General features: G+C 42.5%; 3 protein-coding genes and 1 long non-coding RNA gene across 7 annotated transcripts; 2 read left to right on the forward strand and 2 right to left on the reverse strand.

Annotated features, from left to right (window-relative positions):
* Window positions 1–27,312: 27,312 nt before the first annotated feature.
* Window positions 27,313–53,112, reverse strand: GGPS1 (geranylgeranyl diphosphate synthase 1). 2 transcript variants are annotated; one of them, XM_075862533.1, is made up of 4 exons: window positions 52,009–53,112; window positions 30,287–30,389; window positions 29,545–29,615; window positions 27,313–28,477 (listed from the first exon to the last, which is right to left on the reverse strand). In XM_075862533.1, the coding sequence occupies exons 2-4, from the start codon at window positions 30,345–30,347 to the stop codon at window positions 27,719–27,721; spliced, it is 891 nt and encodes a 296-aa protein (XP_075718648.1). In that variant the 5' UTR covers window positions 30,348–30,389; window positions 52,009–53,112; the 3' UTR covers window positions 27,313–27,718. The 2 variants fall into 2 exon arrangements, with proteins under 2 accessions (XP_075718648.1, XP_075718649.1); XM_075862534.1 differs by lacking the exon at window positions 52,009–53,112 and adding an exon at window positions 42,130–42,243.
* On the forward strand, window positions 52,399–221,191 carry ARID4B (AT-rich interaction domain 4B). 3 transcript variants are annotated; one of them, XM_075862529.1, is made up of 24 exons: window positions 52,399–53,393; window positions 107,943–108,003; window positions 128,322–128,432; window positions 129,609–129,674; window positions 130,241–130,331; window positions 136,462–136,541; window positions 148,510–148,601; window positions 171,993–172,131; window positions 175,806–175,885; window positions 175,960–176,033; window positions 176,575–176,717; window positions 179,642–179,714; window positions 182,156–182,250; window positions 182,397–182,494; window positions 190,205–190,424; window positions 192,446–192,591; window positions 200,236–200,355; window positions 201,608–201,692; window positions 203,734–203,935; window positions 213,181–214,284; window positions 215,356–215,457; window positions 216,493–216,705; window positions 218,176–218,322; window positions 219,709–221,191. In XM_075862529.1, exons 2-24 carry the CDS (start codon window positions 107,998–108,000, stop codon window positions 219,828–219,830), a joined length of 3,609 nt encoding a protein of 1,202 aa, XP_075718644.1. In that variant the 5' UTR covers window positions 52,399–53,393; window positions 107,943–107,997; the 3' UTR covers window positions 219,831–221,191. The 3 variants fall into 3 exon arrangements, with proteins under 3 accessions (XP_075718644.1, XP_075718646.1, XP_075718647.1); XM_075862531.1 differs by lacking the exons at window positions 52,399–53,393; window positions 107,943–108,003; window positions 128,322–128,432; ... (2 more) ...; window positions 136,462–136,541; window positions 148,510–148,601 and adding an exon at window positions 162,108–162,256; XM_075862532.1 differs by lacking the exons at window positions 52,399–53,393; window positions 107,943–108,003; window positions 128,322–128,432; ... (2 more) ...; window positions 136,462–136,541; window positions 148,510–148,601 and adding an exon at window positions 162,454–162,639.
* Window positions 136,633–145,655, reverse strand: LOC142761127 (uncharacterized). The gene is made up of 3 exons (XR_012883512.1): window positions 145,573–145,655; window positions 137,053–137,249; window positions 136,633–136,861 (listed from the first exon to the last, which is right to left on the reverse strand). It is a non-coding gene; the product is annotated as an uncharacterized LOC142761127 (long non-coding RNA).
* Window positions 221,192–264,762: 43,571 nt separating the features above from the next.
* Window positions 264,763–271,738, forward strand: TOMM20 (translocase of outer mitochondrial membrane 20). Its single transcript, XM_075864320.1, has 5 exons — window positions 264,763–265,025; window positions 266,306–266,352; window positions 268,928–269,009; window positions 271,098–271,240; window positions 271,480–271,738. The coding sequence occupies exons 1-5, from the start codon at window positions 264,899–264,901 to the stop codon at window positions 271,522–271,524; spliced, it is 444 nt and encodes a 147-aa protein (XP_075720435.1). The 5' UTR covers window positions 264,763–264,898; the 3' UTR covers window positions 271,525–271,738.
* Window positions 271,739–288,358: the final 16,620 nt, after the last annotated feature.

Below are 288,358 nucleotides of genomic sequence, written 5' to 3' on the forward strand. Positions count from 1 at the left end.
TGAGATTTGAACAAATCTCATCCACACGCTGCAAAAAAAATGGACCTGCAGTGTGGCTTTTTAAGCCGCAGCATGTAAATTTATGCTGCAGAATCGCTGCTCCTCTGTTGCGGAAATGCTGCGGTTCTGCCGCAAAAATCACAAATGAGAAAAAAAAAAAAAGGTACTTTTTTTAAATTGATAAAAAAGTTTAGACTTACCCCGGCCGTAGTCCTGGTGACGCGATCCTCTATTCTTAGCGCAGCCCGGCCTCCTGTCATGACGTTTCATCCCATGTGACTGCTGCAGCGGTCACATGATCTACAGTGTCATCCCAGGAGGCGGGGCTACGTTCAGAAGAGAGAGATGCGTCACCTAAACTACGGCCGGGGTAAGTCTAAACTTTATTTTCCCTGCAGGATTCCCGCAGCGGACATGCCTCACGAAACCTGCGCCACTATTTGGTGCGGTTTTGCTGGCGGAATTCCCTGCGGCTACCGGGGGCGGATAAGCTGTGTAGTTTTACTCAGCATATCCGCTTAGTGTGTTCCTTATGATGTCGCTCCTGGAGCTGCTGCCGGTCTCTAAATAGGCAGTTGGTCCAGTAGAATTTGGAATTATTTTTTTTTTGTGAACCAGCTTAAAAAAATACAAAACTTTTGTGTTAGGGCCTGTTCACATCACCGTTCGCTTCCGTTCCGGGGTTCCGTCTGAGGTTTCCGTCGGGTGAACCCCGCAACGGAAAGTGAAAGTGACAGCACGGCTTCCGTTTCAGTCACCATTGATCTCAATGGTGACGGAAACATCGCTAATGGTTTCCGTTCGTCACCATTCCGGCTGGTTTTCGGACGGAATCAATAGCGTAGTCGACTGCGCTAATGGTGACGGAAACGGAAGCTGTGCTGTCATTTTCACTTTCCGTTGCGGGGTTCACCCGACGGAAACCTCTGACGGAACCCCGGAACGGAAGCGAACGGTGATGTGAACAGGCCCTGACACAAAAGTTTTGTATTTTTTTAAGCTGGTTCACAAAAAAAAATAATTCCAAATTCTACTGGACCAACTGCCTATTTAGAGACCGGCAGCAGCTCCAGGAGCGACATCATAAGGGACACACTAGGCGGATATGCTGAGTAAAACTACACAGCTTATCCGCCCCGGTAGCCGCAGGGAATTCTGCCAGCAAAACCGCACCAAATAGTGGCGCAGGTTTCGTGAGGCGTGTCCGCTGCGGGAATCCTGCAGGGAAAAAAAGTTTAGACTTGCCCCAGCCGTAGTCCTGGTGACGCATCTCTCTCTTCTGAACGTAGCCCCGCCTTCTGGGATGACGCTGTAGACCATGTGACCGCTGCAGTGGGATGAAACGTCATGAGAGGAGGCCGGGCTGCGCTAAGAATAGAGGATCGCGTCACCAGGACTACGGTAAGTCTAAACTTTTTTATAAATTTAAAATAGTGCCTTTTTTTTTTTCTCATTTGTGATTTTTGCGGCAGAACCGCAGCATTTCCGCAACAGAGGAGCAGCGATTCCACAGAATACATTGACATGCTGCGGCTTAAAAAGCCACACTGCAGGTCCATTTTTTTTGCAACGTGTGAATGACATTTGTTCAAATCTCATCCACTCTGCTGCGACTGTAATACGCTGCGGATTTTCCACAATAAAATGTGTTGCATAAAATCCGCAGTGTTCATGCCTAGTGTGTTCCTACCCTAAGGCCAGATTTACACAAGCGTGTGATTTTTGCGCGCGCAAAAACGTGCCGTTTTGCGCATGCAAAAGGTCCATAACAGCTCCGTGTGGCAGCAGCGTATGATGCGTGGCTGTGTGATTTTCGCGCAGCCGCCATCATTATGACACTCTGTTTGTATGTTTGCAGCACGTGGTGCTTCTCTGTTTTCATTCATAGTTTATACTGCTGCGGAAGTGCTGGGCGTGATTTTCACGCACCCATTGACTTCAATGGGTGCGTGATGCTCGAACAATGCACAAATATCGGACATGTCGTGAGTTTTACGCAGCGGACACACGCTGCGTGAAAATCACTGACAGTCTGCACGGCCCCATGGAGTAACATAGGTCCGTGCGAGGTGCGTAAAAATCACGCACGTTGCACGGATGTATTACACGTTCGTCTGAATAAGCCCTAACAATAAGGCCCAGTTCACAGAGTTTTTGGGCCTTGATATTGACTCGGACACTGCGTCAGAATCAGCACCAAACAACTTCCAAAACCGCCTCCCATTGATTTAATCTGAAATAAATGGGAGCCAGTCGCGGAAAAAAGAAAAAGCAGCACGTCCTTTCTTGCCGCGGTTCCGCCTCTGACCTCCCATCGAAATCAATTGGAGGCAGAAAATTCATTTTTCGCTGGGTTTTTTGTCTGCGGTTCTCAATCGCCGCGGGCAAAAAACGCGGCAAGATAGTGTGGGCAGGTCAAAATCTGCCTCAAAATTCGGTGCGCGGTTCCAGGCGGTCGCGGGTGCGCATGCGCAGGAGTTTACGGGTGCGAGCGATCGGTCGCACGGGCGGCGGTGTTTGACGGCCCCCATGCTACCCAGGGCCGCCATCAGGGGGGTATTAGGGGTACTGATGTGAGAGGCCCGGCCAAACCTAATTGAAAGGGGGGCCCGCAGCTCACGACATTGTTTTGGTGAAAAAAACGGGCCCCATTGCAGGGGCCTGTTTTTTTCTACCAAAGGCAAGTCGCGGCAGTTTGCCGGGCCCCCCTTTCAATTAGGTTTGGCCGAGCCTCTCACATCAGTACCCCTAATACCCCCCCTGATGGCGGCCCTGTGTACCATGGCATAGTGCTGGACAGAGTACCGTTAACAGGCGGTGCCACGGTAGGGGGGCCCAGAAAATTTAGCTGTAGGGGGCCCTGAAATTCCTGATGGCGGCCCTGCTTGTATGTGTAGACCTGTTCTCAGGGTGGGCTGAAGCCTGGCCAGTATTATCCTCACTGCAAAGAACACGACCAAGAAAACTTTCAGTAAAGTCGTGTGTAAGGGTATGCTCACACGTCTTATTTTCGGCCGCTTTCCATGTCGTAAAAGGCCAAGAAACGTCCGATAAATCGGAAGCAGAACGCCTCCAACCATTTGCCCATTGATCTCAATGGGAAAACCAGCGTTCTTTTCCAACGGGCTGTTTTTTTACGCGGCCGTTTTTAAAACAGCCAGATTAAAAACCGCCTGCGAAAAAGAAGTGCATGTCGCCTCTTGAGCCGTTTTTGGAGCTTTTTTTTATTGACACCATAGAATAACAGCTCCAAAACTAGCCATAAAAAACGCAGCGAAAAACTTGTTTACTTAAAAAAACGGCTGAAAATCAGGAGCTGTTTTCCGTTGAAAACAGCTCTGTATTTTCAGACTTTTTTTGCTAAGCGCGTGAACATACCGTCACGGACAAGGGAACAGTTTTTGCCACAAGTATTGAACTGGTGCTGCACAATGGCTAAGATATCAGCAGCTTTAAAGGGAATGTGTTGCCAGAAAAACATGTTTTTTTTTTTAAAAATTAAACATTTAGTGTATGGGTGATTAAACATTGTTCAAATTTTTTTATTTTTTTGCACGAGTCCAGGAAATATTATAAATTATTTCTAATTTATAATACTACCCATTTTTGGTCACTAGATGGAGCTGTTCCCAAAATTGCAGCATTGCAAAATTGGGTTAAAAGCCCTCGCTCTAGTGAGCTCTCAGCATCCCCCCCTCCTTTATCCTGGCTAGTGCCGGGATAAACGAGGGGTTTGAACGATGTAACCTCCTACACTGTGTGTCGCCATTTTTTGAGCTAACCCACAGTGTAGTAGGTTTACATACAGTAGTAAACACACACAAACACGAACATACATTGAAATCTCTTACCTGCTCCTGCCGCCGCGGCTCCCTCCGGCCCGTCCGCTCCGTTTGCTGCCGCTGGTGCAAGTGCACAAATCCGGAAGCCGCGACCGGAAGTAGTAATATTACTGTCCGGCCGCGACTTCCGGTCCACAGGAAAATGGCGCCGTGGGAGCGGCGCATGCGCAGTTCCCACACAGACGCCGTACACTGCAGTCAATGGGACGGGAGCCGTTCGCAGTCCCTATGGGACTGTGGCTGCCGTATTCCATGTCTGTATGTGTCGTTAATCGACACACACAGAAATGGAACAAAAAATGGCAGCCCCCATAGGGAAGAAAAAGTGTAAAAATAAGAAAAAGTAAAACACAAACACACAAATGAATATAAACGTTTTTAATAAAGCACTAACATCTTTAACATATAAAAAAATAATTTGTGATGACACTGTTCCTTTAAATACGGAGGTCAAGTTTTATGTAAAGTTCCAGACCAGCATGCCTTAGAAAAAGATTCCCATTTGAAAACATTTTTTTGTTGTGACAGGATAATTTTAGAAAAGTAGATCAGATCAGAAACTATACCTGAATCTGGTTTGTGTGTGCACAATATTATTTAGCTTTGCTGAGGAATGAACCAGCTGTTTGACAAGAAAATGCTGTGAAGTATATATAAAAAGAAAAAACAGTTTGTATGTATCACTTTTAGTATACTACCTGATGTTTAATGTAAAGATGTCATTGTAAATGTTTTTTCTTCAATTTATCTGATTAAGATCAATTAATGATTATGTGATGAAAAAGAATGTTCTCCACAGGTAGTGTCCAACTGGGAGCGGAAGGCGTGAAAACCAGATTCTAATGGAATGTGGACAGATAGGGATGGAAGATAAACTTGTTGCCCCCAAGGCACTCTTGATGGCATTTGCATTGATGGTATGTGGCCTCACATATGCCTCCAACTTTTTAAAGCTGGTGCTTCTGTTAGAGCTGCTTGATTTGTTTACAGAACAGTTCTGGCAGACCGGTGCCAACTTTATCATCATAACTACCTCTGAAGAGACCTTGAGAGGCCTTCCCAGGTCATATAAGTTGTTTTTAGTTTCCTAAGATATTAGGTACTTTTATACCCGGCGTTGCTCGAGAGGTTGACTTACTGTACAGATGGCATCCGTCAGAGCGCCATGTGTCAGACACTGGTGCTATGTTGCATGACGCGGGACTCCGCACACGCCCAGTGCAGCACGTGAAACCCCTTAGCACATCCTGTTAGTATGGTGGCCTCGATGACGTGATCCATTTTAACCCCTTCCCGCACCTGGACGTCACTTCGCGCACCAACGTCAGTGCTTTGACAGTTAACCGCCGCACGGCGCTACACTGCAGCGGCGGTTAACTGTACAGGGTGTCAGCCCTGCTCTCCCCGCCACCGATCAGCGGCCTGTCGCCGCTGAATCGGCAATTAACCCCTTCGGTGCGGTGGTCGATTGAGATCACCACATTGAAGAGGTTTACAGCAGATCGGCAGCCCCCCGCATGTATTTGCGGGGGCTGGCGATCCTTCTCACGGCAACCAGAGGCCAGACAATGACCTCCGGGTTGCCATGTACGGGTTGCCTCCGGCCGGTCCTCCGATGCTTCCGGTCAGTGTGACTGTCACGTCACAATGACAGTTAGAACACATTACACTACGTGTGTAGTGTAATGTGTTCCAGCAGCGATCAGAGCTGAAAGTCTAAGTGTCCCCTAGTGGGACTAGTGAAAAAAGTAAAAAAAAGAAAATAAAAATGTTTTTAAAAAGTGTAAAAATAAAAGTTATAGGTGACATAAACAAAGAATGCTTTTTTTCCTATAATAAGTATTTTATTATAGGAAAAAAATTAACACGTTAAAAAAAGTACACATATTTGGTATCACAGCGTTCATAAAGACCCCAACTATAAAACTGTAATATTATTTTTCCTGCACGGTGAACACCGCGAAAAAAATAAACGAAAAACAGTGCCCGAATCACAATTTTTTGGTTACCAACCCTCCCAAAATATACAATAAAAAGTGATCAAAAAGTCGCATGTACGCCAAAATGGTACCAATACAATCTACAACCCGTCCCGCAAAAAACAAGCCCTTACACCGCGTTTTTGACTGAAAAATAAAAAAGCTATGGCTCTCAGAATATGGTGATACAAAAAATAATTTATTTTATAAATAAGTGATTTTATTGCACAAACGCTGCAAAACATAAAAAAATTATATACATATGGTATCTCCATAATCGTACTGACCCGCAGTATAAAATATAATGGTAATTTATAGCCCAGGCTGAACGCCATAAAAAAAGATAATAAAAAACTTTGTCAGAATTGATGGTTTTTGGTCACCTTGCTTGCCAAAAAATGGAATAAAACGTGATCAAAAAAATTTCTGGTACCCCAAAATGGTACCAATGAAAACTACAGATTGTCCCGCAAAGAATAAGCCCTCACACAGCTCCGGTGGAGAAAAAATAAAACAGTTCTGGCTCTCAGAATATGGCGATGCAAAATGTGCAGAGTGTTCCAAAAGCAGATAAGATCGGGTGCCATTTATCAGTGCGACAAAGGCCACATGTCTGCGGATTATTATTTACTGCATTATTATACCCTCTTATTATACCCTGATGTACCCCGCACAGATAACATGTACCTTGATGTACTCCGCACAGATAACATATGCCCCCACATTATAAACTGAAACACCAGCAAAACCCCAAACAGAACAACTACCAAGCTACATCTGCGCCCCAAAAGCCAAATGCCGCTCCCTCCCTTATGAGCCCTGCAGCGTGCCTAAACACCAGTTTACGTCCATAGATATGGCATCACTATACCCAGGAGAACCTCGTTAATATTTTATGAGGTATTTGTCTTCAGTGGCACAAACTGGGCATAACATGTTGTGCACTAAAATGGCATATGAGTGGAAAATTATAATTTTCACTCTGCACCATCCGCTGCACATTAACCCCTGCGCGCACCACGACATAGCGTTTCGTAGTGTGGGGGGGTGATGTATGGAGCGTCTCACGTGAAAAATAAAGCATTTAAAACGGCAAAATCACTGTTTTTTGGTCACCTTGGCTCTACCTAAAAATGTAATAAATAGTGCTCAAAAAGTTGTATGTACCAAAAAATGGTACCAATAAAAACGACCGCTCGTCCCTCAATAAATAAGCCCTCATACCGCTCTATTGACTGAAAAAGAAAAAAGTTGTGGCTCTTGGAACGCGGGGAGGAAAAAAAAAAAATGGATCAGTCCAGAAAGGGTTAATTACTTTCTAATGAAAAACCATTTATGACCACACGTAGGGTATTGCCGTACTCGGGAGAAATTGCTTTACAAATGTTGGGCAGCTTTTTCTCCTTTATCCTTTGTGAAATTGAAAAAATGCAACATTTTAGTGGAAGAAATGTCGATATTAATTTTCAGAGCCTAATTCTAATAAATCCTGCAAAAGACTTGTGGGGTCTAAATGCCCACTATATCCCTAGATAGATTCTTTAAGTGGTGTAATTTCCACTTTTGGGGGGTTTCCACTGTTTCGCTCTCTCAGGGGCTTTGCAAATGCGACATGGCACCCAAAAACCATTTCAGCTAAATTTGAGCTCCAAAAGACAAATAGCGCTCCTTCCCTTCTAAGTCCTGCTGTGGGTCCAAACAGCAGTTTATTACCACATATGGCATATTTCCGTAATTGGGAGAAATTGTTTTACAAATGTTTGGGTGCTTTTTCTCCTCTATTCCTTGTAAAAATTAAAAATGGCTACCTTTTTTCAGAAAAAAAGTAGATTTTTACCTTTACAGAATAATTCCAATGAATTCAGCAAAACAACTGTGGGGTCAAAATGCTAACTTTACCCCTAGAAAAATTCCTTGATGAGTGTAGTTTCCAAAATGGGGTCACTTTCCGGGGGTTTCCACTATTTTGTTCCCTCCAGTGCATTTCAAACGCAACACGGCACTGAAAACTATTCCAGCAAAATCAGAATTTCAAAATCCAAATGGTGCTCTTTCCCTTCTGAGTCCTGCTGTGGGTCCAAACAGCAGTTTATTACCACATATGGGGTATTGCTATAAATCGAGAGAAATTGCTTTACATATGTTGGGGTGTTTTTTCTCTTTTATTCCTTGAAAAAATTAAAAATTTCTACGTTTTTCCAGAAAAAAAGTAGATTTTCATCTTCACATACTAATTCAAATAAATTTTGCAAAAAAACTGTGGGTTCAAAATACTAACTATACCCCTAGATAAATTCCCTGAGGGGTGAAGTTTCCAAAATGAGGTAACTTTTGGGGGTTTTTATTGTTTTGGCCCCACAAGACCATTTCAAACCTGACATGGTACCTAAATTACATGCTAAACAAAAGGAGGCCCCAAAATCCACTAGGTGCTCCTTTGCTTCTTAGACCTGTATTTCTGTAAATTAGCGCACTAGGGCCACATGTGGGATATTTCTAAAAACTGCAGAATCTGGGCAATAAATAATAAGTTACATTTCTCGGGTAAAACCTTCTGTGGTATAGAATTTTTTTTATTACAAATGAATTTTGTAAAAAAAAAAAATGAAATTTGCAACTTTCACCTCTACTTTGCTTTAATTCCTGTGAAACGCCTAAAGGGTTAAAACACTTTCTAAATGCTGTTTTTAATCCTTTGAGGGGTGCAGTTTTCAAAATGGGGTGAATTATGGGGACTTTCTAAAATATAAGGCTCTCAAAGCCACTTCAGAACTGAACTGGTCCTTGTAAAAATCGCCTTTTGAAATTTTCTTGAAAATATGAGAAATTGCTGCTAAAGTTCTAAGTCTTGTAACGTCCTAGAAAAATAAAAGAATGTTAAAAAAACGATGCCAAACTAAAGTAGACATATGGGGTATGTTAACTAGTAACTATTTTGTGTGGAATTACTAAATTAATAAAAAAAATGATATTTACCCCAAAATGGTGCCCTTAAAATGTAAAACTAATTCCGCAAAAAACAAGTCCTTATACAGCTATGTCGATGGAAAAATAAAAAAGTTATAGCCCTTTGAACGCGATTATAGAAAAACTAAAAAAAAATAGCTTGGTCATTAGGGCCTAAAATAGGCTGGTCATTAAGGGGTACTTAGAACATGTACTTAGAACAACTTTTATAGAGTATGCAGATGTTGTTATGACCAGATAAGCATTTATTTTAACAATTGATAAAGCTTGGGTCCCCAGCAAGTGCCAACAAACTTAAATCAAAGACTTTAACATGATGAACTCCATCACTGAGATGTGGCAGGCACAGAATGAGCCAATACAACATGCTTGTCGTGAACTGACGGCAGTGTCACAATTCTAAGCAGCCATGCAGACAAGCAACTTGCCGGAGGAAGAGGATTTCGATGCAGAGGGTTTGTGGCAGTCATAATAAAACTCCGCTAATCCGCCTACGAGGGAACTAACCCCAGGCTCACAGTATAAAGGTGCTGTGTACAGCCCGGAGACATATAGTAACAAGAGACAGTGAATGACAGATGAGAAGGACCAAACCAAGTCCTGCTGACATCAGCAAATGACAAAGTAAAGCAAAGGCCAAAGTGAACCAGACAGCAGCATCCAAGTGTTCACTGCAGAAGATAAGTGGCCAGGAGGTGGGTAACAATAAATCCCCTACTGGACACCACCATACAGTCTGACTCCACAACGGTGTCAGTGAAGTGCAGAAGACAGAAGAGGATGATGATGTACAGGACTTGTCAACGAACTGATGGGACCCAAACCTGAGGGAAAATACTGAGATTGGCAATAGCATTATTTTATTAGTGGAGTCTCTATTGTTTAAATTGTTTGAGGTATAATTAAAATATATGTAAATATGCCACTGTACTACAAATTACTGAGGTGTTTTATGTGGAGTTATGAGGTGAAGGTAACTAGTTGTTGTCACTCATAAGTAGTTCGTACATGGGAGCAATGAGAGCCCTGAGGTTATGTTATGTGACATAAGACGCTGCCCACGACCTGTTATATCCGCAGTGGTAAAAGTTCCATTCGGACAGTAAGTGACAGTGCAACACAATTATGACCAATACATGTGCCGTGGCCGGACAAGTTTGGATCATCATAAACATTAGTAGGTTTAGCAGTAAAGAATGCGCATAAAATCAAGAAATTAGCTGAAATATTTGACAACGTTACAGATTAAATGTTTCATGTTTTGAATGTAACTTCTGGCATTATGCAGGTTAAATATGAGCTAAGAGACTAAAGGAAAGGTTAGGTAAGTCCTCAAGGAGGAACCTCCTCCAAGTACCTGGCTTGGATACAAAAAGGTCCTCAAATAAACAAAAGGTGGGAAATGTGAAATTTATTAAAATATATTTAACCCCTTCCCCCTGCTTGCATTCTGGGCCCTAATGACCAAGCCATTTTTTCCATTTTTCCATGGTCCCTCTCGAAGAGTTATAACTTTTCTATTTTTGCGCCGACATAGCTGTATAAGGTCTTGTTTTTTGCGTGACAAGTTGTACTTTTTAAAAGCACCATTTTGGGGTACATATAATTTATTCATTAACTTTTATTAACTTTTTTTGGGGGGGGGGAATAGAAGAAAACCTGAAATTTCACCACTTTTTTTGCACCCTAAATCTACGTCGTTTACCGTGTGGTATAAATAACACAATAGCTTTATTCATTGGGTTGTTACGATTGCAAAGATACCAAATTTATAGATTTTGTATGTTTTACTACTTACACAGTAAAAACACTTTTTTTTCTAAATTATTTGTTCTTGCGTCTCCATATTTGAAGAACACGTCTCCCAAGTTTGAATCAATAAGTTATTTTATTGGTCAAACATCCGGTAAAAAATGGCAACGTTTCGACCCGTGACAAGTGGAGAGTCTCTCAAGCCTGAGAAAGACCCTCCACTTGTCACGGGTCAAAACGTTGGCATTTTTTACCGGATGTTTGACCAATAAAAGAACTTATTGATTCAAACTTGGGAGACGTGTGCTGCTGTTCACCACGCTTTTTCTGAAGATTACATTACGTCAGACTGGGTTTGTCTGATTTTACAGCGTGACACCGCTCCTGATAACGGGATTTGTGCTGCTTCAAATATTGAATTTTTCCATATTTGAAGAGTCATAACTATTTTATTGTCCCGCCGATGCAGGTGTATGAGGGCTTGAATTTTGCGGGACGACTTGTAGTTTTTATTGGTACCATTTGAGAGTAGATTCGACTTTTTGATCACTTTTTATCATATTTTGTTTAAGTCAGGATTAACAGAAAACAGCAATTTTTCCATTGTTTCCTATTTTATTTTTTACAGCGTTCACCGTGCAGGATAAATAATGCAACAGCTTTATAGTCAGGGTCGTTACGGATGCGGCGATACCAAATATGTGTAACTTTTTTGCTTTATTGTGTTTTTTTAATAGTAAAGCATTTTGTAAGGAGAAAAAGTGACTTTCATTTTTTTTTTCACTTTTTTTTTTTAATCAACTTTATTCAACTTTTTATTTTTTTTACTTGTCCCACTAGAGGAATTTCATATGCGATCATCCGATCGCTTTTATAATACACTAGAATGCCTTTTGCATTGCAGTGTATTACTGCCTGTCCGTTTAAAATGGACAGGCATCTGCTAGGACATGCCTCCGGCATGACCTAGCAGGCATTCACGACAGGCAGACCTGGGGGCCTTTATTAGGCCCCCGGCTGCCATCGGAGACACAGACACTCGGCGTTCTTAGGGGTTAAACGGGTGAGATCGGTACTTATATCGATCTCACCCGGTCGAGCAGGGACGCCCCCAGCCCTCAGCTACCTCTGGCAGCTGAGAGCAGGGAGATTTGACAGCTCCCTGCTCTGTTTACTTTATTCTACAGCGCCGCTATTCCACGGCGCTGCATTAGAATAAAGCCCATTAATGACCGCCGTGAAAAGGCTTATCGGTGGTCATTAAGAGGTTAAAATGATTCCATTTTGAGTAGACTCCATCTTGTATATATGGAATCCATTTTGGATATTTGGCATCCATCTTGCAGCCTGAAGGAATCAATTTTGTGATTAAGCAGTCATGTTGCTTTAAAGCTAATACATTGACGTCAGCATTGTCTGAAACAATTATGTTTTTGTTCTGGAGATGCAATTTTAGGTACACTCACACGACAGTTAGGCCTTATTCACACGTCAGTGATAAATGGTCGTGTGACCGCCGTCACACGGCCATTTTCAGAACAATGATGTTTTATGGGTGTATACACACGGACGTTTTTTTTTTGTTGTTTTTTTTAACGGCATGTGAATAATGGCCGTCAAATAATAGGACAAGTCCTATTTTTGCTAGTTTTAACGGCCTGACGGCCCTCATAGAAGTCAATGGATCAGTTTTTAACGGCTGCCAATACACGTAACAGCCGTTAAAAACGGATCTGTGACATGGGGATTTGAAAGTTAACTACGAGTTCCCTTGCTGGCTATCAGCAGCTCGATGACACACACTCACCGATTCAGCGCTGACTTCTCCTGGTCTGGTCGCTAGTCTCGCGGGTTCTGCGAAGGCGGTGTGAAGTGATCGCGTCGCCACAGATCCCGTGAAGACGTAGGGCATTCTTGTCCGGCTGTGTGACATCATATACAGGGAGGCTGTAAATGGTGTCTAGGTGAACATGTGACCAAAAACTGATCAACTGAGTTTTTCATGGCCATTTTGCATCAGTGTGTCTCTAAATTTTCATCCATTTTCAGTACGTCTGTTTTTAATGGCCGTTTGACATCCGTTTTGCATCAGTTTTCCATGGCCGTTAAAAAAAAAACCTGATGAATTTAATTTGTCAAGCTTTTTTTTGTCCCAACCCCCTGAAAACACCTAAAGAAAGGTCACATGTTCACCTAGACACTATTTACAGCCCCCCGTAGAGGATGCCACACAGCCTCCCTGTAGATGATGTGATACACCTCTCCGGAGAAAGAACCCCCCCTCCCTGTAGTAATTTTCCAGGACCGTTTCTGTAAATTCTGGACAGTCCCGGAAAGTTTGCTACAGTTGACAACTATGTACAATGCCCTACCCTTGTAGTGAGCGCAACAATACCCGACATATTAATAAACTTACAGGTGAACGCCTTACGCACTCACCGATGCAGCGCTGTCTTCTTCAGGAGTGGTCTCTAGTCTTCACGGGTTCTGCGAAGGCGGCATGATGATGTCATCACGTCGCCTAAGCAGAACCCATGAAGACTAGAGACCACACCTGAAGAAGACGAGCCTGCATCGGTGAGTGTGTAGGGCATTCAGCGTCATCGCACCGCCGATAGCCAGCAAGTGAACCAATAGTTCCCTTGCCTCTTGAATCCCCATGTCACAGATCCGTATTTAATGGTTATTACATGTATTGACGCCCGTTAAAACCGGATCATTGACTTCTATGGGGGCCGTCTGGCAGTGAAAAACGGCCAAAAATAGGACATGTCCTATTTTTTGTCTGCCAATATTCACGGTGCAATTAAAAACCGGCCGTGTGAATACACCCATAGATCATCATTGTTCTGAAAACGGCCGTGTGAATATAGCCTTAGTCTTTCTTGCTATGGAGTATAGAGATAGATATTTACCCGTTTTGTTGTGAGCAAAGGAGCCTATTATCTTTCACGGTCTGGAGAATGGTTTTGTAAGGGCCAGTTCACACAGAGTTTTTTGCCAAGTTTTTATTACGCGGAAAACGAGCCAAAACACATCTGAAAGTGCCTCCCATCGATTTCAATGGGAGGCGGAGGAGTTTTCCCGCGAGCGGTAAAACTGTCTCGAGGGAAAAAGATCGATTACTTACCGGTAATCTGTTTTTCAAGAACTTATGACAGCACCCCCAGGAGAGACGTCCCATCCGCTGGACAGGAAACCTGAGGATATAAAATGGACACACCTCTCCACACACCCAGTCTTTAGGAAGAACTCAGGATGAGAAGTAGTTTAGTTTGTATGTGTGTTTTTTTTTTGGTGAAAGTTTCTCACACCTTAATATGTACAATATTTACAGGGACGCTCAAATGAAGGGTAGCGATCCGGTATATGAGGGTCATGTACTACAGACATGGGAGGGTAACAGCGGGGTGCTGTCATAGGTTCTTGAAAAACAGATTACCGGTAAGTAATCGATCTTTTACCTATTCACCTATGACAGCACCCCTGGAGATGTAAAATAGAAATTATTTCTAGGGTGGGACCAAAGCTTGTAGTACCTTCAAGTCAGAGGCCTTATATGTAGTTGTAATCTGTAGTGTTTAAAGAAGGTGTGAGGAGAACTCCATGTGGCAGCCTTACATATTTGGTCTAGGGATGCATCTGCTCTTTCTGCCCATGAAGTGGCTATGGCCCTAGTGGAGTGTGCCCCGAAGAATTCTGGGGGTTTGAGTTTTTGGTTTATGTAGGCTAGCCGTATGGCCTGCTTGATCCACCTTGCTATGGTAGCTTTGCTGGCTGCTGAACCCTTATTGTGACCCTGAAACTGGATAAACAAATTTTGTGATGATCTCAGATCTTGGGTAACCTTTAGGTACTGGACTAGACATCATCTTACGTCTAGGCAGTTAAACTGTTGTTCCCTCTGATTCTTTGGGGAGTCGCAAAAGGAGGGAAGGACAATGTCTTGGTTTAGGTGAAAGGGTGAAACCACTTTAGGAAGGAATTCTGGCAGGGTTTTTAAGATGACTCTATCGTCTAGCAGTAGGGTATGTGGAGGAAAGGCAGAGAGGGCCTGGATCTCGCTCACTCTACGGGCTGATGTAATGGCTAATAGAAAGGTCATTTTGAGTGTTAGCATCTTCAAGGAAATAGAGTCTATGGGTTCAAAGGGTGGTTTTATCAAAGCCTGTAGAACGAGGTTTAAGTCCCAGGGGGGAACAGGGGATCTTATCTGAGGTTTAAGTCTGCAGGCGGCCGCTAGGAATCTTTTGATCCAGGGGTGTTCTGCTAATTTAAAATTGAAAAAGGAACTTAAAGAGGCTCTGTCACCAGATTTTGCAACCCCTATCTGCTATTGCAGCAGATAGGCGCTGCAATGTAGATTACAGTAACGTTTTTATTTTTAAAAAACGAGCATTTTTGGCCAAGTTATGACCATTTTTGTAGTTATGCAAATGAGGCTTGCAAAAGTCCAAGTGGGCGTGTTTACAGTAAAAGTACAACTGGGCGTGTATTATGTGCGTACATCGGGGCGTTTTTAATACTTTTACTTGCTGGGCGTTCTGATGAGAAGTATCATCCACTTCTCTTCAGAACGCCCAGCTTCTGGCAGTGCAGACACAGCCGTGTTCTCGAGAGATCACGCTGTGTCGTCACTCACAGGTCCTGCATCGTGTCAGATGAGCGAGGACACATCGGCACCAGAGGCTACAGTTGATTCTGCAGCAGCATCAGCGTTTGCAGGTAAGTAGCTACATCGACTTACCTGCTAACGCCGATGCTGCTGCAGAATCAACTGAAGCCTCTGGTGCCGATGTGTCCTCGCTCGTCTGACACGATGCAGGACCTGTGAGTGACGACACAGCGTGATCTCTCGAGAACACGGCTGTGTCTGCACTGCCAGAAGCTGGGCGTTCTGAAGAGAAGTGGATGATACTTCTCGTCAGAGCGCCCAGCTAGTAAAAGTATTAAAAACGCCCCGATGTACGCACATAATACATGCCCACTTGGACTTTTAAACACACCCACTTGGACTTTTGCAAGCCTCATTTGCATAACTACAAAAATGGTCATAACTTGGCCAAAAATGCTCGTTTTTTAAAAATAAAAACGTTACTGTAATCTACATTGCAGCGCCGATCTGCTGCAATAGCAGATAGGGGTTGCAAAATCTGGTGACAGAGCCTCTTTAAAGCTGAAATCTGAACCTTTAATGTAGTAGGCCTAAGGTTCTTTTTTAGTCCTGCCTGGAGAAAATCCAATATTAGGGGAATATCTGGATTGGTTAAAGGATTAACCTCCCTGCCTGCGAAGTTTAAGAATGCGTTCCATGACCTCAGGTATATCTTTGAGGTAATCGGTTTCCTACTAGCTAGTAGGGTGGAGATGACGGATTCTGAAAATCCTCTCTGCCCAAGGATTATCCTTTCAGTTTCCATGCTGTCAAGTGGAGCTTCTGAATATCTGGGTGTAATACTGGGCCCCGATATAGAAGATCTGGCCTGTCTGGAAGAACCCATGGTTGGTGTGACAACATTTTTCTTAGCCACGTGAACCATGGTCTCTTTGGCCAGAAGGGGGCTATCAGTATCACGCTGGCCCTGTCTTCTCTGATCTTTTTTAAGACTCTTGGGAGTAGGTTCAGGGGGGGGGAGGCGTAGCCTGTCTCTAGACTCCAGCACTGGGAGAGTGCATCTATTGCTGTTGGGTGATCTGAGGGATTTAGGGAGAAGAACCTCTGGGTTTTTCTGTTTCTTTTGGATGCGAACAGATCTATGGATGGGGTTCTCCATCTGGGAATGATCTCCTGAAATACTGTGGTGTTCAGGCGCCATTCTGATTGGTGAAGCCTTTCCCGGCTTAGGAAATCTGCCACCAGGTTGTCCTTCCCTCTGAGATGAACAGCTGATAGAGTCAACAGGTGGTGTTCTGCTAGAGAAAATATCTGTGTGGCTAGGCCCATCAGTGAGGCCGATCTCGTACCCCCATTGTCGGTTTATATAGGATACTGTAGTTGTGTTGTCTGAATAGATCTTTAGGTGTTGACCTGAGATTGCCTGTATGGATACCTTCAGGGCCTGAAGAACTGCTGCTAGTTCCCTGAAGTTGGAGGATCTGAGAGCGGTCTGCTGGTCCCACTGACCCTGAAGAAAAGATGAGTCGTAATGGGCTCCCCACCCCTAGGGACTCGCATCTGTGGTCATATTGAGAGTAGGGGTTAACCTCCATGGAATACCCCTTGTGAGATTTGCCTGGTTTAACCGCCATCTGAGGGACAGCCTTGCTGTGGAAGAGATGTGAAAGGGTTGGTCCATGGAGAAACTGCTCCTGTCCCATTGGTCTAGGATGTCCCACTGCAGTGGTCTGGACCTGAAGTAAGCCCATAGTACGGCTGGGATGCATGATGTCATGAGGCCTAAGACTGACGTAGCTTCCCTGAAAGATGTTGTATGGTTCAGGTAGATCTCTGATATCCTGTTCATCAGGGGCCCGATTTTTTCTTCTGGGAGGAAGGTCATCTGTTTGGAGGAATCCAGCAGGGTTCCTAAGAATATACATCTTTTCAATGGATTTAAATTTGATTTCTTTAAATTTATGTTCTATCCTAATCTTGTCAGTATATCCCTGACTATCTGTATGTGTAGGGTCAGAGTTGGAACCATTTCTGCTACCACCAGGAAGTCGTCTAGATATGGAATCAGGAGAATATCGTTCATCCTGATGTATGAGGTCATTTCCGCTATCAGTTTGGAAAATACCCTTGGGGCTTGAGAGATGCCGAATGGAAGGACTCTGTATTATAGGTGGCATACAGACCCGTTGAGTGCTACGGCTACCCTTGGATACTTTTGAGGACGGTGACATATGGGTACGTGATAATAGGCATCCTCTAGGTCTATGGAGGCCATCACGCAGTCTTTGGAAAGGAGGTTTATAGTTGACGTGATACTCTCCATGCAGAATTTTTTGTAGGTCAGATAGCAGTTTAGTTTTTTTAGGTTTATAATGACCCTGTGTTTTCCTCCTGGTTTGTTCACTAGGAAGAGGGGGGAATAAACGCCCTGACCTATCTCTGTGTCTGGAACCTGTATTAGGACCTCTTTTTTTATAAGTGACAGAACTTCTACTTCTAGGGTCTTTTGTTGGATTGGGTTCCTTAGGACCCCTGTGGGAAGGAATCTGTCTGGGGGGAGGGTTGTGAACTCTAGTATGTATCCTGTTTTTATGATTCCCAGAATCCAAGGATTCGATGAAATCTTCCGCCAATGTTTGAGGAACAGGGAAAGGCGACCCCCCACTGCCCCCTTGGCGTCATTGTTGGTCCCTATTTTTAGGGTCCTTCTGGGGCCTGAAAAGAAAGGACTTGTATTTTCTTGGAAATCTCGGGGGTCTAAATTCCTGTGCTCTAGGGTTAGCATACCCCCCTCTTTTGTTACTTGGCCCTCTGGGACGAAAGTACTCTCTTGTTGGCCTTGTTTGTACCGGGAACCCCTTTTTACTGTCTGATGCCTTTTCTAGCAGGTCATCAAGTGGGGGCCCGAAAAGGTAATCTCCTGAACAGGGGATAGCGCACAGCTTCCCTTTGGATCCAGTGTCCCCTTTCCAGGTCTTTAGCCAGATAGCTCGTCTAGCTGAATTCGCCAGGGCCGCTGATCTGGCGGAAAGGCGTACTGCGTCTACTGAGGCGTCTGCCAAGAAGTCTGCTGCTTTAGAAAGTGTTGGGAGGGAGGCTAAGATCTGATCCCGAGGGGTCTTGTCTTTCAGATTTACCTCCAGTTGTGTGAGCCATACTTTCAGGGATCTGGCCACGCAGGTGGCTGCGATGGCTGGTTTGAAACCCCCCGTAGAGGCTTCCCAGGTTCTCTTAAGGTAGAATTCGGCCTTTCTAGCCATAGGATCGGACAAGGAGCCTAGGTCTTCAAAAGGAAGGGAGTGTTTCCTTGAGATCTTGGCTACTGGAGCGTCGAGCCTGGGGATGTTATCCCAGTCCCTGCATGCGTCTTTCTCAAAGGGATACTTCCTTTTGAGAAACTTGGGAATGCTTGTCTTTTTATCAGGAGTTTCCCATTCCTTTTTAATAAGGTTAGATATGTTCCTATGGATAGGGAAGGTTCTATTCTTTTTAGGTCCTAGCCCTTGAAACATAATGTCCTGCATGAACCGTGGTTCTTTGGGGTCGTCTATATTCATAGTCGGCCTGACCGTTTTTAGGAGTAGGTCAACATCCTCCGTTGGGAATAGATTTCTCTCTCCCTCTTCCTCACCTGGGGAATCGTAGGAGCTGTACTCCCCTTCTTCGCCTAGCTGGGGGTCCCCTTCAGCTGAGGAATCCAAATCCAAGCTGCTAGAAGAGGCGACCGGAGGATCTCTTCTCTTTCTAAAGGACTTTAGTGAGCTCCTCACTTCAGCCTTTACAATATCTTTAATGCTTGTGGCTAAATTTGTGGACTCTTCTGATATAATATTGTCTAGACATTTCTGACAGAGTCTTTTGTTATAGGAAGATGCGAGTTTCTTTTTGCATATCGCACATTCCTTGTTATGGGCCTTACCCTGCTTTTTCCTAGGACAATCCCTGGCCTAAACATATGTACAAGAGAAAGGGGAACGGCATTAAGTAAGGGAGAGGTCTTCTCTTACCCCACTCTGGCATCCTCAAGTACCGGGCTGGAGGACTTGGCATCCGAGCGTCCAGTGCGTTCTGGAGCTTCTCCTGGCTACTCCATGACTGTGGAAGCTGGAGAGCGAGTCCTGCTGTTACTGGCCTAAAATAGGCCAAGGATGGGCTAGGAAGCCCTCGCTTATACCTTTCCAGAGCACCCCTAGTGGAATAAGGTAAACCTATCTAGGGGGTCTGCAATCCCGGAGAAGTGCTTTTTTTATTCAGAAGAATCTTCCATCCGGAGGACAGGAAACATGACTGGGTGTGTGGAGAGGTGTGTCCATTTTATATCCTCAAGTTTCCTGTCCAGCGGATGGGACGTCTCTCCTGGAGGTGCTGTCATAGGTGAATAGGTAAAAGGGACATGCCCTATCTTCGGACCTTTACGCCTCTGACCTCCCATTGACATCAATGGGAGGCAGAGAAAAATCTGCCTCAAAATTCCAAACGGAATTTTGAGGCAGATTTTCCACCTGAAAAAAAACGTGTGTGAAGCCAGCCTAAGGCCTTATTCACACGAACGTGTTATACATCCGCGCTACGCGCGTGCTTTTCAGGGGCGTCCCACGAACCTATGTTAATGAATGGGGCCGTTCAGACTGTCAGTGAATTTCACGCAGCGTATGCGCGCTGTGTGAAACTCATGACATGTCCTAGATTTGCCCGTGTTTCGCACTGCACGCACCCATTGAAGTCAATGGGTGCGTGCAAATCGCGCTCGGCACACGGAAACACTTCCGGGTGCGGCGCGTGATGCGCGCTACAGTAGTAAAATAAATGAATGAAAACAGAAAAGCACCAAGTGCTTTTCTGTTTGTAATAATAAAACGAGAGTGTCATAACGATGCCGGCTGCGCGAAAATCACGCAGCCACGCACCATATGCTGATGACACATGGACCTTTTACGCGCGCTAAACACAGCATTTTTTGCACGCGCAATACGGACACGTCCGTGTGAACCCAGCCTAAGGGAGAGGGCAGTTTGACCCAGCCTTGATGAACGGTTTTGTTTACTGTAAGGGAGGGGGCAGTTGTGACTTTTAGCATCTACGACATGGTATGTTTTGGGAAATCATGGTTTTACATTTAAAAAGTCTTCTAAGCCTATGATAGGTTCAGAACAAACATATGGTCATTGCATGCTATTGGCTGGAATCAAGCTACTCCTTTTTCCAAAAATATCATTGTAATTTTTTGATCAATAAACGTCAAAGGAGTATTTTTGCGCATACAAACAGTGTCTGTCTCTTACGTCTCTCCGATATAACGTACGACTTCTGGATAAATTCACTGGGCGGATATCGGTTGACATACCCATTACAAATTTTAGTCGAATATATTTTGAGCCATGATTGCGTCAACACAGACAAACCACTTCACCATAAAACCAACCCAAACACTAAATGGTGTGAAATAAAAACAAGATAATAACGGCACAGAAAATTGTAATTGGATGGGAGAGTCAAGGAAAATAAAATTTCAGGTCAGCAAAATTTCCTCTTCAAAATCATCGTCCGAGGCAGCATCCATGGGACTTAAAGGGAATGTGTCGCAAATTAAACCTTTTTTTTTTTTTAAGTGTCATTACTTATTTCTATTAGATTTTTTTAGTTTTTTGGTGTATTTTTTTTTTTTTCCGTGTGGTGGAAAGTATTAAAAATTAAATAATAATTTGACATGTTTTCCAATGTTGGCCACCAGGGTGAGCACTACCCAGAATTACAGCAAGGTGAATAAGGCAAAGCAACCTGACTCACAGCTGCTGTAAATGTGGGAGGGAACCTCACCCCCCCCCCTCTCACAAGCTAGGTAAAGGTGTCTTCAAATTGCTAAGCAGCGTCCGGCAGCCATATTGGGTGTGATTCTGCAGCTGGAAGAAGTTATAGGACACACCAAAAGGCTAAGTGTATGTTCACACGCTTACTAAACAAAGGGAAAACAGCTCCTGATTTTCAGCCATTTTTTACTCAAACTCGCGTTTTTTAACGATCGTTTTTGGAGCTGTTTTTCTATAAAGTCAATGAAAAACGGCTCCAAAAACGTCCCAAGAAGTGATATGCACTTCATTTTGGTCGGGCGTCTTTTTACGTGCCGTCTTTGGAAAACTACCACGTAAAAAAACGCCCTGTCGGAACAGAACGCCGTATTTCCCATTGAAACCAATGGGCAGATGCTTGTAGGCATTCTGCTTCTGATTTTTCAACTGAAAACATTGTGTGTGAACATACCCTTAGGGTATGTGCACACGCTAACTGCATTTACGTCTGAAATGACGGAGCTGTTTTCAGGAGAAAACAGCTCCGTGATTTCAGACGTAATTGCTCGTACTCGCGTTTTGCGAGGCGTCAATTACGGCCGTAATTTGGAGCTGTTCTTCATTGAATTCAATGAAAAACGGCTCAAATTACGTCCCAAGAAGTGTCCTGCACTTCTTTGCCGAGGCTGTCATTTTACGCGCCGTCTTTGACAGCGACGCGTAAAATTACAGGTCGTCGGCAAACCCATTCAAATGAATGGGCAGATGTTTGCCGACGTATTGGAGCCGTCTTTTCAGGCGTAAATTGAGGCGTAAAACGCCTCGTTTACACGTGAAAATAGGTAGTGTGAACCCAGCCTTAGAATGATGAAAGTGAAGCAAATGACTTTTCAGTTGACCGGTTCACACGCCGTGTATTTGACATGTTGTTTTTTTTTTGCACATTTTACGTGCAAAAAAAACCCACATAAAAAACGCTTGATTACACTTGATTTTGCGTGTGTGTGTGTGTGTGTGTGTGTGTGCTCGCCGCTGATCCTTCAAAACAGCTGATAAGCAGCTATGAAGTATCAGCGGCGCCCGTGCACACTCCGCTCTGACACACACACACACGGGAAAAGTCTTAAAGGGGTCGTCCAGGAAAACATGGCGCCGCACCTGTCCTCAGGTCGTGTGCAGCTCTGTCCTATTCACTTCAATGGAGGTGAACTGCAATACCAGACACAACCTGAGGACAGGTGCGGCGCTGTGTCTCCAATCCGGACACCGTTTCTGTCCTGAGATGACCCGACGGGGGAGGCGGGTGTCAGAGCCACCCACCGCCATCACTGTAGACAGAACCACACTACGGCATGAGGGCAAGGCATGTCCTGAGTGCACTCTCTCTTGTTATGGACAGATTTATAGTCACATGAACCCCGTCTGATGAACCGGTAACCTAGGTCCGATCACATGACAGAGGGGGATCACCAAAAACCCTGTGCAGCCTCAGCCCGTCCATCCAGCCCTTTCCTGGTTATATCTGCGTCTGGGAAAGCTGGATGACCACCATTACCCCTCATACTGGAGTGTTTAGGGATGTGACTAATGAACCTCTCACACTCCAGTGGGAGGGGTAATGGTGGTCACCCAGCTTTCCCAGACCCCTGAACGGTAAATCTCTTTAGTTGTGCTGAGACTGTTTGTGACTGACTAATGAACCTCTCAGTCTCAGCACAACTAGAGAGATTTATCGTTTAGGGGCCTGGGAAAGCTGGGTGACCACCATTACTCCTACTGGAGTGTGTTTGGGGATGTGACTAATGAACCGCTCATACTCCAGTAGGAGGGAGTAGGAGGGGTAATGGTGGTCACCCAGCTTTCCCAGACCCCTGAACGATAAATCTCTCTAGTTGTGCTGAGACTGTTTGGGGATGTGACTAATGAACCTCTGTCTCAGCACAACTAGAGAGATTTATCATTCAGGGGTCTGGGAAAGCTGGGTGACCACCATTACTCCTCCTAGTGGAGTGTGTTTGGGGATGTGACTAATGAACCTCTCACACTCCAGTAGGAGGGGTAATGGTGGTCACCCAGCTTTCCCCCAGACCCCTGAATGATAAATCTCTCTAGTTGTGCTGAGACTGAGAGGTTCATTAGTCACATCCCCAAACAGTCTCAGCACAACTAGAGAGATTTACCGTTCAGGGGTCTGGGGGAAAGCTGGGTGACCACCATTACCCCTCCTACTGGAGTGTGAGAGGTTCATTAGTCACATCCCCAAACACACTCCACTAGGAGGAGTAATGGTGGTCACCCAGCTTTCCCAGACCCCTGAATGATAAATCTCTCTAGTTGTGCTGAGACTGAGAGGTTCATTAGTCACATCCCCAAACAGTCTCAGCACAACTAGAGAGATTTACCGTTCAGGGGTCTGGGAAAGCTGGGTGACCACCATTACCCCTCCTACTGGAGTATGAGAGGTTCATTAGTCACATCCCCAAACAGTCTCAGCACAACTAGAGATTTATCGTTCAGTGTTTTCCCAGTACAGTTTCATCATGTGTCCTTCATACAATGGGGGGCCCGTCGGGGGTCACGAGAGCGGGGCTCTGTGAGATAGAGAGTGGGACATGCAGAGACACACATCTTACCTGCAGTGCAGCTGGTCTTCAAGATGGCGCCTGCTCTCTGCCTGCAAACAGCTGCTCTGCTATGTGTGACTCTGACCTGCGTCTGCGCAGTACTGAGCCAGAGAGCAAAGTCAATGGAACGGCTCCCGTTCATTGACTCCTATGCACTGTAGCTGCCGTATTCCATCTCTGTATGTGTCGTTAATCGACACATACAGAGATAAAAAACAAAATGGCAGCCCCCATAGTGAAGTAAAAGTTAGAAAAAAGTAAAACACAAACACACATAAATAAAAGATTTTATAATAAAACACTAAATGCAAATTGATATAAAAAAAATTTTTTTCGTGACATTCGTCCTTTAAAAAGCTAATATGAGGGAGGGATATCTTGCATGACCTTACTGAAAACGACAGCCAAAGACTAAACGATGTCAGAACGAGGAATGTCCAGCTCGTAGTGTCTTAAGATAGGTTAACGTGAGCCGATAATGAGCGCATTTAAACAATAGAACACGTCGATCAGCTCTTGTTAACAGGCTCTTTTACACGGTTCGATGCTATACTGTATGGGGATAAACGACCATTGATTTGATCATTTGGTCTTCATCATTATCAGCAGCACACGCTCGTTCACGATTATTGGCCCGCCTTTAGGAAGTTTAGACACTCCTTTCTAAATAGGAAATTCTCTGAATCACAATAGTGGGATAACTAGACTCCCCCCCCCCCCCCTCCATAGATACAGATGGTTCTCTATGCTTAGCAAGAGATATTGATGAATATCAATAAATATCCTTAAAAGGTGTCAAACAACCGGCCCTTGAACCAGTACAAATAAATCTTTTGCCTAAGTTGCTGTGAGATTTCTCCATAGTAATACAATTGCACACATTTGCTGAAAGGTGCTGCTGGCAGATCTTATCACTGGATTTCCTTCCCTCTTGGGAGATCCTCATGTTCCTGACTCCTTCACTGGAGACCTGGTCTTCTCTTTTGTCTGAGCAAATGGTAGCCATGTACTATGATCCACCACACAGAGGCCCCTCTCCATTTAAAAAATCTGCATGCCATCACTAAGCACACCGAATGTGGACAAAGCTGCAGGAAATCCAAGACTGCTGCTCCAGTTCAATACCACACCAGACACCCATGATGAACAGAATATAGAAAAATGCTCTATGTTCAGAAGAAGGGTATGTTCACATGCTTAACAAAAAACTTCTGAAAAATACGGGGCTGATTTCAGAGAAAACAGCCTGATTTTCAGGCGTTTTTGAAGCAGAGAATGAAATTTGGAGCTTCTTTTGAGGAGTTTTTCATAGTGTTCAATGGAAAATCAGCTCCAAAAAACGCCTCAAGAAGTGACATGCTACTTCTTTTTACGGAGCGTCTTTTTACAGCGAAGCGTAAAATAAAGGCTTGTGGGAACAGATCATAATTCCCATTGAAAGCAATGGGCAGATGTTTGTAGGCGTATTAGGGGCGTTTTTTTCAGGCGTAATTCAAGGCGTAAAACGCCTCCATTACGTCTGAAAAGAGGTTGTGTGAACCCAGCCTAACTGTCAGGAACCCCCTACCAAAATCATGATTCCAAACATCAACCAGCTGGCCACCCCCAGCCAGAAAGGGGATTCCCTAGAAATAAAGGCAAATAAAAAATACATTTAAAAAAAAAACACAAAAAACAACTTGCTGCTTTTCTGGTCATGTAAGGTTACCACTTACCAGACCAACATGTCCCGAAGCGAGAGAACAAAAATGTCACACCTGTTTAGTGGTTGGGGATGGTTTTATGGTAAAAGGGTGTACCTTTTATTGCTTACCCCTTGTTTACTTGCTGCTTATTAGTATGTTCTATGCTAGATCGGGTTGGAATCAAGACAAATGGATGCTGCCTCAGACAATAAGGAAGACATCTTTTTTAATTTAGGGATACACATTTAAAGCGGTTTTCCAGCCAGTACAAATTGATGGCCTATCCGGAGGACAGGCCATCAATAACTGATCGGTCAGTGTCTGACTCCTGAGATCAGCTGTTTTGAAATGGGTGTAGCCCTCGTACGAGTGCTGCTTCCACTTCCTTTCTACTTGCTCACTGTGAATCATCAACACACATGTAGCGGTGATTCTCTGGTATCGCAGCCTTATTCTCCCATTGAAGTGAATTGCCATCAATTTTTACTGGCTGGAAACCCCCTTTAAGCATTTAATTTATATTATCTTTTATTATTGCAGAAGAAAAGACCAATACTGCCATATTTTGTTTTACGCCATTTACCTATCAAGAAAAATAATGTGATAACTCTATTGTAGGGGTTGATGGAGATACCAAATATGCATATATATCATCATTTACTATTTTTAGTACCATTAATCTTTTTAACTGGTGTATAAAGATATATGTACCACTGCATTATGCCTGTGAAATATAATACTATTAGGAAATTTAGGCAGGGAATACCCTCTTATTGATTGCAGTGCAGCCTGTGGCTCACTGCTAGTGTTTTTGCCTCCCGTACAATGAGTTTCAGCCCCAGCAGAAAAATTACTTAAAACATAATAAATTTAAACAAACACCGTCTGAGCACCATCACAGAAAGTACACAGGTCGTACGCAGAGGTATAGTGGGGCCGGACACAGAATATTAATTTGTATACAGCACTAGGCCCTGACTTTTGACCGAGCTTGCCAGCTGCTAACGATAGTCCTGTCCAGAGATGACAAGCCTTCTTTACTGTAAGAGCTGTGAAGCTTCCAGAATAGCCCACCTAAGGAATTGGTTTCAGCAGAAACAGTTGATCGCTTCAAGAAAGGCTTAGGGCCCTTTCACACGGGCTGATGATCGGGGTAATGGAATGCTTATTACTGATCGACCTGTTCAAAAAAGTGCCCAGTGCTCATCGCATCTTTCACATAGTCCTAAAATTCTTCATTGTCAGCAGCACATCTTCCAGCTTCCCAGTACACCACACAATATTAAATAGTGCCATCAGAAAGTACAATTTGTCCCATAAAAATTAAGCCCTCATATGACGGTCAACGAAAAAAAAACAACCAAAAACGATGACTTTTTGAAGGCAGGGAGGAAAAAACAAATTGCGTAAAAAACAGAATTAGTCTAATCCTGAAAGGGTTACTTACCGCCCATGCGCCTTTGCACAGTGGTGATTAAGGGTACTTATGCCACAGCACTGCCTTTTCATGGCGCTGTCACATAAGCCCGGCAAGGGTGTCAGATTCACTAAAAAGACAGACGGGTTACCTTCAATTCCGTCTATTTAACCCCTTAGATGGCACAGTCAATAGAATGCCTGCCAGTTTTACACAGACTGATATAATAAACTGCAAAACAAAAGCATTGCAGTGTATAGTAAGAACGAATAAACGATCGCATAGTTAGTGGAACTTAAAAGGATAACTAAACATTCAAACTTCTGACATCTCATAGTGACATGTCAGAAGTTTTGATTGGTGGGGTTTCGAGCACGGAGACCCCACACCAATCGCTAAAACGAGGCGGCAGAAGTGCTCGCGTGAGCGCTCAGCTTCAGTTCTGCGTTTTCCGGAAAACAATATAGCGGTGCATGGGCTCGATAGAAAGTCTATGAACCCGTACTCCGCTACATCGGCTTTCCGGAAAAAGCCGAACAGAATCTAAGAGTAAAAAAAAATAAAAAGCTACGTCATTGAGGCCCAAATATGCTGATCACTAAAGGGTTGAAAAAAAAAAGAAGAAAGCCCACTAACATACCTGGAGAGGTTTAAAGGATTATTTATTGTTTTCACAGGAAAAGGATAAGTCTTGTGCAGTGGAAATGCCTCCAGCAGCCGGATCTATAAATACAGTGAGCCCCCCAAAAAAACACCCCTTTATCTAAATGGGATTTTCTGCAACAGATTTCCAATTCCCATATACCCTATGTAAATTGGCTTTTTATTTTAGATGACCACCCAACTAGAAAACCATTTTTCAATGCAATTTTGGGGCCGTCATCTCAAAGAAGTTTTACTGGAATACTTAAGTGTAAACGAAGTAGAGAAAAACTAGGTGAAATTAACTTTGTGTACATATTCTACAAGCAGTTCTGTTATTGGCCATTTTAAAACACAACAATAGGGATTAAAATGGGCCTTTATTAGCACCATAAGCAATTTGATGTCACTACTGTGAATTTTTATACATACTGCTAAGTTGTTCTATTATTGAAACTAACTCAGGGTTCCCTCCGAGAGATCGGATGTGTCCATAGGCTTCATTTTCTAACTCTTTTAAAGTTTGCCTTGTATATTCAAAAGAGCCTACCTCCTCAAGGTAGTGAACGCAGTATTTCTTAATGTCTACGTTTTCCGTCCTCTGTCGCAATATATTTTGGACCTGAGTGCTTTCAGGCCTTGACCGAATAGCATGTATTGTAGGAAATGAGAACTTTCCTTCTGTCAAATCTTCACAAAAGCTTTTGTTCTCACTATATTCTTTGGAGTGTAAATTTGCATAGTCATCTCTGATTTGAAAGAAAAGTCCAAGAGTATTTAACAATGGCTTTAAATCTTTGTCATATGAAGAAAACAGCTGCATTAAGCCAATAGCTAATCCAAAGAGACCCCCTGTTTTCTGCAACACCATAGCTTTATATTCTGCTTCTGTGGGACACGTATATGTATCTCTCCAGTAAATGTCTGAGCCTTGGCCACGATGGAGTTCAAGTAATTGCTGGGTAAAAACATGGACAGCTAGTGGATGATTAAGAGTTAAAACTTTCTCCAAACCCAGAAAATAAACGTAATTTGCAGAATTAACAACAGATGGAACACCATAGATGCTGTGAGCAACTGGAAAACCTCGGCGAAGCTTAGAATTGTCTTCAATGTCATCAATAAGTAGACTGGCATTGTGTAACATCTCTGTAACTTCAATGATAACCTGGTATTGAAAAGGACAAAAAAAATAAAAATGCTCATGTATGTATTTGTTTATAATGTAGATGTTTAATCACAAAACAAAGTACACATGGGTAGCCATCTATCTGAAGTATACGGATAACTGTGCTGTATAGACGGCAGAGAATAAGGTTATATAAAGATATACACTAATGAAGTCTTTTACGGATTTGACAGTTTGAAATGACTGCAGATTCAGCCTCCTTAGCATGAACATGACGATCTTCTCCCACTACTAAAGACATTGGAAAATAACTTCTCGTGCTGGATGGTTTGGCAGAACGGCCTCAATAAAAATGTATGTTTTGCCAAGGAAACCATAAGTATGTTTTTTCAGGCCCTCCACTTTGGGTCCTATATCAGTTTTGCAACTTCATTGTCCTACTTCATCATTTTATACTGTGAGGCATTTATATACTATGACATTAACTAATCGTGAAGCAGAGAAAAAGATAAAAGGAGATATAGGATTGGAGAAGTGTTGAAATTGCTGTTCGTACAAACACTATTAGCTAGCGAGATCCCTCAGATATCTTGTCATTCCCTGTTTAAGTCAGAAATTCAAGTTATTTTAGCTCGCTCTTAAAAGAGAGGAAGTGAAGGGCTGCCCTCATTCTATAAAGTGTACCTAACCTTTCAGAATAAGCCGTCATGTGTGTACATGAGGAATTTCACTATTTCTGGTGGAAGTCATTATAAAGCAGTACTGAGCAGTGTAGTTGTGAATCTGTTCTCTCTCGCCCCAGTACTACTTACTAGGAAGCTGCGGCACATGTGTGTCTCTCACTCTGCTCCCTCCTCCCCCTTCCTGTGACTGACCAGCTGTTACCTGATCCCTCAGGGAGATAGTCAGTCTCCTCTTGGAGACGGAAAGAGCAGTAAATTCAGCGTGAGTGAACAGTTGGGGGGTTAGGGAGCCTGATAAGTAGAGAAAAGGCATTTTTCTCTAATAAGACATATTACAAAGTTTCTTCTATTCGTGTACTAATGATTTATGCAAAGATTGAAAAGTTAGTCTCCATTTAAATTTAAGAAAGTATGAATGCTTACCTGTGTTTTATCTTCTGGGACATTTAACCAGTGGTTGAAAGCCTGAGATAACTTTGTCCTGATCTGCTTACCTGTGAAAATAGAACACGCATTTTATTATATTTTAGTAAATTTATTTCCCAAATGAGACTTCCTTTTCACCAAATAGAGGTGGTCTATTAATTTAACCCCAAGTGCTTTAAAATGTGAAAATGAAATGTCAAAAGGGACAACTTCTTGCAACCAATGGTTCAGAATCTGCAATAATGTTGTTAATGACTGAAATTGCCTTATTGTCGAACCTCAAAAGAAACTATCGTGAAATTCTGAATTTTTCTTTATGGGGGTATCATAGCTTCTAGGGGAGAATATCTCGTCAGTAAACGAACATGCCTCAATTTGTTCTGTTGTATTCCTTATGTATCCAACAGAAATAGAACTTCGTATGCAACCATATCAAATCAAAAGCATAAGTAGGTACACGTCTATGTGTACAAAATTACTGCACCATACAACTTGGCGCTTGTATCAATCCATAAAAAAAAAGCATACATAAGCCCATTTTCCACCAGTAATGCTTTCCATACACTAGAGGCGTACATTCACCTGAACGGAAAACAGATTACATTGTGAATTGCAGATTTTTTTGTTTTTAACTCTTTTTTTAATTTTTTTAGAAAAAAAGGCTACTCAAAATATGTACATAGAATATACAAGCAATAAGAACAAATACATAGACAAACAAACCAAACCAAAAACATACCTGGCAGTTGTAGTAAGTACTTGTAAGGCTCTAGTAAGATTCTTTCTGGGGAGCTGGCCATCTTTGAGTTTTATTCTGAGAAGTTCGGGGAGCCAATGGATAACTACAGAATAGAAACATAATAAGCAGTTTTGTTGGACCTTCACACATGAAAAAGTAGCGCCATATTGGGATCTTTGACCACTGGCTACCACTTATTCTACAATATATTTTTTGTAGGAGACAACGCTGATATACTGTATTAATAACACCTAACCCGGATGCCACCAAATGGCCAAAATATAAGAGACTAAAAACTTGTCTTATGAACACAATGGCTGTTTCAATATAATTGAAAGCTATATGGGTCCTATATTGTGTCGACTATTGATTGTATTGTGTAGCCAAGATGCACATTAATTTACATATTGCACACCCTTACTCTAGATCCAGACAGCCCCATAGAAAATGAATGGAGCGGTGGCCGATCATGCGCACTACCGCTCCATTCATATTGGGCACACAGGGAGGTGCCAGGTAAGACCATTCCCGGGATTGGTGGGAGTTCTAGCGGTTGGAAGCCCAAATCAGTTATCACCTTTGCTGTAAACAGGTGATAAATATAGATTATGGGAAAACCCTTTTAACCCCTTCCCACTTTGGCCACTTTTGACCTTCCTGACAGAGCCTCATTTTTAAAATCTGACATGTTTCACTTTATGTGGTAATAACTTCGGAATGCTGTCACCTATCCAAGATTGTTTTCTCGTGACACATTGGACTTTGTTACTGGCAAAATTTGCTCGATATATTCAGTATTTAATTGTGAAAAACACCAAAATTTATCTAAAAATTGCAAAAATTAGCATTTTTCTCAATTTAAATGTATCTGCTTGTAAGACAGGCAGATATAACACACAAAATTGTTGCTAATTAACATCCCCCATATGTCTACTTTATATTGGCATAGTTTTTTGAACATCCTTTTATTTTTCTAGGACGTTGCAAGGCTTTGAACTTTAGCAGCAATTTCTCACATTTTCAAGAAAATGTCAAAAGGCCATTTTTACAGGGGCCAGTTCACTTGTGAAGTGGCTTTGAGGGCCTTCTATATTAGAAACCCCCAAAAAGTCACCCCATTTTAAAATCTTCACCCCTCAAAGTATTCAAAACAGCATTTAGAAAACGTCTTAACCCTTTAGACATTTCACAGGAATTAAGGCACAGTAGAGGTGAAATGTACAAATTTCATATTTTTTTTCAGAAATACATTTTTAATATAAAAAAAAAAATTGTAACAGAAGGTTTTACCAGAGAAATGCAACTCAATATTTATTGCCCAGGTCTGCAGTTTTTAGAAATATCCCACATGTGGCCGTAGTGTGTGACTGAACTGAAGCACAGGCCACAGAAGCACCTAGAGGATTTTGGGGCCTTATTTTTATTAGAATATATTTTAGGCACCATGTCAGGTTTGAAGGGCTCTTGCGGTGCCAAAACAGTGAAAATCCCCCAAAAGTGACCCCATTTGGGAAACTACACACCTGAAGGAAATTATCTAGGGGTATAGTGAGCATTTTGACCGTACAAGTTTTTTTTACAGAAATTGGAAGTAGGCCATGAAAATTAAAATCTACGTTTTTTCAAGGAAAATGTAGGTTTAGCTAATTTTTTCTCATTTCCACAAGGACTGAAGGAGAAAAAGCACCGCAAAATTTGGAAAGCAATTTCTCCCGAGAAAAACAATACTCCACATGTGGTAATAACCGGCTGTTTGGACACACGGCAGGGCTTAGAAGGGAAAGAGCGCTATTTGGCCTTTGGAGATCACATTTAGCAGGAATGGTTTGCGGAGGCCAGGTCGCATTTGCAGAGCCCCTGAGGGGGACAAAACAATGAAAACGCCCAAAAAGTGACTCCATTTAGGAAACTACACCTCTTGAGGAATTCATCTAGGGAAAGCATTTTGACCCCATAGATGTTTCATAGAATTTATTAGAATTGGGCAGTGAAAATAAAAACAATCCTTTTTCTTCAATAAGACGTAGCTTTAGCGCAAAATTTTTCATTTTCTCAACAAATAAAAGGGAAAAAAAAAAAAAAAAACCCAACATTTGTAAAGCAATACCCCATATGTGGTCATAAACTGCTGTTTGGGCACACGGCAGGGCTCAGAAGGGAAGGAGTGCCATTTGGAGTGCAGATGTTGCTGGATTGGTTTCTGGGCACCTGTGGGCCCAAAACAGTGGAAACCCCTCAGAAGTGACCCAATTTTGGAAACTACACCACTCAATGCATTTACCTAGGGGTGTAGTAAGCATTTTAACCCGGCAGATGTTTTGTAGAAATTAGTGTGCACTCGATGTTGCAGAGTGAAAATGGGATTTTTTCCATAGATATGCCAATATGTGGTGCCAAACTTGTGCCACCATAACAAGACAGCTCTCTAATTATTATGTGGAGTTTCCCGGTTTTAGAAACACCCTACACGGGGCACTAATCTTTTGGCTGGACAGTCGACCAGGCTCAGGAGTGAAAGTGTACCATGTAAAATTGAGGCCTAATTTGGCGATTTACAAAGTATTGGTTCACAACTGCAGAGGCTCAGATGTGAAATAATAAAAAAAGAAACCCCTGAGAAGTGACCCCATTTGTAAACTGCACCCCTCAAGGCATTTATTAAGGGGTGTAGTGAGCATTTTCACGCCACAGGTCTTTTCCATAAATGATTGCACTGCGGATGGTGCAAATTAAAAAATTATATTTTTCCCTAGATATTCCATTTCAGTGACAAATGTCATGCCCAGCTTATGTCACTGGAGACACACACCCCAAAAATTGTTTAAAGGGTTCTCCCGGGTATGATGCCATATATGTGGAAGGAAACTGCTGTTTGGGCACATTGTAGGGTTCAGAGCGGAGGGAGCGCCATTTGGCTTTTGGAGAGCGGATTTTGCTTGGTAGTAGATTTGTTTGACTATTGCTGGCGTTTCCATTTATAGTGTGGGGGTACATGTAAGCTGGGCAGAGTACATCAGGGACATAGTCAGGTGGCATAATAATGGGGTAAAAAAAAAACAATAAAATTATCCATAGATGATCCTTTCTGCACAGGCCGGTGTCGCACTGATATATGGTGTCCTTTCTTATCCCCCTTTTGGTCCACACTCCGCACCTTTGCAGTTTGGGGAATTTTGCTGGGAAAGTGTTGTCCTGGTATAATACGGGCACCCTCGCTTCCAGCAGATATGTTTTGGCCCTCCCCTACCTAGTTCCCTAATTTTAAGTCCTTGATAAATCGCCTCTTGAAACAGAAGAAATGTTCCCCTCGGGTCGGCACAACTGCATATTTTTTATTTCCTGACTTATTGGAGCCTTAACTAATTTTATTTTTTCATAGATGTAGTGGTATGAGGGTTTTTTTTTTTGCGGGACGAGCTGTAGTTATTATTGGTACATGCGACTTTTTGATCACCTATTATCCTATTTTTTGGGAGGCCAGGTAATCAAAAAAACGCAATTCTGCCATAGGTTTTTTTTTTTATACAGCGTTCACCAAGCGTTATAAATGACATGTTAACTTTATTCTGCGGGCCCGTACGATTCCGGCGATACCTAATTTATAGAAGTTTTTTAGGTTTTACAACTTTTTGCACAATAAAATTACTTTTGTAAAAAGAATGTATTTTTTCTGTCGCCAAGTTGTGAGAACCATAACTTAATTTGTTTGTCGACGGAGCTGTATGAGGGCTTGTTTTTTTGCGAGACAAGCTATAGTTTTTATAGGTACCATTTTTTGATACGTGCGACTTTTTGATCACTTTTTATTCCAATATTTATAGGTCAAAGTGACCAAAAAACAGAAAATCTAGTCAAGTTTTTTTACAGATTTTTTTTATGCTGTTCACCGCGTGCAATAAATAACATAATATTTTGATACCTCAGGTCGTTACGGTCGCGGCGATACCAAATACGTATGGTTTATTATTTTTTTCAATAATATAGGACTTGATAAGAGAAAAAGGGCGATTGTGTTTTATTTTATTACTTAAAACTCTTATTATATTTTGTACAACTTTTTTTTCACTTTGTTTTACACTTTACTTTAGTCCCACTAGGGGACTTGACGGTCCAACGGTCAGATTTATTTTTTTTCTAATACATTGCACTACCTACGTAGTGCAATGTATTAGATCTGTCAGTTATTCACTGACAGCAAGCCGATTAGGCCCCGCCGGGAAGCGAAGCCTAATCGGCTTCCGTAATGGCAGAGCAGGAGGCCATTGTGTCTCCTGTTGCCATAGCAGCAGTCGCCAGTCCTGATTGCCTGTCAGGGCTGGCGATCTGCTAGTAACCGCTACGATGAAGCAATCGCTTTCGATTGCTGCATCGAAAGGGTTAATGGCAGGGATCGGAGCTAGCTCCGGTTCCTGCCATTACAGGTGGATGTCAGCTTTAATATACAGCCCACTTTCACCGCTGATGACGCTGGATCAGCTCCTGAGCCGGCGCCATCTTGTTGACGGCTACGGAAGCCGATCTGGCTCCGCCGCCGGGCGTATCTTGACCGGCTTCCGTGTTAGGCAGACCACGATGCCAGTATTAGGCCTCCGGTTGCCATTGCAGCCACCGGAACCCTGGCAATTTGATTGCTGGGGTTCCGATGAGCTGCAAACAGCTCAAATGTAGCGATCACGTTTGAACGCTGCATTGAAGGGGTTAATGGCGGGGATCGAAGCTAATTTCGGTCTCCGCCATTACAGCCGGATGTCAGCTGTAAGATACAGCCGAGATCCGGCGATGATGGCACCGGCTCAGCTTCTGAGCCGGTGCAAAACATTTGGCGTAAGTATACGACATTTTGCGGGAAGCACTGGCTTTCCATGTCCTATACTTACGACAAATGTCGGGAAGGGGTTAAGATGCTTTTACACGGCCTGACACTGGCCAGAAAAACGAGTGTCGATCGGCGCTCATTCATTAGCTCCATTCACAAGTACTTTATAGGGACAAACGATCATGTCGGCAGCATATGTCTTTGTTCCCTCAGCGAGATGTACTGCCGACTAGCGACCATTTTATGGGCCACAAAAGAGATCCAATCAGAAAGCGTTTGCACGTTCATCAGCTGATCGTTGCCCAGGGAAATGATCAGGAACGAGCATTCGTATAAACGCTCGTTTGCCTGTCAATGGCTTGTGTAAGGCTATATTCACACGACTTTTCAGAACAGTCAAGTTCTATGGGTGTATTCAAACATTTTGGTTTCCTTTTTTTAACAGCCTGTGAAAATGGGCCGTCAAAAATGAAGATCATGTTCTATTTTTGGCTGTTTTTTCAGCTTGAATACCCCCTAGGATTCAATGGATCAGTCCATATATGGACAGTGACGTCAGGTGCTACTCCAAGAGCAGAATCCAAGCAAGGGGAGAGGTAGGTGGCGCTATCTACAGGGGGCACTGTGGTGTCTTCAGGGGGTTGGGACCATAAAATGGACTAATTATTTTTTTTATTTTTTTTAAGAGACGTGAAAAACGGACAGCAAACGGCCATTAAAAATGGTCAGACGGCCCGGAAATGTATGAAATTTTTGAGACATACCATGCAAACTACAGCAGCTCTCCACCAGACTGGCCACTTAACCACACCTATGGCACTTGATTTTCCATAGAGTGCAGGTTTTTAGAAAGCGATCCCAAACCTGTTTGCGATTTGCCTGAAATAAGCCTTTACAATGAGCGGAGCTGTTCCTGCAGTTGTACAAACTAAAATGTAAGTTAAAGTTCCGGATTAAGCTAGGGAAATACATTAATAAATGTAGAGGTACCTCCTAGAGTATTAGGGTATTAATAGATTCTCTTTAATTCAATGGTTTCCAGGCTAATTTGAAAACATGGCAGTGTAGCTAGTTCAAAGCAGATCCCCAGAGTTACCATCAGAATACAATTATGTAGCCTGCTGCCAGAGAGCGAAAAAGCCCCTTTATGTAGCCTATATTTCTGTAAAAGTGCATTACACTTAAAGGGGTAATCTCATATTAGAAATTTATGGCCTATCCACAGGATAGGCCATAAATGACAGCTAGATTTGGGTCCCACCTCTGGAAGCCACACCAGTCTTAACAGGTGTCCTGTGACCCTGTCTGGTGAGGCAGACGCTGACCGCCACATCCAGATGGAGATTCAGTGGAGAGGTGGCCAGGAGTATGGAAACAGCCGAGAACGCTATGCTACGCGGTTTATGTAACTACCATTCACTTCTGTAGGAGTTACTGGAACAGCGTAGCAAAGCGAGCTCGGCTGTTTCCATACTCCCAGTCACCTCTCCAGGTGGGGGCAGAAGACCCCCGTTCTCAAGATGGGTGCGGGTCCCACAGCTGGGACCTGCATCTATGAGACATTTATGGCATATACTGTTGGTCAAGTAGCCAATTGGAGCCTAACTGAGTTATTTTCGGTTTTTAAAATGTCTTACTGACTGGCTACTAAAAGAAAAGTTAAACTGTCATAGAATTGTCTAATCAGCTCCTAATCCAGTATTAATGTGACCTGAATGAAAGTATATATTCTTACGTATAAGGATAGAGAGGCTTTAATAAAACAGGCCAAAAATAGGGAGGTTTTTCCATATAAAAAGTATACCAGACGTTGTCAAATCTTACAGGTCTTATCTGGTTTAGAAAAAAAACATTTCCAAATATCTTATTAGGACATTGAGTTAACAGAGGGGGTTCTTCTTTTGGTACCCTCATCTATTAACCTGTAGGCAAACCAGGACGCAACTTTACGTCCTGGTGGGAATGTTACTTCACGCACCAGAACGTAGTGTTAAGGAGACATTCCTGGTGCACACTAAGTGACAGTGTGCACCGGGAACGCAGCTGTCCCCAACAGCTAATACTACCCATTTACGAGCAACGGACCCGTAAAAGCGGTCCAATGCCAGCGATCAATGTGATCGGTGGATCCGTGCAGATCCACCGATCACATGGTTTCTAAAGTAAGTTGTTAAAACCGTTCCCGGGACTTGTAGTTAAGTCCGGGAACGTTTACTATGGTCCCCACCCCCTGCCCCATGTGACCGGCAGCGGTCCATTACCGGCGATTGCTGTGATTGTTGGGTCTGTTCAGACACACTAATAAGTGCGTTTCTACCCAGGGTCTGTAAAAAACACCGGACACAGGCTCAGATCTTTGTTGGAGAAGAGAAGAAGAGATCAGAGCCTGTGTCGAGTGGTTTGCCAGTCAAAAGTAAAAAAATGTGAATGTGTATAAGGGGAAAAAAAAAATTCTCCATCAGAATTCAGTAAAAATAATAATTAGTTTTAGTGGTTAGGTAGTTGTCTAGCTAGTCTACTTCGATTGGTTGCGTCAGTTGTGCAGCGTCAACCTGCCACGGTCAGTCGTGTCACAGAAACCCATCAACGGTAAGGCAAACTGAAGCCATAGTTTCAGTTTGCATTACCATTGATTTCAATGGTAATGATTAAGTTGCTAATTGTTTCAGTTTGTCTCCGTTCCGTAAGGTTTCAGTTTAAAAAAAAAATAAAAAAATACGGAATCAATAGCGCAGTCGACTGCGCTATTGATCCAGAATTTTTTTTTTTTTAAACAAATAAAAAAAAAAAAAAAAAAAAAAAAAAAATCGGAAACCTTACAGATAATTGAAATTAAATGATAATGCAATCGGAAGCTATGGTTTGCGTTTTCCTTTCAGTTGATGGGTTCCTCCAATGGAAAGCGCCGACGGGACCCATAAACGGAAGGCGAATCCTGATGTAAGCAGGCCCTTAGTCAGCGTCAGTTAGTGTTACGAAGGCCAAATTCGAACAACCGTAGTATACATCCGTCTGATGGCCGTTAAAACAACGTCCACACGTATTTCAATGGGGTCGCTCACACGGTTGTTGTTTCAACGGACCGTGTGAAGGGTCCGTTGAAGAATAGAACACGTCCTATTGTCTTCCGTTTTCATGGATCCCTCTTGATAGACTCAAGTCTATGGGAATCTGTGAAAATGGGACCCGCACGGGTGCAACTGGGACGTGAAACGTTTTTCACGTCCGAGTTTGCACTCGTTTGTGTGAAAGTATAATAAATAAAAAAAAAGTAGTAAAGTGTGTTTGTCAGTGTTCGTGTTTTACATGAAAAAAAACAAAAAGGCTTAGCATGTCAGTGTGAACAAGCATTAGTGTTGTGGAAAACAAAAATGTGGTTATACAAAGGTTTGTGACAGTTCAAAGACCTACGTGTGTATATACACTACATAAACACACAAATTTATAAAATGGCAGCGAGAGGTTGCACCGCTGAAGAGGCAAATGTCATGATCGCGACTTATACAGACTCCGCGAGCAGTGAGGAACCAGAGTTCTTTCGGTCGTCCTCCTCCAGTGACAGTGAGGGACCTAGTCATAGTCGCAGGAGACTTCGTGCCCAGGCTCTGCCTGACTCTGAAACTGCCAAGAGTGATTGGTCCCCACCAACCAATTACACCCCCCAAATGCCAGAATGGACTGCTGCGGCAGGAATTCACGTGCAGACAGAAGGGCTGCCTGTAATTGGATTTTTCAAATTGTTCTTTACCAATAATTTGATACGGCTTATGGCGGACCAAACCAACATCTATGCCCACCAATTTATTTCCGAACCCCTTTTATGCCCAGCCCAATTGTTGGCAACCAACGAATTGTGCAGAAATGCAAAAATATTGGGGGTTAGTACTCAACATGGGTCTCACTAAAAAGCCCAAAGTGAGAGCCTACTGGTCCACGGACATTTTTATATCATTGTCCGCTGTACTGCAATATTATGACCGGACCCCGCTTTGAGGCCCTCCATAAATTTTTGTACTTTGACTCCCAATGCCCCCCAGGATGACACCAATTTCTGTAGACTTTTAAATTAGGCCCCTCGTTAATATTTTCTCCTAAAATTTCAGTTATCTACAGCTCCGACAAAAATTTCAATTGATGAATCCCTGATGCACTTCAAGTTTCGCCAATATTTGCCCAATAAGCGCGCCAAATACGGAATCGAGGTCTACAAGCTTTGCGAGTCTGAGACCAGATACACACTTTCCGGATTTATGATGGGAAGGACAAGATAAAACAGCCCCCAGACTGTCCACCCTGCATAACAACCAGTGGGAAGATCGTGTGAGACCTCCTGCACCCACTGTGATCAGAGGTACAACTTGTACTTGGACAACTTGTACACAAGTGTATCCGTTTAAATGTCTAAAAGAAAAAAAAAAGAAAAACCAGTGGCCTGTAGGACGGTCCGAAAAAAACAGAGGCACCTTCCCAAGACCCTCATCGGCCAATCCCTGCAAACTGGCGAAAGAAGGGCATTGCTTTAGGATGGAGTTCGGTGTCAAGATACAGGGACAAAAAAAATTATAACATTTATTTTACTTGGACACGAGGTGGGGGAAATTTCTGCTGCTACAAGTAGTTATTGCCGTATCATTCCTGGGCAGCACTTTTCAAGTGAAGTGCCTGCCACAGCAAAAAAAAAAAAAAAAAAAGGGAGCAGGACACAAATGGTGTCCTTTTGGATACCTTATATATCCTTGCGACACTTGTCCATCAGAACCCGGACTCTGCATGAATGACTGCTTCCACATCTTCTGCCCCACCCTGGATTTAAAAATGTATACTTTTAACCCCTTGAGGACGCAGCCTACTTTGGGCCTTAAAGGGAATGTGTTGCCAGAAAAACAGGTTTGTTTTTTTTTAATGAAACATTTAGTGTGTGGGTGATTAAACATTGTTCAAATTTTTTTTATTTTTTTCACGAGTCAGGAAATATTATAAATTAATTCTAATTTATAGTATTACCCATTTCTGGTCACTAGATGGAGCTATTCCCAAAATTGCAGCATTGCAAAATTGGGTAAAAAGCCCTCGCTCTAGTGAGCTCTCAGCATCCCCCCCTCCTTTATCCTGGCTAGTGCCGGGATAAACGAGGGGTTTGAACGGTGTAACCTCCTACACTGTGTGTCGCCATTTTTTGAGCTAACACACAGTGTAGTAGGTTTACATACAGTAGTAAACACACACAAACACGAACATACATTGAAATCTCTTACCTGCTCCTGCCGCCGCGGCTCCCTCCGGCCCGTCCGCTCCGTCTGCTGCCGCTGGTCCAAGTGCACAAGTCCGGAAGCCGCGACCGGAAGTAGTAATATTACTGTCCGGCCGCGACTTCCGGTCCACAGGAAAATGACGCCGGATGGCGCCAATTTCAAATTGGACTGTGTGGGAGCGGCGCATGCGCAGTTCCCACACAGACGCCGTACACACAAGTGAATGGGATGGGAGCCGTTCGCAGTCCCTATGGGACTGTGGCTGCCGTATTCCATGTCTGTATGTGTCGGTAATCGACACATACAGAAATGGAACAAAAAATGGCAGCCCCCATAGGGAAGAAAAAGTGTAAAAATAAGAAAAAAAGTAAAACACAAACACACAAATAAATATAAACGTTTTTAATAAAGCACTAACATCTTTAACATATAAAAAAATAATTTGTGATGACACTGTTCCTTTAAGGCTCAGAGCCCATTTTTCAAATCTGACATTTCACTATGTGGTAATAACTTCGGAATGCTTTTACCTATCCAAGCGATTCTGAGTGTTTTCTAGTGACACATTGGGCTTTATGTTAGCGGTAAAATTTGGTCGATACATTGTGTTTGTGAAAAATAGCAAAGTTTAGTGAAAACTTTGAAAAACTAGCATATTTTTTTAATGTAAACTGTTATACCACACAAAATAGTTACCAATTAACATTTACCATGTCTACTTCAAAAAAAAAAAAAAAAAAAACACTTTTTTTTTTTTTTTAGGTACCTGTTCAGTTCTGAAGAGGCTTTGAGGGGCCTATGTATTATAAACGCCCCATTTTAAAAACTAGACCCCCCAAAGTATTCAAAGCAGCATTTAGAAAGTTTCTTAACCCTTTACTTGAACTCCTGTGAAATGCCTAAAGTGGAGGTGAAATTTGCAAAATGTCATTTTTCTTGCAGAAGTTCAATATTAATCAATGTTTTTCTGTAACACAGAAGGTTTTACCAGAGAACCACCACTAAATATGTATCGGCCAGATTCTGCAGTTTTTAGAAACGTCCCACATGTGGCTCTAGTGTGCTAGTGTACTAAAACACAAGCCCCAGAAGCAAAAGAAGCTTCTAGTGCATTATGGGGCCTCTTTTTTTATTAGAATATATTTTAGGCACCATGCTAGGTTTGAAGAGATCTTATGGTGCCAAAATAGTAGAAATCCCACAAAACCAAGCCCGTTTTGGAAACTACACCCCTCAAGGAGTTCATTTATGGGTGTTGTGACCATTTAGACCCGACAAATTTTTGACAGTACTTATTTGAATTGGGCTGGGATTTAAAAAAAATATATATTTTTTTTTCCAATAATATGTCGTTTTGGCTCAAAATGTCTTATTTTCACAAGGAATAAAATACCCCATTTTGTTGCCCAATTTGTCCAGAGTGGGGCAATACCCCATTCGTGGTGATAAACTGTCGTTTGGGCCCATGGGAGGGCTCAGAAGGAAAAGAGCGCTATGTGTTCTTTGGTGTCCAGATTTTGCGGAATTGGTTTTCGGGTGCAATGTCGCATTTGCAGAGCCCCAGAGGTATCAAGGCAATGGAAACCCACCAAAAGTGACCCCATTTTCAAAACTACACCCCTTAAGGCATTCATCTAGAGGTGTAGTGAGCATTTTGAGCATCAAGTATTGTGTAAAAGGTAATGCGCAGCAGATGGTGCAGAGTGAGATTTTCAATTTTCTAAACATATACGCCATTTCATGTATGTAAAAAAAAATGAAAATGGGGCACTCACCAGTTTGTGTTTCTTCTGAACTTTAATATAACATCTTGGCAAAGATAAAGCGCGTTACAGGGAGGACAGCAAGTTGTAGGTTACAGTCTGTTTCGCGCAAGAGACAGCGCTTCTTCTGACGTAAAAAGTCATTGCTGGCGGCGTTCTTTTAAACTACCGTCAGCTGGAGCTACCATAGCAACACGTGTAGCAACAGTGAATAGCTTCTGAGACACACCCCTTTATGTTAATTCCTTTCAGGAAGGAAAACACTTCATTTTAGCTTGACTGAAAAGGATTCCACAAATCACACCTGGTTCTGACCTATAGACCGCTGAGAAAAGAACATTTCTACCGCAGCTGCGGCGGACTCAAATAGGTGAGATTTAAGCGATAAAGGACCTTTTAATACATGTCGGGTGGTGGAACATAGAACCGTATTTAAATGTATACGATATTATTAAATTGGGTTGTCCTTAAGTTATATATATATATATATATATATATATATATATATATATATATTAGGAATGGTTACGATAAAGGAAGCCGTTCATTGTTCCTTTACAGAACGCATAGTCAACTGCTGTACACATAAGAGATCAAATGTAACACATTAGTTGTGTAACAAATTAAAAACAAAAACTGTAAGCACAAACAAAAGAATCATTATAAAAACGCTGCCATGTCATTTTTATCGTTTAGACCAGCAGGTCCCATTGCATTGGCACGTATAATCCATCCGGATTCTTTTCTCAATAACATCTTATGTCTATCCCCCCTGTTTTCTGGGATTGGGACATGATCAATACCTGCAAACCTTAGTAGACTAGAATCTCCACCATGGGCACTATTCCTAGGTTTAATTAATCTTGGAACTCCCTCATTTGTTGTTATAGATCTGCAGTGTTCTCTAAATCTGACATATAGGCATCGGACAAAAAAAATTATATAAACAACAAATTTTGCTTTACAACTAATAAATTGTTCTATTTTTTGTGCGATTCCCCCAAAATTTAGTATTTTTGCTTGGAGGTTGAACCTACAAAAAAGTGCAGTTTCCACATCGTTGGTTCCCTTTCGGGATTTGTTTGTCGAGCCAGTTATATTTAATTTCAGGAAAATGGACTGCTTACCAGATTATCTTTTAGTGTAGCACTTCGTCTAAAAGAGATCAGTTTTTTTTATGGCTACATTTCTCAGATAAGAGTCTCCTTCGATTAAATACCAGTGTTTAAAAATCAAATTTTTTATAATTTGTGCTTGACATGTGTGTTTAAAAGTGAAAATAAATCTCTTTTCTTCATTGTCATTTCTTCTTTTATTTTTATGATTTTTTGATTTTAATAAATCATTTTGTTTTTTCATGAAGGCAGTACATATTGCTTTGTCTATTATATCAAGCGGAAAGCCTCTAATAGCAGTTGTTTTTTTTTTTTAGAGCATTTGCCTGTTTTAAGAAAGATTCATTAGCATCGTTTATTCGTCTTAGTCTTATAAATTGGCCGTATGGAATGGCTTTCTTGACGTGTAGGGAATGAAAACTATCATAACGTAATAAATTCAACTGTGGTGGTGGTCCTGGGACATCTCCTAGGGGGCCCCTCCTCTTCATCACTGTATGAGGAGGTTGACAAATAAGAGTCTCGCCATCTGACGAGTCTATGTCAGAGGCAAGAAACACATAGGCCTCTTCGGCAGAAAATTACCTTTGGGACATCTTTATTATTTATGTGCTTAAACACATGTATTGTGTATACAGCGCAAAAAAAATAAAAAATAAAAAAAACTTTTGAAAACTTGAAAAGAACAAAATAAAAATATACTTCCCTAACTAGAAGCAATAGACTGCTACCTAAAACGTTGTTTACTATGAGTGGACTTCCCTGACACTAAGCCTAACTACGGCAACGAGTCCCTGACACTAAACATAACTAGATTATTCCAACCTTTCCTGACGCTAAACCGAATGACGGATTCCGAACACTAAATTCCCTGACTGTATACCTAATGATTCCCTGACACCAACCGCTCATTTTACGCTATACCTAACTATGCTTTTTGGCGGTTCCCTGACACTAACTAACCCTAATAGTAAACGAGCTAGCTGCTTTCTACTAACTTTTTTTTTTTTAAATTGTTTTGATTATATTTTATACAGAAAAGAAAAAACAATCCCCAGGGTCCAAGAAATGTGGCCCCGAGGACTCAAAAGTGGTCAGTGATAGAGATCATGGACCAAAAATGTGGGTGACAAGGTGAGCACAAGGACAGGAGTGGGAAGTGGATAGAAGGTGGTAAATGCAATGTTTTTCGCTACTCTGCACTGACTATCTCCACAACCGCTCTCTACGACTCACAAACTACAACAGAGAGCGGGTGCGGCAGGATCTGAGGTCAGAGCAGGAAATTATGCGATTGCTGCTATTGGTCGGTCGTCAATGTCTAACCAATAGCAATGATCGCAGAGACGGGATCACCACGGTTGATCCTTGGACATTGAGCGGATAGCCTGCTGTCGGAAACAGCAGGCATCACAGCTCGATGAAATGCTGGGGGAAAACGGCGCTGCATTTCCCCCCCCATGACGTACTATTCCATCACGGAGCGCGAAGGATGCACTCAGCATGACGGAATAGTACGTAAAGGAGCGGGAAGGGGTTAAATCACTCACCCCTACCTCCTCTCTATCATTCTGGTCTTTCACCCATTTTTTAAATTGGACACTAGAAAAAAAAAACCCACGTATAACAAAACTAAAAACCCTCATTATACCTCTAAATGAATACCTAATACCATAACAAATGTGTATGATCTGCACCATTTTTTTTAGGCCTATGCTTGTGGCTAAAAATCATCAAAGTAAAAATAAGGCCTCAAAATCCTTGTGAAGCTCTGTGGTTTCCGTTTGTGTCTGTTGTGCACCAGACCCGTCGTTTTGCCGGAAGCAATAGCGTAGTCGACTACGCTATTGCTTCCTTCAAAACGACGAGTCCAGTGCACAACATGCTCTGTGTCTGAAGAATCTGTCCCATAAATGACGCATTTGTGAAAAATTTTACATTTTATTTTTCGTGCCAGATTTCCACTGAATTCAGCAACAAAAAACTATGGGGTCATAAAAGTGATCACACCCCTAAATACATTCTTTGAGGGGTTCAGTTTCCAAAATGGGGTCACTTTTGGGGGGGTTTGCACAGTTTTGGTCCCTCCAGGGCGTTGCAAACATGACATGGCACCAAAAACCATTCCAGCAAAGTCTGTGCTCCAAAATCTAAACAGCGCTTCCTCCCTTCTGAGCCCCGCTGTGGGTCCAAACTGCAGTTTATTACCACATATCGGGTATTGTCGTAATTATAGGAAATTGCTTTACAAATGTTGGGGTGCTTTTTCTCCTTTATTCCTTGCAGAAATTCAAGCATTCTGTTTTTTCAGAAAAAAAAACAAGTCGATTTTCATCTTCACAGACTAATTCAAATAAGTTTAGCAAAAAAACTGTGGGGTCAAAACGCAAACTATACCCCTAGATAAATTCCTTTAAAGCGACTGTCACCACATTATAAGTGCCCTATCTCCTACATAAGGAGATCGGTGCTGTAATGTAGGTGACAGCAGTACTTTTTATTTTTAAAAAAAACGATCTATTTTCGCCACATTATTAGCGATTTTAGCTTTATGCTAATGAGTTGCTCAATGGACAACTGGGCGTGTTTTACTATTGACCAAGTGGTGCTTTTCTGTTTACATTCATTCTTTTACTGTTATTGCGCGAATAACGCTTGTCCCACGGAAGGGTTTCCGTGGGGCATGCGTGATTTTCACGCACCCATTGACTTCAATGGGTGCGTGATGCGCGAAAAATGCAGACACATAGAACATGTCGCGAGTTTTACGCAGCGCACTAACACTTCGCAAAACTCACGGACTGTCTGCACTGCCCCATAGACTCCTCTAGGTCCGCGCGAGCCACGTGAAAACCACGCGGCCGGCACGGACACAAAACACGTTCGTCTGAATCCGCCCTTATACGAACACATTAACGATACTGAAGTGTTTAGACAGTGAGTAGACATTCCACGGGATGTCTATTCACAATCCTGACACTTCGTTAATGTTTCTGTGGTAGTTACAGCAGAGCAAGCGTAATCTCGCTGTAACCTGTCATTTACAGCGTGATCTCGCGAGATTACGCTTGTTCTTATGTGGGATGTCTATTCACTGTCTAAACACTTCAGTATTGTTAATGTGTTAGTATAAGACAGCACATAGCGATCTAAAAGGATCCCTACGCGCTGACTAAATGAATGGAGAGGAGTGCATGACGCTGATTGGTCAGCGTCATACACTCCTCTGTACAATGCCCACTTGGTCAATAGTAAAACACGCCCAGTTGTCCATTGACCAACTCATTAGCATAAATCTAAAATCGCTAATAACGTGGTGGAATTAGATAGTTTTTCTAAATAAAAAGCACTGCTGTCACCTACATTATAGCGCCGATCTCCTTATGTAGGAGGTAGGGCACTTATAATGTGGTGACAGAGCCTCTGCAAGGCCTTAGTCACACGACCGTATCAGTTTCGCGTGCGTAAAAAAATGCAACGTTTCGCGCGCATTGCAGTTTTGTGTGACATCCGTGTAAAACGCACATCTGCATTTTTTTACCTCAGCAAAAAATAAAAAAAAACTGAAGGTTTTTTTGTCCTCATCATTTCTTTAGCAACTGTTGCTTTTCACGCACCCATTGTCTTCAATGGGTGCATGATGCGCAAAAAAGCCACAAGTATAGGACATGCAGTGAGTTTCACGCAGCGGACACATGCGCCGTGAAAAACACTGAATGTCTGAATGGCCCCATTGAAATACATAGGTCCGTGTGACGTTCGTTGTTTTAACGCGTGTAGCACGGAAGTGAAATACGCTTGTGTGAACAAGGCATAAGAGTGTAGTTTACAAAATGGGGTCACTTTGGGGGGTTTCCACTGTTTTGAAACCACAAGACCTCTTCAAACCAGACATGGCACCTAAAATATATTCTCAAAAAAAAAAAAAAGAAGGAGGCAGGCCCCAAAATCCACTAGGTGCTCCTTTATTTCTGAGGCCTGTTTTTCAGCCCATTAGCATGTGGGATATTTCTAAAAACTGCAGAATCTGGGCAACAATAGAGTTGCATTTCTCTGGTAAAACATTATTTTTTTTTTATTACTAATGAATTTCGGCAAATAAAATGTCTGAATTTCACCTCTACATTGCTTTACTTCCTGTGAAACAGCTAAAGGGTTAAGAATCGTTCTAAATGCGGTTTTGAATAATTTGTGGGGGGGGGGGGGGGTACAATATTTAAAATGGAATGATTTATGGGGACTTTCTAATATATAAGGCCCTCAAAGTCACTTCAGTACTGAACTCTATTAAAAATGGTCTTGACATTTTCTTGAAAATATGAGAAATTGCTGCTAAAGTTCTAAGACTTGTAGCGTCCTAGAAAAATAAAAGGATGTTCAAAAACACAATGCAAACAAAGTAGACATATAGGAAATGTAAACTAGTAACTATTTTGTGTGGCATTACTATCTGTTTTACAAGCAGATACAATTACATGTAGAAAAATGCTAATTTTGGAAATTTTAACTAAAATGTTGGTGTTTTTCACAAATAAATATTGAATTTATTAACCAGATATTTTCACTAACAAAGTACTATATTTCACGAGAAAACAATATCAGAATTGTTTGGATAGGTGAAAGCATTCCCAATTTATTACCACGTAAAGTGACATGCCAGACTTGGAAAAACATTTTAAAAAAAATAATAAAATTGGCTAAAGGGGGTTAACTGCTGAAAAGGGCATCTTTGTGGAAGACCCAGCCTGCCATGCATTACATTAACAGCACATTTATTTCAGTGGGCATCATGTAATGCTCAATTTCCCAGTGCTTTTTCTAATCACCATGGCGATCAATTTTTGCCCAGGCCTGAAATAGATGCGGTGTAAATGAGTAGACTCAGTTATCTCTGCTCAGTTTTCTGTTTTGATCATTTTGCATCTATTTTTAATTAATAATACACTGGCATATTGTGCTAGAAATCTGCGCAGGCACCTGTTAGGACATGCCATTTGTACGCTGTAGCAGGCTGTATATACAGCATGTGCTCATTCCACTATACGTCTAACCTGTTCATTCCAAGCATAGGAAGCACAGGGAAGTCAATACACAGCTGTATACACTACCGTTCAAAAGTTTAGGGTCACTTAGAAATTCTTATTTTTTAAAGAAAAGCAGTTTTTTTCAATGAAGATAACATTAAATTAATCAGAAATACACTCTATACATTGTTAATGTGCTAAATGACTATTCTAGCTGCAAACGTCTGGTTTTTAATGCAATATCTACATAGGTGTATAGAGGCCCATTTCCAGCAACCATCACTCCAGTGTTCTAATGGTACATTGTGTTTGCTAACTGTATTAGAAGGCTAATGGATTATTAGAAAACACTTGAAAACCCTTGTGCAATTATGTTAGCACCGCTGTAAAAAGTTTTGCCGTTTAGAGGAGCTATAAAACGGACCTTCCTTTGAGCTAGTTGAGAATCTGGAGCATTACATTTGTGGGTTCGATTAAACTCTCAAAATGCCTAGAAAAAGAGAGCTTTCATGTGAAACTCGACAGTCTATTCTGGTTCTTAGAAATGAAGGCTATTCCATGCGAGAAATTGCCAAGAAACTGAAGATTTCCTACAACGGTGTGTACTACTCCCTTGAGGACAGCACAAACAGGCTCTAACCAGAGTAGAAAGAGAAGTGGGAGGACCCGCTGCACAACTGAGCAACAAGACAAGTACATTAGAGTCTCTAGTTTGAGAAATAGACACCTCACAGGTCCTCAACTGGCAGCTTTATTAAATAGTACCCGCAAAACGCCAGTGTCAACGTCTACAGTGAAGAGGCGACTCCGGGATGCTGGCCTTCAGGGCAGAGTGGCAAAGAAAAAGCCATATCTGAGACTGGCTAATAAAAGGAAAAGATCAATATGGGCAAAAGCACACAGACATTAGACAGAGGAAGATTGGAAAAAAGTGTTATGGACAGACGAATAGAAGTTTGAGGAGTTTGGATCACACAGAAGAACATTTGTGAGACGCAGAACAACTGAAAAGTTGCTGGAAGAGTGCCTGACGCCATCTGTCAAGCATGGTGGAGGTAATGTGATGGTCTGGGGTTGCTTTGGTGCTGGTAAAGTGGGAGATTTGTACAAGGTAAAAGGGATTTTGAATAAGGAAGGCTATCACTCCATTTTGCAACGCCATGCCATACCCTGTGGACAGTGCTTGATTGGAGCCAATTTCATCCTACAACAGGACAATGACCCAAAGCACACCTCCAAATTATGCAAGAACTATTTAGGGAAGAAGCAGGCAGCTGGTATTCTATCTGTAATGGAGTGGCCAGCACAGTCACCAGATCTCAACCCCATAGAGCAGTTGTGGGAGCAGCTTGACCGTATGGTACGCAAGAAGTGCCCATCAAGCCAATCCAACTTGTGGGAGGGGCTTCTGGAAGCATGGGGTGAAATTTCTCCAAATTACCTCAGCAAATTAACAGCTAGAATGCCAAAGGTCTGCAATGCTGTAATTGCTGCAAATGGAGCATTCTTTGACGAAAGCCAAGTCTGAAGGAGAAAATTATTATTTGAAATAAAAAAATCATTATTTCTAACCTTGTCAATATCTTGACTATATTTTCTAGTCATTTTGCAACTCATTTGATAAATATAGGTGTGAGTTTTCATGGAAAACACAAAATTGTCTGGGTGACCCCAAACTTTTGAACGGTAGTGTATATGGAATATATTTGTTCATTCCACTATAAGCTACACATGTAACCTGTTCATTGCGTGTCTATGACGCACAGGGAATTTACTTCATGCCTGTGTATGGGGAATAGGTGTTCATTCCACTATACACCAGACATCTAAGGCTTTGTTCACATCTGTCGGGATTCCGTTCATGGGTTCCGTCAAACCTTTCAGTCAGCAGAATCCATGAACTGAATCCAAACGCAAACCATAGGTTTCCGTTTGCATCACCATGGATTTCAATGGTGATGGATCCGGTGAAAATGGTTTCCGTTTGTCACCTTTTTTTAAGAGTTTTGATGTAATCAATACTGTAGTCGACTGCGCTATTCATTCCGTCAAAATGGCGGAACCCTTAAACAACGGTGACAAACGAAAACCATTTGCACCTGATCCGTCTGCATTGAAATCAATGGTGATGCAAACGGAAACCTATGGTTTGCTTGAGTTTGGATTCCGTTCATGGGTTCCGCTGACGGAAAGCTCCGATGGAACCCACGAAATGAGTCCCAACGCAGATGTGAATGAAGCCCAAAACCTGTACATTCCATATCTAGGAAGCACAGGGAATTCAATACAAAGCTGTGTATAAGGAATATGTGGTCATTCCACTATAAACCAGACATTTAACCTGCTCATTCCATGCATAGGAAGCACAAGGAATTTAAAGGGAAGGGGTCATGAATTATTATATTTTTTATCATATTGCTTTTAGTTTAATAAAATTTATTTGTTTGTGTTCATGTTCTACTTTTAACTTTTTTCTTACTTCTACTTCTCTATGGGGGCTGCCATTTTTTTTCTCATCTCTGTAAGTGTTGATTAACGACACAGAGATGGAATACGGCACATACAACCCCATAGAGAACGCGAACGGGAGACATTCCATTCACTATAGCGTACGCCGTCTGTGTGCGAACGGCGCACGCGCCGCTCCCAACAGACCCGACCAAATCGAAGCTCGTTAGCAGAGCGAAATCCGGCGCCATTTTCATGTGGACCGGAAGCCGCTGCCGGACAGTAAGATGACGACTTCCGGCCAGATGTTCAAGGAAGCGAAGGCGCTGGGAATAGGAGCGGAGGCGGCAGCTAATTTATGTTTGTGTATGTGATGTGTATGTTTGTGTTATACTGTCTGATTACCACTGCATCTAATCCTCCTACACTGTGCAGTCGCTCAAAAAATGGCGGGACACAGTGTAGGAGGTTTGAAGATTCAACCCCCTCCTCCTGGCACTAGCGAGAATAAGGGAGGGGAGATTGTGTGAGGACACTAGAGCGAATGGGTATACCACAAATTTGCAGCATAAAGCAATGAGGTTGCTTTACCACAGTGACCATGCTGCAATTTTGGGAACTGCTCCCTCTAGTGCCCAGCACATGGAAAAGTTATAAATTAGAATTAATTTATAATATTTCCTAACTTGTGAAAAAATTAAAACAATGTGTAATCAGTTAAATAATAGTTGAACTAAAAAAAAAAAAAATTCTAGTGACACATTCCCTTTAATATACAGCTGCATATATGGAATATGTGTTCATTCCACTATAAACTACACAACTTCTTCATTCCAGGTGTACAAAGCACAAGAACCACTTTCTACCTCTTTTTCAATTTTTACGAATTTAAAATATTGCTCATTTTTTTTCTAACATTCTTAGTATGTCCCCTGTTATTTTTGCTCCTGAGCATCAGCAGAGCCCGTAGAACTCTGTATATAGTCGTTAGAAAAACTAGAGCCAAGCACAGGCAGGACGTAGAAGTTTCTATACAGTTCAGTATCCGCTCATGTGTACACGCCCCATCACTTTTGCAATTCACCCTCCACCGACAACACGGCTCCATCCCCCACGCTAACCACAATACGTACAGTCATTGACTTCCATTATACCAAAAACGTACATCCTGCGGACACTTTGTTACACTTCATAGTACAACACACACTAGATGAAGCAGCGGCTAGGAAACCCCCAAGGCGGAGGAGGAGACCGCGGGGATAGAGCAGGAGTTGTGCCTCACACACAGAGCTTGCAGCACTCACCCGTCACTTCCCGCTTTACCGCCGCTTCAGTTCACACTGGACCGTCACTTCTCACAAGAAGCGCGTATACTCCCAATCCGCCTTCCACATCCGTGGAGGCAGCATTAGTTCTGACCGTGCGCAGTACCAGGGAGTAAATACAGAAAGAGGGGGGTGAAGCTTTACCGCACCGGCTACTTGCGTTTGTTCCTGGGACTTGTAGTTTATGTAACGCAGTGACAAGTTAGAGGGGAAGGCCTGTCTTACTTAAGTGGACTACGTTTCCCATCATACCACAGGGGCTCGTCCGTAGGGCAAATGAAAAGCAGAGGAATGGTCTCGGCACTAGCCAATGAGCGCACATAATGGGCTGGCCTGGGGCTGACAGTTAGTGCACTCGCTGGGCGGAGCTAAGAGGCTTGGGATGACGGCACGGCTCGGTGTGTGAGGAAGGGAGGGGGAGTAGCGCTCGGCGAGAAGCGGACGAGGTTGATGATCGCGCATCTTCTGTTCTGTAACCTTGCGCCTCGGGCCGGGAGCAGCCGCATTTGATGGATAAACATTAGGGACTTGTGGTGGAGCAGGTGCGGGATTGTTTGATACAGCGCTGTGGAGCTTGAAGTAGCGGCGGCGGAGGGTGGATGAGACGGGGGATAATCCAGTGAGATGTAATGGTCACTGGCGCTCCGCTCTGCACGACGCTCTACACGGTGGATGAACAAAAGGGAGAAAGCAGCGATCACCAGTGTCCCAGCTCCGCGCCCCAACACATGTAAGCCCCGATCCCTGCCAGTGTCCCCTCAGCGCGCCGCATCCCAGGCAGCCGCCGAGCTGTGCGCCCGGGCACTGCCCCCCTTGCTGCTGTGTGACACAGGAGCGGCGGCTGCTTAGCTGAGCTGTTCTGGGCTGGCACAGGGTCGCTTGGTGTTGTGTGATCTCCAGAACGTTATTGCCGTCGTATCTCTGCGTCATGTGAAGAGCACAGGTGAAAACCGTGTGTGCTGGGCTATGTGCGGCTGGTGCCCGGGCTGTGAGCTGCTGCTTGTTGATTGTCTCCCCCTGATCACACGAGCCCCATCATCTCCATCCGAGGCCTGCTGCACCGTCTGTTCTCATGCCTCAGGGCACTGGCTGCTGGTATAAAGCCCTCTCCCAGCTGGTAGCCTCCACACGGCTGCACTCAGGCTGCTGCAGAACCTCTTCCCAAGTCGTGTGTAGTGAAATTTCACTTTCTTCATTATTGATTATTGACGGATCCACCAGAGCTGCCACATAGTGTGATCAGGCTGGCAAGTTTCTATCTTTCGAGTCGGAGCTATTGATTCATGGATCCTGGTATAGTCTCTGCCTATTGTTCACGGATCAGACCCGGCATCTGTCGTTCTCCTATGGATGTAAACAAATCAGTAAGTTTCCATTAGCCCTTTGTTTACTATGAGCTCAGGCTGAGTAATAATGTTCTGTATATGCTGGGACTGAACTGTACAAGTCATAGTGATCATGTGAGGATCTATACTGGCAACATTGTGTCTGTCTGTGTATCATCCCCAGCCAGTATATGTATGAGGAGGGGAGGGGGTGTATATATGTTACTGCAGAGTGCAGGCAGCGCTATAATAACCCTTCAGAAAAGATACCCGGGCATATAGATCCTGCCTGTAGACCATACATAGGGGTTGCCATCTATACATCTAGTGATCACGTCCCTTCTCTGCATTATCATTTGTCTCTATAGCTCCATCACGTTTTCTGTTTATGCCTCCTCTGCACATAACAATAGGTGAGAGGATGATGAGTGGTGATGTCAGGTTGTTTGTTATGTGTTGTATAATATGTTTGTGTCTTTGGAGCGTTGTATTTATAGGAAGAAGTGATTGTACATTTGTTTACAAGTCAGGTTTTCTGAGAATAATATGTATTATCTTCTGTGATCTATTGGATTTATCATGTTACATTGTGATCAGAGAGATAAATACAGAAGCGGCTGGAGGCACTAAAATCCTCTCCAACAGGAATAGCATGAGAAACAACACCACATACATCTGTTTAGCTTCTATGTGTGTTTATATATAACATTATGCTGTATGTCTATATTGTATATTATATATATATATATATATATATATATATATATATATATTACATGGGTGGATGGCCTTCAAGTTATGTATTCAGACAAATATTTTTGAAGAATGTTCCTCTTTTTCGGCTAAACATAAGTGGTGCTAGTAAGTGGAGTTACTGCTATTGTTATCTCCCACTCCATGTTGACAAAGCCTTTATTGTTGAGTTCCTCTGTAGGATTAATATATGAGCCATAACCAGACCGCTTCCCGATGGAAATCCAACACAGAATGTCACCTAAAGATGTTATTTTTTTTACTGAACTGCACCCAATGTCCTTCATTTTACCCCTGAGTTCTGTGTTGTGGCTCCTGGGTGTTTGTGAATAGTTTTATTCTGTATATCTTCATGGATAATAAATTAAAAGGTTCAGTTATTTTAATTGAACATATTTAATCTGTCATTTTGTTTTCTCTACCTTGAATATTGCCCTAATGTTTAACCAAATGGTCATTCCCTTCCACTTGTGCTGCAGTGGTGCAGTTTGCTTTAGAAAGGGAAAGTTGCCACCTGATTTGCCTTGGATTCCAGCAACTTATTCATTTTTGCGTGGTGTGTCTGGATGAAGCAAGGGCACGTCCATGTCTGAGAGATCGTAAATAGACTGTTCCACCATTGTCATGCTGAGCAACAGACCCTTATGTTCATTTTATATATATATAGAGTGGGTTATACATAGGCAGCACATAGTGGTGCAGCCTGTTATTACATATGCCAATGTTGGGCATCATTTAGAAGCACGGTATGTCCTTCAGGTGTAGACCTGGAGCCCGATGCCGGGTTATATATTGGGATTGGCATTAGTTTTTAGCCAGGTATCGGTGTAGGTGCCATGAATCTAATCATGTATACAAAGAAGCATCCTTGACTTCTGACCGTATTTTTACTGGAACATTTTTGGAAAGGTCTGCATAGGTTATACCTGGAAAATCCTCTTAATAAACTTTCCAGCTTCTCTCTGTACATGCTGTTATATGGCAATGTCGCCTAACCAGATGTAGATGAATAGTATAAAAGATACCGCGTTTGTTTACTGCAATGCCAGTCCAGATACGTCCTGTTTATTAATTCTAACATATGTGCACGCAATAGCTCTAAAAATAGTAGGGGGCTTGATAAATAGGGTATTCAGTCTCAGTTCTGTTCTTTTTGATGCGGTTACACTGGAAAACTGATGCAGTTGTATTGATAAATATGGCCCAATGCGTTCGGTTCTGAGCAACTGATCGCTATAATGTGATATTTAATATGAAAGATGTTTTCTCTCTCGTGCTTGAGAGCAGAACTTCCATGTATTGGAAGCAAAGTGAATCAGATCTTGGAGTCAAGTCCTATAATAATGATTTGCATGGGCAGTTTGGGCATATGTGCCCTTTGTGTAGAAAATCTGATTGAGTATAAGCACATGAAAACCACCTACCTCTTCTGTCCCACCATAGGTTCGAGATATTATTTCGGAGAAGTTACGCTATTACCCATCCCGTATTTGTCATAGGATAGCGTCTTGTAATGGAAATGAAGGGTACAGACAAATATACTTCTTTACCTGTAAATATTCATACATGGATGGGCAGTCATTTAATGTAAATTTTGCTTCAAACAACTACCATCCCAATTTCAGCCTACCTATGTCTGACTAGAGTCATATCCACCGCTGTAGGAATTGACAAATGTCTGATTATAATGTTTCATCATGGAAACAAAAAGAAATCTCCGTATCCTATATTTATTCCTGCACTGAATTCTCAGCAAGGTTCCCATATAATGACTATTCACTGAGCGCTCAAGAACCTATTATTGCCATGCATTGCATTAAGTAGCCTGAACCTATTAATGCTCATTCCGGTTGTTGCTATAGTTCAATTTGGATAATTATTGTTCATTTTGCAGTGATCGGCCATAAAACCGTGATTAAAGTGTATTATTAATAACCTGTTACTTACTAAAGGCCCTAAGTACAGTGTCCGTGCAGTTAAACCTAAAGTATGGAAAATGTAAACCTATGACAAAGGATCTGTTCCTATATTTATGCCTATGCAGGTAGTATTTTTGGTGTTGGATCAGATTCTGATGCAACAAAGTGGTTAACTCAGGTTTGTCCTCCGTTCAGTCAAGAAACAATGTGCTCATGGAATGTATTGTAAAAAGTTTAGGATGCAGCTCTGCAATTTAGTAAACACTGGTTAATAAAAGGAAAAACTAAAAACCCATTATTAACGTGGGCCAGTAACATGATAAAATGTGGGTAAGGCTGGGTTCACACCTGCGTCGGTGTGTTCCGTTGTTCTGCTCTGTAAGGGGAGCAGAACAAGGGAATATCAGAACCGACGGTTCCGTTGCACAACGGGTACCGCTGGTTGCCGACGGAACCCATTAACTTTAATGGGTTCAGCCGGCTTTCCGTGATTTTACCAGACACAATAGCGCAGCGTGCCCGGGAAACCCTGGCAAACCCTACCGGATCTGCAACGGAGGCCCCTAACGGAGCGTCCAATGCAGATGTGAACATCACCTTATACATTTTTGAAGCCTAGGGCCAGGATCACACACATCGTATTGATGTAGTTTTGAGCTCTATTTGAGGAAAAGCCAGAAGTGCATCCAAAAGGATATCAAGAAAAGACTGATACATCTCCTGTATTTTGTGTCCATTGCCATGCTTGGCTTAAAAAAAAAACCAAAAAAAAAAACCTGTGCCAAAAGCTGCATCAAAATTGCATGTGCCAGGAGATTTCAGCTCTGCAGTCTGCAGAATTGTGAATGCATATGCGGATATGAATGGGTTATAATACATGGATTAGTAGAAGATAAGTATACAAAGTATTTTAGACAAGCTGTGGCTTTTTTATCTATTGCAGTTTTTTTTAACGTGGATTTCATTCATTCATTGCAATGCAAAGTGAAATCTTTGGCTGAATACGCAGCCATGTAAGGCATCAACGATTGTGATGTACGTTTAGAGTATTTCGAGTTTAGAGCTCTGATGTCTATAGGGCTCCACTAGGCCAATGGAGGCCTAAAGACTACTTTTGGCCTCAGTCGGGCTGGTAGAAGTCAGTCTACTCTAGTAGGGAATAGCATACTAGACTACTCTATTCCATCCAATGGGATCCTGCAAAAAATGTGTGTGTGTGTGTGTGTGTGTGTGTGTGTATATATATTTATTTTTTTTAACATAGGAGCCTATGGGTGACTTATGCTACTGTGTGGCACACATTACCAGAATCTGTTAGACATATACGTCATGAGCTTTTCATGACTCTATGGGTGATGGATGCCGCTGTTAGGCATACGTCACAGCCTACGTTTAAAGCAGGTCTATCGTATATTTATGTTGCCCTGTCTTATAATTTGAGTCTAATGATTTTCATGCTCCCCCTGCCCTCCAGCCGCTGATTGACACGTTACTCTCTATTGCTGTCCATAGGGAGGAATGTGTTACTTAGCGTCTGGAGGGCGGGAATATCATTAGAATCCAAGCATGCCGTGCACCGCAAATATAACCTGTAAGTTCTCCTAAACTACGGCACAATATTTACGAAGTCTGTGTTAAGGATCTGCCAGGCACAGCTTCTGTATCCACGCCCATAGGTAATCAGTCTGCACCTGCTTCTATGTCTGTGAGACTGACTCCATCTTCCACCACTCAGGATGGCAGGCTTAGGAGTGGGAGAGCCTATCACAGCCTGGCCAGACGGAGCTAGCTCCCGCCCTCTGTCTATTTATACCTGCCTTTCCTGTTCCTCCTTGCTTGTGATTCTTCTCTGTTGGTTTCCTGGCCCTGCTGCTGCTTCTTGAACTATTTGTCCCTGCTTCGTATTGACCCTGGCTTACTGACTGCTCTTCTGCTCTGCGTTTGGTACCTCGTACACTCCTGGTTTGACTCGGCTTGTTCACTACTCTCCTGCTCTGCTTTTGGTACCTCGTACACTCCTGGTTTGACTCGGCTCGTTCACCACTCTTGTTGCTCACGGTGTTGCCGTGGGCAACTGCCCCTTTTCCCTTGCTTCTGTGTACCCTTGTCTGTTTGTCTGTCGGGCACTTATTGAGCGTAGGGACCGTCGCCCAGTTGTACCCCGTCGCCTAGGGCGGGTCGTTGCAAGTCGGCAGGGACTGAGTGGCGGGTAGATTAGGGCTCACTTGTCTGTTTCCTTACCCCCATCATTACAGTCTGTCTGTACTTTATGCTTCCCTTAGATAGGGTAGCATAAATATGACGAACCGCTTTAATCTATACATCGGGAGCTTCTCCCGGCATATACGCTAAAAACGTGATGTGAATAAGGTCACATGCACATGATGTGTATTATGTTCGGATTTGGTGTACCAAATTTACAGCGTAATACATTAGCAGCAAAGTAAATGAGATTTCAAGTAATCCCGTCTACGCTTTGCAGATTTTTTCCGCACGTAAATTGACCTGCGGTGTGGACTTTAAAATCCGCAGCATGTCAATTTATCTTGCGTTTCCGTCAGAATTGTATGTCACTTGTCTATAAACAAGAAGCGCACCAAAATCCAGAGTATAGAATCAGCAACTGTTTCCACATCAAAAACAAAAAACGCATAAAAAAAACCCCCACAATATTAGGCCTTATTCAGATGAAAGTTGAAAACGTCCATGTGACGGCCGTTAAAACAACGTCCGTCACATGGAAGCATGTATTTCAATGGGGCTGTTCACACGGCCATTGTTTCAATGGACTGTGTGAAGGGTCCGTTGAAAAATAGAACTTGTCCTATTTTTTCTGTTTACACAGATCCCTCCATAGACTCAAGTCTATAGGGATCCGTGAAAACAGTACCAACGCGGACGTAAAAAAAACAGCCATTTTTTTTCGTCCGAGTTTTCCCATGTTCGTCTGAATAAGCCCTAAATTGTGGATTTTACCTGCACTTATCTGTGGTTTTATGCCAGGTTCACACCCAGTTGTTGTCTCACTTTTTATTTATTTATTTATTTTTTTTTTATGCCAAACTCAGAAAGTGTACAGAAAAGAGAGGCTATGCAACTTTTCTTTCCTTTTGGATCCACTTCTGGCTTTGGCTCAAAAAAACTGCATCAAAGCTGTGTGTGTGATCTTGGCCTCAATGCGGATTTTTCACATCAAATTATGCAACATGTGCGTGTAGCCTTAGGGCTTATTCAGACGAACGTATAATACGTCCGTGCAACGTGCGTGACTTTCACGCGCCTCGCACGTACCTATGTTAGTCAATGCGGCCGTTCAGACTGTCCGTGATTTTCACGCAGCGTGTGTCCGCTGCGTAAAACTCACAACATGTCCTATATTTGTGCGTTGTTCGCGCATCACGCACCCATTGAAGTCAATGGGTGCGTGAAAATCACGCGCAGCACACGGAAGCACTTCCGTGGGACGCGTGTGATTCACGCAAGAGCAGTAAAAAGTAAGAATGAAAACAGAAAAGCACCACGTGCTACAAACATACAAACAGCTCTGTTTTTCAGTTTCAAAAAATGAAACCTGTAAAATAGATGTTTCATTTTTAAAACAAACGCGCAAATGAAAGCCGCATAGCAAAAACATGGCATTTAATGATAACCCCCCCATGCACATGACCGTGCCCGTAATCATTTGTGGGCTGTGCTCCCATATAAAGTAACACGGTCCATAAAAGGAAAAAATAGGACGTGTTCTATCTTTTGCGGAGCCTTTCTACGGCACGGACACCTTCCCGTAAATATAAGAGACGGTGTCCGTAGGCAATAGAAGTAAATGTGTCCGTAATTACGGATGATTTCTACGGTCGTGTGCATGGGGCTTAAAACCGCAATGACAGCACTAGCGATCTCCTAATTGGATGCTAGAGCCGTCACTCAGAGCAAAGAGTGGCATTTGGGATCGTGGCACCGGGGAAATATACGTCGATGTCTCACTCGTGCAACTTGCATGACCGAGACAAAAGATATCGTTACATTGCCCTCCAATATATCCGCTATTTTGAGGCCTCATATTTTTCCATGTATGAAAAATTATTGTGAATAAATGACAAGAATGGACCTGTTACTGTGAAATAGAAAAGAATAGTGAAAATAACCACTATATGTGCTTATTCTTTGTTAGGCCATGTTCACCCACAGGGGATTTTTATAGGTTATTTTGTGCGGATTCTACACAACTGCACAGTGAATTGGGTTTTATGAAAGCTTGCTAAATCTATTTCAATGTTGATCTGCTTTGTGGCTATCAATAGGAGAGTGGACAGTGGGGTCTATGGTCTGTGTACTAGTCATGATTCAAGAGCAATAAGTTAGGGGTGTGTGGTCTATATATTAAGGGGCAGGGCATATGTCTCAACATTTTTTACAGCACGCTTCTTGCGCCACCCACAGTATCACCTAAAAGTAATTTCCTTAATGTAGGCACGCATGAATAAACCCAAAATGTGCCTTGTATACATTTGCTGTACAGTTGAATACACTCTATTGTTCCCAGTTAATAACCATTTTCAGCTTACTTTATATAATCTTTATACACTCCTCAACATTGAAATTGCAACGCCAAGAAGGAAAAGTTTTGGAATTGTAGAAATCACAGGATCTATATACATGTTATATGCAAACGATAAAAAAAAAAGAAATAAAATATTCCAAATATCTTGATTTTATTCACGCAACCAATATGGAGGACAACCTGAATACCCCTTAAGATTAATGCAAAATAATTAAATTACTTCAAATACTGTATCATATATTGGGGGAGGGCAAAAACCAATTGATGACTATTAGTAATATTAGCTATGACTCATGATATATGTTAGAACAAAAACCTAAGCACAGAGTCAAAACCACGATATTATAGAAAAAATTGTACATTTTTATAAATATATACACTACCGTTCAAAAGTTTAGGGTCACTTAGAAATTTCCTTATTTTTGAAAGAAAAGCACAGTTTTTTTCAATGAAGATCACATTCAATTAATCAGAAATACACACTATACATTGTTAATGTGCTAAATGACTATTCTAGCTGCAAACGTCTGGTTTTTAATGCAATATCTACTTAGGTGTATAGAGGCCCATTTCCAGCAACCATCACTCCAGTGTTCTAATGGTACATTGTGTTTGCTAACTGTGTTAGAAGGCTAATGGATGATTAGAAAACACTTGAAAACCCTTGTGCAATTATGTTAGCACCGCTGTAAAAGTTTTGCTGTTTAGAGGAGCTATAAAACTGACCTTCCTTTGAGCTAGTTGAGAATCTGGAGCATTACATTTGTGGGTTCGATTAGACTCTCAAAATGGCTAGAAAAAGAGAGCTTTCATGTGAAACTCGACAGTCTATTCTTGTTCTTAGAAATGAAGGCTATTCCATGCGAGAAATTGCCAAGAAACTGAAGATTTCCTACAACGGTGTGTACTACTCCCTTCAGAGGACAGCACAAACAGGCTCTAACCAGAGTAGAAAGAGAAGTGGGAGGCCCCGCTGCACAACTGAGCAACAAGACAAGTACATTAGAGTCTCTAGTTTGCGAAATAGACGCCTCACAGGTCCTCAACTGGCAGCTTCATTAAATAGTACCTGCAAAACGCCAGTTTCAACGTCTACAGTGAAGAGGCGACATCGGGATGCTGGCCTTCAGGGCAGAGTGGCAAAGAAAAAGCCATATCTGAGACTGGCTAATAAAAGGAAAAGATTAATATGGGCAGACGAATCGAAGTTTGAGATGTTTGGATCACACAGAAGAACATTTGTGAGACGCAGAACAACTGAAAAGATGCTGGAAGAGTGCCTGATGCCATCTGTCAAGCATGGGGGAGGTAATGTGATGGTCTGGGGTTGCTTTGGTGCTGGTAAAGTGGGAGATTTGTACAAGGTAAAAGGGATTTTGAATAAGGAAGGTTATCACTCCATTTTGCAACGCCATGCCATACCCTGTGGACAGAGCTTGATTGGAGCCAATTTCATCCTACAACAGGACAATGACCCAAAGCACACCTCCAAATTATGCAAGAACTATTTAGGGAAGAAGCAGGCAGCTGGTATTCTATCTGTAATGGAGTGGCCAGCGCAGTTACCAGATCTCAACCCCATAGAGCTGTTGTGGGAGCAGCTTGACCGTATGGTACGCAAGAAGTGCCCATCAAGCCAATCCAACTTGTGGGAGGGGCTTCTGGAAGCATGGGGTGAAATTTCTCCCGATTACCTCAGCAAATTAACAGCTAGAATGCCAAAGGTCTGCAATGCTGTAATTGCTGCAAATGGAGCATTCCAAGACCAAAGCAAAGTTTGAAGGAGAAAATTATTATTTGAAATAAAAATCATTATTTCTAACCTTGTCAATGTCTTGACTATATTTTCTAGTCATTTTGCAACTCATTTGATAAATATAAGTGTGAGTTTTCATGGAAAACGCAAAATTGTCTGGGTGACCCCAAACTTTTGAACGGTAGTGTAACAAAACAACAATAAATATTAATGCTCACATATTAAAATCAACGATGACTACCAAAGTGTGGAAAAAATGGAGGCCAGACACCTGTATGTGATGGGCTAATGTAATGGCATATGCATAAAGAAGATAGTGCAAAAGTACATGAATGAGAAAGCAAGCAAGTCACTAAAACCTTGAAGACCATCAAAAAGTATGTGTTTGTGTAACGGGCTATACAGGATCCCAGGTCATATTTGTGAGGCTGTAACTATTGGTGCCACATGGCACCTACCTCACATAGGTCACTAATAAAGAGGAACTTTTCCAGGTTTTTAGTGACTTTAATTACTTTCTCATTCATGTACTTTTGTACTATCTTCTTTATGCATATGCCATTACATTAGCCCATCACATACAGGTGTCTGGCCTCCATTTTTTTCCACACTTATTAAAATCAAGGATGACTACCTATGTGAGCATTTATATTTATTGTTGTTTTGTTATTTATTAATAAAAATGTACAATTTTTTTCTATAATATCGTGGTTTTGACTCTCTGTTCTTAGGTTTTTATCTTGATTTATTCAGTATTGAGTGAGCCCCACACACAGAAATACACACACTTACGTGCCTTGGCATGCTGCCAAAGAGGATATTAATGGTTGTCTGATGAATGTTATGCCACACTGAATGCACTGGGGCACGCAAATCATCTTGATTGGCTGCTAGCAGTTCCCTTTGCAATTGCCGACCAATGACGTCCCAGATGTGCTCGATGATGCGAGACCAGTCCGGAGACGCTGCAAGCCATGGTAGCTCGTTTAGGCCACGCAGGCTGTTCACAGTAGCACGAACAACATGTAGCCTGGTGTTGTCCAGTTGAAAAACGGCTTCTGGGACACTTTGATTTGGTTGTGGAACCAGTGGTACGGCCATTTATCTCATTTAACGTCGAACTGTTAGTGTACCTGAAATAAGGACTACAGTGTTTCGGCTACCATACATTATGCCACCCCACACCATAATCCCAGGAGTAGGTGCAGTGTGACAAACCCTTGTCAAGGTGTCTTCATGGTGTTGCCCACATGGTTTCCAAACCAATCTCTAGCTATAATTGCATCCGAGACAAAAGCGGTACTCATTGCTGAAGAGGATAGACCTCCATTGCCGTGCACCATGATAGCCTTTGAGAGCTGTGGCGTGTTGTCGATGGAACACCTGTAGCTAGACGTCGGCACTGGTTGCTGCCGCTGCCCTAGGCTTGGGATTTGATGTCCAATTAAACTTGTAGTACAGAATGGATCATTACCCGCCATTCTTGCTGTCATTCCCGTTCGTTATTGTTCTCCCAACCTCCGGGACACGCAAAGTTGAACAGTGCTGACATCTCATCCTAGGCGAGTAGCGATCTGCTGGAGTGATAAACCAAGGTCTCTCAGTTCAAGGATTCTGCCCTTCTCAGTTTGCGACAAGTGTTGATAACTGGCACGTCGACTAACAGGAGGCATCGCGCGATCATCCCATGCCACTTGATCCGATTTTTGAGGTTTCATGTGGTTAAAAAAACTTTGCTTTCAATCTGGCTTTTATGACCCTCCCACATGCCAGAGATTAGCGTTAGGCGCTTAAAAATTTGATAATTTGCAGATCTTAGCGACACCTGCTACTTCCTCGAGTTGCATAAGCTTACGACTTGTCCTTCTTGGTGTTGCAATTTCAATGTTGATGAGTGTTCTTCAGCTGCACTGGCATAAGTTACTGGGGGCCTTTTAAAGAGGCTCTGTCACCAGATTATCAAATCCCTATCTCCTATTGCATGTGATCGGCGCTGCAATGTAGATAACAGTAAAGTTTTTTGCTTTTTTTTAAAAAAAACGTTCATTTTTGGCCAAGTTATGAGCTATATATATATATATATATATATATATATATATATGCAAATGATGTTTGAAATGGACAACTGGGTGTTTTTTTTTTCGTTATGTCCAACTGGGCGTGTATTGTGTTTTTAACTGGGCGTGTTTACGTGTATGACGCTGACCAATCAGTGACCAGTCAGCATCATACACTCCTCTCCATTCATTTAGACAGCAGCGATGTGCAGCCACATACACAGAGATTAACGTTACTGCAGTGTCCTGATAATGAATACACATGAAATCCAGCCTGGACGTCATGTGTATTCATTATCAGGACACTTCTGAATCTTTTCTGTGAGATTTGCAGCAAGGTAAACGAAATCTCGTTTACCTCCGTAATCTCGCGAGATTTCGTTTCCCTTGCTAGAAATCTCAAAGAAAAGATTCAGAAGTGTCCTGATAATGAATACACATGACGTCCAGGCTGGATTTCATGTGTATTCATTATCAGGACACTGCAGTAACGTTAATCTCTGTGTATGTGGCTGCACATCGCTGCTGTCTAAATGAATGGAGAGGAGTGTATGATGCTGACTGGTCACTGATTGGTCAGCGTCATACATGTAAACACGCCCAGTTAAAAACACAATACACGCCCAGTTGGACATAACGAAAAAAAAAGTGCCCAGTTGTCCATTTCAAAGCTCATTTGCATATATATATATATATAGCTCATAACTTGGCCAAAAATGAACGTTTTTAAAAAAACAAAAACGTTACTGTTATCTACATTGCAGCGCCGATCACATGCAATAGGAGATGGGGATTTGAGAATCTGGTGACAGAGCCTCTTTAACACCTTGCCACTCCATGACGTACTTTTACATTGTGAGAACTAAGTAATTCCCGCAAATTGATGTAATAGTACGTCGTGGTGATAGTGCGGGCACAAGAGCTGTATTATACAGCGGGCACCCCGCTCTAACTGCCGGCATTGGAGATAACTTAGATACCGGATGTTTGACCACTAAGTAGTTTCAGAAGGAGGGGACTCCCTCTGTCAGCCCATCGACCCTTCTCCCCACACACAACGAGATTGCGGAGTGCGATGGGTTGCTATAGCTGCTGAGTATGCCATCTAGAAACACCTGCCTCTGTCTGGGTCTCATAGGATGCCTGTCAGTGTTATGCGACATAATACACTGAAATACAAATGATCTCATATGAGCAAAAATTGTAAGAAAAAGTGAAAAAAAATGCTTACAAATATTAATAAGAGTACAAAATCCCCCCCCCCCCCCCCATTAAAATGTTTTTGTTTTTTTATAAGGGTTTTATTCATTTTGTTAACCACATAAATATTTGATAAAACAAGAAAAATATTACGTTCATACAACTACATGTCTCACTTGTACAAAATCACTAGAAATGTGCGTCCTAAAGGGAATATAGAATCCCAGGCCAGAGTCCAGCATACATATCAAGAGTTGCAGAAGACATACTGGACAGGAGAGATCCATCATTACCCATCACTGCTGCCCTTTTACATAAGTAATAACCTCGCCTGAGACGTACAACCAGCAGACTCCCGCACATCGATGTGCCCGCTTCTACTTCCGCCCCCCCAAACAGTCACCACTCCAGCAGTCCGTATACAAATAGGATAGCAACACAGTATGTTTGCATAGAAAATCCAACCATCTAGAACATATTTTCTCATTGTTTTGAACACTTTCCGTTTGTAGGTAATATTTTGTAAAAGGTGACAATTAGATGCAGCCAGTGGACCAATGTGGGGGTATCTGTGGATTTCCAGGCCGTGATTATTGCTTTGTGAGCACAGAACAAAAATCTGAAAAATAATCTGTCTTTCTATGACATTATCATTTATTCCAAGAAGACAGAAAAAATTCTGGAATGTTCAAAGTGGTCATATAGAAATTGAAGGACGTCTGACCAGAAGGGAACTAACTTAGGACAGGAACAGACAGGATGGATAAAGGTGCCAAGGTCAGCCTGACACCTAAGAATTTAAAGAGTCTCTGTCACCAGATTATCAAATCCCTGTCTCCTATTGAATGTGATGGGCGCTGCAATGTAGATAATAGCAAAGTTTTTTTGTTTTTTAAAAAAAACGATCATTTTTGCCCAAATTAGGAGCAATTTTATATTTATGCAAATGAGCTTTTCAATGGACAACTGGGCGTGTATTGTGTTTTTACCAACTGGGCGTTGTGAATAGAAGTGTATGGCGCTGACAGATCATCATACACTTCTCATCATTCCCACCCAGCTTCTTTCGCTAAAGACACACAGCGTGATGTCACCCACAGGTCCTTCAACCTTGTCGTCGGACAAAGACGATACATCGGCTACAGGCGTCCCAAAGGTTAATATGCTCGTCTCTAGGGAGTTTGCTATGCTTACCTGCACATGGTGATGCTGCTGCAAATTCAACTGTACGCCTGGAGCTGTGGTGTCTTCTCTCTTCCGACGCCAAGGTTGAAGGACCTGTGGGTGACGTCACGCTGTGTCTGTAGTGAAAGAAGCTGGCTGGGAATGATGACGTCACCCACAGGTCTTTAGTGAAAGAAGCTGGGTGGGAACGATGAGAAGTGTATGATGCTGATTTGTCAGCGTCATACACTTCTATTCACAACGTCCAGTTGGTAAAAACACAATACACGCCCAGTTGTCCATTGAAAAGCTCATTTGCATAAATATAAAATTGCTCATAACTTGGGCAAAAATGATCGTTTTTCAAAAAAAACAAAAAACTTTGCTATTATCTACATTGCAGCGACCATCACATTCAATAGGAGATAGGGATTTGATAATCTGGTGACAGAGCCTCATTAAATCTTAAGGGGAGGCTCCCATATGTTTCAAGCGAACGGGTATAATAAACCCTATGTAAGAATTTATGGGATGGTTTGGTTGATTGTAAGTGAATATAAATCTGGGTTAACGGTTTGACCAAATCTGGGTTTCCCTATAGGTCTGTTTAACTTAGAGACAGAGGGGGGTAGGGAGAGGGCACTGAATTAGGCCTGCCTTACTATAAACTCAATAAAAAGTGACCAAGTCATACACACCCCAAAATGGTACGAATTAAAACGTCCACTAGTCTTACAAAAAACAAGCTGTCACTCAGCTCTGCCGATGAAAAAATAAAAAGCTAATATTATTATTTATTTTTTTTTAGAAAAACTAAAAAATTTGGTTTCGCTGAAACAGGGTGAAAAATTTTCTTCAATATTTAAGTGTTCTTGTTGTGCAAATGTAGTAAAACCGAAGAAAGCTATATACATTTGGTATCGCCGAATCTTACTGACCAACCGAGTAAAGCTAACATGTCATCTTTACCGCACAATGAACGCCGTAGTAACAAACCCAAAAACAATGGCTGAATTGTTTTTTTGTTCACCCCCCCCACCCCCCAACAAAAAAAGTCATACAATACATTATATATATTCCAAAATGAAGCCATTAAATACAACAGATCCCGCAGAAAACAAGCCCTCATGCGGGCGGCTATGTCGTCTGAAAAATAAAGGAAGTATGACTCGTGAAATGCGACATAGGAAAAATGAAAAAAATTAATAAACAGCCGTGTCATGAAGGTCAAAATGGGCTGCGCCCTTAGGGGGTAAAAATGTATATCACATTTTATTTTTTAATAAAAAGGTCAATCAGTGTGATTGGTGCAACTTTATAATTAGTTTTCATTAAAAATTCTTTTTACTTATTCTCTATACAGAGCAGCTGTATCGTTTGCTAAATCCTGCTCCCGTCAGGTACGCGGGACTGACAGATTTAGTTTCGGTGGGTCCTGTTTCGATCACATCTAAGTTCATAACTTAGATGTGATCGACTACAGGTGGATCCTGTGTGTCAGACATGCAGGACCCGCTGACACTGAACCAGTCCGTTCCGCGAGATTGACGGATTCCCGTCATAGCGAACAATATAGTTGCTCTGTATACAGGATAAAAAGGAGCTGTATCTCAAAAAGTAGAAATTTATTTTTAATAAACTATTATGAAGTTGCACCAATCACACTGACCTTTTTATTTTAAAAAAAATGCCTTTCAAAGGTTTAAATAGCCTTTTAACGCCTTAAAAAAATAATTTCTAATGTAATCGGTTTTTATAATGAATGCTGACATTCAGGGTATGTTCACACGATGTGTTTTCAGACGTAATTTGGCCGTTTACGCCTCGAATTACGCCTGAAAAAACGGCACCATTACGCCTCCAAACATCTGCCCATTGCTTGCAATGGGATTTACGGTGTTCTGTTCCCACGAGGCGTAATTTTACGCGTCATTTTCAAAATACGCCGCGTAAAAAGAAGTGCAGGTAATTTCTTGGGACGTTTTTGGAGCCGTTTTTCATTGACTTCATTGAAAAACAGCTCCAAAAACGTGTGAAATATGCTGTGAAAAACGCGAGTTGCTACAAAAGCGTCTGAAAATCAGGAGCTGTTTTCGCTTGGAAACGGCTCCGTATTTTCAGACGTATTTTGCTAAGCCGTGTGAGCATATCCTTAGGCCTCCTGCAGATGGGACGGGAATGCTGTGGAAATTCTGCATGTGTGTTTTGTTTTTTTGCTGTAGCGTGTGAATCAGATTGGTTTAAATTTCATCCACTTTGTTTCTACTATAATGTGGTATTTCTGTACTGAAATTCCGCAGCATTTCCGTCCCATGTTTAAGAGGCCTTAGACTATGTGCACATTATGTTTTTGGCCTATGTTTAACGTATATGCCGGGAAAAACTCCCAACATATATCTAAAGACTGTGACGGATGCTTAGGATTTAATGGTTTGCGTTCAATGTATAAGTCATGAAATTTCAGGACGTTGTTCATGACACATACGTTAAAGAGATACAATTATAGACTAAGAGTGACGAATGCCACTGTTATTCATCTGTTTAAAACATATGTCACCCATAGACTATAAGGGTATGTGCACACGATAACTGCAAATACGTCTGAAATTACGGAGCTGTTTTCATGAGAAATCAGACATAATTGCATGTACTCGTGTTTTTCGCGGCGTCTTTTACAGACTTAATTTGGAGCTGTTCTTCATTGGAGTCAATGAAAAACGGCTCCAATTACGTCCCAAGAAGTGTCCTGCACTTCTTTTGACGAGGCTGTAATTTTACGCGCCGTCTTTTGACAGCGACGCATAAAATGACAGGTCGTCGGCACAGTACATCGTAAAGCCCATTGAAAGTAATGGGCAGATGTTGGCCGACGTATTGGAGCCGTTTTTCCAGACGTAATTCGAGGCGTAAAACGTCTGAAAATAGGTCGTGTGAACCCAGCCTAATGGTATCTGTTTAAAGTATACGTCAACAACCCCTTCCCGACCGCCTAACGTAAATTAACAGGCTGCAGCGCTGGTCCTTGTGCCTGCAGCCTGTTTAGTTGATGTGTTCTCCTAAAGGAGTGCACGGTGATGCTCCTATGCCCGGCATATCTCAGTACTGGCTTCTACTAGCAGCCTTAGTACTATCGGGTCGGATCCCAGCGGTGGTCCCTGCCGATTAACCCCTTAAATGAAAACCCCTTACAACACCATGAGCATCCCTGCGACGCGATCGCGGGGTGCCGATGGTTGCTATGGCCTGCTACCGGTGGGTCAGCAATCTACAGAAGAATATTATGCCCTGCCAGAGTATACATAAGTATTGCAGGCAGGGGCGTAACTAGGAAAGACTGGGCCCCATAGCAAACTTTTGACTGGGCCCCCCCCTCCCCTGGGTGTCACACAACCCCCCCTTGTAGATAGTGCCTTTTTTACAGCCCCCCTGTAGATAACGCCATACGGCCCCCCCGTAGATAACGCCATACGGCCCCCCTGTAGATGGCGCCATACGGCCCCCCGGTAGATGGCGCCATACTGCCCCCCGTAGATGGCGCCATACTGCCCCCCGTAGATGGCGCCATACGGCCCCCCTGTAGATGGCGCCATACGGCCCCCCTGTAGATGGCGCCATACGGCCCCCCTGTAGATGGCGCCATACGGCCCCCCTGTAGATGGCGCCATACGGCCCCCCTGTAGATGGCGCCATACGGCCCCCCTGTAGATGGCGCCATACGGCCCCCCTGTAGATGGCGCCATACGGCCCCCCTGTAGATGGCGCCATACGGCCCCCCTGTAGATGGCGCCATACGGCCCCCCTGTAGATGGCGCCATACGGCCCCCCTGTAGATGGCGCCATACGGCCCCCCTGTAGATGGCGCCATACTGCCCCCCGGTAGATGGCGCCATACGGCCCCCCGTAGATGGCGCCATACGGCCCCCCTGTAGATGGCGCCATACGGCCCCCCTGTAGATGGCGCCATACGGCCCCCCCTGTAGATGGCGCCATACGGCCCCCCTGTAGATGGCGCCATACGGCCCCCTGTAGATGGCGCCATACGGCCCCCCTGTAGATGGCGCCATACGGCCCCCCTGTAGATGGCGCCATACGGCCCCCCTGTAGATGGCGCCATACGGCCCCCCTGTAGATGGCGCCATACGGCCCCCCTGTAGATGGCGCCATACGGCCCCCCTGTAGATGGCGCCATACGGCCCCCCTGTAGATGGCGCCATACGGCCCCCCTGTAGATGGCGCCATACGGCCCCCCTGTAGATGGCGCCATACGGCCCCCCTGTAGATGGCGCCATACGGCCCCCCTGTAGATGGCGCCATACGGCCCCCCTGTAGATGGCGCCATACGGCCCCCCTGTAGATGGCGCCATACGGCCCCCCTGTAGATGGCGCCATACGGCCCCCCTGTAGATGGCGCCATACGGCCCCCCTGTAGATGGCGCCATACGGCCCCCCTGTAGATGGCGCCATACGGCCCCCCTGTAGATGGCGCCATACGGCCCCCCTGTAGATGGCGCATCATACATTCCCCACCTGTAGATAGCGCCATGCAGCCCCCATGTAGATAGCGCCATGCAGCCCCCCCTGTAGATAGCGCCATACAGCCCCCCCTGTAGATAGCGCCATACAGCCCCCCCTGTAGATAACGCCATACAGCCCCCCCTGTAGGTAACGCCATACAGCCCCCCCTGTAGGTAACGCCATACAGCCCCCCCTGTAGGTAACGCCATACAGCCCCCTTTGTAAATAGCGCCATACAGCCCCCCCTGTAGATAGCGCCATACAGCCCCCCCTGTAGGTAACGCCATACAGCCCCCCCTGTAGGTAACGCCATACAGCCCCCCCTGTAGGTAACGCCATACAGCCCCCCCTGTAGGTAACGCCATACAGCCCCCTTTGTAAATAGCGCCATACAGCCCCCCCCTGTAGATGGCGCCATACAGCCCTCCCCTGTAGATGGCGCCATGCAGCCCCCCCCCCCGTAGGTAACGCCATGCAGCCCCCCCTTGTAGGTAACGCCATGCAACCCCCCCCTGTAGGTAACGCCATGCAGCCCCAACCCCCCAAAAAAATCCGACCCATAGTGTGTCCTACAAAAGACATGTATCCCCTATCCACAGGATAGGGGATACATGTGTGATCGCTGGCACTGATAAGGAGAACGGAAAGTCCCCTGAAGTTCTCCATGACTAACCTCTGACTTCCGTAGTCTGCGCAGCTCAATAAAAATGAAAGGAGCGCTGGTTACGCATGCGCACAAGCACGAACGGCGCTCCATTTATTTCTACGGAGCTGCCGATACAGACCCGGAAGTCCGAGATTTGTGATGGAGAACTTCAGGGGACTTTCGGTCCCCCGTTCTCACTATCGCTGCCAGCGATCACACGTATCCCCTATCCTGTGGATAGGGGATACATGTCTTATGTAGGAACAACCTGTTTAATGGCAGATCGGGGAGATACCTCCCTGCTCTGCCATAGTGTTCAGTGGTGTCCCGCTGTAGCAGCCATAGCGGCAGCTAGCGGACCCTCTGGTCATGGTGGGGGCCCGTGACGGAGGGCGACACCGGCCCCCTCATGCCACGGGCCCCGTAGCAGCGGTAGTTACGCCACTGATTGCAGGGTATTATACCAATGACCAGACGGTTGGACCTTTTTAAGTGCCTAGTGGGATTAGAAAAAACAAAAAAGTAAAAAAAAAAAAAAAAGTAAAAGTTTGAAGTAATAAAATTAAAAATCACTCTTCTTTCCTTATCAAGTCCTTTATTATTATCATACATAATTGGTATTGCCGCCTGAACTATAAAAAGATGTTATTTATCCCGCCCAGTAAACGCCGTAAAAATAAAAAACAGTACCAGAATCTTTTTTTAGTCACTTAACCTCCCAAAAAATTGAATAAAAAGGGATCAAAAAGTTGCATGTACCAATAAAAACTACAGTTCGTTCTGAAAAAAAGAAAGAAAAGTGATTTTATTGTGCAAACACCGTAAAACAAACTATATGAATACGTTATCGCCGTAATTGCATCAATCCGCAGAATAAATTAAATATGTAGTTTATAGTGCGCGGTGAACGCCACAAAAAAAATAATAAAAAAACAATAGCATAATTGTGGTTTTTTTTTTGGTCACCAAGCCTCTCAAAAAACAGAATAAAGGATTATCAAAAAACTTTCATGTACCGAAAAAAACTTCAGATTGTCCCACAAAAAATAAGCCCTTACACCTCCTGTCGCAAAAAAACAAAAAAGTTCTGCCTCTCAGAATATGGCGACACAAAACGTGCAGTGTGTTCCAAAAGGGGGATAATGCCATACCCGGAGGAACCTACTTAACAGTTTATGAGATTTGTCTTCAGTGGCACAAGCTGGGTATAACATATTGTGCACTAAAATGGCATATCAGTGAAAAATCTACTGCGCATTATTTTCTAGTAAAATAGTATTGGGTCAAAATGCCCAGCTTCAAAAGTTTCCCCCCACCCATATACTAATGTGCCACAAACAGGAAGTTAATATCACCAACCATTCCCTTTTTATTTAGGTGTATCCATATAAATGGCCCACCCTGTATAATCAATGAGGCACTGCGTGCACTAACATCCCTCTCTACCTGTCACCACCTCACCTGGTCTCCGACATTGCCGGATTCATACAACCGTGATTAGACCGTGAAAAAAAAATGTCCATTAAAAACTGATCAATGGTCAGTTTTTCATGTCCATTTTGCATCAGTGTCTCCAAATTCTCATCCATTTCCAGTCCGTCTTTCATATCCGTAAAAAAAAGGATGGATTACGTTTGTCAGGGTAGATAGTGCTCCAGTGCCTACATATAGTGCCACAGTTCCCACATATAGTGACATAGTGCCACGGTGCCCACATGTAGTGACAGTGCCACCCACAATATAGTGCCCATGTAGACCGTACCACACCCCCTTGCAGATAGCACCCCCACGTAGATCGTACCCCACCTTGTAAATCGCAGCACCACCCCCTCCCTTGTAGATAGCACCCCCACCCCTTGTACATCGCAGCACCACCCACAGCAGAGGTTGTCGTTGCTTTGGCCAGTGATTCAGCTCCTAGTGGGAGCTACAGCAGCGCGATCTATAAGGGGGGAGTTGTGGTGCGATGTACAAGGGGGTGGTGGTGCAATCTATAAAGGTACAAGGGGGGGTGGTGCGAGCTACAAGGTACAAGGGGGGGTGCGATCAAGTGGGTGCTACCTACAGCAGCGCAATCTAAAAAGGTGGGTTGTGGTGCGATGTATAAGGGGTGGTGGTGTGGCTATGTACTAGGAGTCCCTGCTTCCCTCCGGAGCTGTTCCGTGCTGTATAATTTTGTTAGAGCAGTTACGTAGGGGAAGCAGAGACCAAACGGAGTGGATCAGGCAGTAAGCGGCGGGGCGGAGCTTCCTCCTGCAGCACAACGCGACGGCGCCACTAAAGAATCGATTCTACGATTCTGTTAAAAATCAGAATCGTGAGAGTCCTTGAGGGCGACTTAAATTAATGTGATCGCCCAGCCCTACTTGAGGGGTATAGATTCCAAATAGGTGGTCACTTCTCAAGGGTTTGTTTTAATATTTGACCTTCGAGCCCTGCAATTGTGGGCCGATGCAGTGAAAAATCGCCAATTAGACCTCAAATGCGCATAGTGCTCTTCATTCCTGAGCCCTGCCATATGTCCAGGCAAATGCTAAATGTCATCAGGAGTGTAGCTTCCAAAATGGGGTTACTACTCTGAGTTTTCCACGATACTCTGGAACCTTAGGGGCTTTGCAACGAATACCAATCCAGCAAAATATGCACTCTAAAAGCCAAATGGCGCTCCTTCCCTTCTGAGCTCTGTCGTGTGCCCAAACAGCAGTTTAGGACCACACATGGGGAATTGCCGTACTCTGGAGAAATTAAGTAACAAATTGTGTGGTGTTTTTCTCCTATTACCCCTTTTAAAAATGAAAAATTGGGAGCTAAAAGAACATAGTTTTGGAGAACATAACATTTTTCATTTTCACAGCCCAATTATAATAAAATCTATGAAACACCTGTGGGGTCAAAATGCTCACTATGTCCCTAGATGAATGCCCTGAGGGGTGTCGTTTCCCAAATGGAGTCAGTTCTCAGGGGTTTCTATTGTACTGGTTCCTCGGGGGCTCTGCAAATGCGACATGGTGCATAAAAACCAATCCAGCAGAATCTGCATGCCAAGTAGCGCTCCTACAATTCTGAGCCCTGCCGTGTGTCCAAACAGAAGGTTATGACCACATGTGGGGATTTGCTGTACTTGGGAGAAATTGTTTTACAAATGTTGGGGTTCTTTTTCTTTTTTTAACCCTTGTGAAAATGAAACCATTCTACATTTTAGTAGGAAAAAAGTTTTTTTTATTTAATTTACCCGGCCGAATACGAATATATTTTGCAAAAAAAACTTTTGGGTTTAAGTGCTCACTATAACCCTAGTTAGATTCCTTGAGGGCTGTTGTTTCCCTAATGGAGTCACGTTTGGGTAGTTTACACTGTTTTGCAAATTTCGACACAGTACCCAAAAAACAATCTAGCAGAATTTGAGCTCCAATAGTCAAATGACGCTCCTTCCCTTCTGAGCTCTGTTTATGACCACATATGGGGTATTATCGTACTCGGGAGAAATTGCTTAACAAACATTGTTGTGCATTTTCTCCTTTTATTCTTTGTGAAAATGAGAAAAATCTAAGCTAAAACTGCTTTTTGCATGAAAAAATTTAGAAATTCAGCAAAAAAACCTCTGGGGGTTAAAATGCTCTACCGCACGCTTAGATGAATTCGTTGGGAGTGTAGTTTCTAAAATGGTGCTTTTTTGGGGGTTTTTCCTATGTTTTGGCACCACAAGACCAAGTCAAACCTGACATGGTTTTGTTTTAATGCTTAAAGGGTTAAGAAACTTTCTAAATGCTGTTTTAAATAATTTGTGGGGTAGAGTTTTTAAAATAGGGTGATTTATGGAGGATTTTAATATATAGGCCCCTCAAATTCCCTTCCGAACTGAACTGGTCCCTAAAAAAAGGCTTTTGAAATTTTCTTGAAAATGTGAGAAATTTCTGCTAACTTACTACAAAAATAAAAGAATGTTAAACAAAACGGATGCAAATATAAAGTAGACGTATGGGAAATGTGAACTATGATATTGCAGCCCATGGCATAAACGATCTAATGATCGCAGGTTCAAGCCCCTTAGGGCGGCTAAAAAAATAGTAATAAAAAAAGTTGTAAAAATTCTAAATCGCCCTTTTTCCCTAGATCACATATAAAAATAATCCAAAATAAACAAACACATTGGGTATCCCCTTGTCCGAAAATGGCCAAACTATACAAAATATTTTTCCAATACGGTGAACGCCGTAGTGGGGGGAAAAAGGTCAAAATATTGAATCAGTTTTTTTCCTACTTCAAACCCCCCAAAAAATTGAAGTGATCGCAAATGCCAGACATTCCCCAGAATGGTGATAATAAAAATGTAATAAATCCACGTACAAAAATATGCTTTACATAGCTCTGTATATATATTAAGAACTCTTATGTACAATACATAAGATACTGGTCAAGATTTATTGATGACGTTCTAATAGTATGGTCAGGCACCCCAACACCGTTTGAGGATTTCATTCTGTACATTAATACGAATAATCTAAACATGGAATTTACTGTAAATTTTGGGGGTGATAGTGTAGAATTTTTAGATGTCAAAATTAAGGCAGATGAGGATTGCACACTAGTGGATTCCGTAAACTCACAGCTACTACCGGTAATGCACTTTTGCATCATGATAGTTTCCACCCGCCACATGTTAAGATGTCATTGCCGTATGGTCAACTTCTAAGGTTAAAACGTATTAACAGTGATTTTATAATCTATTTTTAGAACAATCAATGGAATTGATGGACAGACTGATAGCAACAGGGTACAATGAGGAACTACTGTCAGAATCTGTTTCTAGAGTACTCCAATGTGATCGCAACAAATTACTTTTGAAAAATCTGAAGAGAGATCGAACGATAGGATTTGCGTTTTCTTTCCAATAGTCTATTAGCAGGTCTTATTAATAGTGCCATTAGGAAACATTGGCACACTATAGAGGCTGATATGGACTTAGCAGAAAAAGCCTGACACCCACCCATTGTTTCATTCAGAAGATGTAAGAATTTACAGGATAAATTGGTAAAGGGTCGGTTGTTTGGACAGGAAAGGCGATTGGATATTGCCTCAATAGGTAATCATAAATGTGCCAATTGTTGTTGTCTTTTTGGACATATGTGGGTGCGGTACACCACAATATCTCACATCTCATTACCTGTAGATCCAATTTTTTAGTTTGTGATATTTTGCCCTTGCAAATTTTTTTATATAGGCAAAACAGTACTGCCAGTTTTCAAACTATTTCGTGAGCATATATATATATATATATATACACACTCAATTGGCGCAGAAAAGGCTAATCCTTTGGCTAATAAATCATATACGGCAAGTACATGGGGGGTGATCCCAAGTGTATGTTATCTGCTGGTTTACCCGTGTGTTCACCCCATTTGATGGCAGTGATCGACACGTGAAGCTGTTGCGTTGTGAGGCCAATTGGATAATCAAAACTGAGGCATTGGGACTTTTGGGTCTGAATGATAGAAACAATCTGCCTTTTTTAAAGTAGATCAACAATTTCACTCTGATTACCATTATATTGTACTTGGTTTTATCAATATTTATGTCTAAAATGTTGGTCATTTATAATTGTTACATAGAACGGTATTTATTGCTTATGTATGGCTAGGGGATTTAAGGCTATGTTCACACAGAGTTTTTTTGCAGGCGGAATTTCTGCCTCAAAATTCCGCTTGGAAGTTTGAGGCAGATTTTCCTCTCCCTGCACGCCGATTTTCGCAGCGTTTTTCGCCCGCGGCCATTGAGCACCGCGAAATCCGCTTTCTCTGCCTCCCATTGAAGTCAATGGGAGGTCAGTGGCGTAAACGCCCGAAGATAGGGCATGTCCCTTCTTTCTTCCGCGAGACGGTTTTACCGCTCGCGGGAAAAAGACTCCTCCGCCTCCCATCGAAATCAATGTGAGGCATTTTCGGGGCGTTTTTGACGAGTTTTAGTTTTGCGGCGCGGTTTCTGCATCAAAAAACTCTGTGTGAACATAGCCTAAGTGCGAGCGCACTCAATTCCAGCAGGCTTGAGAAAGCGTCTGAAGGACCCGAAACGGCTGTAGGCCAACTGTCTTGTCCGTGTCTCCCTTGTCTTGTTCGCCACTATTTATGAATTAAAAATCTTTTGGAAAGCGGTGAGTGCCGGGTTATTATTTTCTTTTTTTTTTTTACACGTTTATTTTGTATTGTACTATCTGTCTTACAAGCAGATGCATACAAATTTAGAAAAAATGCTAATTTTTTCCAAATTTTCTCTAAATCTAGGTGTTTTTCACAAATAAATACTGAATGTATCAACTAAATTTTACAAATTACAAAGTTATTACCACGTAAAGTGACACATGTCAGATTTGAAGAAATTGGCCTGGTCCTTAAGGACGCAGCGTAGTTTTGGCCGTAAAGAGGCTCTGTCACCACATTATAAGTGCCTTATCTCCTACATAATCTGATCGGCGCTGTAATGTAAATTACAGCAGTGGTTTTTATTTTGAAAAACGATAATTTTTGACTGTTTATGAATAATTTTAGATTTATGCTAATTAGTTTCTTTATAGACAACTGGGCATGTTTTTTTACTTTTTACCAACTGGGCGTTGTACAATCAGTGACCAATCAGAGTCATACACTTCTCATTGTTCCAGCTTCTTTCACTGTAACAATGGGCTGGAACAATGAGAAGTGTATGACGCTGATTGGTCAGCGTCATACACTCCTCTGTACAATGCCCAGTTGGTAAAAAGTAAAAACACGCCCAGTTGTCTATTAAGAAACAAATTAGCATAAATCTAAAATTGTTCATAACTCCGTCAAAAATGATCGTTTTTCAAAATGAAAACCACTGCTGTTACCTACATTACAGCGCCGATCACATTATGTAGGAGATAGGGAATTTATAATCTGGTGACAGAGCCTCTCTATGGCTCAGAGCCCATTTTTCAAATCTGATATGTGTCACTTTATATGGTAATAACTCTAGAATGCTTTTACCTATCCAAGCGATTCGAGAGATTTTCTCGTGACACATTGGGCTTTATGGTAGTGGTAAAATTTGGTCGATACATTGTGTTTATTTGTGTAAAACAGCAAAATTTACAGAAAATATGGAAAAATTTACATTTTCCTAAATCTAATTGTATCTGCTTGTATGGCAGATGGTTACGCCACACAAAATAATTACTAATTAACATTTCCCATAGGTCTACTTTAGATTGGCATAGTTTTTTTTCAAACATTCTTTTATTTTTCTTGGACGTTACAAGGCTTAGAACATAAACCGGAATTTCTGGTATTTTTAAGAAAATTTCAAAAGCCTTTTTTTTTTTTTAAGGTACCTGTTCAGTTCTGAAGTGGCTTTGAGGGTCCTATATTAGAAACCCCCATAAAACATCCCATTTTAAAAACTAGACCCCTCGAAGTATTCAAAACAGCATTTAGAAAGTGTTTTAACCCTTGAGGCATTTCACAGGAATTAAAGCAAAGTGGAAGTGAAATTTGCAAACTTAATTTTTCTTGCAGAAAGTAAATTTTATTCCATTTTTTTTCCTGTAGCACAGAAGGTTTTACCAGAGAAACACTACTAAATATGTATTGTCCAGATTCTGCAGTTTTTAGAAATGTCCCACATGTGGCTCTAGTGTGCTCTTGGACTAAAACAAAGGCCTCGGAAGCAAAGAAGCATCTAGTGCTTTTGGGGCCTCCCTTTTTTTTTTATTGGAATATTTTTTAGGCAACATGACAGGTTTGTAGAGGTGTTGTGGTGCCAAAACCGTAGGAATCCCCCAAAAGTGACCCCATTTTGGAAACTACACCCCTCAAGGAATTAATTTATGGTTGTTACCATTTTGACCCCACAGTTCTTTCACAGCACATATTTGAATTGGGCTGGGAAATAAAAAAAATGAAATTTTTCCAATAACATGTCCGTTTTGATAAAAATTTCTTATTTTCACAGGGAACAAAAAAAACCATTTTGTTGCCCAATTTCTACAGAGTGCGTCAATACCCCATTTGTGGTGATAAATTGCCACTTGGGCCCATGGGAGGACCACCATTTGGCCTACTGGAGCTTTTCTGGTGCTAAGTCATGTATGCAGAACCCCTTTGGTACAGAAGTGACCCAATTTTAAGAACTACACCCCTTAAGGCATTCATCTAGAGTAGTAGTGAGCATTTTGACCCCACAGTTATTGTGGAAGAGGTAATGCGCAGCAGATGTGCAGAGTGAAATGGCATATATGTATAGAAAATTGCAAATCTCAGTGTCCGATATATTGTGCCCAGTATGTGCCACCAGAGAAATACACCCCACAATTTGTAATGTGGGTTTTCCCGGGTACGGCAATACCCTACATGTGGCTGTTATCTGCTTCCTGGGCACACAGCAGCGCTAAGAAGGGAAAGATGAGGGGGATAAGCTGTGCGGAGTGCATCAGGGTAAATTAAAAATCAAGGGATGTATGGTAAATTTTAAAACACTCTTTCATTTTCGGGACACGTGTCACATTGATGTATTGTGTCCTTCCTTATCCCCCTCTTATAGCAGACTCTGCACCTCTTTTGACTCTATCCCTTCCCACCAGTTTGGGGAACTTCTCCTGGAAAGTGTTGCCCTGGTACCATGCGTGTGGCCTGGCTTCCAGAAGTACTGGGTGCCCCCCCCTTCCTGGTCCCTAAAAATTAGGTTCTTGATAACCACCTTGAAATTCCAGGAAAGTTCCCGTCTTGCCTCCACATTGACGTATCACGTACGCATTGTACAATGCCATCTGTATGATGTGTACGGCCAGCTTCTTATACCACACCCTCTATTTCTGCATGGCCCTGTAGGGCTTCAGGACTTGATCTGACAAGTCCACTCCTCCCATGTACCTATTGTAGTCCAGGATGCAGTCTGGTTTGGGGGTCTCTGTACTGGTACCTCGTACAGGTACATGGGTACTGGTGTGCCATGTATTGTCGATACAAGGACATCTCTCTTGTCCTCGTACTTGACACACAATATGTTGCTGCTAGAATGTGCCCTGCTCTCACCCCTTCTGAGTGTTTGCCCAAGCAGTATCTTAGGGAAGCCTCTCAGATTTTTTTCTAGCAGTGCCGCATGCCGCAGTACTTCTGGAAGCGAGGCAGTTGAAGAGTGGGATACTAGTATAAAAATTATCCAGGTAGAGGTGGTGACCCTGGTCCAGCAGTGGGTGCACCAAATCCCACACAATTTTTGCATTAACTCCCAGTAAGGGGGGGGGGGGGCATTCTGGGGGCTGAATACTGCTGTCCTTCCCTTCATATATCCTAAATTTATAGGTATACCCTGATGCACTCTCGCACAGCTTATTCATCTTCACGCCATACCTTGCCCTCTTAATCACATTTTAAATCCAATTTAATTCAAGGTTGTAATGCAACAAAGCAGAAAAAACACCAAGGGGGCGAATCCTAGCCATACAGGTTAAATAGTGACATAGTTGATAAGGTTGAAAAAAGACACCGGTCCATTAAGTCCAACCTAAAATTAACAGGTTAAAGGGAGTTTTCCAGCTGATTAAAATTGATGGCCTATCTTCAGGAATGGCCATCAATAGCTGATGGGTCGGGTTCTGACTCCCGGGACCCCGCCGATCAGATGTTTTGAAGGGGCCGCAGCGCTTGTACGAGAGCTGCTTCCCCTTCATTTCTTCAAAGGCCGTAATAAGAGGTCATGACATCAGTTACCTGTCTCGAAGACGGAAATTGAGGAGGGAACGCTTTGAAATACTACACAAGGCCTTACTGGCAGCCCAACACACTTATGCAGCGGACTCCTCCATACACAGTCAAAATATTTATCAAACAGCCAGGAATCTATTGGACACATTTGTCCATGATGAATCCCTCTGGCAGGTAAATAACACAGATGATAAATTTTATAGATGGGGAAATGAGACTGGAAAACTACTTGCCACTCACTAGAATAAGACACTCCTTTAAACCCATCATATCCCTACAACATTCAGTCACGGGTGATGTTACGAGGATCTTTACAGAGCCACCCTGGCGTCACTCCCAAATATTAATGCCTTCCTGGACACTGTCTGCTTACCCTCATTCTCTGAAGATCAACAACTTCTGTTGAACTCTGAGATACAGGAGGAGGAGATGAGGCGAGATATCTCGCTGCTCTCCAATGGCAAAACAACGGAGCCGGATGGCTTCTCAGCGGAATACTATAAAATCCTGGCCCACCCAGATAATTCCCACTCTAATTTATTTAACGACACCCTTATATGTCAAATGCAAATTGACCGTTCCGCGGAGTCCTGCACGATACTCCTGCCCAAACCAAACAAAGACCCTTCTCTGGCCCAATATTACTGGCCAATTTCATTACTAAATCAAGACTACAAACTACTGGCAAGAATATTGGCTGATAGACTCACAACATAAACAATGTTATCTTCCCAATCTTTTGAGTGACGCTCAAACGAGTTTCACAAAAAGGTTTCTACTGCTGCCACAATAATAGATCAGAATCGGGATCAACAGGTTAACATGCGAATGAGTCTTGATGCCATGAAAGCGTTTGACACAGTGGCCTGGCCCTTCCTCGATGAGGTACTGAGGCGAATAAAATTAGGCCAAATCATCACTCCATTCATCCAATCACTCCGCCTTGGTGTGATGACCAGCGTGATGGTCAATGGATAGAATAGCCCCCCGATAGATATTTTCAGAGGCACCAAACAGGGATGCCTCCTCTCTCCCCTTCTTTTCAACCTTACCATAGATACCCTTTTGCGCCACCTCTCCCAGACACCCACCTTCCAGGGCATCAAATCACGTAATATTGAAATAAAGGTTGCCGCTTTTGCAGATGACATTCTGTTAGCGGTATTAGACCCAAAGAAGGTACTAGGCACGCTTCTTCATGACTTAGAGGAGGTGGGGCGACTATCAGGCTATACCCTTAATCTAGATTAAACCGAAGCGCTACTATTGAAGGGACCCTCCAAACCTCATTGGTCACAAATGTTCTCGTTTAAATAGAATTCCCATGCTCTCAAATATTTAGGCTTCATGCCCACTTCAGTCTTTTCCTTCAGGGTGCTATCCGTTTTTGTCACTGATAGCACCCTGAACCCATTCATTTCAATGGGCCCATGCAGACTTCAGTTATTTAAACGGATCTGTTTTTCCGTTCCGTCAAAAGTAGAGCATGTCCTACTAGGGATGCACGGTGCATCGAAACTTCGATACTGTTTCGATACTGTGCATCCCTAAACGGTTCGATACCGCTATTTCCTGTATTTCGATACTGAGCCGCGCAGCCGCACAGCTCAGTATAGTAATACATGAATGTATGGGAGCGCGGCTGCGGCTGTGTACTTCAGCCACAGCCCCGCTCCTGAGTCATGATAAGTTTGCGGGGTCAGGATGATGCGATGCGGCCAGCGCTGCACTAATGATCTGCAGCACTGGAGACAGAACATGGCGGGCGCACTCCAAAACACCCACATGTTCTGTCCTCCGTGCCTGAACTGCCGCTCATTAGTGCAGCGCCGGCCTCATCCCCTCATGCTGACCGCGCACGTCATGTCAGGAGCGGGGCAATGGCTGTATTACACAGCCGCAGCCACGCTCTATAACGGTGGAGATCAGAGAAACCGCTCATCTCCGCCGTTATTCCCCTGAATGCTGCGATCACAGCGGACTGCAGCATTCAGGAGAAAATGAGCAGGGGGGATGCCCCTGGATCGCGTCACAGGGAATTCCTGTGACGCGATAGAGGGCCATACCATATATGGGCAGACGGCCCAGGGTCTATTGACGGACCCCAGGGCTGTCTTAGGCCTCATGCACACGACCGTAAAAACTCCCTTTATTACGGGTCGTAATTACGACCCGTAATAACGGGCTCATAGAATTCTATTGGCGACGGGTGCCTTCCCGTTTTCTCACGGGAAGGTGCCCGTGCCGTTGAAAAAGATAGAACATGTCCTATTTCAGGCCGTAATAACGGCACGGACAGTCCATAGAAGTCTATGGAGCTCTCGTAATGACGGGTGGCTACATGTGTGCACCCGTCATTACGGCAGCGTTGCTAAGCGACGTCAGTAAATAGTCACTGTCCAGGGAGCTGAAAGAGTTAACTGATCGGCAGTAACTCTTTCAGCACCCTGGACAGTGACTACCGATCAGAATAAACCTGTAAAAAATAAAAATAAAAGACGTTCATACTTACCGAGAACTTCCTGCTTCCTCCAGTCCGGTCTCCCGCCCGTTGCCTTGGTGACGCGTCCCTCTCGACATCCGGCCCGACGTCCTGGATGACGTTTCAGGCCATGTGACCGCTGCAGCCAATCACAGGTCAATCACAGGCTGCAGCGGTCACATGGACTGCCGCGTCATCCAGGGATGTCGGGCTGGATGTGAAGAGAGGGACGCGTCACCAAGACAACGGCCGGGTAAGTATGAATTTCTTTAACTTTTATTACAGAAAGGGCTGTCCCTTCTCTCTATCCTGCACTGATAGAGAGAAGGGGCTGCCGATTAGTGCAGTGCTATTTTGCCGCCAAAAACGTGCCCTTAAATACGGGTGGAATACGGGTGACACCGGACCCATATTTACGGGCACGGGTTCGTAAATACTGGTGCAAAACGGGTCGAATACGTGTGACACCGGCCCCGTATTTACGCCAGTATTTACGGGTGGGAAAAAATACGGTCGTGTGCATGAGGCCTTACCATTTTTCATGTTGTTAGGACATACCCAAGTATGTCCTAACAACTGCCTGTGTGCTATCCGTCCACAGGCTAATGTACTGGGATATATCTGATATATGTCAGTACATTAGAGTTTAAAAATAAAGTAAAAACAAAGTATTGTTAAAATGAAAAAAAAAAATACACCTTCACCTTTTTTACAATAAACATTAAAATAAGTCTCAATACATAAAATATTCACACATTCAGTAATGGCGCGCGCAACAATTTTTTTGCATCATTTATGACGTGTACGCTGTAAAAAAATGAAATAAACACGGCTTTCTTTCACTTATTAATGTGAGGCGCGAGGTGCGATGAATTTAACCTCCATGTGCCTCACATTAATAGTAATTAACCCCATCATGTACCTCGCCCATTAACCCATTATGACTGAGAAACATGATGGGATTAATTACTATTAATGTGAGGCGCGTTCAAAATTCATCACACGTCGCGCCTCACATCAGAAAACGGAAGAATTTTTTTTTATTACTGTTGGCAAAAGTATCGAAATTGGTATCGAAATCGCAAATTCTGGTATCGTGACATCCCTATGTCCTACTTTGGTCAGTGATTCAGTGACCGTGTGGTCCATAGAAGTTAATGGGTCAGTCAAAAAAACGGATGGCACACGGAAGGCTTCCGTTTGCCGTCCGGTTTTAACGGATCCGTTGCCATAGCAACGGCTGAGTGAGCCAAAGTTCACAGGCTCACAGACTACAGTACACATTCATTTCTGAAGATGGATGTGGAGAGACTCATAGCATTGAAGCATGATCACCCAGAACTGGGATACGCGGGCAGAATGCTACCATGACCACTATTAAAAAAGGACGCCGCGTGGGAGGAACTTGCCAAGGAGCTTTTGACGCACAGATGGCACAGATTAATTAGGAGATAGAGAATTAGTGCCCAGTGTCACAAAATAAGTAAGTAAATGCACACATTTCACTCCAAAAAAACAAAAAACAAAAGCAAGCCAAGCAGAGTCATCTCAAACTGTTCTCTATGCTCTGAAAGCTGCAGAAAACAGCACCAAAAACTTCTTGTAACCTTTCTATGGGTGTTTCCTGGGACATGTGACAAGTTCAAATGAAGTTTACCTTCCGTTTTTTAAACGGAAAAACAGAAGCACAACGTCTGTGTAAAACGGAAACACGGAACAGAAACGTAGTGCACACGGAAACAAAAACGGACACACAGATCCGTCAAAAACGGCCAATAAAACGGTGATGGAAGTGTGCATGAGGCCTAAGGAGTTCAAATAACAAAACGCCTGGCTTCACTATATAGAACTAATGTCTTCCACTACATAGAAAAAGAAACTCTTCCTGGTCACACGTCACGCTTTCCTACCTGGGTAGGGCCAACTTAAAGGGAAGGTGTCATGATTTTTTTTTTTTATTATATTGCTTTTAATATAATGTTAACAAAAATTGTATTTAATGGTGTTCTCATTTTTAACTTTTTAATGTATTCTCACTTTTACTTCTCTATTGTGGGCTGCCATTTTTTTTCATCTCCTGTATGTGTCGATTAACGACACATACAGAGATGCTATACGGCACATACAACCCCATAGAGAATTTGAACGGGAGCCGTTCCATTCTCAGTTGGTGCGCCGTCTGTGTGGGAACGGCGCATGCACTTCTCCCACACAGACCAAAGCGAAGCTCGTTCGTAGAGCGAAATCTGGTGCCATTTACATGTGGACCGGAAGCCGCTGCCGGACAGTAAGATGACGACTTCCGGCCGCGGCTTCCGGCCATATGTTCAACGAAGCGAAGGCGCAAGGAAGAGGAGTGTAGACCAGCGGAGGCGGCGGCAGGAGCAGGTAATTTATGTTCGTGTATGATGTGTGTATTATGTTCGTGTGATACTGTCTGTTGAGCCCTGTATCTAATCCTAGCACTGTGCAGTCGCTCAGAAAATGGCGGCACACAGTGTAGGAGGTTTGAAGACATTGTGTGAGGACACTATACGAGAGTGTGTCCACCCCAAATTTGCAGCATAAATCAATGAGGTTGCTTTACCACAGTCACCATGCTGCAATTTTGGGAACTGCTCCCTCTAGTGGCCAGCACATGGAAATGTTATAAATTAGAATCTAATTTATAATATTTCCCCTGACTTGTGAAAAAATTAAAACAATGTGTAATCACTTAAATACTATTTGTTTAACTGAAAAAAAAAAAATTATAATTTCTAGCGACACATTCCCTCTAATCAAAATGACGAAATTCCCCCGCCTTCTGTGTTTTCTTCATACCCTCCTGATATATATTGCCCCTAAATATGAACAGAAAATGAATTACCTCTATAGGAACTTCATATGGGGTAGGAAAAGATTGGATATAGCATACCTGACCCTACAACAACCTAGGAGTAATGGGGGTGTAAATTTTCCCTATATCAAACATAATTTACCCTATTTTTCTAACTATAAGACGCAGTTTTTAGCAAGAATAAATCTTGCTAAAAAGTCCCTGCGTCTTATAGTCCGCAGTCAAGAGACCCGGCTGGGCACACTGGCCGCTTCATTACTTAACCCCTTCCCGACCCATGACGTGCCTGCACTTAATGGAGCGGGGGGGGGATGATGTATGGAGGGGGCTCACGCGATGACTCGCCGCTCTAACGGCCAGGTTGTGCCATAAAGCACATGTATCCCCTATCCACATAGGGGATACATGTGTGATCACTGTCGGTACGAAGCACTGGGTTCCCCAGCGATAAGGAAAACGGGGACCGAAAGTCACCAAGAGCGCTACATAAGAAGCTTGGACTTCCGGGTTCTGTGTCTGGCAGCTCCATAGAGATTAATGGGATTCTTCTGCGCATGCATGAGCGGCTCCATTCATTAATATGGAGCTGCCAAATAAATAGGCCAGACACAGAACCCGGAAGTCCAAGCTTTTCATGTAGCACTCTAGGTGACTATTGGTCCCCCGTTCTCCTCATCGCTGGGGGTCCCAGTGGCCAGATCCCCAGCGATCCCACATGTATCCCCTATCCTGTGAATAGAGGGGATACCTGTGTTTTATGGCAAACCCCTTTAATTAGTTTAAATGCTGCGGTCAATAGCGACCGCGGCATTTATTGTGGTTTTTCCCCGAAGGACATTTATGACATCCATAGGATGTCATAAATGTCAGATAGATGCGGGTCCTACCTCTGGGACCCGTACCTATCTCTAGAACGGGGCCCCCTAAACCCCGTTCCAGCTTTATGTGCTCTCCCGGCCACTTAATTACATGTCGAATTACTGAAACAGCGTAACTCGCTGAGCTACGCTTTAACCGTAACTCCCATGGAACTGAATAGTACTTACGGAAACAGCGTAGCTCGCATGCTACGCTGCTAACTGCCATTCACTACTATGGGAGTTACGGAAACCGCGTAGCTCAGCGAGTTACGCTGTTGCAGTAACTCGACGTGTAACAAAGTTGGCCGCTGGTTCAAGTCCCCCAGGGGAACAAATTAAATGCGTGTAAAAAAAAATATTAAGGCCTCATTTACACGAGCGTGTGCGTTTTGCGCGCGCAAAAAACGCTGCGTTTTGCGCGCGCAAAAGGCACTTGGCAGCTCCGTGTGTCATCCGTGTATGATGCGCGGCTGCGTGATTTTCGCGCAGCCGCCATCATAGAGATGAGGCTAGTCGATGCCCGTCACTGTCCAAGGTGCTGAAAGAGCTAACTGATCGGCAGTAACTCTTTCAGCACCCTCGACAGTGAATGTCGAACACAATATACACCAACCTGTGAATAAAAAAAGACTTTCATACTTACCAAGAACTTCCTGCTTCCCCCAGTCCGGGCTCCCGGCCGTTGCCTTGGTGACGCGTCCCTCTCTTGTCATCCGGCCCCACCTCCCAGGATGACGCCGCAGTCCATGAGACCGCTGCAGCCTGTGATTGGCTGCAGCCTGTGCTTGGCCTGTGATTGGCTGCAGCTGTCACTTTGACTGAACTGTCATCCCGGGAGGTCGGACCGGAGTTATCGGTAAGTCAGAACGTCTTTTTTTTTTTTACAGGTTCATGGATTTTCGGAGCGGAAGTCACTGTCCATGGTGCTGAACCAGTTTAACGCTTTCAGCACCGTGGACAGTGACTGTCTCCTGACGTCGCGTACCCGAACATTTTTTACCGGTTTCGGTCAAAACGAGTTTGGCCGAACCCGGTGAAGTTCGGTGCTCTCATCTCGAATTTGACACTCCGTTTGGATGTTTGTAAACAGAAAAGCACGTGGTGCTTTTCTGTTTACATTCAGGAGTTTGACAGCTCTTGCGCGAATCACGCAGTTCGCACGGAAGTGCTTCCGTGCGGCATGCGTGGTTTTCACGCACCCATTGACTTCAATGGGTGCGTGAGTGCGCGAAAAACGCACGATTATAGAACATGTCGTGAGTTTTTTTCTGCGCACACGCGCTGAGCGCAATTCACGCATCGTCTAAACCTCCCCATTGACTAATATAGGTGCGTACGACATGCGTGCAAAGCACGCGCGTCGCACGCGCGTATAATACGTTCGTGTAAATGAGGCCTAAAAGTTACAAAAAAAAAAACACTTTTCCCCATTTTTTTTCTCCCCAAGCACAATTTAAAAAAATTGGTATAGCTGCGACCGTAAACGTCATATTGCAATATACCATTGTTTAAAAAGCAAGGTGAACGGTGTAAATGATTTATTTTTTTTAAACTTTAGAATCGTTTTTTGGTCACCTCAGCGCTTAAACAAAATGATGTAAAAAGTGATCAAAAAGTCCTATGTACCAAAAAATGGTGCCAATAAAATCCACAGCTCGGCCCGCAAAACATAAGCCCTCACACCGCTCAATCGATGAAAACATTTAAAAAAGCTATGGCTCTCCGAATGTGGTGAAACAAAACAAATTATTTTTAAAAAAATACTTTTTTCTTTGTAAAAGTAGTAAAATATTAAATTCATTTTTTTTCCTATTTTCTGTAGTCTAAAACCTGAGTGCGTCTTATGTTCAGGTGCGTCTTCTAAAATATGGTATATTTCTGACTGGCTTCGAAACACCTCCATTCGGGAAGCGCTCTGTCGGGACTTTTGCATCTCCCTTACGAGGTCTTATCAATGGAAACAAGGGCCAATCCATTACTTTTCACCACTTGGAAGGCTTGATGGAGTATTAGATCTGTTTCATTTCTCTCATCTGCTATCTCTTCATGTGCCGCTAATATGTAATCCCAACTTCCAGAATGACAATCCCCGTACTATCTTTGATAGATACCACAACCTTGGGCTTACTTCCCTGAAACAACTAACATGCATAGAAGTGCGAAGGATGCTTTCTCTCACGGAATTACGTTTGAGATTCCTTGATCTCCCAATTGATCCCATTACCTACATACAAATCAAGATCTACTTAATCAAAATGTTACCACAATTACCTGAACAGGAATGGAACCCATACATATTACACAATTTCCCAAGATCCAACTCCCTTAAAGGCCAAATAACGTGCAATTATCAATTTATTCACACCTCTTTGGATTATTCCAAAACCCCCAAAACCAAATGGCAGATTGACAATCAAACTTTCACATATACAAATATCTCAGCAGCTTTAGATCAAGCGCATAAACCTCTCCCTTCAGTCTGCTTTCTTGAGATGAGATTGAAAATCGCTCACAGGTCATACTTCACTTCACTCGTAGTCCATATGAGTATATCACACCTTTCACTGCTTTAAGTGCGGCACTCCAGATGCCAACCATTACTACTATTTGTGGTCCAGGATACAAGTGTTCACCTCTGGACACCTCACGAATTTTGTTCCCAACACCACATTGTCGGCCATCTTTGGACACATAGACTCTGGACGGCATAAATGTTCCCCCGGAGAACAAACTACTTCATTACGTGGCGGCAGCGGGGGTGAAAGCCTTTGCAGATCTGGCTTCGCGAGTAGGTGCCACTTTTCAGATTGTTTCTCCATAAACTATCCTATTTGTTAAAAATGAATTGGATGAAGGCTTCCCTCCACAAGGAACACAAGGTTAAACAGTTGTTGTTTTTTTGTTTTTTACCTGGGAAACTTTTATTTCATTACTTCCACACAATATACAACTGGAAATAAAACACTGTTTTGAATCTACAATTTGGTTTCAAGAACAGGTGCTCCTGGGGAACACCCCTTTTTGATGAGTTGTCGGGGATCAGAGCTCTTGGGATGCCGGTGGGGGTCGCGCCTCGTGTCTGTTTTGTCGTTTCCTTCTCCCTTGGAATAGTATTAGATGATGGGGCAAGTACAGGTGGCTGGCTGGTTCACTGCCTGTACTTTGTCCTCACCGACGGGAGATGCCAAATAGGAGAGGGGAGGGATTGTGGTTTGATTGATCAAATCTATTTTCACCTGAACTGTTCAATGTATTGACAATGCGAGCTTGATAGTTGTTAATATCTATTGTTCTCCCTTTTCTACCCCCGCCCCATAACCAAGTTGCTGCCTGAACTGATTTGGTCACATTTGCTTGACTAACATTAGAATGTAAACACACTGTTACAGATACCTCTTTATTGATTTTCATGTTACTACTTTACCCCCTCCCTTCCCTTTCTCCCCTTTTATTTTCTATACCCATTATTGAAAAATGTTAATATAAAAAAAGATTTTGAAAAATGTTGGTTGTGTGCTTGTTGGATGCACCCCTTTTTTTTTCCCAAAACACTGCTTTTATTTTCAGGCCTAATTGGTTGCTATGGGCAACCCCTCCGGTTCTTGCCTGCACTAGTTTTGATACAGGAGACCCATTGTACTTCTGTGCAGACTAACTGTCTGAAGAGGGCTGCTCTGAGTGCGACTTTTCTGTTCGCCATCATGATGGGCACACAATCTACCCCATTCTATTGTGAATCTGCTATCATTTTCTGCGATAATAAGCGTGATAATCTAATTTGGCTCCGTTATTACATGCTAAGTCAATATTTCTAAAGAATTAGTTAGGAAAATCAAATTGTGCAGATTGGATGGGCAGCATAGGGCAAGATTTAGGGTAACACAATGTACTGTAGATATCTATAGTGATTGATTCTATCGGCATAAAGTCCACTTTTCACGCTTTGTTCACTGGTAGGGGTTCAATTGGTTTTAAAAACAGCTTTGTTATGTTTCCAAGTGTTCAAATAGAAAATCTAGTCAAAATAACTACGTTATAGATGTATGTGCGAAGATTAAATTGGTGAAGTCGGACACTACGCTGTAAGCAGAGGGTCAGTCACATCAGGGTGGTTTGCCTAGAATGCTGTATCCAATCTTCAATAACTGAAATCTATGAGCAGTTCAAAAGCTTTTTTCTTTTTAGTGTAGTGCTTTATACTATTGTTTATAGTACAAAAAAAAGGATGTGTTAATAATTTCACATATCAATGTTTTTTTGTGCTATTTGGTTGGACCTATCATTATGGTATGCTGCCCTTGAATAGATCCACAGGATGTGCCATAAATGTCTGATAGGTTGAGGACAACCCCTTTCATATGCTCTATTACGGCATATGTACTATATGTCAAAGAAGAGGGTTCCCACTCGGGACACCCCCTATCGGCCAAGAGCCTCTCCGGTGGACTGGTCTCATCCATCTATTACATGGTTGCCCATACGTTTCGCACTAAAGGTCTGCAACTCATCCATCCGCTGCAAAGGCACACAGCCTGTTGATGAAAGGGAGAAAAAAAGGGTGTGTTTTTTTCCTGTCAAACATAGCTTTTTTTAAGCACGTTTTTGCCATACTATTGCCATAAGCGAATTAACAGCTGAAATTAGCGCTGGGCAATTGATCTTAAGAAAAAAAAAATTCAACACCGATAAATGTCATCTTGCGCATTTCGTTTTTTTTTTTTTTTGCTTCCTTTTTTTCTCTGCAGTTTCAACTGTATCTGCGTCCTTAGGATGCAGATACAGTTGAATCCAATGGTCGAGCAGGGGGCTGCTAGCTCACTGCTCGACCATTTACTATGTAGCGCCGGCCATGAGCGACTTGGCATAGACAGGCGCGAGGCAGTGACGTCATCGCGCCTGTCTTCACGGAGCCACACAGACCGGAGGAGCAGAGTATGTATGTTATTATTTTTATTAGGCGCTTTGTGGGGCAGCTATGGGGGCATTCCTCATACTGCGTAGAGGAAGCTGTGGGGCATTAAAATGCGTAGAGAAAGCTGTGGGGCCATTCTACTGTGTGGAGGCAGCTATCGGGGCATTCTACTGTGTGGAGGCAGCTATGGCGGCATTATATTGTGTGGGGGCAGCTATGGCGCATTATACTTTGTAGGGTCAACTATGTGGGGCATTATATTTTGTGGGTCAGCTATGGGGGCATTCTACTGTGTGGAGGGCAGCTATGGGGGCATTCTACTGTGTGGAGGGCAGCTATGGGGGAATTCTACTGTGTGGAGGGCAGCTATGGGGGCATTCTACTGTGTGGGGGCAGCTATGGGGGCATTATACTGTGTGGGGGCAGCTATGGGGGCATTATACTGTGTGGGGGCAGCTATGTTCAATTAATCATGATTTAGGTCATAATCGCCCAGCCCTAGCAGAAATCCACGCTAAAACGGAAAACATTTCTGCTGTGGATTAACCCTGTTGTAATATAATGGATCTAGTCTGCGGCTTTTCAGCACTGAATCTGCAGCAATAAATAACATGATGTGGATATTAAAATCTGTGTGTTCGTTGTTCCAGGTGGATATTTTCCTGAGGGTGTGAATGGGATATAAAGAGTACCCCATTCACATGCATTGCCAGCAGAATGTTAGCAGATTTTGTCAGTATTCAAATGTGAAATCCACGCCTAAATCCTGAAAGAATCCTTAGCGTCTGAACGTGGCCTTAGGCTTCGGAAAAACGTTTCTATACACATTGGCTTCCTGGGATTTGTCCAGTCCTGATTCACAGTACTGAGATGTCGTGTTTTTTTTTTTTTTATTGCCTCCAGTATTATTGGAAACTAATACCTTGAATGCTATTTTCCAGGAATAATTTCAAGTTTCTGAGCATTATATCCAATTCTGTGTAACTGTGCCTTCATTTTACATTTATGGATAGAATTATTTATTTTTCTACAACTTCTAGTTGCATCTAATAGTGCCTAAAACATTAGGATGAATTTATTTTTACAGTATTCTATATAAATGTAAAGCAAATGAAACAATTCTAATATACAGTTATTTCTAACCTGGGCTTAAACATGAGACTTTGTTGACTAGTCCAGCTTGGCAACCTTATAACTATGGGGAGAACTTACTGTAACTGTCCCCCAACACCTGCTGGTAGTTCTTATCCTTTTGATAAGCGGTGCCAGATGTCTCTTGCAGTTGCCTTTCTCCCTGCCTGAACAGCAGACCACTGTCTGGCCAACAGCTATCTTATGTCTATGGCCATATTAAAGGGCACGTCTCCTTTCTGTGCACATGCAAGAATCCTTTATTTATTTATAATAATTTTTTTCTTTTAGAACCTTTGTAATTAACAGTATAAATGCTAAGGAGCCTCTGTCGCAGTTCCGGACAACAAAGCGCAGCATGCTGCACTATTTTGTGCGATAAAACGATGGCAGCTCACCTGTGATTTTGCCAGTGCAAAAAAATCCAACAGTCAGATTTTTTGCAATCTCAAAATTGCGCTGCATGAAACCGCATGTATACATGCAATTTCATGCAGTCCTCATAGGTTAACATTAGCGGTGATAACGCACAATATGTCACTGCTGTCTAACACTATCACAAAGTGTGATTAGAGTGCATTAAATCATCATGAACCCCTAGCTTTATATAGAGCGCTTGTTCATTTAGACCAGTGTCCCCAGCCTTTTGTTTGTTGCGAGCCCTTTTCAAATATGACCTGTGATGCTGAGAGCCGCACTGAATGAAAAAATTCTGGAGTCAAAATCTGCCGCAAATCCACAACCAATATGCATGCTGTGGTTTAAAAAATCCACAGCATACCATCCATTTTGAAGTTGAATAATTCGCTACTTACGTTGAACTTTAAATTTGTTGCGGGTTTTTAGTGTGGAATGCACTACAGTATGCATTTATAGTAGTGGTCTAGGCCAGGGAAGTGTGCCTATAATTTTATTTAATCTAAGGTAGAATTCTGATACAAAGCTCCAAATACCCTGTTTCCCATTACACACTGCCATCAAATAACATTGACTTTCTGTCTGTAGATTCCAAAATAGGGTCACTTCTCGGGAGTTTCAACTGCACTGGTACCACCAGGGAGCTCCGGAAATGCGAAATGGCACCTAAACACCAATCCAGCAAAACCTGTGCTCCAAAAGCCAAATGGTGCTCTTTCCCTTTTTAAACACTGTTGTATGCCCAAACAGGAGTTTAGGGCCACATATTGGGTATTACCGTACTGGGGATCAATTGAGTAACAGATTGTGTGGTGTTTTTTTTTGTCCTATTAGCCCTTGTAAAAAAGAAGAATTGGGAGCTAAAACTACATATTATTAGAAAAGTATTTTTTAATTTTCACTGGCTAATTCTAATAAAAACTAGGAAACACCTGTTGGGTTAAAATGCTTACTAAACCCCCAGGTGAATGAGGGGTGTAGTTTCCAAAATGGAGTCACTTCTCCGGGGTTTCCACTGTACTGGTACCTTTTGGGGTTCTGCAAATGCAATATGGCACCAAAAAACTAATTTACCTAAATCTGCTTGCCAAATAGCGCTTCTTCCTTTCTGAACCCTGCCGTGTGTCCAAACAGCAGTTTATGACCACATATGGGGTATTGCTGTGCTAGGGAGAAATTGATTTACAAATGTTGAGGTGCTTAGTGGAAACATTTTGCCGGCCTCATTCCGATAAATTCTACAAAAGACCTGTGGGGTCTAAATGCTCATTATACTGATAGATTCCTTGAGGTGTGTAGTTTCCCAAATACAGTAAGTTTTTTGGGGGGGTCTCTCCAGTGTTTTGATCCTTTTAGAGGCTTTACAAATGCGACATGTCGCCCTGAAAACGATTCCAGCAAAATTTGATCTCCATTATCCAATTGGCGCTCCTTACCTTCTGGGCCCTGCTGTGTATCCAAACAGCCGTTTATGACCACAATGTAGTATTGCCGTATTCGCGAAAAATTGCTTTACAAATGTTCGGGTGTTTTTCCTCCTTTAATCCCTTGTGGAAATAAAAAATGTCAAATTAAAAAAAAAAAAAAAAAAGATTTTCATTCTTACGCCCCAATTCCAATACATTAAAAAAGAAAAATGGGTTTTGTTAATGCCTCAAAACTTTAAAAGCATTCTAATGTCCTAAAATTTAAAAAGGGCATTCAAAATATAATGCCAACATAAAGTAGACATATGGTAAGTGTTAAAGAGGCTCTGTCACCACATTATAAGTGCCCTATCTCCTATATAAGGAGATGGGCGCTATAATGTAGGTGACAGTAATGCTTTTTATTTAGAAAAAAAATCTATTTTAAGGACACAGCCTATTTTGGCCTTGTGGACACGGCCGATTTTTGCAAATCTGACGTGTCACTTTATGTGGTAATAACTCCAGAATGCTTTTGCCTATCCAAGCGATTCTGAGATTGTTTTCTCGTGACATGTTGTACTTTATGATACTGAAAAAATTTCGTCGTTAAGTTCAATATTTATTTGTAAAAAACACCAAAATTTGGAGAAAATTTGCAAAAATATGCATTTTTCTAAATTGTAATGTATCTGCTTGTAAAACAGATCGTAATACCGCACAAAATAGTCACTAGTTAACATTTCCCATATGTCTACTTTGTTTGCATCGTTTTTTGAACGTGCTTTTATTTTTCTATGACCTCAAGGCTTAGAACTTTAGCTGCAATTTCTCGCATTTTCAAGAAAATTTCAAAAGGCTATTTTTTCAGGGACCAGTTCAGTTCTGAAGTGGCTTTGAGGGCCTTCTATATTAGAAACCCCCTATAAAACACCCCATTTTAAAAACTGCACCCCTCAAAGTATTCAAAACCCACATTCAGAAATTATTTTAACCCTTTAGGCATTTCACAGGAAATAAAGCAAAGTAGAGGTGAAATTTACAAATTTCAATTTTTTTTTTTACGAAATTCATTTGTAATACAGTTTTTTCTGTAACACAGAAGGTTTTACCAGAGAAATGCAACTCAATATTTATTGCCCAGATTCTGCAATTTTTAGAAATATCCCACATGTGGCCCTAGTGCGGTAATGGACTGAAATACCGGCCTCAGAATCAAAGGAGCACCTGGTGGATTTTGGGGCCTCTATTTTATTAGAATATATTTTAGGCACCATGTCAGGTTTGAAGAGGTCTTGTGTGCCAAAACAGTGGAAACCCCCCAAAAGTGACCCCATTTTGGAAACTACACCCCTCAAGGAATTTTTCAAGAGGTATAGTTAGCATTTTTAGCCCACAGGTTTTTTGCTAAATTTATTGGAACTGGTCTGTGAAAATGAAAATCTTTTTTTCTGAAAAAACATACGATGTTTTAGTTTTTACAAGGAATAAAGGAGAAAAAGCACCCCGACATTTGTAAAGCAATGTCTCCCGATTACGGCAATACCCCATATGTGGTAATAAACTGCTGTTTGGACCCACAGCAGGGCTCAGAAGGGAACGAGGGCCATTTGGATTTTGGAGCGCAGATTTTGCTGGAATGGTTTTCGGTGCCATGTCGTGTTTGCAAAGCCCTGGAGGGACCATAACAGTGGAAACTCTCCAAAAGTGACCCCATTTTGGAAACTACACCCCTCAAGGAATTTTTCTAGGGGTATAGTGTGCATTTTGACCCTACACGGGTTTTGCTGAATTTATGGGAATTATGCCGTGAAATTGAAAGTCTAAATTTTTTTCTAATAAAATGTAGTTTTAGCTCAGATTTTTTCATTTTTACAACAGATAAAGGAGAAAAAACACCCCAATATTTGTAAAGCAAACTCTTCTGAGCACAGCAATACCCCATATGTGGTAATAAACTGCTGTTTGGACACATGGCGGAAGTTAGAAAGGACGGAGCGCCATTTGACTTTTGGAGCTCAAGTTTTGCTGGAATGGTTTGCGGCCCCATGTGACATTTGCAAAGCCACTGAGGGGCCAAAATAGTGCAAACCCGGCAAAAGGGACCCCATTTGGGAAACTATACCCCTCGTGGAATTTATCTAGCGGAATAGTGAGCATTTTGACCCCACTGAATTATTGGGATTATGCAGTGAAAATGAAAATCTACATTCTTTCCACTAAAATGTTGAATTGTTTTCATTTTCACAAGGAATAAAGGAGAAAAAGCGCCCCAACAATTGTAAAGCAATTTCTCCCGAGTACGGCAATACCCCATATGTGGTTATAAATTGCTGCTTGGATACACCGCAGGGATCAGAATGACAGGAGTGCTACTTGGCATGTAGATTTTGGTTGATTGTTTTTTGGGCGCCATGTCGCATTTGCAGAGCCCCTGAGGTACCCGTACAGTAGAAACCCCTGAGAAGTGACTCCATTTTGGAAACTTTACCCCTTAGGGTAATCATCTAGGGGTGTACTGAGCAACTTGATCCCACAGGTGTTTCATAGATTGTATTAGAATGAGGCAGTGAAAATGAAAAATTATTTTTTTCCCCAAAAATATGTAGTTTTGCACCCAATTTTTTTTTTCCCACAAGGGGTAATAGGAGAAAAAACAACACATAATTTGTTACCCAATTTCTCCCGAGTACGGCAAAACCCCATGTGTGGCCCTAAACTGCTGTTTGGGCACATGGCAGAGCTCAAAATGGAAGGAGTGCTATGTGGCTTTTAGAGCACAGATTTTGCTGGACTGGTGTAGGGGCGCCATGTCGCATTTGCAGAGCGTTCTTAGGTACCAGAGTAGAGTGTAAAACCATGAGAAGTGACCCCATTTTGTAAACTACACCCCTCAAGGCATTTATCATTTGCCTGGACATATGACAGGGCTTAGGAGTGAAAGGCGCATGTGAGACCTATTTTGGTGATTTTCGCAGCATTAGCCCACAACGGCAGGGCTCTGAGGTCAAATAGTAAAATAAACTCCCAAGTAGTGACCCCCATTTTGGAAACTGCACCCCTCAAGGCATTTTAACCACACAGGTTTTTTTTTTCTATTAGATATGAATGCTCAGTGGATGGTGCAAAGTGAAAATTGCAAATTTCCACAGGTATGTGCCATTTTAGTGCACAATATTTTGTGCCCAGGTCGTGCCACTGAAGACAAATACCTCAAACTGTTAAGCGGGTTCTCCCGGGTATGGCGATGCCATATATGTGGACGTACACTGCTGCTTGGGCACGCTGCAGTGCGCACCATTTGGCTTTTGGAGCGTGGATTTTGCTCGCTAGTTGTTTTGGTTGGGGTTTTGCTGGTATTTCAGTTATGATGTGGGGGAATATGTAAGCTGTGCGGAGAACATCAGGGGTATAATAAGAGAGTATAATAATGGGGTAAATAAATATCCACAGATATGTGGCCGGTCTTATCCGCTTTTGGACACTTTGCACATTTTGCATTTCCATATACTCAGAGCCAAAACGTCTTTATTTTTTCTCCACCGGAGCTGGGTGAGGGCTTATTTGTTGCGGGACAATCTGTAGATTTCATTGGTACCATTTTGGGGTACATGCAATTTTTTTGATCACTTTGTATTTAATTTTTTTGGCAAGCAAGGTGACCAAAAACCTGCAATTCTGATGTTTTTTATTATTTATTTTTTTACGGCGTGCGCCATGAATGACAATTTTACGTTATTCTGCGGGTCGGTACGATTATAGTGATACCAGATGTTTTTCTTATGCTTTGAAGCGTCTGCACGATAAAATCACTTTTGTTTCAAATAATTTAGTTTTGGTGTCACCATATTCTGAGAGCCATAACTTTTTTATTTTTCCATCAGAAAAGCGGTGGGAGGGCTTGTTTTTTGCGGGACGGGCTGCGTTTTTTATTGGTATAATTTTGGGGTACATGCAACTTTTAGATCCATTTTTTTTATTCTGTTTTGCGAGGGGTAGTGACTAACAAACAGCGATTCTGGAATAGTTTTTTATTAAACTTTTTACGGTGTTCACCGTACGGGTAAAATAGCGTGATATTTTTATAGTTTGGGTCGTTACGGACGCGGGGATACCACATGTGTACTTTTTTTTGTTTTTTGTTTTTTTTCTATAATAAAAGACTTATTATAGGAAAAAAGGCTGTTTTAGTGTTTTTTAACATGAAACTTATTTTTTTTTACAACATTTTTATTAACTTGTTTTAACTTTTTTTTTTCCGTCCCACTAGGGAACTTGAAGGCATGAAGCCCTGATCGCTATTCTAATACACTGCACTACCTACATAGTGCAGTGTATAAGAGCTGTCAGCTATTCACTGACAGCAAGCCTATTAGGCTTCGCCTCCCGGCGGAGCCTAATAGGCTTCCGTACTAGGAAGCGATTGTTAGGCTATGGTTGCCATAGCAACCATCGGAACACCCGCGGGTGCCGATGGTTGTCATTAGCAACCATAGGGTACGATCTAAGGGATTAATCGGCCGGATCGGAGCCTTGCTCCGGTCCTGGCCGTTAGGACACGATGTCAGCTGTGACAAACCGCTGACACCCGCGCCCGTGGCAACCATCGTGGTTGCCGACAGGCTACAAGACATTTCGATGCATCGATCACGTTGATCGATGCATCGAAGGGGTTAATCAGCCGGATCGGAGCCTAGCTCCGGTCCTGGCCGTTGCAGAGGGGCGTCGGACAGCTGATTCCCGGCGGTGATAGCGCTGGCTCAGCTTCTGAGCCAGCGCCATCACATACACACGTCATGGAGCTGTGATTGGTCAGTCTGCTTTGACTGACCAATCGCAGTGATCGCCGGCAGGAGACCGCTGTGAATGGTCCCCTGCCGTCTTACTGTGCCAGTCAACTGTCATAAACAGTTGACGGCACAGTTCTGTCACCTTGTCCTTTGACAGGGTGACAGTTTTTAGCCAGGACGCGCCGGTGCGCTAAGGGGTTAAACCACTTTATGAGCGATTTTTAGCTTTATGCTAATGAGTTTCTTAATGCCCAAGTGGGCGTGTTTTACTTTGGTCAGCGTCATACACTCCTCTGTACAACGCCTACTTGGTCTAATCAGCGTCATGCACTTCTCTCCATTCATTTACACTGCACTAGCGATTATAGTTATATCGTTATGTGCAGCTACATACACAAACACTAAGGCTGGGTTCACACTACCTATTTTCAGACGTAAACGAGGCGTTTTAAGCCTCGATATACGGCTCCAATACGTCGGCAAACATCTGCCCATTCATTTGAATGGGTTTGCCGATGTACTGTGCCGACGACCTGTCATTTACGCGTCGCTGTCAAACGAAGAGGCGTAAAAAAAAGATGGCTCATCAAAAGAAGTGCAGGACACTTCTTGAGACGTAATTTGAGCCGTTTTTCATTGATTCCAATGAAGAACATCTCCAAATTACGGCCGTAATTGACGCCTCGCAAAACGCGAGTACATGCAATTACGTCTGAAATTACGGGGCTGTTTTCTCCTGAAAACAGCTCCGTAATTTCAGACGTAAATGCAGTTATCGTGTGCACATACCCTAACATTACTGCAGTGTCCTGATAATGAATATACATCACTACCAGCCTGGACGTGATGTTTATTCAGAATCCTGACACTTCTGAATCTTTTCTGTGAGATTCCAGCAAGGCAAACGTAATCTCGTTTGAAATGACCGGTTACATCGTAATCTCGCGAGATTACGTTTGCCTTGCTGGACTCTCACAGAGACGCACGCTACAGACATGTCAGGATTCTGAATAAAGATCACGTCCAGGCTGGTAGTGATGTATATTCATTATCAGGACACTACAGTAATGTTCGTGTTTGTGTATGTAGCTGCACATAGCGATATATCTATATCGCTAGTGCAGTGTAAATTAATGGAGAAGTGCATGACGCTGATTGGTCAGCGTCATACACTCCTCTGTACAACGCCCACTTGGTCTAAAGTAAAGCACGCCCACTTGGGCATTAAGAAACTCATTAGCATAAAGCTAAAAATCGCTCATAAAGTGGTTTAAAATGGATAGTTTTGCTAAATAAAAAGCATTACGGTCACCTACATTACAGCGCCCATCTCCTTATATAGGAGATATGGCACTTATAATGAGGTGACAGAGCCTCTTTAACTAGTTACTATTTTGTGTAGTAATCTGTCATTTAAGCAGAAACATTTACATTTAGAAAAATGCTAGTTTTTCCAAATTTGGTGTTTTTCATAAATAAACACTGAACGTATCGACCAAATTTTAACACTAGCATAAATTACAATGTAAGCAAAGATAAAAAGGGAGAAAATGGATCTCCACAACGCCGCATTAGCACAGTGCATAAGATAAGGTGCCTCCCAGGGAAAAGGTAATGACAATAGGGAACAGGAAAGGGATTCGACAAAACTGAGAAAAATGGCACTCCGCTAGAGGGTAGAAAATTAATAATTGTATTCCTTTTACGTTTAAAATATGAAGCGATCACTAGCTAGGTTATCCTGCATCACAGCAAATGTCACATACCCGGCCGGGTACAGGCACTATAGTCCCAAATCAATTCATGTAATTATACAAAACTGTTAGAATGTACATCACTGATTCACAAAATGCTTAAAGGGGTTTTCCAGCTTCTGACAACTGATAACCTATCCACCGGATAGGTCATCAGTACATGATCTGTGGAGGTCTGACACCCGGACCCCGCACAGATCAGCTGGTCCGGTGCCTCCGTGCATCGGACGCACAAGTCGGAAGTAGTTGGGTCCGGCCACGGAATAGCGGCCAAGCAGCAGTATTGCAGCTCTCCTCCTATTCAAGTGAATAGGAGCAGACCTGCAGCACGGCCGCTATGCTATGTAGGGAGCCAACTGCTTCCGGCTCCGTACATCGCATTATGTGCCACAACATCCGGTGCCCGCAGGCCACTGGAGTGGCTTATCGGTGCGGGTCCGGGTGTCTGACCCGCACCGATGACTTATTGATTACCTATCCGGTGGATAGGTTGTCAGAAGGTGGACAACCGCTTTAAATAATTCATACAGATAAATATAGATCTAACCAATTCATGTGTGTACATCAAGATTGTGCTGTAATCCATTCATGAGATCTGGGACAGGGCTAATCCATTCGACCCCAAAACCAAAGTGGGGAGTCACTACACACAAATTGCTGCCAAGGCTAATAAGAACATGAGGGATATAGACAATGAACATTCTGCAATATAAATGGAAGTCCCGAAACTATAGGGCATATAGTCAATTCCTGACTGATGTGAAATATGGCCCAATGTGTATAAAAGTGATTGGAGGACCAGTAGGGACGAATAGACCAACAATACACAGTCAGAAAGCTGGAGATTAAATATTATTTTTCTTTATTTATGCCAGTGGGTAAGTGCGATGTTTCGGGCAACCTGACCTTCATCAGGCACTGAGCCGTATTGGGGACTGTTGTATGGTTCCATCGGCGCTATATATTAATGGCGGCTGACCGCTGCTTGTGGGGCTGCCTTACATTTAGACAAAATTGATATATATTAAATGCTCCATATATATCTCTAGAATGTCATACATGATACAATATCGTGTGAAATACAAACATACATATCATTTTATTTCAAATGTAATCACATTCTAAATAGATGATGGTACTTAGAAAAGTTTTCATAGAGAATAGACAAACTCCTATTATGCAGAATCCATATATATATATATATATATATATATATATATATATATATATAGGGATTGTGCTTATATATTGATATATGTAGATCGTTATATGGAATATTTGGCCTGGTTTTGGTATAGGTATTCATATTATTCATGGATAACATCATGGTGCCATCCAATATGGATAAGCATGAGTAGTGGATGTCCGTAATAATCTTTATGATCATCATATGTATATAGAAATGTATGTGTATACGTAGTGCCTAATGCGTATGCCATACGTGTACAATCATGATTTCACATATGTAGTATTCACATGGTTTTACATATGTATATTATATTTGAGGGAGGATCCGCACACATGCAGGTCACAGTGTCTGGGGATAGTATACAAGGAACAGTCACATAGCATTCATATGTTACAGTCAATATCAGTTGAACATAATCAGTTAAAAATCAACATGCGCATATATGTTCTCATATATATATATATATATATATATATATATATATAACATCCGTCTCATATAGAATGTGGGCATACAGTGAAGGAAATAAGTTTTTGATCCCTTGCTGATTTTGTAAGTTTTCCCACTGTCATAGACCTGAACAGTCTAGAATTTTTAGGCTAGGTTAATTTTACCAGTGAGAGATAGATTATATTTAAAAAAAAACAGAAAATCACATAGTCAAAATTATATATATTTATTTGCATTGTGCACAGAGAAATTAGTATTTGATCCCCTACCAACCATTAAGAGTTCAGCCTCCTCCAGACCAGTTACACGCTCCAAATCAACTTGGTGCCTGCATTAAAGACAGCTGTCTTACATGGTCACCTGTATAAAAGACTCCTGTCCACAGACTCAATTAATCAGTCTGACTCTAACCTCTACAACATGGGCAAGACCAAAGAGCTTTCTAAGGATGTCAGGGACAAGATCATAGACCTGCACAAGGCTGGAATGGGCTACAAAACCATAAGTAAGATGCTGGGTGAGAAGGAGACAACTGTTGGTGCAATAGTAAGAAAATGGAAGACATACAAAATGACTGTCAATCGACATCGATCTGGGGCTCCATGCAAAATCTCACCTCGTGGGGTATCCTTGATCCTGAGGAAGGTGAGAGCTAAGCCGAAAACTACACGGGGGGGGGGGGGGGGACTTGTTAATGATCTCAAGGCAGCTGGGACCACAGTCACCAAGAAAACCATTGGTAACACATTACGCCGTAATGGATTAAAGTCCTGCAGTGCCCGCAAGGTCCCCCTGCTCAAGAAGGCACGTGTACAGGCCCGTCTGAAGTTTGCAAATGAACATCTGGATGATTCTGAGAGTGATTGAGAGAAGGTGCTGTGGTCAGATGAGACTAAAATTGAGCTCTTTGGCATTAACTCTACTCTCCGTGTTTGGAGGAAGAGAAATGCTGCCTATGACCCAAAGAACACCGTCCCTACTGTCAAGCATGGAGGTGGAAACATTATGTTTTGGGGGTGTTTCTCTGCTAAGGGCACAGGACTACTTCACCGCATCAATGGGAGAATGGATGGAGCCAACTACCGTCAAATCCTGAGTGACAACCTCCTTCCCTCCACCAGGACATTAAAAATGGCTCGTGGCTGGGTCTTCCAGCACGACAATGACCCGAAACATACAGCCAAGGCAGCAAAGGAGTGGCTCAAAAAGAAGCACATTAAGGTCATGGAGTGGCCTAGCCAGTCTCCAGACCTTAATCCCATCGAAAACTTATGGAGGGAGCTGAAGATCCGAGTTGCCAAGCGACAGCCTCGAAATCTTAATGATTTACAGATGATCTGCAAAGAGGAGTGGGCCAAAATTCCATCTAACATGTGTGCAAACCTCATCATCAACTACAAAAAACGTCTGACTGCTGTGCTTGCCAACAAGGGTTTTGCCACCAAGTATTAAGTCTTGTTTGCCCAAGGGATCAAATACTTATTTCTCTGTGCACAATGCAAATAAATATATATAATTTTGACAATGTGATTTTCTTTTTTTTTTTTATATATATATAATCTATCTCTCACTGGTAAAATTAACCTAGCCTAAAAATTCTAGACTGTTCATGTCTTTGACAGTGGGCAAACTTACAAAATCAGCAAGGGATCAAATACTTATTTCCTTCACTGTATATAGTGCAGCATAATCAGTATATAGTGCCCATAACAGTAGCATACAAAAATTTTAAGGATTGTCGATGGTTAGGCCGTTGCCTCTTACCTGAACCGTACTGGGGTCTGTTGTATGGTTCTGTTGGCGCTAAATATTAATGGTGGCTGACCGCTGCTTGTGGCGCTGCCCGCAAGTGTGCTGCGGTCCCTGTCTAAAACACCGCCGAAGATCCTAACGTAGGTCAGGTGTGGTGTGCGATGTCAGAATTTACGTTATCGTGTATGTTGGAGCTGTGTGTATCCCGACGGCATCAGAGGCGGTGCAATCGCGATACCATGACTCTGAGACCGACACGGTGTAGGGGAGGCGTGGCTAGCATTGTGACGTAAAGATGACAATACTACAAACAAAAAGAGTTGGTCAGCTCCTCCTAACACATGAAATAGATATGCAGGTGCTAATCTGCCGTGACTAATGTATTACCAGTAACAAGAAAATGCAGATACACACTTATTGTTTATGCATTTTTATTATTTTTATTGCATTACTGCTATAGTTATTATGTTAATAAATGTGAGGTTCTTAGCGCTCAGTTTGATCAAAATGTGCGAGCCCACCTGCCACGACAAGCCAATGTGTAGGTATGCAGCAGGGAGTCAAAGATCAAGTACAATGTGTCACGGGAAACATTATCTGAATCGATTGGATAGGTAAAAGCATTGCAAAGTTATTACCACATAAAGTTACACATGTCCGATTTGAAAAAAGTGGCTGTGTCCACTAGGCCAAAACTGACTGTGTCTCTCTCCAAGGTGTTAAAAAAAAATTAGAGGCTCTAAGTGATTGGCATCAACGTATTGCTTCAGATCGGTTATTTATTCTACTGCGGCACTTTCAACATGGCTGAAGGCAGAAAGTGATCTTACCTGCTTCTGACTTTGTGATCGCTATATAGACAACAGGCAATAATACAAAATTGTTTCTGTTCACACCATGTTTGGGCCATAGAGTTGAGGTATAAATGTTTGCTAAAAAAATAAAATAAAGATATACTGCCAAAAAACAAAGCAACTGTAAGCATAGACTCTACTCATCTCCCTGCATTCAAAAAGCAGGAAAGCATACGAGTAGTAATATACCGTATTTTACGGACTATAGGATGCACTGGACCATAAGGCGTATCCATAAATTGTAGCATAAAAGAGGAGAAAAAAAAAGTTTTGCCTTTAACTGTACATTTCCTGGGTAATATTGAGACAATAGGGTAACACGGTGCCCCAATACAATGCCAGCCACAGTGCCCCATAACTATGTCAGACACAGAAATACAAGATATTGGCAGCTATACTGCTCTCACCTTCCCCTGATCCCACCAGACATCAGAGGTGTGGAGAGGCAGGGGTTAATGGTGTTGAATCTGCTCTCCCTGCTGTTCTGTACATAGGAGGGGGCGTGGCTAGAAGGTCCTTGCAGGTCAGTACTTACACAGATTTACTGTGCTGTGTGTACTAATGTCTGTGTTATCTGCTCACTGAACAGTGAGATGACAGAATTCTGTGTGTAAGATGTGACTGTTCAGTGAGCAGATAGCGCAGAGATCTTTTACACACAGCACAGGACATGCAGCTTCCATTACACTGCATTGCAAGGACCTTTGAAGCTCGGAGCTCAGTCTCCTGCTACTGGCATCTGTTTGCCTTCAGGAGGTAAGACGCAGCAGAAGATTACAGCTCAGATTCTAAGATAAAAACTGCGTCTTATAGTCCAAAAAATACAGTACTAGTTCGGTGCAGACTTTATTGTAGCTCCAATGTCACAGATAAGTTTGTATGATCTGTTTCAGACCATGGTGATCCTTTATCAAGGCATCAGTGAAACAGGGACTCTTTGTTCCTGCCCTTCATATTAGCATTATGTAATTATAACGAAGTTACTCATCATGACAACCCCGTCCATCTGCCCTATTAGCCGTTTTGTGTGCCAGAATGGAGAGCCATTCTGTAAGAGTGCTGGCAGACCCGTGTTGTCCATTCATTACACTGACAGCCATTCAAATGTCTGGCTGGCTGTGGCATCGCCTGGGTGTGGAGAAACCGGCTTCTTTTTAAAAGGGTTGTGTTCACAAGACAACCGCTTTAAATACTTAACAACTAACATGTGTGGCTCTGTTCACATCTGCGGCGGCGTTTCAGTTTATGACGGTCGGCCACAACGCAGTGCTGGATCCATTACACAGCAGATACCAGTGCTGCTCAATGGACACCATGCACGCAACGCTATTTATCCCAAGCATGGCGAAATCTGTGACGCAGCAGCCACCAATGCAGATGTGAACATATCCTAACAATGTTATTTTGCTATTTTCTTTTGTTTACTACTTATTTCTTAACTTTGTTCTTGTTTTTTGTATGATAGGTTTAAGACTGGAGCCTTGAAAACCCCACAAACGTTTTCTTAATTTGCAGTAATCATGAAGGTATGTATCAAATCCTTTTGCTTTTGTCAATTCCATGTTCTTTGTGGAATAATGTTATGTGTAATATGAGCTTTAATGTTTTGTGTACAAAGAGAAATATTTCATAAACAAATGTGTGGTTTTCTTTGTAGACAGCAGAAATCAGAGTTTATTTTGACTTTGACGTAATGTGCTCTACTATGCTAGTAAACCAAGAGTAATATTAATGGCTTAGATGCCTAAGTCACTATTGACCGCTGCATCTAAGGTGTTAAACGAGGAAGGGCTTAATAGAAGCACAAAGATGGCAGACCTTTATTAGGCCTCCAGGCTGCCAAGACAACCATCGGCACCCCACGACGGCACCATCGGTTTCTATTGACCGCTGCATCTATCATACAGCCGACACGCTCAACTTATGGAGTGGGCTCAGGCTGTAAGCCTGCTCCATACTTTCCCTTCTGTCGAGAAGGGGTTAATCTGTTCTACCTTGGCCCTATATACTTTTGCACCTTTACTAAAAAAAAAAAAATGGCTGTACTTGAATGATTATCATCCATGTACAAATTCTGAGTCTAAAGCTAAGGGAGTGAGATTTAAAGAAACACACTAGCAATTATTTTTTTTGCCTATATAGTGCAGCATAGGCTGCTATTAAAGAATAATTTGTTGGCTCCTGTGTATGCGTTGTGTATATCTGTTTTAGTTGATGTATAATTTATGGGTTGTGTGCCATCTTGGTTCCTTCTTCCCCTCTGATATGGTTCCCCAAATGCAGACTACATTTCCCATGATGCTTCTGGCTTTGCAGAGGGGTGGAGTCTCATCACAATGCACTTGCTCTGAGTTCTATCTATGTGAATCAAGTGATGGATCAGTGACATAGAACTTCTGTACTCACACTGCAGAGTCTCCAGTGTATCCTGTGTAGCTCCGCCTGTCTCTTCTGCCTCGTGCTAGTGATAGATTTCTACATGTCAGTCCTTAGAAGCAGGAGACAGTGAGGAGCAGCATCTCATAGAAATACACTGGACTCTGCACACAGCATTCACAGATAGTATGGACAGTCAGTGTGAGTCAGGGAGTTTATAACTGAAGCTATTCATTGTATGGAGTCATCTATTATATCACTGCACCCAGGGCCGGCCTTAGGATAGATGGCGCCCCGTGCAAAATGATCTTTCGGCGCCCCACTCCCGTAATTAAAAAAAATTCCCTTATAAAAAAAATTATAATGCCCCTTTAGTGCCCCCATACAGTATAATAATATTTCATTATCTAATATATTACAATCCCTTCAAGGACACATTATTTTGTCCTCTAATTGTGCCCACTGTCTTATGCCCCCTGTAGTACCCCTACACAGTATAATGTCCGCTTAGTGGCCCCCACACAGTATAGTGCCCCCTTGTAGATTTTGCCATACAGCCTCCCTGTAGACAGTGCCATAATCCCCCACCTCCTCCTTGTAGATCGTGCCATACAGCCTCCCCCACCTCCCTCTTGTAGACCGTGCCATACAGTCCCCCACCAGCCCCTTGTAGACAGTGCCCCCAAACAAAAATTGTACTCGCCTATGCCCCGTTCCCTTGACGAACTGAGCTGCTCCACGACTGAATCCTTGCATAGGCCGGCGTGATCCTGTAGCCTTGTACAGACTTTCCCAACCTTTTCGGACTCGAGGCACCACTGGAAAAATAAAATTTCCTCAGGGAACCCCTGCCAAGAATTGTTAAGAGAAAAAAAAGAAAACGGCTAAAAACAAGCACTACACTGTTAGGATATGTTCACACACGTTTTTTGGAAGGCAAAAACAATCTGCCTCAAAATTCCTTCAGAAAGTGACAGCGTTGTTTGACCTTTTTTTTTTTTTCCGCGTTTTTTCTTAAGCCGTTGAAGCTAATGCAAAAGATGCAGGCAAAAAAGCTCCAAACGAGCGCCACAGGTATTCTCTGCCACCTATTAATTTCAATTGGAGGTCAGACGCAGAAACCACTTGAAGACCATCAGTCCCCCAGTCACAGTAAAATGACCATCAGCCCCCCACTCACAGTAAAATGACCATCAGCCGACCGCACGGCCCCCTTGTAGACAGCGCCGCACGGCCCCCCGGCAGGGAGAGCGCCGCACGGCCCCCCGGCAGGGAGAGCGCCGCACGGCCCCCCGGCAGGGAGAGCGCCGCACGGCCCCCCGGCAGGGAGAGCGCCGCACGGCCCCCCGGCAGGGAGAGCGCCGCACGGCCCCCCGGCAAGGAGCCCCGCACAAACCTCTGACGGAACCCCTCAACGGAAAGCCATCGCTGATGTGAACAGGCCCTTAGTTGTGCACATTTCTTAATTCCTCACGTCTGTCTTCATCATATTGCAACTCACAACCTCATTTTCATAGAACAGACATACTCTAGTAATGATTTATTGATCATTTTACTGTATGGAAACCAGAAATATATCTGATGATGACCTCGATTGTAGCAAACTATCAGGATAGTAGAGACTTGTGCTGGTAATAGATTTGGATAACATAGTATGGTCTATACTGAATACATTGTAACAAACTCTCAACAGTGAAGTTTTAGGTCTGTAGAGGGTTTCAACCTCCTAAATGTAAACAAGAAAGTTTCCATTGACCGCAATCAGATCTTGAAAATGGTGGGGAATTGAAACAAATTATATGAGAAAGCTACATAACTTTACATTATACAATAAAAGCTGTATTTACATAAAAAATTTAACTGAAAGAGGTCTTCCAGTTTTAAAGCGGATCTGTGTGCTATGTTAGGGCAGCATTTAATAGATGCAGGTCCGTGCTACTAGTAGACAGAACGTCACAAATTTTGTGCAATTTGGCTAATAGGAGCGCTGAAAAGAGTCTGACACTCTGCGGAGACTGACAGGCTGCTAGCCGCCTGTCCATCACTGGCCAGAAGGTTGGGGGGAGCGCTCCCCTCATGAATACATCAGACTCTTAACTATGTGTCAAGTGTGTTTTCAGCGCTCCTGGTAGCCAAATGGCAACAAAAACAAATGTAGTGCCGTTTTGGCTACAAGAAGCACGGACCTGTATCTATAATATGCTGCCTTTTTATATAGGGTAGCATATTAGGCTGACCGATCCGCTTTATGTGAAGAACCACTTTAAATCAAGGTCCATAAAGGATCTGGCGGATATTCAGTATTGTGCTTGTAGCAGAGCTTCAGAGACTTTCATATGTGATCATCTATATCTAGCATGTTTAGCTGGCACAGATTTGCAACCTTGTCATGGGCATCGAGGCATAATAAGCATTTCTGATACCCACATACTTCCTTCAGAAGTAGGAAATTCTGATTCTCTTCGCGGCTCTCTCATTGTGATCAGCAGAAATTAGATACCATTTGTGACATGCAGACTTATACTTTAGCAATTATAATTTTCTAAAGAGAATAAATCGAATTGATCCCGGTGCAGGATGCCTGAATTACATTTGGGTGTATATTAGAAAGTAACATGCTTTCCTAATAGTTCAGAACCCCTATAAATATAGGTCTAAGTCTTAAACAATTTGGTGCCGCATTATATTGTGGTGTGAATTCAAAATGTTGGTATTGTAGGTATACGTTTACTAATATTAAATTATAATAATTCTGCCTGTGTAAACGTTTAAAACAAATTTTATTAAACACAATTCATCATTAAAACATGTAGGGCAATGATTGCCAAGTGATCCAGATACAGGTGTTGGCAAGCGAATCCGGATAGCACACCGTAGCTTGCGAGGCGAATGACATGCACTTTAGCATCAAAATATAAATGCTTCACATGTAACACACACCACGCACATTAGAACCTGCCACGTGTGCTGGCAAGTATTCAAATGGATTTGCCTGCCACAGATATGATAAGACCGACTAACCCAACGCGTTTCTGCCCACATAGGGGAGCGTCCTCAGGGGTACACTTAGTCTAAATAATAATTATTGATAAATGGCCGATTAGCATATGTTATGCTGTCTTTATTTATATTTCAAACTCGGCGCGCATGAGACATCTGATGGTCGGTCCCAATGCGCGCCGAAAACACTCTGAGATCTTTTGCATCCAGAGCCCCACCTCCCTGGCCAGGGCACGATAGGGCCGCACCAATCAGACAACGACACGTCAAAGCAGACGCCCATCTAATCCGGCCGGCCCCCTGGTAACCAACAGGAACGATGCATACAGCATCACTAGTTACATGGGAGGAGCCAAAGGCGGCCGTAGCAACTCAAGCCAAACACAGCACCAAATCGGATGCTGTAATGCAGCCGGAGACCAAAGCAATAGAATGACAGCCCGAGGGCCGCAGGCTGATGCCCATACACAGAAGGATAAGGTATAAGATAAGACCAGGGCTGGCAGCTGCCATATAACCCCACATAAGGGCAAATAGATTGCCACATTATGCATGTGGTCGTGTCTTTCTTGGTGCCCTGCATGCTGAATGGGGTGACACTGATGCCTGACCCTGTTGGCTGGTGTTTCAGTGCTAGGTCCACTGGCCAGTTGTGTATCCCCTATTTATGACCCCCTTGATCGGGGTCCACATATGACACTTTGTTTAATGGTAGTGCTTCTGCGGTGTGTGCTCATTGCATGCATAATGTGGCAATCTATTTGCCCTTATGTGGGGTTATATGGCAGCTGCCAGCCCTGGTCTTATCTTATCCCTTATCCTTCTGTGTATGGGCATCAGCCTGCGGCCCTCGGGCTGTCATTCTATTTATTGCTTTGGTCTCCGGCTGCATTACAGCATCCGATTTGGTGCTGTGTTTGGCTTGAGTTGCTACGGCCGCCTTTGGCTCCTCCCATGTAACTAGTGATGCTGTATGCATCGTTCCCGTTGGCCTGTTGGTTACCAGGGGGCCGGCCGGATTAGATGGGCGTCTGCTTTGACGTGTCGTTGTCTGATTAGTGCGGCCCTATCGTGCCCCGGCCAGGGAGGTGGGGCTCTGGATGCATAAGATCTCAGAGTGTTTTCGACATCAGATGTCTCATGCGCGCCGAGTTTGAAATATAAATAAAGACAGCATAACATATGCTAATCGGCCATTTATCAATAAAAATTATTTCGACTAAGTGTACCCCTGAGGACGCTCCCTTATGTGGGCAGAAACGCGTTGGGTTAGTCGGTCTTATCATATCTGTGGCAGGCAAATTCACTTGAATATTTGCCAGCACACGTGGCAGGTTCTAATGTGCGTGGTGTGTGTTACATGTGAAGCATTTATATTTTGATGCTAAAGTGCATGTCATTCGCCTCGCAAGCTACGGTGTGCTATCCGGATTCGCTTGCCAACGCCTGTATCTGGATCACTTGGCAATCATTGCCCTACATGTTTTAATGATGAATTGTGTTTAATAAAATTTGTTTTAAACGTTTACACAGGCAGAATTATTATAATTATATTGTGGTATTTTAGTCCTCTTATTTGATTTTAAATGGAATCTTTTGTGATTTTATGTACAAAAAAAAGTTCAAAAATAGTTGTTTTTTTTTAAATAGTTTCATTTTTTTTCATTTACGTGGCATTAAAGCTTTACCTTGTTACTTGTCCTTTATTCTGTTTTATAGTTTTCCACCTGCATGAAAATCTGCGACTACGAAATTGTTATCTTAGTGTTGTTTCCTTTATGTTGATCTCGTATTACAATGCTCTTTTAATGTGATTAAAGGGGTTATCCAGGGACCAAAACTTTCAAAAATTGCTTTGCATTCATTTTTTATGTAAAAAGAAGTCACTTACTATACACATGAATTAAAAATTCTGTACTAAACCCTGTGAATTGTTCCCGGAAGTTCTGTAGCTTTTCTGATATTGATGACGCGCCGACACGGCCCCACGTGACTGCGGGCTTTCTTCTTGTGCTGTTCGTGTCGGCGTGTTATCAATGGCATGACCGCAAGGGACTGTCACATTGCCTATTGCTGGAGTCCCTGAGCAGCGCATCAGCTAGCGCATTGCTCGGGACTCCAGCACTGCTCCAGACATTTGGTCAGTGACTTCATGGGTTTCCTATAGCTGGAGTTCCCGAGCAGAGTATCAGCTGATGCTCTGCCTGGGGAATCCAGCATTGCTGCCAACGTCACTGTCCATATATGGACAATGACGTCGGCAGCATATATGGACAATGATGTCAGCTGATGCTCCGCTCGGGGACTCCAGTACTGCTGCCGACATCACTGTCCACATATATATGGACAGTGACTTCAGGGGTTTCCTATCCCTGGAGTCCCCGAGCAGAGCATCAGCTGATGCTCTGCCTGGGGACTCCAGCATTGCTGCCAGTGTCACTGTCAATTTTGGTCCACGGTCCACCCCTTTAACAACCGATTTTCCCTTTTTAGCCTGAATTCAAAAAACAAAAACAAATCTGTTTATTTTCATCTGAACATAGAATTTTTCCTGCTGCTACTATGTGTTTTCTCTTTTTTTTTTAAGATTGTATAATAAAAAATGTATAGATGTGAAATATAGAAAAATAAACACAAATATTTTGTTGCCAAATTTGTCCTTTTTTTATTTTATTATTGTCCTATTCATTCGCATATAATTAATCTCTAGCCCGTCAATCTTAAATGTGTAAATGTATGTTTTTAAAAGACAATTATTCATTACACCAATAACTTTTCACACATCTCCATTGATTTATATATTGAAACATTAAATTCCAATGGAAACGTCCTTCTTTAGGACAAAGTACTATCAAAATTGCAATATGTTGAAAATCATGTGACTTACAGGGGTTGTATGCTTTGGACAATCCCTACTTGTTAGAAGGGTCCCTTAACAATAAACTGATCACAAAATGTCCCCCTGTCCTCCCAGGGATCAGATGTAATGTGTGGAGAAACATGGCTGTAAGTGTCCATTCATATCAATGGCTGGCTGTGTAATGCAAAACAGGTCCTCCAGGAGAGAGAGACACTCTTTTTCAAAAGTGGAACGCCGTAACAAAGTGTTGAGGATTCTGAACAGAGTACCTCCCCTCTATTAACTCAGATTTCCCTATTCAGCTACATGAAAATGGATTTTCTAAAACAGACAACCCCTGTGATGTCTTCATCCAAAATCTCACATTTTAAACTTGAGAGAAGTTAAAGGGGTTGTCCACTTCTATAAAAGAGTGATACAGTAAAGGAGGCTCTAAACAGGTGAAATAACAAAAGGTTCTCTGTTCACCTGTGTTCATGATCCCCAGCCGGCTCTTGTTTACTTCCACACCACAAAAAGTGTCCACATTGCCTCCCCACCAATGTCTGACCTTAGCTGTAACATCAGTGGGTAGGGGATGTCACTGCTTCAGCAAATTTAGCACGGTCAAAGTTGAGAGTGTAGTTGACAAGATCTTTGCCAAATTAATTAAATCAAATTAAAAAATTTGACGCAATTTATTTAACCTCTCAGACTGGCAAAAAAATATTTCTGTAACTGCTATGAGCAGGCATAGATTGGTGACATGAATTTGCTCCATTTGCCCTTCAATTATTACATTTGGTCTAAACTACGTAGACCACATTCCCGTTTTTCTCTCAACCTTTCAAATTCGATGATTGATGGGCAAAGTAAAAAAAAGTGCAATTTGGCACTCGTTCTGATGAATGTGGACCATACTGTTCCAGGAAGTTGATTTGTGATGCTGTGTCTTTTCAGTAAAGGGTTTCTTTAGCTGTCCTTGTGCCTCCCTGATTCATGAACGGGGCAGTAGTCACTGGTTATTTTGATCTTCTGAATTACAGAAGGCACTATTATTTTGAAAGGGGATGGGAAATAAGTTCACTAGTAAACACAGTCCCTTCATGTCAGTTCTGTAGGCACGGAGATGGGTAAATCAGCTTTTCATTGCAAAGATCCTCTCAAAGAGCAGCATAGAACTTTTTTTGTAGTGCGATTTTTCAATTTAATCTATCGAGTGACAACTATCCTTGGCACAACTAATTATGCCATAAGGTGGAATGAATGATTGTGAAATTTCAATCTTCAAAGAGAACCCATAACTTTTTGGGAAACCTGAAGTCTAGGAAACCAAAATACAAACATTTCTCGAATATATGTATATATATATATATATGTGTATGTGTGTGTGTGTATATATATGTATGTGTGTATGTGTGTATATGTATATATATATATATACACACACACACACAGGGTGGGCCATTTATATGGATAGACCTAAATAAAATGGGAATGGTTGGTGATATTAACTTCCTGTTTGTGGCACATTAGTATATGGGAGGGGGGAAACTTTTCAAGCTGGGTGTTGACCATGGCGACCATTTTGAAGTCGGCCATTTTATATCCAACTTTAGTTTTTTCAATGGGAAGAGGGTCATGTGACACATCAAACTTATCGAGAATTTCACAAGAAAAACAATGGTGTGCTTGGTTTTAACGGTACTTTATTCTTTCATGAGTTATTTACAAGTTTCTGACCACTTATAAAATGTGTTCAAAGTGCTGCCCATTGTGTTGGATTGTCAATGCAACCCTCTTCTCCCACTCTTCACACACTGATAGCAACACCGCAGAAGAAATGCTAGCACAGGCTTCCAGTATCCGTAGTTTCAGTTGCTGCGCATCTCGTATCTTCACAGCATAGACAATTGCCTTCAGATGACCACAAAGATAAAAGTCTAAGGGGGTCAGATCGGGAGACCTAGGGGGCCATTCAACTGGCCCACGACGACCAATCCACTTTCCAGGAAACTGTTCATCTAGGAATGCTCGGACCTGACACCCATAATGTGGTGGTGCACCATCTTGCTGGAAAAACTCAGGGAACGTGCCAGCTTCAATGCATAAAGAGGGAAACACATCATCATGTAGCAATTTCAGATATTCCGTGGCCTTGAGGTTTCCATTGATGAAGAATGGCCCCACTATCTTTGTACCCCATATACCACACCATACCATCAATTTTTGTGTTCCAACAGTCTTGGAGGGATCTATCCAATGTGGGTTAGTGTCAGACCAATAGCGGTGGTTTTGTTTGTTAACTTCACCATTCACATAAAAGTGTGCCTCATCACTGAACAAAATGTTCTGTGTAAACTGAGGGTCCTGTTCCAATCTTTGTTTTGCCCATTCTGCAAATTCAGTGCGCCGATCTGGGTCATCCTCGTTGAGATGCTGCAGCAGCTGGAGTTTGTAAGGGTGCCATTTGTGAGTAGCTAATATCCGCCGAAGGGATGTTCGACTGATTCCACTCTCCAGTGACATGCGGCGAGTGCTACGCTGTGGGCTCTTGCTGAATGAAGCTAGGACAGCCACTGATGTTTCTTCATTAGTGACAGTTTTCATGCGTCCACATTTGGGCAAATCCAACACTGAACCAGTTTCACGAAACTTGGCAAGCAGTTTGCAAACTGTAGCATGGGAGATGGGTGGTCTCGTAGGGTGTCTTGCATTGAAATCTGCTCCAATGACCCGGGTACTGCGTTCACCAGACATCAACACAATTTCTATCCGCTCCTCACATGTTAACCTCTGCGACATGTCAATGGCTGTAAACAAAGAGAAGCTTGTAAATAACTCATGAAAGAATAAAGTAACGTTAAAACCAAGCACACCATTGTTTTTCTTGTGAAATTCTCGATAAGTTTGATGTGTCACATGACCCTCTTCCCATTGAAAAAACTAAAGTTGGATACAAAATGGCCGACTTCAAAATGGCCGCCATGGTCAACACCCAGCTTGAAAAGTTTCCCCCCTCCCATATACTAATGTGCCACAAACAGGAAGTTAATATCACCAACCATTCCCATTTTATTTAGGTGTATCCATATAAATGGCCCACCCTGTGTGTGTGTGTATGTGTATATGTGTATATATGTATATATGTGTGTGTGTGTGTGTATATGTATATATATATATATATATATATATATTAGTAATAAAAGAACTGACGCTTTTAGAGCTGAGATTACTTCAGTTGAAGTTGGCCCTCTACATTCAGCAGTGAAAAGTTCTCCTCTTACTAGATTTTGATTGCTATGCGAGACTGGGGCACAGTCCTGCTGGAACAGGTAAGGGCCTTCCCCAGACAGTTGCCACAAAGTTGGAAGCATACTTTTTTTTTCCACAATGTCTTGGTATGCTGTAGCATTAACATTACCCTTCACTTGAAATAAGGGGCCTAGCTCAAACTCTGAAAAACAGCCCAAGACTATTATCCCTCCTCCACCAAATTTTACATTTGGCTGTATGTATCATTCTCCTGGCATCCACCAAAACCAGATTCATACATCAGACTGCCTGATAGTGAAATGGGATTCATGACTCCAGAGAACACGTTTCCACTGCTCCAGAGTCCAGTGGTGGCATGCCGTACGCTACTCCAGCTGCGCTACTTTATAAACTGTGTAGTGAGGGATACTACAGAGTATAGTGCCACGCGCTTAAGCGCTCAGCAGCCCCGCTCTGTTCGCGTCGGACTACAGCTCAGTGGCTGAGCTGTTCCTCCTAGACGCTTTCATTACACAATATTACACTTGATTACAGTTGATCCATGCAGATCTAGGGGTGCCAAAATTTCACAATTTAACGTGTGGCATCCTTTGACAGTGCTACTTTTAAACTTACTGAGCCCTACAGTAGGACCAATTCTACCACAAATGCTTGTCTATGGAGATTGCATTGCTGTGTGCTTAATTGTATGCACCTCTTTGCTATGGATGTGGCTGAAATACCTCGACTCAATAATTAGAGGGGAGATCCATATACGTTTCGCTGTATAATGTATTTACAAAATTTAGATGTACAGGTGTTCGATGTGGTTTAGAATTCCTCTCTTTACCATTGAGATCAATATCCATCCTACACTTGATAACCGGTACATAAGGCACCTAGTGGAGTATAGAGGATACATCTGCATGAAGCAGTCTCTGCTTTTCTGTGATCCAGTTGTATATTTTTGTACACAATGGCACAGATTTGCTAATAAAAATGTGCTAGAATTCTGTCTCAAATTGAACCAGAACTTTGGCCCGCATCCTGTGCGCCACATTTATAAAGTGTTTTAGACACGCTTTGTTACTCCTCCTACAAGGGGGTGTGGCTTAGTGGGGAAAGGGTTGTGGTTGAGTGAAAAGGAGTGTGACTTATGATGTACCAAAATTTTGGCGCCAAAAAGTCCCCTAAAGTAAGCTGCCCAAGAGGTGGTATAAAGTTAGACAGAAGTGTCTAAAGATGCTCTAAATTTATCATCAAACATTTGCCTCTGTAATAATTTTGGCGCATCTAGTTTAATTCTAAGCTTTCTAAATGTAATACAGTATTCGTAAATCTGCCCCATTAAACCTTCCATAGACAAGAGTTTACAACTGGTGGCAATGAAGTCTATGCCCTGTGATGTAGTGAAACTAGGAAGTCTTACCAGTGGAGCAACGTCAGTGGAGTGTAAACTGATTGGTTCCATTATATATTAACATTTAACTTTAAATTCTCATTCTATATAAAGATATTTGGAGAAATGGGATTTATGAATTAATGTTCTGCAGTTTTGCATAAATTTTGTCCATAGCAACCAGTCAACATTTTTAGTTTTTTAACTTTAAGGACATGTTCCACGCTGGAACCCGCAGGGATTTACAGTCGAAAAAGCACACCAAATTGTGGTGCAGTTTTTCGGGCAGAATGTCCGCTGCGGAAAACAGCAGTTACAAAAACGCTTATACTTACCCCAGTCTCTGTAGTCCTGGCGATGTGTCCCTCTGTTGTCTGTACAGCCCGGCCTCCTGGGATGACATTTCATCCCATGTGACCGCTGCAGCCTGTGATTGACTGCAGCAATTATAAGGGATGAAACATCATCCCAGGAGGCCGGCCTGGACAGAGAACAGAGGGATGCGTCGCCATGACTACGGCGACCAGGGTAAGTAGAAAAAAAAAAACCTTATAAGTCGCCATTTTTCAGCCGCAGAAATCGCAACCTTTTTATTTGTTGCAGGGTTTTACCTCATTGAATGCAATGGGGAAAACCCGCAACAGAAAAGCAGCGGTTCCGCAGCACAAATTTAAATACTGCGGACTAAAAAAACTGCACTGCAGGTAAATTTTTCAACGTTTTTTCGACTTATTTTTTTTTTTATGCAGCGTGTGGATGAGATTTGTTTAAAGGGAATGTGTTGCAAATTAAACGTTTTTTTTTAAAGTAAGTTACTTAATTCTATTATTTTTTAAGTTTTTTGTTTTACTATGTTGACCACCAGAGAGAGCACTTCCCAGAATTACAGCAAGGTGAATAAGGCAAAGCAACCTGACCACATCTGCCGTAAATGTGGAAGGGAATCTCACCCCCCCTCCTACAAGCCAGGAAAAGGTGTCTTCAAATTGCTAAGCAGTGTCCGCCTGCCATTTTGGGTGTGATTGTTGAAATGCAGCTGGCAGAAGCTATAGGACACACCAAAAGGCTAAGGTTATGTTCCCACGCTTACTAAACAAAGAGAAAACAGCTCCTGATTTTCAGCCATATTTTAATCAAACTCGCGTTTTTTACGGAAGTTTTTGGAGCTGTTTTTCTATAGTCAATTAAAAACTGCTCCAAAAACGTCCCAAGAAGTGACATGCACTTCTTTTTGGCGGGCGGTTTTTTACATGCCGTTTTTGGAAAAAAACGCCCCGTCCGAACAGAACGCCGTATTTCCCATTGAAACCAATGGGCAGATGTTTGGAGGCGTTCTGCTTCCGATTTTTCAGCCGTTTTTCGGGACGTTAACGCCCCGAAAAACGGCTGAAAACACTGCGTGTGAACATACCCTTAGGCCTTATTTACAAAAGCGTATTTAATGTCCGTGATACGCGTGTGATAATCACGCGCGTCGCACGGACCTATGTTAGTCAATGGGGCCGTTCAGACAGTCCGTGATTTTCACGCAGCGTATGTCCGCTGTGTAAAACTCACGACATGTCCTATACTTGCCAATTTTCGCGCGTCACACACCCATTGAAGTCAATGGGTGCGTGAAAATCACGCACGGCACACGGAAGTACTTCCGTGCGTCGCGCGTGATTCACGCAACAGTAGAAAAAGAAATGAAGGAAAAAATAAAAGCACTTCCTTAATTTATTTTTCTAAACATCAAAACCTCGTGTCATAAGGCTGGCATATGCGTGAAAATCACGGAGCCACGCAGCAAATACGTATGACACACGGAACTGCAACGCGCAAAAAAACGCAGCGTTTTTTGTGCGCGCAAAACGCACACGCTCGTGTGAATCCGGCCTTAGAATGATGAGTGTATTTGAAACGTTTTTTTTTGCGCATTTTACATGCCTCTCCTGCTAAATGTCTTTATCCCTCCATCCTGCTGACAGTCTCCTCCAGCATCACGGTCAGCAGGATTGTATGATGACGCTGGAGGAGACTGTCAGCAGTATTGGGTAGTGAAGATGGAGGATACGGTCAGCAAGATTGGGTGGTGATGATGGTGATGATGGAGGAGACTGTCAGCAGGATTGTATGGTTATGATGGAGGAGACTGTCAGCAAGATTGGGTGGTGGTGATGGTGATGATGGAGGAGACTGTCAGCAAGATTGGGCGGGGATGCATCACCATATAATCTTGCTGACAGCCTCCTCCAGCATCACCACCCAATACTGCTGACAGTCTCCTCCATCGTCCCCATACAATCTTGCTGACAGTCTCCTCCACAGTAGAGGAGACTGTCACACCACTCTGTGATAGGAATAACCATCTGCTGCTGACCATCTCCTCACCGACCTCCTGCTGACGGATACCTCACCCGATCACAGTCCGCACACCGTCCACACTGACAATAACACACACACACACACACACACACACACACACACACCTCTACTACATCTGACAAGCTTAGCTCTACACACCGTCGGGGGTCACGATAGTGGGGGTCTGTGTGTGTGTGTGTGTGTGTGTGTGTGAGAGAGAGAGAGAGAGAGGGACAGACAGGGACACGCACCTTACCTGCAGTGCAGCTGGTCTTCATAATGGCGCCTGCTATCTCCCTGCAAACCAGCTTCTCTGCTGTGTGACTCTGACCTGCGTCAGCGCAGTACAGAGCCAGATAGCAGAAGCAGTGAACGGCTCACGTCCATTGTGCCCTATGCCCTGTAGCTGCCGATTTCCCGGATCGCTCAATAGACTCAAGTCTATGAGGGATCTGTGAAAGTGGGTCCTGCACGGGTTCAAATCGGCCGTGGAAAATGGCCGATTGACAACTGGTTGTGTAAATAAAGGAGAATTACAACTACTTAAAGGAATAAATATTATTAACAATGGCGACATAGAAAATACATTAAAAAAAATCTCAATATAAAGCATTTATTTTTCTTGAAAATCTAAATAATTAAATATGAATAGACAATGGATTACATGCACTCCGCATTTATTGTGAGATACACAGTGGAGTTGTAAAAAAATACAGTATTGCATGTGTATTTCACATTAGTGATTTTTTAAAGTGTGGAGTCTTCAGGCTATGGACACCTTTGATAAGATAGAATGATTTTTGCATGTGTTAGTGGTTAACTTGAGTTACAAATGGTGCACCAAGTATGAGACTTCAAATTGTATTCCTTCCTGAAAGTCAGTTTATAACCTATGCCTAGTTTCTGACTTCACATGTGGGCTTCCCAGTAATTCATGCTGGATGTAAGTTCCTTGTGTCCTGGATGTTGCGGCCTTTTCTAGCTCTCAGGTATCAGCACAGCTTCATTCCTGTACTGCTACTTCTTCATACACTATACATCCACTGTGTGATCTTCCCACCCCTTTGCTGACACTGATGCTGCTGGAATGTGTAATTCCCTACCCGCTGCTGACTGCCTGAGTGCGCTTTCCCTCTGTCGACACTCTGATTCAGCCTATCCCCCTTGCTAGACTCTGTTCTGTATATGATGGTCTTCCCTCTCCCTATACACAATGTCCTGTGTAGAATCCTCTCTTTCCTTTACCTGGCTTTGCTGTGTACAATTACCACCCATCCCTGCAGGTATTTCCCAAAGACTTTATACTGTGCTACTCTGAAAGGAGGAAGGAAGGCAAGTGCCCAAGCAGAGAGAGAGCAGGCTACCAATAAAGCCGCTAGATGATGTGAAGCTGTATGCTTGCTGCAAAATTTGTCAGAAGCCGCACCACCGCCACCGCCACCGCCGCCGCCACCACCGCCGCCATTTAAGTAAAGCAGTAGCACAGACTCCACGCCATCAAAGTGGTAGGGAATTTTTGATGAAGACTATATCGAAAATGTATTCATTTTGCATTTATAAAGCAAATGAGCAATGACAAATATCGGTGCAAAGGAGTACGCAGCCTTTAGGCATCTGTCCACCTGCGACACCTAAGGGTATGTTCACACGGCCAAATTACGGACGGAATTCGGGTGTTTTACGCCTCGAATTTCGTCCGAAAATGCGCCTCGATAGCGTTGGCAAACATCTGCCCATTGAAAGCAATGGGCTGACGTTTGTCTGTTCACACGAGGCGTATATTTACGCGTTGCTGTCAAAAGACGGCGCGTAAATAGACGCCTGCGCCAAAGAAGTGTCATGTCACTTCTTCAGACGTAAATGGAGCCGTTTTCCATGGACTCCATGGAAAACCAGCTCCAGTTACGTCCGTAATGGACGCGGCGTTCAAGCGCCTGCACATGCCGTTACGACTGAAATGACGGGGCTGTTTTCTCCTGGAAACATCCCCGTAATTTCGGCCGTTACGGACGCTGCCCTGTGAACATACCCGAAGACCCAACTGCCGGACTGCCTTTCTTTTCAGGCAAACGGTAATATTGAGCCTTGATTCAGTGCTAACATCAGAATATCAGGCCACTATAAAAACTGCAGAAACACACTGCAAATGAATACCGGCAACTACTCAATGCAGCTAACCTCTGCACTCACTGGAAAATACATACATTTTACAAGCTGCCTTGTCCTCCATATATCTTATAGAATGACTTTTGACAGCACATTCAAAAACACTTTTCGGATAAAGAACTAAGAACAATTTAACGTGCACTTTCTCCATTAGGCTTATGTACCTGTATGTTCTACCACATATGTGTTAAGATGAATTTGAAAAGCAAGGTCTCAGGCATTCTACAGAGTTTACGGTGCACCTCCATTACAAAAGGCAGTTTCAAACGCCGCCTCCGGTTTGAAGAAATACAGGCCTGCATGTCAATAAAGTATCATGTACAATGCCTTATACTTTAAAGGGGTATTCCCATCTTTTATTGTTAAGGCATATCGTTAGGATGTGCAATAACATTATGGTCGGTGGGGGTCTGATTTCTGGGACCTCCGTCGATCCTAAGAACTAAGGAACAGTGAGTCCCTTCGGTATTTCTTCTGCATATCCGTGTTCCAGGACGTCTGCTGTGCTGCGGCCCAGTGGGTGGCTGGGAGCATCGCTGTGTAAGGAAAACTGCTCCTTAAGCACTGTGTCTCCTTGAGTCTGAGGATTGGTGGGGGTCCTGGCAGTCAGCCCCCCTAAGATTACGAAGTGATTGTTCCATGACCATATAAAAAGCACAAGACTGCAGGCTGAGTATCTGTATTTAGGTTGTGGGACTCAGAGGTGACTCCTCATCGCTGATCGTCCATTAGCTGCTTATTGATAAAGGATGGACAACCTCTTTAAATAAAGAGAAGTAGGATACATCAACACATATTTGTTGTGAAAAAAATATTTTCTTGAATTTAATAAGCACTTCAGCTGCTATGCAATAGCGACATGGACATTTGAGAATACACTGTTACAGGTTCACTACAGTTGATACTTTTACAGGAGTACTGTGCTGACACTATAACAGAGGCAATGTAGTCGTCACTTTTACGGGGGTACCGCTGATAACCTTGTTATAGGAGCACTATGGTAGCCGCTTTTAAGTGGGGGAACTGTGGTCGCCATTTTTACATTGCTACAATTCCCCTACAGTAACAGTCCCCCTGTATCAGAAGACCTATGGCTTGCCCTTTAATTGGTGTACATGATATAATAATGCAATGACTGAAATAAAAACTTCTTGCCAAAATAGCAAGATTTTCTCATTAAAGTTCCTTACTTATGTATGCCCTAACATCAGCAGCAGAGTTTCAGCTCCCGCAACTCGTTTTGTACCAATTGCCCCGCTGGAATAATTTTCCCGTTGGCGACGTTCTTCTTAGTTCATGGTACTGACTCTGTGTAGAAGATGACGCTACAGTCAACCACTACAGTCAGCCAATCACAGAGCAGCAAAGCATATAACTGGGGCTCTGTAATTGGCTGACTGGGCATGATACACAAGTGTCTGCAACTCTGCTTATGTGTTTAGTTGACAGATTCAAAATATTGATGCAAAGTAGTGACCAAATCTGCACTGTATGAATGAGGCCTAAAGGGTACAGCAGACCGAGGTCTAACTTGAAGCTCCTGGCTAAAATGCTAAATCTATAACAGGGCACCTCACCTACCATGTGCCATTTGTAATACTGGTGTCTTCTGATGTGGCAAAAGTGCCTTTGGGACCCCTTCAGGCACCAGGGCTCGAGTGCAGCTTCTATCTCTTCACCCCTACATCTACGCCACTGCCAGCAGGGCACATGTCACTACATCCAAAGTCAAGTTTCGAACAGCCATAATATGGCAACAATTTAGCGTCTGTATTACAGCCGCAATACTTGGACCTACCACTGTTTTACTGAACCAAACTTAGGTTACCAAAGAACACTTTGTAGATCTAAATTTGTTTCAGTAGAACAGCAAGAGGTCTGGGTATTGCAGCCATGATATGGACACTAGAATGTGACCTAATTTCAACCGGTCTTAGGCCTTATCCTCCGAATGCAGATTCGGTCAGTATTTTATGTTGTTTTTTTTCAAGCCGAAATCAGGAGTGTATTTTAAACCAAAAAAGGCATAATGAAAATCTCTGCGAGTATTAGTTATTAACCATTAATTACCCTAGAATACCACAGATATTACAATTAAGCACTTCACCACTGTAGACCACCAGATTTGTTAGTTACTAACTTACAACCAGCTCTACACCATCAGAGACATTACCGGGAATGCTAACTCCTAAACCACTCTATGCAAAAAATTTCAAATTTACTGCAGGTAGAATGTTGGCAAATATTGGGAGTATGATGGAACATTTTATCATCGCATGGATTTTGCACTATAGGCACTCATAGATGTTGAAAACCCTATTCAAACGTCATGTGTTTGCCCCATGGTTCATTGCATTTCTCAAACATTTGAAGATGGGAAAGAGGGGCATACATTTTTGGTAAACTGTACATGCAATTGAAAATATTTCAGGTGCCACAATGCCTCCAGCCTGCAACAGTACCCAAATAACAGAGCCCTCTTGCAACACTGCCTCCATATCAAAACCCAGCTTACGAGAGCACCCCAGTAATAGTGCCAGCATGAAACAACTTTAAAAAAAAAAGAGGTTGACACAACCTCTGCAAAGAACAAACTCAAAGGGTTATTTCCATCACACAAAGTGATGGCATAGCGACTGCTGGGATTTCCGCAATCCTGAGATTTAAGGGGCAGCAGCACCACTTTACCGGGAGCTCCAACACTGCTCAATTCAGATTAATGGGGATGTGCTGCAGTTCCTTGCACAGCCGGCGGCCGGGAGCGCCTCTGTTGTACGAAAAACAGGAAAGGGAACAAAGTGCTAAATCTGCACTGCAGCCCCTTCTTTCTCAGGATCATGGGGGTCGGCAGTCAGACCCCCACTGATCACAAAGTGATGGCATCTAGCAGTATGCTATCTCTTTGTGTGATAGGAATAACTCTTTAAATATGATATCCTAAAACTTTTAACACACTAGGACTTCGCTTTCATGCAGACTTTGTAGCATGGCACTTCAATTTTAACTGTTGAGAGACAAGTCCAGTCCAAAAAAATAACTGTATATTTGCGTAATTTATGATCGTGTGGGAAAAAAAAATGAAACATAATATTTTGGATGATTCAGACCTCTAATGTACATCTACAGGTTGATAAACTATCATCTCCACCAGTGGGGCCTATGTGGCCTCAGATGCAATCTTTGACTACTTCCAAGGGCTGCATGGAAAAGGTGGCTATGCATATGCAGCACTTCTCCACTACATACAGGAATAAAAGATCCCTATGCCCAGAATCCGTTCTATGTGGGGTCTGGAGATGATATATTTTACTGCACAGGTCGCATACAGTTCTGTGCTTGTGCTCTTCTACCCTACGTTCTTACACTGCTCAGTGTTGTAGGACTGTAGGGAGTTTGGCAGGGCAGCAGAGCAAATAGGTGGATGCGTGTATTGTTTACACTGTACAATACACAGAAGAGATGTGTTAGGGGCTGCAGGGTGAGCACCCAAGGGCTAGATATGTTTCCCAACATGATTTACACTTATATAATAGCATAGACAATGGTTCCCTAATATATTCTTATCAGAAGAGCTACCTACAAGAAGCTCCCCTGCCAGCCGTCCGATGGCAGACACTAGCTGTTTTATAACAAGACAGGTTGCTCTATACCGTAGCTGGTGTTATGCTGACAGACTTGATGGCCAGTGGCAGGAAATGTGAATTTCCCCTACCCTGAAAACATAATATCAAAATGACAGCTGTAGACACTATAAACCACATCCTCATCTTACTCCAGGCCCTTAGCCCCTTCACAGGCCTCTTGCACAACAATAACCTGCTCTGCCTTTGATTACTCTGAACCATACAGGACTTTTCTTTCATCGTCTCACCTCTTGTGAGGGACAACTGCATTCCGCAACTCTGGCGGTCCAATTATCCTGGACGAAATAGTGCAGGCATAATGTGGCGGTATAGCCCATAGCAACCGATTTCCATCTTTCATAGGCTTAGAGTGGACTGGACAAGGAAAGCAGTGAAATGATTGGTTGATGTGGGCAGCTCCGTTTTGTTGGGTTAAACTAGTCCTAGATGACATTAAATTGCGTACAATTACATGCCTATAACACTTTTTTTAATTTTCAAATAATAATAGTGATAAAAAAATATAAATGACTTTGAAATATTATTGTATGGATCATATGGTGTGGATCATACTGATTTTACCAGATGCTGTAATATAAAGAGGTGTAAGCAAAATTTGCAGACTTTCCTCCTTCCATGTTGCTATACATTGGCAACAAACAGGTATTGAGGGGGGGGGGGGTTGTATCTGTTCTAAGCCCCCACAAATCGCAACCAAGGCTATCTTACAACCTTAAATTTATGAATGTATTATTTTTTTTAGAAATACTTGTATTGTAATTTGTTAATTGTAAAAAACGTACCTTTATTAATTGTTACTCAAATTTTCTCTCCTGCCAGTCTCTAGATGAACCTCCTTACCTGCCAGTTGGCACAGACGTGAGTGCTAAATACAGAGGCGCATTCTGTGAAGCCAAAATAAAGGCAACAAAAAGGCTTGTGAAAGTTAAGGTATGCTATGCTCCAAAATGTGTCACTGAACAAAATAATACATCATTATCTTTTTTTATTCATCTTTTGGTTTGTTGTAAAATAATTTCCTTGTATCCTGATGATGAACTGTATTGCGTAGTCTCCACAAGGTTGAAGATGAGGCCTACGAAGCTGTGAACCACACTTTGGCTTTGATGTTTATATACAATTGGGGCTCACTGGTAGGGTTTCCTTTTGCATGTTGGTTTTTCTCTAGTATATATATTTTATCTAGGTGTCATCCTGTTGGATTTTAACAACTGTTACCCATTCGTAACCACTCAATGTGGAAATTTTCCGGCACCCCAGGGCACACAAAAAATTCACTCCTTGACCCAAGAACCTAATTTCAACTTCTCACCTTATACTTCATAAGCACATATTGCTTTCACTATTTCAATATATTTTTCTCTCTCTTTTGAAATGTGATTTTTGGCAGTTGATCTTAGGTCGATGGTGATCAACAGACTGTCTGTCTGGCAAGGTCTGTTGTCAGGGGAAACCGGGACTAGGCAGGTTAAATTTACTCCTGTCCAATCCAGTTGTGCCCCCCAAGATAACCGCTGCCAAAGGTGTCTGGTGGCAGCTTAGCCCTGCTCCCACCATAGAAGGACAATGCCGACCCTAACAGGCATGTTTATAGTGGCTCTCCCTTTGGATAGCCCGTCTAATCCATGTTCTGATTGCTTTCAATGGGCGTGACATCATTACATGAGAGATGAACACTCACTAGCTGCTTCCTCCGGCAGTGGGAACCCCCATTATCAGCACATCATCGGAGGACCTTTCACAGGTAGGGGTTGTCCAAACGAGACAACCTCATTAACTGGATTGCTAAGGGTCTGTAAACTTGAAAGTAAAATAAAAATCTTTAATTCTAATTAACCTTAAACTGAAAATTAGCATTCATGCAACAATTATGAACCACAAAGCATGAGCAAAAACATGTCACGAATAGAAATCACTCAAAAAAAAACCTTTTCAGTAGTCAACGGCGTCCAGGGCACTGCAGTGTTAAACACCTTAAGGAGAAGTATTATATAAAAGGCCCTTTAGCATATTTAAACCATCTATTGTTCTATTCCCCATTTATGCTCCATTTTGCTGCTGTAGTGAAGCTGTTACATTTCTCATTTTTAAATTGATATTACTTAGGTAACAATTCGACGGGATGCTACAACTGTGGAGGTGCAGGATGATCATGTTAAAGGTCTTCTGAAGGTAATTATTCATCTTAAATGTTTTATCTATAATGGAGCCTAGGCCGCACTTCATCTACATAATTATAGTTAGACATTTTACTGTATGTTACAAGCAAAATTATTGGGTTTTATAAGGAAATTTTGAAATTTATGTAGTTGCTTGTCTATTTACAATCCAGTATGTATAATCATATAGATTTTACATGTATATTACAGTCATCATTTAGATGTTTATTTATAGTCTTAGGGATCACTCAGGCACAATACCGATCGCAATGTATATGAACAAGGGCCAGGGACTCCCCCTTTATTGTGTCACAGTAGCCTTTTAAAGATTAAAAATCTTGATTTATTGGAAAGAGTTTACCTGGTACGTGCCCACACACCTCCCTCCAATGATGGCTTGCATACTGTTTGCAGACTTCAATTTACAGCAATCCATATTTATTGTAGGACTATCTTAAATCATAACTCGTGTTCTAGTTATTTTATTTCATAGTCTCTCCTCATTTATATCTGTTTATATTATTTCTCATGAAGTCATTTTTAAATGTTTAATATTATTTTTTTCTTTTTTTTTTTCAGATTGGAGCTGTGGTAGAAATCAAAAATCCCGATGGAACTTATCAGGAAGCTGTTATCAATAAGTTAACTGATGCGAGCTTATACACAGTAGGTGAGTCTATACAGAGGAGCTTTTATAATATGATGATATGCAACGAATACAATCCATTAAAATCATTTTTTGTGAAACTCCAATTGTAAACCATTTTTATTAAAGAAGACTATTGTATTAACCCATTCGCACACCCGGACGTGCCATTACGTCCGGGAGCGGGGGGTGATGTATGGAGCGCGCTCCATATGCTGCGGATGTCAGCTGTATTTCCTGGCTGTTTAAAGAGGCTCTGTCACAATATTATAAGTTCCCTATCGCCTACATAAGGAGATGGGCGCTATAATGTAGGGGACAGTAATGCTTTTTATTTTAAAACACGATCTATTTTTACCACTTTATTAGCGTTTTTAGATTTATGCTAATGAGTTGCTTAATGCCCAAGTGGGCGTATTTTTACTCTAGACCAAGTGGGCGTTGTACACTGGAGTGCATGGCGCTGACCAATCAGCGTCATGCACTCCTCTCCATTCATTTACTCAGCGCATAGGGATCCTTTTAGATCGCTATGTGCTGTCTTATACTAACACATTAACGATACTGAAGTGTTTAGACAGTGAATAGACATTCCACGTGATGTCTATTCACAATCTCTGCACTTCGTTACTCTGTGGTAGTTACAGCAGAGGACGCGTAATCTCGCGAGATTACGCTTTAAATGACAGGTTACAACGAGATCATGCTTCCTCTGCTGTAACTACCACAGACAGAGTAACGAAGTGCAGATATTGTGAATAGACATCCCGTGGTATATCTATTCACTGTCTAAACACTTCAGTATTGTTAATGTGTTAGTATAAGACAGCACATAAGTATCTAACAGGATCCCTATGCGCTGAGTAAATGAATGGAGAGGAGTGCATGATGCTGATTGGTCAGCGTCATACACTCCTCTGTACAACGCCAACTTGGTCTAAAGTAAAAATATGCCCACTTCGGCATTAAGCAACTCATTAGCATAAATCTAAAAATGCTAATAAAGTGGTAAAAATAGATCGTTTTTTAAAATAAAAAGCACTGCTGTCACCTACATTATAGCGCCGATCTCCTTGTGTAGGAGATAGGGCACTTATAATGTGGTGACAGAGCCTCTTTAACCCCTCAAATGCTGCGGTCAATCACGACCGCTGCATCTGAAGTGTTGAAGTCAGGGGGCCGGCTTATCAGAAGCCTGTAAAAATGACGATATACTGCAATATGTTAGTATTGCAGTATATTGTACCAGCGATCTAACGATAGCTGGTTCAAGTCCCCTAGAGGGCTAATAACGTGTGTGGAAAAAAAAGTTTTTAGTAATGAATTATTTTTTATTTTTTAAAAAGTGAAAAAAAATAAGTTTAAAAACTCTTTTCCCAATTTCCCCCTAAAGTAATGTAAAAAATAAACAAAATTGGTATCGCTGCATCCGTAAAAGTATGAACTATTACAATATAGCGTTATTTAATGCACACAGTGAACACCATAAAAAATGTAAACCGCCAAAATCGCAGTTTTTTGGTCAACTTAGCTGTACAACATTTTTAATAAAAAGTGATCAAAGGTTCTACATACCGAAAAATGGTACTGATAAAAACGACAGCTCGTCCCGCAAAAAATAAGCCCTCACACAACTCAATCTGTGAAAAAATAAAAAAAAAGTTGTGGCCCTCAGAATGTGGCGTTACAAAACATTTTTTTCTTTTAACAAAGTTTGTTATCAATAAAAGAAGTAAAATATAAAAAAAACCTATATAAATTTGGTATCACCATAATCGTTTTGAGCCACAGAATAAAGATAAGTTGTCGTTTTTACTGCACGGTGAAAGGCGTAAAAACGAAACCCAAAAAAACAATTGAGGAATTGCATTTTTTTCCAAGTTCAGCCCGCAAAGATTTATTTTTCAGTTTCCAAGTACATTATATGGAACTGTAAATGGTACCAAAGGAATCTACATTTCGCCCCCCCCCCCCCCGCCAAAAATAAGCCCTCACACCACTCTATTGACGGAAAAATCAAAAAGTTATGGCTCTTGGAATGCGGGTAGTGAAAAACGAAAGTGAAAAATCAAAAAAATGGCTTTGACCCGAATTAATAGTTATCCCCCAACATGGCCGGCCTTAGCTACGTGCGACACGTGCGGTCGCACAGGGCGCCGGGCGCCATGCTGTAAGGGGTGAATTTCTCCTGCTCTGCAGCTACTGCTTGGGGCGCCAGCGGGTCATGTGTCACTCACTGACCTCACTACTGGCTGCCGCAACTACCGCTCCCCTGTTCACTCTCTCCCCCTCTTCGTCTTACGTCCTGAGTGATGATCAGGCGTGATGACATCACAAGACAGGGAGGAGACTATCTTACCATGCGGTCCTGCTCTGGCTATTTCCCCAGGGCTCCGTTCCAGCAGCATCAGCGGATGCAGTGCACTAAGAAGCCCAGCAGGTCAGTCAGACTTTGGGGCTTTGGTTGTATGGGGGCACTGATGGGGGTCTAAAAATGGCAAATGGGCAGAGGATTCAGTGCCACCTTGGTGCCCATTTGCCACTTTTTGCCCCTTTAGTGTCCTGTTCAGTGCCCCTTCGATGCCCATTTGCCATTAATTGCCCATTTATTGTTCTTCTGTGACAGAGGGTGATAAAGGGGCAGTAAATGGCAAATATGCATCAAGGGGGAACTGAACATAAGAATACTAAAGGGAAAATAAGTGGTAAATGGGCACCAAGGTGGCACTGAACGACACTTTTAATAAATGGCAGATGGGCGCATTGTTCAGTTGCTCCACAGTGCACATTTGCCATTTGTTGCCGTTTTAGACCCTGTGCACATTACGTTAAAGGGGTTAAAAAGAAATTCTGTTGAAGCAGTAGATGTGAAGTTAAAATAAGGGAATGTTCACACAGCCTATTTTCAAACGTAATTCAGGCGTTTTACGCCTCGAATTACGCCTGAAAAAACGGCTCCATTACGTCTGCAGACATCTGCAATGCTTGCAATCGGTTTTACGATGTTCTGTTCAGACGCGGTGTAATTTTACGCGTCGCTGTCAAAAGACGGCGCGTAAAAATACGCCCGCATCAAAGAAATGCATGTCACTTCTTGGGACTTTTTTGGAGCCGTTTTTCATTGACTCCATTGAAACACAGCTCCAATAACGTCCGTAAAAGACGCCGCGAAAAACGCGAGTACTTGCAAAAACGACTAAAATTCAGGAGCTGTTTTCGCCTGAAAACAGCTCCGTAATTTCAGACGTATTTTGCTACTGCGTGTGAACATACCCTAAAGATTAACTTATACTTACCTTTCCTCCCAGACGTTCCTGCGTTGGGGGCTCCCGTCACCTCTATTCACTGTTTGTATACAGAGCAGCTGCAGCGGTGATGTACTGTCGACGTGATGTCACCACTGCAGCCGCTCTGTATACAAACCGAGAACAGAGGTGACGGGAGCCCCCAACGCAGGAACGTCTGGGAAGAGGGAGGTAAGTATGGGCTGCTTTCTTATTTTAACCTTTTCAGGACTGAGACATTTTTTGCTTTTTCATTTACGTTTTTCACTACCCGCCTTCCTAGAGTCATAAATTATTTTATTTTTCTGTGAATAGGATGGTGGTTATTTTTTGCGGCATGAGTTGTAGTTTCTATTGGTAGCATTTATAGAACCATATAAATGGGTTTCGATTTTACGGCTTTCATCGTGTGGTAAAAACGACAACTTAACTTTATTCTGCGGCCCAATACGATTACGGTGATACCAAATTTATATAGGGTTTTTTTTAAATATATTTTACTACTTTTACAAAGAAAACTATTTGTTAAAAAAAATAAATTATGTTTTGCCACATTCTGAGAGACACATATATTTTTTATATTTTCGTCTAAGCGCTGTGAGGGCTTATTTTTTGCGGGATGAGCTGTAGCTTTTATTGGTACATTATTTTGGTACATGCAACTTTTTATTAATTTTTATTACATTTTTTTGAGTTAATGTGAACAAAAAACAGCGATTTTGGCTATTACTTTTTTTTTTTTACGGCCTTTACAGTGAGTTAAATAAGAAGTAATAAAAAGTACCAACATTGGACATGTGGACAGCAGTTTTAATATTTTTTCCTGTTCTACAAAAGATAGCCTTTGAGTAAACGGATTAAGGGCCAGTTCACACCTCTGCCTCTGGGATGCTGTGGAGGGTCCCCGCCTTCTCCTTTTCGCTTCACTTTCTTCCTTTATTCTTTAGCTTGGGAACTCCGCTCCAGCCTCACTTTGGAGATTTGAGTTCCCCCTTCATTATCTTCTCTTTTTCACTCAGAACAATGATGTATAACAATGTATTTATGCTTTTTGTACATTTACTGTTGGATTATGTACTTCATATGTGCAATGCTTTGTTTTATGTACCCTTTATGTTATAAAATGGACCTCTTGGGTCAACAAAATAAAGAATTAAAAAAAAAAAAGGGCCAGTTCACACGTTTCGTAAATACTGTGGATTTTCCGCATCGGAATTAGTTGCAGAAAATCCGCAGCAAATACAGTAACAGCAAAGTGGATGAGATAAAACAATGAGCGTAAAAAACTGACCTGTGGTGCAGAGTTTTATTCCGCAACATGTCAATTGTATTTGTGTATACGCGCCTTATTTGTTGCGGGTTTTCCCCGTTGTATTCAATGGGGAGGTAAATTCCGCAACAAATAGCAGTTGTTGTGTTTTTTTTGTGGTGGGTTCGCAGCGATCCTGCCGCAGAAAACGCCACTCAGAAAACAAACAATATATTATACTTACCTAGGAATCCGTGTTTTATCCTCCTGGGATGACGATATATCTCATGTGACCTCCGCTGCAGCCAATCACAGCCTGTAACGGCGGTCACATGGATGAAACGTCATCCCAGGAGGCCGGCCTGGATGATGTCAGAGGCCCGGCCTCCTGGGATGACGCTTCATCCCATGTGACCGCCGCTGCAGGCCGGCTAAGTCCTGCAGTTTTTCGCAGCAGACATTCCAGGGGAGAAACTGCCCCACAGTTTGGTGCGTTTTTTTGCCCCAAATTCCCTGCGGCGCATAGGGTGGATACGCTGCGTTCTTTTACGCAGCGTATCCGCCCCGTGTGAACTCAGCCTAAAGGTAATTTCACATTACATCCTGCCCATCCGTGTAATGTATGCGCCGGAAAAGCTTCTAGAACTTATGGTAAACAGTCCCATACACCTGATGGAGGTTAAAAAAGCCTTAGTTCGGGTGGGACTGCGCTATTTTATGCCGTGGCGTCCAGTAAAAACAAATTATACTATCTGTTTTTTTGTGTTCATTTAATGTATGCGCCAGGAGCTTTTCCGGTGCATATGAGAAATTGACAGGCAGGACGTAATGTGAAATCAGCCTTACCAAAACATAGGCCTTGTTCACACTGTGCTAAAAACGGCGGAAAAATCGGAAGCAGAACGCCTCCAAACATCTGCCCACTGGGAAAACGGCATTCTGTTCCGACAGGGCGTTTTTTACACAGCCGTTTTAAAAAATGGCCGCAGAAAAATACGGCCACGAAAAAGAAGAAAAACCGCTCCAAAAACAGCTGTTAAAAACGCAGCAAAAAACGTGACTTTGAATAAAAAACGGCTGAAAATCAGGTCGCTTTTGACGTGTATTCATTGCGTTTTTTCCGCTCAATCAGAACTCTCATTGACTATAGAAATTAGGTGCGATTTTGGCGCATTTTCGGCACGTTTTACGTGCCAAAGGATTGACCTGACACTACTTTTTTCACGCGACACATTTTTAAACAAAACGTGTCGTATGCACTAACGGCAATAACCGTTGTGAAGTTCCCAGAAATTGTAATTCCCAACTAGAGCTATGCAGGATTCATGAGTAAAATACATTTACCATTTATCAGTCAGTGGGCTTCTGACAGTATGCAGGTAGTCGTGATCTGCTGACAGGCATCACAACTCTGCAGAAACAGTGGATTATAAAGGGAGGTAATCTTATTCTAACGTTATATTAGGGAATTGTTTGATATACAATTCCCTAATATAATCAGTAAAATCTCCAAACCGAAGATTCCCTTTACTTAAAAGCTAAGTGAAGAAGAAATATGATCAGTAAGCAGTGGCTAACACTATATCTAACCCTATATCTAAATATTATCTTTGACCAATAGTGTTTGACGATGGTGATGAAAAGACTTTAAGAAGATCCTCACTTTGCCTAAAGGGAGAGAGACATTTTGCAGAGAGTGAAGTAAGTATAACTTTATGTATTCAAGAAGGTTTTTATTGTATGTGCTGGTTTAGGATGGCTACTTTTTAATAGATCCAAAATCCTGTGTTTATTAATTTCATAATATCTCCTTATAGGGGTCAATGATCCATTTTTCTGATACAGATCTCCAAATCTCCTGCTTCCCTTCACACAGCTATAGCGTTAAATGATAATATTCTGGTTGTCTGCTGCCACTATTAGTGGCTGGCAGCTAGATTGTTCTTATTGAAAGGGGATGTCCCGTGAAAGACAACGCTTTACAGAAAGGAGACGAGTAATGCATTTCACCACCAGTGGCGCTGCAGGAAAAATGTGTATTATATTCGGATGAATGGAAGTCAATGTAATACACTACAATCTACTTATGTTCCATTCTTAACGTTATAGGATATGAAAACAAGGGCACAAAGTATGGAAAACATACATGCCATGCAATAGATAAACTAATCTCAAAAGTACTTCAGCATTTCACCTATTAAACTCTACTCACCCATCACTGGCCACTGCTATCAAAAGTTCGTTGTCGTTATTCCCGCTCCTAAACTCCTCCTGCGACTGTAAATAACGGCCTGCAAACATTTTGCGCCTTTTATGGTAATAATCGGGTGTCCCTTTGTGCACACACACCAGAAGAGGACATTGATGCGCAAGCATGGGATTTCGTGTGTGCTGGGGGGAGGCGAGAAACTGTCAATCAAAAGTAAGAAAGCGTGGTTAACTCAAAGGCTTGAGGAATGAAGATATGACTCTTTTATGCTCATTAGGAAACAGTGCAGGAACACTAAAAAAACCTGAATGCTAAAGGTACACCACTAGGTATTGCAGATATGTATACTAATGTATTGCAGTATATTATCATTTCTACAGGCTCCTTTTAAGCCCTGCCACAGGGCAGACTGAAGGCAGACCTGTGGGTCTTCATTAGGCCCCTGGGCTGCCATGACAACCATCGGCACCCCGCAATCGTGTCGTGGGGGAGCCGATGAGCTGTCGGAGGGGCCCACCTCCCTCTTTTTAAAGCCTCAGATGCTGCGGTCAGAGGCAGGGCTTAACAGGAGATGAAGAAAGGCAGTCATAGAGGCCCTCATTAGGCCATGACAACCGTTAGGACACCACGAACATGTTGCGGGGGGGGGATTTGAGCTGTCAGAGCGGGGCACACCCTCTTTCTACTGTTTAAGATGCCGTGATCGCGGGTAGGAGTTAAGGAGGTTGTCCCACCAAGGAGATTTACTGTATCAGCTATCCACAGGACAGGTAAAAAATGTCTGATTCGCTGGGTCCCCCAACAATCACTAGATTGTGGGGGTCCTGAGCTCCATTATAGCAGTGAGGAGGAGTTTAAATGGGCAGTGGTCACGCATGTGTCCTGCCGATACATATAATGTCAAATGAGGGGAAGGTTCAGGACCCCGGTTCTAGTGTGTACAGGGGATAAATGTTCTTTGTGGAACAACCGCTTTAACACAAAATAATGACATTGCGCTATAAGATAAATTATTTATTAATTCTTCTAAAATATTATTTGTATAATGGTTTGTAAGACCAAAAAAAAAAACATATGTCCATCCTGTCCAGCCTATTCTGCAATGTTGATCCAGAGGAAGGCAAAATCCTGACTTCAATATGGCAATCAAAATAAATCCCTGGATCAAGAACACACCTACAGTAATCTAGTAACTATAATTCGTATTATTATTATACTCCGGAAAAGACATCCAGGCTCCTTTTGAACTCTTTATGTGCATGGGATGCAATAAAAAAAAAATAAAAAAAAATAAATAAATAAAAAAAATAAAATAAAAAAAAAAATATATATATATATATAAACTAACAGGCTAATATAACATCCCTTATTATTATTATTATTATAATAATAATAATTTAAAAAACAACAACCTCAAAAGCACACTTTCTTATTGTAATCTCCAAGCAGCTCAAAGGAATAAGCTCAAGGCAGGGGGGGGGATCCTTTTTTCTGCCAAGGGCCATTTGGATATTTATAACATCATTCGCGGGCCATACAAAATTATCAACTTAAAAATCACTCTGCTATATTTGGTCAACAATCTAATTAACTCACCCCTAATGTGATGTCTGGAACTGCTTCTCTTTGGTGAGGCGTGTGATGTTAGCCGATATTGATGATGTAGCTACTGCGTCGGTCAGTCTGGAGCGCAGTCGCCTCTTTGCAATGGTAAGTTTTGAAAAGAACTCGCAGCAGTATGTTGTTCCGACTTACTTACTTAAAGGGGTTTTCCCATCAGGGAAATTTATGACATATCCACTGGATATGTCATAAATGTCAGATATATCCTTTGGGATCCGTACCGATCTCTAGAAAGGGGCCCCCTAAGCCCCGTTCTACCGCTCTGTGTTCCGGCTGATTTCCGACCATGAAGAAGAAAACAGCGTAGCTCGCTGAGCTACGTTGTTTCTGTAACTCCCATAGTAGTGAATGGCGGCTACGAAAGCAGTGTAGCATGCGAGTTACGCTGTTTCTGTAACTACCATTCAGTTTTATGGGACTTACGGAAACAGCGTAGCTCAGCGAGCTACGCTATTTCCTTTTTCATGGTCGGAATTCACCTGCATCAGCCGCGGCAGAACGGGGTTTAGGGGGCCCCGTTCTAGATATAGGTGCGGGTCCCAGAGGTGGAACCCGAATATATCTGACATGACATATCCTGTTGATATGTTATAAATGTCTCTGATGGGAAACCCCCTTTAAGTCATTCATGTGTTCTGACGTGCCCATGGTGTTTGTATTACTACCCTTACTATTCCTTCTTGTTTATATATTAGGGAAAGAGTTGCATCAAGGAATTTGTGCTCTCCTCTAAAACAGGTCCTGTCACATTTGTAACAGCTTGTAGCACAAAAAACATGGCGGCAGTCAGAGTGAGGTCGGTGCGTCCTGTGACGAGTGGACCAGTTCAGTCACCTGACTAGTCTTTTGACCTCACGTCACTGACGTGAGGTCAGGTGATTGGACTATGCCGGCCCGTGAGTGGACCGGTCAGGTGACCGGACTCGTTCACTCTCGGGCCGGCACGCACCAGCCTCACTCAGTCCGCCGCTTCCATACTTGGCTCCTCCTGCTCCTAAATGTGAGTGAGTAGGGCGGACGGAGCCAAGTAGCGAATAACACGGCGGCAGCGCGGTCTGAGTGAGGTTGGGCCAGACTGAATGATCTTGCGGGCCCTATATGACCCGTGGGCCGGAGGTTCCCCACCCCTGTTTTAAGGTTTTGGAATAGTCTCAGGCCAGTGAACTTAAATATTATTGTGGGTGTATAGTTACATAAATATGACGGTTACGGCTTATTCAGACGAACGTGATATACGTCCGTGCAACTCGCGTGATTTTCATGCGCGTCGCACGGAGCTATATTAGTCTATGGGGCAGTGCAGACAGTTGCGTGATTTTTCCGCAGCGTGAGTCCGCTGCGTAAAACCCACGACATGTCCGTTCTGTGTGCGTATTTCGCACATCACGCACCCATTGAAGTCAATGGGTGCATGAAAATCACTCGCACCACACGGAAGTACTTCCGTGGGACGCGCGTGATTCGCACAACAGCAGTGAAAAGTATGAATGAAACCAGAAAAGCACCTAGTGCTTTTCTGTTTACGAACATCCAAACGGAGTGTCAATAATGATGGCGGCTTTGCGAAAATCACGCAGCCGCGCATCATACTGGGCTGACACACGGAGCTGTTAAGTGACTTTTGCGCTCGCAAAACTCCACGTTTTTTGTGCGCGCAAAACGCACACGCTCGTGTGAATCCGGCCTTAGGGTATGTGCACACGATAACTGCAATTACGGAGCTGTTTTCAGTAGAAAACAACTCCTGAATTTCAGACGTAATTGCATGTACTCACGTTTTGTGGGGCGTCTTTTACGGATGTAATTTGGAGCTGTTCTTCATTGGAGTCAATGAAAAACGGCTCCAATTACGTCCCAAGAAGTGTCCTGCAGTTCTTTTGACGAGGCTCTAATTTTACGCACCGTCTTTTGACAGCGACGCGTAAAATGACAGCTCGTCGGCACAGTACATCGTAAAGCCCATTGCAAGCAATGGGCAGATGTTTGCCGACGTATTGGAGCCGTTTTTTCAGACGTAATTCGAGGCGTAAAACGCCTCCATTACGTCTGAAAATAGGTCGTGTGAACCCAGCCTTAAAGAAAACCCCATGTGCTTTACTTTCAACCCGGAGAAAGGGAGATGATGTGGATGAAGGGAAGGGGGGAGTTACATTTTAAAACTTTGTCCCCCCCTACTACTCAAGAAGAGAAGCAAAATATTCTTAAGGCATGAGCTAATCTGCCCTGAAAGCGAAACGTTTTCTTCCTGACCCCAAGTGGCGATAAAACTGGATCAACATTCAAACAAGAATTCTATACGTTTACATTATGGTACTATGGCAGTCATTAGGGAATATCTAAATATAATCGACAGTTGTCCCAGAAGATCCTGTAGCGGTTACGTGCCATTCATCAATCATGTGATGCTGCCAGCCATGAACGGCACATAACCGCTGAGGCCAGAGATTGTCTGTAGCAGCATGTGATCGATGAACGGCATGTGACCGCTGCAGGTTCATCTGGGACCTGAGGGGTATTCCCATCTCGGACATTCATGGCATAAATGTACGATAGATGTGGGTCCCAGCTTCTGGACCCGCACCCATCTCTAGAGCGGGGCCTAGTGACTCCCATCCTACTTTCTCCCACTGTCATTGGGCTACGGCCACTGACTGATGAGGTGGCCGGGTTTTCCGGAAAACAGCCGAGCACGTTTTGCTACACTGCTTCTGTAACTCCCATTCCATTCTATAGAAGCTTGCTGTGGTATGCTGTTTCCGTAATTTCCATTCACTTCTATGGGAGTCCCGTAAACTGTAGCAAAATATGCTCAGCTGTATCTGGAAAACCTGGCCACCTCATCAGAGAGTGACCGGAGCCCAACGTCCGCTCCAGATGGTAGGACGGGGGACTGAGGGCCTCGTTCTGGAGATATAGGTGCTGATTCTGGAGGTGGGACCTGCATCTATTGGACATTTATCCCATACCCTGTGAATATCTCATAAATGTCCGAGATGGGAATACCCTTTCAAGTTATGTATTTTCTAAAGCTATAGATAATTTTTTTTGTTTGTCTCTTTGGGTTATTTCATTAAATGCCCCTTATTTTGGCTTTTATTGCCTTTAACATTAGATGGGTAGATCACAAACAACAGATTTCTGAACTAGAATTGTTCTGCAAAGAATAAAAAGACTGTTAGTCGACTACAACAAATGTTTAGAGGCTGTGATGTCTCCCATAGGGGGTGTTACTAATTATTGACTGACAGGGTGCCCAAACTTTAGGACATGTACATTTTTATGTTTTATGTTGATTAATTCAGCAAATAAAAAATGGAGTATCAAACGTTCCCTGCGAAGGTCGCTCTCTTTTCTTAATAATTCGCCAAACTTTTGCAAAAGACTCTATGCACTACGTAGACATGCTGCTTTCAAAATAGAATAAGCAGCAGAGAAAAATCCCGTCACAGCTTTTTCCTTAGGCCTCATGCACACGGCCGTGCCCGTAATTGCGGTAACGGCCGGCCACCGACCGCCGCGTGCTGCATTTTCGTGCCGTGCTCCCATACAAAGTATGGTCGCTGCTGGCTCTGTGTGTATGTAGTGACAGACTTAGGGCTTATTTAGACTTTATTTGATTTTCACGCGCGTCGAACGGACCTATGCTAGTCTATGGGGCAGTGCAGACAGTCAGTGATTTTTGCGCAGCGTGTGTCTGCTGCGTAAAACTCACGACATGTCATATATTTGTGCGTTTTTCGCGCATCACGCACCCATTGAAGTCAATGGGTGCGTGAAAATCACGCGCACCACACGGAAGCACTTCCGTGGGACGCGTGTGATTCGCGCAACAGCAGTAAAAAGTATGATTGAAAACAGAAAAGCACCACGTTCTACAAACATACAAACAGTGTCATAATGATGGCGGCTGCGCGAAAATCACGCAGCCACGCATCATATGGTGATGACACATGGAGCTGTTAAGTGCCTTTTGCGCCCGAAAAACGCTGCGCTCGTGTAAATCCGGCCTGAGACTAAGGCCCCAATGCACACGACCGTAATTACGTCCCGTAATTACGGCACCATTCAGTTGTATTGGCCGTGGACACCTTTCAGTATCGCTACAGATGGGTGTCCGTGCCGTAGAACTGTGCCCGGCATCTTGTATGGGAGCACGGCCCATAAATGCGGGTGGCCGCCGGCCGTGCCTGCAACCGCGGGCCTTGATTACGGCCACAGCCGTGTGCATGGGGCCTGAGGCTGGGTTCACACGACCTATTTTCAGACGTAAACGAGGCATATTATGCCTCGTTTTACGCCTGAGAATAGGGCTACAACACGTCGGCAAACATCTGCCCATTCATTTGAATGGGTTTGCTGACGTACTGTGCAGACGACCTGTAATTTACGCGTTGTCGTTTGACAGCTGTCAAACTAAGACGCGTAAATTGACTGCCTCGGCAAAGAAGTGCAGGGCACTTCTTTGCAACGTAATTTGAGCCGTTCTTCATTGAAGTCAATGAAGAGCAGCTCAAGATTACAGCCGTCACAGACGCCTCGCATAATACGAGGAGCAGCATTTACATCTGAAACGACGCAGCTGTTTTCTTCTGAAAACAGTCTGTCTTTTCAGACGTAAAAGCCTCTCATCGTGTGCACATACCCTTACCCTTTACAATCAGCTGTGTCCTCCTCTGGCAGATTAACCCTTTACAAACAGCTGTCTTCTCCTTTAGTAGACTAAGCAGCTGTGTACTCCTCTAGCAGATTGACCCTTTACATACAGCTGTGTCCTCTTCTAGCAGATTAACCCTTTACAGACAGCTGTGTCCTCCTCTAGCAGATTAACCCTTTACATACAGCTGTGTCCTCCTCTAGCAGATTAACCCTTTACATACAGCTGTGTCCTCCTCTAGCAGATTAACCCTTTACATACAGCTGAGTCCTCCTCTAGCAGATTAAGGGTATGTTCACAGGGAAATCTTATTACATGTCTGATAAAATGACAAATAATCTGAACTTTACCTCGTGGTAAAGTTCAGGCTCCAGGCTGGAGGTGAGGAAAATGTTCGCCTGATGTGCGTTTTCCTGACCAGATCTGAACACAAACTCCACTTTACCATTCAGATGCTGTATAGAATCAGCTCCTCCCCCTCACTGTTAGTTCCTCCCAAAGAAGAAAATCGCACCGGATTTTGACCTCACTCTTCTGAAATGAAAGTAAAAACTATGTCCTGTAATACTGAGGGAAATTCCCTGTCCTGCTAATCCTATGTATTTAGGAAAAGTCTTCTGTCAGTTTTTGTTTTTTTTCTCAGTACCGATAGGTCCTCTTTAACCCTTGCGCTGTCAGTGGTTTTTGGACATTTTGCACCTTTAGCAGCCAGGACAGCCGGCACACACCAATATCACAGAGACTCATGGCTGCAAGATTCTCTGGTGTTGTGCCCACTACCAGATAAAAGACTTTCTGTTGAGTCTTTTGATAAAGGACTACTTCCAATTGTACAAACCGTACACAAGGCGACATTGCCTTAGAGGAACACCACCTTTTCCCTTTTTCTTCACTTTCGCATCTACAAATTTCACACTTTTGACATCTACAAATAAAACCTATATCACAAGATGCATCACACACCTAAAAATAAAAGTTCAAGATGTGCGGAGTTCATACATACCACTTAGGGTATGTTCACACGAGTTCATTACGTCCGTAATTGACGGACGTATTTCGGCCGCAAGTACCGGACCGAACACCGTGCAGGGAGCCGGGTTCCTAGCATCATAGTTATGTACGACGCTAGGAGTCCCTGCCTCGCTGCCGGACAACTGTCCCGTACTGTAATCATGTTTTCAGTACGGGACAGTTGTCCGGCAGCGAGGCAGGGACTCCTAGCGTCGTACATAAGTATGATGCTAGGAGCCCGGCTCCCTGCACTGTGTTCGGTCCGGTATTTGCGGCCGAAATACGTTCGTCAATTACGGACGTAATGACCTCGTGTGAACATACCCAAATGCCTATGTCTACATGCACATATCTTCATAAAATCAACAGAACTTAAGAGACACAAAATCAGGTTTTAAGCTGGAAATTTTTAAAAGGAATAACTTATAAAGTACACGAATTACACCTTGAAAAGTGAGAGCACCCCTAAATCCTGCATATTCCCTGAAAGAAGGCAAACTGACAATTACAGTTGTATTGATGTGTCATTGACAGCAATGTCCACCTTTGTGACGGACAGGAATTTGAATAAAAGTGGGAAAAAAGCATTAAAACATACATTTTCATATAGAAGCAGAGGTTTATACACAAAAACGAATGTAAAAATAATAGACCAAGTTGTGCGAAGTTCATATATACCACAAGGATCTACTGTACATTAACAAGAGCTTGCCAAACAGTGGCATCCGTCACCTATAGGTTATATTGGTATCCTTTTAACAGATACGTCATGAACTCACATGACTCTGTCCATGCCGTTAAACGGATACGGTTATAGCTTTTTCGTGACGGGTGCCACTGCTAGACATTCGACAGTGGCCTCCGTTTAACGCATATGTCGGGAAGCTCCAGTGACAGAACTGTCTATATATGGACAGTTAGGGTATAGTTAACATGTATCGTAAATACTGCGAATTTTCCGCAACGTATTTTATTGTGGAAAATCCACAGCATAATATAGTAGCAGCTGAGTTGATAAGATTTGAACAAATCTCATTCGTAAAATACTTTTTTTTTTATTTTTTTTTAAATCCGCAGCATGTCAATTTATGCTGCAGAATCGCTGGTTTTCTGTTGCAGGTTTTCCACATTAATTTCATTGGGGAGGTAAAACGTTGCAATTTTTGTGGCGGAAAAGCTGCGATTCTGCTGCAAAAATCGTAACTCAGAAAAATTAAAAAAAAGCTTATACTTACCAGATCTCTCTGCTTCTCCGTCCAGGCCGGCCTCCTAAGATGACGTTCATCCCATGTGACTGATGTAGCAACAGGCTGCCCAGCCACATGGAATGAAGTGTCATCCCAGAAGGCCGAGCTGCAGAACATCAGAGAGACGCGTCACCATGACTACGGGTAAGTATAATCGTTTTTTTTCTTAACCTGCTGTTTTCCACAGCGGACATTCTGTCTGGAAAACTGTACCACAATTGCTGCTTTTACGCAGCATATCCGCCCCGTGTGAAAATACCCTTACAGTGTAGCTTCCCGATGCAGCAGAGGCTTCCATGCCTGCAGACTCCGGCCGCCCTGTCTCCCCATGATGTAGCTTTAATAACTCTGTTATACTCCTATTTCTAAAAATATATACTGACCTATACCAGCCTGAGGGAGGCCAAAAATACACTCTTGTGGCCTCTGTCGGGCTAATGGAGCCCCATGGACACGTTTATCGTGTACTTCAGGCACTTTCCCGCCGTATACGCTAAACGTGATGTGCACAGGGTTTTTAGATAAAACTGTTGCGGTGACCTTTGAATTTAACAAGGCATTCTTCAAACAGAATAATTATTAAATGAATTAGTAACGTGTGTTAAAATGTCAGGATTAAATGTGTGTCTGAAGGTTGAAACCACTTGATCTGCCTATTTAGGTGTTACTTCAAAGGATATAGTCAATATCCAGTCATCTTTCATCAGTCTATATGAAACTAAGAAATGAAATGTAACATTGCTGTGGGTTAAACAGCAGTTGCACTCGTGAACCTCTTTAAGATGACCACCCAAAATTGCATTGAAAAATGGTCTTCTACAATGAAAGATTTCTGTCATATTAGTGCCTTTTAGTCCCTGTGATTATCGACTTGATTTGACTGTGCTCTCTAGTGACATGTTGATCATTTAAAAAAAAATTTAAGTAAAAATCTGAAGAAATTTTGAGGCACATTTTTGACTTTTTCCATTTTTTTTGCGGCATTATTTGCCCACGAACATTGAATCTAATGCAAAAAAGTGCTGCAACAAAAAACCTCCAAATGAGAACATGCAGGTTTTTTTCTGCCTCCCATTGATTTCAATGGCAGGTCAGAGGCGGAAACCGCTAGAAGAAAGAGTATGCTGCTTTTTTTTTTTTTCTGCGAGCAGCCAGAAGCTGCCCGGGGGGAAAAAAAAAACACCTCTGCCTTCCATTGAAATCAATAGAAGCGATTTTGGAAGTTTTTTAAGCTAATTCCGACACGGTTTCTGCGTCAAAATCAGCGCCAAAAAACTCTGTGTGAACTGAACCTAAATGGACGGTCATCAAAATATGGAGAATGGTGGTCTAGGGTGATGAAGGGTTTAATATCCCTGGTGGCCTATGGTATTAATAGGGTTAATATGTGAATGATATTAACAGCTTGATCTATAAGGGTATGTTCACACGCAGTGTTTTCAGGCGTATTTCGGCTCGTTTACTACTCGAAAAATGCCTGAAAAAACAGAAGCTGAATGCCTACAAAGGTCTGCCCACTGAAATCAATGGGAAAAACAGAATTTAGTTCATTCGGGGCGTCTTTTTACGCCTGTAAAAAGAAGTGCATGTCACTTCTTGGGCTGTGTTCACACTGAGTTTTTTGCAGGAGGAAAATTCCTCCTGCAAAAACTGCTCCAGACGGTTTTTGCACAGTAGTTTCACAAAAACTCGTCAAAACACTCGTCGAGGCGTTTTTTTCCTCTTTCTGACTGATTGAAATGGGGTTTTGGAGGCGGAAACCGCCTCAAGATGGGTCATGACGCTTCTTTTTACCGCAACGCGTTTTTTTTACTCGCGGTAAAAAAACTCGTCCAACTCCCATTGAAATCAATGGGAGCCATTTTCGGGCGGTTTTTGAGGAGTTTTGCGGCACGGTTTCCGCGTCAAAAAACTCAGTGTGAACAGGGCCTTGAGGCGTTTTTTGGAGCTAATTTTCCATTGAACACTATGAAAAACACCTAAAAAGAAGCCTCAAAAGAAGCTCCAAATTAAAAGAAGCTTCATTTTCAGCTTCAAAAACGCCTGGAAATCAGAGGCTGTTTTCTCTGAAAACAGCTCCATATTTTCAGACGTTTTTTGTTAAGCATGTGAACATACCCTTAGGCTGGGTTCACACGACCTATTTTCAGGCGTAAACGAAGCGTATTATGCCTCGATTTACGCCTGAAAATACGGCTCCAATACGTCGGCAAACATCTGCCCATTCATTTGGATGGGTTTGCCAACGTACTGTGCCGACGACCTGTCATTTACGCGTCGTCGTTTGACAGCTGTCAAACAACGACGCGTAAAATGACTGCCTCGTCAAAGAAGTGCAGGACACTTCTTTGGACGTTTTTGGAGCCGTTTTCTCATAGACTCCAATGAAAACAGCTCCAAAAACGGACGTGAAAAACGCCACGAAAAACGCGAGTTGCTCAAAAAATGTCTGAAAATCAGGGGCTGTTTTCCCTTGAAAACAGCTCCGTATTTTCAGACGTAATTGCAGTTATCGTGTGCACATACCCTTAGCCTTCCTGTTAAAGTGGCCATACACCTAAGATCCCTGTCAGCCATATGCTTGTTCGTCCGACATCTATTCTTTCCTTCTATGTGTAGCATCAGGTATATATGTTGATGTTGTATATCGTCGCCTCCTCCCTGTCCGTTACCACCTGAAAAAGCTCTCTACCTTGTGATTTTCCGATCGCAAGCTCATAATCTATACGTAAAACACTTCTGAGAGATTTCGAACCTTGAGTTAGGTATTTTCAGTCACTATACCTATAAAACACTATACATAATAAAGCTGGTACAGTAGTTCTTGATGTATGTAATTTGCTTTATAAACAAACAAAAAAAACATTAGATTCCCTGAAACTACTTGTGATTAAGACTGATGTCCGTTTCTTTTTGTTTCAACAGACACTAGATCAACTTCCACTGACCAATCCAGAACATTTTGGAACTCCTGTAATAGGAAAGAAAACAAATCGGGGAAGAAGATCTAATCACATGTGAGTGTTCCCTGTGATGTTTTTTCTAAATTGCCTCCTCCGTGCAGACGGCAGAACTGTGTGCACGGAGCCTAATGGCCATGCATAAAGGCTCCCGAGCACAAAGACGCACCTCCTCCGTGCCGTACAGGCTTCACCGGGTGCCATACGTGCTGACGTATACTCCCCTTGTAGCAGTGCTTCTAGGGGAGAATACGGAGTAAAATTTTGTATGTCCCTGTATGAAATCGAAGGTATACGGAGGTTGAGTAGAGGTCCCATAAACCTTAATGGGAGCCCTATTATTACTCAGTACTATACTGCTGAAAATCGGTTTCCATATGTGTGTAGGAGCAATGCTTCTAGGGGAAAATATATCACTTCACCCGACAGAGCCTCTGCGGCAGCACATGGAGGCCTGTACTAGAGAGCCGTGTGATCTATGTGCATTGCCATACAAGCTATATACAAATGGCTGCCATGTGCTTGAGCCCTTATTCACTGAGGCGATCAATTGGTGGCAATTTTTCTAGAGCTATCAACAAAAATCATCTGTGTAGCTGAGGCCTAAAACACATATCATTACATGCACATAATTAGGCCTTGTTCACTCTCTGCAGATTTTGTATGCATTTTTTTAATCCCAAACCAGAATTGGATCCAGTAGAGAAGACACTTTAACCCCTTCCCTCTTTTTAGCCACTTTTGACCTTCCTGACAGAGCCTCATTTTTCAAATCTGACATGTGTCACTTTATGTGGTAATAACTCCGGAATGCTTTCACCTATCCAAGCGATTCTGAGATTGTTTTCTCGTGACACATTGGACTTTATGTTACTGGCAAAATTTGCTCGATATGTTCAGTATTTAATTGTGAAAAACGCCAAAAATTAGCGAAAAATTGCAAAAATTTTAATTTTTCTCAATTTAAATGTATCTGCTTGTAAGACAGGCAGTTATACCACACAAAATTGTTGCTAATTAACATCACCCATATGTCTACTTTAGATTGGCATCGTTTTTTGAACATCCTTTTATTTTTCTATGACCTCACAAGGCTTAGAACTTTAGCAGCAATTTCTCACATTTTCAAGAAAATTTCAAAAGGCTATTTTTACAGGGGCCAGTTCAGTTGTGAAGTGGTTTTGAGGGCCTTATATATTAGAAACCCCCAAAAAGTCACCCCATTTAAAAAACTTCACCCCTCAAAGTATTCAAAACAGCATTTAGAAAATGTCTTAACCCTTTACACATTTCACAGGAATTAAAGCAAAGTAGAGGTGAAATTTACAAATTTCATATTTTTCTGCAGAAATAAATCTTTAATACAATTTTTTTTATAACACAGAAGGTTTTACCAGAGAAATGCAACTCAATATTTGTTGCCCAGTTTCTGCAGTTTTAGGAAATATCCCACATGTGGCCGTAGCATGCTACTGGAATGAAGCACCGGCCTCAGAAGCAAAGGAATACCTAGTGGATTTTGCGCCTTATTTTTGTTAGAATATATTTTAGGCACCATGTCAGGTTTGAAGGGCTCTTGCAGTGACAAAACAGTAAAAATCCCCCAAAAGTGACCCCATCTGGGAAACTAGACACCTCAAGGAAATTATCTAGGGGTATAGTGAGCATTTTGACCGCACAGGTTTTTTTACAGAAATTATTGGAAGTAGGCCGTGAAAATTAAAATCAACATTTCTTCAAAGAAAATGTAGGTTTAGCGATTTTTTTTCTCATTTCCACAAGGACTAAAGGAGAAAAAGCACCGCAAAATTTGTAAAGCAATTTCTCCCGAGTAAAACAATACCTCACATGTGGTAATAAACGGTTGTTTGTAGAAACGGCGTGGCTGAGAAGGGAAAGAGCGCTATTTGGCTTTTGGAGTTCACATTTAGCAGGAATGGTTTGCGGAGGCCATGTCACATTTACAAAGCCCCTGAGGTGACAAAACAGTGGAAACCCCCAACAAGTGACCCCATTTTGGAAACTATACCCCTTGAGGAAATTATCTAGGGGTATAGTGAGCATTTTGACCCCACAGGTTTTTTGCAGAAATTTTTGCAAGTAGGCTGTGAAAATGAAAATCTACATTTTATCAAATAAAATGTAGGTTTAGCTAACTTTTTTATGATTTCCACAAGGACTGAAGGAGAAAAAGCACCGCAAAATTTGTAAAGCAATTTCTCCCGAGTAAAACAATACCCCACATGTGGTAATAAACGGTTGTTTGGAGACACGGCGTGGCTGAGAAGGAAAAGAGCGCTATTTGGCTTTTGGAGTTCACATTTAGCAGGAATGGTTTGCGGAGGCCATGTCACATTTACAAAGCCCCTGAGGGGACAAAACAGTGGAAACGCCCCACAAGTGACCCCATTTTGGAGACTACACCCATTGAGGAAATTATCTAGGGGTATAGTGAGCGATTTGACCCCACAGTTTTTTTTCAGAAATTATTGGAAGTAGGCCCTGAAAATAATAATCTACATTTTTTCAAAAAAAATCTAGGTTTAGCTAATTTTTTCTCATTTCCAGAAGGACTGAAGGAGAAAAAGCACCACAAAATTTGTAAAGCAATTTCTCCCGAGTAAAACAATACCCCACATGTGGTAATAAACGGCTGTTTGGACACACGGCAGGGCTTAGAAGGGAAAGAGCACTATTTGGCTTTTTGAGATCACATTTAGCAGGAATGATTTGCGGAGGCCATGTCGCATTTGCAAAGCCCCTGAGGGGACAAAACAATGAAAACGCCCAAAAAGGGACTCCATTTAGGAAACGACACCTCTTGAGGAATTCATCTAGGGGTGTAGTGAGCATTTTGACCCCACAGATGTTTCATAGAATTTATTAGAATTAGGCAGTGAAAATAAAAACAGTCCTTTTTCTGCAATAAGACGTAGCTTTAGCGCAAATTTTTTCATTTTCTCAACAAATAAAGGAAAAAAAAGAACCCAACATTTGTAAAGCAATTTCTCCCGAGTACGGCAATACCCCATATGTGGTCATAAACTGCTGTTTGGGCAAACGGCAGGGCTCAGAAGGGAAGGACCGCCATTTGGAGTGCAGATGTTGCTGGATTGGTTTCTGGGCGCCTGTGGGCCCAAAACAGTGTAAACCCCCCAGAAGTGACCCCATTTTGGAAAATACACCCCTCAATGCATTTACCAAGGGGTGTAGTAAGCATTTTAACCCTGCAGGTGTTTTGTAGAAATTAGTGTTCACTCGATGTTGCAGAGTGAAAATGGGATTTTTTTCCATAGATATGCCAATATGTGGTGCCCGGCTTGTGCCACCATAACAAGACAGCTCTCTAATTATTATGCGGTGTTTCCCGGTTTTAGAAACACCCTACATGTGGCCCTAATCTTTTGTCTGGACATATGACAGGGCTCAGAAGTGAAGAGTACCATGCGGAGTGGAGGCCTAATTTGGCGATTTACAAAGTATTGGTTCACAACTGCAGAGGCTCAGATGTGAAATAATAAAAAGAAACCCCTGATAAGTGACCCCCACTATGGAAACTGCACCCCTCAAGGCATTTATTAAGGGGTGTAGTGAGCATTTTCACCCCACAGGTCTTTTCCATAAATTAATGCGCTGCGGATGGTGCAAATTAAAAATGTATATTTTTCCCTAGATATGCCATTCAGTGGCAAATATGTCATGCCCAGCTTATGACACTGGAGACACACACCCCAAAAATTGTTAAAAGGGTTCTCCCGGGTATGACGATGCCATATATGTTGAAGGAAACTGCTGTTTGGGGACGCTGTAGGGTTCAGAGCCGAGGGAGCACCATTTGGCTTTTGGAGAGCGGATTTTGCTTGGTACTATATTTGTTTGAGTATTGCTGGTGTTTTATAATGTGGGGGTACATGTAAGCGGGGCGGAGTATATAAGGGGCATAGTCAGGTGGTATATAAAAAAATAATAATCCATAGATGTGTGTTACGCTGTGAAGCAATCCTTTCCGCACAGGCCAGTGTCGCACTGATAAATAATGTCATTTCTTATCCCCCTTTTGGTCCACACTCCGCACCTTTTGTAGTTTGGGGAATTTTGCTGGGAAAGTGTTGTCCTGGTATAATACGGGCACCGTCACTTCCAGCGGATATGTTTGGGCTCTCCCCTTCCTGGTTTCCTAATTTTAGGTCCTTGATAAATCGCCTTTTGAAACAGAAGAAATGTTCCCCTCGGGCACAACTGCATATTTTTTTATTTCCTGACTTATTGGAGCCATAACTAATTTTATTTTTCATAGACGTAGCGGTATGAGGGCTGGTTTGTTGCGGGACGAGCTGTAGTTATTATTGGTACCATTTTAGGGTACATGTGACTTTTTGATCACCTTTTATCCTATTTTTTGGGATGCCAGGTAAACAAAAAAACGCAATTCTGGCACAGCTTTTTTCGTTTTTTTTATATAGCGTTCACCATGCGTTATAAATTACATGTTAACTTTATTCTGCAGGTCAGTACGATTCTGGCGATACCTAATTTATAGCACTTTTTTATGTTTTACAACTTTTTGCACAATAAAATTACTTTTGTAAAAAGAATGTATTTTTTCTGTCGCCAGAGGTGTATTTTAATTTTTTTGTCGACGGAGGTGTATGAGGGCTTGTTTTTTGCAGGACGAGCTATAGTTTTTATAGGTACCATTTTTGGTTACGTGCGACTTTTTGATCACTTTTTATTCTAATATTTGTAGGGCAAAGTGACCAAAAAACAGAAACTCTGGTAAAGTTTTTTACGTTTTTTTTTTACGCTGTTCACCACGTGCAATAAATAATATAATATTTTGATACCTCAGGTCGTTACGGTCGTGGCGATACCAAATACATATGGTTTATTATTATTTTTCAATAATCAAGGACTTGATAAGAGTAAAAGGGGGATTGTGTTTTATTTGATTACTTGAAACTTTTATTGTTTTCAAACTTTTATTTTTTGCACTTTTTTTTACACTTTTTTACACTTTTCTTCAAGTCCCACTAGGGGACTTGAAGGTCCAACGGTCAGATTTTTTTTTTTCTAATACATTGCACTACCTATGTAGTGCAATGTATTAGATCTGTCAGTCATTCACTGACAGCAAGCCGATTAGGCTTCGCCTCCCGGCGGGGCCTAAATCGGCTTCCGTAATGGCAGAGCAGGAGACCATTGTGTCTCCTGTTGCCATAACAGCAGTCGCCAGTCCCGATTGCCTCTCAGGGCTGGCGATCTGCTAGTAACCGCTACGATGCAGCAATCGCTTTCGATTGCTGCATCGAAGGGGTTAATGGCAGGGATCGGAGCTAGCTCCGGTTCCTGCCGTTACAGGTGGATGTCAGCTGTACAGTACAGCTGACTTCCACCGCTGATGACGACGGATCAGCTCCTGACCCGGCGGCATCTTGCCGGCAACTACGGAAGCCGATCAGGCTCCGTCGCCGGGCGGATCTTGACCGGCTTCGGTGCTAGGCAGACCGGGAGGCCAGTATTAGGCCTCCGGTTGCCATTGCAGCCACCGGAACCCCGGCAATTTCATTGCTGGGGCTCCGATGAGCTGCAAACACCTTAAGGGGTTAATGGCGGGGATCGAAGCTAATTTCGGTCCCCGCCGTTACAGTCGGATGTCCGCTGTAAGATACAGCTGAGATCCGACGATGATGGCACCGACTCAGCTTCTGAGCCGGTGCCAAACATTTGACGTAAATGTACGGCATTTTGCGGGAAGTCAATGCTTTCCATGACGTACATTTACGTCAAATGTCGGGAAGGGGTTAATGCCTTTTCTTCTGTTTAGGCTCTGTTCCTGTTTTGGGTTGCATATCACGCACCCTATTTGCATGCTACGCCATTGAATTAATATTTATCCCCTGAGCCTGCTGTATATTACTGTATATAATATACACAGTATAATGCCCCTACAACTGCCCGCCTCACCAATTAATGCCCCTATAGTTGCCCTCCACAGTATAATGCCCCACACAGTATAATGCTGCCCATAACTGTCCTCTACACCGTATAATGCCCCATAACCCCCCCACCCCCACAGTATAATGCCCTATAGCTGCCTCTACGTAATATAATGCTCCCATAACTGACTTCCACACAGTATAATGCACCCATAGCTGCACCCCACACAGTATAAAGTCCCCTATAGCTGCCCCCACACAGTATAAAGTCCCCCATAGCTGCCCCCACACAGTATAAAGTCCCCCATAGCTGCACCCCACACAGTATAAAGTCCCCCATAGCTGCCCCCACACAGTATAAAGTCCCCCATAGCTGCACCCCACACAGTATAAGGTCCCCCATAGCTGCCCCCACACAGTATAAAGTCCCCCATAGCTGCCCCCACACAGTATAAAGTCCCCCATAGCTGCCCCCACACAGTATAAAGTCCCCCATAGCTGCCCCCACACAGTATAAAGTCCCCCATAGCTGCCCCCACACAGTATAAAGTCCCCCATAGCTGCCCCCACACAGTATAAAGTCCCCCATAGCTGCACCCCACACAGTATAAAGTCCCCCATAGCTGCCCCACACACTTTATAATGCCCCCACAGCTGCCCCCAATATTGCCTGATAAAAATAATAAAATACATTCTCCTCTAACCCCGTTCCAACGATGAGTGGAGGAGATCCCTCTGCTTCTCTGGTCTGTATGGCACAGCGTCGACAGGCGCAATTACGTCACTGCCTCGCGTCCGGGGACAAATAGTAAATGGTAGAGCAGAGACCTTATGGCCCCCTGCTCTACCATTAGGTTCAACTGTATCTACATCCTGAAAATTCAGACACAGTTTAAACCGGAATAAAATAATTGATAAATCCGAAATTTGCAAGATGACGTCGATTAATTGCGCTGAATTTCGATTTCGATTATTTTTCAATTAATTGCCCAGCCTTAATACAATGCATTCCGAAAGTCTTAAGATCCTTTCAATTTTTTCACATTATGTTATGTTAAGGCCCTGCGCTAAAATTAAAAAAAAAAATCACGTTTTTCCCCATCATTCTGCACTCAATACCCCATAATGACAAAGTGAAAATAGAAAATTAGAAATCTTTGCTAATTTATTGAAAAGGAGAAACTAAAATATTGCATTGACATAAGTATTCAGACCCTTTACTCAGTACTTAGTTATAGCTCCTTTGGCAGTGATAACAGCCTCCAGTCTTCTTGGGTAGGATGCCACAAGGTTTGCACACCTGGATTTGGGGATTTTCTGCCATTCTTCTCTGCTGATTCTCTCAATCTCTGTCAGGTTGGATGGGGACATTTACAGGTCTCTCCAGACATGTTAGATTAGGCTCAGGTTAGGGTTCTGGCTGGGACACTCAAGGACATTCACAGAGTTGTCCCTAAGCCACTCCTGTGTTGTCTTGGCTGTGTTCTTAGGGTCATTGTGTTGGAAGATGAACCTTCGTCCCAGTCTGAGGTCCAGTGCACTCTGGACTAGGTTTTCATTAAGAATATCTCTGTACTTTGCTCCAGTCATCTTTCCTACAACCCTGGCCAGTCTCCCTGTTACAGGCGCTGAAAAGCACCCCCACAGCATGATGCTGCCACCACCATTCACTGTAGGGATGGTATTGGACAGGTGATGAGCAGTGCCTGTTTTCCTCCAGACAAGATGCTTAGAATTGAGGCCAAAAAGTTCAATCTGGGTTTCATTAGACCACAGAATCTTGTTTCTCAGTCTGAGAGACAGTTAGGGGCTTTTTTGAAAACTGCAGGTGGGCTTTCTCTGGCCACTCTGCCATAAAGCCCAGATTGGTGGAGTGCTGCAGTGATGGTTGACCTTCTGGAAGTTTCTCCTATCTGCACACAGGTTCTTTGGAGCTCAGCCAGAGTGACCATTAGGTCCTTGGTCACGTCTCTTACGAAGGCCCTTCTCCCCCGATTACGTAGTTTTGTGGGGCAGCCAGCTCTACGAAGAGTCCTGGTTGTTCCAAACTTTTCCCATTTAAGAATTATGAAGGTCACTGTGATTTGGGAACTTTTAGTGCAGCAGATATTTTTTTTTTTGCCCTTCTCCAGATCTGGGCCTCCGCACAATCCTGTCTCTTAACTCTACAGGCAGTTCTTTCCTCCTCATGGCTTGGTTTTTGCTCAGATATGCATTGTCAGCTGTGAGTACTTATATAGACAGAGGTGTGTCTTTCCAAATCATGTCCAATTAAATTAATTTACCACAGGTGGACTCCAATCAAGGTGTATAAACATTTTTAAAGATGATCTAGAGAAATGGGTGGCCCCATGGCTTCATTTCAAGTGTCATAGCAAAGGGTCTGAATACTTATGTGTAATGCAGGGGTAGGGAGACAGACAGGGGAGCCCTAATCTACCCGCCACTCAGTCCCTGCCTACTTGCACGGCGCGTCCTAGGCGACGGCGTACAACTGGGCGACGGTCCCTACGCTCAATAAGTGAACGACAGACAAACAGACAAGGGTACACAGAAGGGAAATGGGACAGTTGCCCACAGCAACACCGTGAGCAACAAGTGTAGTGAACGAGCCGAGTCAAACCAGGAGTGTACGAGGTACCAAACGCAGAGCAGGAGAGTAGTCAGTAAAGCCAGGGTCAATTTGAAGCAGAGGTCAATAGTACTAGCAGGAGCAGCAAAGCTAGGAAACCAGACAGAATCATATGCAAAGGAAGAGCAGGAAATAAAGATATAAATAGACCGAGGGCGGGAGCTAGCTCCGTCTGGCCAGGCTGTGATAGGTTCTCCCACTCCTGAGCCTACCAGCCTGAGTGGTAGCAGATCGAGTCACTCTATCAGACCTAGGAGCAGATGCAGACTGATTAACCACGGGCGTCAACATAGAAGCTGTGTCTGGCAGATCCTTTACATTATGTCTATGCAAAATTAGAGTTTTTAATTTTTAATAAATTTGCAAAAATTTATAAAATTCTGTTTTCACTTTCTCATTATTGGGTATTGAGTGCAGAATGATGGGGAAAAACATTATTTTTTTTTTATTCTATCACAAGGCCTCAACATAATAAAATGTGAAAAAAGTGAAAGGGTCTGAAGACTTTCCGAATGCACTGTATAGATAACAGCACGCATACATAAATACACCACATATGTGGACAAGAGTCAAATGTAAATGAGAGGTATGCTGATGTATGTAGACCAGTAAAGTGGTGCGTTCCACCAAAGTTAAATCTATAAACCTGCAAATTATGAGACTAAACACCAAGGTTTTGAAAAAAATATCACAAAACGATATTGTTATACACATAGGACAAATGGATAAAGAGAGTCACACAATGGATCAGGTGACGTCGCCATAATGAAATACACTAGGTTTACATATGTCCATGGCTATAAACACTGTCTACGTATTAAAGTGCATAGTGCCAATATAATACAGGTAAATAGACAAATCCTAGTATGCAGATGTACAGTACTGTTCAAAAGTTTTAGGCAGTTGTGGAGAAATGCTGCAAAGTAAGAACGCTTTCAAAAATAGAGGTGTTAATAGTTTTTTTTTAATCAATTAACAAAATACAAAGGGAATGAACAGAAAAGAAATCTAAATCAAATCAATATTTGGTATGACCACCATTTGCCTTCCAAACAGCATGAAATCTTCTAGGTACACTTGCCCAAATTCATGGATTTTGTAGGATTACAGTCAGGTGTATGATTAACCAATTATACCAAACAGGTGATAATGATCATAATTTTCATATGTATGTTGAAACACAGTCATTAACTATAACAGAAACAGCTGTGTATGAGGCTTAAAACTGGGTCAGGAACAGCCAAACTCTGCTACAATGGTGAGGTTGTGGAAGACAGCTTCTTGTCACAGGTCCACCATGGCGAGACTAAGCACAGCAACAACACACAAGGTTATACTGCATCAGCAAGGTCTCTCCCAGGCAAAGATTTCAAAGCAGACTGGGGTTTCAAGATGTGCTGTTCAAGCTCTTTGAAAGAGGCACAAAGAAGCGGGCAATGTTGAGGACCGTAGACGCAGTAGTCTGCCAAGTAAAAAGTGCAGCAGATCAAAGACCCATCATGCTTACTTCCCTTCGAAATTGGAAGATGTCCAGCAGTGCCATCAGCAAAGAACTGGCAAAAACCAGTGGGGCCCAGGTACACACATCTACTGTTTGAGTGGCCAGAAGTGGTCTCCATGGAAGAATTGCGCCCAAAAAGCCATACATTCGACATGGAAACAGGGCCAAGTGACTCAACTATGCATGAAAGCATAGGAACTGGGGTGCAGAAAAATAGCAGCAGGTGCTCTGGTCTGATGAGTCAAAATTTTAAATATTTGTCTGTAACAGAAGGCAGTTTGTTTGCAGAAGGGCTGGAGAGCGGTACAAGAATGAGTATCTGCAGGCAACAGTGAAGCATGGTGGAGGTTCCTTGCAAGTTTGAGGCTGCAAATGGAGTTGGGGATTTGGTCAGGATTTTATCCTCAATGCTGAGAAGTACAGGCAGATACTTATCCATCATGCAATACCATCAGGGAGGCTTCTGATTAGCTACAAATTTATTCTGCAGCAGGACAATGACATTAACATACAGCCAATGTCATTAAGAACTATGTTCAGTGTAAAGAACAAGGAGCCCTGGAAGTGATGATATGGCCCCCGCAGAGCCCTGATCTCAACATCATCGAGCCTGTCTGGGATTACATGAAGAGTCAGAAGGATTTGAGGAAGCCTGCATCCACAGAAGATCTGTGGTTAGTTCTCCAAGATGTTTGGAACAACCTCCCTGCAGAGTTCCTTAAAAAACTGTGTGCAAGTGTACTTAGAAGAATTGATGCTGTTTCGAAGGCAAAGTGTGGTCACACCAAATATTGATTTGATTTAATTTCTCTTCTGTTCATTCACTTTGTACCTTGTTAATTGATAAAAAAAAACATATTAACACGTATTTTTTAAAGCATTCTTACCTTGCAGCATTTTTCCACATCTGCCTAAAACTTTTGCACCGTACTGTATATCGTGGACAAGCTGTCCTACAGTATTGCTAGGCAAATATGGACAGAAAAGGTATAAGCCATCTACGCGAAACGCGCGTCGGGGTCCCTCCGTACTCGGGAAGTCACTGAACCATAGGAACTATATGGGTTAGTAGCACTATAGGTTTTTACCTTATACCTTTTCTACTTACCTTTCCTCTTGTGGCTTTACTTGCTGGGAAGAAATATCTTGCTTGATGTGGGCTTATGTAAACTATTTATCGTCATTTTTTGAGTTCAGCATTTAATCATTTACCTACAATGCTACTATGAGTCTGGATGAATATATGACTTAATCTCACTTACATTTTTTATATTCTGGCGTCTTGCCTTTATTTGATATTCAATCACATTGAACTGACAATATGTTTGTTTGAGCCCTTGCTTGTTTGATTTAACGATCTCCTTCTTCCCGGAGCTGCATTTATAAGAGGTATTTCCTCTATGTTCGTTTTTGCCACTTGGGAGGTGTACAGGTCTTGGATTTTGTAGTCTAATTTTAAATTGTATGTAATTTGTACTGTCCTAATAAAGTTTATTTTTCTATGCCATTGGCAAATTTATCCTAATAGTTTATGACTCCTTTGTTCTCAGTGTTTTCTATAGTTAATTTGGAGTCTCTATTCCCACAGTAGGGGGGCCTGAATCCGCACTTGCTGGTGGTCTAACCCTGATAACCATTTTCCTGTTGAGACATATGTTTGATACCCTATCTCGTATTGCAGCAGATCAGCGCTGCAATGTAGATTACAGTAACGTTTTTTTTTTTTAAAAAAACGAGCATTTTTGGCCAAGTTATGACCATTTTTATATTTATGCAAATGAGCCTTTCTTATGGACAACTGGGCGTGTATTGTGTGTGTACATCTGGGCGTTTTTACTTGTTTTACTAGCTGGGCGTTGTGAATAGAAGTGTATGATGCTGACGAATCAGCATCATCCCCTTCTCTTCGTTACAACCCAGCTTCTGGCAGTTCACAGACACACAGCGTGTGTAAAACTTTTGATGTGTCGTAGTGACATGTCAGAGGTTTTGATTGGTTGGGTCCGGGTGCTGAGACCCCCAGGATCAGTGCAACGAAGGGGCAGAAGCGCTCAGATGAGAGCAGTGCCCCTTCGGCTGTATTGGTATAACTTCGGCTCCCTCGGACTCTTCTTGGAGAAGTTGGGCTAGCTGAAGACAGGCTCATAGAAGAGCCAAATTTATACCATTACAACTGAAGAGGGGCACTACGCTTGGCTGAGCGTTCTGCCCCTTCATTTCAGTGATCAGTGGGGGTCTCAGCACCCGGCCCCCTTCAGATGTCACTATGAAATGTCAAAAGTTTTATGAAATAACAGTTACTCTTTAATTAAAGGCTGGCCCCAAGTGGTTCTAATCAATAAAAAGGGCATTAAAATGGGCAGACTGCAACTTTTTACTGATTTGAATAAGTAACTGGTGTTTTCAAAGGGTTAAATAGCTTTGGGCCACTGATCTCAAACTGCCAAAGCACAGAAAGGAATGCTCCGCATTTGAGTATAGGCTGGTATAGTATTGAGCTAGCATAAAATGGTTCTGGGCATAAAAGCTGTCATCAAAGTTGGCATACGGACACTTTTTACTGATTTGAATAAGTAATGGATGTTTTTAAAGGGTTGAAACCGGTTTAGTCACTGATCTGACGCTGCGGACACAGAGAGGAATGCGCTGCATTCAATTCAGTAGAATCCAGGCTTGTCCAAAGTTGTTTTGGGCATAAAAGTTGTCAGATGGCCACTTTTTACTGAAATAAATAACTAGTGTTTTCAAATGGATATTTGACATTGGGCCACTAATCTAACACACAGCTAGAGACGCCCTGCATCAAATTCAGTCAATTCCAGGCTGGCCCAGTGGTCCTGGGTATGGCATCAAAGCTAGATCGCCATATTTGACATGCCTATGTGTGGCGGCAGCGTGAGATCAGTGGCCCAAAGTCATTTTACCCTTTGAAAACCCAAGTTACTTATTTCAATCAGTAAAAAGTTACCATGTTACCAATTTAATGCCAGTTTTTATACCCAGAACTACTTTGGGCCAGCCTGGACTCAACTGAATTTAATGCAGAACATCCCTCTGTGCCAGCAGTGTGATCTCAGATGCCCGAAGGCATTTAACTCTTAAAGTCACACTCTTGGTTGCCCACTTTTGTGCCAATTATTTGTTTCTAGGCTCCTTCCAACCTTATTCTCCTCAAGGTACCTCAGTTTATTACTAAGATAAGATCTCCATAGTTACTGTGAATTTGAAACTAGTGAGTAAAAATCCATCTTTAGCTTCGTTGTACACCAGTAAAATATAAAACGTATGTGATTGCTCATAAGTATAGAGCTTGATGGGCTATGGGTAGCGCCGCGTGGAGTATCGGTTACACTGGAATAGAGAGAAGCTGTGCAGCCCGGCCAGCAGCATGCAGCGCCTCAGTTCTTCCGGGGAAGTCGCCGCTGCTGCGGGGGATTGTGGGAGCCGCTCGATAAGTCCAGGCGAGACATGCAGCTGATATCAGCCAATAGGGAGTGAGAAGATGGGAGGGGCAGGTGGTGCAGCGGAGGGAACTGAACGATAGATGTGGTAAAATGTCTCTGGAGAATCTCCTCCTGGTCGCGGAGTTATTCCTTGCGACGGAACAAGCCGGTCAGAGCCTGGAGCCAAGTACATTGCAACGGTAATACGAGGCTGATACCGCACGTGTCACACATAGAACAACGTGCAGTGGATGGGTTCCGTATGAATGCCCTGCAGATCATACACGATGCTGGAACATCACCCCCTGGCATGAAGGTGCCCACACTCCGGGATTATCACGCAACCACCACTTGTGATAATTGTTGTGCATCACTCTCGGCCTCCATGTATTATTATATACCGTGCAGGGGCAGTATCCTGCATGCATATCATATAATCTTATTGCACAAAGGCTGCATGCTGCAGAGGATTGTGGGAGCTGGAAGTCATTTCTCTAGGGGAGATGCTAGTGATTGATGTCTCAAACAGCCAATAGGAAGTAAAAGGGAGAAGAGCAATGTCTACCCAACAACGTGGCCCTAGGTAAATGTATTATGGCTTGTATCATTGCTGTAGTGCAGGAACACGTGTATGTGGGTATATATATACAGGATACAGTGATTGATGTATATAAAATCCACCAGAAAGTATAACATTTAAAGTTGTGTTATGATATAAAAGAGGGGCAGTTTTGCATCTGTGGCGCGCAGTGTGATTGAAGACGACTACATACGGCCTGCTGCACTGCGACCATCATCTTCACAATTATATATATGTATTGGACCACGGTAAAGCGCCGTTTTACTCGCAACCATGTGTGGCCAATAACCGGCTATTTGACCGCCGCGCTGAACATAATGCCGGCGTGATTGTTGGATGCCTTGGGGCCCCCGTGTGGCCTTACCCTTACTTATAAGTCAATGAGTCATTTTCTGCTGGACCGTATGTCCATGTGGCTGCTGTAAGGAAATCTCTGAACTGCTGTTCACAGCTCAGAGCAAGATGGCAGTCCCAATAATCGTGTGTAGATAATAAAATACGTATAACCGCAAAATTTAAAAAAGCTGAAAAAAAATATATTTTGTTACTGTTTCAGTATGTACTTTTAATTGGTACAAAATAAATAAGGCGATACATTCACTTTTTGGCTTTGTTGACATCATCCTCTGTCGCAGATTCCATCACATTTAATGGAAAAAATAGCGTAGCATGCGGCTCTATTTTGTCCGGTATAATGATGAACACCATGACCGAATGTGACCGACCCCATAAGTCAGGGGTCTCAAACTCGGCCGGGTAAGTGGGCTGCATATAGAAAAAATGGGAAGTTGACGGGCCGCATTACTTTCAAATTTGATACAATACAAAATTATTGTTAATCAATTAGTTATTTGAACTACTATAACACTATATTACTATAATAATAATACTACATTACTATAATAATAGCGCTAGGTTTAAAATTTGAGATATTTCTCCACGTGCTTATTTCAACAATCCAGCTTTCCAGTTTAAGTGTCGCTAAATGCAGTCCGGCGGCTCAGTTAGCACACATGTCAAGATTGGGTAGCCCCTTTTTAGATGCTGCCGCAGTGCCCTCTGTGGATGCTGCCGCAGTGCCCTCTGGATGCTGCCGCAGTGCCCTCTGTGGATGCTGCCGCAGTGCCCTCTGTGGATAATGCAACACACCCCACAGTGCCCTCTGATGATAAGGCCACAGTGCCCTCTGATGATAAGGCCACAGTGCCCTCTGTAGATAAGGCCACAGTGCCCTCTGTAGATAAGGCCACAGTGCCCTCTGTAGATAAGGCCACAGTGCCCTCTGTAGATAATGCAACACACCCCTAGATAATGCCAGTGTCCTCTTCAGATACTGCCACACACCCACTTGTAGATAATGCCACAGTGCCCTCTGTAGAGGCTGCCACAGTGCCCTCTGTAAAGGCTGCCACAGTGCCCTCTGTAGAGGCTGCCACAGTGCCCTCTGTAGAGGCTGCCACAGTGCCCTCTGTAGAGGCTGCCACAGTGCCCTGTGTAGAGGCTGCCACAGTGCCCTCTGTAGAGGCTGCCCCAGTGCCCTCTGTAGAGGCTGCCCCAGTGCCCTCTGTAGAGGCTGCCCCAGTGATGTCAGGGGCTTGCCCAGAGCTGGAGTCCCGGAGCAGAGCCGCTTCTGGCACTCTGTCTGGGATTCCAGCTCTGCTCCTGACATCACTGTCCATATATGGACAGAGATGTCAGGGGCAACCCCAGAGCTGGAGTCCCAGGCAGAGGCTAGTAGGCTCTTCCTGGGACTCCAGCTGTGCTCCTGACATCATTGGGACTCCTGCTCTGGGGAAGCCCCTGACATCATTGTCGATGTATGGAAAGCGATGTCAGAGGCTTCCCCAGAGTCCCGGAGCAGAGCCGATAATAGCGCTCTGCCCGGGACTCCGCTCTGGGGAAGACCCTGACACACTGTTAGATAAATTAGAAAAAGGAGACACGGCGCCACAAATGAGAATCTGATATGTTATCAGAAAATTGTTGAATGCGATGATTCCGCTCACCTCGGGTGATGGACACCTTAAGGTGTCAGTAAGGCTTGGAAAGCTGCAGCCAGGTCCACATCACAGTCAAAGCAAGTTTGCTGTCAAATGTAGGTGCGATGTTGGTCCCGTTTTTCTTCAAATTCAATCGCACCTGACACACTGTGGAATTCCCTGACATCGCTGCCCATATATGGACAGTGTGTCAGGGTCTTCCCCAGAGCGGAGTCCCGGGCAGAGCGCTAGTATCGGCTCTGCTCCGGGACTCTGTGGAATTCCCTGACATCGCTGCCCATATATGGACAGAGTCCCGGAGCAGAGCCGATACTAGCGCTCTGCCCGGGACTCCGCTCTGGGGAAGACCCTGACACACTGTCCATATATGGGCAGATATGTCAGGGAATTCCACAGAGTCCCGGAGCAGAGCCGACACCAGCGCTCTGCTCGGGACTCCGGCTCTGGGGAAGCCCCAGACATCGCTGTTCATATGTGGTCAGCGATGTCAGGGAATTCCACAGAGTCCAGGAGCAGAGCCGACACCAGCGCTCTACTCCTCTCTGGGCAAGACCCTGACACACTGTCCATATATGGGCAGCGATGTCAGGGAATTCCACAGAGTCCCGGAGCAGAGCCGACACCAGCGCTCTGCTCGGGACTCCGGCTCTGGGGAAGCCCCAGACATCGCTGTTCATATGTGGACAGCGATGTCAGGGAATTCCACAGAGTCCCGGAGCAGAGCCGACACCAGTGCTCTGCTCTGGGCAAGACCCTGACACACTGTCCATATATGGGCAGCGATGTCAGGGATTTCCACAAAGTCCCGGAGCAGAGCCGACACCAGCGCTCTGCCCGGGACTCCGGCTCTGGGGAAGCCCCAGACATCGCTGTTCATATGTGGACAGCGATGTCAGGGAATTCCAGAGTCTCGGAGCAGAGCCGATACTAGCGGCTCTGTGTCCCGCGGGCCGCAGATGACAGCCCCAGGGGGTCTCAATGGGGGTCTGTCAGGCGCCTTTAGTTTCTCTTGCGCAACGGATCCGGCACTCCATCAATTTACTTGTTCTATGACAGGGCAGAACAACAGAACGTTGGTGTGAACAGAGCCTTAGGGGAAGGAAAACATGATCTGGCAAAGTCTGACTGTCCTAAGCTTGTTTTGGAGAAGCTGCACGGCTTGTAGATAGTGTTACCTTGGTGACACATCCCATTTTCTGTTGTCATGGATTTAGATTTTTCCACCCTCAGAAATGCTAATCTCTTACTGTGATTGTGGGTTTTCAGTCTGCTCGGCCCAATATATAAGCAGAGGACCATCCTTTCTTTTGGGCTTAATCTGAACTGAGCAAAGAAGAATTTTTCTTTCTGTTTTGGTGGTCCTGGTGTGTGGGGTTACTATGTTTTGATAAAATTATTTCAGAACAGAACTGTGGATAAATCCCATTTGGGTCCGTACTCTATCGTCATTTCACATCTTTCGACTGCGTTCAGATACTTTTATCCTACAATTTCTCTTTACTTTTTTACTTAGTAGCCAACGGAGTATAAAGTGGTGCTGGTCAGTGTTTCAATAAACACATTAAGAGAACCTATCGGTGCTGAGGAAAACCCAATAAGTGATAGAAGATTAAATTAAAAGGATTATTTCCGATTTTTATCATTAGCAAAACAGAAACCGAGTTCTCCTTCCTCACTGTAGCCGAGTTCTCCTTCCTCACTGTAGCCGAGTTCTCCTTCCTCACTGTAGCCGAGTTCTCCTTCCTCACTGTAGCCGAGTTCTCCTTCCTCACTGTAGCCGAGTTCTCCTTCCTCACTGTAGCCGAGTTCGGTCCAAATATCACGAGATTCTGGCTACTGTGAGATTTTCTACTTTTCTGGGAGTACCAAATGTGGAGGAATGGGATGAATTCAAATCAGCATCTGAATGGTAAAATTGAGATTTCATCAATTTGCCTTTTTCACTGGTCGAAAGAATACAATGAATCAACCTATTTTTCTTTATAAATTCATTAAAAGTTAATCTCAAACCTGGTAAAATAGTTTGCCAATGCATCCGTGAGACGTTTTAAGCCATGCCTCAGCCTGCACGGGAACGACCATACACCTCCCAGGAACACTGATTTTTGTTTTATTTGCAGAAGACCGCCCCTTTTGAGTTCTGGTTGGGAGGAATGCTAATATGTGTCAAATCGAAGGAAACATTTTCCCACCTGTAGCCAGGAGCTTGGGGGGATGGTAATGCAGATAGGGCATGTCATTGAGGGGTTATAGGTGAGTCTATAATTAGGAAGACGGATAGAATATTTGTTGCCAGGGCCACCTCAACCAAATGTTCTGCTGTCTCCCTGGTGCCAGTGTTCACCATGTGGTGGAACGGATGGATAAACTACTGGGAGGGGCTGGTGATGATCCATCTCTTATGGTCCATGTGGGAGCCTTAAGAATAATTTTAAAGGACTAAGCTACAACCTGAAGTCAAGGACCTCCAAGGTTGTATTCTCTGGAATACTGCCTGTGCCATGCACATCACAGGAAAGACAGCGGGAGCTCAGGGAGTTAAATGCGTGTCAGGTTGAAGAGGTCTTGTGATGCTAAAACAAAGGAAACATCCCAAAAAAGGACAACATTATGGAAACTATACATAGAATTAATCTAGGGGTGTAGTGAGCATTTTGACCCAACCGGTGTGAAAAATTGAATTTTTTCCAATAAGATGTAGTTTTAGCTAAAAATAAATTTATTTCTACGAAGAATAAAGGTGAAGCCTTACATTTGTAAAGCAATTTCTTCCGAGTACGAAAATACCCCATATGTGTTCATAAACTGCTATTTGGACACACGGTAGAGCCCAAAAGGGAAGGAGGGCCATTTGGCTTTTGGAGCACAGATTTTGTTGGATTGGTTTCTCAGGACCATTTCGCTTTTGCAAAGCCCCTAAAGTACCAGTACAGTGGAAACTCCCAAAAAGTGATTCCATTTGGGAAACTACACCCCTTGAGCAATTTATGTAGAGATGTAGTGAGCATTTGGACCCCACAGGTGTTTAATATATTTTATTACAATTGGGCAGTAATTATGATTTTTCTTTAATTTTTTTCCAAATAAGACGTAGTTTTAGCTCAAAAGATTTAATTTTCTAAATAAATAAAGGAGAAAAAGCACTCCAACATTTGTAAAGCAACTTCTCCAGAGTAAGGAAATACCCCATATCTGATCAAAACTGGTGTTTGGGCACATGGCAGGGCTCAGGAGGGACGGAGCGCCATGTGGCTTTTGTATCACAGATATTGCTGGATTAGTTTCTGGGCGCCTAGTCATATTTGCAAAGACCCTGAGGTACGAGTACAGTGGAAAACACCAGAGAAGTGTGGAAACTACACCCACAAGGAATTCATCTAGGGGTATAGTGAGCATTTTGACCTCACAGGTTTTTTCTGAATTTATTAGAATGGGACCGTGAAAATTAGAAATTAATTTTTTTTCCCAATAAGATCTAGTTTAAGCTAACAAGTTTTAATTTTCACAAGGAATAAGGAAGAAAAAGCACCCAAAAATTTGTAACGCAATTTCTTCTGAGTTTTACAATACCTCATATGTAGTCGTAAGCTGCTGTTTCGGCACACGGCAGGGCTCAGAAGGAAAGGGGCGCCATTTGGATTTTGGTGCAGATTATGCTGGGTTGGTTTTTGGACGCCATGTCGCATTCGCAAAGCCCCTGTGGGACCAAAACAGTTAGAAACCCCCAGAAATGACCTCATTTTGGAAACTACACCGTTAAGGTATTCACCTAGGGGTGTAGTGAGCTTGTTAACCCCACAGGTGTTTATCAGACAATTGTGTGCAGTGTATGTTGAAGTGTGAAAATGAAAATTTTTCCATAGATATGCCAATTCAGGGTCCATTATGTTGTGTCCACCATGAAAAGACAGCTCTGTAGTTATTATGCTGTATATCCCAGATTTAGAAACACGATTTACGATGTATTGGTTCACAATTGCAGGGCTCTATTATAAAATAATAAGGGAAACCCCTGAGAAGTGACACCGTTTTCGAAACTACACCCCTCAAGGCATTTATTAAAATTACGTTAGGGCATAATAAGGTGGTATAATAATGGGGTAAAAAAATAATAAAATTATCCATGGATGGTTGTAACGCTTTGAAGCAATCCTCTATGCACAGGCCAGTGTTGCACTAAGTGGTGTCCTTTCTTATCGCCCTTTTGGTACACACTCTGTACCTTTTGTAATTTGGTGAATTTTTACTGGAAAAGTGTTGTCCTGGTATAATACGGGCACCCTCACTTCCAGCAGATATATTTGAGTCCTCCCCTTCCTGGTTTCCTGATATTAGTATCCTGATACTTGATACCAAAACGATACTTTGCCAACAATAATAATAATAAAAAAGTTCTTACATTTTCTGATGTGAGGCACATGGTGCGATGAATTTTGAACCTCCATGTGCCTCATGTTAATAGTAATTAACCACATTATGTTCCTCAAAGTCATAATGGACAACATTGGGTTAATGTGTGAGGTGCATGATGGCGTTAATTGGTATTAATGTGAGGCACATGGAGGTTCATAATACCTCGTGCCTCACATTAATAAGTGAAAGAAAGCAGTTTTTATTTTATAACAGCGTAAATATCATAAATTACGCTATTTATTTTTGTTATTACGGTCGCGACTATACCGAATGTGTATAGTTTATGTATTGAAACAGGAAATATGGTTAGACAGCGCTGGGGTTCTTCAATGGACTCTGGGCTGTCTGCCCATAAATGGTATGTCCCTCGATCGCGTCACAGGGATTCCCTGTGACGTTATCCAATTGGCATCCCCCCCCATCTCGTTTCTCTGATCTCCGTTAGAGCGGGGCTGCGGCTGTGTAATACAGCCATTGCCCTGTTCCTGACAATAAGGCCAGATTCAAATGAGCGTGTCCGTTTTGCGCGGGCAAAAAACGCTGCGTTTTGCACGCGCAAAAGGTCCGTGTGGCATCAGCATATGGCAACATGATGACACTGTTTTTATGCTTACAAACAGAAAAGCATGTGGTGCTTTTTTGTTTTCATTCATAGTTTTGACTACTGTAGCGTGCATCACGCGCGGCACCCGGAAGTACTTTCGTGTGGCGTGCGTGATTTTCACGCACCCATTGACTTTAATGGGTGCGTGATGCGTTAAAAACGCACAAATATAGGACATGACGTGAGTTTTACGCACCGGACATACTCTGCGTGAAAATCACGGACTGCCTGAACGGCCCCATGGACTAACATAGGTCCGTGCGACGCGCGTGAAAATCATGCGCGTAGCACGGACGTATTATACGTTCGTCTGAATAAGCCCTAAGTGTATGCGCGCGATCAGCATAAGGTGATGCGGCCGGCGCTGCACTAATGAGCAGCGGTGCAGGCACTGAAGACAGAACATGAGGGTGTTTTGTAGTGCGCCCGTCATGTTCTGTCTTCAGTGCCGGCAATCATTAGTGCAGCGCTGGTCGCATCACGTCATGCTGACCATGCGCACACTTGTCAGGACTCAGGAGCGGGGCAATGTCTGTATCACACAGCTGCAGCCCCGCTCTAACAACATTCATGTGTTACTATACTGTAACACACATCTTAGTATCGAAATACATGAAATAACGGTATTGAACCTAGGGATGTCACGATACCAGAATTTGGACTTCGATACCGATACTTAGTTTAGTATTGCGATTTCGATACCAATTAGATACTTTGCCAACAGTAATAAAAAAAAAAAAGTTCTTCCATTTTCTGATGTGAGGCGCGAGGTGTGATGATGAATTTAACCTTTTCGTGCCTCACATTAATAGTAATTAACCCCATCATGTTTCTCAGTCATAATGGGTTAATATGTAAGGTACATGATGGGGTTAATTACTATTAATGTGAGGCACATGGAAGTTAAATTCATCACACCTTGTGCCTCACAATAAGTGATAGAAAGCAGTTTTTATTTAATTTTTTTACAGCGTACACATCATAAATGATGCTAAAAAAATTGTTGCGCAGGTTATTATGGCCACGCCAATATTGAATGTGTGAATATTTTATGTATTGAGACTTATTTTAATGTTTATTGTAAAAAAGGTGTATGTGTATTTTTTTCATTATTATTTCACATTACTTTATGTTTTTACTTTATTTTTTAAACTTTAATGTACTGGCATATATCTATATTACAGTACACTAGCCTGTGTACTGATAGTACACAGGCAGTTGTTAGGACATAGCTAAGTATGCCCTAACAGGAAATATGGTAGAACAGTCCTGGGGACCTTCAATGGACCCTCGGCTGTCTGCCCATATATGGTATGTCCCTCAATCGCGTCACAGGAATTCCCTGTGACACGATCCAAGGGGTATCTCCCCTTCTCATTTTCCCCTGAATGCTGCAGTCCGCTGTGATCACAGCATTCAGGGGAATAACGGCGGAGATGAGAGGTTTCTCTGATCTCCACTGTTAGAGCGGGGCTGCGGCTGTGTAATAGTCATTGCCCCGCTCCTGACAGGAAGTGCGTGCTCGGTCAGCATGAGGAAAATGAATAATAAGTGCCTGAAAATGTATATTGTATAGTTTGTCCTCCAGAACTGTGTCACTCAATTCTGGAACATAGTTTAGTTGTGATGCTTTTGATTAGTTTGTTTCCAGAATCTTGTTGATTCGGATATGTTGAGTTATTGTCCTTTTGTAGGTCATGAAAAATTTTGATCATCTTTTAATCTCTTACCCGTTCCACAGCTATTTGTATAAGAAAGGGGATATTTTCTTGTGTAATATATCTTCCATTTGTTTTTGTTTTTTTAACTGTCTCAAGGAATATTTAACTTGCATCTATGATGATTATTACAGTTGAGGTGAAGGTTTATATTCCAAATTGTGTTTTTTCTTATTTAATGTCTACTTTTATTTATTTCCAAAAAGAAAATATTTAGAACCGTGTTGTCATTGGGTGAGCTGTGACCAATTAGACAATTCCCTTGCAGTGGCATGTAAGTTCGTGTTCACACATGCATCGTGGTTCCCTTTTATAGCGGAAGCCATGGCGCACTGCTGGATTTGTCATATGACGGTTGCCACTGGCGCCCAGTGGACCCCATTGACTTATAATAGAGTCTGTCAAGTTCCATTGTGATGACTCACCAAATCTGATGGTACTGCCAACGGAGGCTCCGAATGGAGCTTCTGACAACAGTGTGAGAATGCCCTAATACACACATGTCAGAACCTGAGCACCCACGTGCCCTAATAGGGAATATGGAAATGAAACAACCACTTTAAGGAATGTGTGCGATCACTTTCATTCACATGTACACTACCATATTTTTGTATATTGCAGTCCAGAGGAAGAATCGTCTACATCCTCCAGTGACGAAGATGAGGAAGAGGATAAAACTGGAGATGAGTTACTAGGGAAGATTGTTTGTGTTTCCTTAAATATTGGAGACAAAAAGAAAGTCACTTGGATTCCAGCACTGGTAAGAGCTATTTATGTAATTCAATATTTTGTAAGACAATTTTTTTTATATATATATATATATATATATACACATATATATATATATATATATATATATATTTATATATATATATTATTTTTTTTAGCTGAAATGTCAACATTTCAGGTACCTCTCAGTATCAATTTTTCAGGTGATCACATGAGTCTCTTTGGTACAATATTGGACAGTGGTTCAAATTGAAATTTTCCCAATGTAGGTTTTATAGGTGTCAGGTAGCAATTTTTGCAGAATGGAGGAAGAGGAATCGGGGGATGTTGGCTCAAATAAGACTCCATTTTAGCCCCACTTAGGAGAGTCCATTTTTCTATTCCAATCATGGTTTAGTATTCATTGCTCATGGCTTATAATGAAGTTCCCAGAGTGGGACTTTAGAATAAAAGGTCAGATCCAAAGATAACACTTAAAGGGGTTTTCCAAGTTATTTAAAAAAATTGGCCAATGTAGGAGGGATGCAAAAAAAAAAAAAAGAGAGCTATTACTTACCTCACGGATCCCTGTCTTTCCGGTGCCGCCACTTCCGTTCCTCCCTGCCGCTGTTTATTCACATAGCTGCAGCGAAGACGTACCCGTATACCCATGTGATCGCTGCAGCCAAGTACTGGCCTCATCGATCCTGTGAAACCAGTGGCTGTAGCGATTGTGTGGGTATACAAACACATCTTCGATGCAGCTATGTCTATACACCGCGGCGGGGAGGAACGGATGCCGTGTTGCTGGAATGACAGGGATCCATGAGGTAAGTAATGGCTCTTTTTTTTTTCTTTTGCATCCCTCCTACCGTAGACAATTTTTTAAATAACTCGTAAAACCCCTTTAATGTTTAGACATTGCTACAAAGATTTTCAATTTGAAGGACTAAAAGCAATGGTATGACTGAGATATAGTCAGTTTGTAGACCATATCCAATGAAACACGGAAATTGATTTGTCTTTATTTAAAGGACTATGTTCATTTTAATAAAGTACTGAGATAAACTGGCGATAGAACCTTTGGCACTCCGATTGAGACAGGACACTATTCCGTGGAGTTTCTGTGGGAGGAAGGGAAGACAGAGTTGGGCTATATGCAGACGACCTAATTCTATTCATGGCAGACCCAGATATTTCCTTGCATAGGGCTACTCACCTCATGGGTAAGTTCGCTCCATTCTCGGGCCTACATATAAACTGGAGCAAATCTGCTTTGATGCCATTATGGGATTCGGACTGGCCCTCCATATATTGTAATTTGCGGGTGGTAGAGGATTTTAAATACCTGGGGATCTATATTACTAAACAAGCTAATAAATCTCACAAAAATATTTACCCCTGCTAGAATACACGGAATCCAAATGTAAACTATGGGGATCCTTGCCTTTATCTGTACCCGGACGTGTCAAGTTAATTAAAATGATACTTCTCCCGAAAGGGTTGTACCTCCTTGAACATGTCTCGGGTCGCATTCCTAAATCCTTTTTTTCCAAACTACAATCCTTATTAACTTAATTTATATGGGGGAAATCCAGACATAAATTAAGTGTGAGTATCTTACAAAGACCAAAAATACAGGGGGGTATGGCCCTTCCGGACTTTTACTTATACTTTTTAGCTGGCCAGCTCCGCTTTCTCCATGGATGGACATTACCTATCACTCCGGCTAGTATGGAATATTACCTAGCACATTATTTAAAGATGGGCACGTTGTGGCCGGTCTTGGAGAGACCAATCCTTTTTCCATGCCCTTTTGCTGTTGCTTCACAGGTTGGCCATTCAGGTTTGGAAAGCTACTAAAGAACTATCTCATTATCATGACCTTCATTCCACGATACCTCTGTGAGGGAACCCTATATTCCCACATCTCTCCCTTGTTGGAGGGGATATGTTTTGGGGTTCATATGGTGTTCAGACTCTCGGGGACCTGTACATCGATGGGAATCTTAGATCTTTCACACAAATACAAGAGTTATTTCATGTACCACGTACATCGTTTTATAGATATTTGCAGCTGAGGCATGCTATAGGCAGTCAGTTCCCTAATGCCTCGTGCCCCATGTCTGATTATCCCTTAATTGGAATTTTCATATCACAAGGGCCCAGGGGCATTATTTCAGCCTTATACACATATCTTTTGGGAAATAGATTGAAATCCACTCAATTAGCCTCCGAGATAAAGTGGAAAATACTTGTTCCCGGTATATACCTAGAGGATTGGGAGGAGGCACTGGCGTCCCCACTCTACGTCTCTCTTGCGGTTAACAATCGCATGACACAATTATACTTTTTACACTTATGTTACTTATTCCCAATTCGTCTGCATAAAAAGGGGAGAATCCCACACACTAGATGTCACAGATGCTCTAAAACACAAGCTGACTTCTGGCATATGGCTCTGGAGTGCTCATATATTAACTCAATTTGGAAAGAAATAACATCACAACTGACATCGGTACTGGGGATTCCGGTGCCGTTCACCCCTGAGGTGTGCCTTCTTGGTCTTTTAGATCAGTCGTTATGACCACATCACACTCAAATTTTTCTTAAGGAGTCTTTGTTCTTTGCCAGTAAAGCCATTGCACTCAGATGGATGGGTGATAAATTCACAACCTTAGGTCAATGGAAGAGACTCATCAACAGTCCAATTCCCTATGAGAGATTGGTATATTCCCATAGAGGTTGCCCCCAAAAATTCCAGAAGATATAGGGAGGGTGGATGGTGTCCCCCCTGGCTCTCTGTTCCCCGAGATCGCTGAGAGCAGGTCTCTCTTCTGATATTTGAGGTTCTAGGGGACACCAATAATGGGGTGTTTCGAGGGTCCCATCTTTGTGCAAGGTTATACAGAAGTAATCTGGAGGTCTAACATTTATGTCCATCACTCTATTAAGCATTCAATTTACGATGACATACTGTTAGATGCAAATATCACATGTGCGTTGTTCAGTTTAACTCTGTTAATCAACGACTGTGTATATCAAACTATATGCTTTATTCTGATCTCTAATGTGAGACCGTGAGTATTGTTTCTGGCATGACCGGATACGCAGTCTCTTGTTACTAATATTGATTTCATTATGTATTTGTACACATGATGTGATATTACTGCTTTTTATTGATGTACAAATTGTATTTCATTGGCTGTTTAATAAAATGAGTTTAAAAAAAAAGTACTGCGATAAAGAATTCTGAAACTTGACTTATTGGGTGTCTGATCAACATGCAGTTGTATACACTTCTAAATGGCAGTAGTAGGCCTCAGACATTTTCTTCAGCTAGTCTCTGTTCCCAGTGGCGTTTCTTTTCTCATTTTATAAAGGTTCTAGTGTTTTTAACGGCAAGAATAGCATAGAAAAGCAACCAAAAACAGCGGAACCTAGACTGAAATCTGGCCGACCCTATTATAAGTCAATGGGATCTGCCAGGATTCGTTATGATCTGTTTAAAAACAAGCCGTGATGGTAATGTGAATAGAGCCTTCGGAAAAAAGAGCATTGGTGCTCCTTTAATTATCAGTAGATGGAGGCATTGATTAAAAAAAATTGATTTTGAGGGGAAAAAAAAAGCATGCTTGTCTCCTTCCTCTCAGAATACTTTTTCTAGAAATTACATTTACTGTTTCTTCTGGATCTAATGCAAGTAAATGTGTTTTTCTCTAACAGGTAGTATCACCAGACTGCCGTGATGATATAGCTATAAAGAAGGATTTTATTCTGGTGCGCTCTTTTAAGGATGGCAAATTGTAAGTAGCGTTATCATTTCCTGTGTAACTAATGGATCGTGTATAAATTCTAACAAGTTTTCTCATTTTAACAGCTTTTCTGTGGTAAAGACTGATATCCGAGACATTGGTGATGTCTCCTTTAAAACTGACTGTATATTAAAGCCAGGTAAGAGCCGTTTGTATTTGCTGTTTTTTATATCAGGATATGTCATGAATGCCTAAGATGAGAATACCCCTTTACATCTTTTATAGTCTAGATAACATCGAGTTTCCCTTTTACACCAACATTGAACCCTTTTATTGCTAAAAAAATAGACTTTTATAAAAAATGATAGTCTTTATCAGTGGTTATCTTGTACAGGTAGCTTAGCTTGCTTTTCAATTCCACGTATTACCTGGTGATTGCATCCATGTATAAATACTTTCCTCCGGAAATCCAGTCTAAACAGTCTTCTGCTCATAGGTACATGTGATATGATGTCTGTGACTTCTGATCTCCGGAATGAAAGGGCTTTATAGATTAATTAAAACCCCTTTGGCACTGCTCAGAGATTTCTGCCAACGATTGAAATGGATCGTCCGTTAGAAAATTAAAATGGTTAGAATATGTTTCACATGTTCACTAACAGTAGTCTCTGAGCCGGGCCAATATAGATAGGGGTTTCGGAAGTATATGAAATATTTGAATTGATGTTTGTATTGTTAAGCTCTAGACTATGCTATGGAATTCATAAGAAACAAAACTGTACCCACTAATTGGAAGGCTGAGTTAAAGGAAGAAAGCTCAGGTAGTGAAACGGAAGACGAGGAGACCAAAGATGATCAAGCAGACAACAGTAGTGAAGACGAGGCAAGCGTTTGTTTATTTCTTACTTTTTTGTCTTTGCTAAAAATTACAGATTCTTTAATTGGTAATAATTATGCCATTGTATATTGGAATATTAATTTTCAGTCAAATAAAAAGTCTTGAACCCCTTGGCACATTTGGACAACAGTAAATATTCCCTGTCTATGCCCACTTGTAATGCTTACAGACCTAGATATAAAAAGATCATTAGAAAGATCTCTGTACTGTCCATTTATATTCCAAACTGAATAACCCCAAATATGGTGAAGGGTTACACACTATCCTTGACCAAGAGATAGGATATCTGCATAGTCCCTAGAAGTGGAGATGTGTGTTCACTGACCAATGCCATTGTCGGTCATTTAATAGAAAGGTGGATGGAGTACAACTAAACTTAAAAGCCACCCCAATTCTTTTACATTTTGTAAATAATATGGTACATGCCACCCTCTGGTTTTACATCTTACCCAGTGCCAGTTAGACAAAAATGGAGTGATGGGCAGAAAGCAAAACAACCCCCCTTGCTCTGCTCTACAGTGTGATTTCTTTAGCTACGCTCTACCGTTAGCACATTGTTATTTCTTTACCTATGTTCTACGGTTAGCAGTGTCATTTCTTTGGTAAACTAAAGCAATCTTTAGGGAATATTTAGATGTTGAGGTGTGGTTAAAATCAAATCAAAGAACCGCATCCAAAAACCTCATCCATTTTTACAGCGACTTAGTATGTTTTTTCGATGCGTTTGCATTTTTCACTGCAACCGCATAAAAAAGGCACCGAATCGTGGTAAAAAGGATCGAGGATTTTGGATGCTGTGTTTTTTACGTGGTTTCAATGGAACCTCAACTACAATTCCTGCATATACCTTTGGGCCAAATCTACATGGGTGAGCAGATTGAAATGACTGCACACCTGTTCATGGTCGCAGACAGCTGTATGCCAGGGTAAATAAATGAATAGAGCACTGGACTTTTTGTACAAGAAAGTTTAAAATTCTTCCCTGAAGTCTAATGAAAATTAAAATAGATGACAAAATACCTTAGCCGCTGATAATAGTATACACCTGATATATATCAATTTTGTAATTTACTTACTTTTAAAATGTAGTTTATCCTTGCAAATTCTGTGTGAAGTTACTGCCACCAGGTATCTCCCTTCCTGTAATCTGCTGTCCAATCCCTGTCGTCAAGCAAAATCTGTCTCTATTTACAGAGTAGAGGAGACGTACTGCAGGAAGTGGTGTATTGTCTCTTCACAGCCTGCCCATAGAAGTCTTTGGAGAGGGGAGGGGGAGCAGGTAGAGAGCCACAGACACACGGCCGATAGAAGTCTATGGAGTGGGGAAGGGGGAAGCGGGAGCAGGGAGAGATACACACACACACAGACGTTCTGCAGCTTCTGGTAAGTTATATGTCACCCCAGTGCTGGATTCTTAGCTACACTGCACGTTGCTGCAGCTTCTATACTCTGTCCACTAGCTCAGAGAAAATTAGAGATAGAGCCTGCAGAGGGGAAAACTGCTAAAAAATGTAAGATACAAGTCATATAATGGCCAGAAGTTGTTATTCCTCATATACGCTTTAAGATGCTGCCTACTTTGGACCAAAGGACACATCACCTTAAAAAAATATATATATTTCTGCATTCTAAAAGTCCTAAAAAAAATTTTTTTTGTCAAAGTAGCAATATAAGGGCTTGTTTTTTGCGAGACAATGTTTTTTTGGGGGTTTTTTATACCACTAGTTTGTAGTAAGGTATAACTTTTATTAACTTTTTTTGGGGGGGGGGGGCAGCAATTACACCATTGTATTTGGGTTTTGTTTTACGGAAACTAAAACTACAACTCGTCCCACAAATACAGGCTCTCATAGTGCTCCTTTAAAGGAAAACTAAAAACACTGCAAAATCTTTGGATCCTTGCCACTGGGTAGGAAAAGTCTTGGATCTGCCCAGGTAGGCCATATCCCCACAAACACTGGCTAAATCAGTTTTACCCTAGTGTCCGTTTGTGGCAGACATGACCCGACTCTCAGGTCTGCTGCTATTTTATCATTTTAATTATTTAAAAATGTTTTACTTTTTAACACAAGGGGGCGTACATACCTTAATACATTTTTATGTCTGAAGAGATTTGAACTGCTCCGTGAGGCTTCCTACTTCTGAAATGGGAAAGCCCACTGTATGGGGCGAGTGTTCAGCGGGTCTACAGTGAAAATATCTGCTGATATCTTACTTCATGCTGGACGTTATATTAGCAGCGATGTAAGGCTCTGTTCACACTTTGTGTAATCCTTCCATCAAGAGTATATGTCGTATGTAAGGTTGCCACTGTATTGGCAAACACTCCCATTGTTAGAAAAAATGTATACCACGCAATGTATGTTTTTGTTTACTGATGCCTGTGTAGGAAAGTGTAACAAACTATGCCTTCCTATACAGTAAAATAAAAACAAAAGGTATGCCGATGCATACTGGCCCAGCGTATGCCAAAAAGACACCCTTAGCATATGCTGAGTGCATGGGGCCTAAGGATAAGTTCGGAGAATTTGCTTTTCCGTTGCATATGCCGAATGTATTGAAAATATGAAGTGTGAGCAGAGCCCAAGATGACTCTCCTGTACGATATGGAGGAGCTAAAGGAGGAGGCTGCTGATTAATCAGAGTCTCTCACTAAAAGAAGCAGCAGAGATATAAGGAAGGTATTATAATGGTCCATTCACAAATTGCAGTTAATCTGCAGTTAGAACCGCATCGTAAAAAACACATACAAAAACTGCATGTGTTTTTACTGTGTTTGGAGAACCGTAGTGAAATGATATAATAATAATTGTCATATGTTATATATTCTAGTTCCCCGCTGTTTCACAATGACTAGTTGAGGATTTGTTTTGTAATTGTGAAATAAATTTTTTCCCTTTTTTTGATAGGATGAAGTGGAACCATTTCCTGATGAAAATGAGAACTTTTTACAACAACTTTACAAATTTATGGAAGACAGAGGTGAGTGTCTTATGTAAGCTTTAGTTTAATCTATGATCACTTTATTAATTAGCAGGAGAACTACAGTCCTGGCCAATCGTTTTGAGACTGACACAAATTTTGGTTTTCACATAGTTTGCTGTTTCAGTTTTTATAGTGGCAATTTGCATAAACTCTAGATTGTTATGAAGAGTGATCAGATGAATTGCAAATAAATGCACAGTCATTCCTCGCCATGAAAGTTAACTTAAAGAGGCTCTGTCACCAGATTTTGCAACCCCTATCTGCTATTGCAGCAGATAGGCGCTGCAATGTAGATTACAGTAACGTTTTTATTTTTTAAAAACGAGCATTTTTGGCCAAGTTATGACTATTTTTGTATTTATGCAAATGAGGCTTGCAAAAGTACAACTGGGCGTGTTTAAAAGTAAAAGTACAAGTGGGCGTGTATTATGTGCGTACATCGGGGCGTGTTTACTACTTTTACTAGCTGGGCTTTCTGACGAGAAGTATCATCCACTTCTCTTCAGAACGCCCAGCTTCTGGCAGTGCAGACACAGCCGTGTTCTCGAGAGATCACGCTGTGTCATCACTCACAGGTCCTGCATCGTGTCGGACGAGCGAGGACACATCGGCACCAGAGGCTACAGATGATTCTGCAGCAGCATCGGCGTTTGCAGGTAAATCGATGTAGCTACTTACCTGCAAACGCTGATGCTGCTGCAGAATCAACTGTAGCCTCTGGTGCCGATGTGGCCGACACGATGCAGGACCTGTGAGTGACGTCACAGATCTGCACTGCCAGAAGCTGGGCGTTCTGAAGAGAAGTGGATGATACTTCTCATCAGAACGCCCAGCTAGTAAAAGTAGTAAACACGCCCGGTTGTACGCACATAATACACGCCCAGTTGTACTTTTACTTTTCAACACGCCCAGTTGTACTTTTGCAAGCCTCATTTGCATAAATACAAAAATGGCCATAACTTGGCCAAAAATGCTCGTTTTTAAAAAATAAAAACGTTACTGTAATCTACATTGCAGCGCCTATCTGCTGCAATAGCAGATAGGGGTTTCAAAATCTGGTGACAGAGCCTCTTTAATCACAAAAACCCCATTTCCACTGCATTTCAGCCATGCCACAAAATTACCTGCTAACACCATTCCAGTGATCTTCTCGTTAGCTCAGAAGAAAGTGTTAACCAGGACAAGGCAGCTGGTATCACTCTGTCATGCTGATTGAATTATAACAGCAGACTGGTTGCTTTAAATGGGGATGATGCTTGAAAACATTGACTTCTTCTGTTAACCATGATTACCTCCAAGGAAACACGTGCAGTCATCATTGCTTTGTATCAAAAGGGATTTAGAGGCAAGGACATTACTGCTTGTGAGATTGGCCCTAAATCAACAATTTATCCGATTATCAAGAACTTTAAGGAGAAAGGTTCAATTGCTGTGAAGAAGGCTTGAGGGCGCCCAAGAAAGTTTAGCAAGTGCCAGGACTGTTTACTAAAGAGGATTCAGCTATGGGATCAGTTCAACAACCGTTCAGAGCTTGCTCAGGAATGGCAACAGGCGGTGTCAGTGCATCTGTGCTCACAGTGAGGCGAAGGCTTTTGGAGCCTCCAAGAAAAACATCAGGGACAGACTGACATTCTGCAGGAAGTACAGGGATTGGACCGCAGATGACTTGAGTAAAGTTATTTTCTCTGATGAAGCCCCCTTCAGAATGTTTAGAATATCTGGAAGAATGATTGTCTGGAGAAGAAAAAGTGAGTGCTACCATGAGTCCTGTGTCATGCCAACAGTAAAGCATCCTAAGACCATTCATGTGTGGGGTTGCTTGTTATCCAAGGGAGTGGGCTCACTCACAATTTTGCCTAAGAACACTTCCATGAATAAAGAATGGTATCTAAACATCCTCCAAGAGCTTCTCCCAACGATCCAGGAGCAATTTGGTGATGAGCAATGCTTTTTCCAGCATGATAGAGCACCTTGTCACAAGGCAAAAGGGATAACTAAGTGGCTCGGTGGACAAAACATTGAAATTTTGGGTCCATGGCCTGGAAACTCCAAAGATTTAAATCCCATTGAGAACCTGTGGTAAACATAATTTGTGTCAGTCTCAAAACTTTTGGCCGGGACTGTACATGTTGTGGTATAAAAATAAAGTAATGTAATTATAAAATCTGAAGTTTAACTATTCCCTCATTAATAAATGGCTTTATCCTATCCGCAATGGCTTTGTTATTGTAATTCAATCTTTGTCTTCCCAAATACACCCGGCCTATTGGAGTGAACAATGGGTTTAAATAAGAACGCCTATAAGAGCCCCCTGAAAAGGACGTGCGGGTGGGGCATAAAGAGAAGAGGCCTGTTAAGCACTTCTCCATTCAGTGATGCCAACTGTGGTTAAACAGCTTTATGCCAGTGAATCAATTTTCCTCCAATTTGTTTTCTAGGAACGCCGATTAACAAGAGACCTGTGCTAGGGTACCGAAATTTGAATCTTTTTAAATTGTTTCGTCTTGCACATAAACTCGGAGGATTTAGTAATGTAAGTATCACTGTGAGCTTTTTTATGTATATGATTTTTGAGATTTGCTTATATGTTTCTAAATCCATATAATGATTATTTTTACTGTGATTATTCGTTGAATAAGTCATATTACGCTTTAATAAAGTTCTGCATTCATTTCAAAGATTGAAAGCGGAACCGTTTGGAAACAAGTTTATCAAGACCTTGGGATTCCTGTTCTAAATTCAGCTGCTGGCTATAATGTTAAATGTGCTTACAAAAAGTAAGTGTGAGCAAGTCCTTTACTTTTGTGACTATGCATTGCTGTGTTCTTATGTACTTGGATCTAATTCTTTGAACAGTGAATATATTCCAGTACTTTTCGGACTATAAGACGCACCCAGGTTTCAGACAACAGAAAATAGGAAAAAATTATTTCATATTTCACTACTATTACAAAGGAAAAACGATTGGTTAAAAAAAAAAACTGTATTGTTTCACCACATTCTGAGAGCCATAACGTTTATATTTTTTTTATGGATTGAACGGTGTGAGGGCTTATTGTTTGCGGGACGAGCTGGAGTTTTTATTGGCACCACGTTTTGGTACATACGATTCTTTTGATCACTTTTTATTTCATTTTTTTAGCGCTAAGGTGACAAAAAAACAACGATTCTGGTGTTTTCAATTTTATTTATATTTTATTTTTTAAGTTAAATAATGGCATATTGTAATAGTTCGCACTTTAACAGATGCAGCGATACCATTTATTTGTTTATTTTTTTACATTGTGCTTGGGGAAAAATGGGAAAGGTTTTTTTTTATTGAACTTTTAATTTTTTCTTGCACTCCTGAAAATTGATCTAACTTTTTTTTTTTACACATTTGATTAGCTAGGGGACTTGAACCAGCGATCGTTAGATCCCTGGAACAATACGCTGCAATACATGGAGAAGTTACGGAAACAGCGTAACTCGCTGAGCTATGCTGTTTTCGTAACTCCCATAGTAGTGAATTGCAGTTACCGAAGCAGCGTAGCATGCGAGTTACACTGTATCCGTAACTACTATTCAGTTCTATGGGAGTTACGGAAACAGCGTAACTCGCTGAGCTACGCTGTTTCTGTAACTCCCATAGCTATTATCCACGGTATTTAACCAGTTAAAAGGCGAAGAACAGCACAATCGCTGTTCCTGGCCATTAGAGCAGCGTGTCAGCTGTAAAACACAGTTGACGCCTTCAGTGTATCGAGCAGGCTCAGCGCGTTAGCCCGCTCCAAACGTCACCCCCCCCCCCGCTCAATGAAGTGCCGTCACGTCATGTGTCGGGAAAGGGTTAAGTAAGGAAGCGGTCAGGGGGCCCAGCGCGAGTCCCTTGTCTACCGACTATAAGACTCAGGGACTTTTTAGGAAGATTTATTAAGTATTTAAAAACTGCGTCTTATAGTCCGAAAAATATGGTACATTCTTTTAGAAGCCCTTTTTTTCTGAAAAATATATAGTTTTATAAAGTATTTTTTTCTTTAAATAATTTTGAATTTACAAACATTCCCAAATACACAGATTAGGGTCACGGCCCTTCCCATTTCCTTGCATGCCCTTCAAATCAAAACTAATAAAAATTAATGATATTTTTATCGGTCTTGATATAGAGAATTTGCTTATTTATATAGTTTAACATCGTCCAATGAACTAGTATGCAGCTTTGGGATCTAAATATATATCCCACCGACACATTTTCTGCTATTCTTTGTTTTTAAAACTTAGTGCAAATAGCTAATCTCAGTGATCTGTTTATTACTTATGCTACCTGCATATGCTCATCAATACAGCTTGTCTGTATACGATATATACTCATGACTTACATACAATATATATATAAAAATTAAAACATCTTGTAAACTAAGTTCGTTAAAGGCTATCTACACCTTTAAGGCCTTTTTGTTTTGTTTTTAATAGATTAGTCAGTGTGTTTAGTGTAACTTTGTAATTAGTCTTTATTAATAATTCCTTTTACTTTTGGAGATACAGCTGTTCTGTATTCTCTCTATACAGAGCAGCTATATTGTTCGCTTTACACTGAATACGTCAGTCCCGTGGACCTGACAGGTTCAGTGTCGGTGGGTCAGACACACAGGATCCACCTGTAAATGATCACATCCAAGTTAGGTCCTGTTCACACTGAGTTTTTTGGTGCTGATTTTGATGCGGAAAACCGCCTCCCACTGATTGCAATTGGAATCAGAGGCGTGTTTTTTTCCCACTCGCGGGAGAAAAAAGCGGCATGCTCTTTCTTCCCGCAGTTCCGTCTCTGACCTCCCATTAAAATCAATTGGAGGCAGAGGAAGCGTTTTTTGTGGCGCTTTTTGGCCGCGGTCTCAAAACGCTGCGAAAACTGATAATGTACAGGCTGAAGTGAAGTAATTTTGAGGCAGATTTTTTTTTTGCAATGCAAAATTGTCAGTGTGAACAGGGCCTTAGATGTGATAGGTTACAGGTGGATCATGCGTGTCAGAGACCTGCAGGACCCGCCGACACTGAACCTGTCAGGTCTGCGGGACTGACGGATTTAAATAAAGACCAATTACAAAGTTACACTAAACACACTGACATATATCTATATATATATATATATATATATATATATATATATATATATATATAAAAGCCCTCAAAGGTTGACATAGCATTTAAGATTTATATGCTAGAAAATATAGGACCTTTTAAGCCACATCTAGAGGTTGTAAGTAGGAATAAAATACATTTTCTGATGTCTGTGATATTATAGCTATTTTTATATAAAAAGGGTTGTCACCTTTGAACAATCTTTTCTTGGTAGACTGGGCCCCCAGTGATTACCTATTCACAGGTTGTCTTGGTCCTGGGACACCCAGCTATCGCCTGTAATCTGTAGAGGAACCTAACTTCACTTCTTCTGCAGTGCCACATGAAGTATTACATAATTCCAATGAAATCCATGGGCTTTCCATGTAATTCATGGACATGTTGAATCCCCCAGAGTGAAATACAAGACACAGCCCCATGGGTTTATGCTCCTGCCACTAGTAAGCGACACTAGGTAGGGAAAATTCTTGGCTCCGCCCAGGCTGGCCTTTCCCTCAGACACTGGCTAATTCAGCTTTTAGCCTAGTGTCCGTAGGCGTGACCTGATACTCCGGCCTGCTGCTATTTTTCTTCTTAACTGCAGATGTCGACAATCCCCTGCCGGTGTCCGTAATCCAGGCAGTCCTCTGCACTGACTTTTCCTCACAGACGGTCACCTAACCTGTCCATATGTCATATAGTAAGCCCACTATATGTCCGATGTTACCGAGGAGGTGACCCTGCATATATTCAAACACTCCTGAGAGTGAGTGTGTATTCCATCGTCACCCCAACCAGGGGACCATGTTGTACAGATTATTTTAGAGAGGCGATTGCGAGTCCCTATAAGGGCTATTTTTTGGAAGGTGAAGTTCCTTGTCTGGGGAATGGCACTTCTTATCTACCTCTGTTTTGCACCGATCGTCCCGCCAGCGCTGCGGCCTGGCTTTTAACTCTAGACCTCAGCTTTTTCATTGCCTAGCCTGCAGTTTGCTTCATGTTTGCTCCTCCCAGGCCTGTCAGGTTTTCGATTTTGGCTTATTGCCTCCCTCTTCCGTGGCTTCTATTTTTGAAGCGAAGTTTTCTCGGGCGGCAGGGTTGGCGGCAGGGCTTAACTCCACTTCCAGTGTTGGCGCCATTTTTAAACAGGTTTCAGTACTTCAGCTCTGCTGCAACTCGTCTGCTGTGGCCATCCTTCTCCTGTCTTCATCTAATGGGGTGCATGTTAGGCCAGCCCTTTTAGCTGTATTGTTTTTTGTTTTTGTGCATCTTCCCCAGTGTTTTATTGTTCCCTCAGATATTGCTGCCTGTTTCTTTTCCCACATTTTGTCATGTATTCTTCTTGAGAGTAGGCTACCACATTGGGTTCTCTACATTTCCAGTTTGTCGCCGCCCTTTTAGGCTCGCCTCATTTCCTTTTGATCTTCCCCATGGTCCTGGCAACTCTATTGGCTCTTCTCCACGACATGTAAATCACTGTCAACCTTTACCTGGACGACCTGGTGAAGGCACCCTCCAGACAGGACAATCTTCACAGTATCCACATAACTATAGACATTTTTTAAAGATTCAGGTGGATCATCAGAGAGGAGAAACCCTTATTGGTCCCAACTAAGTACATGGAGTTTTTGGAAATGATATTCAACACCAGGACAGCCAATGTCTTTCTCCCGGTGGACAAGGTAGCCTCTATTCGAGCCGAAGTGGCTCTTCTTAGCCAGGTGAATCCTTTATCTATTTGTTTTTGCATGCGAGTGTTGGGCAGGATGGTGTTGACCTTCGATGCAGATTCATATACACAATTCCACTCCAGGTCCCTCCAGGGGGCAATCTTCTCACCCTGGGACAAGTCTATTCTCCAGCCCTCTCTGGTCTTTCAGGAGTTGCGACACGATGGGTCGGTATTTTCCTTCTCTCCAGTGGCTAATCGTCTGAACGGATGCCAGTCTGTCCTGATGGGGTGCAGTTTTTGGTCTCCACACGGTGCATGGAACATGGTTGCAGGAGAAGACGTCCTTATCAACCTGCTAGAATTGGGGCAAACTTTTGCCTTGTCTTCCGCTTCTCCCTAATCTCCTTTCCTAAGGAGCGCTATGTCACACTACTTTACCTCGGATGCGTTTAACGGTGTGGTTGAAGCCAAGGTTCTGAGGGTCTCTCTGAGCCAGTCACCCAGACTATGTTGAAGACCAGAAAACCTCAGTCACCCAAGGTGTACCATCGTACTTGGAGGGCTTATTTCCGCTGGTGTGAAGGCAATAATTTCAATCCAAGTAAATTCCTTCCTGCAATCGGGCCTTGAACTGGGACTTGGCTTATCTTCCCTGAGGGGTCAGGTCTATGTTCTGTCTATTCTTTTCCAGAAAACTTTGGCATTTTGTTCTCAAGTAAAGACTTTCTTGCAGGGGGTGGCTCATGCGGTCCTTACTTTCAGACATCCCATTGAGCCTTGAGATCTTAATTTGGTGCCAGGCCTCTTTAGGTGGCTCCTTTGGACATGATGCCGTGTTTCCTTTCCTGGAAGGTGTTTTTTTTCTGGTAGCTCTTACCTCCATTGGGTGGGTTTTGGAACTTGCTGCTCTGTCCTGCAAGTGACCATTTTTGGTCATCCTTAAGGATAAGTTGGTGTTCCGACCTATTGCGTCCTTCCTACCAAAGGAAGTCTCTGCCTTCCATGTTAATAAAGAGATCGTTCTTCCTTCTTTTCACTCCACCCCAACTCAACTGAGGGAGCAGACTGTACATTGCCTTGAGTTGGTAAGAGCAGTCCGAGTCTATCAGGCTGCGACAGTCGTTTTGGCGCTCCCAACTTTTTTTTTTGTTATTCCTCAAGGGCAACGCAATCGTTTGACAGCATCCAAGACCTATATTGTGTGTTGGATCCAGTCTTTGATTTTGGAAACCTATCGATCCAGGGGTAAAGTTCCTCCCCTTCAGATTATTTCCCGTTCTACACAGGCTGTTGTGGCCTCCTGGGCGGTCAGGCATCAAGCTACAGTTGCTCAGGTCTGCAAGGCTGCTACCTGGGCTTCTGTGCACAGTTTTACTTAAGTTTTACCAAATTAATTCTTTGGCCTCTGCTAATTCCAGTCTGGGTCACAGAGTTTTGCAGGCAGCTGTGTTTTAGGTGGGTCACATGGCTGTACTTTTACTTCTTTTTCCCCACCATTTGAGACTGCTCTAGGGAGTCCCATGCTGCTGTGTCACACAATGATTAATGAGAAAATAAGATTTCTCATTTGTTACATTGGTGGACACAGACTGGGTATATGCTGTTGCCACTAGGAGGCTTGACATTAAGAAAGTAAATAGTGGCCACTCCTACAGGATATATCCTGCCCACAGACACTGAGCTTATCGAGTCTTAGCTTGGTGTCCGTAGGACGCAGACACTTCTGCTAACGCAGCAGAGTATTTACCATTTTACTTTTTTTTTACTTTTTTTTTTCACTTTGTAGCTGGGAAATAGGGTTGACATAGTCTGCCTGTTGTACCCTCCAAGGTGGACCCACGGTGTCATATAACAAATGCGCCTTTGTCTATCCTGCCTATGAAGAGGGACAAGAGCTTCAGCTCCTCTGTCACCCACCCATCCTAAGGAGCACCTCTTACAACATCTCCCACTAGTTTCTCCCCTTTCTAATGTGTGGACTACTGAGGGGGTGCTCCTGCTAGTCACATATCTGGGAGATGGAGGAAGGAGAGTGCTGATATGGAAGGTGAGTGTTTACCCCCTGGCCACCGCTTGTATGTATTACTGGCAGTACACTCATGGGTCCACTGGACTCCGCCCACTGGTTGCTCCAGTTTATCGGGCATTGGAGCCTATTGCTTGTATGCTACATTTTCCAGTCGGCCTATTGCCCGCGGCACCATTTTTCATTTTCTCACTGGCCTAAGGCCTCATGCAAACGACCGTGTTTTTGCGTTTGCAATTCATCCGCAAAAATGGGGATTAATTGCGGACCCATTCATTTCTATGGGCCCATGCACACGACCGTGGTTTCCACGGTCCATGCATTGGCTGGGAGGCCGGACTGCATAAAAAAGTCATTATGCGGTCCGGATTTGCGGTCCGAGCTCATTGAAATCAATGTGTGCACGATCCGTGATTTGCGGACGGCCCGTGGATGACAATTTGTGGCCGTCCGTGCCGTAATCATGGGCCATTCACACGGCTATGGCTGTGTGCATGAGGCCTTATACCTTTACATGACTGCTTCCTTCCAGAGGTCAGATTCCTTGTTCATCCTCCCAGAGGGTCCCAGCAAGGGGTTGTCAGCCTCTAAGGCCACTATCGCTTGCTGAATTAGAGTGACTGTGCACGAGGCTTACCGGATTCTGGGTATGGCTCTTCCTTTTTGGATAACGGTCCACTCTACCAGAGCGGTTGGAGCTTCCTGGACTGTGCACCATCAGGCCTAAGCGTGCAGGGGGACACATGGTCTTCTTTACACACTTTTGTTAAGTTCAATCAGGTGCACACCTTTACCTGGGTCGCAAGTTCTCGCAGGCATATGTGAAATAGGTGACTTTGTCCTGTGTTTTGTTTCGTCCATAAGTACTGATCTAGGACATCCCACAGTCTGTGTTCCCCAATGTAATTAATGAGAAAACGGGATTTTTTGAGTACTCACCGTAAAATCTTTTTCTTGTCCAGTTTATTGGACACACCTCCCACCCATGGTGTTTTAAAGTTCTTTTTGTTCATGGTTGTCCGTTTTGAGGGACTCTCCACTGTTGTTTAGCTTTTCTTACCTTGAATCTGCTTCTACTGCTTGCAGGCAGACTGAATAGCTCAGTGTCTGTATATCCTTTATGAGGGTATATCCTTTAGGAGGGGCCACTTTTTCATTTTTAGTGTCAAGCCTCCTAGTGGCAACATCATATATCCATGATCTGTGTCCCCCAATGAACTGGACGAAAAAATGATTTTCTGGTGAGTACTCAAAAAAATCTTGTTTTTTGCACTCTCCGTAAAATATTTTTCTCGTTGAATCCATTGGGGACACAGATCTTGCTCCCTTTTTCTTGTTGTTTTTCTAGCTGCCGCACCTGTCATTTTGTGTTGTTGTTTTCTCCCGGGCCCGTGGACAGGTTTGTGTTTTTTATTTACTACTGCTTTTTGTCCAAACTAGCATGGGGGAGCCATGACTCTTTCCTACCTAGTGTCTTCTCCTAGTGACAGGAGCATATTACCCATGGCGATGTGTCCGCTAATGGGTTCAACAAGAGTTAGATTTTACTGAGTACAAAAATCTTGTTTTGTTGCCACTCTTTGCTAAGTCTAATAGATGAGGGTCCTGAACGGGGGACTTTCTTCCATCAGCTCAGAATTCCCTAACAAGTTATTTGAAACAACTCTAAATGCATCCTTGTTTGTTTTACAGATACCTCTATGGTTTTGAAGAGTACTGTACTTCCACCAATATTTCTTTCCACATGGACCTCCCAACAAAAGTTGCAAAATCAAATAAAGACACTGTCATGGAAAGTAAGGTTCCTCTGAAACAGGAAGCTAAATGTGTTGGAAATCTCAAAGAAGAGCCTGGTGAAGAGAATGATGTTTGCAATAATAATGATAAAATACTATCAGAAGAAAAGGAAATAGTAAGTCAAGTAATAATAATCTGTTTCATTCCATTGATCGACATACATTTGGCAATTCATTTTGCGGGTTAGGGTGACAGGTTGGCAGGACCATTTTTTTTTCCTCCTCAGATAATCCCCAAAAAGGTCAAAAGACCCTCTTGGCAGACGTAATCCAAAAGACAGAACATGATCTAATAACGATTTTTTAAATCAGGACATTTTATATGTTTTGTGACCTAGGAACTTTATGCTATAGGTTCTATAGATTTATTTAGCCCTGTCTCCAGATGTAGGATATCATGTGCATGTGTCCTCTTTCTGCTTAGGGAGAACCGAATACCATCTTCACTGCTGATTTTCTAAAATAAGTTATTATTTCCAATATTTCCAATATAAATTATTTCCACGATCTGTGTCACCCACATTCACTGGCGCTGGCATCATGTAATGATAAACACCATTAGCACTTCCTGTCCAGAGAAAGACAGAGGAGCCTACTTACACCACTGAAGTCTGAATATGTACTTGATTTCTGATCCTTATATTTTTCTGTTATTTGACAGTGAACTCCTGAAGGGGGGCCAGAGGGATAGATATATGGCGGGGAAATATATATATATATATATATATATATATATATATATATATATATATATATATATAATGAGAAAAATAATAAAGCAGCACAGCGACAGCAGTGGGTGCAGGCCTCCCAGGTTGAGGCTAGGAACCCTTGCTAGTGAAATCCCCCCAAAAAAAGAAGAGGCAGCACTCCAGGGAAATTGGTGAAAAAAAGTGGTGTTTATTCACCCCAGGCAGGCTGCCTGCCTGGGGTGAATAAACACACCACTTTTGTTCACCAATTTTTTGGGGGGATTTTATATATATATATATATATATATATATATATATCTATATCTATATCTAGTTCTTCTTTAGTGTGCCTTTTTCTCCCCATTCTATTTCATTGGTGTTTCTTTGTTTTTTCCCTTAGCTGAAGTTCCATAGTTAGTACGGTTGAAAAAAGACGCATGTCTATCAACTTAAACCAAGGGATGGGAGAATTTATAGAACTTTGTTTTACCTCTATTGATCCAGAGGAAGGTTTAAAAAATAAATAAATAATAAAATAAATCATTCTAAAAATTACCTATAAGGCATTTACCAATCATCCTTAAAAGGGAAAAACTCCCTCCTGATCCCTAGTGGCGATCCAACCGGATCAACATTCAAACAAAAATTCTAAACATTGACATATGCGCTGATATTTTTTCGTTATAAGACTTTTTTAAAGCCATGTACTGTTCCTGCTGTGACTAGCTCCTGCGGTAGGCTATTTCACAGATTCACAGTAAAGAAGGCTGGTCTCCTCTGCAGATTGAACCTTTGTTTTTCTAGACGGAGGGAGTGCCCCCTTGTCTTTTGAAGGGGTTTTACATGAAACAGGTTTTTGTTATATTTCCTGTATGGGCCATTCATATATTTCTACAAGTTAATTGCGTCCCCCCCTTAGTTGTTTATTTTCTAAATAGGTTTAATTCTTTTAATCTTAACCCCTAACTGTTGATTCTCCATGTCCCTCATTAGTTGGGAAACCTTTCTATGAACTGGAGCACAGAACTGAACTGCATATGCTAGATGAGGCCGCACTAATTCTTTGTAAATTGGCATTATTATATCCTTGTCCTGCAAGTCCATGCCTCTTTTAATACACGACAATATCTTGCTGGCTTTAGAAGCAGCTGATTGACATTTCATGCTGTTATTTATTCTATGATCTACAACTACACCCAGATCCTTATCCACAAGTGACTTTAGTTATTATTATGTTATTATTCTTGCATGCAGTATTTGTCTTGCTGGTTGTTTATGCTACTCCAAAATCGACAATTGTTTTTAATTGGTAGATTGTAACTATGGCTATTTTTCGGTTGAATATACTGTTCACATATATTGTCTTCATTGCTTTTTTTTCATCACTTTATAATAACAATCAACGAAATTCAAAGTACTTTTTTAATTTTATGTTTTTGCACTAGGTTAAAGACACAGATGATCCATGTAACAGTGAGAGAGACTTAAAGGGAAAAGATGAAAACATTGCAGATGACCAAGTCACTGTATCAGAAGAGGGTAAAATCCTCCAAGAGCAGGATAAGGACTCTGTTTCTGAGAAAAAAGAAGAGTAAGAGTTTTCTTTTATAAAATTATAACCCCAATATTGTGCAACTTTATATACACACTTATTATTAGGATAATAAAACACAAAAATATTGTGTGCACGGTCATTTAATATATTAGATACAATTTTCCTAGATAACCAGGTCAGGCTTAAAGGTACAGAGTATTGGGTTGTTGTTATGATCATGGAAAAAAATTACCTGAATATATGTATAAACAGAGCAAAATAAATGCTTCACTTACCTAATACATGAACATATACTTTTGTCCATGGGACCTAAGTAAACAAACCAGGCCCTCCAGCAGTTGTGGTTCCTTTGAGAAGCATTTCCCAACCAGTTTTAGTTGGAACCATGGAGCTCCTTGGAACCAGCTCAGTGGTTTGCCAGTAATATTAGCATTACCTGTAATGGATAGCAAACTAATTTCAGCCCGCTCATAGATACCTGGCAAAGCAGACAGAATATAACACTGGCAAGAATTGTAAAATGTTTTACCCCCAGTAGGGGTTTAGCGGTAATAGAACCATGTTTCAGGGTTTCCTCTATGGAAAAATGGTTGTGTAATCACTTTCTTAGTGCATTATGCCCAGTATACGAAGTACAACAACAAGGTTCCCACATAATCCTTGTCTCCCAGGAAAGAGAGTGATTTGTCTTGAGCAGAGATGAGCGAATTTCCCGAAATTTGTATTGGGTCCGATTCTATCTAACCATCCGTTAGATTAGTTACGGTGTGAACCTAAAATGCCCCGATTGCACTGAAAAGTCAGGTATGACACTGAGATCTTCAAGGATTGTATCCAACCCCTTTCAAGTTCTTTAATTCCATGACCGCAAACGTAATAAGTAAGTGGTAGTGACAGCAACATATATGGCTATGGATAAATGGATAGTAGCCGGTGGAAACAAACAGCCTATTTAAAAACACACTGCACTGTCATATTTTTTTTTTTGCTTTTTAAAATAAAATAAAAATTAGTTAAAAAATTATACTTTTTTGGTGTTAGATTTCTGCCGGTGTTTATACCTACACGGTGGTAATGCTTTTCAACAAGCGGGCCAAAAGTTATCCCTTTTTTTTAAGCAGTTTCAGGTTTATGATATTTACCTGTGCAGGGTGGGGTTTCCAGCAGCAGTAGTAGACTATAGAACATGGTGGACAAGGAGATGTGCGGCTTTGTAAGAGCAGTAGTAGCGGCAGTACAGTATGAAATATGATGGCCAACACAGGATATGTGTGCCGGTGTAGGGCTAGCATTAGCAGCTGGACTCTATCAGCACCATGATTTACATTTAAATTCTATTTATGTGAAGAAAAAAAAAAAAATTGTCACTTGGACAAAGACTGATGTAGAACGGCAGTGTATAACTGCTTGACACAGAATAATACGCAAATAACTACTAATATTAGTTATTAGATATTTGAAAAACAGTGACGTCATGTCTGTGACATCTGTATTAGCAGGCAGCGGCGTGCTATCAGCACCAGGATTTAAAGGGGTTGTCCAGTCCCTAAAAATTGACGGCCTATAGTCAGGATAGGCCTGATATCAATATCTGATCGGTCGGGGTCTGATCAGCTGTTTTGAAGTGGCCACAGTGCTTGTAAGAGTACTGCTTTCCCCTTCATCCCTTATCTGCTCGTACTGTGAATCGCCGACTCACTTGTAGCAGCGGTTCACAGTATTACAGCCTTCTCCCATTGAGGAGAAGGCTGTGAACTGGTGCTACAAGTGTATCGGCGATTCACAGTAAGAGCAGAAAAGGAAAGAAGGGGAAGCAATGCTTGCTCGAGTGCTGCGGACCCTTCAAAACAGCTGATCGGTTGGGGTCCCGGGAGTCGGACCCCAACCGACCAGATTTTTGATGGCCTATACTGAGGATACACCATCAAGTTTTAGGGACTGGACATCCCCTTCCCGTTGTAAACAACGTTCAGATTTTCATTTTCGTATTTTCCTCCCCACCTTCCAAAAGTCATAACTTTTTAATTTTTCCATCGATATAGTCTTATGAGGGCTTGATTTTTGCGGGACGACTTGTAGTTTTTCAAGCGCCATTTATTGTGCCATATAATGTACTAGGAAACACTGAAAAAATTACTTTTGGTGTAATCTATAGACCCCCCAATATAACTGAGGAGATGGAAGGTCAGATATATAAACAGATGGAGCGGGCTGCACAGGCGGGTACTGTAGTGATAATGGGAGATTTTAATTTCCGGGATATTAATTGGTGTCATGGTTCGGCTTCAACTGCAAAGGGGAGACATTTCCTCAACCTGTTGCAGGAAAATTTTATGGGCCAGTTTGTGGAAGACCCGACTAGAGGTGAAGCTCTGTTGGATCTGGTCATTTCTAATAATGCAGATCTTGTTGGGAATGTCAATGTTCGTGAAAACCTCGGTAACAGTGATCATAATATAGTTACATTTTACCTATACTGTAAAAAACAAACGCAGGCTGGGAGGGCAAAAACATTTAATTTTAAGAAAGCCAATTTCCCCAGGATGAGGGCGGCAATTCAGGATATAGACTGGGAAGAACTAATGTCAAATAATGGGACAAATGATAAATGGGAGATTTTCAAATCTACTTTGAGTTATTATAGTGCAAAATTTATTCCTACAGGTAATAAGTATAAACGACTCAAATTAAACCCCACATGGCTTACACCTTCTGTGAAAGGGGCAATATATGACAAAAAAAGGGCATTTAAAAAATACAAATCTGAGGGTACAGCTGTAGCCTTTGTAAAATATAAAGAGCTTAATAAAATCTGTAAAAATGTAATAAAATTAGCAAAAATACAAAATGAAAGGCAGGTGGCCAAGGATAGTAAAACAAATCCTAAAAAATTCTTCAAGCATATAAATGCAAAAAAGCCAAGGTCTGAACATGTAGGACCCCTAGATAATGGTAATGGGGAGTTGATCACAGGGGATCAAGAGAAGGCAGAGTTACTAAATGGGTTCTTTAGCTCTGTATATACAACAGAAGAAAGAGCAGCTGATGTAGCCGGTGCCAGTGCTGTTAATATATCAGTTGATATACTGAATTGGATGAATGTAGAGATGGTCCAAGCTAAATTAAATAAAATAAATGTGCACAAGGCTCCGGGACCAGATGGGTTACACCCTAGAATTCTTAAAGAGCTTAGTTCAGTTATTTCTGTCCCCCTTTTCATAATATTCAGAGAATCTCTAGTGACAGGTATAGTGCCAAGGGACTGGCGCAGCGCAAATGTGGTGCCTATTTTCAAAAAGGGCTCTAGGTCTTCCCCGGGTAATTATAGACCAGTAAGCTTAACATCCATCGTGGGGAAAATGTTTGAGGGGCTATTGAGGGACTATATACAGGATTATGTGACAATAAATAGCATTATAAGTGACAGCCAGCACGGTTTTACTAAGGACAGAAGTTGTCAAACTAACCTAATCTGTTTTTATGAAGAGGTGAGCAGAAGTCTAGACAGAGGGGCCGCTGTGGATTTAGTGTTTTTGGACTTTGCAAAGGCATTTGACACTGTCCCCCATAGACGCCTAATGGGTAAATTAAGGACTATAGGTTTAGAAAATATAGTTTGTAATTGGATTGAGAATTGGCTCAAGGACCGTATCCAGAGGGTTGTGGTCAATGATTCCTTCTCTGAATGGTCCCCGGTTATAAGTGGTGTACCCCAGGGTTCAGTGCTGGGACCCCTACTATTCAACTTATTTATTAATGATATAGAGGAAGGGATTAATAGCACTATTTCTATTTTTGCAGATGACACCAAGCTATGTAATATAGTTCAGACTATGGAAGATGTTCATGAATTACAGGCAGATTTAAACAAACTAAGTGTTTGGGCGTCCACTTGGCAAATGAAGTTTAATGTAGATAAATGTAAAGTTATGCATCTTGGTACCAACAACCTGCATGCATCATATGTCCTAGGGGGCGCTACACTGGCGGATTCACTTGTTGAGAAGGATCTGGGTGTTCTTGTAAATCATAAACTCAATAACAGCATGCAGTGTCAATCAGCTGCTTCAACGGCCAGCAGGATATTGTCGTGTATTAAAAGAGGCATGGACTCGCGGGACAGGGATGTAATAATGCCACTTTACAAAGCATTAGTGAGGCCTCATCTAGAATATGCAGTTCAGTTCTGGGCTCCAGTTCATAGAAAGGATGCCCTGGAGTTGGAAAAAATACAAAGAAGAGCAACGAAGCTAATAAGGGGCATGGAGAATTTAAGTTATGAGGAAAGATTGAAAGAATTAAACCTATTTAGCCTTGAAAAAAGACGACTAAGGGGGGACATGATTAACTTATATAAATATATTAATGGCACATACAAAAAATATGGTGAAATCCTGTTCCTTGTAAAACCCCCTCAAAAAACAAGGGGGCACTCCCTCCGTCTGGAGAAAAAAAGGTTCAAGCTGCAGAGGCGACAAGGCTTCTTTACAGTGAGAACTGTGAATTTATGGAATAGCCTACCGCAGGAGCTGGTCACAGCAGGGACAGTAGATGGCTTTAAAAAAGGGTTAGATAATTTCCTAGAACAAAAAAATATCAGCTCCTATGTGTAGAAATTTTTCCTTCCCTTTTCCCTTCCCTTGGTTGAACTTGATGGACATGTGTCTTTTTTCAGCCGTACTAACTATGTAATACTATGTAATACTATGTAAAATGAAAATTAAACAGCGATTCCTCCATTTGTTTTTTGTGCTTAGTTTTTACAGAATTAGTTGTGCAATTAAATGTTAACTTTATTCTCCGGGTCAATACGATTATGGCAATAGCATATATGTATAGTTTTTTCTATATTTTACAACTTTTTCAAGGAAAAAACGAAGTGTAAAAATTTTATTTACTTTGTGTCGCCAAATTCTGAGAACCATAACTTTTTTTCCGTCGATTAACTGGTATGAGGGCTTATTTTTTTGCGGGATAAGCTGTAGTTTTTAATGATACCATTTTGGGTATATGCAACGTTTTGATCACTTTTTGGAAAAAAAATTTTGTGGGAAATGAGGTGACCAAAAAATAGCAATTCTGGCGTTTGCATTTTTTTTTTTACGGCATACACCGTGCGAGTTAAATTATGACATGTTATAAGGGGGAGTTCACATGGAGTGTTTTGACGTGGAAAACGCGCCAAAAAACGGCAGAAAATGCCTCCCATTGATTTCAATGGGAGGTGGGGGCGTTTTTTTCCTGCGAGCGGAAAAACCGTCTCGCGGGAAAAAGAAGGGACATGTCCTATCTTCGGCCGTTGACATCAATGGGAGGCAGAGACAGCGTATTTTGCCCGTGGCGCTCAATGGCCGCGGGTGAAAAATGCCACGAAAATCGGCGTGCAGGCAGCGCAAAATCTGCCTCAAAATTCCAAACGGAATTTTACGGATGCGGCGATACCTATTATGTTAATTTATTTTTTACAATGGGAAAAGGGGGGTTTTTTGAACTTTTTTTGAACTAATTGATACTTTTTTTTATTAGTCCCCCTAGGGGACTTCAACCAGCGATCGTTGGATCGCTTGCACTATATACAGCAATACTAATGTATTGCAGTATATCGTCTTTCTGACAGGCTTCTATTAAGCCAGAGTCAGGGCTTAATAGGAGCACAAATAGGAGCAACCATCGCCACCACACGATTGCATTGCGGGGGGCGTGATGAGCTGCTAGCGGGGGGGTCGCCCCCCACTCTCTAATGATTTAAATGCCGCAGTCGCTGATAGCGACCGCGACATTTAACGCGTTAAACGAGCGGGATTGCTCTCGAGCACGATCCCGCTCGTTACTGTGAAGTGTCGGCTGTAACATACAGCCGACACCCACATCGTATGGAGCAAGTTCACTCCATGAGCCCGTTCCATACTTCCCCTACCCGGCAATGACGTATGGATGCATCAAATGTCGGGAAGGGGTTAAATTAAAATTATTTATTTGAGAGAAAAAAAATTGTCATTTGGAAGACTGAAGTATAACTGCGCTGTATAAATGCTTGACGGAGAACAATACACCAATTTTTGGTGGCACTATTAGATATATGTAAAACAGTTTGTGACGTCACATCTAAGGCCCCATGCACACGACCGTGCCCGCAATCACGGCCCGCGATTGCGGGCACAGCCGGCCGCTGACTGACAGCCGCATTTTCGGGCCGTGCTCCCATACAAAGTATGGGAGCACGGCCCGCAAAATGCGAAAGAACGGACATATTCCATAATTCCCGGAACATTTCCACGGCACTGACACCCTTCCGTAGTGCTACGGAAAGGTGTCAGTGTTCAATGAAAGTGAATGGCTCCGTTTTTGCGGACCGCAATTGCGGTCCGCAAAAACTGAGGTTTTTTGCTGTCGTGTGCATGGGGCCTAAGAAATCTATTTCAGAAGGCAGCGGCACGCTATCCGTACCAGAATGAATATTATTAAAGAAGATTTGTGAATGGTGTGATAAAGATTGGTGATTTACAGATGAATGTAATAAGTGCAGCAGCACTCACTCACAGCAATGGCTTCCTGACTCCTGTATCTCTCTAATATCTTATCACTCTATCAAATAATTGTAGATCTATCTTTTCTCCTCTCACTATAAAACACTCCCACTGACACTAATCCACTATCTATCTGTATTGTAACGGGATTATCTCACGGGATCACCTTCTGGCCACTAACTACACCTAAAAGGAGCAGTCTAGTTCTCAGAGTCTCTAACAAAACCACACCAGTTGCTTTACTCACAACAGCTTTGTCCTATGAGCAGAGAGCCATCTGCATGTGAACCCTCTGCCTTTTTAAAGCACACCTCAGCTGTTGAAGGTAATTAGCCACAATCATCCAAAATACTCGGAGTGGCTAAATGGAGTAGGAACCCACCCAACTCTCCATACTCCAACACAGGCCCTTTTCACAGGTTTCACACAAAGGAAAGACACAGTTTCCTTGCTACAAAAACTCCCTGGCTGCTTTTTAAAACACATAACACAAGAACCTGGGTGAAATGTACACTCCTTCAAACACTTTTCCCCTGGTTCTGTCACAATATGCTGTGTTTTATGATCTCTCACTCTCTGTCTGACGTCCTCTCTCTTCTGTCTGTATCCCCACAAAACAGCAGCATTTCCTGGTTGGACTGTTTATAGTGGGTATGACTCATAACCGTCATCAGTGACTGACCTGTACCCCTCATGATTGGCTGTGCTAAAAGAAGGGCTGCGTGCAAAGTATTATAGAAAAGCCTGCCGGATTGCCGTCCAAGTTCATGTGATCTTTCCTTTCTTATGATTTGTAAAATGGCGGCCGCCATTTTTAGGAATTCTTACGGGTCAAATCCCAAAAGTTTCAGATTTGCTAAAATCCAAAACTTTTGGGAATTTTATAACAAATTTGACTTGTGTAGAATTAATTTGCACGTCTCTAGTCTTGCGCTTGTTTTGTTATTCTCTCCAAACAGTCAGCCTCTGCCCACTAAGAAACATGCAGGAAAGTGGGTGCCTGAGATTGAGCCTAACTAATAGGCACCAGATTGTTACACTCGGTTTCAGGCAGCTGCCAGTGTACCAGGATCCACTTGTAAATTTCTGTAGTTTTGCAGTTTAAAAATGATCTGACAACATATTTAAATAAAAAAATCTTTTCAAACATTAGAATTTTCTTGATGAAGAGGGAGGATGAAGTTCTAGGAAGTAATTTTGAAATCAAGGTGGAAGATAATGAAGTGGAGGAAGATCTTGAAATGTGTTCACCGGGTGTCATAGGGCACATGAGGTATGATTCAGGAGGTGATATAAGAATATTTCATGTTTTGATATATAAGGTTAACTTATAACAGATTTGTTGTAGAAATTTTTGTGACTTTCCCACGTGTGAATATTCCCAAAATACAGATCTGTAGCACTAAATGCATGCATATCCTGTCTGATACAAGATGATAGTTTGATGACCTCAAATCTGGAATGGAATGTTTATTCTGGTTGTTAAGGATTTATGCTGTGAAAAGGGCTTTCTTATGTTTAAAGAGAATGTGTCGCTAGAATTATTATTATTTTTTTTTTTTTCAGTTAAACAGTTAGTATTTAAGTGATTAAACATTGTTTTAATTTTTTTAATTTTTTCACAAGTCAGGAAATATTATAAATTAGATTCTAATTGATAACATTTCCATGTGCTGGTCACTAGAGGGAGCAATTCCCAAAATTGCAGCATTGCAATGCGGTAAAGCAACCTCATTGCTTTATGCTGCAAATTTGGTGTAAACACACACGTTCTAGTGAGCTCACACAATCCCCCCTCTCTTATCCTGGCTAGAAAATGGCGGCACACAGTGTAGGAGGATTAGATACAGTGGTAATCAGACAGTATAACACGAACATAATACAGACATCACATACACAAACATAACTTACCTACTCCTGCCGCCGCTGCTGCCTCCGATCCTACTCCTCGCGTCTTCGCTGCCTGGAACATATGTCCGGAAGCCGCGACCGGAAGTAGTCATCTTACTGTCCGGCCGCGGCTTCCGGTCCACATGAAAATGGCGCCGAATGTCGCTCTGCCGAAGACCTTCCTTTTGGACTGTGTGAGAGCGGCGCATGTGCCGTTCTCACACTGATGGTGTACGCTATAGTGAATGGAACGGTTCCCGTTCGCATTCTTTATGGGGATGTATGTGCCGTATTCCATCTCTGTATGTGTCGTTAATCGACACATACAGAGATGAAAAAAAAAGTAAAAGTAAGTAGAGAAGTAAAAGTAAGAAAAAAGTAAAACACAAAAACACAAATAAATAAAATTTATTTTAATAACATCCTTTTTTTTTTTTTTTTTTTGCGACACCTTCCCTTTAACTCATTGTAGGAGTGCTTTAACTGTAGCGAACTTGGACGCATCTCCTGTTCTGGACTGACTTTAATGGCTCCTCATGTCATCCCCATGTAGTGTCTGTGTGTGCATGATAACTACTTCTTAAACTTCATACTGAAATAAAACATTATTTATATATTCTTTGTTTAACTTTTAGATATGAAGAATTTGTAAAAGCTGACAAGACCATCAGACCGGCAGATAAAAGTGTACCAAAAATAAAACATAGGAGAAAAATTAAGGTATTTTGAATGCTTAGTTTATTTGGCGTAGATGCAATCTTAGCATCTTCGGTGACACATCTTTTATTGAAATTAGGAACACATCTATTGCCACTGACACTGATATAAGCATTAACCTACCCTGCAATACATGCAGCCCCTGATGAGTCCCTAAATAATCAAAATGGAAGAGACCAAAAATCTCTTGAATCCTGATGCTGGTAAAAATCCAAGTAATAAATTGTCTGATTAGTTGCAGGGGGTGATTAAATATGCAACTGCTCATATTCACCCCCCTGTAGTAGGGGGAAAAAAGAACACCCCCCCTAAATGTGACAATCAATCAGACAGAGCATATCCTCTCTCATTGGTAACAGGGGTGATAACCTGAAGAAAGGTTCCTGCATCCCCCTCAGTAACAGGCTGTGATCTTGCTTCTTGCTGTCACTTGAACCTTTCCCATCCTATCCCTCCCTTACACATACACAACTAGGAAGAAAACGTTTCTTGCTGGTCCCCGAATTCAAATGAATGAAGCTCCCTGAATATTGCACCTAGAATATTGAGCCTGGTATCATCTGAAAGCTAAGATTCTAGGCTTTAGTATACCAGATATATAGATCTGAGCTTTAGTCCTCTTATTCTAGCTACAGCAAGCTTTAAAAGTCATAGCGTATTACATACGTATTTGGCAGTGAAAGGTTTAAAGAGGACCTGTCACCTCTCCTGACATGTCTAGTTAAATAAATATTTGTATTCCCCATGAAATAACAATTCTGGGACATATTTCATTCTGTGTTGTGCCATTCCTCCTAGAAATGTAAGAATAAATTGACAACTGAGTGTTACCATTCCCTTTGCCAAAGGAACGGTTTCCCATCACTCTCAGCACTGATTGGAAATTGTTCGTCCCCTAACTGGCAACACTCAATTTTTTTTATAAATTTCTTATAGGAATAGAAGAGAAATAGCACAACACCGAGCTCTAAGAAAATATGTTCCAGAATTGTGAGAAATAGAATTATTTACTAGATCAGACAGGCCAGGAGAGATGACAGGTCCTCTTTAAATAATTTTAGCTGCACTTTTTGTGAGTTAAATGAACCAGGTACCATCCAATCTAGGAATTTAACCAAAAGCTATTTTTTTCTGGTTCATGATCAGCTAACAGAGCCGACAAGCATGCTTAAAAATAATTTAGCTTCAATAAGGACTGCAAAGTTGTTCAGATCTCTCCTGCAAGAAAGGGTTTTTTACAGTAAAAGTAGAATACCAATGTATTAAGAGTTCTAATTAACAAGGAAGGAGAACAACGTCAAAAATTAATCCAGGAGTATTATACAACTGCCTTTGTTGGATCTAGAAGGAGGTTTTCCTATAAGGTAAAAATGGTATGAAGACAGTGGAGCTGAATGAAAAAGTGCAGAGCTCCCTTTAATGTTATAAAAATAAAGACACATTGCATAGCCACCATTCAGATTGCCACTTTAATTTTCCAAATGGTCTCTGAAAAATAAAAGTGGAATTTTGATTGGTTGCTATGTATAATTGTTCCATTTTTTCCTCAAACTAGTATTGAAACATCTCCCCAGTGTATGAAAGTAAATTTAAACTTTTTTACATGTCATAGTGACATGTCAGAAATTTTGACCAGTGGGGTCCGATCACTGAGTCCCCTACAGATTGCGAAAAGGAAACGTCAGAAGCACTCGGGTGAGCGCTATGGCGCTTTGTTTCAGATCAGCTTTTATAGGAGAAAGTCTATGAGCCCGTACACCACTGGCTTGGCTTTCCGAGGAAAGCCACTCGGAAACAAAGCAGTACAGTCTCCCGTGAGTGCTTCTGATGTAGACAAAGGGATTTCAGTTGCACCTTTCAAACCATAGTAGCTGAGGACACCTATAATGTTTTGATTTTTCATGTTATACATGTATGTTAAAATTGATGTACGTAGTATACATTTCTAATATTAGTTCTACTTTTTATTTCCCTATTGTATTTCAGACAAATATTGCACCTAAAACCTATTTATAGCTTTCTCCCAATTATTTTTTTTTTACAGATTAAGATGGAAACAGATCACTGCAGATCCAAGCCGGAAAAAGATGAAAACTGCCCTAAGCAATGCAGACTGTTTTCAAGACCTTTATTCCAGCCATGTGATCTGGACAATGAGTTACCGTTTGATTCTTCAGAAAGTAAAAACTCTGGCCAGGGTCCATTGAAGCCATTAGAAATTACTTCTATTTTGAATGGACTTCAAGGTACATGTATAAAATAATATAGGAAAAAAAAGCAGATTATAAAAATATTTTTACAAATTTTTTTTCTTGATATAAGCATAACATATATCTGCAACATTTCTGATATTTGCCTAATTACTTACTGCAAAGCTGAAACTAGACATAAGGTTATCTCCCAATTCACAGATCGGTCCACTTTTGCCTTTGCTTAAATTTAAGGATTCAAATATCTCATGAAGTAAATTCAATACAATATCACGACATGCTAGCAATACCCTTGACGTGCTGCAATTCACATCACAACTTCTAGGTTGCCAAACATAGAAACATATAGCATAAACATCTCGTGTCAGAGTACCGTGAAATCATGTTTTTCTCTTTTCCAAAGCTAGTCCTTTTGTGCCACACATCTCAGGATATGTTAATATATGAGGAAAGGTAAGGAGGGACACACATGTTGCTAAAAACTACTGCTACAGAGATGCAAATTTTGATGTGGATTTCACCCATTGCAGAGCAATGGGAGAAATCATAGCAAATCTGGAGAAAAACTGACAGATAAAGCACACTGCAAATCGGAATCCACAGCATTCCCTCAAATCTAAGTGTAAATGGCATTGAGGAGACTATCTTTTTTTTTTTCTTTTTTAACATCTCCTTAGAGCATGTTTACAATGGAAAAAAACATTTAATGATATCTTCTTTCTATGCTACCTGGCAGTGTTTGCTAAAATTAAGTTTACTGTAAACCAATTACCCCTCAGTCTTTTTCAGTAGAAGTTTTACTCAGTGTTTTACTATTGAATGCATAATTGTAGAATTTGTTTCCTCGGGCCAAGTACATAACCTTACATTTATCAACATTAAACTTCATTTATCATTTCTCTGCCCAAAACTCCAGCTGCCCCTAAATCCCTCTGTAGTATTATATTATCCTTCTCTATGTTGATTTTTTTACAGAGCTTAGTATCATTTGCAAATACTGAAATTATACTCTGTAAACCTTCTACAAGGTCATTAATAAACATATTAAAAAGAAGAGGGCCCAATATTGAACCCTACCGGTAACTGTGACCCACTCTGAGGATGTACCCTAATAACCACCCTCTGTTATCTAGCACTGAACCAGTTGTTAACCCAATTCTACATTTTTGCCCTCAGTCCCAGTATTCTCATTTTATGCTGCACAGTATCAAATACCTATAAAAGGTCTAGATACACGACATCCACAGCCTACCCAGGTCCAGTCTAGAACTTACCTCCTCATAGAAGCTGATCAGATGGGTTTGACAGGACCGATCCGTCATTAACCCACGCTGATGCTGTGTTAACAGTTTATTTGCATTGAGATACTCGAGAATAGCATCTCAGAAAACCCCCAAATATTTTACCTAAACTTACAGGCCTATAGTTTCATAACTCAGCCTTTTACCCTTTTTTTAAAAATATTGGTACCAAATTTGCTATGCGGCAATAATGTGCAACAAACTCTCATTATAGAATCCTGAAATATTAGAAATAAGAACCTGTCTATTGCAGTATTGAATTCCTGCAGACTCTGGGGTGTTTTTAAGGCGGCACTGCACTTCTGCTGGGTTAGGCAGGTGATATTTAATAGAGAATTGACTTAATCCCTAATCATTTAATCTGTCATTGGCTTTTCCTGTGAATCTGACATAGAGAAGAAGGAGTTAAACCCCTTGCCGCCACATTTAGGGAACTGGTGCTTTGTAGTTAGCCATATTACAGCTGACACTACTGCAACGGCCAGGTTCGAAGATAATTCTGATGCTGGCCGTTTAACCCCTTAAAGGGAATGTGCCGCTAAAAATTATTATTTATTTATTTTTTTCAGTTAAACAATTAGTATTTAAGTGATTACACATTGTTTTAATTTTTTCACAAGTCAGGAAATATTATAAATTAGATTCTAATTTATTACATTTACATGTGCTGGCCACTAGGGGGAGCAGTTTCCAAAATTGCAGCATGGTCACTGTGGTAAAGCAACCTCATTGATGTATGCTGCAAATTTGGGGTGGACACACTCTCTTCTAGTGTCCTCACACAATCCCCCCTCCCTTCTTCTGGCTAGTGCCAGGAGATAGATGGGTTTGAATGTCTTCAAACCTCCTACACTGTGTGCCGCCATTTTCTGAGCGACTGCACAGTGCTGGGAGGATTAGATACAGGGCTCGGCAGACCGTATCACACGAACATAATACACACGAACATAAATTACCTGCTCCTGTCGCCGTCTACACTCCTCTTCCTTGCGCCTTTGCTTCGTTGAACATATGGCCGAAAGCCGGGGCCGGATGTCGTCATCTTACTGTCCGGCAGCGGCTTCCAGTCCACATGAAAATGGCGCCAGATTTCGCTCTTCGAACGAGCTTCGTTTTGGTCTGTGTGGGAGCGGCGCATACGCTGTTCCCACACAGACGGCGCACGCAACTGAGAATGGAACGGCTCCCGTTCGCATTCACTTTGGGGTTGTATGTGCCGTATTCCATCTCTGTATGTGTCGTTAATCGACACATACAGAGATGAAAAAAAAATGGCAGCCCCCATAGTGAAGAAAAAGTCAGAAAACATTAAAAAGTAAAACAAGAGAACACAATTAAATAAAATTGTTGAAAATATTACATTAAAAGCAATGTGATAAAAAAATAAATAAAAATCATGACACCTTCCCTTTAAATGTTAAAATTAATAGTGACCGCGCCACTTAAACAGACAGAGGGAGAGGATTAGGGTCTGCCATCTTTGTACTTCTATTAGGCACTGCTAGAGGAACTGCCAGGCATAATACACTGCAATACAAAGTATTGCAGTGTATTATATCAGCGATCGGGTGTTACTGTAAAGGCAATTTGAATAGAAAAAAAACAAACTAGAAAACCCTATTTAGGCTTTGTTCACATCTGCGTCGGGGCTCCATTCAGGCGTTCCGTCTGAGCTTTCCGTCAAAACGGAACCCTGACTGACCATAGGTTTCCGTTTGCATCACCATTGATTTCAATAGTGGTGTATCTGGTGCAAATGATTTCTGTTTGTCTCCGTTGTACAAGGGTTCTGTCGTCTTGATGGAATCAATACCGTAGTCTACTGCGCTATTCATTCCGTCTAAACTCAGACGGAACGCCTGAACGGAGCCCTACACAGATGTGAACGAAGCTTTAGAGTGTTTCTTGGCCTTTCTGAAGTCTTGTTTTTGTAGCTCCTCTGCTTAAAGAGCCTCTGTCACCACATTATAAATGCTCTACCTTCTACATAATGTGATCGGCGCTGTAGTGTAGATTACAGCAGTGTTTTTTATTTCGAAAAACGAACAATTTTGACGGAGTTATGACCTATTTTAGATTTATGCTAATGAAGTCATTAGCATAAAGCTAAAATAGGTCGTAACGCCGTCAAAATTTATCGTTTTCCTAAATAAAAAACACTGCTGTAATCTACATTACAGCGCCGATCACATTATGTAGAATATAGGCCCCTTATACATCTTATCAATAGATAAAAGAAAACCTTTGATGTTGTCGTCACTATATTACCTAGGTGACCCCCAACCTGTACTTGTGATATCCTGTCCTATTATCCTATTGTTAAAATTAGGTCTAGAAATGCCCCGCCCGTTCTTGTTTGGTTCAGCACTAATTGTGAAAGGTACAGTGCCTTGCAAAAGTATTCACACCCGTTGGTGCTTAAAACCAGAAAAGTTGTGAGTGCATATGTATTCACCCCCTCTGCTATAAAGCAACAAACAAAATAAAAACCTAAATAAGGTCTGGTCCAACCAATTAACTTCAGAATTTACAGAACTAGGTCTCATGCACACGACATGAAAACGCCCGTACTTACGGCCCGTAATAACGGGCCCATAGACTTCTATTGGCCACGGGTACCTTCCCGTATGCTTATGGGAAGGTGCCCGTGCCGTTGAAAAATATGGAACATGTCCTATTTCAGGCCGTAATAACGGCATGGGCAGGCCCATAGAAGTTTATGGTGCTCCCGTAATTACGGGTGGCTACGTGTGTGCACCCGTAATTACGGGAGCGTTGCTAGGCGACGTCAGGGGATAGTCACTGTCCGGGGTGCTGAAAGAGTTAACTGATCAGCAGTAACTCTTTCTTCACCCGGGACAGTGACTACCGCTGGGAGTTAATAGTATTAAAAGTTGACTTACCTGCTTCTTCCGCCAGTCCGGCCTCCCGGGATGACGTTTCATCCCATGTGACCGCTGCAGCCAATGACAGGCTGCAGCGGTCACATGGACTGCCGAGTAATCCAGGGAGGTCGGACTGGATGTCAAAAGAGGGACGCGTCACCAAGACAACGGTACGTATGAACTTCTTTTACTTTCAATCGCCTCGGAAACTCTGCCCGAAAGGGCTGCCCTTTCCCTCTTTCCAGCACTGATAGAGAGATGGGGCTGCCGATTAGTGCAGAGAAAACGGGTCCGTAAATACTGGTGGAATACGTGTGACAAAGGACCCGTATTTACACCAGTATTTACGTTCGTGTGCATGAGGCCTTAGTGGAATAAGGTTCCCCTGAGTACAATCAAAGTGTCACATGATCGGTCACATGATATCAGTATAAATACACCTGTTCTGAAAGGCCCCTGTGTCTGAAACATCACTAAGCAAGCAACATGAAGACCAAGGAGCTCTCCAAACAGGTCAGAGACAAAGTTATGCAGGAGTATAGATCCGTGGTATCTCAAACTTTGACATACCACGGAGCACCATTAAATCCATTATAACGAAATGGAAATTTTTATTTGAAGACTGCTGTACACCAATGCAACCCATTTAATTTGAAGGAGTTAGAGCAGTTTTGCCTGAGAATGGGCATAAAGCCCAGTGTCTAGATATTCTAAACTAATAGAGACATAACCCAAGAGACTTGCATCTGTAATTGCAGAAAAAAATGGCTCCACAAGTATTTACTTTCAGGGGGTAAATGCTTATGCACATTAAAGGGTTTGTCCAGTCCTAAGAAGTTGATGGCCATCAATATCTCATTGGTCGGAGTCCGACTCCCGACACCCTCGCCAATCCGCTGTTGTGAAGGGGCCACAGCACTTGTACCAGGCTGTAATACTGTGAACCGGCGATTTACAGTGTGAGCAGAAAAGGAAATAAAGGGGAAACAGCGCTCATAAGAGTTCTGTGGCCACTTCAAAACAGCTGATCGGCGAGGGTGTCGAGAGTCAGGACCCTGACTGATGAGATGTTGATGGCCTATCCTGAGGAAAGGCCATCAATTTCTTAGGAATGGACAACCCCTTTAAAGTTCTAAGTTTTTTCTCCTAATTATTGCTTGTGTAACAGTAAAAAATATTTTGCACCTTCAAAGTGGTAGGCATGTTGTGTAAATCAAATGGTACAACCCCCTAAATAATCCATTTTAATTCAAGCTTGTATTGCAACCAAACAGGAAAAACCGCCAGGGGATGAATACTTTCGCAAGGCACTGTAATTGTCTTTAATTATTGTCAAAAACCTGTTCCTTTTGTTGGACCTTTGTGAAGGTTGTGCTTCACAATTTTTATCAGAGTAGTTGAAGTCTCCCATAATAATGACTTCATTATGATTTGCTGCCTTATATATTTGCCTTACTAGTAGATTTTCTGCTGCTTCCAATTGACTTGGAGACTTGTAACAAACCCCTATCAGTATATTATTATTTCCCTTCTTTATTTCCACCCATAGGGACTCCACAGATCATTTCAGAAATAAACAGATATCATTCCGTAGTTTAGGATTTTAACCGTTAAAGAGGTTTTCCCACGAGGGACATTTGTGACATATCCACAGGATATTTCATAAATGTCAGATAGATGCGGGTCCCACCTCTGGGACTCGCACCAATCTCTAGAACGGGGCCCCTAAACCCGGTTCTACCTCTTTGTGTGTTGGCTGATTTCCGACCACGAAGGTGAAAACAGCGTAGCTAGCTGAGCTACGCTGTTTTCGTAAGCCCCATAGAACTGAATGGTTGTTACGGAAACAGCGTAGCTCGCGTGCTATGCTGCTTCCGTAACTGCTATTCACTACAATGGGAGTTACGGAAACAGCGTAGCTCAGCAGGCTACGCTGTTTTAGTAACTCCCGGCCATAAAGTCAGGAAGCGGCTGGGAGTCAGTGATAGCAGACAAAGCTAGAACGGGATTTAGGAGGGCCCGTTCTAGAGATGAGTGCGGGTCCCAGAGGTGGGACCCGCCTCTATGTAACATTTATGACACATCCTGTGGATATGTCATAAAAATCCCTTGTGGGAAATCACCTTTAAAGGGAATGTGTCGCAAATGAAAACTTTTTTTTTTTTAAGTAAGTTACTTATTTCTACTATATTTTTTAAGTTTTTTGCTATATTTTTTTTTTCTTCCACATGGTGGAAAGTATTACAAATTAAATAATAATTTGACAGGTTTTCCTATGTTGGCCACCAGAGGGAGCACTTCCCAGAATTACAGCTAAGCAGTGTCCGGCAGCCATTTTTTGTGTGATTGTTGAAATGCAGCTCGCAGAAGCTATAGGACACACCAAAAGGCTAAGGGAATGTTCACACGCATACTAAACAAAGGGAAAACAGCTCCTGATTTTCAGGCATTTTTTATTCAAAATCAAGTTTTTGGAGCTGTTTTTCTATAGAGTCAATGAAAAACGGTTCCAAAAACGTCCCAAGAAGTGTCATGCACTTCTTTTTGGCGGGCGTCTTTTTACGTGCCGTTTTTGGAAAATTGCCGCGTAAAAAAACGCCCCTGCTTCCGACTTTTCAGCCGTTTTTCTGGACGTTTACAGCCCGAAAAACGGCTGAAAACAATGCGTGTGAACATGCCCTTAGAATGATGAAAGTGACGTGAATGAGTTTTCAGTTCACAGGTTCACACGGCGTGTATTTGACACTTTTTTTTAGCACATTTTACATGCCTCTCCTTCTAAATGTCTTTATCCCTCCATCCTGCTGACAGTCTCCTCCAGGATCACCACCCAATACTGTTGACAGTCTCCCCCAGCGTCACCATACAATCCTGCTGACAGTCTCCTCCAGCATCACTGTTAGCAGTATTGGGTGGTGATGCTGGAGGAGACTGTCAGCAGGATTGTATGGTGATGCTGGAGGAGACTCAGCAAGATTGGGTGGTGATGATGAAGGAGACTGTCAGCAGGATTGTATGGTGATGCTGGAGGAGACTGTCAGCAAGATTAGGTGGTGATGATGGAGGAAACTGTCAGCAAGATTGGGTGGTGATGGAGGAGGAGGCTGTCAGCAAGATTGGGTGGTGATGGAGGAGACTGTCAGCAAGATTCAGTGGTGATGCTGGAGGAGGCTGTCAGCAAGATTGGGTGGTGATGATGGATGAGACTGTCAGCAAGATTGGGTGGGGACGCATCACCATACAATCTTGCTGACCGTCTCCTCCAGCATCACCACCCAATACTGCTGACAGTCTCCTCCAGCATCCCCATGCAATCTTGCGGACAGTCTCCTCCATCATCCCCATACAATCTTGCTGACAGTCTCCTCCGCAGTAGAGGAGACTGTCACACCACTCTGTGTTAGGAATAACCATCTGCTGCTGACAGTCTCTTCCCCGACCTCATGATGACGGATACCTCACCTCCTTACCCGCTCACAGTCCGCACACTGTACACACTGACAATACATCTCACACTCCGCACTGTTCCATACATACACACACACTCAGCTCTGCTACACAGACACACACACACTCAGCTCTACTACATCTTACAAGCTTAGCTCCGCACACCGTCCACACTGAGAATACATCTCACACTCCGCACTGCTACATACATACACACACACTCAGCTCTACTACACAGACACACACTCAGCTCTACTACATCTGACAGGCTTAGCTCGGCACACCATCTACACTGAGAATACATCTCGCACTCAGCACTGCTACATACATACATACACACACACACACACACACACACACACTCACACTCACTCAGCTCTACTACACAGACACACACTCAGCTCTACTACATCTGACAAGCTTAGCTCCGCACACCGTCCGCACTGAGAATACATCTAGCAACGGGGGGGGGGGGCCCGGGCCCGTCGGGGGTCACGAGAGCGGGGGTCTGTGAGAGAGAGAGAGGGACAGACCGAGACACATACCTTACCTGCAGTGCTGCCGGTCTTCATAATGGCGCCTGCTATCTCCCTACAAACAGCTTCTCTGCTGTGTGACTCTGACCTGCGTCAGCGCAGTACAGAGCCAGATAGCAGGAGCAATGAACGGCTCACGTCCATTGTGCCCTATGCCCTGTAGCTGCCGTATTCCATCTCTGTAGGTGTCGTTAATTGACACATACAAAGATGAAAAAAAAATAGCAGCCCCCATAGAGAAGTAAAAGTATGAATACATTAAAAAGTAGAAAGTGACAACACAAATAAATAAAAATTTTGTTTACATTATATTAAAAGCAATATAATAATAAAAAAAAATCATAACACCTTCCCTTTAAGCAAAATCAACAGCCCAGTCATCATCCAGCCATGTCTCATTTATCTCCACTTTAATTCTTTTTCAACACTATTAAGTCTAATTCCTCAATCTTGTTAGTAAGGCGTCCAGCATGGTTATACATGCACTGTATATAACTCATTAACTCTTAGCCCTATTAACTATTCTAACCCCTCCCTCCATTCCCAGTTACATTACTTAGCCCAAGATCACTATCTACACAATCGTCCCCTCCTAACTGCCCCCCAATCTCTAGTTTAAACAATATTTCAACCTAGCCATCTTCTCCCCGAATACAGAGCTGAACCCTCGGAATTCAGATACAGCCCATCTCCACTCTAGACCCTGGGACCAGTTGAGAATTCGGCCAAGTTCTCCAAGAACCCAAAGCCCTCCTTTCTATACCAATTTTTAAACTACCTATTGACCTTCTTAATCTCCTTCTGTCTCTTTGGTGTGGCATGTGGAACAGGTAGATTCTGACCTAAAATAATTTTTAAGGACCTTCCACCTACTTTTAAGTTTGTCATAGGTGCCAAAGATGCCACCTAATCTTCAAGTGAAGTATGACCGTTTCCTCTTCACCAGCCCTTCCCAATAATCTGTCGTCCTGATCCGTGATATACCAAAACCAAGCACCCAGGAGACAACCCACTGTTCAGTTTTCCCGTTCTTTCCGAGAGATTGGCCTATCTGTTCCCCTAATTTAACAGCAATTAATAAATGGTTAATATAAAAATAATATCTCTTGCAGCTACTGAAAATTCTGCAGATGACAGTGAAACAGATCAAAAAGCAAGCATTACTAAGAGCGACATGACTACACAAACAGAAGGAAAGTGTGCTACTGGAATGGAAGAACATTATTTTAGGGTAAACAATAAAAAAATCAATTCAAAACACTCCACTGTGAAACAAGAGACTTCAGATGACACAGACTCTGAACTGGAGACTCCAAGACGGAAGAAGTTTGTAAAAGACTTTGTAGAAAAGGTAACTAAATCACAGCCTAAATGTAGTAAGAAAAAAATTGTAGATTGTGGAAAACCATTAACTTCCAACTTAAAGGATGAAAGTAACAAATCCAAAGAGACAATTGATCAATTTGAAGTTGACACCATAACTTCTTCCTCTGATGAAGAAACGTCCAAGCCAAAAGGTTCTGTTGTAAAAAAAAGTAGCAGTTTGGATGACAAAAAGAAAACCTTACGAGCACCGAGCTTCTACACAAGCTTATCAGATATGCAGGATAAAAGAACAAAATTACTAAACTATTCCGAGGAAAGGCTCAGGGCAAAAGAACGCAAAGATGTTTGGTCAAGTATTCAAGGACAGTGGCCTAAAAAAACTTTGAAAGAACTTTTCTCTGATTCAGATACAGAAGGGGAAGCATCTTCACCTCGTGTAAAAAGAGATGATGCTTCTCTAAATTTAGCTGTTCAGCCAATCAAAGATGAAAGTAGGGATTTGTCGGCAGAATTTCTTAAACCCATAACCGATGCCATTGAGTTGAAACCAGCCGATGAAAAACCAGTTGACTTTGGTGACAAAAAAGTTGACTTCCCTAGTAGTGGCAGTAATTCTGTGCTGAATACACCCCCCACAACACCCGAGTCCACCTCATCTTCAAGTGAGTACCGAAGAACACAATCAACAATGGAAAGCTTGGAGAATGTGGAAACGAACCAAGAAGAAGTTGAAAGCATCAAGAGTGACACAAATAGCACACTTGAAGTGGATAGTGTTTCTTGTGAACTTCAAGATCTCCAGTCTGAGGGAAATCTGTCACCTACAGGATTTGATGCCAGTATCAGTTCCAGTAGTAGTAACCAGTTAGAAAATGAGAGCAAAGATAAGGGTAAGTAATGATTGAAATATGTTTAATAATGTTTGCCATTTAATAAACATTTTTCTATAAAGCCATAAAAAGGACATTTTAGCGATAATTAACTATATTTATTTTTTATAAGATTAATTGTGGGCCACTAAATTGCCCTATAATAATATCTCCTACCATCAACCTCTTGGTATGATGTGACAGTGAAAAAATAATAATTCACCAAATTTTAGCAGAATGCGTTTTCCAGAGTATCCAAGAAACCATCAACTAATTTCTATTTTGACTGTGGCTTCTCCTATTTAACATATATCATGTTATTTAGGGCAATGTTTCTAATGGTCATGGTTAGTACATTGCAGATTGCCCGGCGTATAGCTCTGTCTGGTGAGGATTTAAGATGGATTGGCCAAATGTCTGATTCCCAGAAGTCTGACTTCACATGTAATAGTTTTGTTTATGTTTCTATTTCATTGTAGCCTATTTCATATTTATACAGCAGACATGAAAATGGCGACAGCACACTGCGGACACTAATGCCACCTAAGCCACTAAATATAAATAAATATGCATTACTGCTAAATCTACTTACAATAGGGAGGTTCTTAGCGCACGTTTTGATCAAATTGTGGGAGCCCACCTGCCACAACAAGGTGCCCTCTTTGAGGTGGGAACCTACGCTGCACATAGTGGGAACTATGCAGAACTGGGACTAAACCTACATATTCTTGGGGATGGTAGGAACCAGCATTAAACTAATTAAAATTACCCAGGGCAGAATGGGAGGTGTGCAAGATCAATAAATGGAGGCAGTCACTAATCCCACATATATGAATCACATAAACAAGACAAAAATGTTTACTTTGATATTATAGTGTATCTTTAAAATTACAATTGAATTTAGAGGCCAAAAATTGTGATTATGCATTGATTTGGTCGCATTTTATGAAAGGCTTTACGCAGATGATATTGGCCAAATATTTCCCACATCTTTTAATGGTATTAGCACTTTAAGGTTTCACAACTTTGCAATTGTTTTTAGCACTGCTGTTTAATTGTAGTTTTTACATCTACTTATTCTATTACCAATAGGACTAAAAAGACTAGCAGAAGATAATGGCGACCATATGGAAAGTTGCATAGTAAAAAAGCTAAAAAGAAATCACAAGTCTGTGATTCATAAGAGGAAAATTAGTAAGTTTACTTTTTGCTAAATTTATATCATAAAAATTGTAACAATTTTGAAAATTTCTTTTGTTTACAAAATCTAACGTGTCTAAAAAGCTTGCATTTTTAACGTATCTGGATATCGGTTTATCTATCTGTCCAATCTTTCTGTATAATATACCAATGCATATTAGGGGAACATACATACTTACAGACTTCCTAACCAATCTGAATAGATGTTCAGGTTTTTACGTACTCGGTGACACACAGAAACATTTGCATCACGACAGGAATTGGCGTTTGTAGCCACATTGTGATTAGACGCGAAATTATGTTTTATCTTATATTGCGGCCAATTCAGAAGGTCACTGATGACTTCCACCAGGTTCTGAAGCAGGGAGCCGGATACCATTGGAGCATCTTGCCTCAATGCCTGTTCTGCAATGGGGGCAGCAGAGGAAGTGCTGACTGGATGCAAGGAATCCTGCCACTGTATAGCCCCATGAGTTTGATAACATGAAACGTGCTCTGTGATTGGCACTTTTAGGGGGCTTTATATATATATTTTTTTAACACAGTAGGGGTGAAAGGATGAGCAGTGGCCCATCTAATTACCTCCCTGCGCCTATTCTGGACATTTATTGACCTTGTGACTCAGATGTCTACCAGTTTTGGGATCATTGAGTCAAGTGAATCACCCACACTATACACAAAAACAATATTTTTTGTTTATTTATAAGTTCAATGACCAGGTAAAATATACAATAAAACAAAGAGCAATTAAGTCTATGGGGGATCCGTGAAAACGGGTCCCGCACGGGTGCAAATCAGCCATAAAAAATTGGCAGTTTTTCACGGCCAATTTGACACACGTTCGTCTGAATAAGTACTAAGAGTTGCTACTTCAGTACATTATTATAAACAGAACTGCAATGGGTTGATGTAGGCAGATTAAAAATGTGGGTTTCCAAATGGACTACAACAATAGTCAGTATTTCTACATTATGTAAATTTATTCATTTTTTTTATAGACACAATTACATTTATCTTCCTTTCCTTTAGCTAATTCCAGTGATAGCGAAGACCTTTCTGGTGGTGAAAGTCTTTCAAAATTGCAGACTTCAAAGCCATTTTCTGGAGTAACATCAAAACATACCAAAATGTCATCTGGATTGTCTACACAAGGAAAATATGTGAAGAGCAAGGAGAGAGAATCTTTTCAGAGGGAATATAATGATCGTTTACCTAAAGTGTACAAGTGGAGTTTCCAGTTATGTATGTATATTGTCCTTCTATTGATCAAAGGCACTTTATGTGGAGCTTCACAAGAAGCTATATCCGGTTTTATCCAGGAGTGGCCAAGCTTTTTCAGTATAGGATCTTTTTTTAGGTGGTCTTCTATGGACTAGATCTAGAAAATATGGAGGAAAATTCTGCAATTTGTTTTTCTAAGTGTCCCCATAATATTAATAGCAGCCACAGTTACGGCAATTTCTTCACAGCCATGGCTCTTTCATATATGACCACACTGGCCCAGACTCGCAAGTCTCTATACTATAAAAGGGTGGTGACAGGCACAATAAAACACAAACCTACAAGTAGGCAGTTTGCTAACTTCTGTGTGGAAGCCAGCAAGAGAAAAGTCTAGTGGCCTAACATCAAAATCTATTGGTCCCTACTTTCGGGTCTACTTTTAGATTACGATCTACTATTTGGCCACTAAGAAAAATTGACTGAATTACTGAGCTCTGATGCAGACACCTCCACACTCATCAGACAGAGAGGGGAGTCATTCAGTCCTGCTAAGGTCAATCTGTCAGCAAGAACTTTAGCACACAAAAAAACAATTGCTGTAATCCTTGCTGATGGTATCCACTTGGATATAGCAGTTAGTAAAAGGCTGACTCCAAACTTGTATAGGCAATTGTACCACGTATTGACACATAAGAAGAGCGCCTGTTCCCCCTGGAATATCACATGGTGAGGTGCTGTTTAGCGATCTCTGAATACAATTAAGAATAAACCAAATATTCTACTAGGGGAGAATATGGTCCACATGTACATGGGGACTTGACAATCCTATTATAGCCGAGAGCAAAGACAAGTAAAAGATGGGGGTGAAGGTTAGTGGTGAGCGAAATAATGTTGACTAAAAGGTGGCCATACACATAAAAGTTATTGATATGACCATAAAATATTTTTGTTGACCATAATTATGTTTATGGTACTGATACGATTCTGTTTGCATCGGTTTGAACAACTTGTGAATCATACCGTTTATCCTCCAATATCTGATTAAAGTCTATGCACGTGACCAACGAATGCCGCATTCAGAAGGATTCTTCTCATGGAAGATCGTTAGTCATTGCCAATATCTTTCAATTTACTACTAATCAAAGAGCCGCTTCCCAGTAGTGACATATAAGAGAACACTGGTTGGTTTGGGGGGAAAAGGACAACCTCCGAGAGGTCTATATGTTGGTGTTTTTTTTGTAATGCTCATAAGAGCAAGGGACAGTAATGGGTAAGGGAGGGATGAGCATATGATGATGAACCTTCTAGAAGAGATGTCTTCCCTGATACATGAAAGCTTCTGTCTGAAATCATTAGTGACTTCTGGTGCATGTGTGATGTTTACAAACCTAATGAACATGTGAACATTAGTTCTTCAACTTGTGACATTATCCCAAATTAACATGTAAAGGTTTTATTGTCCTTCTTATCATTCTGTGATATTATTTTCAGCTGACCTGGAAAACAAGCCAAGTCTAGAACGCATTGCATTTCTTCAGGAAAAACTTCAAGAACTTCGGAAACACTATGTTTCATTAAAATCTGAAGTAGCTTCCATTGATAGAAGAAGAAAGCATTCAAAGAAGAAAGAAAGGGAAAGTATGTATTTTTTTAATAATATCAGCTATTACCTTATATGAGGGTATAAAATTCTCTCATAAGCTATGTAATATATGTGGAATAAAAGGCTTTTGTTGACTGAAATGATTATTGATAAAGAATAGCATATTTTATTGCGCTACCACCAGCGTTTGGCTGTTTCTGTCGCGCTATATACATTGAATAAAGCAGCAGCGCATATGCGCAACCGCTGCGCCGTTCAAAAGCTTTTTCAATGTGAACGTGCAAGTGAGGAAGAACGGGTCAGGACCCCCATTCTAGTGATCGGTGGGGCTGCCAGCGATCATGTGTGCTTAGTGGGAAAAACCCCTTAAGGTTTAAGCATTTTACGTTTGTCCAAATGTGAATAGTACAGTCGCTGTTTAGTGGTTACCCCCGGCATAATGGTCCTATTTCCCTATACAGTATAGACACCCTATGATCTATGCTGGAATTTTTCTAGTATTATACTTCCGGATAGAACTCAAAATTAGATAATTTTTTTTTCATAAAATGGGCCTGTCATCATACTATACTGCCCTATATAAGGGCAGCATAGTATGGGGACAGGGCCACTCTACTGTTAGCCCAAATGGCACAAAAAAATGGTTCAGTTTGGCTAACAGAGTCAAATAAAGAATACAGCTGATTCAGATGATTCCGCACTACTCATGAGCGAAGTGCCTCACACGCCTGCCTCACCAATGGCTAACAGGCTGCCATACTATCAGGCAGATACATGGCAGCCCATCAGTTACTGATGGGAGCGCTCCCCTTATGCCTCATACACACGACTGTGTGTGCCGGCCGGGTCCCGTCAGTGATCCGTGGAAAGATAGGACACGTCCTATTTTACGGATCGGAAAGTCTGGTCCATTTTCACGGACCTTATTCACCCGCTAAAGTGAATGAGTCCGTGAAAACTATCGGATGCCGTGAAAAAGAGGCATTATGAATACAGTAGACTCATAATTATGAGTCCGCTGTAATCTTTATTAAAGGGGTTTTCCCATGAATGACATTTATGACATATCCGATAAATGTCAGACAGATGCGTGTTAGCCAAACGTCACAATATATTTTTTTGTGCCGTTTGGGATAATAGTTCAGTGGACCTGTTCCGTCAGTAATTGGTGAGTGAGGTGGGGGGAGCACTTCCCTTTTGAATACAGCAAACTCATAAGTCATTTTTTTTGTGCCGTTTGGGATAATAGGAGAGTGGACCTGTCCCCTTACTATATTGTCCTTACATGGGGCACCATAGTATGATGCCAGATCTGCTTTAACACAGAAGGCTCTTAGTATGAAAATTCCATGTGGTATGAGCATTGAACGTATGTTACTCTTTTTTTGTTACTTAATGATTGAACGTTTCACTGTTCCCAGGTGCTGTCCTGTCTACCATGTCTTCATCACCTTCCTCAAGTTCAATCACTGCGGCTGTTATGTTGACCTTAGCAGACCCATCCCTATCAACACAAAATGCAATGGCTGTTGAGTGCAGGTGACAGAGGGACTTCTCCATGCACTTTGCACTTACTCTTGTTCAATTTGTTGAGGCCATGGACTTATTTTTATACTGCACAGCAACACAAGTACAGACAGGCACTATTTTCTATTGCATTTTTGATGTGTTGTCCATGCACTTAAGTGCACTTTTTATGACGTAGAAGTAAACTGATTTTCTTCAAGCAATAATTGTTTCCAACTAGTCTGGGGGTTCTGTTTTGCTCCTGATGCCTTCCGCTGTGGGAGGAGGAGGCTATTGTTGTATGTCATATGAGGGTTATGCAGTAAAATTAAGGGTCCTTTACAAAGTGCTGTGCAGATTGTAACACAGTAGTTGTTATTGAGCTTACATAAGGCCTTTTTCTTTGTTGGCATGTAATATGGCAACTTCCACTATAGACAGTCAGTGCTGCACTTACATACTGAATTAGGATGTGTAATGATTGTTACATGCTAGAACAGTGCTTTGTTATTAAACAGTATATTTCTTTCCCTTGTGTAGTCATTTTTAGGGGCTAGATCTGAACTGCCATTTATAAATGGTGGCAGTTGCCATATCGATGCTGTACTCATCCATTTATCTCCTCAGCCATCATCTAATTTGACTTTTTGATAATTTTTTTCTATTTTATTCTTTTTGTTTTCTTCTTGCAATTGTTGCTCAGACAGACCGTGTTCAAAAATGTACAAAACACAATAAAGTGAGTTAGTACCCCTATCAAAAAGTGCACATTTAAGGGGGTAGAATGGCAAAATCTACTGTGTGCAAGAACCTTATTGGCTTTTTCACAAGTCAGGTGAGCCCACTAATCGCTTCTGGCGGCCGGGAGGCAACACGCTAGATTTCACCCACTGATAAAAAGTCATTTAGTTTTGCACCTACTAGCTCCCAGCTTTTAAGAATCCTCTTTATGCCATAATTTCTAGTGGTCTGTCCTAGTGATGGATGACCTTTAATCTAATAATACAGTTATTGACTGACATGTTGTCTAGTGGAAGGAAGTAGTTTGTATAGGTTTCTGAGGCATCAGCAACGCTTGGTTTTATAGAGATCATTTGCTACTGGTTTTATTTAGAGCCTGTTTTTATTATGTGCATTAATGGAAAACATACCATTGCTTACTTGTGTACAAGCACTGCACTTGGTAAATGACCCTAAATGTGTTGTGCTTTAATTGTTTTCTTTTTTTTTTTCTTTTTTTTATATTATATTCCTCTTCAACAGCAACTGTTAGATTGAAAGTGTAATGTGTAATGGTTAATGAAAGAAAACCAGTTTTCCTCTTTGCAGATGTCATTTGCTTGACTTGGCATACGTTCAATAAAGCACAGATCGTTTGGTTCTAACAGTAGTAATTCAGTCCAGTTATCCGTGTCCTATTCTTTAAACTTCAATTCCTAGATTTTGCATTCAGAACATATTGTGCAGAAATCCATCATCTTTAGATAAGCATAACTTTTTGGTTTTTAATAAGAAAAATTGTAAGACATGCTATAATAACATTTATAACATAGCTGAGTAAGTCGTGTTACCATCAACATTTTTATGCCTTTAATTTTCAGCGCAAAATGAAATGGACTTTTTTCTTGTTACACATTCTACAAGCGGTGGAATTATTCGTGGAGGAAAAGCTATGAATAAATACTGAACACCTTCAGTTCTATGATCTCTCCCAGATGTATTTTGTCACCTTTTCCTGGCATTTGCGTGGTAGTTACCTGAGCTATACTGATTCCGTAACTCCCATTCACTTCCTTAGAGTTACGGAAACAGCTTAGCTCCGTGAGCTGTGATGTTTTCGGATTCCCATTCTGTTGTGCACCTATGCTCCACCTGGATATGGCGGCTGCCTCACTAGGCGGGTCATGGGACCACCAATCGGGATATAGGTGCGGGTCCCAGAAGTGGGACTCGCATCTATCAGACATATGGCTTATCCTATGGATAGGCCGTAAATGTTTGTGGTGACACAACCCCTATAACGAAATGTGTGTTTGTGTAGGTTTTATTTTTCATATTACTTTTTCCATTAGGTTTTTTTTTTTTGGTACATAGTAAGTACATTTCTCTTTTACATTGAACTATTTAATTAGACCATAAGTGTTTTTGGAAACTTAGAAAATTGATGCTTAGCTTACAACAAGGCATATCATATTTATTGAGTCCAATAAGTGGTGAAAATGTACTATATTGTAAAGAAATGTAAGAAGAAAGAAACATTAAATAAAATACCATAGTTTGTGAATCCTTTTAAGAATTTTTACATTTTGTGAGTACTGAAAACTGACAGAAAATCAAAAAGACTTAAATGAGAAAGCAAAAATTGTAAATGCTAAAAAGATGGCGTCTAGCAGATTAAAAGGTTCAACGGTATTATAATTTATTACAGTATTATAGCATTGTTACATGAACCACAAAATTCACGGGTGGACACCCAGCTTGTGCTTCCAGTAAGGGTGCTTGTCCTAAACATGTGATTTTGGGTGTTGTAGAATACAGTGTATGTAGTCAGCTGCAGGGAGGGGAGGTTTGTTGGGTGGGCCGCAGTTTTGTTCAGCTGCATCAGGTGGGTTTGGCTTAGTGCTTGTGAAGGCGTTTTCTACACAGGATTCCACTTGACTGCACCACTGTGAAGAGAGAAGCTGGTAAGTTCACCACGTGTGTCAAGAATGTCCGATGTTTGGCTAAAACATATGTAGTATGACTTATTTAACTTTTTTTTTCTTCAATTTATATATATTTTTATGTTGTATGGCTTACTTGGCATGGAATGGTAGGGGTCCCACACACGCCACAGTACAGGGGCCCTTTGCTTTCATTATGAGCTTACAAATCCCAGTATAAATATACACTTTTATCGATTTGGGTCATCTCTTGTAATAAGAAATAGTGTACATTTAACAAATATTATGTGCTTGTTCTAAAGTATATGTTTAATTTTCAAATGTAATTTTACAGATGAGTTTTTGAGTTTTACAGTCTGTATAAATGCATTGCAATACTTACCTTGCACTGATTTTGAATCACAGCCTGTATTTTAGTCCAGATCTGCTTTCATCTTTGCTGGTTGTTACTTGATACAAGCTTGTCAACAGAGGTGCCCCTAACAACCCTCCTGAACTTCGATAATGCAGTGGAAAGGTTATTATTTTCCATATTAGATTTCTGTACAGTGCCGGACATAGACCACATTTCCCAAAATGCAAATGACCAGAACAAGCGCCCTACCGTCATTGAGCCAACACAGAATACTTAGAAATTTCATCTGGAAAGTCAGCAGAATTGTGAATGGACTGCAATACAGGCTGTAACTCAGGATCAGCAAACTCCATGTAAGAAAATGAAACACTACCCTTTAAGGCCTCATGAACACTTCCATCACTGTTTTCACAGCCGTTTTTCATGGATCCGTGTGTCCGTGATTGGATCAGTGTGGTTCCCATGTGTACTCCGTGTACACTTCCGTGTTTCCGAGTGCCGCGCATGGTACTCACTTTCCAGCGGTAGTCACTGTCCAGGGTGCTGAAAGAGTTATGATCAGTGCTGGATAGAAAGAAGGGGCTGCACTGATCGTCAGTAACTCTTTCAACACCCTGGACAGTGACTACCACTGGACAGTGAGTACCATGCGCGGCGCTCACAATATAGATTTCTAATGTTTCCTTCAAAAACCCCAACTCAGAAACAAAAAGTTTATAATTACCCAGAACTCCCTGCTTCTTCCTCCAGTCCAGCCTCCTGGGATAACGTTTCATCCTATGTGACAGCTGCAACCAATCACAGGCTGCAGCGGTCACATGGATTGCCGCGTCATCCATGACTGGATGTCAAAAGAGGGACGTGTCACCAAGACAACGGCCGGGGTACGTATGAACTTCTTTTTCTTTCTATCGCTGCGTTCCGCTGCGGATGCTCTGCCCGAAAGGGCTGCCCCTTCTCTCTATCCAGCACTGATCGCCAGCCTCTTCTCTCTATCCAGCACTGATAGAGAGAAGAAGCTGCCGATCAAAGCTGGATAGAGAGAAGGGGCTGCCCTTCTCTCTATCCAGCACTGATCAGCAGCCTCTTCTCTCTATCAGTGCTGGATAGAGAGAAGGGGCTGCCGATTAGTGCAGTGCAATATATCTTTCTGTGTACTTCTGCCCGCCCAGCCGTTGCTAGGCAACGGCTCCGTCACACACGGACGGCACACGGATGCCTTCTGTGTGCCTTCAGTTTTTTTGACGGACCCATTGACTTGTATGGGTCCCACGGTCACAGAATCTCTGACCAAAGTAGGACATGCTCTACTTTTGTCGGAACAGAACAACGGGACTGTCAAAAAAACTGAAGTGTGCATGGCCCCATTGAAATGAATGGGTCAGGGTACTAGCCGTCAAAAAAACGTCCAGCACCTTGAAGGAAAAAACGGAAGTGGGCATGGGGCCTAATAATAAATAATGGATATAATAAACAGTATAACACTGTACTACTTCTAGAAAAAGATCTCTGCACTCCAAATGACGCTTCAAAGTAAATTTGTTTTCAAACCAAAACGTTACGTTTCGGTCCACACTGGACGTTTGTGCAAATTGCGACTTTTGCCCTTTTTGCGCCACCCTCGCCACTTTTGTGAAAACAGTATGTGCCATCGGGGAAGGGGGCATAGCCACCGTGGCCCAACAAATATATTATAATTTAAGCCAGGCAACTGGCCTAAATCATAGTGGCTGGCATCATTTTTCATTCAACTCTCACCCAAAGTGCTCCTCTTCACCCGTTCGGCTCCCTCATCACTCCAGGGCCGCTCATACAAAGACCTGACGTCGGGCAGCATCAAGACGTTATATGCAACGCAGCAGATAGTATTAACCGTCATAGTTGACATAAGAAAATTAAATTGTGATTCACATAAATCCATCTCGGTATGTGGTGACATCACTATCTAATTATAAGCAAGGCAGTGTGATTAGTATTATAGACAAAATAATGTCATCCCAAACTAGAATTGTAGTAATATATTTTTTAAAGTCATATAAGGTGAATAGTCTAGGAGATACAATGTCTCCAATGTAACAAGTGATCGCGTTGAACAGCTACAGCAAACTCCATGTAAGAAAATGAAACAGTACTACGGGTCCCTAGAATCTCATGGTACCTCAGTAGTGAACGAAACATATATGATAACATCTAAAAAGAAAGTTCATGTTGCATGGTAAGAGATCTGGACATTCCAGGACTTATTCAGCCTACAAAAAAGAAAATGGTATTGGTAAAAAGATGTACACTGTGTGCATAATTATTAGGCAAGTTGTATTTTTAAGGATTAATTTTATTATTCAACAACTGCAGTGCAGTCGGTCAATTCAAAATGTGAATAAACCTAAACCTGAATATTTAAAAAAAATAAAAGTGAGGTTTTGGCTTTATTAGGAGAATATCTATGTGTGCATAATTACTGGGCAACTATTAGGCCCTATTCACACGACAGGGATTCCCGGCCGTCTGATGGCAGTGTTTTGAACGTCTGTCACACGGCCGCAATAGGAACAATGGACCCGAAATGGGGCTATTCAGACGGACAATTTTTTGACGGCCCGATTAATCGGGCCGTCAAACAATGGGGGATGCCCTATTTTCGGCCATTCTCCCGGACGCACGGTTTCCGTAGAAGTCTATGGGGCCGTGTAAAGCACGGCTGTCACTCGGATGTGATCCGAGTGACTGCCAAGCTTTCTGCCGCTCGTTCGCTCTCTTCTCACAGTGCGAAGTACATGGAGGATGAAATGAAATTCATCCGCTTTTAAAACGGACAGGGAAAAAAACTACTGCAAAATGGGTCAAAATCGGCCACTAAAAACGGAAACGGAATGGATGCAAAAAGGCCGAGAAAAACGGACCAAAACGCCCGTTTTACGTCCGTTCTGGGCCGTGTTTCCATTTTTAATGGCCGATTTTGACCAGTTTTGCATCCGTTTTTTTCCCTGTCTGTTTTAAAAACGGACACAAAACACACCTTCCTCTAGATAATGCCACACACTGCCCTCTGTAGATACTGCCGCAGCCCCCCTGCAGGTAGTGCCACACACCCAGCCCCCTGTAGGTAATGCCACACAGCCCCCCTGTAGGTAGTGCCGCACAGCCCCCCTTGTAGGTAGTGCCACACAGCCCCTCTTGTAGGTAGTGCCACACAGCCCCCCTTGTAGGTAGTGCCACACAGCCCCCTGTAGGTAATGCCACACAGCCCCCTGTAGGTAATGCCACACAGCCCCCTGTAGGTAATGCCACACAACCCCTTGTAGGTAGTTCTACACAGCACCCTTTTACATAGCACCCCCCCCCCCCTACCTTTCTGTAGATAGCGCCACTAGGGGACCGTTCCAGGAGAAGGCCCTGACTTCAATGTCTATATGTAGACAGTGAAGTCAGTGACTTCTCCTGGAGTGGAAACACCGCCAACAGCGTCGGGGATCCCGCTTCAGAAGTCACTGTGTCCATATATGGACATTGAAGTCAGGGACTTCTCCTGGAGCGGAAACACCGGCCACAGCGCCGGGGATTCCGCTTCAGAAATTCCTGACATCACTGTGTCCATATATGGACAGTGAAGTCAGGGACTTCTACTGGAGCGGAAACACCGGCCACAGTGCCAGGGATTCCGCTTCAGAAGTCCCTGACGTCACTGTGTCAATATATGGACAGTGAAGTCAGGGACTTCTGAAGCTGGAAACTCCGGCCACAGCGCCGGGGATTCCGCTTCAGAAATCCCTGACGTCACTGTGTCCATATATGGACAGTGAAGTCAGGGACTTCTCCTGGAGCGGAATCCCCGACCACAGCGTTGCCGAAGCTGTGGCCGGGGATTCCGCTCCTACAGGGAGCAAAAAAATACCCTCCTTCGCACTGTGAGGAGGAGGAGGAGAGAGCGAGCGACGGAAGACACGGCCGTAACTCGGAACACATTCAAGTGATGGCCGTGTATTACCCGGCCCCATAGACTTCTATGGGAGCCGGGAGAACGGGCGAAAATAGGGCGTGTCCCATTTTTTGACGGCCCGGTTTCCCGTCAAAAAACGTTGTGCGAATAGCCCCATTTGGGGTCTATTGTTCCTACTGCTGCCGGGAAACCCTGTCGTGTGAATATGGCCTTAGTGTACAGAATTATTATGTAACTAAATGAAAAAGGAACATTTTCCCATCTCACTTATTTATTTTCATCTGTTAACCCCTTGTAGACGCAGCCTGTTTTGGCCTTGTGGCACAGCAGATTTTTTCAAATCTGACGTGTTACTTCATGTGGTAATCACTTCGGAATGCTTTTACCTATCCAAGTGATTCTGAGATTGTTTTCTCGTGACATATTGTACTTTATGTTAGGGAAAAAATTTGGTCGACAAATTTAATATTTGTGAAAAACACCAACATTTTGAGAAAATTTGCAAAAAATAGTAGTAATACCACACAAAATTGTTACTAGTTAACATTTCCCATATGTCTACTTTATGTTTGCATCGTTTTTTGAACGTCCTTTTATTTTCCTAGGATGTTACAATGCTTAGAACTTTATCAGCAATTTCTCAAATTTTCAAGGAAATTTCAAAAAGCTATTTTTTTAGGGACCAGTTCAGTACTGAAGTGATTATGAGGGCCTTATATATTAGAAAGTCCTGATAAATCACCCCATTTTAAAAACTGCACCCCTAAAGGTATTCAAAACAGCATTCCCCATGTCTCTTAAGCCTTTAGGTGTTTCACAAGCATTAACCCCTTAAGGACGCAGCCTAGTTTTGGCCTTAAGGCTTAGAGCCCATTTTTCAAATCTGACATATTTCACTTTATGTGGTAATAACGTCGGAATGCTTAAACCTACCCAAGCGATTCTGAGATTGTTTTCTCGTGACACATTGGGCTTCATGTTCGTGGTAAAATTTGGTCGATATATTCAGTGTTTATTGGTGAAAAATTGAAAATTTAGAGAAAATTTTGAAAAAATAGCATTTTTCAGAATTTAAATGCATCTGCTTGTAAAACAGACGGTTATACCGCCCAAAATAGTTACTAGTTTACATTTCCCATATGTCTACTTAAGATTGGCATCGTTTTTTGAACATTCTTTTATTTTTCTTGGACGTTACAAGGCTTAGAACATAAACAGCAATTTCTCATATTTTTAAGAAAATTTCAAAAGCCTTTTTTTTAAGGTACCTGTTCTGAAGTGGCTTTGAGGGGCCTATGTATTAGAAACCCTGATAAAACACCCCATTTTAAAAACTAGACCCCTCAAAGTATTCAAAACAGCATTTAGAAAGTTTTTTTTAACCCTTCAGGCATTTCACAGGAATTAAAGCAAAGTGGAGGTGAAATTTGCAAATTTCATTTTTATTGCTGAATTTCAATTTTATTCATTTTTTTTTCTGTAACACAGAAGGTTTTACCAGAGAAACACTACTAAATATGTATTGTCCAGATTCTGCAGTTTTTAGAAATGTCCCACATGTGGCTCTACTGCGCTCGTGGAATAAAACACAAGCCCTAGAAGCAAAGAAGCACCTAGTGCATTTTGAGTCCTCTTTTTTTATTAGAATATATTTTAGGCAGCATGCCAGGTTTGAAGAGGTGTTGAGGTTCCAAAACAGTAGGAATCCCCCAATAGTGACCCCATTTTGGAAACTACACCCCTCAAGGAATTCATTTATGGTTGTTGTTACCATTTTGACCGCACAGTTTTTTCACAGTATTTGAATTGGGCTGTGAAATGAAAAAAAATTCATTTTTTCCAATAAAATGTCATTTGTGATCAAAATTTCTTATTTTCACAGGGAACAAAATACCCCATTTTGTTGCCCAATTTGTCGTTAGTGCAGCAATACCCCATTTGTGGTGATAAACTGCTGTTTGGGCCCATGGGAGGGCTCAGAAGCAAAGGAGCGCTATTTGTTCTTTGGAGTCCAGATTTTTCTGGATTGGTTTTCGGGTGCCATGTCGCATTTGCAGAGCCCCAGAGGTATCAAAGCAATGGAAACCCACCAGAAGTGACCCCATTTTGGAAACTACACCCCTCAAGGAATTCATTTATGGGTGTTGTGACCATTTTGACCCCATAGTTTTTTCACAGAACTTATTTGAATTGGGCTGGGAATGAAAACAAAATTATTTTTTTCAAATAATATGTCGTTTTGGCTGAAAATTTCTTATTTTCACAAGAAACAAAATACCCCATTCTGTTGCGCAATTTGTTCTGAGTGCCGCAATACCCCATTTGTGGTGATAAACTCCCGTTTGGGCCCATGGGAGGACTCAGAAGGAAAGGACCACCATTTGGCCTACTGGGGATTTTCTAGTGCGAAGTCATGTATGCAGAAGCACCTGAGGTACCAGTACAGTTGAAACCCGCAAGAAGTGACCCCGTTTTAAAAACTACACCCTTAAGGCATTCATCTAGAGGTGTAGTGAGCATTTTGACAGGAAACCTACACCCCATAAACTGTAATGTGGGTTCTCCCGGGTATGGCAATATCCTACATGTGGCTGTTATCAGCTGCCTGGGCACACAGCAGGGCTCAGAGTGGAAAGACGAGGGGGGATAAGCTGTGCGGAGTCCATCAGGGCGAGTAAAATTGGGGTAAATTATAAACCAAGGGATGTATGATAAATTTTAAAACACTCTTTCATAAAGAGCTCTGGTTATTCGGGACACGTGTCACATTGATATATTGTGTCATCCCTTATAGCAGACTTTGCACCTCTTTTGACTTTTTCCCTTCTTGCCAGTTTGGGGAACTTCTCCTGGAAAGTGTTGCCGCCCTGGTACGATGCGTGTGGCCCCGCTTCCAGAAGTACTGGGTGCCCCCCCTTCTTGGTTCCTAAAGATTAGGTTCTTGATAATCACCTCTTGAAATTCCAGGAAAGTTCCCGTCTGGCCTGCACATCGGCGTAGCACGTACGCATTGTACAAAGCCATCTGTATGATGTGCCCGGCCAGCTTCTTATACCACACCGCATGGCGCTGTAGGGCTTCAGGATTTGATCTGACAAGTCCATCCCTCCCATGTACCTATTGTAGTCCAGGATGCAGTCGGTTTGGGGGTGGCCTTTCCTTCATATATCCTAAACCTGTAGGTATACCCTGATGCACTCTCGCACAGCTTAGACATCTTCACGCCATACCTTGCCCTCTTACCCGGCAGGTACTCGCGGAATTGAACCCTCCCTTTAAAATGTACCAGGGACTCATCAATAGAAATAAACTTCTTGGGGGTGAATGCTTGGGAAAACCGGGCACTGAAACGGTCTAATAGGGGTCTCCGTTTATACAAACGGTCAAAACTGGAGTCATCTCGGGGTGGGCACGGCTCATTATCAGTATAATGTAAGAAGCGAAGTATTGCCTCATTTATTTATCTTTTTAGGTTATAGTTCAGTTCTGAAGTTGCTTTGAGGGGCCCATATATTAGAAACCCCTATCAAACACCCCATTTTAGAAACTAGACCCCTCAAAGTATTCACAACAGCATGTAGAAAGTTTATGAACCCTTTAGGTGTTTCACAGAAATTTAGAGCAAAGTAGAGGTGAAGTTTACTTTTTTTTTTTTTGTCAGAAAATCCTCTTTATTCAATTTCTTTTACAACACAATTGGATTTATCAGAGAAACGCAACTTAATACGTATTGCCCAGATTCTGCAGTTTAGAGAAATATCCCACATGTGGCCCTCGGCCGGTAATCGACTGAAGCACCGGCCTCCCAACCAAAGGAGCACCTAGTGGATTTTGAGGCCTCCATGTCCGGTTCGAAGAGGTCTTGTGGTGCCAAAACATTGGAAACCCCCCAAAAGGGACCCCAATTTGGAAACTAGACCCCTTGAGGAATCCATTGTAGTTTTCTTGGGGTGCATGCAGCTTTTTGATCAGTTTTTATTCTATTTTTAGGTGGCGTGGTGACTAAAAAACAGCAATTCTACAATTGTTTTTTTATTCTATTTTTTTTACAGCGTTCACCGTGCGCTATAAATGACATATTCACTTTATTTTGCGGGGCGATACGATTACGGCGATACCAGATGTTTATAGTTTTTTTTTATGTCTTATGGCGCTTTCACAATAAAATACGTTTGGTAAAAAATCATTCACTTTTTGTGTTACCTTATTCTAAGAGGCAGAACTTTTTTATTTTTCAATCAATAAAGCCGTGCGAGGACTTTTTTTTGCGTAACGAACTGTAGTTTCGATCAGTACCATTTTTCGGTACATGCGACTATTTGATCTCTTTTTATTCAATTTTTTGGGAGGTGAAGTGACCAAACAATTGTGATTGTGGTACGGTTTATTATTATTTTCTTTTACGGCGTTCACCGTGCGGGATAAATAACGAAATAATTTTGTAGTTCAGGCCGTTACGGACGCGGCGATACCAATTATGTATAGTTTATTTGTTTGTTTATATATTTTTATTAATAATAAATGACTGATAAGGTAAAAAGGGGGATTTTTACTTTTAATACTTTTAAAACTTTTATTTTCTTATTTTTACACATCTTTTTGTAACTTTTTTTTTACTGTATTACTTTGTCCCACTAGGTGACTTGAGGGCAGGAGGCCCTGATCGCTATTCTAATACACTGCACTACATGCGTAGTGCAGTGTATCAGAGCTGTCAGCTACTCACTGACAACAAGCATAGTGGGTCCTGACGTTGTCAGGACCTACTAGGCTTCCGTCTATGGCATAGCCGGACGCCATTGTTTGGTGTCCGGTTGCCATAGTCACCATCGCCAGCCGCTATCGTGTAGCAGGCCGGCGATGGCAGCTTAACCCCTAAAAAGCCGCGATCTCTATAGAACGAGGCTTTTAAGGGGTTAATCAGCGGGGACACAGCGATCGGTCCCCGCTGTAGGAGCTGTGACAGCTGCTGAACAAGACAGCAGCTGTCACAGCTCCTGTATGTGTCGGGAGGACGGCCGTTACTCCCGAGACGTACTATTAGGTCATGGAGCGCGAACGCTATAGTTACCATGACCTAATAGTACGTCCAGGAGCGGGAAGGGGTTAAAGCAATGTAGAGGTGAAATTTTCTAATTTAATTTTTTTGCTGAAATTAATATGTAATACATTTTTTTCTGAAGGAGAGAAGGTTTTACCAGAGAAACGCAACTCCATATTTATTGCCCAGATTCTGAAGTTTTTAGAAATATCCCACATGTGGTTCTAGTGTGCTAATGGACTGAAACACAGGCCTCAGAAGCGAAGGGGCCTGCTTTTTTTCTAGAATATATTTTAAGCACCATGTCAGGTTTGAAGAGGTCTTGTGGTGCCAAAAAAGTGGAAACCCCCAAAAGTGACCTCATTTTGGAAACTACCCCTACATTTGTAAAGCAATTTCTCCCGATTACGGCAATACACCATATATGGTAATATACTGCTATCTGGACCCACGGCAGAGCTCAGAAGGGAAGGCGCACCATATGGATTTTGAAGCGCAGATTTAGCTCGAATGGTTTTCGGTGCCATGTCGTGTTTGCAAGCCCTGGAGGGATCAAACAGTAGAACTTCCCCAAAAGTGACCCCATTTTGGAAACTACACCCCTCAAGGAATTTTTCTAGGGGTATAGTTAGCATTTTGACCACACAGGTTTTTGGCAGAATTAGTGGAATTAGTCTGTGAAGATGAAAATCAAGTTTTTTTCTTGATTTTTTTTTACAAGTAATAATGGAGAAAAAGCACCCAAACATTTGTGAAGCAATTTTCCCGATTATGGCAATACCCCATATGTGGTAATAAACTGTTGTTTGAACCCACGGCAGGGAGCAGGAGCGCCATTTTTGGAGCACAGATTTTGCTGGATTGGTTTTCGGTGCCATGTCGCGTTTGCAGAGCTCCAGAGGTACCAGTACAGTAGAAATTCCCAAGAAGTGACCCCATTTTGGAAACTGCACCCGTCATTTATTTAGGGGTGTAATCACTTTTATGACACCATAGTTTTTTTTGCAGAATTATTTTTTTTTTTAAACTCGTTTTATTAAAAGTAACTGTCAGAGTCAAACCATCACATACATCAGGAGAACATTATACATTCAATAGTACATATGTCAGAAGAATCAATATATACAAAGGGATTACTCGCAGGTATCCATCATATTAACCCGTGGTTCGCAGACCACACATACATAATACAGGATTCTCAAGTCAATCCAACTCGGCTTTTATTACAGTACATCATGAGAATAGGAATACTCCCGCATTTCAATATTCTACCACAACGCCCCAATCCTCTCGTACATCATACATTGAAGCACCTGGACGTGTCATCCTCCCGATTCTTTTACCCTCTCCCACCCCCAGCTTGTGCCAGAGCAGCTGTTAGCCCTAGGACTGTACAGTGAGTGAGATTCGATGAGCACCAACCTTCCCAGATCAGATCAAATTTAGCTGGTTTTCCCCGGTGTTTATACACTATTTTCTCAAATGGAAGCATGTCATTGACCAGTTTACGCCATTGCGCTACTGTCGGGGTCCTATCCGCCATCCATCTCATGGCCACCGCCTTTCTTGCCATAAATAGTGTTTCTCTGAGAAAGATCCTCTCATATATTGACCATTGCTCCTCATTTAGCAGACCCAGTAAACACACCTCCGGCCTGCAAGTTATCGTCCTCCCCATCACTGCCGTTAATAATGCAACCACCTCCTCCCAAAAGCGAAGAATCCAATGACAACCCCACATTAGGTGTATAAAGTCTGCCCGCATCTCTCCACATCTATGACATTGTGAGGACTCCATTCTTCCCATACGATGTAACTTTACGGGCGTTAAATAACATTGGTGGATGATGAACAGTTGCACTAGTTTATTATTTGCAGCTGGTGAAACCAGCAGATGGGAGCCCTGCGCCTCCCTCCATTCCTCCGCTGTGAGTTGTGGAATTAATGCACGCCACCTATCCTCCGCCCCCAGGGGCTCCATTCGCATTTTTGCCTCCATTAGAAAAGAATAAATTTGGGAAACAACACCCCTTGTAAACGGCGTGTTCAACCTCACCACCAAGTCACAGCTAGAGTACGTCACGGAGTTCAATGGGAATTGTGCTAATAGAGCATGATGAAGCTGTATGCAATATAATTCATCCCCTGGCGGTATATTAAATGCCCGAATCTCACTCACCGACATAACCAACCCTTCTTCCGTTAGCAGTTGTGACATAGCAACTACCTCTCTAGAGGACCAGTAACGTTTCCCCACCAACCCATGCAGATGGGAAAAGCTCTGATTATCCCACAGCGGGCTCTGCGCCACCACCCCCACACACCCCAGTAGATCTTTAGCCTGTTGCCAGACTCGTCTAGCCAACTTATGTAAGGGTAACAGGGAACGGTGTCTGAAATCATGCGGCTCCAGTATCGGCCACAAAGTTTTTAAGCCCAGTACCCGGGCTAGATGACACTCAGCATTAGTCTTTAGGGGGGGGGGGAGACCCAAGAGATCAAGTACCTGCGCTGACCTGCCAAGTAATATAGAAAAACATCCGGTAACGCAGCCCCAGCCTCATCTTTAGGTCTTTGTAGAATTGACAGCTTGAGTTTAGATCTCCACCCCCCCGCCCACACAAACGGCGCGAACAACGAGTTTATTATTTTAAAGAACCTTTTAGGCACCAACACATCCATGTGCTCCAACACATACAAGAACTTTGGCAATACTATCATTTTTAATAGATTGACGCGTCCTGCCACTGACAAAGGCAGGCCTTTCCACACCTGTATTTTGTCCCTAAGATACGTGACCAAGGGTGCTACATTTAACCTATACGATCTAGAGCTATCTCTAGCAATATTAATCCCCAGGTACTTGAACTCTGATCTTACTGGCAGTCCGCAAAATTGGGTGCCCCATCCACAGTTAGGGTATGTTCACACGGCCAAATTTCAGACGTATACGAGGCGTATTTTGCCTCGTTTTACGTCAGGAAATACGTCTCAAATACGTCGGCAAACATCTGCCCATTCATTTGAATGGGTTTGCCGACGTACTGTGCAGACGACCTGTTATTTACGCGTCGTCGTTTGACAGCTGTCAAACGACGACGCGGAAAAATACAGCCTCGTCAAAAGAAGTGCAGGACACTTCTTTGGACGTTTTTGGAGCTGTTTTCTCATAGACTCCAATGAAAACAGGTCCAAAAACGGACGTAAAAAACGCTGCGAAAACGGCGTGAAAACGCCGCGAAAAATGCGAGTTGGTAAAAAAACGTCTGAAAAGCAGGGTCTGTTTTCCCTTGAAAACAGCTCTGGATTTTCAGACGTTTTTGTTGACTACGTGTGAACATACCCTAATCCTGCCTCAAAGGCATCAGATACGATTTAGACCAATTAATTAGTAACCCTGAGTATCTTCCAAAAACGTTAATGAGGGAAATAGCCCTGGGGAGGGTGGCATTGGGGTTCGCCATGAACAACGCCATATCGTCCGCTTATAACCCTATCCGGTCCTCTCTGTCCCCTATTTTAATTCCCATATATGCAGGATCCCTCCTGATGTTAAGAGCCAGTGGTTCAATGGCCAATGTGAAGAGAAGTGGCGAAAGTGGGCACCCCTGCCTCGTGCCCCTATGTAGGCCAAAGGAAGGGGACAGGGCCCCATTCACCAACACCTACGCTCGTGGAGATTTATACAACAAGGAAACCCAATTAATAAATCCTTCCCCAAACCCAAATCTTCGCAGCACTGCCAGCAGATAAGGCCATTCTACCGAGTCAAATGCCTTTGCCGCGTCCAGAGATGCCACCGCCCAATCCTGCTGCTCCTCCCATCCAATCTGCGCCACCACCTCTACCCGCCTGATATTCTCTGAGGTGGACTTGCCAGGTATATAGCCGCACCGGTCTGAATGGATGATCTCTTTTATCACTCTGCAGAGCCTATTAGCTAACATCTTAGTCAAGATTTTGTAATCCACTGTCAGCAGCGAGATCGGTCTATATGAACCACATTCATCTGATTTTTTGTCTGGCTTCAGCAACACAATTATGGTGGCGTCACACATGGATTCCGGAAGAGCAGAATTCCGATAGCTGTGTTCAAACAGGGCCAGCAATTGGGGGGCCAGCAGCTCTCCATACTGTATATATACCTCCAGGGGAATACCATCCAGCCCTGAAGCCTTCCCCTTAGCCAATGAAGCCATTCCCTCCAAAATCTCATCTACCGTAAATGGAGCCTCAAGCGATGCCACCCCCTCCGCTGTCAATGTACAAAACGATATTCCATCCAAGTAGCTCTCCATCTCCTCCATCCTATAATCAACTTTTGAGGCATACAGCTGATCATAAAACTGTGTAAATTGCTCGAGAATCTCTCCCGGGGAGGTGTAGATCCTATCTCCAGGCCCCGCTATACCCATCACCGGGGGGGATCTAGAACTGTTCCGTACCATATGTGCCAGAATTTTACCCGATTGGTTGCCCAATTCAAAATGAGATTGTTTGCTAAAGAATAAACTACGCGATGTCTTATCCCTCAGGACCTGTAGATACTGTCTACCCAAATCCAGCCATGCATTCCGGTTAGCTGGTGTGGGATCCTGAACAAATGCCCCTTCCGCCTGTGAACATTGATATGCTAAGTCCTCCTCCTGCAGGGCGGAAGCTCGTTTTACATAGGATATGGAGGATCGGAGACACCCCCTTAAATAGGCCTTGAGGGTATCCCACACCAGTGACCGATTCTCCATCTCGCTCCATGCGCTTCTATAAATATTGATAACTGTTCCGGTATGCGATCATTCTGTTGGATGAGCTGAAGCCAAAACGGGTGTATTTTACCCATCCCCCTTCTGCCTACCTGTGGCCTTTTTAATGTCAATAAGATCGGGCTATGATCCGAGATCCCCCTCGGTAAATGATCCACTGAATATACCTCCTGGAAAATCGCATGTGATCCAAATATATAATCAATTCTGGACAGCGTGTTGTATTGCGAGGTGTGACATGTAAACTCTCTGATCCCTTCATGTGTCACCCTCCACAAGTCTATCCATCCCATTTCCTTTACCAGCAGGCTCAACTGTGTGGGGCTTCCAGGACCTCTACTCCCATTCCCCTGCAGTCTATCTATACCTGGGTCCATAACCAAGTTGAGATCCCCCATCATGATCACTCGAACCCCCGGGTGTGCTGATACAAATCGGACGGCTTCCTGAATTATTGCCAATGAGGCTGGTGGAGGATTATACACCCCCAGGATCACATATGGGCAGTCATCTAGGACCGCATGTAAAAAAATGTACCGCCCCTCCGGATCCACATTGGATTGTAGCAATTTCCAACGGAGCTCTGCGTGCACTAAGATGGCCACCCCTCTGGAGTACGAAGTGTGCGAAGCATGTCCCGCCCACTGTACCCAGGGCTTATTCAGACTCGACACAGTGTCCGGTGTCATGTGTGTTTCTTGTAGACACGTTATATGTGGACGCTGTCCCCGCACAGCGAATATCATATGCCTCTTTTCAGGAGACCCTATTCCCCAGACATTCCAGGACATTAACCGTAATCCTGCCATTTCATACTGTTAACACATATTGGAGCACCATTGCCCTGGAGCCTATCCCCCAACCCCTGAGTAACAATTATCCCAGTCCCGTATACAGTACGCTCCATGACTCGTAGGTGTGCAATATCAAAGCCGTTTTCTGCGGTAATGTTAGTTGACTCAATATCCTTCATAACACCTTCATAAACAAACATTGCTCAACAGGAGCTAACCTTTGTAGCCTATACTCTAGGGCAGGGGTCGGGAACCTATGGCTCGCGAGCCAGATATGGCTCTTTTGATGGCCGTATCTGGCTCGCAGACAGGGCTCCTACCTGTCTATGGGAAGGATGCATGCACCGCGCTCCATCAGCCCGTGCACCGCGCTCCATCAGGCCGCGGTGCACGCTGATATTGGTAGTTCTTTGATGGCCTGATAAGCATTGGCGGCAGTGGTGAGCGGCAGGGAGCATGGACTACATTTCCCATAACTCCCTGCATAGCCGCGCCGTCTGCAAGCACGCACCTGCGTCCCCTAGTGAAGCGGCATCTGCCTCCTCCCTTGTGTCTCCCTTGGACGTTAACGGTAGGAAGTATTCTATTCGTCGTTGGTTAGCAACAGCATTAAAACGTTATTATGTTATAAAAAAAAGAGTTCGGAGATTTGTTGTTCTTTAAAATTAAATACAAGTCAATGTGTGCACTTTATGTACAGTGAGACTATTTAATAAAGTTCAATTATTTATTACGCTGGGTGTGCCTGCTTGTATGTACCACTTTAAGTAGTAAATGCTTTAGTTCCCTATGGGTCTGAGCCTCTCTTTTTTGTTCATTTTCTGTAAGACCAACACTTTTAAAAGGGCCACTGACAGATACAATTGCTCCAGCGGTCACTTAGTACACAAAGGAGTGTTCCTCTCTGCTGCACTAAGCCACCGCTGGACCTAAACAATAATTCGCTGTAAAATAATAAAATAGATAATTGACATAACTGACAATGCGTTGTGTGACATGTCCAACATTCCAGCTTCTTTCTTCTGCGAATGCCTCAAAGCTGGCATTCTCTCAACATCAGGTGGGAAGAATGCCAGCTTCCAGTCATGCGCAGGAAAAAGAAGAAGCCAGACTGCTGGACTGATGTCATGCATCGCAAGCTCACAATGTAAGTTATTTATTTAATTTTTTTACTGCTAATTACCATTGTTTCAGTCCAGTTGTGGCTTTATACAGCAGGGAGGAGCATTCCTTGCTGTACTAAGTGAACATTGGAGCGATTGATCTGTCAATGGCCCTTTAAACATATTGTACGGCTCTCACGGAATTATATTTCAAAATATGTGGCGTTTACGGCTCTCTTAGCCAAAAAGGTTCCTGACCCCTGCTCTAGGGGGTAGTTTCTACGGCTAGCGTATTTCTGCCGTAAATACACTATCTGTATAGGTGTAGCACATCCCCGAGCCAGCATCCCCAGGTATTTATAAAGACATTTTAATACCTGACGCATAATATCGGTCCCCCATCCCTTCTATTTAGAACATATAAGGATGATACTATGGGGTTTAAACTGCCCATCTTATAACATGGGCCTCATGCCCCCCATAACATGTTGCAGATAATATGGTACATCATCACATCATTATCTTAGAAGGATACTTTCAACTGGAACTTCTGTAATATAAGCAATATGGGGTATCCATGAGTTCCATATGTCGGACACAACTTCCATCCTGCACAGCCACAGCACTCATCTTCGGGGAGATTGCCTATGCTTTCTCGTAAGCCATTCTTCCGCCTGAGTTGGATCCGTAAAGAATATGGCTCTATCTCCATCCACAACCCGCAATCTAGCCGGATATGCCATCGAATAAGGAATCTGCAAGTCCCGTAGTCGGCGCTTGATAGGAACATAAGACGCCCTCTGTCTCTGCAAATCAGGAGAAAAATCCGGATATATGGACGCAGAAGCATTTTCAAATCGGATCCCTCCGGCCTTCCGAGCTTCCAGCAGAACCGTATCCCGATCTTTGCAGTTCAACATCCGAGCAAGCAGAGGTCTTGGGGGAGCACCCGGAGGTGGTAATCGTGCTGGGACCCTGTGCGCCCTTTCTACCGCATACGCCAGCGAGAATGATGCATCTGGGAAGGTCTCCTTGAGCCATTTCTCCACAAACTCTCCCGATCTCTGCCCTCTCCGGCAACCCCACAATGCGGAGATTATTACGGCGCGATCTATTTTCCAAATCGTCGGCTTTCTGGCGCCACAAATCCACTTTACGGTGCAGATCTTGTATAGCCGCAGGCAAATTAGCAGTGAGATCTTCCAAGGCCGAAATCCTGCCCTGCGTCTCCGTCACTCTCTCCCGCACATTCTGCAGGTCCTGCCTCAATAGGCCCACGTCCACTCTCACCTCATCTATCTTAGCCGTGAGTGTCGTGCGTGTCTCAAGGATGGCTGTCAGCAGCTTATCCGATGCCTCCTGCAGCGTGATTCCCGCATCCTGTTCCGAGGAAACAGAGGTGGATGTCCCTGCCACTGCCGCGGCCTGCCCAGCAGAGCACCCGCCGGCGCCATCTTGGATCACCACGCGGGCATATGATTTCAGTTTTTCCGCCGCGTCCATCGCTTTAGGCGGGCTCATCTTTTTTTTGGAAGATGTCCTTCCCTTCCGACGCAGCTGGTAAGGAATTTTGGCAGCTTTCACGGAGTACAGTACCGTCAGGAGGATATAATACAGGATGCCGGCCCGGAGCTATCGCCACACACGTCCTCTCACATCAGTAGCTGGCCACGCCCCTTTTTTTGGCTGAATTTAGTGGAAATCTGGCATGAAAAATAAAACGTTACATTTTTCACAAATGCGTCATTTTTAGGACAGATTTTTTTCAGACACAGTGCATGTAAGTGAAGGAAAGCACCTCAACATTTAGTGGGCTATTTCTTCTGAGTTCAGAAATACCCCCAAAGTGGCCTAAATATGGTGTCTGGACATAGCAGTCCCTGGAAGTGAAGAAGCACCACAAGGGTTTTGAGGCCTTATTTTTACTTGGATGATTTTTGGCCACAAGCATAGGCCTAAAAAAAATTGTACAGATCATACACATTTGGTATAGTATTGGGTATTCATCTAGGGGTATAATGAGGGTTTTCAGTTTTGTTTTAAACATTTTTAGTGTGTCCAATTTTAAAAATGAGTAAAAGACCCGAGTGATAAAGGGAGGTGTGGGGGTTTTAAGAGTGTGAATTTTTTAATCCATGGAGGTGTGGAAGATGAGGAAGCAGTCCTTCATACAGAGTCTGGGTTTTGATGGACAGGTGTCGCACTGATAAATGGTATCATTACAGATACTCTTTGTTGCACAGACACGGCACCTTTTTTGTGCCCTGCATTTTTTTGGTATGGCAGGCACTTCACTTGCAAAGTGCTGTCCATGAATGATACGGCAGGAACTACTTGAAACAGCAGAAGTCTCCCCCACCTCATCTCCAAGCAGAAGAAATTTTATATTTTTTTCTTGGTACTCCAAGTAGGTACCTGGGTGGCCAGCTTTACGGAAAATTAAAAATGAATTGTATAGTGCCATCTGTACAAGGTATACTGCCTACTTCTTGTACCATATTTTACTTTTTCGCATGGCACTGTAGGGTTTTAAAACCTGATCATTCAAGTCAACCCCCCTGTAAAGGATCTGCCAGACACAGCTTCTGTGTCGACGCCCGTAGGTAATCAGTCTGCACCTGCTTCTATGTCTGTGAGACTGACTCCATCTTCCACCACTCAGGATGGCAGGCGTAGGAGTGGGAGAGCCTATCACAGCCTGGCCAGACGGAGCTAGCTCCCGCCCACTGTCTATTTATACCTGCCTTTCCTGTTCCTCCTTTGCTTGTGATTCTGCTTTGCCGGTTTCCTGGCCCTGCTGCAGCTGCTTGAACTACTGATCCTCTGCTTGTTATTTACCTTGGCTTTACTGACCACTCTTCTGCTCTGTGTTTTGTACCTCGCGCATCTCCTGGTTTGACTCGGCTCGTTCATTGCTCTTGTTGCTCACGGTGCTTCCGTGGGCAACTGCCCCTTTTCCCTGGCTTCTGTGTACCCTTGTCTGTTTGTCTGTCATGCACTTATTGAGTGTAGGGACTGTCGCCCAGTTGTACCCTGTTGCCTAGGACGGGTCATTGCAAGTAGGCAGGGACTGAGTGGCGGGTAGATTAGGGCTCACCTGTCTGTCTCCCTACCCGTCATTACATAATTACAAGCCCATATACCTAGTCTACCCTGGTCCCTGACACTACTATGGACCCCCTTGAGACCCTGGTTCAGCAAATGCAGGGCCTCTCCCTACAGGTCCAAGCCCTGGCTCAGAGGGACAACCAGCATGATGCTACCCTGGTAGTGCCCCTCACCTCACCTCTTGAACCCCACCTCAAGTTGCCTGACCGGTTCTCAGGGGACCGGAATACTTTTTTCTCCTTTCGGGAGAGTTGTAGGCTCTATTTTCGCTTAAAGCCTTACTCCTCAGGTTCTGAGAGCCAGCGGGTGGGTATAATTATGTCCCGGCTCCAGGAAGGGCCCCAAGAATGGGCCTTCTCCTTGGCTCCTGACGCCCCTGAACTTTCCTCCGTTGATCTTTTCTTTTCTGCTCTCTGACTCATTTATGACGAGACTGACAAGACTGCCTTTGCCGAGAGTCAGCTGGTGACATTACGTCAGGGTAAGAGACCTGTTGAGGAGTATTGTTCTGACTTTAGGAAGTGGTGTGTAGCTTCTCGGTGGAATGACCCTGCCTTAAGGTGCCAGTTTAGGTTGGGTCTGTCGAACGCCCTGAAAGACCTGCTAGTTAGCTATCCCTCTTCTGACTCCCTAGACCAGGTTATGGCTTTAGCGGTACGACTTGACCGACGTCTCAGGGAACGACAACTTGAACGTTTTTGTGTTTTCTCCTCTGACTCCCCCATGATGCCTCCCGAGGTTCCGTTGCTTCGTTCTTCAACGGAAGACTCGGAGGTACCTACGCAACTCGGTGCCTCCGTGTCCCCCCAACAACGTAGAGAGTTCCGCAGGAAGAATGGTCTCTGCTTCTATTGTGGGGATGACAAGCATCAAGTGAACAACTGTCCTAGGCATAGGAATAAGCAGCCGGAAAACTTCCGCGCCTAAGTGATCATCGGGGAGGTCACTTGGGCGCACAGGTATTTCCCGTAAATATGAAACGTAATAAAATCTTGCTTCCCTTTCAGGTCTCTTTTGGTGGTAGGTCTGCTACCGGCAGTGCCTTCGTGGATTCAGGGTCTTCTGCTAATATCATGTCTGTGGAATTTGCTATGTCTCTAGCTATGCCTTTGATTGATTTGCCTAAACCTGTCCCGGTAGTGGGTATCGACTCCACTCCTCTTGCTAATGGTTATTTTACACAGCATACCCCTGTTTTTGAACTCCTTGTTGGCTCCATGCATTTGGAGCAGTGCTCTGTACTGTTGATGCAGGGATTATCGTCCGATTTGGTTTTAGGCCTTCCCTGGTTGCAGTTGCATAATCCCACGTTTGACTGGAATACTGGGGATCTTACCAAATGGGGTAATGAATGCTTGACGTCATGTTTTTCTGTTAATTCTATTTCTCCCCCTGAGGAGTTGAACACGCTACCTGAGTTTGTTCAGGACTTCGCTGATGTTTTCTCTAAGGAGGCCTCCGAAGTGTTACCTCCTCATAGAGAATACGATTGCGCTATCGATTTGGTACCAGGAGCTAAGCTCCCTAAGGGTGAGATATTTAATGTCTCTTGTCCCGAGCATGAAGCCATGAGAGAGTATATCCAGGAATGCCTGGCCAAGGGTTACATTCGCCCCTCTACTTATCCGGTAGGTGCTGGCTTCTTCTTCGTAGGGAAGAAGGATGGTGGTCTTAGGCCATGCATTGACTACCGTAACTTGAATAAGATCACTGTAAGGAACCAGTATCCCCTTCCTTTGATTCCTGATCTCTTTAATCAGGTTCAGGGGGCCCAATGGTTCTCTAAGTTTGATCTACGGGGGGCGTATAACCTTATCCGCATCAAAGAGGGGGATGAGTGGAAGACTGCGTTTAACATGCCCGAAGGTCATTTCGAATACCTCGTCATGCCCTTTGGGTTGTGTAATACTCCCGCGGTCTTCCAGAATTTCATAAATGAGATTTTAAGAGATTACCTGGGGGTATTTCTTGTAGTGTACCTTGATGACATACTTGTGTTTTCCAAGGACTGGTCCTCCCACATTGAGCATGTCAGGAAGGTGCTCCAGGTCCTTCGGGAAAACAAACTGTTTGCGAAGACCGAAAAATGTGTGTTTGGGGTGCAGGAGATACCATTTTTGGGTCAAATCCTCACTCCTCATGAATTCCGCATGGACCCTGCCAAGGTCCAGGCTGTGGCGGAATGGGTCCAACCTGCCTCCCTGAAGGCGTTACAGTGCTTCCTGGGGTTCGCTAATTATTACAGGAGATTTATCGCTAACTTCTCGGTCATCGCTAAGCCTCTTACGGATCTCACTCGCAAAGGTGCTGATCTCCTCCACTGGCCTCCTGAGGCTGTCTAGGCTTTTGAGATCATTAAAAAGTGCTTTATCTCGGCCCCGGTGCTGGTTCAGCCCAACCAAATGGAGCCATTTATCGTGGAGGTTGACGCGTCCGAGGTGGGAGTGGGGGCTGTCTTGTCCCAGGGTACCAGGTCCCTCACCCATCTCCGTCCCTGTGCCTACTTCTCCAGGAAGTTTTCGCCCACTGAGAGTTACTATGATATTGGCAACCGCGAACTCTTAGCCATTAAATGGGCATTTGAAGAGTGGCGCCACTTCCTGGAGGGGGCTAGGCACCAGGTAACGGTCCTTACCGACTACAAGAATCTGGTTTTCCTAGAATCTGCCAGGAGGCTAAACCCGAGACAAGCTCGATGGGCGTTATTTTTTACCAGATTCAACTTTTTGGTTACCTATAGGGCTGGGTCTAAAAATATTAAGGCTGATGCACTGTCGCGTAGCTTCATGGCCAGCCCTCCTTCGGAAGAAGATCCTGCTTGTATTTTGCCTCCAGGTATAATCATTTCCTCTATTTATTCTGATTTAGTCTCTGAAATTGCGGCTGATCAAGGTTCAGCTCCTGGGAAACTTCCTGAGAACAAGCTGTTTGTTCCCCTACAATTCCGGCTAAGGGTACTTAGGGAAAATCATGACTATCTGGTCATCCAGGCATCCTGGGTACCAAGCACCTCATTGCCAGAAACTATTGGTGGCCTGGGTTGCCTAAAGACATTAAGGCCTACGTCGCCACTTGTGAAGTTTGTGCTAGGTCCAAGACTCCCAGGTCCCGACCAGCGGGCTTACTATGTTCTTTGCCCATTCCCCAGAGACCTTGGACCCATATCTCCATGGATTTTATCACCGATTTGCCTCCATCTCAAGGCAAGTCGGTGGTGTGGGTTGTAGTAGACCGCTTCAGTAAGATGTGCCACTTTGTGCCCCTCAAGAAACTACCCAATGCTAAGACGTTAGCTACCTTGTTTGTCAAACACATCCTGCGTCTCCATGGGGTCCCTGTCAATATTGTTTCTGACAGAGGGCTACAATTTGTTTCATTGTTTTGGAGAGCCTTCTGTAAAAAGTTGGAGATTGATCTGTCCTTCTCCTCTGCCTTCCATCCTGAAACTAATGGCCAAACTGAGAGGACTAATCAGTCTCTAGAACAATATTTAAGGTGTTTTATCTCTGACTGTCAATATGATTGTGTCTCCTTCATTCCCCTTGCCGAATTTTCCCTTAATAACCGGGTCAGTAACTTGTCAGGGGTCTCCCCCTTTTTCTGTAATTTTGGGTTTAATCCACGGTTCTCCTCCGTTTGACCTGGTAGTTCCAACAATCCCGAGGTTGAGGTCGTTCATCGGGAACTGTGCACAGTCTGGGCCCAGGTTCAGAAGAACCTAGAGGCGTCCCAGAGCATACAAAAAACTCAGGCAGATAGAAGACGTTCTGCTAACCCCTTGTTTATGGTCGGGGATCTGGTGTGGCTATCGTCAAAGAACTTGCGCCTTAAAGTCCCATCCAAGAAGTTTGCTCCCCGGTTTATAGGGCCGTACAAGGTCATTGAAGTCCTCAATCATGTCTTCTTCCGACTTGAGTTGCCCCCATCTTTTCGAGTACACGACGTGTTTCATGCCTCCCTCCTTAAACGCTGCTCCCCGTCCTTGGCTCCCTCGATGAAACCTCCTGTCTCCGTTCTCACCCCTGAGGGGGTAGAATTCGAGGTGGCCAAGATTGTGGACAGCAAGATGGTCCAAGGCTCCCTCCAGTACCTGGTCCATTGGAGAGGATACGGGCCTGAGGAGAGGACTTGGGTACCCGCCCGGGATGTTCACACTGGGGTATTGATCAGCAGGTTCCACCTTCGTTTCCCCAATAAACTAGGTCCACCTAGAAAGGGTCCGGTGGCCCCTCATAAAAGGGGGGGTACTGTAAAGGATCTGCCAGGCACAGCTTCTGTGTCAACGCCCATAGGTAATCAGTCTGCACCTGCTTCTATGTCTGTGAGACTGACTCCATCTTCCACCACTCAGGATGGCAGGCTTAGGAGTGGGAGAGCCTATCACAGCCTGGCCAGACGGAGCTAGCTCCCGCCCTTGGTCTATTTATACCTGCCTTTCCTGTTCCTCTTTGCTTGTGATTCTTCTCGTTTGGTTTCCTGGCCCTGCTGCAGCTTCTTGAACTATTTGTCCCTGCTTCATACTGACCCTGGCTTACTGACTACTCTCCTGCTCTGCGTTTGGTACCTCGTACACTCCTGGTTTGACTCGGCTTGTTCACTACTCTCCTGCTTTGCGTTTGGTACCTCGTACACTCCTGGTTTGACTCGGCTCGTTCACCACTCTTGTTGCTCACAGTGTTGCCGTGGGCAACTGCCCCATTTCCCTTAGCTTCTGTGTACCCTTGTCTGTTTGTCTGTCGCGCACTTATTGAGCGTAGGGACCATCGCCCAGTTGTACCCTGTCGCCTAGGGCGGGTCGTTGCAAGTAGGCAGGGACTGAGTGGCGGGTAGATTAGGGCTCACTTGTCTGTTTCCCTACCCCCTGTCATTACATACATACATACATACATACATACATATATATATATATATATATATATATATATATATATATACACACACACACACACCCACACAGGAGGCATGTTAACATACACACACACAAACACACACGGGGCATATATATATATATATATATATATACACACACACACACACACACACACACACACACACACACACACACGAGGCATGTATACATATATATATACACACACACACACACACACACACACACACACAGGAGGCATGTACACACACACACACACACACACACACACACACACACACACACGAGGCATGTATACATACACAAACACACACAGTAGGCATGTATACATATACACAAACACATCAATAGGAGGCATGTATACACACACACACACACACACACACACACGAGGAATGTATACATATACACACAGAGGATGCATGTATACATATATACACACACACAAAGGAGGCATGTATACATATATACACACACACACACACGGCATGTATACATATACACACACAGGAGGCATGTATACAAATACACACACAGGAGGCATGTATACATATACACACACAGGAGGCATGTATGCATATACACACACAGGAGGCATGTATACATATACACACACAGGAGGGATGTAAACATATACACACACAGGAGGCATGTATACATATACACACACAGGAGGCATGTATACATATACACACACACAGGAGGCATGTATACATACACATACACACACACACACACACACACACACACACACACACACACACACACACAGGAGGCATGTATAGGGGGTCGATGAGCAGTTGGAGGGGGCCATTCCCCTAATTATAACGGCTTAGATGCTGTGGTCACTATTGAATGCAGCATCTAAGTTGTTAAATGGGTGGAATAAAGTGATCTTCGTTTCCGCTAGCTGTGATGGGGTATTGGCTGTAACATACAGCCCACATCTACCCAGTATGGAGTACGCTCAGCCAGTGAGCGCATGCCATACTTCCCCTTGGTGGCTGTCTTGTACATGTAAGTGACATGTCGCCAAGGGGTTAAGCATTGATGTTTCCTAAATTTTACTTGTCAACAAATGATCCTTTGCCAACATATTATTCCTAGTGGCAAGGGTCGCTCTGGACAGTAGATCTGCCAAGTCAGCTTATCTTTAGTTCAACCTGCCATGCCGTCCTTAAGCCTAGTTCACACAGTTTTTTGCAGGCGGAAAAATCTGGCAGCAGAAAACTTGCCGCATTTTTTGCCCTGTTTTTCAGGTGCGGCCATAGAGTACTGCGGGCAAAAAATACAGCGATTACCGCTTTCTTTGCCTCCCATTGATGTCAATGGGAGGTCAGAGATGGAAACGCCTGAAGAAAGGGCATGACTCTGCTGTTTCACGCAAGCTTTTTTTCCGCTTGTGGGAGGCATTTTTGAATGTCTTTTGGCACGGTTTCCATGTCAAAAACAGCGCCAAAGAACTCTGTGTGAACAGGGCCTTAAAGCATACTTATACCTTTCAGAATAAGCAAACAATTTTTGTGTACATGAGAAATAATACTATATCCCACCAATATATGGCTTTTATGCTGCCTTTTCAGCAGTTTCCCCATATTGTAGGCTTGATTTCTAATTGTCTATTTTCTCTGAACTCAGCTCTAGAGGGGGAGGAGACTGTGCTGTATATAGGAGACATCTTAGCAGCTAGAGAAAAGAGGAGAATCCTGTTCACCTATATCTATTACACATATAGAAGCAGCAGCAGCAGTACTAAGAAATGTAACTGTGAATCCAGCACTGGGGTGGGGGGGATAAAACACTTACTAGAAACTAGAATCTGCATCAGTCTGTGTATGTCTCTCTCTCCTCTGTCTCACTTCAGCAGTTCCCTCCAACACTTCGCCCCTAGCATAGATTTCTATGGGCAACAGCTGTTCCCTGATCTCACATGGGAAAAAGCCACATGGAAATCTGCAGAGGCAAATCTGCACCAAATCAGACAGATTTTAATATGGATTTCCCTGCAGAGAACAACCGAGCATTGACGTGTGACCGCTACAGCCTGTGATTGGCGGCAGCAATCATGTGTCGACACAACATATAATCGGTGGAAGCCGCGTGTACAGAGACCAGCATCAGACCAGGGAAGCATTGCCACAGGAGCGCAAAGGAAGGTGAATATAGTATGGCGGGGTATGCTTTGCCTTGCCACATTTCACCATACATGTATGTCATTCAGTTAAACTGCCCCTACACTAAATCATGCGGGAGCAGTTTAACAAAAGCAGCTGAAAGCGGGTAGCAACAAGGTCCTCTCAACGGCCAGGGACCAGTCAGTTGTGGTCTTGGTTGGAAATCATTGTGATTGGTCCGTTTCTACGAGCGGACCAATCACAATGAGAGCTGTCAGAGGAGGCAGTCTCCCTGGCGCCGATATCTTCTTTCACCCAAATGAGAGTATCGGAGACGGGGAGACTGCTTCCTCTGACAGGTGTGCAGCACCAGAAGAAGTCAAGTGTTAAAAATAAAAAAATCAAAGACCCAATGTGCCCCATCACCACCACACTCACCCCATTCCGTATCTGTCACTGATCTGTGTCAGCAGTGACAGTCAAGCTCACTGACTGTCGATGATTTGTCACCAATCTTCCACAAGTATCCCAAGGGTCCACATTTCCACCCCACTCATCACCATCCTCCATCTTTGGCAAGTCTCTGTCACTGATATATGTCAGCTATGACAGATATCAAGCTCCACTGTTCTTGGAGCATTTTTTATTCTATTTTTTCTTGTAAATCAATCAGTGTAAAAACCTTGTACGGGATTGTATACCCCAGTAAACAAATATAAAGAATAATAAATAGGGGAAACAGAATAAGCCCTCAACAAGGCAAGGGAGCTGCCATACCCTGAGACATGATGGACCAGTGAAAGCGGCAATGTAGGCCGACAAGAAGTACCTCAAAGAGAGTTTCACCAAAGGAGACCGGCTTCGTCAGGAGACTAACGTACAATAAAATACTGGGGATGTTATAAGGGGAGAAGTGGATAATTGATGTGCATCACCTGCACATACAAACAAATCGTCGCAGGACCCGCATGATCCATGCGCCGCATGGTGACGTACTAACGTCACAGTATGGCGTAAACGTCAGACCTAGGGTGATATAGACGCCGACGCTAAATGCCACCCAGGAATGGAGAGCAAACTGACTTGCACGGAATTGCATCAGTGCCTGGAGTACAAGTGAAGCGCCTACTACTGGGGAGAAGAAGAAATATAAGAGATATCTAAAGACAGATGCCAAGAAATTACTAAGTGTGTACCGCTAAAAATATGTGCGTAGTGTCGCGTGACAATGTAATTTAATTCATATACATTATTAGTAGCCACATTTGTACATACGAACTGATAATATAACAAAAAATAAAATATTAAATATATAAGGAAGTCACAAAACATCCAATATAATGTATATACAAGCGAACAAGAGATAGCTATATTACATGAAAATACATTGCATGACATTGTCAAAAATATTTTAATATCTTTATATGTGTAAACCTAAAAGTGCTATGTACTATCTACTGCTATGGACAGGTGTCACTGGAGCTCACAGAATTGCTGAAACAATAGCCTATATGGGGATGGCTATTCTATTCTAAGTCTTCTGCTTTATGACTTTGCAGTCAGCTGTTGCAAAGGCGGACGTGACAAAACTTGATGACGTATTTCTTTTGGGCTAAAGATACATACTAAAGCTGAGATTGGGATTCTGTATGTTACCATATGTAGAATGTTTATATATGCAAGTTTTAACCCCTTAACGCACCATGACGTAACTGTACGTCATGGTGAGCAGTAAGTTCGCGCACCTTGACGTACAGTTACGGCAGTGCTTTGACAGTTAACCGCCGCGCGGCGCTACACCGCAGCGGCGGTTAACTGTGCAGGGTGTCAGCCCTGCTCTCCCCGTTGCCGATGAGCGGCCTGTCGCCGCTGATATCGGCAGTTAACCCCTTAATTGCGGCGCTCGATTTTGAACGCCACAATTAAGGTCTTTAGCGCCGATCGGCAGCCCCCATGTGAAATCACGGGGGCTGACGATGGTACCCATGGCAACCGGACGCCAGACAATGGCTTCCGGGTTGCCATGTACAGAAGCCTATGAGGACCACCCCGAGGGTGGTCGTCGTAGGCTTCCTGTCAGTGTGACTGTCTCGTCACAATGACAGTTGAAATGCATTACACTACGTGTGTAGTGTAATGTATTCCAGCAGCGATCAGAGCTGCAAGTCTAAGTGTCCCCTAGTGGGACAAGTGAAAAAAGTAAAAAAAAGAATAAAAATGTTTTAAAAAAAGTGTAAAAATAAAAGTTATAAGTGACATAAACAAGAACTGCTTTTTTTCCTATAATAAGTCTTTCATTATAGGAAAAAAAATGAACACGTAAAAAAAAAGTACACATATTTGGTATCACCGGGTTCGTAACGACCCCAACTATAAAACTATAATATTATTTTTCCCGCACAGTGAACGCCGCAAAAAAAATAAACGAAAAACAATGCCAGAATCACTATTTTTTGGTCACCACCCCTCACAAAATATGTAATAAAAAGTGATCAAAAAGTCGCATGTACGCCAAAATAGTACCGATACAAACTACAACCCGTCCCGCAAAAAACAAGCCCTTACACAGCTTTTTTGACTGAAAAATAAAAAAGTTACGGCTCTCAGAATATGGTGACACAGAAAATACATTATTTTCTAAATAAGTTATTTTATTGCTCAAACGCTGCAAAACATAAAAAAAACTATATACATATGGTATCGCCGTAATCGTACCGACCCGCAGAATAAAGTATAATAGTCATTTATAGCCCAGGGTAAACACCGTCAAAAATAAATAAAAATCATTGTCAGAATTGATGGTTTTTGGTCACCTGGCTTGCCGAAAAATTGAATAAAAAGTGATCAACAAAATCGCATGTACCCCAAAATGGTACCAATGAAAATGACAGATTGTCCTGCAACAAATAAGCCCTCACACGGCTCCGGTGGTGAAAAAATAAAAAAAGTTCCGGCTCCCAGATTATGGCGATGCAAAATGTGCAGAGTGTTCCAAAAGTGGATAAGATCGGGCACCATTTATCAGTGCGACACCGGCCACATATCTGTGGATTATTATTTATTTACCCCATTATTATACCCTCTTATTATGCCCCTGATGTATTCTGCCCAGCCTACATGTGCCCCAACATTATAAACTGAAATACCAGGAAAACGCCAGAGCTACTACCAAGCAAAATATGCGCTCCAAAAGCCAAATGGCGTCCCTCCCTTCTGAGCCCTACAGCGTGCCCAAACAGACGTTTATGTCCACCGATATGGCATCGTACCAAAAAATGGTACCAATAAAAACGACAGCTCGTCCCGCAAAAAATAAGCCCCCACACCGCTCTATTGACAGAAAAATAAAAAAGTAGTGGCTCTTGGAAAGCGGGGAGGAAAAACGAAAAAGCAAAACATGAATCAGTTCGTAAAGGGTTAATTACTTTCTAATGAAAAAACATTTATGACCACATGTGGGGTATTGCCGTACTCGGGAGAAATTGCTTTACAAACGTTGGGGTGCATTCTCTCGTTTATCCTTTGTGAAATTGAAAAAATTCAACATTTTAGTGGAAATAATGTTGATATTAATTTTCACGGCCTAATTCTAATAAATTCTGCAAAAGACGTGTGGGGCCTAAATGCTCACTATACCCCTAGATAGATTCCTTAAGTGGTGTAGTATCCCAAATGGGGTTACTTTTGGGGGGCTTCCACTGTTTCGGTCTCTCAGGGGCTTTGCAAATTCGACATGACACCCAAAAACATTCCAGCTAAATTTGAGCTCCAAAAGCCAAATAGCGCTCCTTCCCTTCTAAGCCCCGGTGTGGGTCCAAACAGTAGTTTATTACCACATATGGGGTATTTACGTAATCAGGAGAAATTGTTTTACAAATGTTGGGGCGCTTTTTCTCCTTTATTCCTTGTAAAAATTAAAAATGGCTACCTTTTTTCAGAAAAAAAGTAGATTTTCATCTTCACATACTAATTCAAATAAATTTAGCAAAAAAACTGTGGGTTCAAAATGCTAACTATACCCATAGATAAATTCCTTGAGGGGTATAGTTTCCAAAATGGGGTCACTATTGGGGGGTTTCCACGGTTTTCTTCCCTCCAGTGCATTGCAAACGCGACACGGCACTGAAAACTATTCCAGCAAAATCAGAAATCCAAAATCCAAATGGTGCTCCTTCTCTTCTGAGGCCTGTTGTGGGTCCAAACAGCAATTTATTACCACATATGGGGTATTGCTATAATCGGAAGACATTGCTTTACATATGTTGGGGTGTTTTTTCTACTTTATTCCTTGTAAAAATTTAACATTTCCTAATTTTTTCACAAAAAAAGTAGATTTTCACCTTCACATACTAATTAAAATAAATGTAGCAAAAAAACTGTGGGTTCAAAATGCTAACTATACCCATAGATAAATTCCTTGAGGGGTATAGTTTCCAAAATGGGGTCACTTTTGGGGTGTTTCCACTGTTTTGGCAGCACAAGGCCTCCTCACACCTGACATGGTACCTAAAATATATTCTAATAAAATAGAGGCCCAAAATCCACTAGGTGCTCCTTTGCTTCTGAGGCCTGTGTTTCAGTCCATGACTGCGCTAGGGCCACATGTGGGGTATTTCTAAAAACTGCAGAATCTGGGCAATAAATATTGAGTTGCATTTCTAGGGTAAAACCTTCTGTGGTATAGAAAAAATTTATTACAAATTAATTTTTGAAGAAAAAAAATGAAATTTGTAAATTTCACCTCTACTTTGCTTTAATTCCTGTGAAACGCCTAAAGGGCTAAAATACTTTGTGAATGCTGTTTTGAATACTTTGAGGGGTGCAGTTTTCAAAATGGGGTGATTTATGGGGACTTTCTAATATATAAGGCCCTCAAAGCCATTTCAGAACTGAACTGGTCCCTGAAAAAATAGCCTTTTGAAATTTTCTTGAAAATATGAGAAATTGCTGCTAAAGTTCTAAGCGTTGTATCGTCCTAGAAAAATAAAAGAATGTTCAAAAAACGACGCAAACATAAAGTAGACATATGGGAAATATAAACTAGTATGTATTTTGTGTGGTATTACTATCTGTTTTACAAGTAAATACATTAAAATTTAGAAAAATGCTAATTTCTGCTAATTTTCTCTAAATTTTGGCGTTTCCTACAAATAAATATTGAACTTAATGACAACATTTTTTCAGTATCATAAAGTACAACATGTCACGAGAAAACAATCCCAGAATCGCTTGGATAGGTAAAAGCATTCTGGAGTTATTACTACATAAAGTGACACATGTCAGATTTGCAAAAATGGGGCTGGTCCTGAAGGCCAAAACAGGCTTAGACACTAAGGGGTTAAGGGTAACGCCTACTCTCATTTTCCTATAAATAAAGATGGATCCGCCCCCTGGGGGCAGAGACTGTTTGAACACTGACACTGCGTGTCATGGTCTCTCTCCGGCCGGCCGGCCTCTCTCAGATCCACCAGTAAGAGAGCATTAATTAATTTGGAACTCATAGACACATACAGATAATGTCCAAAGTTAACGGACAAAGTAAATTCTCCAGCGACAACATATAAGTTAGTGCACACTAATATAGAAACTAATGGCCATTTTTTAGAATAAGCGAAGAACACAACAAATAACATAAAATACCTATTATAATGTTCAAAGACATATAATATATTAATGTGCATAAGTAGTCCCAGGTGATTTTAATTAAGGAATGACCTCTAAAGGCCTTGTCCACAATTAATGGAATTGCTGCAGAAAATTTCTGCAGCAATTCCATTAAAACTAGCAGACATTCCGCTGCGGAAAAACCGCAACATTCCCTGCGTTTTTTACTGCAGAAAATGGTGTGGATTTTGCGGCGTTTTTCTCAATGCTGGGAGATGTTGACATCTTCTTTGAAAAACGCAGCAATTCAGTCCACTTTCCACAACTCCCAAAGGGGTTAAGAGGGGTTTTTGGAATATAAGAGCTGGATGTAAGCAAATCTCCACCATTTTTAGATCTCCACCATGTAATGGAGGGTTATTTAGGTAAACAAAAAGCCAGATAACGATCCGTGAGAACTTTCCAGTGCTTCCATAAGATATCACGTACTTCAACCCACTGATGGTTAAAAGTTGTGATAAATCTCACTGAATGATCAGCACTACCTAAGCTTTTAGGTTTATTTACCAATAATTCATCCCGAGGAGAATGTTTAGCTCTCAAATACCCTTTTCTGATACCTTTCTGATTGTAGCCTCGACTGCGAAATCTCTCTGTCAGGTCAGATGCCTGATGTTCAAAATGACCTGTCGGTATCCTGTGCTGTCTGTGTGCTTCCAGCAATCCGGCACCAGCGTGCTTACAGCAATCCATCACCAGAGTGCTTCCAGCAATCCGGCACCAGCGTGCTTACAGCAATCCAGCACCAGAGTGCTTCCAGCAATCCGGCACCAGCGTGCTTCCAGCAATCCGGCACCAGCGTGCTTCCAGCAATCCGGCACCAGCGTGCTTCCAGCAATCCAGCACCAGCGTGCTTCCAGTAATCCGGCACCAGCGTTCTTACAGCAATCCAGCACCAGCGTGCTTCCAGTAATCCGGTTCCTATATACTACCACCAGGGTACCATCTGCCTGTCTCTGCTTAGCTTCTGTTTGGCCAGCAGCTACTCTGTCTGCTTAGACAAGGCTCTTTGAGGTGGCCCTACGCCAATCGAGCAGAGTAGCCCAGTGGGTCCACAAGCCTGCTGGTCGTTACATACTGCAACTGACCCAAATGGCCCTTTATAATTCTTTTGTGATCTACAAAAATGCAGGAAATTGGGAAATTCCTGCAATTTCAGGAGAAAATAATAAAGGCCTTTATATTTTGGGAACAGGAATCTAGAGGGAAGCAAGGCCTCTGGAAGTGAGGGTAGAATAAATTCAGTGCCACATTTCCCTGGTAAAATTCTCCCCATAGAGAGGAGGAGGGTGCCACTAAAAAAGTGGTTGAACAGAAAAGCAAAAAGCACAGCGCCACATAGTGCAGGTCAATGAGGTTTAGGTGAAATATTGATCGTAATCTATTATGCTCACCAAGGTAGTGCTTGGATAAGGTAATGAGAAAATCCACAAATGCTGCTGCCAGGATCTAAACCGGTAAACCAAATGGTCACCGCTTGTTAGAATATGGAGAGGCAGTGGGAAAAGGGAGGATCCTGTAAGGCGCTGCTGCGTGGCTGTTGGTAGAATTCAACAATGGTAGATGGAGTGATATAAAGAAATATATGTTTATTGTAAAACAATAATGGCTACGCGTTTCAACGCTGTACCAACGGCCTGAGGAAGACGCTGGTACAGCGTTGAAATGCGTAGTATGCCTATCCATATACTAAAAAGATGTTGGGCATGATCCAAGCATGGAATGAGGGACACTATTCATCATTGCGAGACTTGCCCTTCAAGGACGGTCTTTGCATAAAAGACTTTTAGAATTTACCACATCTCAGCCGAATTTAACAAACCCTCTTTCCCCTTCTGCCATTTTATCAAATACTCCCCTGAAATTACATTTAGTTGTTTTTTATTCTTTTTATAACTTTCTTGGTTAGATTCTTTACATGATTGGGCTGTAAATCTTCAGGGTTTTACACGGTTTCTGTATTTTAGAAGTGATATGAGTCTGATAAAGGCAATAGTGGGTGAAGATTGAGAGGATGTTGAAATACTTGTTGGTGGAATTACAAAAGGAGGGAAACTGTAATTGTAATTTTTTTTTGTGTAATCTATAGATCCCCCCAACTTTGCTGAGGAGCTGGTAGGTCATCTGCACAAACAAATGGAGTGGGCTGCACAGGGTGGGGGGGGGAATGGTACTGTTGTGATGATGGGAGATTTGAATTACCTAGATATTAATTGTGGTCATGGTTCCGCGTTAACTGTAAGAGAAAAATCATCAACTTGATTCAGATTAATTTTGGGCCAGTTTGTGGAAGACCCGAATAGAAGTGATACTGTGTTGATCTAGTAATTTCTAACAATGCATGGTGTCACAATGCAGGGTGTGGACCCACTGGACCATACCGCGTAGCGGAACGGCAGCTGACCGAACAGGTAAGTACAGAGTCTATAGTCAAGAGAGGGTACCTGTGGCAACTTGAACAGCAGTAAGGCAGGCTCAAATGGTACCTGGCGGCAGGTAGATGTCAGGCATGGCGTAGCAGAATAGACATGGTATGCAGCACAACACGACAACAACTCAGCACGGTACTGGAACTGGATAGCACGGGAAACCGGATACAGGAACAGGGAACACTTGGAAACTGGAAGACACTAGGGGACCATTAGCAAGACAAACTTTGGGAAACGAACAACGCTCAGGTGAAGAACAAGAGGGCAGGGCCCTTTTTATAGCCCAGTAGCCTTCTGGGCTAGATTGCAGACCATCTCAAAACCAGGTAGTGAGTGCCGGCGCCTCACAGGAGGATGACGCTGCAAGGAACTCAGATGTCCATGGCCACTGCCGTCGAGGGGTAAGTCAGAACGACGGGCCGTGGCCATAGACGTTACACATGGCTCGTTGGGAATGGCACTGTTCGTGAAAACCATCCATTTACTCCATATAATTTAATTTAGCCTAAACTGTCAAAGACAAACACAGACTGGCAAAAACTCAAAATTTTAAAAAGGCCAATAGCTGCCTCATACAGTATAATATCAAAGGGGAGAGAAAAGACATGGACCGCACATCCACTGTATACAATGATCAATTGCGGCTAGGCAAAATATATGAATATGAACGAGAGGTTCTTTGTAACATTTTGATCAAATTGTATGCAAGCCCACTTGCCACTTCACGGCGACCTCTGAAAGTGGGTCCCTACTCTAACGGTTGCAGCACCGCATGGCGGCTACCGCCACCGCAGCGCCGCTCCTGCAGAGGGAGCAACCCAGGGGCCCAAAAGCACCCATGCCTTCAGACCATGCCAAGCCTCCTTGGCTCTGGGCCACGTCCCCCCACAAGTGCAGCACTACAGTGGGCTTGCATACAATTTGATCAAAATGTTACAAAGAACCTCTCGTTCATATTTATATATTTTGCCTAGCCGCAAGTGATCATTGTATACAGTGGATGTGCGGTCCATGTCTTTTCTCTCCCCTTAGATATGATACAGAGTCTATCCCCTCTGTTGTTTTGTTTTACTTGGTACCAGCACTCCACACTTTTGGCCCAGCTGATTTTAATTTAGGAATGACCTCATAAGTGTTCCTGCTCCTGCTTGTACTCTCAGTCGGCCACTGGGGGCGCATGGCAAGGTGAGCTCATTCCATCTGTTCACATGTTGTGGTGCTGTGTGGTGGTGTCTGTTGCTGTAGTGCTGCACTTGTGGGGGGACGTGGCCCAGAGCCAAGGAGGCTTGGCACGGTCTGAAGGCATGGGTGCTTTTGGGCCCCTGGGTTGCTCCCTCTGCAGGAGCGGCGCTGCGGTGGCGGTAGCCGCCATGCGGTGCTGCAACCGTTAGAGTAGGGACCCACTTTCAGAGGTCGCCGTGAAGTGGCAAGTGGGCTTGCATACAATTTGATCAAAATGTTACAAAGAACCTCTCGTTCATATTTATATATTTTGCCTAGCCGCAAGTGATCATTGTATACAGTGGATGTGCGGTCCATGTCTTTTCTCTCCCCTTAGATATGATACAGAGTCTATCCCCTCTGTTGTTTTGTTTTACTTGGTACCAGCACTCCACACTTTTGGCCCAGCTGATTTTAATTTAGGAATGACCTCATAAGTGTTCCTGCTCCTGCTTGTACTCTCAGTCGGCCACTGGGGGCGCATGGCAAGGTGAGCTCATTCCATCTGTTCACATGTTGTGGTGCTGTGTGGTGGTGTCTGTTGCTGTAGTGCTGCACTTGTGGGGGGACGTGGCCCAGAGCCAAGGAGGCTTGGCACGGTCTGAAGGCATGGGTGCTTTTGGGCCCCTGGGTTGCTCCCTCTGCAGGAGCGGCGCTGCGGTGGCGGTAGCCGCCATGCGGTGCTGCAACCGTTAGAGTAGGGACCCACTTTCAGAGGTCGCCGTGAAGTGGCAAGTGGGCTTGCATACAATTTGATCAAAATGTTACAAAGAACCTCTCGTTCATATTTATATATTTTGCCTAGCCGCAATTGATCATTGTATACAGTGGATGTGCGGTCCATGTCTTTTCTCTCCCCTTAGATCTCATACAGTATAATGCCGCCCATACAGTATAATGCCCCCATAGCTGCCCCGTACAGTATAATGCCCCCATACAGTATAATGCTTCCCATAGCTGCCCCATACATTATAATGCCCCCCATACAGTATAATGCCCCCCATAGCTGCCCCATACCCAGTATAATACCCCCATACAGTATAATGCCCCCTTAGCTGTCCCATACCCAGATTATGTGATTGTTTTCTCGTGACATACTGTACTTTATAGAAAATGTATGGGAGGAAACCTCCAGCTCACCTTAGGGCAAATGGATTTCCAATGCCTGCTGCGCACGGATCCTCGTGTCGGCACACGTTGGTAGGAGTGTAGCAAAAGAAATGGATGAGATCCAGCGCAAAAATATGTGATATTCCAATGATGAGTTTAAAATGGAATCTGGTTCCAATTTTATTGAATAAATAAACGTAAAACCGGGAGTCAGACTTCCCACAGCGGGTAAGGTGGATGTGAAAAGAAGAAATAGGTGTGTAGCCTACGCGTTTCAGACGAAGTCCTCGTCCTTAGTCATGAAACGCGTAGGCTACACACCTATTTCTTCTTTTCACATCCACCTTACCCGCTGTGGGAAGTCTGACTCCCGGTTTTACGTTTATTTATTCAATAAAATTGGAACCAGATTCCATTTTAAACTCATCATTGGAATATCACATTTTTGCGCTGGATCTCATCCATTTCTTTTGCTATACTGTACTTTATGTTAGTGGAAAAATTTGATCAATAAGTTCTGTATTTGTTTGTGAAAAACACCAAACTTTAGAGAAAATTTGCATTTTTCTAAATTGAAATGTAGCTGCTTGTTAAAACAGATAGCAATACCTCACAAAATAGTAACTTATTAACATTTCCCATATGTCTATTTTATGTTGGCATTGTTTTTTTGAACATCCTTTTATTTTCTAGGACGTTACAAGGCTTAGAACTTTAGCAGCAATTTCTCACTTCTTCAAAACCTTTTTTATAGGTACCAGTTCAGTTGTGAAGTGGCTTTGAGGGCCTTATATATTAGAAACCCCCATAAGTCACCCAATTTTAAAAACTGCACCCCTCAAAGTTTTCAAAACAGCATTTAGAAAGTTTCTTAACCCTTTAGGTGTTTCACAGGAATTAAAGCAAATAGAGGGGGGGGGGGAATTTACAAACTTATTTATTTTTGTCAGAAAATCCATTTTTTTTCTGTAACACAAAAGGTTTTACCAGAGTAACGCAACTCAATATTTATTGCCCAGATTCTGCAGTTTTTATAAATATCCCACATGTGGCTCTAGTGTGGTAATGTACTAAAGCACAGGCCTCAGAAGCAAAGGTGCACCTAGAGGATTTTGGGGCCTCCTTTTTATTAGTATATATTTTACGCACCATGTCAGGTTTGAAGAGGTCTTGTGGGGCCAAAATAGTGGAAACACTCCCAAAAAGACACCATTTGACAAACTACACCCCTCAAGGAATTTATCAAGGGGTATAGAGCATTTTAACCCCACAGGTTTTTTGCTGAATTTAGTGGAATTTGTCCGTAAAAATGAAAATCGTAATTTTTTCCAATAAAACTTAGAAATTATAAATTTTTACAAGGAATAAAGAAGAAAAAGCACCCCAAGATTTGTAAAGAAATTTCTTCTGATTACGGCATTACCCCATATGTGGCAATAAACTGCTGTTTGGACACACGGCAGAGCTCAGAGGGGGAGGAGCGCTATTTGGCTTTTGGAGCCCAAGTTTGCTGGATTGGTTTTCGGGTGTCATGTCGCATTTGCAAAGCCCCTGCGGGAGCAAATCAGTGGACATCCCCCAGAAGTGACCGCATTTAGGAAACTACAGCCCTAAAAAGAATTTATGTAGGGGTATAGTGAGCATTTTGATCCCATATGTTTTTTGCTAAATTTAGTGGAATTAGGCCGTGAAAACTTCTATTTTTTTTATTTATTTTTTACGGCGTTCACCGTGCGCTATAAATGACATATTTTATTTATTCTGTGGGTCGAAGCGATTATGGCGATACCATATTTATATACGGTTTTTATGTTTTACTGTGTTTGCACGATAAAATCACAGTTTTAAAAAATGATTTTGTTTTTGTGTCGCCATATTCTAAGAGCCACAACATTTTTATTTTTCCATCAAGAAAGTTGTGTGAGGGCTTGTTTTTTGCGGAACAAACTGTAGTTTTTATTGGTACCATTTTTTAGTACATGTGACTTTTTAATCCCTATTTATTACATATTTTGGGAGGTGAAGTGACAAAAAATAGAGATTCTGGTATCGTTTTTTTATGGTGGTCACCGTGCGGGATAAATTACATATATAGTTCAGGCCATTACAGACGCGGCGATACCAATTATGCATAGTTTATTTATTTTTTTCATTTTTTTCTAATAATAAAGTACTTTATAAGTGAAAAAGGGTGATTTTTTTAAAATTGTATTATTGTGAAATTTAACTTTTTTACACTTATAAATTTTTTTGGAACTGTTTTTTTTTTTAGTCCCACTAGGGACTTGAAGATCCAATTGTTGGATCGTTGTTATAATACCCTGCAATACTTCTGTATTGCAGGGTATTATACCTGTCAGTTTCACACTGACAGGGGGCATATTAGGTCCTGCCTCTGGCATAGATGGCAGACCGGAAGCCTTTGTTAGGCCTCCGGTTGTCATAGCAACCATTGGCACCCTGAAATCGCGTAGCAGGGTGCCAATATTTTTGTAACAACTTAAATGCGGTGGTCGCTATTGACTGCCGCATTTAAGGGGTTAATCGATTCGGCTCACCGCTGTGATCCGACCCGATGTTTTCCCCCAGTATAAGGCGGCTAGTAGCAGTCTGTACTGGGAGATGCCGGGCTGCGGGGAGCGCCTGTGTTCTCTGTCAGGAGCACACGTAGATTAACGGGCTGCAGGCACAAGGACCAGTGCTGCAGCCCGTTAATCTACGTGGGGTGGTCGGGAAGGGGTTAAGGGATATATTCTCTTGAAAAATAAAAGCTGCACTGCGCTTGGTTGCCGTGGACAGTAAAGTCATTTTTTTTCTGGATGAGCCTCACTGAACAAATATTGAGGTAAATAAGTACACCTATTTTAGACTTCGTTCACATCTGCACCAGGGCTCCTTTCCATTGGAGCTTTCCATCAGAATGGAGCCCTGATAGACATAAACAGAAACCATAGGTTTCTGTTTCCATCACCATTGATTTCAGTGGTGATGCATACGGTGACAATGGTTTCCGTTTGTCTCCGTTGTTCAAGGGTTCCGTCGTTGTGACGTAGTCGACTACGCTATTCATTCCGTCAAAACTACGGAAACATTGAACTGAGACAAACGGAAACCATTGGCACCGAATCCGTCACCATCGAAAGCAATGGTGATGGAAACGGAAACCTATGGTTTCCATTTGTGTCTATCAGAGCTCCGTTCCGACGGAACGTAGCCCTAGCTCAGATGTGAATGAAGCCTTAGGCATCATTTATAGGGAAAATAAAATAAAGCAATATTTAAATAAAATTCTACACTTTGGATTGTGTGACCCTTCTATGTTATAACAACATATTAGGGAAAACGAACTACATCCTAGGATATATCCAGCACACACCGGGGTAGAAAAAGTTGTATATAAATTTATGCAGTAGTAGATATTGCCTAATAGAATAATTATAACATATTTAAAACACCACCTGGCCAGTTAACACAATAAATAGAGGATTTTGCAGCATATACATACATGTAAAAAGAATGGAAGTATCACAAATTAATTGTATCTATAGCAGACCAAGCAAGAAATGGTATAAATTGGTCAGAACTGTAGTCCATAGAAAGATGGTAAAGAAGATATCCGCCATGTAGAATGATAAGGCCCCATGCACACGAACGTGCTTTTGCGGACGCAATTCCCCTGAAAATCCACGGGAGAATTGCAGCCCCATTCATTCCTATGGGGCCGTGCACACGACCGTAGTTTCCACGGTCCTTGCATGGCCTGGGAGCCTGAACCGCAGAAAGAATGGGCAAGCCTTATTACGGCTGTGTTCTGCGGTCCAGGCTCATAGGAAATAATGGACGCGGCCATGTGCACAGCCCGCGATTTGCGGGCGGCTTGCGGCTGACAGTCCACTGCCGGCTGACCCGAGAATCACGGCCGTGCACATGGCTACGGTCGTGTGCATGAGGCCTAATAGTAGGTTATATATAAAGTGCACACCGTGTATATCAGGTTGGTATTTATTCTTACTTGACAAAATATACAGCCTCCAGATTAAATATAAAGTGTACAGCGTGTATGATAGCTCATGTTGCTTGTCGGATCGATAACCATGCACATTTTACCAAAGAACAGGCAGCCAGGTTATTAACCCCTTCACGACTGCCATACGGCTATATATGTTTCAATTACTGATGCCCCGTGCAGTTGTCACGTATATAAACGTTGGCAGTCTGGAACGGGGTTTAATAAGTGCAGTGCTGCACTCTCATGTCTGCTGGGGCTTTGAGAGCCCCGGATTACACCCCCCACTGTAGATAGCGCCACACACAACCCTCTGTAGATAACGCAAAACCCCCTGTAGATAGCGCCTCCTAAGCTCCCTCTAGGAGCGCAATCCATGGCTAGCGCTAGCGAGGGAGCCCCCGACATCTCTTCATACCCCTGTAGTGCCACCCCCCCTGTAGATAGCAACCCCCCCACTTAAGATAGCGCTACCTAAGCTCCCTCTAGGAGCGGAATCCCCGGTCAGATCGATATGGGAAGAATTCCGCTACTAGGGAGAGACCCTGACATCACTGTCCATTTGGACAGTGACGTCAGGGGCTCCCTCTAGGGGTGGAATCCCAGGCCGACACTCAGGCTGGGGATTCTGCTACTGGAGAAGCCCCTGGTGTCACTATCCATATATGGACAGTGACGTCAGGGGCTACTCCTGGAGTGGAATCCCCGGTCAGATGAATCTGTCCGGGGATTCCGCTACTAAAAAGAGCCCCTGCCGTCACTGTCTCTCTCTAGGAGCGGAATCCCCGGCTGACATTCTGGCCGGGGATTCCGCTGCTGGAGATGCCCCTGGCACCACTATCAATATATGGACAGTGACATTAGGGCCCACTCCTGGAGCAGAATCCCCAACCAGAGCACTGCCGACACTTTGGCAGGGGATTCTGCTTTTAGAGTTAGCGCCTGATGTCTCTGTCCATATATAACTGGGAGTGGAATCCCCAGTCAGAGCTTTTCCGCTCCTACAGGGAGCTACAGTGGTGCTATCTACAGGTAGGGGTTCTTATTAGGGGGGTGGGGTGCTGTCTATAGAGGGAGTGGCGCTTTCTGCAGGGGTGGCACTATCTACAGGGTGGGTGCTATATACAAGGGTTGTGGCACTACATCTACTTGTGGGTACTGTGACACTATTTACAGTGGGCAGTATATGTGGGGACTGGCACTATCTACAGTGGGCAATGTGTGTTTCACTAGGCTAGAGCTGCACAGCGACTTTGCTGCGACACAGGTCGTACGTCCAGAGATCACTGTCGCACTGCAGGTAATGAAAGTTAATGTGGGCGCCTTACGACCTGTTTCTGCAACCGCGTCACTACAGTCGTAAGCTATCCGAACCGGCTGGATTTTATGCGACTGTGATGTTGCAGTCGCGGCAAGCCACGGTTGGCAACACGGCCACATTGACTTTCATTACCGGCGATACAGGCAGTGTGACAGTTATCTTTCTCCCTGGTTTGCGCCCAAAGTCGCCCTGTAGCCTATAGTTGTTCTTCTCGGCTGACATTCCTTCTAGCATCACATTGCCTTGTAAACGTGTCCTTGGACATTTTTTTAAACAAATGTCGACAAAATGGAAAAGAACTGTGGCCGTGGTGAAACTCTTCAGGAGTTTATCGAGAAGGACGTCTTTGTCACGTTCTATAATTCACATTCACTTCGTCAAACACAAACCTCGTGTCTGTTCAGTATAATAAAGCTTCAATAAAAAAAAAATTCTGCGACAAGGAAAAGCGCCGCATGCTTGCCTGACTGGCACTAGTCAATGACGTCATCTTTGGAAGACGGTCTTTTCACTTCAAGGGTGCAGAAGGAGAGTGCCTGTTTCTAATATCTCATCGTCTTGTGTGACAATTGCTGCTGAGGAAAGAAGATGGTGGCAGTAGGGAAGACCAGCGCTATAGCAGCCGGGGTGTGCGGAGCGCTGTTTCTCGGTTACTGCATTTATTTCGACAGGAAAAGGAGAAGTGACCCCAATTTCAAGAACAGATTGCGAGAGAGTAAGTGCTTTGTAGATGCAGCGAATCATCTCACAGAATATACAGGATGATAGTAGGAAAATAAAGAAATGAATACGGAATTGTCGATTGTATCGCTCATGCTACATGTCTAATACTACATGTCTGCATATTTGTATAGCTAAGCTCCAATATGCCATAGGCACGTGATGGGGCATGAATAGATCTAGTAATTGTAAAGCCTGCTTATTTCTGCCTGCACCTGAGCGCCACTGTTTACAGAAGGATATGTATATGACATACATTGAGAGCTGCCATGATCCGATAAATAATAGACGTGGCTGGGTTTGTGCTTCGTATGTTAATTCTAAGTTCTGCTTCCTACCGTTTACTGCATTCCTCGAGGGATGATCATGTGACCCATTATATCGCGGAAAAGATGACTTTTTGAGTTAACTTTGCTCATTGAAGCTATTATGCTGAATTGAATGTATACATTATTTTATGTGTCATAGGATTGTGCCCAAAATTGAAATCCTAAAAAAATCTTGTTTAAAGTAGGGCCGCAAACATGATGCCTATCGCTAGGAAGTTGCGAAAAGAGTGTCCAAGAGTCCTTGTGCTTTTTCCTTGTGTAGCAGACAGCGCTCCCATCCACCCACTGTACAGGATTGTAGGCAAAAAACTGAGAAGAAGCAGCGCTAAACTAGCAGTCTGTCAGATGGAATTATGAAACCTTATGGAATGCCGACATATCCTGGCCAAACATGCCAAAAGAACACCCTTGTGGCATATGTTTACCCATTAAAGTCTATGGGCACAGTGGCATCAGCACAACAGTGGTGTAAATTGAGTCTAAAATGCAGACTTCGTACTAACAATACAGAAATGTTAATATTTTACTCTCATACGAAACATTGATGTTTCATTGTTCTCTATCAGGAAATATTAGGGCATCAGCTTTATAAATGATAGTAGTCCAGTTTTAATCTTAAGGAGAGCTTTCATCTTTGTCTTGATCTATTAGGCTATGTTCTCACTGCCAAAAGAACCTCCGTCGGCAGCCATGGAAAATTTGAGGGGTAGAATAGCTCTATGTGCAGCGCTGTTCTTGCCGTCAAAACGTCAGAAACTACGCCGGAACCTGACGAACCCCATTGTAAGTCAATGCCGTCCGTCATACGATGTATGTCGGACAGAGCGTTGTGACTTCCATTATGAACAGTAGCCACAACGCAAATGTGAACATAGCCTTACTTTGATCTTTGTTGATATATAGATTTGTGTCCTGTATTTGTAATGATTTATTTATTACTTTGCAGAGAGAAGAAAACAGAAACTCGCCAAAGAGAGAGCCGGTCAGTCAAAGGTAAGAGTTGTTTTTATTTTTTGCAATTATTAAAGTACTTAACATTCATTATTAAAAAAATCTCCATCAGTCCTTTGCTTGGCTGTTTTTGTAACTCCCATAGAGTTTGTATGGAGCAGCAGCGCGCATTCTCAACCGCTTCTCGATACAAACTCCTCACTACAGTTGGAAACCCCTTTCTAGTGATCAGTGATGTGGCCCCCAGCGTTCAAACATTTATCACCTATCCTGTGGATAGGTAAAACTGTTTATAGTGGCAAAACACCTTTCTGAGCCACAACGGAGGACGGGCCCGGACCATCCATGCATTATAAGGGCGGTCATTCATATAAATGGCCACCGTGTAATGCTACATTTGGGCAGATGCGGCTTTATCTTTCAGCCCCAAGGAAACGTTGTGACGCTGCAGGTAGCAAGGGATTTGTCGGTCCTTTCAGCCATCACCTGTCCCCTGTAGTTTCTGCTAGACAGAACATTGGAGGAGGTGTTCTCCCGGCACATGGACGGTGCTCGGTTGGAAGCCTCTCTGTATACTTCATTATTTTTCTGCCTCCCGGTTTGTCTAAACCTGTTTTCAAACTCAGGACCTGCCAAATGAGAACCAGATGCACTAACAGTGAGCTACAGGCTGCAATTCTATCTATAAGGGGCTGTTCTCTGCTGAGTATCATTGTTTGTTTATATCTAGCAATATACTAGTCCTTCTCAATGAATTAGAATATTATCAAAAAGTTAATTTATTTCAGTAATTCAATTCAAAAAGTGAAACTCATATTATATAGATTCATTACACACAGAGTGATCTATTTCCAGCATTTTTTTTTCTTTTAATGTTGACAAGTATTGATAACCGTTAATGAAAACTCAAAATTTTGTGTCTCAGCAAATTAGAATATTATATAAGCCCAATTTCAAAAATGATTTTTAATACTGAAATGTAAACCTACTGAAAAGTATGTACAGTATATCCACTCAATACTTGGTCAGGGCTCCTTTTGCATGAATTACTGCATCAATGCAGTGTGGCATGGAGGGGATCAGCCTGTGGCACTGCTGAGGTGTTATGGAAGCCCAGGTTGCTTTGATAGCGGCCTTCAGCTCGTCTGCATTGTTGGGTCTGGTGTCTCATCTTTCTCTTGACCATACCCTATAGATTCTCTATGGGGTTTAGGTCAGACGAGTTTGCTGGCCAATCAAGCGCAGTGATACTGTGGTTATTAAATCAGGTATTGGTAGTTTTGGCAGTGTGGACAGGTGCCAAGTCCTGCTGGAAAATGAAATCCGCATCTCCATAAAGCTTGTCAGCAGAGGGAAGCGTGAAGTGCTTTAAAATATCCTGGTAGACGGCTGGGTTGACTCTGGACTTGATCTAATACAGTGGCCAACTCTGTTGCTCAGTGGCCCAAAGTCCTGTTTTCAGGTGAAAGTAAATTTTGCATTTCATTTGGAAATTGAGGTCCCAGAGTCTGGAGGGAGAGTGGAGAGGCATCAATCCAAGTTGCTTGCTGTCCAGTGTGAAGTTTCCACAGTCAGTGATGTTTGAGGAGCCATGTCATCTGCTGGTGTTGGTCCACTGTGTTATATCAAGTCCAGAGTCAGCCAGCGAAATTTTAGAGCATTTCATGCTTCCCTCTGCTGACAAGCTTTATGGAGATGCTGATTTCATTTTCCAGCAGCACTTGGCACATGCCCGCACTGCCAAAAGTACCAATACCTGGTTTAATAACCACAGTATCACTGCGCTTGATAGGCCAGCAAACTCGCCTGACCTAAACCCCATAGAGAATCTTGTAGAAAAACAAAGTAAAAATAGTTGTAATAGATATTATCTTTTAAAGAAGTGCATATCAGAAATTGAAAATTTGACCTGGACACAGGCATCAATGACTCTTGGTCATGAAAGGGTTAATGTTTCTGTATTTGACTCCATTGCTCAACTTCTTCACTATAGTCAATTATAGCTGGTGGGGAGAGGAGGAAACCTGCATTGAATATATCAAACTCCTTTTCCGAGAGCCAGATCACTGAACTTTTTTTTTAGTTTTATCATAAAACAAGAAAATTTAAAATCATTCATAAGCTTCAAAACAATAGAGATTTTAGGCAATATCGCCCAGCCCTAGGTATGCCCTAACAGGGATTATATCAGGACAGCTCTGTGGGACTTTGCTGGGGCTGAAGATCAGATAATAAAGAGAGGCCTCCCTCTTGTAGTTCAGCAATCGTATTGATTGAGTTTTCTCCCATCCCGTTCGAGGCGTAGTGACTGACCATCACAATCGCATCCTTTCATAAATTTTCCAATGACTGTCCAATAATCCAGAATATCGGATGATCAGATACCTTTGATTGCAGATTAAAGGACTTTTACTGTAAGCCTCTTAAATAATAAAAATTGAAAGAATTATTTCCAGTTTTTAAGTCTTTATGAAGTATTATCTTGTTTTTATGTTTGTTCATTTAGGCTCCAATGTCTTAAATTAGGCCATGTTTATTTTATTGCCTGAAGTGTCAGCCAGCGGATGTAAATACTCAATATCTACTATGGCTATTCATTATAAACTTTTTCTTCTAGCTGCCTGATCTTAAAGATGCTGAGGCTGTACAGAAGTTTTTCCTTGAAGAAATTCAGCTTGGGGAGGAGTTACTAGCACAAGGTACTCAATTTATCATTATTAATGGGGGGGGGGGGGGTAAAATTTGGGTGGGGTGTCCATCACCCACTCACCCACATTGTTACCTGCCTATGCCTATCTGTTGATGAGATGTGTTTCCCTCACTGGAAAAGGCTGTTTGTTTGTTTTTTTTTAGGAGGGGGCTGCTTAATTCAACCCCTTGTAGGTTTAGATTTATTTTTTGGAATGTAAAGGGGTTTTCCGGTGAAGGACATCTGACATATCCACAGGATTTGTCATAAATGTCAGATAGATGCGGGTCCCACCTCTGGGACCCGCACCTATCTCTATAACTGGGCCCCCTAAACTCCATTCTAGCTTTTTGTGCTCAAGATGACTCCCGGACACTTCCTGATTACATGGTCGGGAGTTGCGGAAGCAGCATAACTCGCTGTGCTATGCAGTGTCTGTGACTCCCATAGTCGTGAATGGCAGTTACGGAAACAGCGTAGCTCAGTGAGTTATGCTGTTTCCGTAATTCCCGACCATGTAATCAGGAAGTTATCGTGCGCACAAAAAGCTAGAACAGGGTTTAGGGGACCCAGTTCTAGAGATAGGTGCGGGTCCCAGAGGTGGGACCCACATCTGACATTTACGACATATCCTGTGGATATGTCATAAATGTCCTTCATGGGAAAACACGTTTAAGAAAAATCAAACTATCTTGTGTATATTCTTGTAACATTTGTCAAGCAACCTATCTGATTTTAACAGACTGCATGAATCCATCCTTAAAGGGGTTGTGCTAGGATCGTCATTTATCGCCTATTCACAATTTAGGTGATTAAATGTCCAATCTATTGGAGAACCACCGATTTCTAAAACGGAGGTCCAGAGCACCCTGTTTGTCCTCAATGTACGACTGCAGTTAGGAGCTGTTTGAATAGAGCAGATGTCGAGCACGCTCACCGCTGCTCTATTCAAGGTCTGTGCGACTGACGGAGATGACCGTGCACTGTACTTGCATGCTTGACCTCTACTCCGACCAAACTACTGCTCACTGCAGGACGAACTAGCAATCCGACATTTATCACCTACCTCAGGGATTGGTGATAAATGCCGATTTTTGCCCAACCCCTTTAATGGTCACTATAATTTTATGGTAGATTCCTATCTTTTATGTTGCTACATTTGCATAAAAGCTGGTCTTTTTATGTGGCTGTAGATTGAATTGTGTGCACATGTGGTTTTTGTTCTAAAATGGTTTGTTTCCTTTAAAGAGGCTCTGTCACCAGATTTTGCAACCCCTATCTGCTATTGCAGCAGATAGGCGCTGCAATGTAGATTACAGTAACGTTTTTATTTTTAAAAAACGAGCATTTTTGGCCAAGTTATGACCATTTTCGTATTTATGCAAATGAGGCTTGCAAAAGTACAACTGGGCGTGTTGAAAAGTAAAAGTACAAGTGGGCGTGTATTATGTGCGTACATCGGGGCGTGTTTACTACTTTTACTAGCTGGGCTTTCTGAAGAGAAGTATCATCCACTTCTCTTCAGAACGCCCAGCTTCTGGCAGTGCAGATCTGTGACGTCACTCACAGGTCCTGCATCGTGTCGGCACCAGAGGCTACAGTTGATTCTGCAGCAGCATCGGCGTTTGCAGGTAAGTCGATGTAGCTACTTACCTGCAAACGCTGATGCTGCTGCAGAATCAACTGTAGCCTCTGGTGCCGACACGATGCAGGACCTGTGAGTGACGTCACAGATCTGCACTGCCAGAAGCTGGGCGTTCTGAAGAGAAGTGGATGATACTTCTCTTCAGAAAGCCCAGCTAGTAAAAGTAGTAAACACGCCCCGATGTACGCACATAATACACGCCCAGTTGTACTTTTACTTTTCAACACGCCCACTTGGACTTTTGCAAGCCTCATTTGCATAAATACGAAAATGGTCATAACTTGGCCAAAAATGCTCGTTTTTTAAAAATAAAAACGTTACTGTAATCTACATTGCAGCGCCTATCTGCTGCAATAGCAGATAGGGGTTGCAAATCTGGTGACAGAGCCTCTTTAAGTAGATGACAATGAGATCCTTGGAATTGGAGTTTAATCATTTTCCTTCTGTCACTAGGTGATTTTGAAAAAGGAGTTGATCACTTAACTAATGCCATTGCTGTTTGTGGACAACCTCAACAGTTGCTTCAGGTTCTGCAGCAGACTCTTCCACCACAAGTCTTCCAAATGCTTTTGACCAAATTGCCTACAATTAGCCAGGTAAAATCGTTTGTTCCATAACCTTTCGATTGCTATTAAGATTCCATACTTTAAACATAATTTCAATATGTAAGTGCGTGCGTGTAGCTTTTCAGATCACGCATGTCACATTGCATTGCTGCTGCCAATTCTTCATGGTGTCTTGACTGCAGTGATTCTTTTGAAATGATGTTTGGGTTCAATCAGTATTTTTTTTTTTCAAAATGTTTATGCAAATTCTTTTTTCTTTTGTCTTCCAGAGGATTGGAAGCGTTCAGAGTCTGACTGAAGATGATGTGGAGTAAAATGTCCTGATATGTTAATCTAGACAGAATTTGGTAGTATTGCATAGTTAAAGTTATTATTGCTGAACATGCCATTATTACAAACCGGTGTATGTTTTAACTGTTCTGTTACTACACTTTAGTTACCTGATGTCAAATCATTTGTACAATAGAAATATTGTTACATTTATTTGTTTTGTTTTTCGTTGATTAAAAAAAGATCATTTGGAAATAACTTACTTGGTCTAAGACAGAATTTTGTTCATACCCTTTGACAAAGTAGTCAATTAAAAATGTATTTCTTACATAACCATTACGTTTAAATAAATTCTATACTACATAACTGCGCACATGTTGCCCTCCAACTTAATATGCAATGCAAGCGATCTTTCAATGTATTTGCTCCCCAAACTACCTTTTCCAACACCTGCCATATTTCCGTGTCTGGGGAATATGATGTAGTCCGCCAATCCTCAGTGGGTTCAGGCAACATTTGGATGGAAACACACGTGCAGTTTTTTTGAGCCAAAACCAGAAGTGGATTCAAAAGAAATTGGACCTATAAAGGAATGACTTATACTTTTCCTTCCTGTTGAATCCACTCCTGGCTTTGGCTCAAAGAAATGCACCAAAAACTGCATGAGTTATTCCAGCCTTACTCGTCGTACAGTCTGGCAGTGGAACCACTCCATAATTGGACAATTTCCTAAGCCACTGGCAACGAAAACATAAATGCTGTTATTGTTCAGGGGAAAAAGAATGAAATATAATGTGCATTATTGTCTTTTAAAACTATGCTTTGCAATTCTAAGGGCATGTTTAGACGTGGCGCACAATATCTGCTGCAGATTTCAGCAAAACCGCAACAGATCTGCTTCAAAATCTGCATATGAAATATGTAGATATTGTTGCATATTTGACACAAGTTTCAGCCTCTGAATTGCAAAGGCTGAAATCCCCGGTGAAAATCCGCTGCTTCTCCGCAGCAGACTGCGCATTCAGCAGAATTGAAAAGCTGCAGCATGCTCTGCTTTCACTGCAGATTTTTTCCACTACATGTGGATGGGGATTTGAAAACCACATTTACTTGTATTGTACTGTAAATTGCTGCGGAATCTGTAGCGCAAATCCGCCACAACTGAACATCATTACATAGGTTGAAAAAAGACGCTGCATCCGTAATGACCCCACCTATAAATCAATTACGTTATTTAACCCGCACAGTGAACGCCGTAAAAAACAAAATGAAAAACAATGCCAGGATTGCGGTTTTCTGTTCAACCTGCCTTAAAAAAAATGTGATAAAAAGTGATCAAAAAGTCGCGTGTACTCCAAAATAGTACCAATAAAAACTAGACGTCGTCCCGCAAAAAACAAGCCCTCATACAGCTGTATCGGCGTAAAAATAAAACCATTATGGCTCTTAAAGAGGCTCTGTCACCACATTATAAGTGGCCTATATTGTAAATAATGTGATCGGCGCTGTGATGTAGATAACAGCAGTGTTTTTTATTTAGAAAAACAATCATTTTTGACGGAGTTATGACCTATATTAGCTTTATGCTAATGAGTTTCTTAATGAACAACTTGGCGTGTTTTACAAGTGGGTGTTGTACAGAGGAGTGTATGACGCTGACCAATCAGTGACCAATCAGCGTCATACACTTCTCCCCATTCATTTACACAGCACATAGCGATATAGCTTTATCGATATGTGCAGCCACATAAACACACAGTAACGTTACTCAAGTGTCCTGACCATGAATATACATTACCTCCAGCCAGAACGTGACGTGTATTCAGAATCCTGTCACTTCTGTACCGTCTGTGTGATATTTACAGCAAGGCAAGCGTAATCATGCGAGATTACGATGTAACCTGTCATTTCAAACGAGATTACGCTTGCCTTGCTGTAAATATCAGAGACGCTACAGAAGTGGTCAGGATTCTGAATACACATCACCTCCTGGCTGGAGGTAATGTATAGTAAACCTACAACAAACCTCAAAGCAAGGTACAACGGAACAGGGGAGGAACCCCAAGCAAACTAGGAAACAACCTATGAGCGCACAAGCGCAAGGGACATAACATCCCAATATAGTATGAAAATAAATACCATGGATAATAAGAAAATATATAACTATTAATGTATAACAAAACATGGTATAACAATATCAGATATATTAAAAAATGTATGGCGGATCATATATCAAGAGGAATAACAGTACGGTAAAGATGACAACATACCATAGGGAACACAAGAGAAAAACCAACCTCAAAGACACATCCCAATGCTAACATACCAAAGGCACAGGTAGAAAAAAATATCAAAGAAGAAGCAACTATATAACTATGTAGATAAAATACCTACACAGAAAAAGTGCATATCATGAATCTACAAGGGATAAATGGCGTGCATGCAAACCAGCATATATAAAGAACGCAAAATGGAAAGAATAAATGGTTCAGATACCTGTCAGCATGATGGAAGCAGGGGATGTGGCGAAGTGGCACAGGAACGCCTCGACGCGCGTTTCGCCTAAGACCGGCTTCGTCAGGAGGCTACCATATTTAAAAGACCGGGGGTTTATATACCGCCATAAGTGAGGAAATAATAAATTCATTGGTGGCATCTGTGGGGTGCACATATGAACGGCGCTCCCAAACCATGATGCGAACACCGCATCATCAGAAGGCGCCATGCTGTCCACGGCGTGACGATGCGTCTCACAAGCTGAGACGCACGTCACCATAGTAACGCAGACAGACAAAAAAGGCACTCCGAGATACAGTGCCCACAGCGCATGCGCCGGAGAGCGTCTAGTGCGAATAAGCCAGCAGGAACCATCAGGGAATACAAGAGGGAAATATGCTGTAGGATTCATATAGAAAATGGCCAAAATAAATAAAATAGAATAATAATTATTATAATAAAAAACTATATGGTGAACATGCCCAAAAGGAGAAATAGACAAATACAAAGGGTTACCTAAATAGATACAGATATACAATAGATCTCTATTCAATATATTTATCACTAGATTCTGTATTGGTACACAGTTCATCACATACAAATAACAAATAATAAATAAACCAGCAGAAATAAAATATAGAACATAAAAAATAAAATAAAATAAACATCGACAATATGTGAAAACAAAAACGACAAAATATATGTGAGCAATATATAATACAGTGCTATATATAAAAATATAAAAGTCAGTGATAGTGAATAGATGTGTGAAAAAATACGACAGTATTTTCATATTATATTTAGAACAAAAGTCATACTAAAGAAATATATAATAGAATAATTATATATAATAGAATAATTAGGCGAAACGCGCGTCGAGGCGTTCCTGTGCCACTTCGCCACATCCCCTGCTTCCATCATGCTGACAGGTATCTGAACCATTTATTCTTTCCATTTTGCGTTCTTTATATATGCTGGTTTGCATGCACGCCATTTATCCCTTGTAGATTCATGATATGCACTTTTTCTGTGTAGGTATTTTATCTACATAGTTATATAGTTGCTTCTTCTTTGATATTTTTTTCTACCTGTGCCTTTGGTATGTTAGCATTGGGATGTGTCTTTGAGGTTGGTTTTTCTCTTGTGTTCCCTATGGTATGTTGTCATCTTTACCGTACTGTTATTCCTCTTGATATATGATCCACCATACATTTTTTTATATATCTGATATTGTTATACCATGTTTTGTTATACATTAATAAAGTTATATATTTTCTTATTATCCATGGTTATTTTCATACTATATTGGGATGTTATGTCCCTTGCGCTTGTGCGCTCATAAGTTGTTTCCTTTTTTGGAGGTAATGTATATTCATGGTCAGGACACTGCAGTAATGTTTGTGTATGTGGCTGCACATAGCGATATAGCTAGCTATATCGCTATGTGCAGAGTAAATGAATACAGAGAAGTGTATGACGCTGATTGGTCAGCGTCATACACTTCTCTCCACAACGCCCACTTGGTCAAAAAGTAAAACACGCCCAATTGTCCATTAAGAAAGTAATTAGCATAAAGCTAATATAGGTCATAACGCCGTCAAAATTGATCGTTTTTCTAAATCAAAAACACTGCTGTAATCTACATTACAGCGCCGATCACATCATGTACAATATAGGCCACTTATAATGTGACAGAGCCTCTTTAAAACATGGCGACTCAAAAAAAAACAAAAAAACTTTCTACTGTGTAAAAGCAGAAAAACATACAAAATCTATATAAATGTGGTATCTCCACAATCGTAATGACCCACTGAATAACGTTCTGTTATTTATACCACACAGTAAATGGCGTAAATCTAAGACGGAAAAAAGAATGGCGAAATTTATGGGTCTTTTTCCATTACCCCCCCCCCCAAAAAAATTTATAAAAGTTAATCAATAAATTATATGTACCCCAAAATGGGGCTACTAAAAAAATACACTGTCCCGCAAAAAAAAAAATCCTTATACAGCTATGTCGACGCAAAAATAAAAAAAAATTATAGCTCTTGAAAAACAATGGAATGGAAAAACACAAAAAATAGCTTGGTCATTAACCCCTTAAGGACGTAGCCTAGTTTGGCCCATTTTTAAAATCTGACATATTTCACTTTATGTGGTAATAACGTCGGAATGCTTAAACCTATTCAAGAGATTCTGAGATTGTTTTCTCGTGAGACATTGGGCTTTAAGTTAGTTTTAAAATTTGGTCGATTTTATATTCAGTGTTTGTTTGTGAAAAATTGCGAAATTTTGAAAAAATAGAATTTTTCGGAATTTAAATGCATCTGCTTGTAAAACCGAGTTATACCACCCAAAATAGTTACTAGTTCACATTTCCCATAAGTCTACTTTAGATTGGCATCGTTTTTTGAACCTCCTTTTATTTTTCTTGGACGTTACAAGGCTTAGAACATAAACAGCAATTTCTCATATTTTTAAGAAAACTTCAAAAGCCTTTTTTTTAAGGTACCTGTTCAGTTCTGAAGTGGCTTTGAGGGGCCTATGTATTAGAAACCCTCATAAAACACCATTTTAAAAACTAGACCCCCTCAAAGTATTCAAAACAGCATTTAGAAAGTCTTAACCCTTTAGGCATTTCACAGGAATTAATGCAAAGTGGAGGTGAAATTTGCAAATTTCATATTTCTTGCTGAATTTCAATTTTATTATTTTTTTTTTCTGTAACACAGAAGGTTTTACCAGAGAAACACTACTAAATATGTATTGTCCAGATTCTGCCGTTTTTAGAAATGTCCCACATGTGTATCTAGTGCGCTCGTGGACTAAAACACAAGCCCCAGAAACAAAGAAGCACCTAGTGCATTTTGAGGCCTCTTTTTTTATTAGAATATATTTTAGGCAGCATGCCAGGTTTGAAGAGGTGTGGAGGTGCCAAAACAGTAGGAATCCCCAAAAAGTGACCCCATTTTGGAAACTACGCCCCTCAATGAATTTATGGTTGTTGTTACCATTTTGACCCCACAGTTTTTACACAGAACGTATTTGAATTGGGCTGTGAAATGAAAAAGACATTTTTTCCAATAAGTTGTCATTTTTCATCAATTTCCTATTTTCTCAAGAAATAAAATACCCCATTTTGTTGCCCAATTTGTCCTGAGTGCGGCAATACCCCATTTGTGGTGATAAACTGCCGTTTGGGCCAATGGGAGGGCTCAGAAGGAAAGGAGCACTATTTGTTCTTTGGAGTCCAGATTTTGCTGGATTGGTTTTCAGGTGCCATGTCGCATTTGTAGAGACCCAGAGGTATCAAAGCAATGGAAACCCACAGAAGTGACCCAATTTCGGAAACGACACCCCTCAAGGATTTTATTTATGGGTGTTGTAACCAATTTGACCCCATAGTTTTTTCACAGAACTTATTTGAATTGGGCTGGGAATTAAAAAAAAATAAAAATAATTTTTTCCAATAATATGCAGTTTTGGCTCAAAATTTCTTATTTTCACAAGGAACAAAATACCCCATTTTGTTGCCCAATTTGTCCTGAGTATGGCAATACCCCATTTGTGGTGATAAACTTCCATTTGGGCCCATGGGAGGGCTCAGAAGGAAAGGAGCACCATTTGGCCTACTGGGGATTTTCCGGTGCGAATTCATGTATGCAGAAGCCCCTGAGGTACCAATACAGTTGAAACCCCCGAGAAGTGACCCAGTTTTAGAAACTACACCCTTAGAGCACAGCCAGACGTGGCGGAATTGCTCTGGAATTCCGCTGCGGACAGTCCACTAAGGAAATTTGCAGCGGACATTTTCTCCATTGGTTTCCACACCTTTTTAGTTAGGTTCATGCAGACGTGGCGGAATACTTCGCTAAGGACCATAGGCTGCGGTGCGGAATTTGGTGTCCACAGGATACACTGTATGGACTTGTTGCGGAATTTCTCCATTGACTTCAATGAAGATTCAAAAATCCGCAGATGTTATGTGTGTTGCGTTGCGGATTGGTTTTACGAACAGGATATTTCTTCATTCTGGCTGGACCTATATGTTTCGAGGTCTATAGCCAGACTGAGATGAAATGTTTTAAAAGACAGCAGGATGTACTCTTCACCTGAATATGCAACGGCTAATCCGCAGCAATTTACTGCACATTTTAGGCAAAGCCGCAACAGAATCTGCGGCATTGATGCGGACAGTGTCTACAGAAAAACGCCATGTCCTTAAGGTATTCATCTATAGGTGTAGTGAGCATTTTGACCGGAGATATTCACCCCATAAACTGTAATGTGGGTTCTCCCAGGTATGGCAATACCCTCAATGTGGCTGTTATCAGCTGCCTGGGCACACAGCAGGGCTCAGAAGGGAAAGAGGAGGGGATAAGCTTTGCGGATTGCATCAGGGTAAGTAAAACTGGGGTAGATTAAAAATCAAGGGATGTATGATAAATTTGAAAACGCTCTTTCATACAGAGCCCTAGTTTTTCGGGACACGTGTCACATTAATATATTGTGTCCTTCCTTATCCCCCTTTTATTGCAGACTTTGCACCTCTTGACTTTTTCCCTTCTTGCCAGTTTGGGGAACTTCTCCTGGAAAGTGTTGCCCTGGTACGATGCGTGTGGCCTCGCTTCCAGAAGTACTGGGAGCCCCCCCCCCTTTCCTCGTCCCTAAAAATTAGTTTCTTGATAACCACCTCTTGAAATTCCAGGAAAGTTCCCCTCTGGCCTGTACATCGACGTAGCACGTACGCATTGTACAATGCCATCTGTATGATGTGCACGGCCAGCTTCTTATACCACAACACATGGCGCTGTAGGGCTTCAGGACTTGATCTGACAAGTCCACCCCTCCCATGTACCTATTGTAGTCCAGGATGCAGTCCGGTTTGGGGGTCTCTGTACTGGTACCTCGTACAGGTACATGGGTACTGGTGTGGCCATGTGTTGTCAATACAAGGACATCTCTCTTGACCTTGTACTTGACACACAATATGTTGCTGCTAGATTGTGCCTTGCTCTCAACCCTTCTGAGTGTTTGCCCAAGCAGAGTCTTAGGGAGGCCTCTCAGATTTCTTCTAGTAGTGCCGCATGCCGCAGTACTTCTGGTAGCGAGGCAGTTGAAGAGTGGGACGCTGGTATAAAAATTATCCAGGTAGAGGTGGTAACCCTGGTCCAGCAGTGGGTTCACTAAATCCCACACAATTTTTGCATTAGCTCCCAGTAAAGGGGGGCATTCTGGGGGCTGAATACTGGTGTCCTTCCCTTCATATTTTTTAAATTTGTAGGTAAACCCTGATGCACTCTTGCACAGCTTATACATCTTCACGCCATACCTTGCCCTCTTAGGGTATGTGCACACGATGAGAGGCTTTTACGTCTGAAAAGACAGACTGTTTTCAGGAGAAAACGGCTGCCTCGTTTCAGACATAAAAGCTCCTGGCATTATGCGAGGCGTCTGTGACGCTCGTAAATCTTGAGCTGCTCTTCATTGGCTTCAATGAAGAACGGCTCAAATTACGTTGCAAAGAAGTGTCCTGCACTTCTTTGCCGAGGCAGTAAATTTACGCGTCGTCGTTTGACAGCTGTCAAACGACGACGCGTAAATTACAGGTCGTCTGCACAGTACGTCGGCAAACCCAGTCAAATGAATGGGCAGATGTTTGCCGACGTATTGGAGCCCTATTTTCAGACGTAAAACTAGGCATAATACGCCTCGTTTACGCCTGAAAATAGGTCGTGTGAACCCAGCCTTACTCGGCAGGTACTGGCGGAATTGAAGCCTCCCTTTAAAATGTACCAGGACTCATCAATAGACATACACTTCTCGGGGGTGTATGCTTGGGAAAACAAGGCACTGAAACGGTCTAATAGGGGTCTCAGTTTATACAAACGGTCAAAACTGGGGTCATCTCGGGGTGGGCGCTGCTCATTATCAGTATAATGTAAGAAGCGAAGTATTGCCTCTTTTTTTTTTTTTTTTTTTAAGGTTCCAGTTCAGTTCTGAAGTTGCTTTGAGGGGCCTATATATTAGAAACCCCTATCAAACACCCCATTTTAGAAAAGAGACCCCTCCAAAGTATTCACAACAGCATATAGTAAGTTTATTAATCCTTTAGGTGTTTCACATGAATTTAGAGCAAAGTAGAGGTGAAATTTACATTTTATTCAATTTTTTTTCTGTAAAACAAAGTTTTACCAGAGAAATGCAACTCCATATTTATTGCCCAGATTCTGCAGTTTTGGAAAATATCTCACATGTGGCCCTAGTGTGGAAATGGACTGAAGCACTGTCCTCCGAAGCAAAGGAGCACCTAGAGGATTTTGAGGCCTCTTTTTTTTTATTAGGCACCGTGTCCGGTTTGAAGAGGTCTTGTGGTGCCAATACAGTGGAAACCCCCCAAAAGTAACCCTATTTTGGAAACTAGTCCCCTTGAGGAATTAATTGTAGTTTTCATGGGTGCATACGACTTTTTGATCAGTTTTTATTCTATTTTTGAGTGGCGTGGTGACTAAAAAACAGCAATTCTGCTATTGTTTTTTTATTCTATTTCTTTTACAGCGTTCACCGTGCGCTGTAAATGACATATTCACTTTATTCTGCGGGGCGATACGATTACGGCGATACCAGATGTTTATAGTTTTTTTTTTATGACTTATGGCATTTGCACAATAAAATACTTTTTGTAAAAAATCCTTAACTTTTTGTGTTACCTTATTCTAAGAGCCATAACTTTTTTATTTTTCCATCAAGAAAGCCGTGCAAGGACTTGTTTTTTTGCGTAACGACCTGTAGTTTCGATGAGTACCATTTATAGGTACATGCGACTTTTTGATCTCTTTTTATTCTATTTTTTGGGAGGTGAAGTGACCAAACAATTGTGATTCTGGTACAGTATATTATTATTTTCTTTTACGGCGTTCACCGCGCGGGATAAATAACAAAGTAATTTTGTAGTTCAGGCCGTTACGGACGCGGCGATACCAATTACGTATAGTTTATTTGTTTATATATTTTTTTTAATAATAAAGGACTCATAAGGGAAAAAGGGGGATTTTTACTTTTATTACTTTTAAAACTTTTATTTTCTTATTTTTACACAACTTTTTTTTACTTTTTTTTCTTTACTTTATTAATTTGTCCCACTAGGGGACTTGAGGGCAGGACGCCCTGATCGCTATTCTAAGACACTGCACTACATGCGTAGTTCAGTGTATTGGAGCTGTCAGCTACTCACTGAGAGCAAGTATAGTGGGTCCTGACTTACTAGGCTTCTGTAGATGGCATAGCAGGACGCCATTGTTAGGCGTCCGGTTGCCATAGCCACCAACGCCGCCTGCTATCATGTAGCCGTCGATGCCGGCTCTTCTCCCACTCTTCACACACTGATAGCAACACCGCAGAAGAAATGCTAGCACAGGCTTCCAGTATCCGTAGTTTCAGTTGCTGCACATCTCGCTATGCTGTCTATACTGTGAAGATACGAGATGTGCAGGAACTGAAACTACGGATACTGGAAGCCTGTGCTAGCATTTCTTCTGCGGTGTTGCTATCAGTGTGTGAAGAGTGGGAGAAGAGGGTTGCATTGACAATCCAACACAATGGGCAGCACTTTGAACACATTTTATAAGTGGTCAGAAACTTGTAAATAACTCATGAAAGAATAAAGTAACGTTAAAACCAAGCACAACATTGTTTTTCTTGTGAAATTCTCGATAAGTTTGATGTGTCACATGACCCTCTTCCCATTGAAAAAACTAAAGTTGGATACAAAATGGCCGACTTCAAAATGGCCGCCATGGTCAACACCCAGTTTGAAAAGTTTCCCCCCTCCCATATACTAATGTGCCACAAACAGGAAGTTAATATCACCAACCATTCCCATTTTATTTAGGTGTATCCATATAAATGGCCCACCCTGTAGATATGGTGCAAGCTAAATAAAATAAACGTACACAAGGTCCCGGGACCAGATGGTTTACACACTAGAGTTCTTAAGGAGCTTAGTTCAGTTATTTCTATCCCCCTCTTCATAATATTTAGAGATTCTCTCGTGACTGGTATAGTGCCAAGGGACTGGTGCAGGGCAAATGTGGTGCCTATTTTCAAAAAGGGCTCTAGGTCTTACCCGGGTAATTATAGACCAGTAAGCTTAACATCCATTGTGGGGAAAATGTTTGAGGGGCTATTGAGGGACGTCTAATGGGCAAATTAAGGACTATAGGTTTAGAAAGTATAGTTTATAATTGGATTGAGAATTGGCTCAAGGACCGTATCCAGAGAGTTGTGGTCAATGATTCCTACTCTGAATGGTCCCCGGTAATAAGTGGTGTACCCCAGGGTTCAGTGCTGGGACCACTATTATTCAACTTATTTATTAATGATATAGAGGATGGTATTAATAGCACTATTTCTATTTTTGCAGATGACGGCAAGCTATGTAATATAGTTCAGACTATGGAAGATGTTCGTTAATTGCAAGCGGATTTAAACAAACTAAGTGTTTGGGCATCCACTTGGCAAATTAAGTTTAATGTAGATAAATGTAAAGTTATGCACCTGGGTACGAACAACCTGCATGCATCATATGTCCTAGGGGAGATACACTGGGAGAGTCACTTGTTGAGAAAGATCTGGGTGCGCTTGTAAATCACAAACTACATAACGGCATGCAATGTCAATCAGCTGCTTCATAGGCCTGCAAGATATTGTCGTGTATTAAAAGAGGCATGGAATCGCGGGACAGGGATATAATATTACCACTTTACAAAGCATTAGTTAGGCCTCATCTAGAATATGCTGTTCAGTTCTGGACTGCAGTTCATAGAAAGGATGCCCTGGAGTTAGAAAAAATACAAAGAAGAGCAACGAAGCTAATAAGGGGCATGGAGAATCTAAGTTATGAGGAAAGATTAAAAGAACTAAACCTACTTAGCCTTGAAAAAAGACGACTAAGGGGGGACATGATAAACTTATATAAATGGTTGAACTTGATGGACATGTGTCTTTTTTCAACCGTACAAACTATGTAACTATGTAAAAATATGAGGAAAAAATTTACGGAAAGAAAAATGTCTACACAATATGCTTAAAACTTATATGCTATGTCCACCTTTGTTTGCTTATTGTCCCATTGCATCTAAAGCGAAAAATTAAGCAATATTCGAAATAGTTTTAACCCCTTCCCGACATTTGCCGTATGGGTACGCCATGGAAAGCATGGACTTCCCGCAAATTGCCGTACCCATACGCCAAATGTTTGGCACCGGCTCAGAAGCTGAGGCGGTGCCATCATCGCCGGATCTCAGCTGTATCTTACAGCTGACATCCGAATGTAATGGCGGGGACCGAAAGTAGCTTCGATCCCCGCCATTAATCCCTTAAGTGCAGCGCTCAAACGCGAGTGCTGCACTTAAGGTGTTTGCAGCTCATCGGAACCCCAGCAATGAAATTGCCGGGGTTCCGGTGGCTGCAATGGCAACCGGAGGCCTAATACGGGCCTCCCGGTCTGCCTAGCACGGAAACCGGTCAAGATCCGCCTGATCGGCTTCCGTCGCCGCCGGCAAGATGGCGCCGGCTCAGGAGCTGATCCGGCGTCATCGGCGGTGGAAGTCAGCTGTATGTTACAGCTGACATCCACCTGTAACGGCAGAAACCGGAGCTAACTCCGATCCCTGCCATTAACCCCTTCGATGCAGCAATCGAAACCGATATCTGCATCGTAGCAGTTACTAGCAGATCGCCAGCCCTGACAGGCAATCAGTACTGGCGACTGCTGCTATGGCAACAGGAGACACAATGGCCTCCTACTCTGCCATTACGGAAGCCTATTAGGCCCCGACCGGGAGGTGAAGCCTAATCGGCTTGCTGTCAGTGAATAACTGACAGATCTAATACATTGCACTACGTAGGTAGTGCAATGTATTAGAAAAAAAAAATCTGACAGCTGGACCTTCAAGTCCCCTAGTGGGACTTGAGAAAAAGTGTAAAAAAAAAAGTGAAACAAATAAAAGTTTGAAAACAATAAAAGTTTCAAGTAATAAAATAAAACACAATCCCCCTTTTACTCTTATCAAGTCCTTTATTATTGAAAAAAAATAATAAACCATACGTATTTGGTATCGCTGCGACCGTAACGACCTGAGGTATCAAAATATTATATTATAAATTACACGCGGTGAACAGCGTAAAAAAAACCGTGAAAAACTATACCAGAGTTTCTGTTTTTTGGTCACTTTGCCCTATAAATATAGGAATAAAAAAGTGGCACGTATTCAAAAAATGGTACCTATAAAAACTATAGCTCGTCTCGCAAAAAACAAGCCCTTTTAAAACATAAAAAAGTCCTATAAAATAGGTATTGCCGGAATCGTACTGACCCGCAGAATAAAGTTAACATGTAATTTATAACGCATGGTGAACGCTGTATAAAAAAAACCTAAATAAAACTATGCCAGAATTGCGTTTTTTTGTTTACTTGGCATTCCAAAAAATAGGATAAAAGGTGATCAAAAAGTCGCATGTACCCCAAAATGGTACCAATAATAACTACAGCTTGTCCTGCAAAAAAAAGCCCTCATAACACTACTTCTATGAAAAAAGAAAATTAGTTATAGCTCCAATAAGTCAGGAAATAAAAAATATGCAGTTGTGCCCGAGGGGAACATTTCTTCTGTTTCAGAAGGCGATTTATCAAGGACCTAAAATGAGGGAACTAGGAAAGGGAGGGCCCAAACATATCCGCTGGAAGCGACGGTGCCCGTATTATACCAGGACAACACTTCCCAGCAAAATTCCCCAAACTGCAAAGGTGCGGAGTGGGGACCAAAGGGGGAAACGAAAGGACGCCATATATCAGTGCGACACCGGCCTGTGCAGAAAGGATTGTGTCACAGCATAGCACACATCTATGGATCAATTTATTATTTACCCCATTATTATACCACCTGACTATGCCCCTGATGTACTCTTCCCAGCTTACATGTACCCCCACATTATAAACGGAAACACCAGCAATACTCAAAACAAATCTACTACCAAGCAAAATCCGCTCTCCAAAAGCCAAATGGCGTTCCCTCCCATCTGAACCCTACAGCGTGCCCAAACAGCAGTTTCCTTCCACATATATGGCATCGTCCTACCCGGGAGAACCCTTTTAACAATTTTTGGGGTGTTTGTCTCCAGTGTCATAAGCTGGGCATGACATATTTGCCACTGAAATGGCATATCTAGGGAAAAATATAAATGTTTAATTTGCACCATCCGCAGCACATTCATTTATGGAAAAGACCTGTGTGGTGAAATGCTCACTACACCCCTTAACAAATGCCTTGAGGGGTGTAGTTTCCAAATGGGGTCATTTCTCAGGGGTTTCTTTTTATTATTTCACATCAGAGCCTCTGCAATTGTGAACCAATACTTTGTAAATCGCCAAATTAGGCCTCAATTTCGCATGGTACTCTTTCACTCCTGAGCCTGGTCGAATGTCCAGGCAAAAGATTAGGGCCACATGTAGGGTGTTTCTAAAACCGGAAAACACCGCATAATAATTAGAGGGCTGTCTTGTTATGGTGGCACAAGCCGGGCACCACATATTGGCATATCTATGGAAAAAATACAATTTTCACTCTGCAACATCGAGTGCACACTAATTTCTACAAAACACCTGCGGGGTTAACATGCTCACTACACCACTAGGTAAATGCATTGAGGGGTTTAGTTTCCAAAATGGGGTCACTTCTGGGGGGTTTCCACTGTTTTGGTCCCACAGGCGCCCAGAAACCAATCCAGCAAAATCTGCACTCCAAATGGCGCTCCTTCCCTTCTGAGCCCTGCCGTGTGCCCAAACAGCAGTTTATGACCATATATGGGGTATTGCTGTACTCGGGAGAAATTGCTTTACAAATGTTGGGTTCTTTTTTTTCCTTTATTTATTGAGAAAATGAAAAATTTTGCTCTAAAGCTACGTCTTATTGAAGAAAAAGGATTGTTTTTATTTTCACTGCCCAATTCTAATAAATTCTATGAAACATCTATGGGGTCTAAGTGCTTACTACACCTCTAGATGAATTCTTCAAGGGGTCTAGTTTCCTAAATGGAATCACTTTTTTGGGCATTTTCATTGTTTTGTCCCCTCAGGGGCTTTGCAAATGTGACATGGCCTCCACAAACCATTCCTGCTAAATTTGATCTACAAAAGCCAAATAGCGCTCTTTCCCTTCTAAGCCCTGCCGTGTGTCCAAACAGCCATTTATTACCACATGTGGGGTATTGTTTTACTCGGGAGAAATTGCTTTACAAATTTTGCAGTGCTTTTTCTCCTTCAGTCCTTGTGGAAATGAGAAAAAATTAGCTAAACCTACATTTTCTTTGAAAAAATGTAGATTTTTATTTTCCGGGCCCACTTCCAATAATTTCTGCAAAAAAACTGTGGGGTTAAAACGCTCACTATACCCCTAGATAATTTCCTCAATGGGTGTAGTTTCCAAAATGGGGTCACTTGTGGGGGGTTTCCACCGTTTTGTCCCCTCAGGGGCTTTGTAAATGTGACATGGCCTCCGCAATCCATTCCTGCTAAATGTGAACTCCAAAAGCCAAATGGTGCTCCATCCCTTCTAAGCCCTGCCGTGTGTCCAAACAGACGTTTATTACCACATGCGGGGTATTGTTTTATTCGGGAGAAATTGCTTTACAAATTTCGTGCTGCTTTTTCTCCTTTAGTCCTTGTGGAAATGAGAAAAAAAAATGCTAAACCTACATTTTCTTTGAAAAATTGTAGATATTAATTTTCATGGCCTACTTCCAATAATTTCGGTAAAAAAACATGTGCGGTCAAAATGCTCACTACACCTCTAGATCATTTCCTTGAGGTGTGTAGTTTCCCAAATGGGGTCACTTTTGGGGGATTTCCACTATTTTGGCACTGCAAGAGCCCTTCAAACCTGACTTGGTGCCTAAAATATATTGTAATACAAATAAGGCCCCAAAATCCACAAGGTGCTCCTTTGCTTCTGAGGCCGGTGCTTCAGTCCAGTAGCATGCTAGGGCCACATGTGGGATATTTCCTAAAACTGCAGAACCTGGGCAATAAATATTGAGTTGCATTTCTCTGGTAAAACTTTCTGTGTTATAAAGAAAATTGGATTAAAAATACATTTCTGCAAAAAAATATGAAATTTGTAAATTTCACCTACATTGCTTTAATTCCTGTAAAAAGTCTAAAGGGTTAAGAAATGTTCTAAATGCTGTTTTGAATACTTTGAGGGGTGAAGTTTTTAAAATGGGGTGACTTTTTGGGGGTTTCTAATACATAAGGCCCTCAAAGCCACGTCACAACTGAACTGACCCCTGTAAAAATAGCCTTTTGAAATTTTCTTGAAAATGTGAGAAATTGCTGCTAAAGTTCAAAGCCTTGTAACGTCCTAGAAAAATAAAAGGATGTTCAAAAAACGATGCGAATCTAATGTAGACATATGGGGGATGTTAATTAGCAACAATTTTGTGGGTTATAACTGCCTGTCTTACAAGCAGATACATTTAAGTTGAGAACAATGCTAATTTTTTCAATTTTTCGCTAAATTTTGGTGTTTTTCACAATTAAATACTGAACATATCGAGCAAATTTTGCCAGTAACATAAAGTCCAATGTGTCACGAGAAAACAGTCTCAGAATCGCTTGGATAGGTAAAAGCATTCCGACGTTATTACCACATAAAGTGAAACATGTCAGATTTGAAAAATGAGGCTCTGTCAGGAAGGTCAAAAGTGGCTAAAGAGGGAAGGGGTTAATTTAAAATGTCCTATTTTGTGTCTACATAGGGTTCGTTTCTTGTCTTTAATATCCATGGAGACACATAGGATTGCATAAAAACCGTAGTCTGTTCTTGCAGTCAAACTCTCTTCTATCCGTCCCTTACTTCATGCTAACCTACTGAATGGATATTAACACGCAGCAAGCTTACAGGTGCCTTTACCCAATGTTTTCCTTTTTAAGCACTGGCACGGCCTCCGTTTAAATTTTTCTTAGGGTCTAAAACGTTGTGGCCGGATAATTGTTGGAAGCTTATATAAAAATGGTCGGTATTGGTTCAGAGTGCACAAGACTTATAGGAGGTGCACGAATAGGGTCCCAACCCAATCGTATGTAGAGAAGTATTCGGCACACAGACAAATATGATTCAAAACTTCTTTCGTTTTATTTGTATTGTATTCAAATGCCATGGGCGGAGTGCAACGTTTCGGTCCAATAAGACCTTCGTCAGGCACTAAAGGTGTACAAAAATTTTTACACATAAATATCTAGGCATCATTTTGGTACAATATATGTATCATCTCTTATAACACAAAATAATAATGCTACATTGGAAAGAGAAAAATAGTAAATAG

Source organism: Rhinoderma darwinii, chromosome 4 (assembly GCF_050947455.1).
Source record: "Rhinoderma darwinii isolate aRhiDar2 chromosome 4, aRhiDar2.hap1, whole genome shotgun sequence".
Lineage (NCBI taxonomy): Eukaryota > Metazoa > Chordata > Amphibia > Anura > Rhinodermatidae > Rhinoderma > Rhinoderma darwinii.

Excerpts from the sequence above, each read along its gene's own strand:
- ARID4B (XM_075862529.1), top strand. Across the intron at positions 192,592-200,235 it reads GTTTCTGAGAAAAAAGAAGA|AATTTTCTTGATGAAGAGGG; the intron begins GTAAGAGTTTTC and ends TTCAAACATTAG. Across the intron at positions 214,285-215,355 it reads AAATGAGAGCAAAGATAAGG|GACTAAAAAGACTAGCAGAA; the intron begins GTAAGTAATGAT and ends TATTACCAATAG.
- TOMM20 (XM_075864320.1), top strand. The coding sequence starts at position 264,899 with ATGGTGGCAGTAGGGAAGACCAGCGCTATAGCAGCCGGGGTGTGCGGA. Across the intron at positions 266,353-268,927 it reads AGAGAGCCGGTCAGTCAAAG|CTGCCTGATCTTAAAGATGC; the intron begins GTAAGAGTTGTT and ends TTTTTCTTCTAG. Across the intron at positions 269,010-271,097 it reads GGAGGAGTTACTAGCACAAG|GTGATTTTGAAAAAGGAGTT; the intron begins GTACTCAATTTA and ends TTCTGTCACTAG.
- GGPS1 (XM_075862533.1), bottom strand. The coding sequence starts at position 30,347 with ATGGCCAGCTCCCCAGAAAGAATCTTACTAGAGCCTTACAAGTACTTA. Across the intron at positions 29,616-30,286 it reads GTACTTACTACAACTGCCAG|GTAAGCAGATCAGGACAAAG; the intron begins GTATGTTTTTGG and ends CTATTTTCACAG. Across the intron at positions 28,478-29,544 it reads TCCCAGAAGATAAAACACAG|GTTATCATTGAAGTTACAGA; the intron begins GTAAGCATTCAT and ends TTTCAATACCAG.